The 252550-nt window shown below is 38.4% G+C and overlaps 3 protein-coding genes and 1 pseudogene across 22 annotated transcripts; 3 read left to right on the forward strand and 1 right to left on the reverse strand.

Moving 5' to 3' along the window:
• On the forward strand, window positions 13099–40920 carry SEC62 (SEC62 homolog, preprotein translocation factor). The gene is given in 8 exon segments (NM_001105305.1): window positions 13099–13134; window positions 22169–22277; window positions 23616–23721; window positions 29154–29358; window positions 30128–30220; window positions 33670–33730; window positions 35505–35624; window positions 40454–40920. Coding segments are annotated over 8 exon segments (1197 nt in total).
• LOC110256331 lies at window positions 48370–50039 on the forward strand (annotated as a pseudogene).
• On the forward strand, window positions 98928–146763 carry GPR160 (G protein-coupled receptor 160). Of its 6 annotated transcripts, XM_021069793.1 has the most exons (5): window positions 100697–100944; window positions 101658–101773; window positions 101981–102030; window positions 138598–138715; window positions 141770–146763. In XM_021069793.1, the coding sequence occupies exon 5, from the start codon at window positions 141836–141838 to the stop codon at window positions 142850–142852; it is 1017 nt and encodes a 338-aa protein (XP_020925452.1). In that variant the 5' UTR covers window positions 100697–100944; window positions 101658–101773; window positions 101981–102030; window positions 138598–138715; window positions 141770–141835; the 3' UTR covers window positions 142853–146763. The 6 variants fall into 6 exon arrangements, with proteins under 6 accessions (XP_020925451.1, XP_020925450.1, XP_013845581.2 ...); XM_021069792.1 differs by lacking the exons at window positions 100697–100944; window positions 101981–102030 and adding an exon at window positions 98928–99068; XM_021069791.1 differs by lacking the exons at window positions 100697–100944; window positions 101981–102030 and adding an exon at window positions 100220–100348.
• PHC3 (polyhomeotic homolog 3) lies at window positions 144288–236233 on the reverse strand. Of its 15 annotated transcripts, XR_002337748.1 has the most exons (17): window positions 236138–236233; window positions 233288–233453; window positions 228737–228892; window positions 227273–227350; window positions 206715–206873; window positions 204114–204212; window positions 195222–195468; window positions 187559–188430; window positions 187221–187268; window positions 182096–182246; window positions 172689–172939; window positions 168899–169058; window positions 162771–162885; window positions 159333–159465; window positions 159010–159241; window positions 158708–158836; window positions 153642–153778 (listed from the first exon to the last, which is right to left on the reverse strand). XR_002337748.1 is itself a non-coding variant. In XM_021069777.1 (16 exons), the coding sequence occupies exons 1-16, from the start codon at window positions 236149–236151 to the stop codon at window positions 153624–153626; spliced, it is 3036 nt and encodes a 1011-aa protein (XP_020925436.1). In that variant the 5' UTR covers window positions 236152–236233; the 3' UTR covers window positions 144288–153623. The 15 variants fall into 15 exon arrangements, 13 of the variants coding, with proteins under 13 accessions (XP_020925436.1, XP_020925437.1, XP_020925439.1 ...); XM_021069777.1 differs by lacking the exon at window positions 158708–158836 and having other exon boundaries at window positions 144288–153778; XM_021069778.1 differs by lacking the exon at window positions 158708–158836 and having other exon boundaries at window positions 149262–153778; window positions 228737–228880.

Consider the following 252550-nt stretch of genomic DNA (forward strand, 5'->3'; position numbering starts at 1 on the left):
GAAAGTTAGAGCAAATTCATGTCTCAGAAGGGTGTTAATCCCATTGAGGGATCTACCTTCATGACCTCATCATCTCCCAAAGGACCCCCTCCAAGTACCATCAAATTGGGCATTAGGATTTCAATGTGAATTTTGGAGGAACAGAGATATTCAATCCATAATACCTTTTATCAGCCCATTTTCTGTCAATCCTCTCTCAATATTCTTGGGTTCTTTCATGTCTAAAAATTATTCAGCAGTCTCAGATGCCCTTCTGTGTCCTTTGGGGTTGGGGGAGATCAACCAGATTTCTGGACTTTTTTTTTTTTTCACAGTTGCACTTCTATATAGAAAATGGCCGGAGTTCCCGTCGTGGCACAGTGGTTAACGAATCCGACTAAGAACCATGAGGTTGCGGGTTCGATCCCTGGCCTTGCTCAGTGGGTTAAGGATCCGGTGTGGCTGTGAGCTGTGGTGTAGGTTGCAGACGTGGCTCGAATCCCACGTTGCTGTGGCTCTGGGTAGACCGGTGGCTACAGCTCCGGTTCGACCCCTAGCCTGGAAGCCTCCATTTGCCGCAGGACCAGCTCAAGAAATGGCAAAAAGACAAAAAAATAAAATAAAATAAAATAAAAAAGAAAGAAAGCAAGAAAGAAGGAAGGAAGGAAGGAAGGAAGGAAGGAAAGAAAGAAAGAAAGAAAGAAAGAAAGAAAGAAAGAAAGAAAGAAAGAAAGAAAGAAAGAACGAAAGAAAAAGAAAATAGCCAATTTTACTTCGAAAAGGATGTTTCCTTCCTAAGGTAGGATTATGCTACCAGCTGCCTCAAATCACAAACTAGAAATATCATTCAACTGCTCTCCGAACAATGAAGTTTTCTGTGGAAGCTAGAAATTTCAGCGCTTTCTGTATGGACCAGGCAGATAATTTGCTAAACTGTCAACTTGTTTTTTTGACATTTGTGAGACCAATCCAACCAGTTCTGTGAAGGAAGCACAGTATTAGCTGGAGTTGTGTCAAATGCAATGCTGTGCTTTGCCTTGATAACAGAACTCTGCTGCAGCTTTTTTTTTTTTTTTTAACCTAGAAAACATATATTGCAAGTGTTTATGAAGAGCTTTGGTATAATTTAATAAATAATCATGGAAAACCGTTTCCTGATATTTTCAAAACCTTAGTCACAGACCTCTGCTACAGCAATATCTTTTTTAAACATATATTTAGGTCTCCAGACACTGAATAAATAGAAACAATTTCACTCAAAACAGAAAGAAACTTTGTCCATGTTAGGTTTTTTATTATGAATTAGATTATGATCAGGTGGTTCATTGATTTCTGAGATTAGAGTTATTACTTCAGTCTAATAGTTGGTTTAGAATACTTTAACACTCAGCTTTTCCTAAGCTTTCATCTTGGTTCTTTGTGCAGTGGTATAGTCTTTTGCCACTAAAACCACTCATTTAATTGAGCAAGCAAATAAATAAAGATTCACAGGAATCAGAATGAACCTGCCAACATCTGATTGTATAGGATATATATGAGAAAGATATCAGCAATTCCAAAGAATAAATCTATAAAAGGCAGTATTTTTAGTCCTGGGAGCATATTGGAAAAAAAAGTCTTTATTCCAGGCCTGCTGACTGTTCCCAGGCTAGAGGCATTAAAAAAAATCATTATTCACCAGCCCTTGTCTATACTCACCAACTCTTTAGGTAAATGACATGCATAGAGTAGAGTCTAAGCACTGCTTCCTTCATAGAGAACTTTCTAAAGCAATTGGGTTACTGCTTATGATTACTATCCCTGAAACATTTGATAATTCATAAATCAGGGCTTTGTTTTAAAATTTAGGGAAAAGGATAGTAAGAAAATGCAATCATTCTTGTGAAGACTCACTTTCCATGAACATTAAAATCTTTAATTTAAAAATAGGTTTTTTTCGGAGTTCCCGTCGTGGCGCAGTGGTTAACGAATCCGACTAGGAACCATGAGATTGTGGGTTCGATCCCTGCCCTTGCTCAGTGGGTTAACGATCCGGCGTTGCCGTGAGCTGTGGTGTAGGTTGCAGACGCGGCTCGGATCCCGCGTTGCTGTGGCTCTGGCGTAGGCCAGTGGCTGCAGCTCCAGTTCAACCCCTAGCATGGGAACCTCCATGTGCTGCGGGAGTGGCCCAAGAAATAGCAACAACAACAACAACAACAACAAAAGACAAAAAAAAAAATAGGTTTTTTTCCAATTATCTTGTTTTAGGGTAGGATATTCTGTGATGCAAACAACAGAAAACCCAATTCAAATTGGCTTAAACAATATAAGAGAACTTGCTGGATTTTTTTTTTTTTTGTCTTTTTGCCTTTTCTAGGGCCACTTCCCGTGGTATATGGAGGTTACCAGGCTAGGGGTCTAATCAGAGCTGTAGCCGCTGGCCTACACCAGAGCCACAGCAACGCGGGATCTGAGCCACGTCTGCAACCTACACCACAGCTCACGGCAACGCCAGATCATTAAGCCACTGAGCAAGGGCAGGGATCAAACCCATAACCTCATGGTTCCTAGTCAGATTCGTTAAGCACTGCGCCATGACGGGAACTCCCAGAGAACTTGTTGGATCTTATAACTAAAAAGTCTAGATGTCTGGCTTCAGGCAAGACTTTATTCACTGGTTCAAAGGATGTCACCAAGAATTCAGTTTTTCCTTGTGCTACCTTCTTTTGACTCCATCTTTAGGCTCTTCAGAAGTGGCTTCTGAGCAGCTCCAGGGCCTCTTCTGGTAGTAAAATGCTGATAGCAGTCAAGACCTAATATTCTCAAATCATAGCAAAGAAAGGAAGAGCACGTCTCTTCTAATGGATTCAAAGTCCTGGGAGCTATTCAGTATCATTAATTTTTTGGCTCCTATGCCCACTATCTATGTGCTAAGAGCATTGATTGGTTTCATGCCTAAAGCCTGAATTTGTGTATATATTTTAGCTCCTTAATTTTGTTTTTCATTTGTAATATCTCATCTCATCCTTTTGGGTACGAGCCCCTTGAAAGCAGCAACTCTGGGCTCTAAATGTCTTGCACTATTTCAAAGCATCCACAACAATGAATGATCAACAACTGGGCTTGAGTTATATGTTGGGAAGATCATAATGGTTATGATGGTTTATGAACGGTTCTCTAATATCCCAAAGTACTTTGTAAAAAATATATTAGAGTCATAGGATGATGAATGTTCTCCATTGAGTGTGGGAGGAAAGAAAAGTTTGAGTATTTATTTATTTTGGGGGTTGCTTTCCTCATGAAGGCCACAGCTCCAGTCAGGCAGCCCTCCCTAGCAGCTACAGCTATGGTCCTTCCCAAGTTCTGGATTCTGAGAAACTAGTCCCTCCTCTTGTCTTTTCAGGCCCAGAGATGAAAAGGTTCTCTGCTATTGCTAGTTTGCGTTGGTTTTCCCGCCAGGATCCTGACTCACACACACCCACCTCCCCCCAACTCCTCCACTCCCCACAATTAGAAAATCCAATTCAGGAGTTCCTGTCGTGGCTCAGTGGAAATGAATCTGACCAGCATCCATGAGGACACAGGTTCGGTCCATGGCCTCACTCAGTGGGTTAAGGATCCGGTGCTGCTGTGAGCTGTAGTGTAGGTGACAGACACAGCTTGGATCTGACGTTGTTGTGGCTGTGGTGTAGGTTGGCAGATGCAGTTCCAATTCAACCCCTAGCCTGGGAACTTCCATACGCCACAATTGCAACCCTAAGAGAAAACAAACAAACAAACAAACAAAATGTCCCTCTACATTGGAGTTCCCATAATGGCGTAGCGGAAATGAATCTGACTAGGAACCATGAGGTTTTGGGTTTGATCCCTGGCCTCGCTCAGTGGGTTGGGGATCCGGTGTTGCCCTGAGCTGTAGTGTAGGTTGCAGATGAGACTCGGATCTGGTGTTTCTGTGGTTGAGGCTGTGGTATAGGCCGGCAGCGCCACAGCCACAGCTCCAATTAGACCCCTAGCCTGGAAACCTCCATATGCCGTGTGTGCAGCCCTGAATAAGACAAAAGACAAAAAGAAAGAATGAGAATCCAATTCAAAATGGCTTATATCCTCAATGGAATTTATTGAATCATGTAGCTAAAAAAATATAGATATCTTGCTCCAAGTTGGTGCAGTGGCTCAAATGATGGCATCAAGGAAATTAGAACTGGAAGAAATTTTATCAGATTTTTATCTTGATTATAATGTAATTAAAATCTGTGTGCAGGAGGAATGAGAGGCTGTTTCTGGCTACATTTTTCACTAAGGAATAAGGAAAATAGCTTACTGGCCCATTGTTTCTGAATCCTAACAATCTGTAAACATTTGAAAGAAACAAATGAGAACCTTCAGAGGCCAAGAGCAAAAATTAATGCCACAGTCATATATGGAACCTGAAGGAAGACTAAATAATTTGTTCATCATTTTTATCTCTGTACAATATTAACTCTTTAATTCATAGTATCTAACACAGTCCTTACGGGGAAGCTTCAGTAAATTGATGGATGATGAGAAGTACCATTTAGCTCTTTTCTCTCATGTGATGCTAGAGATGGCATAGCAACTGATGTACCTCTTGTATCCATGGTACTTGCTGACTATTCCTGCCAATTTTGTATAATGGAGAGACTGAGGAGGACCAAGAGCATTACCAGTAAATGATTTCTAGTAATGCGGACAGCAAAACATACACCAGTTTTGATTTTTTCAAATAAAAAGATTTTCACTCTATAAATAATATTTCCAATAACACTATAAGGTCAAAGTTAAAGAGCAAGATAACATAAAGTATGTTTAAAAGCTTCTCCTTTCAAGTATTTTGTTTTTTCCTGTGAACAATGGACAATTGTCCCATTAAAATGAAATACTTGCATCAGATTTAATATAGCTGATTTTCTCTCAAACGAAAATTCGTCTTTGGAGTTCCTTTTGTGGCTCAAGGGTTAACGAACCTGACTAGGATCCATTAGGATAAGAGTTCGATCCTTGGCCTTACTCAGTGGGTTAAGGATCCAGTGTTGCCGTGAGCTGTGGTGTAGGTCAAGGACAGGGCTCAGATTTCAAGTTGCTGTGGCTGTGGTGTAGGCCAGTGGCTACAGCTCTGATTCCATCCCTTGGTTGGGAACCTCCCTATGCCGCTGGTGCGGCCCTAAAATAGAAAAAAAAAAATCATCTTTTACATTTTCTAAGCTAGGAAAAGATTACTTTAATGTTTTTTATTCTTTCAGTTGTTTCTTTTTTGAGGAAACCAGTGAGTGGGTCTCTGTTGTTCCATGCTATGCCAGTGACAGCAGCTTCTCCCTTATTTAGCATGGACAAGTATAACAAATGAGAAAGTACCATGACCATGAGAATTAGTGCAAAGCACTTGCCGCAATGTCTACTGCCCAAGAGACAGTAGATGAGGTAAGATAGGGCCATGTGAATACAGGAACAATCCCCCACCCAGCCAGGGCTTCCTAGAAGCCAGAGCTCTGAGGAAGACTTGAGTCCATGAAGGACACTTATACCACGGCCGACTTGGCTCTTTGAAGAACCCACACAGCATGACTTAGCCAATTTTTGTAATTAAAAATTACTTTTTTCTTATTCCAAAAGCAACACATGCTTATTATACAGAATGTAGAAATTTAAGATTAACAAAAGGAAGAAGAGGGAGGGAAAGGGAGAGAGTAGCCCTTAATTTCCCCCACTTAGAAATGACCATGGTTAACATTTTGGTGTAGATTCAAAGCTCATTCATTCCTCTCTCTCTCTCTCTCTCTCCCTGGGATTTTACTGTAAATATTCTTTTGAATATCTTTATGCACCACTAATTTTATTCATCTTTTATTCTTCACAGAACCTAACATAGCCCTGCATGAGGAGGTATTCAGTAAAAAGATGAATGGTTGAATGTCCAAATCAGCTCTTTTTTCATATGCTGCTGGAGATAATATAGTAACTGTTATGCCACTCTGTTCCTGTGTGTCACCAAGGAATAGCATGTCTTGGGATTTATCTGAAACCATCAAGAAACCACAGTCTTTGCTAACTCCACCAGAAAACCCTTCCTTAAAAGGAGTGTGTCATGAGTGAGGGAGCCCTTAACTTAGAGTTAGAAGATCTAGGTTTGATTACAAGTGGGTTGTTCTCTCATTTTACTTTATTAAGCCTCCATCTTCTAATCTGTGAAATGAAGGCATTGACCTATGATGTATAGAATCCCTAGGAGTTCATATTCTATGATATCTATGTGTATCTGTCTGTCTGTCTGTCTATCCATCTATCCATCCAAATTTTAAATTTTTTGGTGAAGAAAGGAGCCAGGTGCTAGGCTTTGAGGTGCTAGTATGACAAAATCTCTTTTGTTTGCTTGTTTTCTAAGAAATGAAAGTTGTGCAGAAGTCCAGCCAACATGTTTTTCATGCCTACAAACACTGTCTGTGGCTAAGCTGGGAAAATCAAAAGCATGAAAACCAAAAAGGAAAATAGAAAATAATGAAAGCATCTCTCTACTTGTGGCTTTTATCAATTCCCAATCAGACTCTCAGATGATTGTTGTATTCTGTCTAAGGCTTCCTTTCTTGTTTCATAACTTTACCCTATGTTGTATCATTTTCAAAATACGCCCCCACCCCGCATTTCCAAGGTTCAAGTAGATGATAGCTCTTTACCGATCTGTGAAGAGTGAGTTCAGTGTGGCAAAAGAACTTGACAACTGATGCAAAAGAAATCCTCAAATCAAAACAGGTTGAGACAGGAAAATGATTAGTAACTCAAGTGTCTGGGTGGAAACAATATATGAGCCTACCTAGCCTACACCTACCCATTCCTTCACGTCAAGCTCGGAGACACTTTAAAAGTGTATGCCAGTTCCTGAGAGCATTAACAAATGAGCTATTTCCAATGTGTTCCAGGTGATGCTGAGGGGTCCTTGCTGCACATGCCTCTTCTCCCTGCCTGAGCACAGGGCATGTTAAGCATAGTCGAGGGGACCAGAGGGAACCATACTTAGGAAACCCGGCTGCTGGAAGTTTGTCCACTCAAGCGCACTGAGGCTTTGGAACTCACCACCTCCGCAGTGTCTGCTTTGTCCAAATGATCAATCAAAACAATCTTGTTCATTACCAATATGGTGAAATGCTCCCAATTCTTGGTCATTTCCTTTAGCTTGGGACACTCTGTCCCTCTGCTTGTAGCACCATGGTGCCAGACCTGACTAGAAGCACTGTCTTTGATTCCTGGCAGGCCTTGCTGACCCAGCTGTCACTGCTGTGGCCCCCAAGTGGGATGTGTGCCTAACACCCAGGCCCTCCTGTCCCTGCAGAGGTGCAGAGTCACTACTGCTTCCATTTAACTAATATATGTTGCTCCTTCTCTTCTTTTGCTTTTTAAATTTAAATTCTATAGTTAAGAAAAAATTAGTGCATAGGATCACTTCTGTTCCAGCCCTATCCTCTAGCCAGTAATCACCCTCCTATAACCAGCACAAATGGACATCTATTCTTTTTGTTTGTTTGTTTTAATCATTAAATCAGAAAATAGACCTTTGCTGTTGTTGTTGTTTATCTTTTTAAGGCCAAACCTGAGGCATATGGAGGTTCCCAGGCTAGTGGTCTAATCTGAGCTGTTGCTGCCAGTCTACACCACAGCCACAGCACAGGATCCAAGACACGTCTGTGACCTACACCACAGCTCATGGCAACGCCCGATCCTTAACCCACTGAGGGAGGCCAGGGATCAAACCCGCAACCTCATGGTTCCTAGTCAGACTCATTTCCGCTGCACCACAACTGGAACTCCTAGAAAATAGACTTAATGATAATTAACAAAGGTTGGATAAAGTGTAGGGAAACGGGGACTCATAAATTTGTATATATTTTTCTGTAGATCTGTTTGACAATATGGACATCTGTTCTTCTCACTCTCTTTTTTGCAAATGTTAACACACTACATTTGAGAGGGTTTTTTTCCATATAAAAAAATATTACATAGTTGCCAGCAATGAGTGAGGGCCTGTTGTCCTAGCTCTCCACAGCATTTTTTAACAAAACTTTTTATCTTTGCTAGTCTGACAGGAAAAAAAATTTAGTATAGTTTTAATTTTCACATAGGGAGTGACAAAATGCCTGCTAACTTACCTGTTCATTCTCTACCTCTAGGAGAGGAGAGAACTGACCCAAGTGTTTCCTTCGTCAAGCCAGTTTCATCACTCATGTGTGTCCAGCATTGCCTCAGCTCCTGTGCTTTCCCTCACTGGGCAGGGAACCCTTAAATCAATGGGCACACAGCTCCCCTCCCACCCCCATCCCACCACCTCCATCCCAGGATTTGGCTGGGCATCTCTCTAACTCTGAGTAGCTACCTGTGACTATACACCCCAACCAGCTTCTCTGGATATTCTTTCTACAGAGTTCTTTGCCTGTGTCCCCTCCTCAGGCTAGTAGTGGCTGGAGCCTAAGCCTGAAGTGCCAAGCAGGAGGGAACGGTTTCCAGAACCCCAGCTGAGTGAGCTGAGTGGAGAGGACCATCTTGCAAGAGCTGTGACCTTCCACCAAGGACACAACCAGACCACTGCCTCCCAGCAGGGAGGTGAGCCAGCAGCCTGAGAAGCTTGACCTCTCCCCCCACCCTCCAATCTCCTGCCAGGGCTCACCAGGAGTGCCGAACCTCACCAGAGACCAGAGGGGGAGAGGGAGACCATTAATGTAGCCTTTAGGTTACAAAGTAATGGAGGAGGATGGAAGAGGGATCTGGAAGGGTAAGCTGAAGACATCCAGCATAGCTACAAAATGGCAAAGCCCATGTTCCTTTGGAACTTGTTCCCTCAGATTCTTTACTTTGCCTCTTGAATTTTCCAAGATCCTGGAAGACAAAGGCTGGTGGGTCTTCATTTTTAGTCAGGACTGTCCATGTTTCCCAACATGTAAGATTTTTCTGGTAGATGGGCATTCAGCTGCAAAGTAGCCATAATTATCTCTGGGTTACTGGTACATTTTTCAAGTTCATCATCTGGGTCTTGGATGAGCACAGTTAGAGCCACATGGAAGAAAAAGATCCGAACAGGAGTTCCTGTTCCAGCTCAGCGGTAATGAGCCCGACTAGGATCCATGAAGATGCAGGCTCCATCCCTGGGCTTGCTCAGTCGGTTAAAGGATACTGTGGTGTATGTCACAGATGTGGCTCAGATCCTGTGTTGCTGTGGCTGTGGTCTAGGTGCAGCTACAGCTACATTTTGACCGCTAGCCAGAGAATTTCCATATGCCACACATGCAGACCTAAAAATAAAAAATAGAAAACACAGATTAGTTACTCATTTTTGCACTAAACCTTAACCAACACAGCAAAGATGAGTACTCTGTGGGTGAATGAAAATGGTACTACTAATGTTTGAAATGACAAAACAATTACCATTTCAGTTAAAACGTCACAGTGCCTTTTTAAAAATGTTCTTAGTCTAATATTAGCATGCTATAAATTCATATACTGTACTTTTTCAAAATGAAACTTCTATGCTTATTTTTAGTAATACATACTCATTGTCTTGTTTATGTTGTTTCTTGAGTGGGAGTCTAAAGCATCGACTCCTTTTTTTTTTTTTTTTTTTTTTTTGCTTTTTAGGGCTGCACCTGAGGCATATGGAAGTTCCAGGCTGGGGGTTGAATCAGAGCTACAGCTGCCAGCTTAGCCACAGCCACAGCAAAATAGGATCCAAGCCGTGTCTCTGACCTACACCACAGCTCACAGCAACGCTGGATCCTTAACCCACTAAGTGAGGCCAGGAGTGAACCCACGCCATCATGGATACTAATCATAACCTGCTGAGCAAAACAGAAACTCCCCTTCAACTGATTTAAAAACATTAAATAAATTTTCAAATAAAATAGACTTATTGTATTTTATTTTATATTAAATATACTTTTATTAAATTTTTCTTCCTTTGTGATAACAGCATTAAGTCACTGACATTATTAATCAACATATATTTATGTTAACATAAAAGCTTTTACAAAAACCATGCCTCAAAAAAGGCCTGGTCATTATTGGCTATACTTCCCTACAAATTTTTTTTTCAATTTAGTCACACATATATACTTAATATATAAAATAGACCCAGAGAAAATGTTATTTATTACAAAAGGCTAAATGTATCAGTTTCCAGTTTGCATAAATCTAATCAATGGGCATACATTTCTATATAATATTCCCTTCACTTACTGGGAGGGTAGGCCCCATAAAACTGAATTTCAAAGCCCCACTTATTCATCAGACCTCCAGAGAGAGGATCCGGATCAGTGAGCCCTTTGTGTAGCAGAGCATGGTAATGATTTTTTTATATTTATGTACCCAAAGGAATCCAATAGAGTGAAGACCTCAATTTCTCTAAACAGCAAGAGAAGTTCTGAGCTTCAGAGGCAGCCCTAGGGAGAAGTGACAGAGTCCAGGGGTAAAGTTTTGCTTTGGCAAAATAGAGGTAGAGGGGCAATTCTCCTCATTTGGGAAAGAAATAAAAGTCAAGTGACAGGAAAGAGATAGCAAATTCAAAGGGAAATCAGAGTAAGAAGTGGCCAGGAGAAACTCTCAATTACTACTGTCAAAGATATAAATGAAGTGATGAAAAGAGTGCCTTCTAAATGTCAAATAAAAGGGGTCACAGAAATGTGCCAGCTAGCAAATATTAGCTGTCCTTAATGTTGCTGTACACAACTGGGGAGTAATGGGGAGTAGTGGTTAACAAGGGAGTGGAGATTGGTCTGGAGTGTAGAGAGGGTAGGGTTGGGGGGAATGATTGGGAGGCTTTTGCAACAATATTCCAGGTAGGAAATGATAAAGACTTGACCAAAGAAACCAATGCCAGGAAGAATAATGAGGAAGGAAGGAATTCCAAATTATCTCAGTGGTAGAATCAAAAGGATTGCTGACGGACTAGCATGGTTGGGATACCTCCAAGGTTTGTAGCATGAGTGATTAAGTGAATAGTGATGCAGTTACCATAGTTTGAAAATACTGTAAAAGGGGCAGGTTTTAAGGGTGAAATGGTGATTTCTAGTTCAACATCCAGCAGAGATACCCAGAAGACAGCTAGAAATAAATATGTATGCAGTATTTTGGAATTAAGCTGTAAGCATGAATAAAAATCTCCAGAATGCATAGAGAAAAGGGATGAGTGTGAAAACGTGGTGGACAGGAACATTTAAGAGCTAGGTAAAGAGAGAGGAGCCAAAAAGAAATCAGAAGGAAGAACCCAATATCCTTAAGGCCAAAAAAAGGAGAATAAATTAAATGAATGGTCAATATTGTCAAATACATAATGAGATGTTACAAAAGAAGCTATTGAATTTGACATGAATTATTAATGGATGGTTGACGTAGAAACCAAATCATTGTAGTGTAAGGAGTAAATGTCAGTAAGAATGTAGGGACAGTAATTTAAAACTCTTCTGATACACCGTCGCAGGTGCAACCGTTAAAAAAAAAAAAAAAAAAAAAAAATTCTGCAGAAAAAGGAGGTGGGGCAGTAGCATCATTGTCCACAAATGGTTTTCTTCCCCATCATAGTCCTAGCCTAGCATTTTGAATCTGGTAGGCATTCAGCATCTATTAAGTGCAATAATACTTTCATTTATAAACAAACTTTCCTATGAAAAGAATCCATGTTCTCTAAATGAAACAATACCAAACAGTTCTATCCTCCTTTTGGATGGAGAGAAGGACTGAAGGAAATAAAGACATTTCATACCCAGTGTTATGTTTTGGGTTGACTGATAGGAATCATCTTTTTTTCACCCCATCTCTGACTATATATACCCTAATTATTAATTATAGGGGGGAAAGGAATTAAATGACTTGCTGACCCTGCCCTGAGAGTGCATAATTGCCTAGTCCAGAAAAGAACTTCAGCCATCTTATTTTATAAAACAATAGACATCAATATGATACTATTTGTCTTAATATTTAATTGCTATTAGGTTACATATATAATATGGGAAATGAACTTTTAAATGATATAATAAATGCTCAACATAGCATTAAGTGAAAAAAAAAGGCTACTGCATAACATATGCAGTATATTTTCAGTTGAGGAGGAACTGAGAAACATGTAAATACAAATATACACACACACAGTAGGAAAAAATACTGGAAGAAAATAATAACAGATCTCTGGGCGGTAGCGTTAGGGGTTTTTATTTTTGTCTTTTCTGTATTTTCCCAATTTTTTACCATTTAAAATGCTTTAAAATTTCCATAAAATCATGGGAATTTCTATCTAAAAACACTAGCATTTTAAGCCCATTCTCTTTGATCTAGGTACCTCTAAAATAATAGTTACAGCAGTAAATTCACCAGATTCAAAGTAACCTGCAATCTTCTTCATTCCCAATTCTTAAGAATCTTTCTCCTATTCATTAGTTGCTTCTATTTCCCTGGGTTCTCTTTGACTCTTGGATTCTAAAGGTGCGTTTTCAGAAGCAACATCAAAAACGGAATAGCGAATCGAAAGTTTGTTTCAGATGAACCTGACTACCCCCAACATTGCACAAGGAAAGATAATTGGCTTAGATTTCGGCTGTGCCGTCGTCTACCAACTGTGGAGCCTTCGATAACTTAGTTCATGTCGCTGCACCTCTGTGGTCTCAGCTTTCCCATCTTTAAAGTGGGCTTAGAATTTACACGTGGGGAATGGATAGGACAGGGCTCATTGGCAAGAGAGTGCCACAGTTAGAGACGTCTATAAATCCTCTGTGAAAGGCTCCACCCAAAACGAACCAACTCCTAGGGGGGTGGGGCCCGGGAATCTGTATTTCAGTAGCTTCCCAGGTGTCAGATGCTCAGTCAGTTTTGAGAACGGAAGACTTTTTCCAGTCCTTACGTCCTTTGATCTACTTTTCAACTTCCTTCTGGTCCCAGCGATTTCCAGTTCCTGCAACAAAAGTAACCGAAGAAAAACGGGAGACAAGGCGCTGCCAATACTCCCGGGGCTCGCCTGGGTATCCGCCTCTCGCCAGCTTCCCTCCCCCGCCGCCAGCCGCCAGGTTATATAACGGGCTCAGCAGCGCGCTCTCGCGAGGTTTCCAGCGCCCCCGCCTCGCTCCACGTCAGAGGGAACCGGGAGGAGCGGCCAACATGGCGGAACGCAGGCGGCACAAGAAGCGGATTCAGGTAGCAAAGTCGAGCCCTGGGATAGGAGACTTTAGGGCGCTTGAAAATGGAAGAAGCAGGGAAAGCTCCCGGGAAGGGCAAGCGAAGTCGAGGGCGAGGTGGGGTGGGGTTCCGCCGCGAGCCCGCTGGTTACGGGCTGCGTCGAAGTGAGGGGCCTGAGGGAGGGCGGTGCTGGCGACGGTGGTGTCTGAGGCGGAGATACTGGGGCAGCGGAGGAAGACCCGAGGCGCCGCTCTCGGAATCGGACGCGAAGGCGCGGCCGCCAGCCCAGGGTTCCGGTGGTGGCGCCGGCAGGGGCCTGCCCTAGGAGGTCCACGTCCGCCGAGCGCCGACACCGACCCTCCCCGGGCTCCTCCCCTCCCTTCTCCACCCCATCCTTTCGTCTTGACTGTCCCCAAATTAAGGCCACAGTAAATAGGGTAGAAGGAAGCGGAGGACCGACCTAAAGCTGCCAGTTCTTTGTGCGCAAATACGAGGACCGTATGTGGGGAGGAGTGATCTGGGTTTGGTCAGCTGCCCCGGGGGCCCAGGCGGCGATCCAGATGTTCGTTTGCGTGAACCCTCCTTTCTTCTCACTGTTATTAACTTGAGTCCAGTTGAAGCTTTCCAGCTTTCTTTCAGGCGACAGAGTGTAAATAAACACAACTTCCGTACTGCAGCGAGCGGGTTGCGCCCAGAAACCTTTCGCATGCCAGTGTGTCATCCTCATAACCTACATAGCATCCCTCCCTCATTCCACATGCCTGTCATCTGTGTATTTCTTCTTTGCAATTTCCCCCCTGTTGTTCTTGCTCTTTGCCAACAGGATTAAATACGTGGAACATCTTAGGCTCTGTATTGTCTCATTATTAGCTTGTGTGCCTAGAAACCTTCATGGGTCATCATAAGTTGATATCACATTGTAAATTGTTAATACACTAATCATAAATCGTTACACTCATCATTGTCTCTCTGTTCCTTACTATGTTATTGTTTAGAATGGCGCTCTGTCAAATTTTTATTTACCCATTTTTTAAAAGTTAATCTCTTGTCTGGCTTACACCACAGGTGATTTGAGCTATGCAAGTTAAAATTCTCCTAAAAACTTTTAAGTACTAGAAAAAAAGAAAAAGATGCCAGTGATCAGTAAATTTGGAGTTGGGCAGAAATAAGGAGTTTCAAAAAGAGCAAAGAAGGGGATCAGAAAGAGACAGATTCCCCCAATTTCAGACAGGTCATAAAAGCAAAGCTTAAGAGTATTAAAGAAGTTTCTAATTATACTGTTCCTCGTCTTTCAAAATTTAGTATTATTGGTCAGACATGGATACATAAACCTTTTATTAGAATTTGTATTGAAGTTGTGAAATTAGTACTTCCAAGACTTATCTTTGCATGAATGGTGCATTTTGTGGCCTTAAAAAAATGTCATTTTTACAGTATCAGCTGTTCTTAAAATTGTTGTAAACGTGATCCTAATTCACTTTGAAGAGCTGCTTTATTTCTAGTGTGACCTCGTATTAAGCAGAAAGATAACCTATATAGTAGTGGTGGTGACTAGCAGCAAAAATTTAAGCCAGACTCTGCCTGTTTGTACTCCAGTTTCAGTAATTATTAGCTGTGTAACTGGGCAAGTTACTTAACTTTTCCCCTCAATTTCCAAATCTCTAAGAAGAACCTGAAAAAAGACTGTCATTGGGTTGTTCTGGAAAAAAAGAGTACTTGGCAAATAACTCCTTCCCCCCACACTACCCCCAAGGATAAACGCTTTAAGATGATTTGTTTTGGTTTTTGTTAAGCATTTTGGTTTGCTGCAGAAAGATTAACAGTTATCTATAAAGTAAATAAACCTTTGAGTTGTGAGTTCCATGAAGAATAGCTCTTTAATTACCACTGTTTAGTTGGGGATCAGATAAATATGTGAGGACCTGATTGTTAAAAATCAGATTGGTATACTATTAAATGAAAATAATATTTTCCCATTCTCAAAAGTTTTCTACTTAGCTGTGCTGTGTAGAGTGGTGTAGAGATCTTTGAAGTGCTATTTGGAATACTACTCTGCAGTCTTAACAGGTTAATAAAAATGTACAATAACGTATAAAACTCCTTGGTTTTTTCCCCTCCAGAGAAACAGAAACTCTAGAATATTGGCATTACTTTAGACAGAAAGATCAAAGGTAATGACCAAGTTCAGAGTTGAAGTTACAGAAAAGATTCTATTTTAAGACTTCAGGGCATTCAAGTTTGTAACATCAACTCAGTTTCCTGTTGTTTGTTACTTGATGTTTCATGTTTAGAAAAGATTTTTAATAGATTTAAGGACCTTGAATTTGTAATTAGTATGTTGGGGGAAATGATTGATACAAACAAGTTCAAGGTTTTAAAAAGTTGTTACTTTGTATGCATTTTCCAGTGTAGCCTAATTTTAGATTCTGGTATCCCATCAAAGTTGGAAACAAGAGGACTGTTGTCACATTTCCTTCTTGGACTTACTTTACTGGTCACTGAAATCCAGACATGTGCCACATGTTCATTGACATTATGTTGGGAAGTTTCATGATTCAGAGTCTCAAGTCAGAGTGACTTCAAACTGATAAAACCTTTGAAATAAGTAATTTTTACTTTTCTAAGAAATGCAATTATATAAGTTTTTAAGATCTTAAAATTAGCGCTTATAGGTTAGCAAAATGCTGCTTACTAGAAAGATTAATTTAGAACCGTAGTACCATGAAATTTTAAAGTTGAAATGGATTTTCAAGTAGGGTTTTTTGGAATCCTTTTGCACAAATGCAGTTCTTAGATAAAACAGAGTGGTGGGCCCAAAGTCCTGTCATCTCAGTACCCCACTACCATTATTTCTCATCCTTTAAGGTAATTTTAGGACCTAGATCTAAAAGTATTACTAGGTATAAAACTTACTGATCTTAACCATTGCCCTAGTTTTACAGGTAAACTGATGTTCATTGAGGTTATATGGCTTAACCCAGGGTCACTCATCTAGACTTGAACCAAATATTCTAATTCCAATTGAATGTTCCTTCCAGCACATCATTGATAATAATAAATTGTTCTGAAATCTTTTAATCTTGAAATCTTCATATTAAATTGTATAACAAAGACCTAACTTGACCTGTCCCTGCTAAAGAGACAATTATGCCATTTAGTATTCTGCTTATGTGTAAAGTATCTAGATGAGTTTTGAGACATTTAAATGGCTTACTCATTCTTAAAGATATTATAATACTTGTACCTCAGTTAACTTTTGTTGCACCCATTTGTCTCCCTGTCAATAAATCCCTGACATAGCATGAGCATATTTGCTTAATTTGAGAAAAGGGAAGACAGGAGAAAGTTTAGGACTATACAGTCTGACTCCGAAAAATTTCTAAAGAGATGGAGACCAGGAAGCCAGTCCTAAGTGAAAACTACCCCCAGAGGCCTAATGGGGGCTTACTATTCAAGTTGGGGGAGAGGGGAGAAATTTTAGAAGAGCAGTACCTATATAAGAGTCAAGATACAGAGACTCTTATAAAGCTTTATTAATAACATGCTGTGTGATTTATCTAAGGTCTCCAACTTTCAGATTTTAATCTATTAACCTGTTTGCATTTTCACAAATATTTTACACTTCTTGTATAGAGATACAAATTAACAATTGGTCAACTAATCTTTTTCTTTTGTTCAATTCACTCAAGGAGCTTATTGATTAACTAAGCTCGCTTCTATTGAATATAGCTTTTTTTTTTTTTTCTTTTTCTTTTTAGAGCTGCCCCTACAGCATATGGAAGTTCCCAGGCTAAGGGTTGAATAAGAACTACAGCTGCCAGCCTATACCACAGCAACAAACATGGAATCTGAGCTGCATCTGCAACCTACACCAGAGCTCATGGCAATGCCAAATCCTTAACCCACTTTGAAAGGTCAGGGATCGAACCCATATCCTTGTGTGTCCTCATGTGTACTAGTCGGATTCATTTCCACTGTGCCACAGTGGGAACTCCTGGATATAGCAATTTTTAAAAGTCTAGTAATTTCAGGGGCAAGAAGAAGGGGAAAGAATTCTAAGTAAAAAAATTCTGTAGGGTTGAAGCCCATGGCTTACTAACTCTTGAGCTTTTATTTTTCTCAAAATGGTTATCTTAATTACCAGCTAAAATAATATATAGTTAGAGGTGGTAACCCCAGTTGTATTGTAGTGTTTGAGTGTTGATGTATTCTAAAACAAAAATAGTATTTTTTTTTTTTTTTTGTCTTTTTGCCTTTTCTAGGGCCGCTTCCCTTGGCATATGGAGGTTCCCAGGCTAGGGGTCTAATCAGAGCTGTAGCTGCTGGCCTATGGCAAAGCCACAGCAGCGCAGGATCCAAGCCGCATCTTCGACCTACACCACAGCGCATGGCAATGCCAGATCCTTAACCCACTGAGCAAGGCCAGGGATTGAACCCGCAACCTCATGGTGCCTAGTCGGATTCGTTAACCACTGTGCCACGACGGGAACTCCAAAATAGTATTTGTTAAGTAATTTAGAAAGAATGTTATAACTGAACTTTTAGTTTTTTTTAGTTTTGGATTGTAAGTTGCAGTAGCCAGCATCTTGGTATTTGGGTTGGCAGTCCAGCCTCAAAATTTTCCTCATTCATTGAGCTACAGAGTTCTCTTCATTTGACAGTAGATGAGCTGATTTTTTTTTTTATTTTTTATTAGTGCATGATGCTATTCCCAGAAGACCTTCACTTTTTGTCAGAAGTTTCTTGAAAAGTTATGAAAATATTCTGAAGATTTGTTCACATCAAAAGGGAACAAAGAGGGGAAGTACTCTAGTCTAATATATAAACAGGAAGAGGATAAGACTGTTTTATATTCTTTAGCCTGCAATGAGAATGAAGACTCCATGCCAGGATCTTCTGTATTACTAGTTTTCCAAGTTCATGTTCTCTTGGTATTCCTCTGTGGCAATCTTTCTTTCTGGCTTTAAAGCCCCAGCAGATGGCACAAATCCTATACTGTGAAGGCAGTCTACAATATGTATAACTTAGATGTGGTACAGTGGACATTTCATAATAATTTCACAGAGGATAATAGAAACTTTTTAAGGATTTGAACTTGATGAAGGAGCAAGAAAGTATCAGTGTTGTTATACCAATATCTTGATAGAATTCACTGCTTTTCTAGTCACCATTTAAGAGAAGTTGCTGATACTTAAAGTATCAGTGAATAAGTAACTGTGTCTAGTTGGGAGAGAATATCCAAGTCCATGTTTTCCGGTCTAATCGGTTCATTGTTGCTTGGTAATACTTTTACCAAGAAGGAGGAGGGAATGAATATAGAATACCTGAATCTGTTTTTGTAGTTGTGGAAAGGAGTTTGGTGAATTTGAAGTTAATTGTTAAAAGTTAAAATAAGGTTTTAAAATATTGTGGATTTGTGTAGTATCAGGTTCCCTATAATAGAATGAACTTTTCAGTTTCTTGTGTATCCTAATGTCAGATTTTATGTGTGATGCCTTTTTGTCAACAATGAGGTGATTAAGTACCTGTATGCCTGTGTTCAATAAACAGTTGGAGGGAGTTCCTCTTGTGGTCCAGTTGGTCAAGGACCTGACATTGTCTCTGTAAGGATGCAGGTTTAATCCTTGGCCTCACCCAGTGGATTAAGGACCTGGCATTGCTGCAAGCTGCAGTGTAGGTCACAGGTGCAGGTCCTGTTGTCTTGGCTGTGGAATAGGCCTCAGCTGCAGCTCCAATTCGACTGTTAGCTGGAGAACTTCTATATTCTACAGGTGCGGCCATAAAAAGAAAAAAATACATTAAGAAAATTCAAACTAAATGGTTTAAGAGCTTAGATTTGTCATGCCTAAAATCAATGTGATTTTTTTCTCCCAGAATCACCTTCCTCCCCAATTTCTGTTATTGAAAAACTATCCTTTCCTTTAGTCAAATTAGCAGTCTGACATCTTTTTCTCAGCCATTTCATTCATCCTTTGTCATTGAATCCTATCTGTTCTACATTTGAAATATTGCACATATCACAGTCCTTTCCATTCCTAGTCTTGCATCACATCACATCTTACTTGAATACTAACCTAGTTTCCCTGCCTTGTGCATTTTCTTCCCAATTCATTCTCCATGCAGGCTTCAAAATAATATACTTTTTTTTTTTCTCATTATGTTCTGCTTCTATTCGAAAACTACCGATGGTCTTTCTGTGACTTACAGGATAAATTTAAAATTTCTCAGGCTGCCTTGAATACTGCTTAGCCCTATTCTACTGATACATACTTAACCTCACAATGCCAAATTTTGTGCTCATTTTCAGCCACAGTATTTTTATGCTGTCCTTTCAGCTTATCTCAAATTTATTCATCTTTTAAAATCCAGGCCCCTCTTCCAAGAGGTATTTCATAGCTGTTCTCATCCACATTGATAATCCCACTTCTTTTGTAATCCTAAAATATTTTTTCTACTAATTTTGGAAAATAACTGTTTCGTATAGTGTAACAAAGCATAGGTGTATGCCTTAATAAATTTTTGATATTGACTGTAGCACCCAAGATATTATGGGGTAAACACTCTGTAAGTATGTATTTGAACAATTTATGTTTATTGAGAAATCTTCCCCACAATCGTTTTTAATCAAGCCTATCCAAGTAACAAGTAATCAGTTAATAAGATAAATCTTTAAATTGTCAGCAGATGTATCAGCTGAGGGAAAAGTTGAACATATATTGGTATGATAATAAAATAGATTTGGTTTCTATAAAGCCAACTATAGTATCTCATTTCCAACTATATATATATATATTTTTTTTTTTTGGCTCTAACATGAATATATAGGATAGTATTTAGTAATAGATGAGGCTCCTAGAAATGCAGTGTGTTACACAAGCATAATTAAATGCTGCCATTTAACATATACTAACATATTTTAATATATTTTAGTGTGATTTCAAAAACTGAAATATAAAATTTTTATTTTTTTGTTTGTCAGGAACTGTATTTTGTAACTAGGCCCCAGATTAAATAATTCTAAACATTGTAGATGTTAGTATTCAGTTTTGAATTTGTAATTTTTTAAGATTCTGTATTTCTGTGCTGTGTCATTTTATATATAAAACTAAAGATCTTTTTTCACATAAATAATTTGTTTTTATTATAGTCTCCATTTGGATTGAATGGTTTGGGCTTTTAATTTTTATTGTCACAAATAGTAACCACACATGGAGTAGTACTAGAGTATAATTGGGCCACTGGAAGTAGAGAAGTTGAGAAGCTGAGAATTGCAAAGAAGGAAATATAAGAATAACTGCCAGGTGACCCAACAACCAAAGCATAGAATTTCACTTCATTTCACAAGTTTACTCTTCTTCAGGATAAAATTAAAACTGAAACCTTGGTTTGTTAATTGTTTATTTTCAATAAACATAATTGAATTTAGACTTACTTGAAATTTATGGGAAAACTGATGTAAAGACAGATCATTTAGATACTTTGTTTTTCCTGTTTTGTGTTATAAGAATGTCTTGCCTGAAACATAACTGCATTTAGCATTAATTGTTCTCAGCAATCTAGATTCTTGGCAGTTAATTCTTTACTATTGTTTGACATGTTATTCGTCTTAAGAAATAGACCTTCCTGAAGACATTCACATTTAGATTGTATACTGCTAGAAATATTATTTGAGTGTTCTATGTATTGTGTTTAAACATGTCATTAAAAACAGTACTTTTATTTCAATAGGTTACAGCAATAAGACATCTTCTAAAAGTGTACATATCTAAGAAATATGCAAACATAGACTGCCTTCATTTTCTTCAGTATATGAATGGGATGAATAAGTACACAAAAGGAATTGTCAAGTAGTTCAGAATGTAAGAAAATAAAAGCAAGTTGGGGAGTGATAAACGATAAAGCTGGTAGAAAATTTGGAGAAAGGAATGGAAAAAATAAAACAAGAAAGGATTAAAGCAGCCTTTCCAAAACCCTTTATGCACTTCAATTAATCAGTTCTTAAATGAGATTGTAATTTATTTATTGTGTTTTTATTTTTGTTTTACCCCTGTTCGGGAAGAAGAGAAGAAAAGCAGGGTGAGAAAGGAGTCCCAGACAGTATCTAGAATCTGCAACCACAAGGAAAGAGGGAAGGGAAGACAAATCTTAAGCATCGCAGATAGTAATTAGTATCTGGAACCATACTAGAACAGCACAGCTATCTTTGGTTAATTTGAGTACTCTGCCTATGATCTGTTGTTGTCCATTGTCCAAGGAGCATTGCTTTGGCTATTATTTAACATTTATTCATGGCACCTGTTTCTACTTACTTTGACATTTGAGCACTCACTGTTGGCAACCTCATAATCTTTTGAATTATTGCTTTATGGCTTGTAAAAAGAGACCAGGCAAGAGTGAAGGTGAACTGGTACAGAGTGGTTACCGTACAGGAAAAACAACTCAAAATAAATGCCTTATACCTGAGGCCAAGAGGCTGACAGATTTTGGCCCCATAACTTGTATTTTAAAAACGTGTAAAATACACACTGTGGTGCAATGGGTTAAGAATCTGACTTCAGCATCCCAAGTCACTGGGGAGGTGTGTGAGTTCAGTCCTCGGCCCCCATGCAGTGGGTTAAAGGATCTGGCATTGCTGCCGCAGCTGCTGCATGGGACGCAGCTGAGGCTCAATCAAATTGAGTCCCTGGCCCAGGAACCTCCATATGCTACTAGAATGGCCATTAAAAAAAAAAAAAAAAAAAAAACTCCAAAATCTCCATTCTGTCTTCTGTATACATTACCAGGTCTGGTCCCAAAAAAGCTTGAATGAAAAGGCTATATATACTACACTTCAAAGATTTTTCAGGAGTTCTCTTATTGTGCAGTGGTTAAGGTTAAGGATCTGGTGTAGTCATTGCAATAGCCCTCGATCCCTAGTCCTGGTACTTCCACATGCTGCCGGTGCAGCCGAAAAAAAAAAAAAAAAAAAAGATTTTAAAAACAGTTCTGTAAATTATTCTTCAGTGTGTGAATTTCAGAGGTAAATGATTACATTAATATTCTTACTTTGCAGGAAGTTGGTGAACCATCTAAAGAAGAGAAGGCTGTAGCCAAGTTTCTTCGATTCAACTGTCCAACAAAGTCCACCAATATGATGGGTCACCGGGTGGATTATTTTATTGGTAGGGTTACATCAATAAAATTATATTACTGTACATATCTTATGAAGATGCCTAATTTGGGGATATGTAAATGACTTTTTTTGGTTTGTTTAATTTTTTAAAAAATTTTGTTGGAGTATAGTTGACTTACAATGTTGTAGGGTATATGTAGATGTTTTAAAAGTGTTTGCCAAGCATGATTAGTGAGGCTGGCAATTGATTATCCTCTTCTTTCTTTTCATGATTGAAAATGTCAATAATAAAAAATAAAGGTTTTTTGATAACGTTTGTTGGAAATTTTTAAAATAGGACTTATTTTCAGTATTAATACTAACTTTTATTCAGATTCTTAAAGGTGACCTTTTTGTAAAACTCTGGCTTAGAATTCAGTGTGAAACCAGTCTATTGGAACCAGCTTAGGAGCTTTTGTACTTCACATAACCCAAACAACCTCATTCTACACTAATGTCATCTTTAATATTCTCCTACAGCTTATAGATGTTGTGTTTGCCTGTCAGATCAGTTAAGATAGAATTGCCATTCTATATAGGAAAGAAATTATTTTCTCTTTAGTGTTAAGATTAATAATTATGTTAAAAATTTAGAAAAATAGACTTGCTGTTCTTTTCATATCTCATATATTTAACTTCTTCTAGTGATAGTAGTAGATTGTTCACAGAGCTTATTCCTCTGTGAGTTAAGATAAGTCTTGACAGAATTTCTATTACTGTAATAGAGGAAGATTTTTTGTTTGTTTATCCTGTTTTATGATTATTTGATAAGAATGATATTTACATTTATTTTGAATTTTCTTTGTTTAGAACATTGCCCTGTTAATTTATCTTACTTTAGATAATATTTTTGAATGTCGTTTATTTCCCAACATTACTTTAGAAAGATGCTTATCACTGTTTCACATATTGAAGTTTTGAGGAACTCTTTATCGTGATTGCACCAGACTCTGTTAAATTTGATTTTATTTTCCTTTTTTTTTTTTCTTATTTTGTCTTTTTAGGACTGCATCTGCAGCATATGGAGGTTCCCAGGCTAGGAGTCTAATCGGAGCTGGAGCCACCGGCCTACACCACAGCCACAGCAACGCGAGATCCAGATCTGAGCCACGTCTGCGACCTACACCACAGCTCATGGCAATGCCAGATCCTTGACCTGCTGAGCGAGGCCAGGGACTGAACCCACAACTTCATGGTTCCTAGTCGGATTTGTTTCCTCTGCACCATGATGGGAACTCCTGGTTTTATTTTCTGATGCCAGAATGTTGAAATTGCCTTATAAATTATTATTTAGATAGATACAAATTCCCCTGCATACTAAATTTAAAGTAATGAATTTCTTCTTTAGCTTCAAAAGCAGTGGATTGCCTTTTGGATTCAAAGTGGGCAAAGGCCAAGAAAGGCGAGGAAGCTTTATTTACAACGAGGGAGTCTGTGGTTGACTACTGCAACAGGTAGTTTTTATTTCTTACTGAAGGATAATGTAAATAGTAATTTAAAAATATTCTTCATGGTCTTGAAGCTCCTTCCATATTTCATCATTAAGTGTAGTGCTATTACAACATAGTTCAAGCATAACTTTAGTATGTAACCTGGCCTTCAGTACCTGTGGAAATGCATTTATTTGCTATTAGACTATCATTTTTATAATTTTTATTTATGTTCTGTTACATTTGTACATTTGCCAGGCTCACTGAACTGGGAAAAGTTCAGCAGTAAAAATCATATACCAGTGCCTATCGTGAACAAAAAAGCCCTTTTTTTTCTAGAGAAAAGAGTTGGGGAATCTTATTCCAAAACTTTGTTAGGATTTCTAATAGACCTGTTGTCCCCGTTTTATTTTTTAACTGTCTGCACACTGAGCCAGGTACCTATCCCTATTTTGTTTGTGACTGCTAATGTATTCCTTGTGATATCAAGGCAGCTGCACCATCTGTCTCTTCTTGATTCCAAGATGCAGTATAGATAGTTCAATAACATAGGTAGCTTGCTAACATATCCATGTTTTTTATAATAAGTATCTCTTCTTTATGAAAAACTTTACATGGTGAATGGTGTACAAAAATTACTTTTCTCTTGGAAAGAAGTATCCTGAGGTTGTTTTTTTGTTTGTTTGTTTTTCAGTTTTTCCTTTGGTTTATTTACTTCTTGAGCATATTTATTAAGATGCTGGTAAATCAAATTTTTGTGTGTGAGAAAGACTAAATTTTATGATTGGTGGGAATCTGTCATTTTAGATTATTTTAGACGTTTGGTAGGGAGATACAAATAGCATTTACAAATATATTGTTTAACGGCATTTAAAGTATCAGCCACATAAGACATCTCTTAAAAGACACTATTTCACAACCTGATTTCTAAAGCTGTAAAGTTAAAGAATTTTTAAACAGTTCCTAAAGTTTAGCTACCAGAAACTACAGTCACTAAAAGATCTTTCAGAAACAGTGAACATTTTCATTATTGGGCCAGGGATTAGCTAACAGCAATGAAGTTGATATTTTTCCTTTACAGCCATTTGTGTATTAGAACTCCAAAGTTCATGTTTTCCTTCCTGCCTCAAAATAGACTTATTTTTTCTATATGGTAAAAATTAAAAGGTGTTATAAATACAGAAACAGAGAAGTTAAGTAACTTACCCAAGGTTACACAGCTAGTTAAGAGACCGAACCAGAATTCTAAATCCAACCATCTGGCTCCATAGTCCATATTCCTAACTGCTGCACTGCACTATGTTGTCTTCTCCAACAGAATGATGATATATTTAATGAAGCAAAAATTAAGATGAAGGATTCACTTGTCAATACTATTTTGAATATTAAATCTGTGAGCCCAAATCTCACAGCCAGTATTAATCCACATCACTTGGCCTTTTAGGAGACCTGATACCTTGTTATATGAAAAGCAGAAAAAAACCTGAGTGCAGAGACTGTCCCAGTAGTACACTCACTTTTTGCTCTATATGTTATTTCCATTCATGTTTATGTCCTTTTTTTGTACTGAAATTGAGACGCATAACTACCTAAATTTTTCAGAGCCGCTTTTGATGACAGCCATGGAGATCTAATGATGACCAGCCTTCATGGGTTCCTGCCTGATTGCAGGCAAAACCACAAAGGGATAATGGTCTCATTTTCTGAAGTGGGCTTGAGGGAGTCTGAGGAAAAACAAAATAAAACAGGAAACTGTAGGGTAGTACACAAAACCATCTTTTCTAATATTCCCTATGTCTCTTTGTGGTCTGTTTCAAGTACTGACTCCTCAACCTTTTTTCCTAGCATTATCCTAACCCTCCATGTACCTTTGTATCTCCAACTCCCACCCCCTCACCCCCATCCAGTAATGTTCTTCCCACTGTCATTCTTATCTCACACTCAGTATTTTTTCTGATCTTTCTTGAATGATAACCTGCCACTTTCCCCAAATTGTTCTTCCTTTGTCCTGCCTGCTTCTCAATATAAACCTCTCTCAAGTTCCATCGCTACCATTTAGTATTCCCCAGGTCCTTCAGCCCACGTTATCTGTGGCTAATGTTCTATAGAATTTATAAAGTTAATATTATACAGTTTAGTCCTTAACTATTTAAATAGAATTGTTACCTATGGTTTAGTTTGCTTTTTTGTTTTTTTGGTTTTTTTTATTTCTTGCCAGCTAAATCTGAAGGCAATTGGAGGACTATTTTTACTATATTGTAACTCCAAAGTAATTACACAATGTACACATTTAATAAAACCTCACCATTGTCAGATAGGTGAAAGTCCTGAACATATGTCCATCATTAAATAAATGTTAAACCTGAGGGGGAGGAGAAATTAAGAGGGGAGGGAAAGTAATAAGCAATTTAATGACTTTTTACAAGCTACTTTTAATCTATTCATTTATTCCATAGGTATTTATCAAATATCTATTATATGCCAGGCCTCAGAATAGAGATGATTGTGACTTGGTTCCTGCCTCCAAAGCACATATTGTGTGTTAGAGAAGATTCTTGACTAATTATAATGCAGTGTGTTCTGTTAAGAGAGACAGAAATGAGGAAACTTCAAGAATGGCTTCACAAGGAAAATGTTTCAGTCAAATTTTGAAGTATAAATAAGTGATTGCCCAGCAAACAATAGGAGAATGGACACTTGATCCTAGTAGAGGGCACAGAACATACTGAGATAGGGAAGTGTGAGTGGTCCGTGAAAATGTCAGAGTCTGTGTATATAATTTGTACTAACAGTGTGTTTAAAGCTAAATAAGTGGAGGCACTAATTTTATTAAAATAATGTCATCTCATTCTTTGAGGTATTGAAGAGTAAATTGAGGGAGACAATCTCTAGAGACCTATCAAGGAATAAGTAAATGATTCTATTTATTACTGAATGGAATGATGGTATGATTTAATGATTTATAAAACCAAATGTGTTTGTGTGCATGTTTTCCATAACTATTAAATGAAATTCAAAATTTTCTACAGCAGTGGTACTGACTAACATTGAGAACATACATGCCAGGCCTCATGCTCAATAATCTATATCCTTCTCATTTAGTCCTAGAAGACCCTATGAGATAGATAGCCTATTTTAGAAATATACCACACAAAGTAACTTACCCAATTTTACACAATACCACCTCTACTAGTTATGTGGTAGAGGTGGTATTTGACCCCATCCATTTGAATTGAACTTCGACACCAATTCGATTGGGTAATAGTCTTACTTTTCTTACACGGGAGTGGGGTAGCTGTGCAGGAGGAATGACAGAAGCAGCTATTCCTGCTGATTCTGTGCTCTTTTATATCTGCTCATCAAGGGAAGAATTTTTTTTTTCTCCTAAAGTTCTATGGTTTATTTAAGAAAAAAAAATTTTAGTAAGAATTTTTTTTGCCACTGAAGTAAATCTGAGGAAATGTTGAAAAATGATACAGAAAAAACCCTGAAATTACTAGTACTATTGGCTCAGGAATAACTACATTACCACTTGAGAATACGTATTCAAGTATCTGTGTACATATGTTCTCTTAATACTTGAAGAGCTATTCTATGAACTATAAGGTGAACTGCTGGTTTTCAGTTAACACACAATGAATAAGATGTTTTTGTTTTCATATTAAGTGGTAATGAATGATCCTGATAAAAAAATCTGGAAAACATATAAGTACAAAAATAAATTAGAATATTTTCATTATAAATTTTTGTAAGACATTCTAAAGAGTAAAAATTAAAGATGCCCTCTTCATATTCAAATACCTGCCACTACTCTTAAATCTCACTTTCTACTCATAAGTAATTAATTATTAAGGGTCTCATTTCAGATTTTGCTTATTTATATATATGTATGAGGGGGGCAAATATTAATGGTAGATTCTTTAGGGGCATTTCAAACAGTTGCACAATTTTATCTTGTATAGATCTTCTGAACAAGTAAAAGTCCAGATGAGGAGACCTAGAAGTAAGCTTTGTGGAGATGTTCATGGGGTGGACACAGAAGTCCAGTCAGGTAGAAAGTCAAAACACAGGTGCTCCAAAAGGCACGACATGATGATCAGAAATAAGTGGTCATTGGGCAAGAAGAAGGCATCTAGTTAAAAAGTGGTATGATTTGGTGGAGCAGGCACCAGTGGAGGGAGGAAGGTAGAGAGTTACCATTAACAGATGTACTTGGTGGCAGTGAGACCTAGCTTCTAGGTTGTGTTTTAGTAGTGGTACTCTATCAAGGTCAAGAATGAAGAAACAAATCAAGAGTTCTGAAACTGGGACATAAGATTTGAGAAGATGGCTTTTAGATGATAAAGGTAAGAATAACCCAGTTTCTTGAGTAGTATTAGGAAAGATTGAGTCAACCAAGTTTGACTTAATTTGAGGTCAGCTGAGCTTCTAAACTCATCAGATAAATAAATGAATAAAGCAGGGATCTCACTCTCAAGTTTGCAAGCGTAGGGAAGGAAAGGCAAACAAACATAGCAAATTGTATATTGATTTAGGAGATAAATACTGTGGATAGGATAACAAAACAGGAGGAAAGCTGAGAGATGAGTTGACAGTTTTAAAGAGGGTAGGCCTAGTAGAGAGAGTAACATTTGAGGGAAGACTTGAAGGAAGTGAGGGAGTAAACTGAAAGGACATGATTATTTGGGGAAAGAGGGTCTAGGTGAAGGGGACAGCCAGTGAAAAAGCCCTGAAATAGAAATTAAAAACAAACAAACAAACAAAAAAAATGGTTAAATAGAGAAGAGATCAGTATATTGAGAGAAATTAATGAAACAAGGAACACATACTGTTGTTTTGCCAAATATATTGTACAGTTTTCAACTTGATATTGTGAAGAGGTGTTTTCAGAGTCCAAAAATCTCATGTTAGCATATTTAATTATTCATTAGTCAATTGGAAATATTTTATTATAGTGGCAGGCTGAATAGTGAAGTACATGGAGAGAAAAAAAATAACATCAAAACAACTGTGGACATGACTGATGGGATCAATCGACTCATGGGCACATTTTTTATCTGTTAACATCTTATTAAACTGTTATATTTATTTTCCTCATATATTTATATGGCACTTATATCTGCTCCTGAATTGAGACTTAACATTAAATAAAGCAGTCTTGATTCCTCCTATTGAATTTAGAGAAAAACTTAAGGGTATTTCCAAACCTAATATCTCATCTAAATTATATAGTTAACAACTGAAAATTAGGTTGACAACTTTCATATAATCAAATTGGTTGCACAGTTTTCCACTTAGAGGTAGCTGATTGTTTTTCCATGGATTTACTAATTGTAATTTCTACTGTAAATTGCAAATATATGTCTTCCTTTGCTCATTTTATTCAGGTCTTAATACTTTTGCTTTTTAACCTGTTAATTGATAGAAAATCTAATGTCATACCTTTTTTCCTGAAGGCTTTTAAAGAAGCAGTTTTTTCATCGGGCACTGAAAGTAATGAAAATGAAGTATGAGAAAGACATAAAAAAAGAAAAAGAAAAAGGAAAAGCTGAAAGTGGAAAAGAAGAAGATAAAAAGAGCAAGAAAGAAAATCTGAAGGATGAAAAAACAAAAAAGGAAAAAGAAAAAAAAAAAGATGGTGAAAAGGAAGAATCCAAAAAGGTGATTTTAGCTAAAATTAAGTAAAACTTGGAGTTCCCTTTATGGCTCAGTGGTTAACGAATCCAACTGGGAACCATGAGGTTGCTGGTTCGGTCCCTGGCTTTTCTCAGTGGGTTAAGGATGTGGCATTGCCATGAGCTGTAGTGTAGGTGGCAGACGTGGCTGGGATCCCTCGTTACTGTGGTTGTGGCTGTGGCTGTGGCTGTGGCCGGCAGCTGCAGCTCTGATTCAACCCTAGCCAGGGAACTTCCATATGCTTCGGATGTGGCTCTAAAAAGCCAAATATATATATTATGTGTACCATATCACTACTGGCATATCAGCACTTTAAAAATATGCAACAACCACATAAGAAACCATATTACAGTTCTTTTTTTTTTTTTTTAAAGGGTTTTGGGGGGTTTGTTTGTTTGTCTGCTTTTTAGGGCTTCACCCACTGCAGGCCCTCACCACAGCCACAGCAACATCAGAGCCAACCCGTGTCTGCAGTCTACACCACAGCTTATGGCAACCCCGGATCCTTAACCCACTGAGTGGATCCCTAACCCACTGAGAGAGGCCAGGGATCAAACCTGCAACCTCATGGTTCCTAGTCAGATTCATTTCCGCTGTGCCACAACAGGAACTCCCATTTAGGGTTCTTAATAAATGTCATGGTTGAGAATTCTGATTTCTGTGTCTCAGCGAAGTCTTTTTGACTATATGCGTGTCATATTCTTTTTGCTTTTTTGTAAATGTTTTTTCTTCTATTCAACTTGTTTTTTATTAGGAGGAAACACCTGGAACTCCCAAAAAGAAGGAAACTAAGAAAAAATTCAAGCTTGAGCCACATGATGATCAAGTTTTTCTGGATGGAAATGAGGTGAGAAATCTAGCGTATAAGTTGAAATCCAATTTTCCATAGGAGTTTTTAGAATTATCTTTGATGCCTTCTCTAGGCAAAAAAGTAACTCAGATAAATTTAAACATGTAGATACAAAATTACTTTTTTAAAATCAATACCTCTGAATTTAGATTTGTAAAAAATTTATTTAGAAGTCAGAATTTGGGAGTTCCCTAGTGGTCTAGTGGTTAGGATTTGGCACTTTCACCACTGCAGCCCAGGTTCAGTCCCTCATCTGGGAACTGATATCCTACATCAAGCCACTGCACACTAGAGGAGAAAAAGGAAAGGAGTTCCCTTGTGGCTTAGAGGGTTAAGGATCCGGCATTGTCACTGCTATGGCTCAGGTTTGATTCCCTGGTCCAAGAACTTTTGCATGCTGCTGGCACAGCCAAAAAAAATCAGTTGAAATTAGGTTCAGTTATCTGTGATTGATAGAAAGCCTGAAATAACAGTGGCTTAAAACAAAATAGATCCTTATTTCTCTCATCCGTGAAATCTAAGGGTAAGCAGTACGACGTGGCAACTCCATGGTAGATCCAAACTTTTCTGCCTGTGTGAGGCACTTAGTAAAGATCATGGTCCAAAATGATTGCCAGCCTTATAACTTCATCCAAAGGAAGGAAGGGGAATGGGGAACATGCTTCCTATTTATTTATTTATTGGGGTTTTTTTTACTTTTTCTAGCGGCATATGCAGGTTCCCAGGCTAGGGGTCTAATCGGAGCTACAGCTGCCGGCCTTTGCCAGAGCCACAGCAACACCAGATCTGAGCCACATCTGCGACCTACACCACCGTTCATGGCAATGCCGGATCCTTAACCCACTGAGCAAGGCTAGGGACCGAACCCACAACCTCATGGTTCCTATTTGGATTCGTTTCCGCTGCACCACATCAGGAACTCTGACATGCTTCCTTTTTAAAGGTACTTTTCAGGAAGCTGGCACTTTTATTTCTGCATTGACTACATTGGCCAGACCTAGTCATATGGCCTTGCCTACTTGCAATAAACTTTTAGAAATATGCTTTTTGTACTAGGTGGTCATTTGCCCAGTAAAATGCAGGATTTCGATTACAATCAAAGGAAAAAAACAGAGTGGTTAATGAGGGACACCTACTGGTTTCTGCCTCTTAGAGTCAGACACGCTGCTGTAGGGGCCTAAAAATTACTTGATGCTTTATTCAAGGGAAATCTTTTTTTTTTTTTTTATCTAATAGGATATTTGTGTGGTGGTAGCCTTCCATGAAGACCACTTAATTTAGTTGTTTAACCAATACAAAAACAGTTATATACTGACCATTACATTGTTGTGAATTTCAAGACACAGCTCTTCTGGCTATACGTAATACTAAAGTAGTATGTGTATAAAGTAGTGGTTCCTAAAGCTATGAGTTTGAAATTCTGGGAGGGCTTTTCAGAAAACATGTGCACTAGGCTCATGCCAGACATATTTGCATAAGGATATCTAAGGTGGAATTCGAGGGGGGCAGGGGCATGTATGCTTATTTTATTATATGTGTCCCTGGGTGATTTTGATGTGAACCCCTGCTTACGAACCAAGGTAATAAAAGACCACAGGTCTTTCTTAATGTGAAAGCTCAAATACCTTCAGTTAAACATAAGGCATTGGCTACATGCCAAGACATTTTTATAGGTACTGAAAATAGCATGATAAATAAGATAAAATTCTCTTCTTGGAAGCTCTTATAGTCTAGCAAACATACAAGCTTTTTCACATGGTACAGGCATACCTCATTTTATTGTACTTTTCTTTACTGTGCCTCAGAGGTAATGTGTATTTTTTTTTTTTTTTACAAATTGAAGGTTTATAGCAACCCTGTGTTGAGTATGTCTGTCGGCTCCATTTTGCCAACAGCATTTGCTGACTTTGTGTCTGTCATATTTTGGTATTTTTCACAATATTTCAAATCCTCCTCTAACAAAAAGATTACGACTCACTGAAGGTTCAGATGATGGTTAGCAATAAAATATTTTTTACTTTGGATATATGCATTGTTTTCTTGGACATACTACTATTGCATAGTTAACAGACTACAGTGTCGAGTAAACATAACTTTTATATGCACTGGGAAACTGCCACCTCCCCCAAAAAAATGCATTATTGTGGTGATCGGAACTGAATACACAGTGTCTCTGAAGTGTGCCTGTAGTAATAGACATGGTGAGCGTTATGATGGGAGAACACCAATTAGGGATAGTTAATTTAATCAAGAGAGAAGGAGGGTCTGGAAATCCTGCACACTGGAGCTCAGCCTTGAAGGATGACTGGCAGATTGCCAGGTGCCTTGCAAAGAAGTTTTAAGTCTATTAGGCCAATGAAGAAGCCTGAGCAAAAAGCATGGGTGCTTGCATTTCCAAAAAGGCTGAGATTTTATTCTGTAGAAAGAAGCATGCTTTCAAACTTTTAAAGATGGGAAATATTTTTTAAAAAACTTGTTTCTTTAGAATGCTAAGTGGCAGAAGTGATGTCTGTGGATCAGATTTCCAGGATAAATATGCAAACTTTAAAAAGCAGAATGTTAGAACCAAATCAGAAAGATAATAAGAGCTCTAGTCAAAATGGAACTAGGAAGTAGAAGAGTACTGTTATTTATAGAAACGAAGAGATAAAAAAAGAGTTTTATGGATGATGAGCAGAGTACTAATTCTTCTAAACAAAGTAAATTTCTGTTGTTTAAATTAAAAATAAGCTTTAAAACTGGTTTCCAAGAGTCCCCGTCGTGGCACAGTGGAAACGAATCCAAGCAGGAACCAGGAAGTTGTGGATTCAATCCCTGGCCTCGCTCAATGGGTTAAGTTTCTGGCGTTGTCTTGAGCTGTGGTGTAGATCTCAGGCATGGCTTCAATCTGGTATGGCTGTGGCTGTGGCATAGGCCGGCAGCTGTAGCTCCAGTTGAACCCCTAGCCTGGGAACCTCCATATGCTGCAAGTATATAGAAATGTACTTAACTGCATTATATACTTATAGTTTTTAAAATAATTTTCTGTCTAAATGGATACCAAAAGAAGCAATGCTACCAAAAGAAAGTTCTTAGGGATTTGTTTACTTTAAAAAGTAGTTACTACATATTAAGAGGTTGGAAGTAATTATTGTAGAGGATCTAAAATATAGAATTAGGGGTTCCCGTTGTGGCACAGTGGAAACAAATCCAACTAGCATCCATGAGGTTGTGGGTTCGATCCCTGGCCTCACTCAGTGGGTTAAGGATCCAGCGTTGCCGTGAGCCATGGCTTAGGCTGGCAGCTATAGCTCCGATCCAACCCCTAGCCTGGAACTTCCATATGCTGCAGGTGCGGCCCTAAAAGGCAAAAATAAATAAAAGTTTAAAAATAAAATATAGAATTAAGCTTAACTTTCTAATGTGACTTTCAAACTTTAAGCGCTGGGATTTCTTGATTTTTCTAGGTATTTGTGTGGATCTATGACCCAGTTCACTTTAAAACATTTGTCATGGGATTAATTCTTGGTAAGTACAATCTGTAAAATGTGGAAAGGAAAATAAACAGTGCAGAAGCCAGAGGAAAAATGTTTAACATAAAACAGTTATTTTTTTCTAAGTACATTTTAAATAAAGCCCAAAGATAAATGATAAACTGAGGAAAATGCTCTACATTATAGCAAAGATCCTTAAAAGATTAAAAACCTGCTAGAAAAATGGTAGAGGTAGCTCACAGATAAAGGAATAGAGTGATCCAAAATTGTAAATGATACTTAATCACAATCATATTAAATACAAGTTAAAACAACAGCAGTTATCAAGATTACAATGTCCATTGTTTCAATTTTTATGAAGGGTGGTTTGGCAATATCATTCAAATTTTAATTGTGTATGCACTGACCCCACTGTTCTACTTACAGAAATTTATCCCATGACTGTTCCTAATACAGTTGCACAAAGTATCTGTGTAGAAATATGCGTTGATATGTTGTCTATCCTAATCCAAATCCTTCAGACTATATTTAGGAGGGTTATTAGCAGATACCTTTCAATTTTTAAATGCTTTTACCTTAGACACTTCAGGGAATATATCCTATGCTGTAAGCACAGTTGCACAAATGTACATGTACATTGATATTTGTTGCACTGTTGTCTATATAGGATAAAACTAGAACCAATTTAAGTCTCTCGTTAGGAGGATGGTGAAATAAATTACAATAAAACTGCATGCTCTGATGCCATGCAGCTTTTAAAGAATTAGATAGAGTGTACTCATGGAAAGATATCTAGAATAGATTAAATGAAAATTTTAAAAGAGTAAGACTATTATAAACTCATTTATGTAAAAAAAATTTGTGTAGCTAGTATGAATTGTATATAGGCAGTCTCAGTGAGTACAAATAAAAAACCAGAAGTAATTAACCTATGATGAGTGGACTAAGAATTGGGTAAAGGTTTCACATTATACCTTTTGGGTTATTTATTTATTCATTTATTTATTTACCATAGGTGTGTGTTATTGCCATAAATGGGGGGGGGGTACACATAAAGGTGGGGAGAGAGAATGATTTAACAAGTAGGAAAAAAAATAGCAGTTAAATAAATAAATTTGATCAACATGATAAATAGGATTCCATTCATAGTAACAGATCCAGCCCAAAGCTTATACATGAAATAGCTAGAATTTGAATCCTGATCTCTCTTGCTCTAAACACCAAATAACCAAGGCTTTCTTTTGATTTTTCCATGTGGTTCCACTAAGAAAAAAACTGGAGATGCTTGAATATAGTTCCCCTAACTACCAAAATCCATCTATATCAGAATCACCTGGTGAGCTTTTCAATCGGTAGATGTCAGAGCTCCACCCCAGAATCCATCTCCAGGGAGAGACCTTTGGAATCTTTTGTGGTTAATTTTGTCATTTGGTTGTTGTTTCCTTAAGCTCTGCTGTTCAGTAGACAGATACCTTGCAGTCAAAAATAAGGTTGAAAACAGCAGCAGTTGATCATTTAAGGAGCTAACAATTTCACATTTTTAGACAGCACTTTTTTATAATTATATGCTATTTTTACTAAAAAAAATAAGATAAACTAATTTAAAAAGAGTAGTTAAAATGTTAGGTTGAACTGTGAAATGGCTGATAATTCCCCATTTTTTACCTGTAAAAATGGCAATTTTATGTGTTTCAATATGTTTATATTTTAGTTCTTCCACAGGAATTTATTAACTATTACAGCAATTAAGCCATTTAAAATTGTAATCTAAATGTTATGCATATAACTTTGTCATTTCTTGTTTCCAGTGATTGCAGTGATAGCAGCCACCCTCTTCCCTCTCTGGCCAGCAGAAATGAGAGTAGGTGTTTATTACCTCAGTGTGGGTGCAGGCTGTTTTGTAGCCAGCATTCTTCTCCTTGCTGTTGGTAAGTAGTAGATTTATAAGACTGACCTCTATAAGAGGTAGATATTGAGCAGTCTGGACTGTAATCTGGAATTTCAGTAAAGCTTAACAGCAAAATTAATGTAAGTGAATCAAGAAGTATATGGGCCTACTTTTTGAGTCATATCCCCAAACTGACTCAGGCTTGAAGTAGTGTATGTGCTTGATTAGATTTGATCTGTTCTGATGAAGGATTTAATATGTCTTAATCTGCAATTAGATAATGCTATAAAATTTAGCTACCACAAGGACTTTAATTTTTTTGTTTTTTTAACTCAATGAATTTATTACATTTATAGTTGTACAATGATCATCACAATCCAGTTTTACAGTATTTCCATCCCACACGCGACACTAATTTTTTTACAGCGGTTAATCGTTTATTAAACATAATACTTTCAGTAAACATTTTTATATTTTGAGTTAAGGCAAATGAAACATTAAGCATTTATGTTTTATACAATAAATGATTCTAAACAATTGATTTGCCATTTTTAGGAAAAATCAGTTTGTACCATGTACCAAGATAAATTTGTGATGCATCAGAAAGTTTTAAAATGTTTATAAAGATCACAAAGAAAATGTAAATAATGTTATTTTACATTTCTAGATGATTGAGTTCTTTCCTAGCTAAAAGTACTATTAAAATAACCCAATCAAAAAAATTAAAAACAAATGATTAATAAATACATGAAAAATGCTCACCACTAGTATTTCAAACCATAAAATTAAAATAATTAGGTATTTTTTGGCTTATATAATCAGGAAGATATTTTTGAAATGGAAATACTCAGTGCTAAGGAGGGTGTGACTATAAGGAAATGCACCTAAGTATAAATGATGGAGGTAGTTATGAATGATTTTAATGCTCTTTTTTACACTTATCTGTATTTTTTACAATGAACATATTACTTACTATAAGAAAAAAAAATAAATATTATTTTGCTTAAAATTCTAGTCTAAAGATTCTCCCAGGAGTTCCCATCATGGCTCAGTGGTTAATGAATCCAACTAGGAATCATGAGGTTGCAGATTCTATCCCTGGCCCTGCTCAGTGGATTAAGGATCCAGCATTGCCGTGAGCTGTGGTGTAGGTTACAGATGTGGCTCGGATCCTGAGTTGCTGTGGCTGTGGTGTAGGCCGGTGGCTACAGCTCCAATTAAACCCCTAGCCTGGGAACCTCCATATGCTGCAGGTGCAGCCCTAGAAAAGAGACAAAAAGACAAATAAATAAAGAAATAAATATTTTCCCATATAGGGTAAAGTGGTCTAATTTAATTTTCCAGCTTATCTAAAGCTGTTCAGTGATTTTTTTTTTTTTAACTTTACGTAAAATTGCTTGATCAATCTAGAGTTTATGTTGGTATGTAGTACTAAGTTCTTATTATTTTCCTCAAATGACACATCAGTTTTTCCAGCAAGACATAGTATCTCTTTATAAAAGTTTCTAAAAACACCCACGTTAGGAGTTCCTGTTGTGGCTCAGCAGAAACGAACCCAACTAGTATCCATGCGGGTTCAATCCCTGGCCTCACTCAGTGGGTTAAGGATCCCGAATTCCCATGAGCTGTGATGTAGGTTGCAGGTGCAGCTTGGATGGATCCCACTTTGCTGTGGCTGTGGTATAGGCCCTGAAGCTGCAGCTCCAATTAAACCCCTAGCCTGGGGACTTCTGTATTCCCTGTGTGCAGCCCTAAGAAGACAAAAAAAACAAAAAACCACCCATGTTATTGACCTAATATCTGTTGTTAGAGGACACCCAAGTTGACCAAGCTTAGCTGAGCTGGATGCATGTTATTTTGAGATTCTGTACCTCATAATGTAATAGATTCTTATGTTTATAAGCATTACTACTATAGCCATGAGCAATCTCCCTCTGCATATCCCTTCACCCTGGACAGCAAAGTGTCCTGAGTTGGTGCCATCATCCATGGACCCAGGAACTCATCCAGTATTTTTATTCAACTCATCATGTTTATGGGCCTCCTTTTTTTTTTTTCCTGGGATCTCTGACTCTTAGTGAAGCCTTTTTTACCTACCTTCCAGTTTTTCCTTCCTCTCGCTTAGTCACCCTGAGAATAACCCCTGAAGCTTCTGCATGTAGCACAGCACTTTGTAGGCCAAGAAATAATATCTAAGACTGTGAAACAGGTAACTAGAGGTAGTATACTACCTGCATCAAGAATAAGGAGCCATAAACTTTTATCTGCCTTTTAGTATCTTCTGGTTCCCAAATCCCTGAAAATGTTAAAGCTCTTTGAAAATTTTCAGCAGAGGTTTGACTCCACTGAATAGAATTAACCCACTTGTTTATCTTTTATTTAATCGCTTATTCACAGTAATTTATATTATCTTGTTTTGCTCTTTAAAGTATTATTTCTTCAATAGTGTTTTCTATAATTTTTCATTTTAAATATACTGTGGCTTTACATAGCATTGTGCATTAAATAGTCCTGTGAATCAAATCAGAAAATAAACCAACAGTATTGTTGTTTTTCTTAGAAAATTCCAAATATACTTTCAGATGGTTTTGATCTGTACCCCAAATATAAATTGGGGATTTCTCTTATATTATCCCACTAAGTATTATATATTAGTCAAAATTATATTTGGTGCTACTTCAAAACTGTGTTAATAATATTGCCATTTAAAATAAGACCTTTGGCACTTTTCTAAATGTGTTACTTCTAGTGTAGAAACAGTATGACAGTACATATCACAGTGGTTTTCCCATGACTCTTCCCCTTTTGCCACATAGAAAAAAACTGTTAAAAAAAAAAAAAAGTTGGCATTCTGCTATATTTAGTTTATATATAAGGTGAGAATTTACATCTTATTTGCCATTTCAATATTGCTTTTTCTTGGATTCAAGGGAGAATTTCATATTATGAACTGTTTGTCTTATAACCGTTTAAAGCCTGTCATAATATCATAATTCCCTTTGGAGGAAAAAATATGCAGCCTCCTTAGATGTTTACTATTTCCTTTTATTAGTGGAGTTTATTCACTGATTTATTCCATAATCTCAAAGTTATTTGCCTTTTCTATTTGTACCATAAAAAATAATGATGTATATACAGTTTTCAGAATATTTATGTTCTTTTGTGAAAATAGAAATTATGGCTTTATTAAAGTCTAGGCAACTGTAACCATTCCTTTTATCTATCCAAAGCAAAATAATGGAAGGAGCATAGATGAGTTTTTCTCAGGCTTTATTTGAAAACAGTGATGTGATTATCTGTAAAGAAAACAAAAACTAAAATAAAACCAAGAAGCTTTTAAAAAAGGGAGCTCGGAGTTCCTGTCGTGGCGCAGTGGTTAACGAATCCGACTAGGAACCATGAGGTTCCCTGCCCTTGCTCAGTGGGTTAACGATCCGGTGCTGCCGTGAGCTGTGGTGTAGGTTGCAGACACGGCTCTGATCCCGCGTTGCTGTGGCTCTGGCGTAGGCCAGTGGCTACAGCTCCGATTGGACCCCTAGCCTGGGAACCTCCATGTGCTGAGGGAGCAGCCCAGGAAATAGCAAAAAGACCAAAAAGGGGTGGGGGGGAAGCTCCCCTTGTGGGTGAATGGGTTAAGATCCCAACTAGTATCCATGAGGATGCGCTTCAATCCCTGGCTTCGCTGGATTAGGGATCTGGTGTTGCCTTGAGCTTTGGCATTGGATCACAGATGGGGCTTATATCTGGCTTTTCTGCCCTGTGGCATAGGCTGTACCTACAGCTCCAATTCGACCTTTGCCTAGGAACTTCCATATGCTACAGATGTGGCCCAAATTAATTAATTAAATAAAACCAAAAACCTGTTATAATTGATTAGTTGATAATATAATCATCTTTAAAAAAGATAAAGCTCTATATATTAGGGTACATTGAGAGAAAACTGAAATATCGGGGTTTGTGATAGCTTATTACTATAAACTTTATTTAAAATTCTCAATTTTTTCCATTATCTAACCTCAGTTTTATCATATATTGCTCTAAAAGAGTAACCTCAAACCTGTTGGTTGATGCAGTCTGGCTTTCATTAGCGTTATATTATTTCTTAATATTGGGAGAAGGTTGAAATAAGCAGAAATTATATACTTATTTAAGAAAATTGTAACTTTTAGGGAAATGTTCTCGTATTGTTCAAAAATCTTTTTACTTAGAAAGCTTATCCTTTAGATTCATGATTACAGTTAGGGGCCCCCAGAAATGCTTTCATTTAGTTTAAAATCAAAAGGAATAATATGTGCACATACACAGTGAACCTGTGCAGGATTATATTAGTATTTATACCAATATGGTCATAAAAAGAATAATTTGTAATATTATTTTAATGGAGGAATTGCCTCACAAAGGCAAAAGTGCCTAGGGTTTAGGGAAATCATAGTACAGCCCTGCTTTCTTCTCTTTAAAGACTTCTTAAAGATATTCTTCATCCCTTACTTGCATTTATTTCCTTTTTCTTCTACCGTGGTCTCATGCAGACTTCGAGGTCCAACCGGTAGCTGTGTTTATGGAACTGTAACATAGCAAAGTGTATAAATCATAAGTATATCCATGACACGGCACCCAGATGAAAAAACATAAAAGTAATTTTTTGAAGGGCATTGTAGCATTATGCCCTCAAGTTCAGAGCAGAATGCTTTGTGCCTAGAATTATGTTGACAGCTGCTAAACTAGGATTCACTTGTTTATATTTAAGGTGCAAGTACTATGCAAATAATAAAATGCTGAATATTTTCTCATTTTTTTTCATTAACAATTATTCCCTACTCTCTGTGTCAATGCTTGAATTACTCATTTAGAGAAATTTTTCTCCCACAGCTCGTTGCATTTTATTTCTCATCATTTGGCTCATAACTGGAGGAAGGCACCATTTTTGGTTCTTGCCAAATCTGACTGCTGACGTGGGCTTCATTGACTCCTTCAGGCCTCTTTACACACATGAATATAAAGGACCAAAAGCAGACTTAAAGAAAGATGAGAAGTCTGAAACCAAAAAGCAGCAGAAGTCTGACAGTGAAGAAAAGTCAGACAGTGAGAAAAAGGAAGATGAGGAGGGAAAAGTAGGACCAGGAAATCATGGAACAGAAGGCTCAGGTGGAGAACGGCATTCAGACACAGACAGTGACAGGAGGGAAGATGACCGATCCCAGCACAGTAGTGGAAATGGGAATGATTTTGAAATGATCACAAAAGAAGAACTGGAACAGCAAACAGATGGGGATTGTGAAGAGGAGGAAGAAGACAATGATGGAGAAACAAGTAAATCTTCACGTGAAAAATCATAATCTGACTAATTTGGGGACTAAACAAGTGCAAGAGGTTGGATTTTCTATGTTGGCTGATCATCGTAATGTACACATGACATTTGTAGCATTCTTTAAATCCATTACCGAAATGGATTTGACATCTAAGCAATTATATTCAGTCCTTCATTTCATATAATACTATTATTGGTACAGTCTAAAGCCATTTATAAGTTTTATCTATTTGATAATTTTACAATAAATAGTTGTCATTCATTTTGATAGTTATCAGAGATGCACTTTCCACAATGACATTTAGATTAATGGCATTTTTGATAGCTATTTGGCTTTTTACTGTTAGACTAATCAAAAGTAACTAAAAGGGATAAAAACAAACACCAACATTTCAGATTATGCATATTTATGTAGCCCTTTCGCAGTTTCTTTGAGATGAAATGCTTAAACTCATTTTTCTTAATAGTTAAGTTTTTGTTGATTATAAAATTATACCAGAAAATTTCTAAGATCCAGAGTTAGCAGGGTTCACAAGCCTTTTGTGGAAACAAGCCAACTAGTCATAATGCAACATCACTTTTAGTTTAGCTACAAATTCTCCTTTTCCAACTTAGGAAATCCAAACTGATTTGTGCATCTGATTCAGAGTAAGATGGTCATCTCCAACAGAGGAAGAAAGCAGCATTGGCTGGAAGGTGATAGCTCTTCTTCCCATTTCCCTGTCGTAAAGTAAAATGTATTCTGTACATAATTTACAAATAAACATTTTATTTTAATTGTTACTTATTATTTAGACATTTTCTCAACACTTAAAATTTGTAAAATTAAGACCATTTAAGGGTATGTTTTTAGAGAAGTGGAAGTTTCAGTAACCTACAGAACTTCTGTGATCTTTCTACAGCAGCTTCAGTTTTGTGCCAACATTCCATGTATTTGAATATGAGTTAAATCAATCCTTATTAAATAAGAGCAAACTTAAAGTAGCTGTTTGTACGCCTTAATGTTCATTTTGATTTATCTTAAACCTCTACATTCAGAAACTGGGTACTGAATTATCATACCAGGAGAACTGCTATGAAAGATAATTTACTGTTCTAAAATATCAATTTAAAATAAAGAACATAAAGGAAAACATAAGAGAACCATTGGACTCTTTTAAACTAGTTTTGCAGTTTGATTTTGTCTTGCAAACCTTGGTCGCAAATCTTTAGGAAAAAAATCTTGTGTTTACTTATAAACATAGTCATTCCTTGGAGTTATACTCTTATAAAATGATAATATTAAATTATTTTCCTTCAGTCACAGAGCATTTTGCTTTGTAGTTGAAATAGATGGTGTGTGTAGGTCTTTATTTTTCTTTAGGCTATTTCCCATCTAAGTGTTAGACTAAAGAAGATGTTAAATTTTTTAATTGTGAAAAATATACTTTCTGTATAATGACACGTTTTGTTAAACATGGCTTGTTTGCTTCTTTATAGTATTCCTTGTAAGTGGACAGAAATGTGGCTGTTTGATGTTAGTACAACTCTATCAAGGTTGCAGTCAACCAGTTTGTTTCCTCCTAACAAGTGTTCACTGATTTAAGTGCCTGGGTGTTTCCCCCTCAGATTTTCAGAGCTCTGCTGCTTTGTTTCCACAGTAAGGGATGCATAATTATAGCTTCTGAGCTTCTTAATCACCAGTAGCATTAAACCTATTTGGGAATATGATAATGGCACCAAAAGTGTTTTTCAAAAATAAAAATGATTTAAACTTTACTACTATGATAATGCTTAGGCACTCAATATTTATCCTTAAGGTTCTTTATAACATATATATATACTACATCTACCCTTTAAGACATTTGGAGCATGGCAGGAAAGTCAGATTCTTATTGATATGTGTGGATTCTTAAAGAATGTTAATATAAATTTTTATAAATATTTGGTGGTCCCTGGGGAAAGTGTCATTCTTACTGTGGTTAGAAAGCAAGTCAGAAATTTCAGCTTTTACCATTCAAAGTTGTTTACTTTAAACAAACAGACCAAAAAAATCTAAAGGCTGCCACTATTATATTTCTCAGAATAATAGATGGCTGTCTTTGTTGACTAACATTAGATATTCTTTTGCCAGAACATGGAAAGCTGTTTACCTTAGTCATTAGAATTGTGATTTTAAAAAAAAAAGAAAGAAAAAAAAAGAAAAGAACTTCAGGTTTGCTATGCTACTATAAATAGAAGCATGAAGCTTCTAGGATTTATTGTGGAGTGGGTATAAAATAGCCTAACTAATACGTAGGATTGAATTAACTGAGTCCAGATTATAATAAAAATGCATTTGTAAATGTAAAGTCAATGTATTAAATAGATTGTTTCTCCTTTTCCCTCCCACTGATTTCTTTAATTTTCAAACTATGATGGCCTTCTAAATGACTTTAATTGAAATAATTTGAATTTAGCCAAATATTTTCAAAAAGTAATACATTTTAAAATATCACATTGAAATTCGGCAGTGGTGATAGGTTTTCTCCTCCTATTGATTTTACATTACAAGTACCAGTTAGCTGCTAACTATAGAAAAATCATTGTGTCTTTTGTAAATCAAATTTTCTTTTTTGAATCTTTATGAGGAACTGGAAGGCAGCATGTACAGTTGATTGTCATTATTCATGGTGGTTATGTTCTCTAAAGCCACCATATACTGAACATTTCTCCTAGGGGAAATACTTGGGGCCATTCTGTGGACCTCTGGCCACGTTTTTTATCAACTAATCAATACATAAAATTGTTTTAGTTGTCTTTCTGTCTTGTTGATTTACTAACATTGGACTCATGGTTATCAGCACCACAACTTCATCCCCAACCAAATCTTATCTAACACTTGCTTTCTCCATAAGGTCAATCACAGCTTTCTAATACTTAGGAACACTGGGCATCATGTCAGCATTGCATTTAGGGGCCATTTTGATCAACAAAATCACCAATAAAATGCAAAAGTGCAAAAAACAATACATTTGAGCAAAGGATACTTACTTATTTAAAATGTGACACCTGAACCAAGAACGCAGTATGTCACCTTGTCACCCTCAGTTTTTCACCACTCTAAGCATGACCATGAAAGTTTTAATAAAAAATAGGCAAATATGCAAATAAGGAATCCACAGGTAAGGAGGATTGAAGGTAGTTAACTGTATTATAAAATTGTGACATACATCTGCCTGATCTAAAGAGTAGAATTTATTCCTGGATCATACTGAAGCATTTCTGTAACACTTTAAATATCCACTCTGTGTAAAAGTAAATTCTAAGTTCCTAATTATATATAGCAGTTACTTTTCACTCTTTGTTTCAGCAGTATTTCAGGTTTTTTTTGTTTTTTTTTTTTTGTTTGTTTGTTTGTTTGTTTTGGTCTATTCATTCAGCAGTAATACCAAGCACTTACAGTGTGCCAGAATTCTAGGCATAGCCATGAATTTTTTAAAGGTTTGTCCTCTTGGGCCATTAAATAATGTTAAAAAGTGCAATAGTAGGGATTTGCCAAATGAGCTAGTTATGTCTACCCCTCCAGTTCTGCTCTACTGTCTGCCCCCAAGAGACTGATGAATGGACCACAGCAGTGCACTCCTTTGCTTCCTGGCTTCTGGGTGGATTTGGCTAAGGAATGTCCTGGTTGGAGATCAGAAAATGGTCAGGGCACCCTGGCTGGAAATCGGAGGATGGTCAGAGTACCTTGGCTCTCCCCCAGTGAGTTGTTTGAATAAAGTTCACCACTTGCTCCAAACTTCACACCTCTCCTTCAAGTTGCCACTCCTTGTTCTCTTCGCATCTGGCCAAGGGATGTAATGTCAGCCCTGCTGCTCCTAGCCTAGAGTTTTTGAAGTTACTGTGCTTCCTCTTGTGGCTCATTGTATAGTATCCCCTCAAAAGTATCTTGATTTAAGAATCATCTGTTTCCTGTGGAAACCAAGACCAGTAAACAAGGAGAATTTCCCGGAGAACAGTTCTGAAGAAGAGTTTACTTCTTTGACAGATCCCTGTCACCAAACAGTTTTAGAAAGGACCTCACAACCTAAGGGTTTTGGTAACCAAAATCCTAGTTGATAATCCATGCAGATAATCACACAAAGAAATGAATTTGTCTTCTTTAGCAAGCTCTTAAGCCAATGTCTGCAGCATTTAGTTATAAGTTTTGAGTAGGTCCAAACGTGTTTACTGTACTTTTCCAACCTAGACCAGAGACCCTTTGACACTAAAGTAATTTGCGTAGCTTTTCCATTCAGATAAAATTTTCCATCAGGGCATCTTTTCTGAAGTTTAGGATTGTCTGAAAGGCCCATAATCTCTATTTCAGTGTGGTGCTAGAAAGAGCTGGATTGGCTAAATTTCTCTAAAGTCAGATTATCACATCGCATCTTGTTTTAAGTGAATGCCTAGATCATTTGTGCCATGGATCCTTTCTCAGAATAATGTCTTTAAGTACAGAAAAAAATGCATAAGATTACAAAGAAACCAACTCCATTGAAGTATAAGTTTTCAAAATATATAAGTGTGTGATAAAGTAATATATGCATTCATTTAATAACTGGATCTAGCAGAGAGTTTAGTAACAGCTTTGACATTGAAATAGATGAACAGTATATTGAGGTCTTTGCAACAGCTGTAACTGATACGAAAAGACCTGATCTCTGTCATTCACAAAGTCACTGTACTGCCTAAAACAACTCTGGATTGTTTTATGCATTTTTTATAATCAAAGGAAATACTAAGTTTCAGTTATAATCTAATGAAAAAAATTATTTTTTTTTCCCATCCAAGTTCATATCCTCAATTCTTTCAAGTTCCTTAGAGGTCTGTGGTCTCCAGTTTAAAAACCCTTTACCAAGCTAATCAGATACACTGATACCAAGTGGGAACATAACATTATGTTCAAAGGCCAATGATACTTAGCATAATTTAGTTTTTAATGTTTTTCACGTCTCCTGTCTGCTTCCTTAACACATATTTGGCAAGTTCCATGTGTTGTGTGAGGTTTTATTTGAAATAGCTTGTATCTTATTCCTATACAAAAATCTAAGATTTTTTGTAGGAACTTTTTTTTGATAGAGGATTTTTTATTTTTATTTTTATTTTCATTATTCTAGGAGGTGGATCAAACAAGATATTGCTGTGATTTAGGTCAAAGAGTGTTCTGCCTATATTTTCCTCTAAGGGTTTTATAATATCTGGCCTTAATTTAGGTTCTTAATCCATTTTAAGCTTATTTTTGTATATGGTGTTAGAGAGTTTTCTAATTTCATTCTTTTTCAAGTAGCTGTCCAGTTTTCCCAGCACCACTCATTTAATAGACACTTTTTTCCATTGTATATAGTCTTGCCTCCTTTATCATAGATTAGTTGACCATAGATAGGTGATTTTATTTCTGGGCTTTCTATCCTGTTCCACCGAGCTATATTTCTGTTTTTGTGCCAGTATCATACTATTTTGATTACTGTAGCTTTGTGGTATAGACTGAGATCAGGGAGCCTGATTCCTCGAGTTCCATTTTTCTTTTTCAATATTGCTTTGGCTATTTGGGGTCTTTTGTGTGTCCATAGAAATTTTAAAATATTTTGTTCTAGTTTTGTGAAGATTGTCATTGGTAACTTAATAGGGTTTGTGTTGAATCTGTAGATTGCTTTGGGCAGTATTATAGATTTTGACAATATCAATTCTTCTAATCCAAGAGCATGGTATACCTTTCCATCTGTTTGTGTCATCTTTGATTTCTTTCATCAGCATCTTATAGTTTTCAGTATATAGGTCTTTTATCTCTTTAGACTGATTTATTCCTAGATATTTTTTACTTTTTGATGAGGTGGTAAATGGGGTTGTTTCCCTAATTTCTCTTTCAGATCTTTCATTGTTAGTATCTAGAAATGCAACAGATTTCTGTGTATTACTTTTGTATCTTGCAACTTATCTGAATTCACTGGTAAGCTCTAACGGTTTTCTGGTAGTGTCTTTGGGATTTTCCATGTCATCTGCAAACAATGATAGTTTTACTTCTTTTCCAATTTTGATTCCTTTTACTTTTTTTTTTTTTCTCCTCTGATTGCTGTGGCTAGGACTTCCAAAACTATGTTGAATAACAGCGGGAGAGTGGATATCCTTGTCTTGTTCCTGATCTTAGTGGAAATGCTTTCAGCTTTTCACAGTTGAGAATGATATTAGCTGTGGGTTTATCATACATGGCTTTTATTATGTTGAGGTAGGTTCCCTCTCTGCTACTTTCTGGAGAGTTTTTAACAAAAATGGATCTTGTGTAGTTCCCATTGTGGCTCAGCAGGTTACAAGCCCAACTAGTATCCATGAGAACGCAGGTTTGATCCCTGGCCTCACTCAGTGGGTTAAGGATCCAGTGTTGCCATGAGCTGTGGTGTAGGTTGCAGTTGTAGCTCAGATCCCATGTGGCTGTGCTGTAGGCTGACAGCTGCAGCTCTGATTCGACCCCTAGCCTAGGAACTTCCTTAGGCGCAGCCCTAAAAAAAAAAAGGAAAAAAAAAAAAAGAAATGGATGTTGAATTTGTCAAAAGCTTTTCTGCATCTGTTGAGATTATCATGTGGTTGTTATTCTTTAGTTTGTCGATGTGGTATATCACACTGATTGCTTCAAGGATATTGAGGGATCCTTGCATCTCTGTGATAAATCTCACTTGATCATGGTATATGATCCTTTTAATTTATTGCTGGATTTGGTTTGCTAATATTTTGTTGTGGATTTTTGCATCTATCCTCTTCGGTGATATTGGCTTGTAATTTCTTTTTTTGTGTTATCTTTGTCTGGTTTTGGTATCAGCGTAATGGTGGCCTCATATAATGAGCCTGGGAGTGTTCCTTCCTCTGCAAATTTTTTGGAAGAGTTTCAGAAGAATAGGTGTTAACTCTTCTCTGAATGTTTGATTGAATTTGCCTGCAAACCCATCTGGTCCTGGACTTTTGTTTTTCTGGAAATTTTAAAATCACAGTTTCAATTTCAGTACTTGTGATTGGTCTATTCATATTTTCTATTTCTTCCTGGTTTAGTCTTGGAAGGTTGTACCCTTGTAAGAATTTGTCCATTTCTTCTAGATTGTCTATTTTATTGGCATATAGTTGCTGGTTGTAGTCTCTTATAATTCTTTGTATTTCTGTGGTATCAGCTCTAACTTCCTTTTTGTGTTTAAATTTATTGATTTGAGTTCTCTCCATTTTTTTTTTTCCCCCTGATGTGGCTGGCTAAAGTTTTGTCAACTTAATTGACCTTTCGAAGAACCAACTTTTGGTGTCATTGATCTTCTCTGCTGTTTTCTTTGTCTCTATTTCATTTATTTCTTCTCTGATCTTTATGGTTTCTTTCCTTCTTTTAACTTTTAGCTTTGTTCTTCCTTCTCTAGTTTCTTTAAGTGTAAAGTTAGGTTGTTTGAGATTTTTCTTGTTTCCTAGGATAAGATTCTATTGCTATAAACTTCCATCTCAGAACTGCTTTTGCTAGTCCCATAGGTTTTGGATCATTGTATCTTTGTTGTTTTTGTCTGTAGTATCTATTGATTTCCTCTTTAATTTCTTCAGTGATCCATTGTTTGTTTAGTAGCATATTATTTAGCTTCCAGGTATTTGTGTAGAAACTTTTTAAATGGAGGAAGGGAGCTAGGCAAGATCTTATCCATACTGAGATTATCTTTCATTCATTCAATAAGCATTTGTGGGGCAATTACTATTTGCCATGCATTGTGCAATCACTGAACTCAAGGAGCTAGTTTAGTGAAAGAGAGACAAATACTTAGGCAAGCAGTGTAGTGCGATGTCAGGAGTATCTATGACACACTTACGGGATCCTATAAATTAGTACTCAGCCCAGATAGGGTAGATCAGGAAAGACTTCCCATAGAAGTATTGTGAACTAGATCTTAAAGGATGAGTTGGCTAAAGTAAAGGATAATGGAAAGCTCTTTGCGGCCAGTGCTGTGACATGTACAAAATAAGAACAACAGACTGAGTCTGAAAGTAGTTCAGGCACAGCTGGGAAAGAAAGTTTGGAGAATTGTGGAGGATTGGCTGGTGGTGGTACAGCCTTCAGGACAAGCCAGCTGCCAGGCTGCCATGATCTTACCTGTGCACTGATTCACCTGTAACAAGTTCATTGGCAACAAATGGGAAGCTTACTTGAGGCTGCTGCAGGCCAAATACACCCAGGAGGATGCCCTGCATGCACTGGGCCTGAAGCACTACAGAGCTGCATGCTGCTGGCCCACATAGACCTGACAAAGAAGCTGCTCAGTTATGCACCCCTAAAGAAGTGATGGTGCTGGAGCCCGATCATGGTTTGCTTAAAACCTCCTCCTTTATGGAACACTCCCCTTTCTGTAGTCTCCTCATTCCATTTTAGGGTGGCATGGAAGAGCACATGACCCAACCCAGAACAATGCAAGTCCTCTCTCTTCAAGATCTAGAGTTCTAAGGATCAGGTGGGCCTGTAAATACCAAAAGCTATGTTTCCTTACAGGTGGACCAAGCCTGCCTGCAAATAAAACCTATGTGAAAAAAGCAGAACCAGAAAAGATAAGACATAATGCCATTTGCAATTCCTAGATCTAGCTCTGCCTAGAGCCAACCCTGAATTTTTTCAGTTACACGAACAAACAAATTCCTCATTTTTCCTTAAGCTATTTTGTGAGGCTTCTGTCACTTGGAACTGAGAGATGACTTACATAGGCTAATAAGTCTGAACAGTGACGTGGTAATACCTTTGGAGAAAATTAACTCAAAGCGAGGAAGTGCCCTAAGTTGCATCTTAGACTACACTAACCACATGGAAATGGGCTGAGGAGGGGGAAAGTCTAGCACGAAGGAGATGTGGCTGTTGGAATGACCATCAAATTCTCTGAATATTTCTAATAGTTCTTAAATGTATATGTTCTAAGCACAACTTCCCTCTTGTTTTTAAATAATCAAATTATTTTCTTATTACAGAAAATTCAGAAAATACTTAAAAGCAAAAATAAGGCAATAGAAAATCCCCAAATCTACCCTCCAGAAAGAACCACTGTTGAAACTTATGTTTATACTTCTAAACTCTTATGTGTGTGACTGTCTATCTGTGTGTTCACTTAGGTGAGAAAATGTATTAAATAAATGAGGTAATACCAGCTATACCATGCACCTGGAGTATACAAAAATTGCTGATCTGGAAAAAAAGAACATGTTGTATGAAACTACAGACTTAACATTTTTCCCAGAACAACAAATCATTGAGCAGCTTATGATTTTGAATCATATTTCTTCTCATCAACTTCAGGCTTCGAAATGTGAACTTCATGTTAACCTGAGACTAAGTACATGCCAAATGCATGTTACAAAGATGTCATATTACACTGTTTTTTGGTTTTTTTGCTTTTTGTTTTTTAATTTTTTTATTATTCAATGAATTTATCACATCTGTAGTTGTATAATGATCATCACAATCCAATTTCATAGGATTTCCATCCCACAACCCAAGCACATCCCCAACACCCCAAACTGTCTCCTCTGGAGACCAAAAGTTTTTCAATGTCTCTGAGTCAGAATCTGTGCTGCAAAGAAGTTCAGTCTGTTCGTTTTTCAGATTCCACATGTAAGTGAAAGCATTTGATGTTGGTGTCTCATTGTATGGATGACTTCACTTAGCATGATAATTTCTAGGTCCATCCATGTTGCTAACAATGCTGGTATTTCGTTCCTTTTAAAGGCTGAGTAATATGCCATTGTGTATATGTACCACATCTTCTTGATGCACTCCTCTGTGGATGGACATTTAGGTTGTTTCCATGTCTTGGCTATTGAAAATAGTGCTGTAGTAAACATCGGAGTCCATGTGTCTTTGCGAGTCATGGTTTTCTCTGGATAGATGCCCAGGAGTGGGATTGCTGGATCAAACAGTAGTTCTATGTTTAGTTTTCTGAGGAATCTCCATATAGTTTTCCACAGTGGTTGCACCAATTTACAATCCCACCAACAGTGTCATAGGGTCCCTTTTTCTCCACACCCTCTCCAGCACTTACTATTTGTAGACTTTTTGATGATGGCCATTATGGCTGGTGTAAGATAAGTACCTCATCGTGGCTTTGATTTGCATTTCTCTAATAATGAGTGATGTTGAACATCTTTTGTGTTTTTTGGCCATCTGTATATCTTCTTTGGAGAACTGTCTATTTAGATCTTCTGCCCATTTTTGGATGGGGTTATTTGTTTTTTTGGTATGGAGCTACAGAAGGTGTTTATAAATTTTGGAGATTAATCCCTTGTCAGTCGATTCACTTGCAAAGATTTTCTCCCATTCTGTGGGTTGCCTTTTTGTTTTGTTTAGGGTTTCCTTTGCTGTGCAGAAACTTTGAAGTTTGATTAGGTCCCATTTGTTTATTTTTGTTTTTACTGTCAGTACTCTAAGAGGTGGATCTGAGAAGGTGTTGCTGTCATTTATGTTGGAGAGTGTTTGGGCTATGTTTTCCTCTAAGAGTTTGATAGTGTCTGGTCTTATATCTAGGTCTTTAATCCATGTGGAGTTTATTTTTGTGTGTGGTGTTAGGGAGTGTTCTCGTTTCATTCTTTTCCATGTGGCTGTCCAGTTTTCCCAGCACCACTTATTGAACAAGATGTCCTTTCTCCATTGTATATTCTTGCCTCGTTTGTCATAGATGAGTTGGCTGTAGGTGCATGGGTTTAATTCTGGGCTTTCTATCCTGTTCCACTGATCTATAGGTCTGTCTTTGTGCCATACAGTTTTGATGACTGTGGCTTTGTAGTATAGTCTGAAGTCTGGGAGCCTGATTCCTCCAGTTTCATTTTTCTTTTCCAGGATGTTTTCGGCTATTCTGGGCCTTTTGTGCTTCCAAACAAACTTTAAAATATTTTGTTCTTGTTCTGTGAAAAATGTCCTTGGTAATTTGATAGGGATTGCATTGACTCTGTAGATTGCCTTAGGTGGTATAGTCATTTTAATAATATTGACTCTTCCATTCCAAGAGCATGGTATGTCTTTCCATCTATTTGTGTCATGTTTTGTAGTTTGGCTTGTAGTTTTCAGTACAGGTCTTTTGTCTCTTTAGGTAGGTTTACTCCTAGGTATTTTATTCTTTTGGATGGGAAGCAATGGCACATGGGATTGCTTCCCTAATATTTCTTTCTGATATTTTATTGTTAGTATATAGAAATGCCATTGATTTCTGTGTATTAATTTTGTATTCTGTGACTTTGCCAAATTCATGGATGAGCTCTAACAATTTTCTGGTAGAGTGTTTAGGATTCTCTAGGTATAGTATCATGTATCATGTCATCTGCAAGTAACGATAGTTTTACTTCTTCCTTTCCAATTTGGATTCCTTTTATTTCTTTTACTTTTCTGATTGTTGTGGCTAGGACTTCCAAAACTATGTTGAAGAGTAGTGGTGAGAGCAGACATCCTTGTCTTGTTTCTGATCTCAGTGGGACTTCTTTCAGCTTTTCACTATTGAGAATGATGTTCGCTGTGGGTTTGTCATTTATGGCCTTTATCATGTTGAGGTAGGTTCCTGTTATGCCCACTTTCTGAATGGTTTTTATTAGAAATGGGTGTTGGATTTTGTCAAAGGCTTTTTCTGTGTCTATTGAGAGGATCATATGGTTTCTATTCTTCAGTCTGTTAATGTGGTGTATCACACTGATGGATTTGCAGATACTGAAGAACACTTGCGTCCCTGGGATAAATCCCACTTGATCATGATGTACAATCCTTTTAATGTATTGTTGGATGTGGTTTGCTAGTATTTTGTTGAGTATTTTTGCATCGATGTTCATCAGTGAAATTGGCCTATGGTTTTCTTTTCTTGTGGTATCTTTGTCTGGTTTTGGTACCAGGGTGATGGTAGCCTCATAGAATGAGTTTGGGAGTATCCCTTCCTCTGCAGTTTTTTGAAATAGTCTCAGAAGGAGAAGTGTTAGCTCTTCTCTAAATGTTTGATAGAATTCACCTGTGAAGCCATCTTGTCTTGGACTTTTGTTTGTTGGAAGTTTGTGGGTTTTTTTTTTTTTGTCTTTTGTCTTTTGTCTTTTGTTGTTGTTGTTGTTGTTGTTGTTGTTGTTATTGTTGCTATTTCTTGGGCCGCTCCCGCGGCATATGGAGGTTCCCAGGCTAGGGGTTGAATCGGAGCTGTAGCCACTGGCCTACGCCAGAGCCACAGCAACGCGGGATCCGAGCCGTGTCTGCAACCTACACCACAGCTCACGGAAACGCCGGATCGTTAACCCACTGAGCAAGGGCAGGGACCGAACCCGCAACCTCGTGGTTCCTAGTCGGATTCGTTAACCACTGCGCCACGACGGGAACTCCGGTTTTTTTTTTTTAATCACAGTTTCAATTTCAGTTCTTGTGACTGGTCCATTCATCTTTTCTACTTCATCTAGGTTTAGCCTTGGAAGATTGTACTTTTCTAAGAATTTGTCCATTTCTTCTAGGTTTTCCATTTGATTGGCGTATAGTTGCATATAGTAGTCTCATGATCCTTTGTATTTCTGTGATGTCCATTGTTATTTCTCCTTTTTCATTTCTAATTTTATTGATTTGAATCCTCTCTCTTTTTTTTCTTGATAAGTCTGGCTAAGGGTTTATTAATTTTGTTGATCTTTTCAAAGAACCCGCTTTTTGTTTCATTGATCTTTTCTATGGTTTTCTTTGTTTCTGTTTCATTGATTTCTGCTTTGATCTTTATGATTTCTTTCCTTCTACTAACTTTAGGTCTTGTCTCTTCTTCTCTCTTGAGCTTCTTGAGATGTAAACTTAGCTTGTTTAGTTGAGCTTTTTCTTGTTTCCTGAAGTGGGCTTGTATTGCTATAAACTTTCCTCTTAGTACAGCTTTTGCTGCATCCCATAGGTTTTAGAGTGTTGTATCTTTGTTGTCATTTGCTTCTAGGTATTTTTTAATTTCCTCTTTGATTTCTTCAGTGATCCATTGGATGTTTAGTAGCATGTTGTTTATAGTCTCCACGTGTTTGTGTTTTTTGCAGTTTTTTTTCTTGTTGATTTCCAGTCGTATAGCGTTGTGGCCAGATACGATGCTTGATGTGATTTCAATTTTCTTAAAGTTACCGAGGTTGGATTTGTAGCCCAGGATATGATCAATCTTAGAGAATGTTCCATGTGCACTTGAGAAGAATGTGTATTCTGTTGCTTTTGGATGGAATGTCCTATAAATATCTATTAAGTCCATCTGATCTAATGCTTCATTCAGGGCCCGTGTTTCCTTATTGATTTTCTGTCTGGAGGTTCTGTCCATTGCTATAAGTGGGGTGTTAACATCCCCCACTACTATTGTGTTATTGTTGATTTGTCCTTTTAAGGTTGTTATCAGTTGCCTTCTATATTGTGGTGAATCTCTGTTGGAAGGATAGATATTTAAAATTGTTGTATCTTCTTCTTGGATTGATCTTTTGATCATTATGTAATGACCTTCTTTGTCCCTTAAAATATTCTTCATTTTAAAGTCAATTTTGTCTGATATGAGTATTGCTACTCCAGCTTTCTTTTGATCCCCGTTTGCATGGACTATTTTCTTCCATCCTCTCACTTTCAATTTGTATGTGTCCCTAGAATTGAAGTGGGTCTCTTGAAGACAGCATATATGTGGGTCTTGTTTTTGTATCCATTCAGCCAGTCTATGTCTTTTGGTTGGGGCATTTAGTCCATTCACATTTAAGGTAATTATTGATATGTATGTTCTTATTGCCATTTTATTCATTGCTTTGGATTTGGTTTTGTTGCTCTTTACTTCCCTTCTCTTGTTCTCTCCTCTTGTGGTTTGATGACTATCTTTAGTGCTGTATTTGAGTTGATTTTTCTTATTTGTGTGTGTATCAAGTGTAGATTTTTGGTTTGCAGTTATTCTGAAGTTTTGGCATAAGAGTCTATATATATATATACACGAGATTGTTTTAAATTGTTTGTTTCTGAATTGCAAATGCATCTCTAGTGTCCTGCATTTGTACCTACCTCTTCTCACGATTTCTGATTTTGGTGGCATAATTGTGCATGGATGATTTTGTATCTTTACTGTATATATACGTATACTGATGAGCCTTGTCATTTGTGATAGTTATGATTCTAGTTGTGGCCTTTTCTTTTCTGCCTAGGGAAGTTCCTTTAGTATTTGTTGTAAGGCTGTTTTAGTGTTGCTGAATTCTCTGCTTTTGCTTCTCTGTGAAGCTTTTGATTTCTCCTTCAAATCTGAATGAGAGCCTTGCTGGGTAAAGTAATCTTGGCTGGAGGGTTTTTCCTTTCATCATGATAAGTATATCATGCCACTCCCTTCTGGCCTGTAGAGTTTCTGCTGAAAAATCTGCTGATAACCTTATTGGGGTTCCCTTGTATGTTATTTGTTTCTTTTTTTTGCTTTCAAGATTTTCTCTTTGTCTTTAATGTTAGTCCATTTGAGTAATATATGTCTCGGGGTGTTCCTCCTCGGGTTTATTTTATATGGTACTCATTGCACTTCCTGGATTTGAGTGAGTGGTTCCTTTCCCATGTTAGGGAAGTTTTCAGCTATTAACTCTTCAAATACTTTTTCTGTCCCCTTCTCTCTCTCTTCTCCTTCTGGCACCCCTATAATATGGATGTTGCTGCATTTAACATTGTCCCAGAGTTCTCTGAGACTCTCTTCATTTGTTTTCAATCTTTTTTCTCTTTTCTGTTCTGCGTTCGTAATTTCTACCAATCTATTCTCTACCTCACTTATTTGTTCTTCTGCCTCTTGTATTCAGTTGTTAGCTGCTTCTAGTGAATTTTTTATTTCAGCTATTGTATTTTGCATCTCTTCTTGCTTAAGTTTGATATCTTCTATCTCTTTGCTCAGTGTTTCCTGTAAGTTATCCATCTTTGCCTCCAGGTTATTTCCAATGTCTTGCATCATCTTCAGCATCAACAGTCTAAAGTCTTTTTCCTGGAGGCTGAGAATCTCCTGATCACTTAGCTGATTTTCTGGGGGTTTTTTTTCTCCCTCATTTGAGTTATAGTTCTCAGTTTTCATTTTTATAGGTTTTTGGTGTGGTGACCTTTTTACAGATAATAGAGTTGTAGCCTCTCTACTTTTGGTGGCTGCTCCCCTTGTGGCTGAGGTTGGTGCGGGGGTGGGGGCGGCCTTGCTGTAGGCTTCCTTGTGGGAGGGGCTGATGCCTGCCCACTGGTAGGTGGAGCTGATTCTAATCCCTCTAGTGGGTGGGGCTTTGTCTCTGGATGGGATTAGAGGCAGCTGTGTGCCTGAGGGGTCTTTAGGTAGCCTGTTTACTGAGGGGTGGGGCTGTGATCCCACCTGGATTGTTGTTTGGCCTGGGGTTTCTCAGCACTGATGGTTGGGGCCAGATTTTCCCAAAATGGCCACCTCCAGAGAAAGGCAAAGCTGCTGAATATTCCGGAGAGCTTTGCTTTCAATGTCCTTCCCTCACTACAAGCCACATTTACCCCTGTTTTCCCAGGATGTCTTCCAAGAACTGCAGTCAGGTTTGACCCAGATTCCTATGGAGACTTTGCTTTGCCCTGGGGCCCAGTGCACATGAAAGTCTGTGTGTACCTTTTAAGAATGGGGTCTCCATTTCCCCCAGTCCTGTGGAGCTTCTGCATACAAGCCCCACTGGCCTTCAATGCCAGATGCTCCAGGGGCTCTTTCTCCCCGTGCCAGATCCCCACATGTGGGAGTTTGATGTGGGGCTCTAACTCTCACTCCTGTAGGTGAGTCTCTGTGAACCACTTAGTTTTTAGTCTGTGGGGCTTCCCACCTGGGAGGTATGGGTTTTTTTATATCATGTAATCACCTCTCCTACCTCTTGATGTGGGCTTCTCTTTGTCTTCTGGAGTAGAATATCTTTTTTAAGGTTTCTGGTCCATTTGATTGAAGATTTCTCGGCCTTTAGTTGTGAATTTTCTTGTTTTTTCACATTACACTGTGTTTGATGATCAACATAAGAGGGGATTAGAAAAGATGTAATGATTAGCTTACCCATTGCTTCACCTCTTACAGTTATAGCACTTTGCACTGCAAGGAAAAAGTAAAGATTACTAACAAGTTATTCTACAACTGAGGAAAAGAGCAGTGAGTATATAGAAACTGGTCTGCGCTTATATACAATATCTGTCAGCCTTCACTACTGGAAGGAGCTATTAGGTGCTGCATGAGTAAGACAGATTGTACCTCCATCCCTACTCTCTAGTGGCATATACTCTACAAGGTTACAAGATGGAAACTCTTATTCTTAATAACATTTTTTCCTCACTCTTTAATGAAACAACCCTCAGAGTTCTCCACTTCTCAAACTCCTGTTTGCTCTGTCTCATCTTCCATCCTGCCCACAACTTAGTCTCTTTCCAAAGGACAGATTGCAAATTTTATTTCTTAAAAACCACGTAGGCATGGATGATGAAGTTGTCTAGTGATTCCCTCAGGCTCCAGCTCTAGAGACTTATTGAATAACAGTTTTGGAGGGGAGCATGGACTGTTTGTTTTAGAGGTACCATCAATGCCAAGGCACAATTAAAAAGAGACAGTTTCCCTGTAGCAGGGAGACCAGCTCCTGGGAAATAAGCTCACTTGCCAACTCTCATTCTTTATTCTGCCCTACACCAATTGAGAGGAGTGTGGCGACCAGGGAGAACAGAAGGAATGTCATTTAAACTCCAAATATAGACCGTAGACTGCTTTTTCAGGCAGCAATTACAGTTTTCTACAGAACTCAAGAGGTAGGTCATCTGAAGAATCTTGAAACTGGAAGACCTGATCCACCGTCCCTTCTTTACTTCATTCAGCCAACATTTGCTGGGCCCCTACTATATACCAAACACAACATGAGGAACCTGGAGCCCCTCCCCAAAGCAGCTCACAGTCCAAGGATGGAGCAAGCAACCAGCCTCTGCCTATTCAAGAACAAACATACTGCAGAAGGAAATCTATCTTCTATCCTAAGAGCAGAATCTCTGCCACTTGAAAGTGTATAGCCTTTTGGGGGAGAAAAGGCAACTACAAAGTCAAATCCCATGTGCCACAGAGACAAACATGGGTGCTGTATGGTTTAGATCATGAAGAGACTGGGGAGATGAAAAAGGAAGATGGATAGGGTAGCACTTATCCAACAAGTGAGGGTTTTTGTGTTAGAATCATTCACTCCCTGTGCTTCCTTTTTACCATCGGTAGGTAATTTCCAAAATTGGTGATAGTACCCCCTATGAGTTTGCAAATCCAAAGAAAAAATAATCACTAACTGTTGAAGTAGAAAGGCAAAGAACAAAAGAATAACTCCTTGGGCCTCTGTGATGGAGGCCTCCAGTTCAGAGCCTTAACATCTGGAGAAAGATCAAATAAGCATTCCATTAACGTCTTAAGTATCGCATGATTATCATAGTTAAAGTTAAACCTGCTTAAAATAAAATCCATCAGGATGCTCATTTTATTTACCCTACCCTACATTACAAAAAGGAAGCAACCTAAGACATTGTTCTGTGCTGCTGAGAACAGTTTCATTTCCTTCCTGTTAGCTGGTTTTATTTTTCCTAATACAGCATGTAACTATGGGAATTTTTTTCAAACAGTTTTGTATTATAAAATTCAATCTCTCCTCCAGGAACATCCCCCTGCATGATAAGTCCTCTTAAAAAAGAGACCCCAGAGGGAGTTCCCTTCATGGCGCAGTGGTTAACGAATCTGACTAGGAACCAAGAGGTTGTGGGTCCAGTCCCTGACCTTGCTCAGTGGGTTAATGATCCGGCGTTGCCGTGAGCTGTGGTATAGGTTGCAGACGTGGCTCGGATCATGCGTTGCTGTGGCTCTGGCATAGGCTGGTGGCTACAGCTCTGATTCAACCCCTAGGCTGGGAACCTCCATATGCCATGGGAGCAGCCCAAGAAATGGTAAAAAGACAAAAAAAAAAAAATAGAGACCCCAGAGATGTGTCTAGCCCTCTTTCCACTGTACGAAGACACAGCAAGAGGACAATAGTCCGCAGCCAGAAAAAGAGACTTCACTAGAACGTGACCATGCCAGCAGTCTAATCTCAGACTTCTAGGCCCTGTAACTGTGAGAAATAAATTTCCATTGTGCATAAGCATTTAAAAAAAAAAAGAAAGAAAGAAAAAACCTCCCTTACAGATCAAGGCAGCCAAGAACTGAATTTAGAGAAGGGAATTTGCTTTAATGCTGTGTATGACCAACTTCCTGTTGCCTTTCAATGTTCTGCTGCTAGAACAGCTTAACTGGATGGTTAAGAAATACACAGCAGATATTTTTAAATAAAATTTTGAAATAAAGGGTGATGTTCCTGAAGTATGCAAATCATAACTATGTGGCTCAGTGAATTATCACAAAGTGGACACACCAATGTGACATCAGTCCAAGAAGTATAACACCACATCCAGAAGTCCCTGGTGCCCCACCCAGCCACCTGACTCTTTGTTTCTCCACCATGCTCACTTCTGCCTGTTTTAACTTCATATAAATGGGATTCCAACTTGTGTACTCTTTTACATTGGACTTGTCAACACTGGGGGATCCACACTGGTTGTAGCAGCAGTTCCTTCGCTTTTTTTGCCCAGAAGATTCATCATATCCTGGATGGGAGAGAGAACCACACAGATGAGTGGAGGTCTCCCTCAGACTGGGACTCCACATGTTTTGCCATTTTGTCCTCTCCCCAGTCTAACACTTGATGAACAGGGCCAACATTATCCACAGAGAGTTGATTCCTGGCTGTAAGAGTAATTTCCTGAGAATTCTGTGGCCATTAAACCTCAACCTCTATTAAGAATTTTTCTGTTCACTTCCTGTCCATTCAGCTGAGGTGTTTTGCTGAGCCCCTGCTAAATGCCGTATGAGTGCTGCAAGGGCAGCAAGCCCAAAAAGGAGCAATGGGACCAGTCCAAAATAACTATTGTTCAGGGGCACAACCTGATTGCAAGTGATAAGAGAGATACAAGGTGCTTTGAGAGTTTTAAAGTCAGGAAATCATACTCATTCAAGGAATCAAAAAAAGGCCTTGGGATGATTTGGGATCCTTAGAGGCCCAATAGAATCAATAGGATGATTTATGGAAAGATTCCAGGCCAAGGAGGCATGCTGAGTAAAGACAAACAAACAAACACACAAAACAAAACAAAGATAGGCCATGGAGCACTTTGTAGAGAATAGTGTCTCAACTGTCTCAGTCATACAGAGTATTGGAAATTGAGCCTAGAAAGCCAGGTGGGAATTATATTGCAGGAGATCTTAGATGTCAAGATAAAGAAGGAATTTCTTCCACTGGCTTCTGCTCTTCAGCCTACAAATGTGCTCAGACCTCCCTTTTGCAACAACTAACTCGTCCATTTTGTTTTTCTCTCAAGTATATTTATCCTTCCCTTTACTCCTCATACTTTTTAAGAATTCTCATTCTCCACTGTCAGCTGGTTTCTGTACCCAACATTCTGACATTACTACTGCTGAGATTCTGTATGTCTCAGAGTTCTTGGTTATAAAGAACTGAACAAACTCTGGCTAGAGGAGGGGAAAGTGGGATTTATGGAGAAGAATGCTGAGTGTCTCCCAAGATTGAAGAGAAAACTGTAGAAGTATGCTTAGAAAACAGGAAGGAACTGAGAAATCAGGCAGCTTAGAGCCCAGCCACCAGAACAGGCCATTCAAGTCTCCACTGTCATTGAATCCTCCTATCACACATCAGCTCAACTAATCAGTTGCCCCAACACTTTGCATCACCCTTTCAAGGATCAAGGGTAAGAGCATCACTCTGGCTCACCCAGGGGTAAGGGAGAACTATTTACCCTTATCTCTCAGCTTTTTTAGTAAGAGTTCCTAAAATAATAAGGTATTTTTTTAATTTTTAAAAATTATAGTTGATTTAAAATGTTGTACCAATTTCTACTGTACAGCAAAATGACTCAGTCATCTATATACACATTCTTTTTATATATTCTTTTCCATCGTGGCATATGCCAGGAGATTGGATATAGTTCCCTGTGATATACAGTAGATCCTTTTTGTCTACCCATTCTAAATGTAATAATTTATGTCTACTAACCTCAAATTCCCTGTCCATCCCACTCCCTTCCTTCTCCCCCTTGGCAACCACAAGTCTGTTCTCTATGTCTGTGAGTCTGTTTCTGTTTTGTACATTGGTTCATTTATGCCATATTTTAGATTCTACATATGAATGATATCATATGGTATTTGTCTTTCTCGTTCTGACTTACTTCACTTAGTATAATAATCTCTAGTTGCATCCATTTTGCTGCAAATGGCAGTATTTTGTTCGTTTTTATGGATTATTAGTATTCCATTGTGTATATGTACCACATCTTAGTCCATTCATCTGTTGATGGACATTTAGGTTGTTTCCATGTCTTGGCTATTGTGAATAGTGCTGCAATGAACCTAGGGGTGCACATATATTTTGAATTATAGTTTTCTCCAGATATATGCCCAGGAGTGTGATTGCTGGATCACATGGTAGTTCTATTTTTAGTTTTCTGAGGAGCCTCCATACTGTTTTCCATCATGGTTGTACCAACTTACATTCCTACCAACACTGTAGGAGGGTTCCCTTTTCTCCACACCCTCTCCAGCATTTGGTATTTGTAGGCTTATTAATGATGGCCATTCTGACCAGTGAGAGGTGGTACTTTGATGTAGTTTTGATTTGCATTTCTTTAATAACTAGAGATGTCAAGCATCTTTTCATTTGCCTACTAGCCACTTGTATGTCTTCTTTGGAGAAATGTCCATTTCTTCTGCCCATTTTTAACTTGGGTTGTTTGTGTGTTTTTTGTTGAATTGTATGAATGGTTTGTATATTTTGGAGGTTAAGCCCATGTCCATTGCATTGTTTGCAGATATTTTCTCCCATTATATAAATTGCCTTTTCATATTTTGTATGGTTTCCAATAGTAAGCTATTTAAATAAGTACAACTTCTGCCAACCGCTAAGCCAAACAGCCTCTTTGAGCCTTTATTCCACTTTATCTCTGCATCATTCATCACCATCAGCCACCAATCCCCTACCTCCCACCTTCTTAAACTTCTCTCTTCCCTTAACACCTGAGATTTGGCTTTTTCCTGGTTATTATTGGCTTCTGGCCTCTCCTCTTCTACCTAACTCTTCAATGTTGGGGCTCCCTAAATTCCTTCATTGGTCCTTGTTCATTATATACACTCCCTCAGGAGATTACATGTATTTCCTTGGCTCCAATTGTGACCTTAATTTTTTTTGCTCCAGCCTTGATTCTCATTCTAGGCTCAAGTCTCATGGACACCTCAACATCACCATGTCCCAAATGAAATTTTACTCTCCATCCCTTCAAGGCTGCACCCCTTACTGATCTCAAGTCACAACTGGCCCAAACAGAAATTCAGTCATAATCAGTCCCACATGTATATTCAGCCACCAAGTACTATTAATTCTACTTCCAAAATGTCCCTTTACTTACTGATGTATTTAAAAGATCTCTTGACTGCTGTTCTCCTTCCCAATCAGCACAGAGGAGATGAACTGTATTTGAATGACGGAGACAGAAGAGGGGATATTAAGTCCTATGTGAGGGTTCACCAGCTTTTATACTTCAGGGTCTTCAAGAGCATCTTCATTTTCTACTCTGTCTCTTTTTAAATTTAATTTTGTATTATATTCAGAAAGTTCAAAAATCAAAAGTTATAAAATAAAAAGCATTCAAGGTCTCCCTCTTAACCTTGCCTCTGCCCAGTTTCTCCTCCCACTCCACCCCTCCTCTATAGATATCCTTCCAAAATTTCTTTATGCATATATAATAAATACAAATATAGTTTTTTATTTTCATTCCTCCCTCCCCCCTCTATTTTTACCCAAAAGGCAGACACTATATCCACCTATTCTGTACCTTATTTTTTGCCACTTCATAACATGTGTTGATGAAATTTTCCATATCATTGCATAGAGAGCTGCCTTATTTTAACAGTGTTTTCCTAATGTGCTGGTGTCATAAATGCCTGAAACTTGTTATACATGTCTTTTCCTTCCATCTGGTTGAATAGCCCACCAACCATAATATTTTTATTCTTTTTTTTTTAATAGTCTTAATCACATTTAATGGTTTTTTTTTTTTTTTTTTTTTTGTCTTTTTGCTATTTCTTTGGGCCGCACCCACGTCATATGGAGGTTCCCAGGCTAGGGGTCGAATCAGAGCTATAGCCACTGGCCTACGCCAGAGCCACAGCAACGCGGGGATCCGAGCCTCGTCTGCAATGTACACCACAGCTCATGGCAACACCGGATCGTTAACCCACTGAGCAAGGGCAGGGACCGAACCCACAACCTCATGGTTTCTAGTCGGATTCGTTAACCACTGCGCCACGATGGGAACTCCTTAAATTTTTTTATAATTTAATTTTTATTTTATATTGGCATATACTTGATTTACAATGTTGTGTTATTTTCCAATGTACAGCAGAGTGATTCAGTTATAAACATATATAATATATATTCTATAATAACCTATAAGAAGAAAGAATCAGAAAAGAAATGAATATGTATACATAGAACATTGAGTAGAGTTCCCTGTGCTATGCAGTAGGTCCTTGTTGGTTATCTATTTTATATATAGTAGTGTGTTTATGTTAATCCCAAACTCTTAATTTATCCCTCCCCCCACCTTTCCCCTTTGGTAACCATAAATTCATTTTCCAAGTGAGTCTGTGAGTCTGTTTCTGTTTTGTACATAGGTTCATTTGTATCATTTTTTTAGATTCCATATATAAGAGATGTTATATGATATTAGTCTTTGTCTGCCTTCACTTAGTATGATAATCTTTAGGTCCATCCATGTTGCTGCAAATGGCATTATTTCATTCTTTTTATGCCTGAGTAATATTCCATTACATATGTACCACATCTTATTTATCCATTCCTCTGCTGATGGACATTTAAGTTGTTTCCAAGTCTTAACTATTATAAATACTGCTACAATGAACTCAAGTGTGTGTGTCTTTTCAAATTATGGTTTTCTCCAGATACCTGCCCAGGAGTGGGATTGCTGGATCATATGGTAATTCTACTTTTAGTCTTTTAATGAATCTCTACACTGTTTTCCATAGTGGCTGTACTAATTTACATTCTCACCAACAGTGGTTTCCCTTTTCTCCATACCTTCTCCAGCATTTATTTTTTGTAGACTTTTTGATGATGGCTGTTCTGATTGATGTGAGGTGATAACTCATTGTAGTTTTGATTTTCATTTTTCTGTTAGTGCTTTTGAATATCTTTTCATGTGCCTTTTGGCCATCTGTATGTCTTCTTTGGGGAAATGTCTATTTAGATCTTCTGACCATTTTTTGATTAGGTTTTTTTTTTAATATAAAGCTGCATGAGATATTTGCATATTTTGGAGATTAATCCCTTGTTGGTTTCTTAGTTTGCAAATATTTTCTCCCCTTCTGTGGGTTGTCTTTCCTTTTTGTTTATGTCGACAATAATATTTAAGCACTTCATTTTTTGATTACAGCAGATATGACAAAAATTTGCTGGAAATATTAAACATTTCTAATCTTTTCTCTATTCCAAATCAGGTTTCAGAATAACTGAAATATCACATCAAAGATTATTACTTCACATGAGAAAGCAGGATACTACTTTTCAGGATAAATGCCTACTGAGGATAGAATGGCAAAAGTATAATCTGTTTTGAGTTTTAACAGCAGGAAATCTGCAAACCTACAGAGCCAATAGTGGTCAGAATCTCAGAAATCTGGGGAACTGGGGAGGGACAGCTGATTCAGGTGTAGCAAAAGGAAAATATCCCTATCGTCAAAAGGCAAATGCACAGATGGATCTGGTGCTCTCCAGAAGTACAGAGCTGAGCTCTAGATGTTAATTCTCTCTTACCTCATAGAATGATGACTTGAAGTGATTGACCTGGAATAAAACAAGCAGAAGCAAACTACAAATAGAAGAAATTTTTCTAAATCTGATAGAGTACCTACAAAAATCTATTACAAACATCACATTTAAAGATGAATTATTGAAAACTTTTCTGCTAAAATTGGGCATGAAACAAGAGTGCTTTATATTTAATATCATACTGGAAATACCAGCTGATGTAATAAGGAAAGAAAAAGGAATAAAGGACATAAGAATTGGAAAGAAATTGTATGACATGATTACATACAGAGAAAATACAAAAAAATTTATAGGAGTTCCCATTGTGGCATGGTGGACATGAATCTGACTAAGAACCATGAGATTGTGGGTTCGATCCCTGGCCTTGCTCAGTGGGTTAAGGCTCTGGGGTTGTAGTGAGCCATGGTGTAAGTCGCAGACATGGCTCGGATCCTACATTGCTGTGGCTGTGGTGTAGGCCAGAAGCTATAGCCCTAGCCCTAGCCTGGGAACTTCTATACGCCACAAGTGCAGCCCTAAAAAGCAAAAAAAAAAAAAAAAAAAAAAAGGGGAATTTACAGACAAGCCATTGGAGCTAGGAAAGCTATTGGATAAAGGTTAACATATATTGGATTAAAAACTCAGTGAAATTTCTATATACAAACAACAAACAAGTATAAATTGAAATTGAAATAATACCACTTATGATAGCATAAAAATATAAAATACCTAGAAGTAAATCTGACAAAATGTATAAGAAATGTTATTGAGCTAAAAAAAACCACCTCCTTACACTGAAAACTGAAAAATATTATTAAGATGAACTAAGGTATATTAAGAAGACATAAATAAATGGATTAATGTTTAACATGTTCATGAATTATGACTCAATATTATGAAGTTTTAGTTCTCTTCAAATTGAATTGTATGTTAAATTCTTTTTTTGTAATTAAAGTATTGCTAATTTACAATGTTTCTTCAATTTCTGTTGTACAGCAAAGTGACCCAATCACACACAGTTCCCTGTGCTGTACAGTAGGGCCCCATCACCCATCCATTCCAAATGTAAAAGTTTGCATCCGAAAACCCCAAACTCCCCGTCCATCCCATTCCCTCTCCCCTTCACCCTGGCAACCACAAGTCTGTTCTCCTTGGCTGTGATCCATTTCTGTTTTGTAGATAGGATCACCTGTACCATAGTTTAGATTCCACAAATAAGTGATTTCTTATGGTACTTGTCTTTTTCTTTCTGGCTTACTTAGTATGAGAGTCTCCAGTTCCATCCATGTTGCTGCAAATGACATTAGTTTGTCTTTTTACAGTTGAGTAGTATTCCATTGCATATATGTGTCACATCCTTTTAATCCATTCATTTGTTGATGGATATTTAGGTTGTTTCCATGTCTTGGCTATTGTGAATAGCACTGCAATGAACATAGGGGTCCATGTATATTTTTGAATGAATATTTTGTCCAGATATAGGCCTAAGGGTGAGATTGCTGAATCATATGGTAGTTCTACGTTTAGTTTTCTGAGGTACTTCCATACTGTTTTCCATAGTGGCTGTACTAATTTACATTCCCTGTGAAGGAAGGTCCCCTTTTCTCCACACCCTCTCCAGCATATGTTATTTGTTGACTTGTTGATGATGGCCATTCTGACCACTGTGAGGTGGTACCTCATTGTAGTTTTGATTTGCATTTCTCTAATAATTAGTAATGTTGAGGATTTTTTTTATGTGGCCATCCCAATGTCTTCTTTGGAGAAATGTCTATTTATCTCTTCTGCCCATTTTTCAATTGGGTGGTTTGTTTATTTAATGTTGTTGAGTTGTTTGTGCTGAATGTATATTTTAGAGATTAGGCCCTTGTATGTTGCATCATTTGCAAAGATTTCTGTGGGTTGTTTTTTCATTTTTTAAAATGGTTTCCTTTGCTGTGCAAAAGGTTTTGCATTTAAAGTCTCATTGATTTACTTTTGTCTTTATTGACATTATTCTAGGAGGTGGATCAAGCAATATGTTGCTGTGATTTGTATCGAAGAGCATTCTGCCTATGTTTCCTCTAGGAGTTTTATAGTATCTGGCCTTATATTTAGGTATTTAATCATAGGACCTAAATATGGTAAATTCTAATCAATAATCTAACAGGGATTTTTTAATGGAAATTGATAAGCTGATTCTAAAGTGTTGATGGACATATAAGGGCCGAAATTAGCCAATACATCCTTGACAAAGTAATACTTATACGTTTATATTCATTTGATTTATAGTAAAGATGCTAATCCAGTCCAGTGGGGAGTGAATGTCAGTCAACTGGATTCCTATGTGGAAAAAAATAGCCTTGACCCCTACATCATATCATACACAAAAAAGAATTCTGGATAAGTAAAATCTAAATATGAAAAGTAGAATACTAAAGCTTTATGAAGAAAAGAGTATAACTGCATGACTTTGGGGTATATAAAGATTTCTTAAACAGGATATCAAAACATGCAGACCACAAAGGGGGAAAAATGGTAAATTTAACTACATCAAAAATAAGAACTTCTGTTTATCAAAAGGCATTAACAAGGTGTAAAGATAAGATGCAGAGTAATTGAAGATATGTAACACTTATATCTGAACTGTATCCAGAATATATAAAGAAATATTACAAATTATTAAGGAAAAGGCAGACAACCCAAACAAAAAATTGGCAAAAGATATGAACAAGTATTTCCCAAGTATCTGAAATGTTTCTCAAATAAACACGTGCAAATCTACTCAATATCTCTAGTCATCAATTTAAAACCACAGTGTGACACCACTACCTAACCACTGGAATGGCTAAAATAAAAGACAGAATACTCAAGTTTTAATGAAGATATGAAGCAAATGGAATTTTAATGGCTTGCCAGCAGGTGAATATGGTAATATAATAATTTCAGAGAACTGTTTGGCAGTGTCTTCTAAAGCCAAACATGTGCCAACTCCATGACCCAACAATTTTACTCCTGGGAATACAGCAAACAGAAATGGATCCAAAAATGTCTACAGACATTCTTTTTAATGATGAATCCAAGCAGCATTGTTTGTGATAGCTAAAAGCTGGAAACAACGCAAATACCCATCTACAGTGAATTGGATAAACACTGTGAAATATTCACACAATGCCACACAGTACAGAAAGGAGAATGAATGAACTACAATTACATGCAACAGTATGGATGAATCTCATGACCAAAAGAAACCAGACAGAGAAAATACATAGTATGCAATTTCATTCATGTAAGGCAAAACTAAGCTATATTGTTAGAAGTCATTATAGTGGGAGTTCCCGTCGTGGCGCAGTGGTTAACGAATCCGACTAGGAACCATGAGGTTGCGGGTTCGGTCCCTGCCCTTGCTCAGTGGGTTAACGATCCGGCATTGCTGTGAGCTGTGGTGTAGTTTGTAGACGCGGCTCGGATCCTGCGTTTCTGTGTCTCTGGTGTAGGCTGGCGGCTACAGCTCCAATTCGACCCCTAGCCTGGGAACCTCCATATGCCGCGGGAGCGGCCCAAGAAATAGCAAAAAGACAAAAAAAAAAAAAAAAAAAAAAAGAAGTCATTATAGTGATACACTTAGTGCGGGACAGTGACTGAAAGGGCAGGGGCTCAAGAAGGCCTTCTTTGGTGCTGATGATGTTCTGTTTCTCAATCTGTGTGCTGGTTACACTAGTGCATTCAGTTTCTGAAAATTTATTGAGCTGTGCATTTATAATATGTGTGCTTTTCTATGTGTAGCTTATACCTCAATAAAAAGTAAAGCAAAAACCAGTTTGTGGAGTGTTAGAAAATACGAGAAAAGAAGTCTTTAGTTAAAATTGCTGTGGGCTATTTACTTTGGTATCTTTTGTGTACTTTGAGATAATTGGGAGAAGACTAGACTGCTCTTTCCTTGAAAGTTCTGGGCTCTAGATCATGCATCAGGCACAGGTAGAAGAGAACATATTCTTCCTTATCCTTAAAGATATTCATGCCTGTGGCTCAGACCAGTGTGCCACTCAGTGTGTGATCTGAGGAATGGTGCTGGTTTGTGACTGTTTTATGACTAGACCACAACAACAAAGACAGCTTGTGCAAGAATGCAATCAACATACTGCTTACTTCAGCAAGAAAGTCTTGATCTGAAAAAAAGAGACAGTCAGAAACTGAACAATGTGCTTAGCTGATTTAGATTCCGTTGCAAACCTCATCTGATTGCAGACCAATAACAACAACAACAAAAAGAGCCATAACATTACTTATAATTAAGTAATGTTAACTTGCGTTAAGTTAAAGATATATATTGTAAACTTTAGGGCAACCACGCCCCCCAAATTTTTAAATGGATAATTAATAAGTCAATAGCAAAGAATAAATAAAAACAAATTAAAAGGCAGGGAAAGGTGGGGAAATGAATTAAGAACAGATCAAAGAGAAAGAAACTAGAAAGATGACAGATTTAAAGCTAAGAGTAAGTTGCCTAAATAGCCCCCAAGGAAAAGGTAGAGATTGACAGATTGGATAAAAATAAAGGTACAGATAAGCTAAAAAGAAAGGGATGGAAAAAGATGTACCATGTGTGTGCAAATCAAAAGAAAGCTGTATTGACTCTATTAATATCAAAGTAGATAGCTTTATATAAAAGGGGACCTTACATGATGATAAAGGCACTAATTCATCAAGAAAACATAATCCTAAAATGTATGCACCTAATAACACAGTTTCAAAATACGTGAAGCAAAAACTATTAGAACTAATAAGAGAAATAGACTATTCGACAAATACAGTTGGAGACTTTAACACTACTGTCTCAGAACAAGTAGACAGAAAAATCAGAAAGAATATAGAAGTGAAATACACTGTGAACATACTTGACCTAATTTCCGTTATGGAGCATACTACCCAAAGACATCAAAGTGCATATTTTTTTCAACTGCTCATGAAACATTCACCAAGATAGACGATATTCTAGGCCATAAAAAATGTTTTAAATAATTGATATCATATGGAGTTCCCTTGTGGCACAGCAGATTAAGAATCTGGCATTGTTACTGAAGTGGCTTAAGTCACTTTAATGGCACAGGTTCAGTCTCTGGCCCAGGAACTTCCATATGCCATGGGCATGGCACAAAAAAAAAAAAAAAAAAAAAAAAAAAAGGAAATAATATCATGCAAAATTTTCTGACCGCAATGAATAAAGCAGAAATCTAAAATGGAAGGTATCTGGATTCAGGAGTTCCTGTCATGCCTCAGCAGAAACAAATCTGACTAGCATCCATGAGGATGCAGGTTCAATCCCTAGCCTTACTCTAATGGGTTAAGGATCCAGCATTGCTGTGAGCTGTCATGTAGGTTGCCGACGTGGCTCGGACCCTGTGTTGCCTTGGCTGTAGTGTAGGTCAGCAGCTACAGCTCTGATTTAACCCCTAGCCTAGGAAACTCCATATGCTGCAGGAGTGGCCCTAAAAAGCAAAAAATAAAATAAATAAAATAAATAAAATAAAATAAAATAAAATAAAATGGAAGGTATCCTATACATCTGCAAATGTTTAGAAATTGAACAGCATGCTTCTAAATAATCCATGTGTCTAAGAGAGTGTCAAATGGATAATTAGAAAATATTTTGAGGAGTTTCTTGGTGGCCTAGCAGTAAATGATCCGGTGTTGTCACTGCTCTGGTGTGGATCAGCTCCTTGGCCTAGGAAATTCTGCATGACACAGGTGTGGCCAAAAAAAAAAGTGTTTTGAATCAAATGAAAATAAAGACAGAAGAATTTTAGGCACATAGCCAAAGCAATGCTTATAGAGAAATTTATAGCACTAAAATTTTTTTTAAAATTTTATTGACATATAGTTGACTTATAATGTTGTATTAGTTTCAGGTGTACAGCAAAGTGAATCAGTTATACCTATAAATATATATCCATTCTTTTTTCCCTTAAGGTAATTACAAATGATTGAGTAGATTTACCTGTGCTATATAGTAGGTTCTTATTAATCATCCGTTTTATACAGTGGTGTGTATATGTTATTTCCACCTTCCTATTTCATCCCTCCTCCCACCATGATCTCCCCTATTGTAACCATAAGGTTTTTTTTGAAATCTGTGCATTTCTGTTTTATAAATAAGTTCTTTCATATCATTTTTTTAGATTCCACATATAAGTGATATCATATGATGTTTGTCTTTGTCTGACTTCACTTACTATGATGATCTCTAGGTCCATCTGTTGCTGCAAATGGCATTATTTCATTCTTTTTATGGCTGAGTAATATTCCACTATATATATGTACCATATGTAGATCTTCTTTATCCATCCTACTGTTCATGGATACTTAGGTTACTTCCATGTCTTCGCTGTTTTTAATAGTGGTGCAATAAACATTGAGGTGCATGTATATTTTTTCAAATTACAGCTTTTTCCGGATATATGCAGGGGAGTGGGATTGCTGGATCATATGCTAGTTCTATATATAGTTTGTTAAGGAACCTCCATACTGTCCTCCATAGTGGTTGCACTGATTTACATTCCCGCCAACAGTGTAGGAGGGTTCCCTTTTTTCCACACCCTCTCCAATGTTTACTGCTTGTAGACTTCTTAATGATGACCATTCCGGCTAATGTGAGGTGATACCTCATTGTAGTTTTGATTTGCATTTCTCTAAAAATTAGTGATTTTGAACATCTTTTCATGGTGTTTTTTGTTTTGTTTTGTTTTGTTTTTTGGCCATCTGTCTTCTTTGGAGAAATGTCTATTTAGATCTTCTGCCTATTTTTTGATTGGGTTGTATGTTTTTTTGGATATAAAGCTGCATGAGATGTATATTTTGGAGATTAATCCCTTGTTGATTTCTTTCTCTGCAAAGATTTTCTCCCATTTTGTAGGCTGTGTTTTCTTTTTTTAGGGTTTCCTTTACTTGCAAAAGGTTTTAAGCTTGATTATGTCCCATTTGTTTAGTTTAGTTTTTATTTTCATTACTCTAGGAAGTGGATCCAAAAAGATATTGCTTCAATTTATGTCAAAGAGTTTTCTGCCTATGTTTTCCCCTAGGAATTTTATATTATCTGGCCTTATGTTTAGGTCCTTAATCCATTCTGAGTTTATTTTTGTGTATAGTATTATAGAGTGTTCAGATTTCATTCTTTTACATGGATCTTTCCAGTTTTACCAGCACCACTTATTGAAGAGAATGTTTTTCTTCCATTGTGTATTCTTGACTCTGTTGTCATAGATTAGTTGACCACAGGTGCATAGATTAATGTTTACATTAGAAAAAGAGAAAATTTTCAAATCAAGAACCTAAGCTTCTACCTTAAGAAACTAGAAACAAATTAAGCCCAAAGCAAGCAGAGGGAAACCATAAATAAAGAAGTATCAATAAAAAGGATAGAGCAAATTCAATGAAACCAAAGTTCTATGAAAGTATTTTAAAAGGGTATATCTCTGGAGTTATTCCCATCCTGTAGTGGGAATAACTGTTGTGGCTCAGTGGTAATGAACCCAACCAGTATCCGTGAGGACATGAGTTTGATCCCTGACCCTGCTCAGTAGGTTAAGGATCCGACATTGCCATGAGCTGCAGTGTAGGTCACAGATGTGGCTCAGATCTGGCGTGGCTGTGGCTGTGGCACAGCTCTAGCCAAATTTGTCAAGAAAAACAAGAAAAAAAGACATAAATTACATGTATGAAAGACTTCAGATATTAAGTAGATCATAGTTTTTACTTGTTTTACGATAATTAGGTAAATTAGATGAAATGGACAGATTCCTTGAGAGATACAAATGGTCAAATCCCAATCAAAGAAAATAGATAGCCTGAATACTATTATATCCATTTTTTTATTTTATTTTTTTGTCTTTTTTGTCTTTTTAAGGCCACACCCATGGTACATGGAAGTTCCCAGGCTAAGGGTCTAATTGGAGCTGTAGCTGCTGGCCTACGCCACTGCCACAGCAAAGCCATATCTGAGCTGTGTCTGCGACCTACACCACAGCTCATGGCAATGCTCGATCCTTAACCCACTGGGCAAGGCCAGGGATCGAACCCTCAACCTCATGGTTCCTAGTCAGATTCATTTCTACTGCACCACGATAGGAACTCCCTACTATATCCATTTTTTAAAACTAGATTTGTATTTTAAAACCTTCCCACAAAGAATATGCCAGATTGAGATGGTTTCCTGGAAAATTTGAAAATGTTACCTACTTTATGATCTCATATATATAACATTCTCAAAACGTAAAAGTGATAAATGGATTAATGGTTACCAGAGACAGGGATGGTAGTTGAATATAAAAGGGTAGTAAAACGGAGTACTTTCGTGATGATAAAATAGTTTTATATCTTGATTGTGGATACATGAATCTGTGCATAAGATAAAATGCATAGAACTATACCCACAAACACAAATGAATGTTAAAAATGGCGAAAACTAGACGTTTTCCTGTGGCACAGCAGTTTAAGGATCCAGCGTTGTCATTGCAGCAGCTTGGGTTGCTGCTGTGGCATGGGTTCAGTCCCTGGCCCAGAAACTTCCATATGCTGCAGCAAGAAAAAAAAATGGTGAAAACTAAATAAGGTCTATAACTTTGTTAACAGAATTGTACCAGTGTTACAATCCTGGATTTGGTATTGCTCTATTCATTGGGGAAAACTGGAAGAAGAGTACAAATGACTCTATGTCTGTTTTTGCAACTTCCTATGAGACTCCAATTATTTAAAAATAAGTTTTTAAAAATGAACTGTTTGGGATTAGTAGATGCAAACTATTGTATTTGGAGTGAATAAGCAATAAGATCCTGCTGTATACTACAGGGAAATATATCTAATCACTTATGATGGAACATGATGGAGTAACGATGTGAGAAAAAGAATGTATATATATGTGTGCAACTGGTCACTTTGATGTATAGCAGAAATTGACAGAACATTGTAAATCAACTATAATAAAAAAAATGTTTTTAAATGAACTAAGTACTAGTGAGCTATGGAACAACTTCAAGTAGCCCAATCCTGAAGGTGAAAGAGGGTGAACTGAAAGCATTAGAAGACATAGTGGCCAAAATTTTTCCAGTTTGATGAATAGTTTAAAGATCTGCAAAATCCCAATGAACACCAACCACAAGAAACATGAAAACAAACCAAATGAAAAAAACAAACGACACCAAGTTGCCTCACAATCAAATTGCCCAAAACCAAGGATAAAGAGAAAAAGACACACTGCATACAGAAAAACAAAGATAAAGATAACAGTGGATTTCTTATCAGAAACAATGAAAATGAAAACAACAAAAGCAAAAATAAACAAAAGGGACTATATCAAACTAAAAAGCTCCTGCACAGGAAAGGAAACCATCGACAAAATGAAAAGGCAACACATCAAATGGGAGAAAATATTTGCAAATCATATATGTAATAATGGGTTAATATCCAAAGTGTGCAAAGAATAGTTACAACTTAATGGGAAAAAAAAAAAAAACAGGGCAGCAGGATGTCCAGCTTGGGAGTAGCCACTTGTCTATTGCACTTGGCAAAAAAAAACAACTTAAAAATGGGAGATGTTGAGAAGGACGAGAAGATTTTTGTTCAGAAGTGTGCCCAGAGCCATACTGTAGAAAAGGGAGCAAGCACAAGACTGGTCCAAACCCTCATGGTCTGTTTGGGCTGAAGACAGGTCAGGCTCCTGGATTCACTTACACAGATGCCGACAAGAAGAAAGGCATCACCTGGGGAAAGGAGACATTGATGGAGTACTTGGAGAATCCCAAGAAGTACATCCCTGGAACAAAAATGATCTTCACTAGCATTAAGAAAAAGGGAGAAAGGGAGGACTTGATAGTTTTTTTTTGTTTTCTTTTTGTTTTTTTTGTCTTTTCTAGGGCCACACCCGTGGCATATGGAGGTTCCCAGGCTAGGGGTCTAATCAGAGCAGTTGCTGCAGACCTGCACCAGAGCCACAGCAACACAGGATCCCATCCACGTCTGCTACCTGCACCACAGCTCACAGCAACGCTGGATCCTTAACCCACTGAGCGAGGCCAGGGATCGAACCCACAACCTCATGATTCCTAGTCAGATTCCTTAACCACTGAGCTAAGACCTGAACTCCAAGACTTGGTAGCTCATCTCAAAAAAGCTACTAATGCCTTTTTTATTACAAAACTAAAATGTCACATGACTTTTATATGTGTACCACGTTTAAATTGATCTCATTCACTAGAATTCAGATCATGTATGGCTGATGGAATGTTTCTGTTGGACGGTCCTGATGTAAATAAGATTGGTTGGTGGCTAAATGAATACAGTCTGGTTTTTGAATTTTAGTGGTAATTCCAATTCAACAAGTACTATCACTGTTTTCCCCTTCTACAGATATGATTAAACTTGAATATGGAATGTTAAATTTTTCGGGAGGATGGTGAATACCTTCTCAAAACCTGTAAGAGATTGGTTTTAGATTTTGATTTCTTTTCTTTTTTCTTTCTTTTTTTTTTTTTTTTTCTTTTTTTGCTTTTGAGGGCTGCACCCATGGCATATGAAGTTCCCAGGCTAGGGGTCCAATTGGAGCTACAGCTGCTGGCTTACACCACAGCCACAGCCACAGCAATGTGGGATCCAAGCCAGGTCTGAGACCTACACCACAGCTCACAGCAATGCCGGATCCTTAACCCACTGGGCAAAGCCAGGGATTGAACCCGCAACTGCATGGTTCCTAGTCAGATTTGTTTCCTCTTTGCCGCTACAGGAACTCCTATATTTAGATTTCTATAACTGATTATATTAATATATTTAAATACTAAGAGGATCCTTTCACTATCTCATAAAACAGCAAGATTCATCTGTGTTTCAATTTGTGTTCACTAGCCTGATAAGGCATGAGCTGAAGATAAACTGACAATATCCACTTTGTCTTTTTGGTCTTAACTATGCCAATTTCATTAAAACTCTCTGTATCTAAAGTAGTGCCTTTTACTTATTGAAAGGCATTTTAGTGTGGTTTATGTATAGCATCAAATAAAGAATATTTAGCATTTCTAACATTTTGTAGATGATCTTTAAGATCAGATACTTTTAAAATTCAGTGTGACAAGATATGTTAGCAAACTTTGCTTGTGAATTCTTACAAAGTCGGACTGTTATAATTCAAGATTGTCTTTTAAATATGTATTCAAAAACACAACTGTAGAGCTACTGAATACATGTGATTGATAATGGTGCTTTTTGCCAATTTATGGACGGTTAAGTAAAGTAGGGAAGCTCTACCGTCAGCACAGATTTGTGAATTATCTGATCATAAGCCATAAGAATTGAAAACAAAATCAAAGATAAAAAAATAAATAATCTGATTAAAAAATGGGCAGAGAATATGAATAGAAGACATACAGATGGCAAATAGGTACATGAAAAGATATTCAACGTCGCTAATCTTCAGGGAAATACAAATCAAAACCACAATGAGATATCATCTCACACCTGTTAGAATGGCTATTATCAAAAAGGTAAGAAATGGAGTTCCCGTCGTAGCACAGTGGTTAACGAATCCAACTAGGAACCATGAGGTTGCGGGTTCGATCCCTGCCCTTGCTCAGTGGGTTAAGGATCGAGCGTTGCCATGAGCTGTGGTGTGGGTTGCAGACACGGCTCAGATCCCGCATTGCTGTGGCTCTGGCCTAGGCTGGCAGCTACAGCTCCGATTATACCCCTAGCCTGGGAACCTCCATATGCCACGGGAGCAGCCCAAAAAATGGCAAAAAGACCAAAAAAAAATAATAAGAAGAAATAAGTGTTGGTGAGGATATAAAGAAAGGGGAACCTTTCTGCACTTATAGTGGCAATGCAAACTGATACAGCCACTATGGAAAACAGTATGGAGGTTCCTCAAAAAATTAAAACTACAACTGCTATCTGATGCAGCAATTGCGCTTCTGGGTATTTATCTAAGGAAACAAATACTAACTCAAAAAGATATATGCATGCCCCTGTTCCCTACAGCATTATTTACAATATCTAAGACATGGAAGCAACCAAAGCATACATCAATGGATGAATGGGTAAAGAAGGTATATATATAATGGAATATTATTCAGCCATAAAAAGAAAACCCTGCCATTTGCAACACATGGATGGACCTTGAGGGTATCATACTAAATGAAACAAGTCAAAGACAAATACCATATGATCTCACTTAAAATGTGGAATCTAAAAAAAGTAAAACTAAAAACTGAACTCATAGTTCCTGCTGTGGTGCAGCAGGATCAGTGGCATCTTGGGAGCAGTGGGAGGCTGGTTCCATCCCGGGCCTGGCCCTGTGGATTGGAGATTCAGCATTGCTGCAACTGGGCATCGTGGGTTGGAGATCTGGCATTGCTACAGCTTAGGTTGCAAATGTGGCTTGGATCTGATCCCTGGCCCAGGAACTCCATGTGCCACAGGGCAGCAAAAAAGAAAAAAACAAAAATAAAAACAAAAACTGAACTCATAGACACAGAGAACAGATTGATAGTTGCCTGAGGCATGGAGTGGAGGGTAGACAAAATGGGTAAAGGTAGTCAAAAGGTACAAACTCCCGGTTGTAAAATAAATAAGTACTGGAAATGTAAAGTACAGCATGGTGACTATAGATAATACTGTAGTGTATATTTGAAAATTGCTAATTGAGTAGATCTTAGAAGTTCTCATCACAAGAAAAAAATTTTGACTATGTGTGGTGATGGATGTTAACTAGACTTATTGCAGTGATCATTTCACAATATATATAAATGTCAAGTCATTATTTTGTACACCTGAAACTAATATAACGCTATGTGTCAATTATATCTTAATTTAAAAAAACAATGCAGGTGAAAAGAGAGTGGGGCAGCATCTTTAAAATACTGAAATAAAACGCTGTCAACCTAGACTCCTACCACCCCATATGAAAATATGTCTTTCAAAAACTAAAACAACATAAAGACTTTTTCAAACATACAAAAGTTGAGAGGCTTCATTAGCAGCAGACCCACATTGTAAGAAATGTGAAAAGAAGTTATCCAATGAGATGCCAGTTGGAAGTATGGAATGAAAAGCACCAAAAACCACAGCAGTTCTCAACATATGGTCCAGGGGAACTCCTGGTTTCCCCTTCCAGGAGATCTGCAAGGTCAAATTATTTTAATAATAATGCTAAGATGTTACTGCCTTTTCAGACCTGTTTTCTCACAGTGTACAGTGGCGTTTTCCAGTGTGATCTGACAACAGAGTAAATGCAGAGGCAGATGTGAGAACCTAGCTTTCTTCTATTAAGCCTGACATTCAAGAGATTTGTTTTAAAAAATGTAAAATAGTGCCACTCAACTCATATATTCTTTTGTCTTGAAAAATGTATTTTTATAAAAACATGTTATTCAGGTTCATCTGTAATCTCTTTCATTGTTGTTTTAAAATTAATTACTATTTTCTTAAATTTGTTTTTAAATTTAATGCAGTAAAATATTGACAGAAATAATCCACAAAAGCATAAGCTTTTTAGCATCCTCTAAAATAATTGTGAAAAGAGTATTTGAGTCCAGAGACCAAAAAGTGTGAGAGCTGCTGTTCCAAAGCAGCTGAGCATTTAAAGGCCTTGGGCAAAGATGACTGAAAGTAAGGAGGGCTTGGTGACACAGTCATTGGCTTAAAAAAAAAAAAAAGAAAGAAAGAAAGATGAAGGAAGGGCTTTAGAAATGGAGGCAGACAGAATAGGACGAGAAAACCCAAGCTGGAGGTTTATACAAAATGGAGGAAGGACAAAAGCTCTGAGGAGATTTTCTCTGGTGTGTAAATCATTTACCTGCTCAGCATGGACCAACTGCACCTGGCAAACAGAACTGCCAAGTAGTTTTGGTGGTTAGTTGTTTGAGACACAGGTATGATTGCAGGTTACAGCTACATTCAATAACAATGCCATTAAATTTTATCTGGTTCATAGGGACGCTGCCCAAGTCCCTGGTAACATCATCATTCATGGCTACCTTTTTTGCCATCCTGTATCCATTTAACTTTGGAAGAAATTGCAAATTTGTATGAGGAAGAATGTGGGATTTTGGATTCAGAGGGTTCTGTCTAATCCTGCCTTCATCTAGTAATCGCCGTGTGGTCTTAACACTTTCAAGCTTGCCCTGCTGCAGTTGTGCGTGCTTTGGAAACAGAAAAAAAAATGTTGTGACATAGGGCCTGACTCTGACACGTGGTTTCTCTGGCTACAGCCCACTCTTTGAGCCTGACTTCCTAGCTTTTCCAGTAAGTCTCAGAGACACTCAGATTTTAACAATCACATCATCGTCACAGAAGAGGGTTCCAATTTGCCGTGTCCTACTTAAATTTGTTATTGTCTGTCCTTTTTATTATAGCCATCCTAGCCTGGGTTGTTTTCCACTGTTGGCAGCTAAAACGACTGCAGATAATCTCAAAATGAATTAAATCATAAATATTTCATGGAAAGCCCTCATCATATAATGCTTCATCTTCCAAATTGAGGGACCACTTTTGACTTGTGTGAGGAACCCCAGAAGACAAGCAGCATTGGCCCATGAGCCCATAGGGGATTTCCCACATGTCTGGAATGGATAGTTCCTGAAAATAGTTAGAGCCAACTTCCAAGTGCCAGCTCTTGCACAGTTTTTCTCTGGCTGCTGATAATGAATCAGGCCACGAGTTCCAAGAAATTAATATATCCCAGGAGCAGCCTTCAGCCAATGAGTTCTGGGAGCTGCTAAATGAATATTCCAGCTCCTTCCTCCCTCAGGCAGGACAGTATTTTTTTTAAAGATCGTATCTCACATTTTTTTATTGAGATATAATTTACATGCCTTAAAACAGCTCTTAAGGGTACAATTTAGCAGTTTTCAGTATATTCACACAGTTATGCAACAATCACTCCTATTTAACTCCAGAACATTTTCATCACTCCAAAAAGAAATCCTATACACAAGGCAATGGATCCCCACTCCACCTTCTCTCCAGCCCCTAGCAACCACTAATCTAGTTTTGGTCACTATGTATGTGTCTTTGGGGGAATTTCATATAAATGGAATCATACAATATGTAACCTTTTGTGACCAGCTTCTTTCACTTACATTTTCAAGATTCATTCATGTAGATGCGTGTATCTGTACTTCATTCTTTTTTATTGCTGAATAATATTTTACTTTATGGAATACCACATTTTGTCTATCAGTTGATGGACATTTGGGTTGTTTTCACTTTGGGCTATTATGAATAATACAACTATGAACATTCATGTTTTTGTGTGCATATATATTTTTAATTCTCTTGGGTAAATACACAGGAGTAGAATTTCTGGGTCATATGTTAACTCTATGTTTAATTTTTGAGCAAGTGGAAAACTATTTTCCAAAGCATCTACACCAAAATTTTCACCTGCAATATATGAAGATTCCAATTCTTCTGTTTTCTCACTACCACTTGTTATTATCCATCTTTTTTATCATCAGCCATCCTAGTAGATATGAAGTGGTATCTCACTGAAGTTTTGCATTTCCTTAATGATTAATGATGTTGCTATGGACTGAATGTTTGTGTTCCCCCAAATCCATATACCGAAGCCTTAATATGATGGTATTTGGAGGTGGGGACTTTGGGAGGTAATTAGGTAATGAGGCAGGAGCCCCATGATGGGATCAATGTTCTTAGAAGAGGAAGAGAGCTATCCCCCTGGCTTTCCTCCCTATGTGATATAAGGAAACAGCTATCTGTAAAACAGGAAGAGAGCCTTCTCCAAGACCCTGACCATGCTTGCACTCTGATCTTGGGCTTCGAGCCTTTAGAACTGTGAGAAATAAATGTCTGTTGTTTAAGCCACCCAGTCTACGGATTCTGTCATAGCAGCTGGAACAGACTAAAACAGATGTTAAACATCTTTTCTTGTCTCTACTGGCCATTTGCATATGTATTTTTTGGAGAAATATCTATCCTTGGGTTGTCCTTTTTGTTGAGTTTTTAAACTGAGTTGTCCTTATTTATTGTTGAGTTTACACTGTCTGCAGAGTTCTTTCTCCATTTGGGATTAAGATATATTTGGTCACACTGGTAACTTGCTTGATAATACATCCTTTTCTGGCAACTTCCCCTCTGTATTAGTCTGGTAGTATTGCCATAATAAAGTCCCACAGACTCTGTGGCTTAAGCAAAGCATATGTATTATCTCACAATTCTGTAGACTAGAAGTCCAGGATCAAGATTCCAGCAGTGTTGCTTTTCTGAAGCCTTGGAGGAAAAAAAAAAAAAAAAAAAAAAAAAAAAACTCTGTTCCATCCCTTTAATTTAAATTCTGGTGGTTTGCTTGCAATCTTTGTTGTTCCTTGTCTTGTAGACATATCACTCCAATCTCTGCCTTCATGTTCCCATGGTGTTCTACCTGTGTGCATCTCTGTGTCCATATTTCTCCTTTTGTTTTTGTTTGTTTGTTTGTTTTCATTTTAGGGCTGGACACAGCATATGGAAGTTCCCAGGCTAGGGGTCAAATCAGAGCTGCAGCTGCAGCCTACGCCACAGCCACAACAACACAGGATTTGAGTCGCATCTGCAACCTACACCACAGCTCACAGCAACACCAGATCCTTAACCCACTAAGCAAGGCCAGGGATCAACATGCATCCACACAAATACTAGTCGGTTTTGTTACCACTGAGCCACAATGAGAACTCTTCTCCTTTTGTTAAAGACATCAGTTATGTTGGATTCTACTCCATATGACCTCATCCTAACTTAACCAGTTACATATGCAATATTCTATTCCCAAATAAGGTCACATTTATATATAGGTACTGGGGTTAGGACCTCAGGAAATATAGTTCAACACATAGCACCTTCCTTGTCTCACTCTCCTACTCAATTGATGTTCCCTGAGATTACTGTACAATAAAATACATGCACTCAAATCTTTATCTCAGGGTGTGCTTCCAAGGGAGCCAAAGTCAAGATAGAAAAAAAATTAGAGCCTTAGTAGGTTTAAAAGCAAACATCACCCCCAGATCTAATAGGGTGGAAACTTTCAGTGAACAAGGACGAAGAGTTTGGACTGGAAATATGAACTCATTGCCTATTTTTTCTAAAAACTTAATATTACTTGTTAACTCTGAGGGCGGTAGTCTTTTTCAATCAAGCTTTTGTAGTTTTTTTGGTAACATTTTCAACATATGAAAAGAATTCAAGTGAGATAGGTAGGCTCGAAGGAAAGTTTTTTGCCTCAACCGTGGAACTGGGTGTGGATGCTATCCAAAATTCTGTATGAAAATTGGGTACATCCCTGTTCACTTCCCCAGTGTCCACCACACATGCTTCTGATGAACTGGAGTTTGGGATTTCCCTAAATGCACCACACTTTCATATGGTCTTCCGCCTTTGCCTAGGCTATATTCTCTGTCCCACCCATGACTCATAAGTTCTCATACTTCTTTTAAGTTCCGGCTCAAATGTCACTTCTTATTTTAAGTCATTCCCAACTGAGTCTAATCAGAGTGGATTCCAGGACCTGTGTGGCAGCTTTCAGTGCAGATCAGCTGGAGGCAAGGAGCTCCTGGCACCGTCTTGCCACCATATGGAGCCTGAGAGTGAAGCCAATGTGGAGACTGGCAGACAATGCAGATGGAGAGAAGCCAAGTCCTGGGGACATCACTGAGTTCCTGGATCAAACTATGCCAGACCCTGCCAATGCTTTGAAATTTCAGTGTCATGTGCCAAAGTATTTCACCTCCTTGCTTAACTCAACTCGAGTTGGCTATTGTTTTTTTAAATGAATCCAGAGACCTAAGACTGAATTATCCATGAGAGATGATTTTCAAGACCTGGGAAGGACAGCTGTGGGGACTCTCAGCCCTCAGCTTCACCTTAGCAGGGGTCCTGGAATGACGCAACACCTAACTCTTATGTTAAGTCTCTTCTGGGGAAAACATTTTGTTAATTAAGTTGCATAATTTGGGAGTCTCTTTTATGTTATAACCTCAAAAACAATATTCCCTACTGTTGAGGCCAAGGAATTGGGGGGAATCTAACATTTTCATAGCATTTGCACTTAGTGGATATCCAATTAAAATCGCTAAATATGATTTTTTTTCTACCTCTTAGAATCTAGAATTGGAGAATTGGAGAAGACTTTAAAGGTCCAGGGTCCACTCCTCTCATTTTACACGTGAGGAGACATTTGTGCAGATGGATTAAATGGCTTTGCAAGAGTCATGCTACTAACTAACGGGGAAGCCTGTCCAGGTCTCCATACTCCCATTATACTACTTTTTCACTATACTTCTACCCAAAGTATCTAGCACAGTACTGAGCATGTAGGACGTGTCCAATTCATGAAGAAATGACTGAGCAGTCACAGGGCCTGCCCTCAGCTCAGGTGGAATTCTGAGAGCACCAGCTTTGAGAGGTATCCCAAAGGACAGGATCAGTGTTTAAAGAGCCGCCTGGCCACAGGACTCCTGACCGTAGCCTGCCTACACTAGCCGCCTTAGCAGATAGTAGCTCAGACCTCTAGTAAACCAGTATCTTGCAAGCCAAAACTGATTTCTTCAGGGTTGCTGCCAGCAAAAGCAAACATGCTGGAGGCAACTTGGGTGGAACTGGGGCTGTCCTAAACCACTGTATTTAATTGCTGCTTTGCAGAACCAGGAGATTCAGAGAGCTGAGTCTCCTGTCTGGGGGGAAAAAATACATCATCATCTTTAAGATTTAAGGGTGTTCAAGTGCAAAATAAGCTGGCCTATGGTATGTCCCACCTTGAAAATTTTGTTGTATTTAAGTCCCCCTCTCTTCCAAGCAATAGGAGGTCACAACCCTCTTGACTGAAAAGTCTTGGCTTTTAGTCTGAGCTTAGTAACCAAAAGCTCAGAACCAGACTAGACTGCTGACATGACATTAGCCCCACTACAAAGGCCTTCGTGCTTGGCTTTTAGACCCCCTTTTCTCCCCCACTCCTCACTACAGGGGCAAAATCATAATAATAGCGCAGAGAGGGAGGAACAAAGTGTTCTGGGGCAGACTCAGTCACCAAAACTCACTGGAGCCCAACCCCCAAATCCCTCCTTTCTGTTCAGGGACTTCCTAAGGGGGCCCACAATGCTCCCCAGCGACCCTGGCATGCTCCCTGCACCCCTCTCCCATGCTCAAGGACCTCCCACAGTCCACACCCAACCTTTCCTTGCTATGCAGCCATCTCCCTTCCCACCATAGTTGCTGTCCCTGTCATCACCCTCCTGATCTCTCATTGTCTTGTGCTAACTGCCCTTCTATCTGGCTTCAGCAGTCATTGCTCTGCCCCTTGGAGCTTCCTGCTCTCCAGTTCCACCAACTGTCCCCACTAGACTCTGTTTCAGTAAATATCTCCTTTTCTTTTCAGGAAGGTGATGCCAAGCACCTGGTGGGTTGGCCTGGAAGGTGAGGTGAGTGACCCTGGCAGGTACACACACATCGCTACCCCTGACACCCGTGACCACCCAGATGTTTTGTGCATGGATTCCTTCCTCATAGGCTACTCTCAAAGTCTATCCAATGACATAAGGATCTTAATCTCTGGTCCAGCTTCAGCCGTACCAGCCAGTCATTCATCCATCTGTCCATTTTTCAGTAAATGTAAATTGCTGATAAATACATATGAGGCAAGCAATTCCAAGAACTGTGGATACAACTTGTTAATACAGACAAGTCCTCCAGGCCCTTAGAAACCTATTTTTCAGTGAGGTGAAATAAACAATAAACAAGTGTACAGATGATAATTTTAGAGAGTGATGAGTGCTCTTGAAGGACTTAAATGGCACAGAGAGCAAGAGGAGGTTGAGGCCAATACCTTGCATCAGATTTAGGGAAGGTCCCTCAGAGGAAGAGACATTTAAATAGACCATGAAATCAAACTCCTGGAGAGAACATAGGCAAAACATTCTCTGACCATCAACCTCATGAATATTTTCTCAGGTCAGTCTCCCAAGGCAACAGAAATAAGAGCAAAAATAAACCAATGGGACCTAATCAAACTGACAAGCTTTTTGCACAGCAAAGGAAACCAAAAAGAAAACAAAAAGACAACTTAGAGAATGGGAGAAAATAGTTTCAACTGTGCAATGGACAAGGGCTTAATCTCTAAAATATACAAACAACTTATACAACTCAACAGCAAAAAAACCAACAACCCAATGGAAAAATGGGCAAAATACCTGAATAGACCATTCTCCAAGGAAGATACACAGATGGCCAACAAGTGCATGAAAAAATGCTCAACATCCCTGATTATTAGAGAACTGCAAATCAAAACTACCATGAGATACCACCTCACACCAGTCAGAATGGCCATCATTAATAAGTCCACAAATAGCAAATGCTGGAGGGGGTGTGGAGAAAAGGGAACCCTCCTGCACTGTTGGTGGGAATATAAGCTGGTACAGCCACTATGGAGAACAGTAGGGAGGTATCTTAGAAATCTATACATAGAACTACCATATGACCCAGCAGTCCCACTCTTGGGCATATATCTGGACAAAACTTTCCTTGAAAAAGACACATGCACCCGCATGTTCATTGTAACACTATTCACAATAGCCAAGACATGGAAACAACCCAAATGTCCATCGACAGATAATTGGATTAAGAAGATGTGGTATATATACACAATGGAATACTACTCAGCCATAAAAAAGAACAAAATAATGCCATTTGCAGCTACATGGATGGAACTAAGACTCTCATATTGAGTGAAATAAGTCAGAAAGAGAAAGACAAATACCATATGATATCACTTATAACTGGAATCTAATATCCAGCACAAATGAACATCCTCAGAAAAGAGAATCATAGACTTGGAGAAAAGACTTGTGGCTGCCTGATGGGAGGGGGAGGGAGTGGGAGGGATCGGGAACTTGGGCTTATCAGACACAACTTAGAATAGATTTACAAGGAGATCCTGCTGAATAGCATTGAGAACTATGTCTAGATACTCATGTTGCAACAGAAGAAAGGGTGGGGGAAAAATGTAATTGTAATGTATACATGTAAGGATAACCTGACCCCCTTGCTGTACAGTGGGAAAATAAAAAATATATATATATTAAAAAAAAAAGAAGATGTGGTATATATACACAATGGAATACTACTCGGCCATAAAAAAGAACAAAATAATGCCATTTGCAGCAACATGGATGGAACTAAGACTCTCATATTGAGTGAAATAAGTCAGAAAGAGAAAGACAAATACCATATGATATCACTTATAACTGGAAACTAATATACAGCACAAATGAACAATTCCACAGAAAAGAAAATCATAGACTTGGAGAATAGATTTGTGGCTGCCCGGAGGGAGAGGGAGGGAGTGGGAGGGATTGGGAGCTTGGAGTTAATGGATGTAATCTATTGCTCTTGGAATGGATTTACAATGAGATCTTGCTATGTAGCATTGAGAACTGTCTAGATACTTACATCGCAACAAAACAATGGGAGGAAAAAGTATGTATACATGTATGTGTAACTTAGTCCCCATATATACATGCGGAAAAAAAGGAAAATAAAAATAAATAAATAAATAACAATTAAAAAAAATAAATAGACCATGAAAAGAGTCCCATCACGTGAAGAGCCTGGAAAATGGCTCAGGCAGAGGACCAGCAGTGCCAAGACCGGCAGGCAGGAAGGAACTTTGCCTGCTCAGGATGAGGCATGGTGAGTGAGGGGGAGCATGGTGTGGGTGAGGTGGGAGAGGCTGGCAAAGGGCTCTTTATGGCAGGTGCAGAGAATCTACTCTCTGACAGAGAGGACCCCACCCGCAGTTCTGTGGAGAGCAGCTGCTGTCAGGGAGGAGGCTGTGGCAGAAAGAGGAGAGTCATGGTGTTCCCCTTGTGGCTCAGTGGTAACAAACCCAACTAGTATACATGCGACAAGGGTTTGATTCCTGTCCTTGCTCAGTGGGTTAAGGATCCGGCTTTGCCATGAACTGTGGTGTAGTTTGCAGATGTGGCTTGGATCTGACCTTGCCATGGCTGTGGCATAGGTTGGCAGATTCAGGATATATTTTTAATGTAGAGACAACAGGATTGCCTTAGGAAGATATTCTAAACATGCTACACTTCCAGAGGCCAGGAGTCTGAAGGGTCTTGGAGCTAAAATCAAGGTGCGAGCAGAGCTGCTTTCTGGAGGTTCCAGGGGAACATCTGTGTCCTGGCCTTTTCCAGCTTCCACAGGCTCATCTCCTCCATCTTCAAAGCCAGCCCTTGCCTCACTCCAACTTCTGCTTCTGCCGTCACTTCTCCTTCTCCGACTATCTTGCCTCCTTTCATTTATAAGGACCCACCCGGATAACCCCAAAAAATCTCCCCACCTCCAGATTCTGAACTTTTTCACATCTATGCAGGTTCTGGGGATGGGACTGTGGACGCCTGGGGCCCACCTCACTCTCCATAGTTTTTTTTCCCTTGTGGTTGCTTTGTCTATTGTCACCTTTGACCATTTCTGAAGGTCTGGCAGTCTTTCAGTTAGTTGTTCAGGCTTTCTTCCTTCTTTTATTGGAAAACCACCGTCTGGGCACTGACAATGTGCTGAACATTCTGCCAGATATTGTGACAAGAAAACTGTGTATCCAGGCTGCACCCTCAAGGAGTTTTCAGTCAGCTTTTCTGGACAGCCTTGATACTGTTCCAATTAAAGCAAGCTTGCCGAGTGAAAGGACCCAGCAAAAGAGGCAGGCGCTTCCAAAGGTAATTACTGCCCTGTTACCTCTGCTGTTTCTACCGGGGGCGTCATTATAACACAATATAAGACTCAAGGAAGAAACATCAACAAATTCACCAAAAATGGAGAGACCTGACAACAAAGATGGGGGCTGAGATGTGAAGTCCTGGTTTGCAAAATGTGGAGCCTGACTCTCCCTGGGTGGGCACTCCCACACTCACCCAAAAGCTCCCTGCCTGCCAGCGCCATCATCTCTGACCTGGCTCCCTACCATCCCCAGTGCAGCTTTCTGGAAAACAGCTGAGTGCTTTCTTGGCAAATGTTCCCACAAACCAGTCTCAGGAAACGCTTGACAAAACAGCCACCGCAGAGTTCTTATCTCTTAAAGATACATACTGAAATATTTATGGATGAAATGATACAGAGTTTGGGATTTGCTTCTGGACAAACATGTGGGAGGAAGTGGGTGGGTATAGATGAAATAATCTTGGCCATGAGTTAATAATTGTTGGTTGTGTAATGGGAGCATGGGGGTTCACTATACTCTTCTATTGTTTTGCATGTTTAAAATGTTCCATAATTTAAAAAGTTGAGGGGGAAAAGGCCCCACATTTTACCTTATGTCATTGAAACAAATTTAGCTTTTGGATATATTTTACTGCCTAAATAATGACCTAGAGTTAAAAAATAAATAAATGCGGGCATCTGAATATTTAACTGCCGGGGCCAGCTCAGCAGGATGGGGCTGAAGAACGGGTGCTGTGGAACTTAAGGAAAAATAGTTAACATAAAACAAGACACAGAGACATTTATCTTAAGTAAAGGTGGGAGCCAGGGACTCAAGGTCTCAGGGACCAAGAGCGCGGGACTCAAGGTCTCAGGGACCAAGAGCACCGGGGAACTCCAGATCTCAGGGACCAAGAGCGCCCTGCCTCAAGAAACCACACTGCTTTTATTGTGAGATCAAGTGAGGAGTGGCTATGAGTGGATGATACAGGGTTTACTATTATATAAGTTCTTTTACTATTTAAAAAGCCACTTAGGTGGTAAAGGGTTAAGCTCTTACTCTGACCTCTAGGCACATAACAGTACTTAAGCTTAAGTCATTTATGCCTTTAGGTCTTTGCTCTTAAGCTTAAGTCATTTACCAGCACTGTGACTGTTTTTCCAAAGAAGGAAGATGGGATAAAATAAGACAAGAAGATGGGATAAAGTAAAGAAGTACAAGATGGAGTTTTCAAGGAAACATGTCTTGCAACATTTAACTATCATTGTCTCTGGAGTCACAGCAGGGAAGAGAAAGTACTGTATATTTTGCTCATCTTGAAACAATGGTCCTGTCCCCTAGGGAAGAAACACGTAAAACTCTGGAACATTATTCCAGTAATTGGATTCAAAGAGCTAAAGATATCATCTGGGAAAAGAGAGTTTAAGTTGACTAAGAGGTAATTGTGGTTCTTTATGATGGAGATGGTGAACTGGCTTCACCTGCCTCAGAATTTTTATACATTAATTTCCAGGCAGCATATTAGCATTATAATCCCTTTGAATTATGAAACTGAATAAGTCTTAGAAAAACCACCATGACATGGATATAACTGTCTTCAGAATGTCTTGACCTGCCTTTTCAGCACTCCTATGAGGCAGTGTTATGTACCAAAAAGACCACACATTCTGGAGCCAAAAAAAGTTGACCTGACTTCCATCTCACACTTGCTGTGACTTTGGGCTAGTTACATAAGCTCTCCAGACCTTCCTTAGTTTCCTCATCTGTAAAATAGGCCTAATAGCATCTACTTTGCAGGGATGCTGTGAAGATCACCAGTGCTGTGTGTAAAATGCCTTTCCCATCGCAGACACTCAATTAATGGTAACTTAATGTATCTATAATTGCACGGTCCTCTTTACCCCACTCCATATCCCAATATAGTGCCCAGTACATAGAATGCAGGCAATGTTGGTTGACCTACATTTAGCCTTGAGAAAGTAGGTACAGTTAGTGGGAGGAAGTATTAAGACCACAGCAGCATACACCCTCAGGAGACATACACCCTCAGGAGAGCTCCTTCAACTAATCACTCAAACTAGAAAACAAGGACCTATTCATGATATCTCCCTCTTTCTCTCCCTCACATCTAATCAGTCTCCAAATTCTATCTATTCAGGTTCTCAATTATCACTAGAATATATTCACTTCCTTCAAATCCTCCTGCTACCACCTGAGTTCAAGACTGTTCTTTTTCACTCGGTCTATAGCAAATTCATTTCTCTTCCTATCTGTTCCCAATCCTTTCTCTTCAGTGGAGCTGGAGGGATTTCTTTTTTTAATTAAATAGTCACAAAAATGGATAAAAACTCTTACCAAAGTGAGTATAGAGAGAACATACCTTAACATAATAAAAGCCATTTATGACAAACCCACAACAAATATAATACTCAATGGAGAAAAGCTGAAAGACTTCCCACTAAAATGGGGAACAAGACAAGAATGCCCATTCTCACCACTTTTATTCAACATAGTATTGGAAGTACTAGTCACAGCAATCAGACAAACAAAAGAAAGAAAAGTTATCCAAATTGGAAGAGAAGAGGTAAAATTGTCACAGTATGCAGATGACGACACTATATATATAGGAAACCCCAAGGACTCAACCCAAAAACTATTCTAACTGATCAACAAATTCAGAAAAGTAGCAGGATATAAGATTAATATTCAGAAATCAGTCACATTTCTGTATACTAACAAAGAAATATTAGAAAAGGAATATAAAAATACAATAACTTTTAAAATTGCACCCCAAAAAATCAAATACCTGGGAATAAACCTGACCAAGGAGGTGAAATACTTATATGCTGAGAACTATAAAACATTAATCAAGGAAATTAAAGAGGATTCAAAGAAATGGAAAGATATTCCACGCTCCCAGGTTGGAAAAATTAATACTGTGAAAATGGCCATATTACCCAAAGCAATCTACAGATTCAATGCAATCCCTATCAAATTACCCACGACATTTTTCACAAAACTACAACAAACAGTCCAAAAATGTATATGGAACAACAAAAGAAATTGCCAAAGCAATCCTGAGGAATAAAAACCAAGCAGAGGGAGTTCCCGTCGTGGCTCAGTGGTTAACAAATCCGACTAGGAACCATGAGGTTGTGGGTTCGATCCCTGCCCTTGCTCAGTGGGTTGATGATCCAGCGTTGTCGTGAGCTGTGGTGTAGGTCGCAGACGTGACTCGGATCCCGAGTTGCTGTGGCTCTGGCGTAGGCCAGCGGCTACAGCTCTGATTGGACCCCTAGCCTGGGAACCTCCATATGCAGCGGGAGCAGCCCAAGAAATGGCAAAAAAGACAAAAAAAAAAAAAACAAGCAGGAGGCCTAACTCTCCCAGGCTTCAGGCAGTATTACAAAGCCACAGTCATCAAGACAATGTAGTACTGGATCCAAAACAGAAAGACAGACCAATGGAACAGAACAGAAACGCAGAAATAAACCCAGACACCCACAGTCAATTAATCTTCAACAAAGCAGGCAAGACTATAAAATGGGAAAAAGACAGTTTCTTCAGCAGGTAGTGCTGGGAAAACTGGACAGCTGCATGTAAATCAATGAAACTAGAACACCCTCACACCATGCACAAAAATAAACTCAAAATGGCTCAAAGACTTAAACATAAGACAAGACACCATCAAACTCCTAGAAGAGAACATAGGCAAAACATTCTCTGACATCAACCTCATGAATATTTTCTCAGGTCAGTCTCCCAAGGCAACAGAAATAAGAGCAAAAATAAACCAATGGGACCTAATCAAACTGACAAGCTTTGCACAGCAATTAAAAGACAACTTAGAAATGGGAGAAAATAGTTTCAACTGTGCAATGGACAAGGGCTTAATCTCTAAAATATACAAACAACTTATACAACTCAACAGCAAAAAAACCAACAACCCAATGGAAAAATGGGCAACAGACATTCCTCCAAAGAAGATATACAGATAACCAAGAAGAACATGAAAAAATTCTGAACATTACTGATTATTAGAGAATGCAAATCAAAACTACCATGAGATACCACCTCACACCAGTCAGAATGGCCATCATTAATAAGTCCACAAATAGCAAATGCTGGAGGGGGTGTGGAGAAAAGGGAACCCTCCTGCACTGTTGGTGGGAATATAAGCTGGTACAGCCACTATGGAGAACAGTATGGAGGTACCTTAGAAATCTATACATAGAACTACCATATGACCCAGCAGTCCCACTCTTGGGCATATATCTGGACAAAACTTTCCTTGAAAAAGACACATGCACCCGCATGTTCATTGTAACACTATTCACAATAGCCAAGACATGGAAACAACCATCCATGGTGGTACCTCAATGTAGTTTTGATTTGCATTCTCTAATAATCAGTAATATGTCCATATGTCCATCGACAGATAATTGGATTAAGAAGATGTGGTATATATACACAATGAATACTATTAAGCCATAAAAATAACAAAATAATGCCATTTGCAGCAACATGGATGGAACTAGAGACTCTCATACTAGGTAAAATAAGTCAGAAAGAGAAAGACAAATAAATACCATATGGTATCACATATATATGGAATCTAATATATGGCACAAATGAACATTTCCACAGAAAAGAAAAAATCATGGACATGGAGAACAGACTTGTGGTTGTAAGGAGGAGGGGGAGGGAGTGGGATGGATTGGGAATTTGGGGTTAATAGATGCGAACTATTGCCTTTGGAGTAGATAAGCAATGAGATCCGGCTGTATAGCACTGGGAAATATATCTAGTCACTTATGATGGAGCATGATAATGTGAGAAAAAAAGAATGTATACATGTATGTGTGACTGAGTCACCTTGCTGTACAGACAAAATTGACAGGATACTGTAAGACAGCTATAATGGAAAAAAATTAAAATCATTAAATAACAAATAAATAAATATTCACAAAAATGGAGAGTATAGTAAACTTCCATATCCCCATTACTCTTTCAACAATAATCAATGAATGGCCAATTTTGTTTCATATGTACCCCCACCCACTTTCTCCAATGTTCTTGGGTTATTTGAAGCAAATTCCAGAGATCATAGCTTTTAGGGGGGATTTTCATGCATTCTAATGAAATTCTAAATCCTTCAATGGCTTGCCATGATTTGATTCCTGCTGACTTCAATGACAGATCACAATTTGCTGTTCCCCCTCCCTAGACCCAGTCAAACCAGCCTTGTCTTAGTTCTTCCAGCATATTATGTTGTCTCCTTACAATCCTGAGGCCTTCTGTCTGGGAAAGCCCAGAAAACCGGTCCTTTATCCCCTTTCACTCTCTTTGCTCAGCTTTAGCTCCTCCTGCTCTGCTCTCAGCCTGCACAGCACTTCTCAAGAGCCTCCCTGGCTAAGGCTGAGGACCCTCTTGTCTGCTCTCTCGGTAGCCTATGCTTCTCCAATTATACACATGTGCTTTTGTAAATAGTCAGGCAAGGTGGCTCCCCTTCTGAAAATAATCTCTGGGCTATGTCTGCCATCTTCCCTGATGAGGCACCCAGCACACAATTCCTTCCTTACAGGAGGAGCTTAGTACATACTTGTTGCATCATGTCCCCAAGAAAGGAAACACAAAAGTCGCATCTACTTTATGTTATAAATTGCTTATAGGAGTTCCTGTTAGGGCGCAGCAGAAATGAATCCGACTAGGAACCATGAGGTTGCTGTTTCAATCCCTGGCCTCGCTCAGTGGGTTAAGGATCCGGTTTTGTCATGAGCCATGGTGTAGGTCACAAATGCAGGTCAGACCCTGCGCTGCTGTGGCCATGGTGTAGGCCGGCAGCTGTAGCTCCAATTTTACCCCTAGCCCTAAAAAGCAAAAAAAAAAAAAAAAAAAAAAAAATTGCTCATAGGCCAATGTCCTTAACATTTTATAACCATAAGAGCAATGCTCAGACCCAATTGTTATATCCAGTGTGACTTTTTTTTAAAGATTATGAGCTGTATTATGCTAGATGTTGAGAATTCAAAGTGGATAATATACAGATCTTACTTTCAGAGAGCTGAGTCTAGTGGAAAAGACAGTCATTTAACTGTTTAAAAATTGGTAATTTCTCATGTTAGGTCCCTCCTGCCCCCTTTTTACAGCTGCACCTGCAGCATATGGAATTTCCCGGGCTAGAGGTCAAATCAAAGCAGCAGCTAAAGGCCTACATCACATCCATGGCAACACTGGATCTGAGCCGCATCTGCGAGCTATGCCCTAACCTGCAGCTTGTGGCAATGCCGGATCCTTAAACCACTGAGTGAGGCCAGGGATTGAGCCCAAGTTCTCATGGACATTGTGTCAGATTCTTAACCCACTAAGCCACAACAGGAATCCCTAATTTCTCATTTTTTAATATGTAGAAACCAGAATGTTTAATTAGTTAGGCAAACTATGGAGTGTCAAACCACTATGAATAAATAGAAGTTTGCTATAAAAACAACAGCTACCATTGACTTGGTCCTTCCTATGGGCCAGGTATGGTATAAAGCATATTCACACAGGCTTTCATTTAATCCTTAAAACACCCTTTGAGATATGCCTTATTATTCCCATTTTTAAAAACTACCTAGGTTTTAAAAACTTAGGTTTCTCTAAGTCACTCAGGATTTGAAACCTTAGAGTCTAATTTCAGAGGGAGCACCCCTACACTTTAGGCTGGGGCTGACAATTAACATTTAAGTACTGATGCAGGAAAAAGTACAATAAGGAACATTTTTTCCACACATCAGTGTCTTCCATTTGGTGTCCTGATTTCCGAAGCCTCTGTGTACACACTTGCATGCAAAAACAGCAGCTGTTGAAAAACGTATTACTGATAAGGCCAGGTTCCTGTGAGCCCAAGGTACTAGCCACTGGATTTGGACTTTGTACCAAAACTTTCCTATAAAAAATATGAACAGGAAACTCTCAAGTTGTGAAGCTACCATCTGCCATGAACCTAGCCTGCCTTCTCAGCCAAATTAAAAGCTCTGCATTGTTTCCTTCATTGGACACTGTATCTTGTCTGCTCACCTGCTTCAAATGGGTTCTGACCAAAAGGGAAATTATTATATTTTAAAAGGGAGAAATTGTTAGGGTAAATTAAATGTGTGAACCCTAAATCATGAAAAGAGATCTTGCATTAATTATACATATTGAGGAATTTGTTTCAAACTTTTTATTAAGGAAAATTTGAGTCATATACCAAAATAGGCTGAATAGTGTAATAAACCTCCATGAATCCATCACCCTGCTTCAACAATGATCAGCTCATAGCTAATCTGTTTTATTTATATTGCCATCGACTTCTACACCCCCCACCCCATTTTATTTTGAAGCTAACATGTTTGGGAATATTTTGAATATTATGTTCTGTCAGAAAGGAATGTATGGAATCAAAAGAGTAAATGCACTTGATTTCATTGGCAAGATACCTGGGGACACAGCAAAAAGAGAGAGGCATAGACTGTGCAGTTCTGACCACAGGAGAGAAAGGAGGACTGGCATGGACTCTGGGCAGACAATGCACCATGTGGGGACAGCTGTGACCGTGGACAAGTTAATGCGGTGGGGCTGTCAAGTGACTTGAGCATACTACCTTTGCTTCTTGTTTCCCCCTCAGCATATTCACCACCAATGTAATTAAATCACGTCTTTGTGGATCCACATTACCTCCCCGACTTGCCTAAACCATAGCTTCAGGAAAGGAAACCCTAGAGCGCCACTGTCCAATCAAAATATAATGTGAGCCACAAATGTTAATTTTACATTTTTTAAATAGCCACATGGTAAAAAGAAGAAACAAGTGAAATCAATTTGTTCATTTTGGTCTTTTTAGGGCTGCACCTGCTGTATATGAAGGTTCCCAGGCTAGGGGTCCAATTGGAGCTGTAGCCGCTGGCCTATGTCACAGGCACAGCAATGCCAGATCCGAGCGGCGTCTGCAACCTACACCACAGCTCACAGCAACACTGAATCCTTAACCCACTGAGCAAGGCCAGGGATCAAACATGATTCTTCATGGATACTTGTCAGTTTCATTAACCACTGAGCCACGACAGTAACTCTAAAACATGTGAAATTAATTTTAATACTACATTTCATTTAACCTGATATATTCAAAATATTGCCACCGCAATATGGTATCAATAGAACAATTGTTATCTAGAGTCACTTTGCTATACAGCAGAAATTAACATTGTAAATCAACCATACTTCCATAAAAAATACATTTTTTAAAAAATGAAAAAATTTAGGAGTTCCCATCATGGCTCAGCGGAAACAAATCTAACTAGCATCCATGAGGATGCAGGTTCCATACCTGGCCTTGCTCAGTGGGTTAAGGATCCTGCGTTGCAGTGAGCTGTGGTGTAGGTTGCAGACATGGCTTGGATCCAGCATTGCCATGGCTGATATAGGGTCTAAAAAGACAAAAAAAAAATTTTTATCCAGATATTTTATACTTGTTCTTTAGTACTGTCTTTGAAATGTGGTGTATATTTTATGAGTACAGCATATCTCAATTTCGACTACCAATATTTTAAGGATTTAATTCTTAGTTGTAAATGACCAGTAGCTACTGTGTTGGACAGAGCCCAGGTGGGTGGGGGCATCAATAGATACTTTGAAATTTTCTTGAAATAACGCAGCTGAAGATTTCTGATAAAGTTGAAGTACAGTGTGGATATGCTTGTTCATTCTTTTGAAATGAACAAGGTAACAGAGTAACAATAAAAAGCTCAGACATGCCCATATATAAATAAAGAAATAACCACAACTTCCGAAGAAATGGAGGCTATAAAGAAATGAGGCTCTTCAGATCCTGAGCAAGTTTATGCTGAGTAGAAAGTATGTTAACCATTCCTGAAAGGTTCTTGTTTATCGCAAGTACAGTAAGTGCAGTGGGTGTGAGTGCTCAAATCCTGCTTCTCTTCTTTACACACTGTGTATCTTGGGCAAATTATATCATCTCTCTGTGCCTCAGGTTCCTCAGCTATAAAATGGAGATCATAAAATGTAGGGTGGTCATAAGAATGAAATGAAATGATAAATGTAAAATATTTAAACAAGATGCCTGGCCCATGTTAATCTTTCCATAAATGTTAACATTAGAAACAAAAACAAGTTGGAGTTCCCTGGTGGTTCAGGAGGTTAAGGATTCAGTATTGTCACTGCTGTGGCTCAGGTCACTGCTGTGGCGCAGGTTCAGTCCCTGGCCAGGGAACTTCCACATGCCACAGGAATGACCAAAAATAAACAAACAAAACCCACCAAACTTCTAGCCTGGAAAAGTAAAGAGTACTTGGGAGTTCCTGATGTGGCTCATCAGTAATGAACCTGACTAGTATCCATGAGGATGTGGGTTCAATCCCTGGCCTCGCCCAGTGGATTAAGGATCCAGTGTTGCCATGAGCCACGGTATAGTTCACAGATGTGGTTCAGGTTTGGCGTTGCTGTGGCTGTGGCTGTAGCTGGCAGTTGCAATTTTGATTCTACTCCTAGCTTGGGAACTTCTATATGCCATGGGTTGGGCCCTAAAATGCAAAAAAAAAAAAAAAGGAAAGAGTACTTTACAGATTTGAGAAAGGTGAAGGATTAAGCCAAGTGTTATTTGAAAGAAGAGAGTTCCAAAAAGAGACAGCAAGTATAAAGTCCTTGAGGCAAAAGCCTACCTGGCATATTAAAACAAACAACAAACAAGATTCCTAAAGAATCTAGCTAGGATGGAGCAGAGTGTGGAACATGGAAGGAGATGGTTCAGGTAGTAATGGCAATAGGGGCTGACAGTGTGGCTCTACAGGCTGTTGTAATAACTTAGGCATTACTCTGAATGCAAAGGAAGCTACTGGAAGGTTTCCACCAAAGAGGGACAATATCTAATCTGCATTCTAAAATCACTGTTCTAGCTGCTGTGGTGTGAATGGGTTGAAGTAGGACAAGGACAAAAACAGGAAGCCATTCGGGAGGTGATTCCAATAATTCAGTCAAGAGATGGATGGAGGCTTACAGTGGAGGAAGCAATGAAGAGGGGAGGAAGCAATGAAGAGGGGAGATGTGGTTACATCACACAAATGGGCAAAAGTGTGGGCAAAGTGTGGGCAAAAGATGTTCAAGGAAATGCTGTTCATAATTGAGATAAACTAGAGTTACCTAACTGTTCATTCACAGAATTATGATACATCTTTTTTTAACTTATAAACTTCTATAGTGATTAAAAGAATATATTTTTTTTAATTAAAAGCCTAATTAAATAGCACTGATTTTTTTAATATTATTCAATTCAGCGTAGAGGGACATGGTGTAGATTCAACAAAAGCAAGTTTTTGGACCACTAAAATATCTTGTTTGGTAACTAAAAATACAAATCTAGAAGCAATGAAATTAGTTTCTTTTTTCTTTCTTTTTTTTTTTTTTTTTTTTTTTTTGCTTTTTTAGGGTGCCATCTGTGGCATATGGATGTTCCCAGGCTAGGGGTTCAATTGGACCTGTAGCTACTGGCCTACACCACACCCACAGCCATGCCACATCCAAACCATGTCTGTGACCTACACCACAGCTCATGGCAATGCTGGATCCTTAACCCACTGAGCGAGGCCAGGGATCAAACCTGTGTCCTCCTGGATCCTAGTCAGATTCGTTTCTGCTGTGCCATGAGGGGAACTCCTAGAGTTTCTTATTTTAAAAAATGTTGAACAGAAATATGCCCATGTAACTGCTAAACTGGTGAAGAGTAATTCATGACTGGTCACTACAAAGCATGTGCTTCTATTCATTTCCTTTTAAATTTTTTAGGTAGAGCATATATGGTTTATGAAATGAGGAAACAAGATGTTAGGCCAAGGCTGGTTTTTACTGAAACTTTTAATATTGATTTTTGCTGTTACAAAGCATGTAAGATCTGAACAGACCAAAGAAATATTTAACGGGTGAAACTGGTAAGTGGGTATGTGATTCTGAATCTGAATATTAGCCAGTCATCCATTTGGTGGAGGCTAAAAACTGATCATTTATTAATCACTCACCATATGCCAGGAAGCACTGTGCCTTGTATTTTTATGACAATTTCTAATTTTACAACATGTAATCTAATTTCACAAAATTGCTCAAGGTCATGAGCTAAATAAATGAAAGCGCTGAAACTCTACTCAGGTGGTCTCATGCCAAATCCCACCCTCTTTCTGTTATCACACTGTATTAGCTACATTTGATTTTTGAGGCTTTTCTTTGCCAATCCATTAGGATTGAGTTCAATTGCTTGTAACAAACCTTAACTGAGAGCGCTTTAAACAAGTAAAGGGATTATTTTTCTCATGTAATAAATCTGGAGCTGGCAGTCTGCAGTACCTGCTGCTTCTCCTTTTCTCTTGTGTTTTGCCCTGTGGTCATAAAACAGTAGCTCCCCCTCCAAGCTCACAGCAACCTCAAGCCAAAATAAAACAAGGAGAAAGGCAGAGCTGTCTGCATCAGGAAAATGGAAGCCTTTCCAGTACTCTCTAGGCAACTTCCTCTTTCACCTCTCTGACCAGAATCGAGTCATGTGAATGCCCGCAAGGACTTCTGGAAAGGTGAGCATTTTCGCTTCGCACGTTGCCTCCTTGAACAAAATCTGGTTTCTCTTAGAAAGGAAGAAAGGGGAATGGATGTTGAGAAGGCAATGAGCAGTGTCTGCCCCATGAAGAACAGCTGACACATCAAGGATGTTGGGAGAGAAACAGCTGCCTCAGAAGTACTACTGGATCAAATGGAGTCTAGGGGCTCTGGGCACCACTGTTGATGTATTTTGAGAAGCAGGGAAATGTAGTCTTTGTTCTAAGCAGCTCTGGCTTCAGCTTCAGTACTATTATTATGGAAGAAGGAGAGAGTGGGTGTTGGGGAACAAGAAAAAGTTCTGCCACAGTCCCTTCACCAGGCCCTGAAACCAAGTTCCCCTTGGGAGTCTGGTTTGCATGGTCATGTGCTCTAGAACCTGTTCTAGACTGGAGGGGTCTGAGGGCAGTTGTTGACACAGGAGCTTTGGGATGGAGAAAGAGCAGTGGGCACCTGGGGGTACTTGGGATGATGAGAACATGTGAAGGCAATTCAGCTTCAGGACTGGCCTGGAAGGTCATTAAGAGTGCAGGCTAGCTCCTCAGAGTGAGCTCCTTCCAGCCCTGTCATTAAAAAGGCACTTCACTTCCCTACTTCTCACTTTCTCCTCTTTAAAGGGGAGTAATAACCTCCACGTAGTTGGAAGTGATGCGAGTCCAGCTCCAGTTTTATACTCTACATTCCATAGATGGCAGCTGTTGTTTTTTATAGAAGCCTGGGCTGTCTCCCACACCCACTGCTCTAACTCTATTCACCTCTTCTACTTCTCAGCTGCACTGACTCACTTGCTATTGGCTCTATCAGAACATGCACTCTCTACCCAGCTTTCGGCTTCTGGCTTTGCTCATGGTGGAATCCTGGCTGAAACATTTCACAACCTGTAGTGAATCCTGTAGTCCTTTAGAATTTAGCATGCTTTTCCCCTTCTCCAGAAATTCCTCTCTGTCCTACCCAGGTTGGGTCAGGCCGCCCCTCGGGCCCCCTAGCAAGCCACGCTTAACTTTAATCATGGTTCAGTTCTTACTGCACCCTTGGGCGGGCTTTCGCAAGGTGCCTTGCAAAACCGGTAAAGGCTTTCTGAGAGGTTAAGAAAGGCCCAGGCCACTCCCCTTGTTGAAGGCTATTCATGAAAGGGAGGAGGAGGAAATTGCGCCATATTTTATACATTTGAAAGATTGGCAAATCGTAGGTGCTCCACAAATATTTCTTTGATAAATTTAACAAATTGGTACTGCTGACGCAAAAAGGTCAATTCAATGTAAGTGTGCTATTTGCAAATATGCTATTTGTAGATTTTTAATATGTGAATTCATAGTGTACAATTGTTTAGTGGCATGCACATAGCAGTTTCTGGCACCCCGTGTATACTCTCATCCAGAGACAACTGCTAGTGGCCCCATGCCCACCCTGCTGGGAAGATGGGGGTTCCTTGGGCAGGTGTGTGTGGGGGGGTGTCTGAAGGCCCAGCACGTGGAAGGGGGTCTCACTAAGAGACGGCAGCTTCCATCCTACACCCTCAGGGCATCCCTTGGGCCAGCCTCGACCCAACCCCTCTCCCGCGGGTACAGTGAGGGCCTCAGTCGCCTCTCGCCGCCCCGCCCGCAGGCGGCGCCCTCCGGCCCATCTACCGCTGGGGTCGCGATGGGGCATGTGTGCTCAAAGGTCTGCGTCCGCACTTCCTGGTAGCCTAGAGCAGAGCAGCTGCGGGGTTCCCGGGCTGTGCTCGTCGCCCACGCCCGTCCCTGGTCACCTGGGGCCGGGCGCAGCAGGTGTCGGAGCAGCGACCTCCTTGTGTCTGCTCCGGTGCGCAGCGCTGGGGAAGCGGAGCGCGAGCCGGGAGCCGCCGCGCCTCCGGTGAGTTGCGGGGACCTGCGCCCGGCGCTTCGTAGCTGCTTCCCCGGCTCCAGGAGGAAGACGGCACCCCGCGGCTTTCAGCTTCCTCGGCCGGCGCTCTGCGCTTGGGAGAGGGAGCGTGATTTCGCTCCAAGGGATTCAGAGGCTGGGGTTCTCTTCTAAAGAGACCCGGGAGTGGGTGGGTGCCCTTGGCTTTCAAGCCGAGGACGCCCGAGCCTGACCGCTCAGATTGGGGATTGTCGTAGTTTTCTCCTGGGGTCTGTCCTGGATTTGGGGTCCTGGGGTGGGGTGGGGGGATGAAACTTGGTGGCCTGGGTTGGGAGTATACTCACACCCAGGCACTCGCACCCTCTTTCCAGAGGAGATACCTGGTATACATTATAAAACAGGTGATGTTATAGAAATAGTGTATATAACTTTCTTTCCTAGCACACAGAAGTGAGCGTAGAGCCACAGACACACGCTTGGTTACTCGTTGGGTCGGACTTTACGTCCCCTCCCCTGGCCCTTGGGCGTTGGGGCCGGCGCGCGCCAGGCTCCAGGATTAAGCCCAAGGGCTTTTCAGGGCTGTTAGTTCTCAGAGACCTTGGCGTTTTGGTTGGTTTCTCAGAGACCAGCCTGGATGGCCTAAAATTCTCTCTAAATAAAATAACCTGGGACCACCCTCCGGAATTTTTCGGCTCAGTGAAGATCCTTTTCTCTCACCTGGGCAGGTGGCCTCGAGAAGTGGCAGCATTCTGGAGGCAACCACGAGGAGGACCCAGCCTGCAGAGGAAGTTTCAGCGGGGAGGAGACACTTACTTCACCCCAGCTTGTGCAAATGACTTGGGTAAGGGGGTCGACTCTGTTGCTCAAACCCCAGAAATAAACCCACACTGATCAGACCTGCAAACGACACTTGAGTGAGTGTTTGGGTCTCAGAATTGCTAGCTGCTTCAGGTCAAATCATATCGTTTGTGCTCCTCAGAGTTTTTTTTAATGCTACTTTAATTATCAAGACTAATTAACATAGACTTTTTTTTTTTTTTTTTGACAGCCTGTAAGACCAGAGTTGTGTTTCTAGAATAGAATTACTGGGAATTGCAGGTGAGGACAACCTGGCTGCTAGGAGAGAATCCCAGGGATGGGGAACTTGTGGTTTAAAATCTATTTAAGAGACATAAGGCTACAGTGCAATGTGTAAACCTTGGTTAGATCCCGATTTGATGAAAACAGTTTTTTAAAAATTGTGCCCATAGAGGAAGTTTGTACTGGTTATTTGTAGTAAAACTATCTCGTTGTTACTTTTGGTAATGGTATCACGGTTACAGTTTTAAAAAGCAAAACAAATAAAAAAAAAACCGTTATCATTCTGAACTTGAAATGTATGTTGAGAATTTGCTTCATAATAATTCAGATTTGGAGAGGGCTGCTAGTGGAGAAGTGAGAGGGGAAAGATGAAGGGTGATTGGCCATGGTTGGTAATAGTTGAAGCTGGACGAAGGGTGTGAAGGTTGGGATTGCCTTGTACTGTTGACTCTACTTTTGCATATTTGGTATTTTCCTTTAAAAGTAACACCTCCTATGGAGGTTGTTTTTTGGTTTTTGTTTGTTTGTTTTGGCAGAAGGTGGATTTGGAAGGTCACACCACTGGTTCTAGATTCAAAGCCTCCCACAGAGCCTCCCTCGTTGTGAACTGGGTGTAAAGGCTGCCTCTCCAGACTCACAACATGTCTTCTTTTTCTCCTCCCTGGGGGTGCCGCTCTATTTTGTTCCAGAGGCAGAGTATTTGCTGAGTGTGACAAAGCTGAGAGGATCAAGTTGATGCAGGTGGATGCTGGGTCAGCTTTTTTTTTATATACAGAGGGTATTAGCAAGCCTGTGGTTGCGTTGTCTCCAAATGGTCAGGTTGTGTACAGTGTGTTAGCAATTTTTCTGAACTGCTCCAATCCTTTCCAAGTTATGCTCATCAAAAAACAGCTCAGAGTAGTGAACGCACCCCTACACACTTAGGATGTGTATATACTTCTGGAAGCACTGCATACAGCAATAAAACGTCTACATTATGAAAACAAATCACAAGATGAGTGGAGATCTACTTACTAACTGGGAGAGATTTTATCAGTGTGTGTGGCCTTTTTCATGTCCTTACCTCATTTGCTTCATGTGTCATGCTGTGTAAATATTTAGCAAAGAACTGACTCCTAAGATTTCTGCACATCTTTTTCCAAGAATCCTGCTTTCAAGGGGAGGGACATGGGAAGTGATATCCATATATTTATCCAACTTGCTTATTTTTTCTCCTCTGGATTTATCATATGATTCCTACTCATTCTATCATGCTTAATTAGCAACTTGGAAGAGTGTTGGTCATATGAGGGAGCTATTAAAGCTCAGGAGCAGAGAGTTCCTGTGGTGGTTCAGTGGTAACGAACCTGGCTAGTATCCATGAGGACACAGATTCGATCCCTGGCCTTACTCAGTGGGTTAAGGATCCTGAGTGGCTGTGGCATAGACCGGCAGCTACATCTCCAATTCGATCCCTAGCCTGGGAACTTCCATATGCGGCAGGTGTGGACCTAACAGGATAGGAAACAAACAAAACAAAAACTAAATAAATAAAATTCAGGAGCAGGAAGACGGAAAGGCATAGTCCTGAAAGATAAACCCACATTTCTTAGTAGCTTTGTGAAACTGATTTTATTTATTATTTAATGACTGCACCCAAGGCAGATTTATGGCCATTCCCAGGCCAGGGATTGAATCTGAGCCACAGCTGTGACCTGAGCTGCTGCTGTCTGGTTCTTAACCCACCACACCACAGTGGGAAATCCCGTGCAACTGATTTTAATGCCTCTTTGCTTTAAGAGAAAGAAAGTCCAGTAAATTATATCTGTGATAGCTGAAAGTTGAAGTGTTAGATGAATCCCCTTAGCCTACACCTTGCCTGTGTAGATTCACTAGGGTAAAAGAAGTTGTAAATGTGCTTTAAGTCAGATTTAGCTGAGGAAATGCCAAAGCATGTCCTAGTCTCCTCACAGTGCATGGAAAACTGAGAGAACCAACAGAAACCCCTTTATAGCTGGAAAATGTCTAAGCAAATTCTTGAGGGTACATAAGTGGAATTGTTTGGCTTGTGTCTTGGTTGTCTTTGTGTGAATAAAAGAAATATATAGCTGTTAAGTGACTTTATTTTCTACCTCAGTTCTCTAAAATAAGAGCTTAGAGGGAGAAAAGAAACTTGCCGGGCCCTTAAGTGACCAGGCAGTGACCTAATGTTTGCCCTCCTCTGTGAGGGGTTGGTGAGATTGGACTCTGGAGAGTCGACTGATAATAGCCATTTTAAGGAATTACCACAAATGTGACACCATCTTCTCCCTGCATCACATTATGAAAGGATATGAACACATTAGAAAAGCAGATTATGTACTGCTTTGTTGACCTAGAAGTGGGAGGAATGGGTGTTGACAGTCCAGTCTGTGATGCTCTTCCAATTTGTAAGCACTCTGCTCCCATCTGCATTTCTTCATCCCATCCTGTGATGTGGAACAGCAGTGCTGGAGGGTTATTTTAGTTTTTAACAAATGAGAACATTGAAATCTAAAGAAGCTAAGGCATGAGTTCCCATTGTGGCTCAGCGGTAACGAACATTACTAGTATCCATGAGCATTCCAGTTTGATCCCTGGCCCCGCTTAGTGGGTTAAGGATCCGGCGTTGACATGGGCTGTGGTGTAGGTTGAAGACATGGTTCAGGTCCCGAGTCACCATGGCTGTGGTGTAGGCTGGCAGCTATAGCTCCAATTCAACCCCTAGCCTGGAAACGTCCATATGCTGTGGGTCCAGCCCTAAAGAGACAAAAAGAGAGAGAGAGATGGGAAAAGGAAATTTAACATTCATTAAGAGTTCCAAGTAGTCTTTGGGCACATGGGTTTTTCATTCTCACAAAACTTCTCTAAGTATTATCAGCCCATTTTGCAGATGAAGTCATAGCTAAGAGAGGTTAGTGTTTCACTTGAGTTCTGGCAGCTGGTAAAAGTAGAGCCAGGATTCAAATTCAGGTCTTTTGGCTCTTAGAGTTTATGTTGTTTCCAGCCTCTGCTATTCCACACTCTAGCAGATAGAAGGGCTACCATACCCAGCGTTAGTTTAGGCAAGCTATCTTTTTACCACACTCAACTGCCCTGGTTACAAACTGGGGGCAGGCACCACATCCAACCTACAGAGATGTTTTTATCAGGCCAGCGCAAGGTGTGGGGAAAGGAGAAAAGAAAAAAAAAAAAAAAAACCTGAACCAGTACTGACAGTTGGGAGCAGCTGGGTGATGTCAAATATTCTGCCCCCAAGAATTCCTGAAGGCAGTACGGGAGCAGCCATCTCTCCAGAGAAGGGCAGTGTGCTCCAACACCCCGCCCCCAAAATGGAATAACCAAAGAGAGGTTGAAGGCTCTTGTCCCAAGAAAAAAGTAAAGAGCATGTTCCTCTGAGAGAATGGAAACTCTTGTTTTTACTCAGCAGTGCATCAGTGACAGAAAATACAAGGTACGTCATCATTTTTCCCATACCCTGTCCGCGTTACTCATTTACATAGAAATTTAGAGTTTACTACCCCTGCAATGCAGCAAAAATGGAGTACATGTGTGGGCAAGCTGCAGCAGAGAAAAAGAGTGCCTTCAAGATCCCAAACCACTGGCTCTTTGTGGGTGAGAAGATGGCTCTTGTGCACCCTGCGTGTTCCCCAGGGTGTCCTGTGGGGGTGGAGCACCAAGCCCCTGACATTGGGATCCAAGTAGATCCTAGGCTTGTGCGCTGTTCTCTGTAGCTGTTCTGAGGGGGCCCAAAGCTACTCCCCTCTTCCTCTGTGCCCACTCCGCTCCAGCTGATGAAAAGTCTGTCCTGCACAAGCCGAGGCTTAGCCCCTTTCTGAAAGTTCTGGGGCCATGAGGAACTGAGGCGCCCTGGTCCCGCCTTTGGGAGTTTTCTGTGGTACAAGTGCGAGGGTGGCCTGATTTCCTCACCCTGGAACTTTCTCTTAAGTGTCGCTTCTGTCTCTATCTCTGGTTTCGTTATGGTGGAAACTTCTGCTCAGATCTTTTTCCCTGAATTCTGAGTGTTCATAGCTGTGGGTGGGTGTGTATGTGAGCGTGTGTGGTGGATGGGAAGAGGAAATACAGATGGAAACGTGTGGTTTCAAGGAAATGTCAGGCGTGCCGTTTTGAGACCTTTATCACTAGAACCATCAGTCCAGGTGCGTTCACCCCCAGTGTGAGAAGAAAAATGGGACAAGGGAGGGTTGCAATCGAACGGCTTTGTTTGGTTGCAAGAGGTGTGTTTAGAAGCTGAGATGTTGATTGGGCCCTTCAGGAGTGCTCTGGCTTCAGGTGTGTGGGTGTGCTGTCAGGGAGATGACGACTAACTCCTTGGTCAGACAGGCAGCCAGCAAGGAAAGTGGGTTGATTACTGGCCAGAGCAAACAAAGGCGAGGCATCACGCCCGAGTGTGGACTCTGGTCCAGTTGCTGCCTTCTTCATGCTTTTCCTACCACCTGGGTGCGTGACTGTGACCTTTTTTTTTTTTTTTCCAACCACTCTGTGCTTCAGTTTGCTCCTGTGCAAAATGGGAAATACTGACAACACCTGTCTCAGAGGGCTGTGAGTGTTAAATGGCCTGTGGAGTGCCTGATGCAGAATAAGCGTTCACTGGGGGTCAGCAGTAGCTGTTGTGAGAGCCCCACCTCCTTCACTTATGCCTTTATTTGGGGGATTTCCTCCCAGAACTTTAGAAGGCAGCGTGCCCAGTAGCAACGTTTTCCAGCCTCCACTACCCTGTTTTTAGGAGGAGCCTGGGCTGCTCTCTGGGTGGCTTTAGGGAAATGTTCTCTGTGACAAATGTGAAAAGGGGTTGGTGGAGCATCAGTTCTGGAACTAATGAAGAGAATAGAGCCAAAAACTGGGGCTTTGGCTGTGTTGTCAGGGGACTAATATCCGCTCTGACTCTGGAAAGCAGATGGACCCCGGGTGCTTGGTGTGGCTGCAGCCTCCCGTTACAGAGGAAGAGCAAGCTAGATGGATGCCTCCACCCTCCTCATTCTCCCCCCACCCCTCCCAAACCTCTTCTGCCAGCTGGGGTGTGCACTCCTTGTAGGAACCCTGCAAAGGGTTAACAAATGTTATTAAATCCTGACCCAGGCCCAGCAAAGTACTGTGTCCCAGTTGCCCTTTAGTGGGCAAATCGAGACCAGGTACACTGGCAAGTTGACTTTTAACTAAGAGAAGTAATAAAAATGCTGTTAACTCGCATTTAGATAGCCTTCTGTAGTTTTAAAAGGGCTATCTAATTTGATCTTTGACCAGTGGCACAGGGTTATTCATTTGCATTAGTTTCTGTTGCCTTTTGCTCTGTCAGGAGAGGTGTGCTAGTGAACTGAGGTTCAGGCCAGATATGAGCCCAGAAACGGGAACGGGATGGGCTGTTCATTTTACTTTATCGTATTTCTCATGCCCATAAGGAGTCCTAGGGAATGCTGACATCCTGGGGAGGAAAGGGAGAGAGTGAGCGCTGAGGTGTTCCTGGAAAGCTGAAAACGTCATCGTCATTGTGGAGGGGTAGACAACCCCCCACTCCCAGAAGTTTCCTGCCTGCAGCCGGAGCAGAGCGGGTCGGCCCATTGACAGCTCCTATCCAGACCCATTCACAGAAGTGCCCTTGAGGGTCAGGGCGGAAGAGAGGCTGGGCTGCTGGGCTCCTCCTCCTACCCACATCCAGACCTTCAGGGAACCACTGCCTTTCTCCTCTTCTTTCTCCTCCTCTGCTCCCAGCCGTGTGGTCCTGTGAGGCATTGAACAGCCTCCATGCCCCTCCCAACCCCAGCTAATAGGCCACAAAGCTGCTCCCATCTAACCACCCAGGAGTGGTTTCCTTCCACTGCCCCTCCCATTGGTGTCCCGGCCTCCACCGCCTCCCTATCCTGCACAGGTGCCTTCCCTCCTTTTGATGCTGGAAAGATGGTACTGGAATCCGGGTTCTTGTGAATGCACAGGCAGCAAGCAAGCAAAGTTTTTATTGTAGAAAAGCAGGTAGCTTCTACCCCAGGTTTACTGGGAGTGGGGAGAAGAGCCCTCCTTTCTCTATTGTCCTATAGAGGTTTTTCTCTCTTAAAGGTGGGGAGAGGCACCAAAGTGGAGTTCAGAAAGATGTGGTTTTCTCCCATTGGCCCTATTCAATTACCTATATCAGTCCTTGTCCAATAGGGCTTTGGGGGTTGGAAATGTCCTGAAAGTTCTGTGTTCCTTTCTTTTACCATTCCTCTCATTCCTCTCTTATCAGTTGAGGAGTGGGCTAGAGGTTCGCATTTTCTATAGTAAACAAGGTCTGTGGAGAATAAGCATTTCTTATAATAAAACAAGGCCTGTGGGTGTGTTACTCCCTGGAGCCCTTAAGCCACAAATGTTAATCAATAGCCATATCAAAGAATGCATCAAAGCCCATGCTCTTACACTGACTACCTGAGTAAATATTCTGCCTCACTTTCAACTTTTATCCTGAAAAGTTGAAGGGGGAAAAAAAATCATCTGTAACCCTATATGTAATGCCAAAGACATTATCATTTTGGCATGTTTCCTTCCAGTTTTGTTTTGCCTTCGGGTTTTGGGGTATAAATTTTAACATTTTTAAACATTTATTTTCTGTTAGCATTTTAGCAGAGTTGTCATACTGTGATTTGAATTTAACATAGCATTTTCCATATCTTTACAAATGGCATTTGTAATCATTGCATGCTATTTCAGCCTTTTTTTAGCCATTCTTTTAATATTAGGGAACTAAGTAATTGCTCCTTTTTTGGTATTGTGCATCATTCTAATAAACCTTTGATTCTGGGACATAAGTAAATATACTTGCTCTGCATCCCTGGTTCCAGGTACGGAGCTCCGGACGAGAGGAGCACCTTTTGTTATTCCTAATAAGCACCTTCCTGCTTATGCACCTGAGTTTATGCTAATAAGGTGATTCTGGGAGACAGGGGCTGGTTGCCTGAGGAACCAACCACCTTTAGAGGGTTGTAATTTTCAGGCCCCGCCTCCCCACCCCAGGGAGGGGAGTTGGGCTGGAGAATTGAATTCAGTCACCCCAGTGCCGGTGATTTAAGCATCATGCCTGTGTAGCGGAACCTCCATAAAAACCCTGAACAAAGGGATTTGGAGAGCTTCTGAGTCAGCGAACACGTCAAGGTGCTGTGAGGGTGGCATGCCCAGAGAGGGCTTGGAAGCTCTGTGCCCTTCCCCTACGCCTTGTCCCATGCAGCTCCTCTGTTTGGCTGTTCCTGAGTTGTGTCCTTTATTATAAACGGGTAAGTAAAGTGTTTCCCAGACTTCTGTGAGCCACTAAAACAAATTAACCAACCTGAGGGAGGGGGTCACGGGAACCCTTGATTTATAGCCACTTGGTAGAAGTAGCCACAACAACCTAGGACTTGGGCATCTGAAGTGAGAAGCAGTCTTGTGAGACTGACCCCACAGTCCACAAGCGTGGGCCTTGTGCTCACTCTGGGTAGTTGGTGTCAGAATTGTCGTGAAAAACCCACACATTTGGTGTCGGAAGATTTGTGAGTAGACATGGTATTTTTTTATCTTTCAATTTCATTTCCCTTTATTTGGGATGGATTTCTATAAGAATAATCAATGGGTCCAAGGTTTGAAATAATTTAATGCATTCTTTCTGACGACAAAAGGAATAAATGTTAAATACTGTGGAAAATCTGGTAAGCATAGGAGATGATTAAAAGTAAAGGCACACCCACATGCTCGCCAACCAGGACCAGTCACTGTGAGTGGAGCTTGGATCTGCCTTCCCACGTGTGTGCCATCTACAGCCTTGCTTCTTTTGTGTGGCCCATGGACCAGCAACATTCGAAGTTTGTTAGAAGTGCAGAATCTCAGGCCTAACCCAAACACAGTGCATTAGAATTCAGCTTTTAACAAGCTCCACAGGAGTTCCTGTCATGGCTCAGTGGTTAACGAACCTGACTAGGATCCATGAGGATGGGGTTCAATCCCTGGCGGGTTAAGAATCCGGCGTTGCTGTGGCTCTGGTGCAGACTGGCAGCTGTAGCTCCAATTCAACCCCTAGCCTGGGAACTTCCATCTGCGGGGGTGGTGGGGGGGGTGCGGCCCCAAAAGGCAAAAAAAACAAATAAACAAGCTCAATAGTCAAGCTTGAGTAGTATTGGTCTACAGCGTCTACCTTACCAATCACAAGTGGCCTGGCATTCCCTCCCTCTGATCCTAGTATGTACATACATTTTCCCTGTTTATCCAGTTTTGGAATAGTACCATATGTATCCAGCCTCCCATCCCCCATTTGTAAGACTATTTGAGGATAAGAGCTCGCTCCCCTCAGTAACACTGATTCTCAGGAATCAGTGGGATCTGGAGATAGGGGAATTCCACTACCTCTCCCAATGAGCAGCCCTGGTATTTACAGCTTTTATCTTGGTTCTAACATTTAACATTTTTTAACATGTCACTATTTCATTGAACATGTCAGCATTTTCTAGTTCCTTAATCTTTCTGTAAAGTTTGTCTTTCCTGGCTACAGATAGTAGTCCATCGTATGACTGTCCTTAATTCATTCTGTTAGGCGTTTAAATTGTTCTGATCTTTTGGGGCAGGAGAGTGTTTTGCAGGCTATTAGAAGTATGCGGAGGTGAGCCATGCAGTCAGCAATTACTTTCTTCAAGTCTGATTATTTCCTCATAATGAATTCTCAGGGCGGCATTACTGGACCAGGAGGCACAAACATTCTAACCACTCTTTCAAAAGCAGCAGGAGTTTAGGAAGTACCCTGACACTATACCCTCCCAGGCACTGGGGATGTGGTCTGTAGACAGATTCTTTGGGGGGCAGGCATAACACCTCACTAGTCACCACGGGTCAAGGCCTGGCTTAGAGCACCTTCTAAGCTGTGACTCCTGGGGGGATGGGGACTGGGAGGGAAGTTACTGGAAGGGTGGCTGGCCGCCTGTGATGGGGATGTTTCTTCCTCCTTGCCTGAGTCCTGAGTTGTAATAGCGGCACTGACCAGACAGCAGCTTCCTTCAGGGCGTATGTGCATGTTTCAGCTTGCCCTCCAGGACCCATCGTAAGGAGCAGGCAGGAGCAGGGAACAGTGTAGGCCTAAAATGACAGCCTTGCTTACAAGTCCTGAATCTGCTGGACCTGACTGGCACCAAATTTGTTTTTGCTCCCTAAGTCTGGGACTCTTAGGCTACCTAACACTTTTTCCTTCAAGGAGCAGACCAGGAAACTCATGTTATAAACTGTATTTGAAAGGTACACTCAGATTCGTCATAAAGAAAAAGTGAAGGAGTTCCCGTTGTGGCTCAGTGGAAATGAACAAGACTGTTATCCATGAGGATGCCACTTCAATCCCTGGCCTCGCTCAGTGAGTTAAGGGTCCAGCGTTGCCATGAGCTGTGATCTAGGTTGCAGATGCAGCTCAGATCCCACATGGCTGTGGGGTAGGTCAGCACCTGCAGCTCCTCTTTGACCCCTAGCCTGGGATCTTCCATATGCTGAGAGTGTGGTCCTAAAAAAGCAAAAAAAAGAAAGGAAATGTGAAATATCAGCATTTTATTTGCGATTGAGTCAAAATTTGAACTTAGATGCCTGGAATCTATTTTTGACCCTCCATAAATATGTTTAGAATAAATGAGTGAATGAATATGCAAAGAATGAATGATTTTGATTGTTTCATAATATACATATATTAAATATATACATATCACATGACATAATTAAAACATCTGAAATTGTATTTGAACATGTCAGCATTTTCTAATTCTTTAATCTTTCTGAAAAGCTTGTCTTTCATGGCTGCAGATAGTGGTCCATCTTATGACTGTCTTAATTCATTTCGTTAGGCATTTAAATTGTTCTGACCCTTTTGGGGCAGGAGAGTGTTTTGCAGGCTATTAGAAGTATGTGGCGGTGAGCTATGAATATTAAATCATTAGCCACTCTTTATATTAACTATTTGACATATTATGATTTCCAAATAGGCACATACCATACCTTTTGGAAATAAATGTGATTGATTCAGAGTTTGTCTACAGACTCCTTTATGAACGGAACACAGTATACAATAGGAAAACAAAAGTGCTTCTTTTGTCAACATAATGTTTTGAGATTCACGTATGTTGTGTGTTTTAGTAGTTTGTTCTTTATTAATAGCTAATATTCTACTCTTTGAATATGCCACCATTTGTCTATCCATTCTCCTTGGAAAACGATTTAGGTTGTTTTCAGTTTGGGGCTTTCATGAAGAAAACAGCTCTGAACATCCTTTTAGAAGTCCTTTTTTAAAAAACATAGTTTTACTGAAGTGCAGTTTACATGCCATGAAATCCATCCACTGTAAGTGTACATTTCTGTGATTTTTTTTTTTTTTTTTTTTTTTTTTTTTTGTCTTTTTGCCTTTTGTAGGGCCACTCCCATGGCATATGGAGATTCCCAGGCTAGGGGTCGAATCGGAGCTGTAGCCTACGCCACAGCCACAGCAGCAAGGGATCCGAGCCGCGTCTGCAACCTATACCCCAGCTCACAGCAACTCCGGAACCTTAACCCACTGAGCAAGGCCAGGGATCGAACCCGAAACCTCTTGGTTCCTCGTCGGATTCATTAAGTGCTGCGCCACGATGGGAACTCCTACGATTCTGCGATTTTCATAGACTTGTGCAGCCATCACCACAATCTAATTTTAGAGCATTTCTATCACCCCAAAATTCCCTTGTGCCAGCTTAGTCAGTCCCCACTCCTAAGCCCAGGCAGCCATGGATATACTTTCTTTCTTTCTTTTTTTTTTTTGGCTTTTTGCTATTTCTTTGGGCCGCTTCTGTGGCATATGAAGGTTCCCAAGCTAGGGGTCTAATCGGAGCTGTAGCCGCTGGCCTATGCCAGAGCCACAGCAACGCGGGATCCGAGCCGTGTCTGCAACCTACACCACTGCTCACGGCAACGCCGGATCATTAACCCACTGAGCAAGGGCAGGGACCGAACCCACCACCTCATGGTTCCTAGTCGGATTCGTTAACCACCACGCCACGACAGGAACTCCTCTTTCTTCTTTTTTTTTTTTTTTTTTTTTGTCTTTTTAGGGCCATCTGTGGCATATGAAAGTTCCCAAGCTAGGAGTAGAATCAGAGCTGCAGCTGCTGACACACACCACAGCCCCAGCAACACCAGATCTGAGTCGTGTCTGAAACCTATGCCACAGCTCACCATAATGCTGGATCCTTAACCCACCGAGCAAGGCCAGAGATCGAACCCACATCCTCATGGATACTAGTTGGGTTCGTTACTGCTGAGTCATAACAGGGACTCTGGATCTACTTTCTCTCTCTTACCTTTTCTGGGTCTTTGCTATAAAGGGGATCCTAGAATAGGTGCTTTGTGTTTGCTTCTTTCACCTAGTATAATATTTTCGAGGTTCACTTGCAGCATGTATTACTGGCTTGTTCCTTTGTGTTGTTGAATAGTACTCACTTTTACCGATATACCACATTCTGCTTATTTCTTCACTAGTTGATGGACATTTGAATTGTTTCTGGGTTTTGGCTGTTGCAAATAATGTTTCTGTGACCATGCATGTACAGGTGTTTGTGGACCTGTGTTTTTATTTCTCTTGAGTAGGCTCTTAGGAGTGTAATTACCAGATCATACGCTAAGTTTATGTTTAATTTTTTAGGAGACTGATAAAATGTTTTCCAAAAGTGGCTATACAATGTTAGAGTTCCATCAACAATATATGATGGTTTTGATTCCTCCACATTCTTGCCAACACTCAATATAGTCAGTTTTTTTGATTATAGCCATTCTTTTTTTTTTTTTTTTTGTCTTTTTTGCCATTTCTTGGGCCGCTCTCGCGGCATATGGGAGGTTCCCAGGCTAGGGGTCGAATCAGAGCTGTAGTCACCGGCCTACGCCAGAGCCACAGCAACGCGGGATCCGAGCCGCGTCTGCAACCTATACCACAGCTCACGGCAACGCCGGATCATTAACCCACTGAGCAAGGGCAGGGACCGAACCCGCAACCTCATGGTTCCTAGTCGGATTCGTTAACCACTGCGCCACGACGGGAACTCCCGATTATAGCCATTCTAATGGATGTGTATAAGGGTATTTTATTACAGTTTAATTTACATTTTCCTAATGACTAATGACAATATGCACCTTTCCATGTGCTTATTATAATTAGTCATTCATATATCTGCTTTGGTGAAATGTCTAATTAAATTTCTGCCCATTTTTTAATTGGGTTGTGATGGTCATCATATTGAGTTTCACATTCTTTTAAATAGTCTTTAAAATAGTCAAATAAAATATTTGAATAAAAATATTCAATTTTTTTTTCTTTGCTTTTTAGGGCAGCACTCATGACATATGGAGGTTCCCAGGCTAGGGGCCAAATCAGAGCCACAGCTGCAGGCCTACACCACAGCCCCAGCAATGCCAGATCCGAGCCTTGTCTGTGACCTATACCATAGCTCACAGCAATGCCGGATCCTTAACCCCACTGATCAAGGCCAAGGATTGAACCCGCAATGTCATGGTTTCTAGTCGGATTCGTTTCTGCTGCACCACAATGGGAACTCCTCAAAAAATTTTTTTTAATTCTTTTAAATTCCGGAGGCAAGGAGTTCCTGTCGTGGCTCAGTGGTTAACAAATCCAACTAGGAACCACGAAGTTGCAGGTTCCATCCCTGCCCTTGCTCAGTGAGTTAAGGATCCGGTGTTGCCGTGAGCTGTGGTGTAGGTTGCAGACAAGACTCAGATCTCGAGTTGCTGTGGCTATGGCGGAGGCTGGCGGCTACAGTTCCAATTGGACCCCTAGCCTGGGAACCTCCATATGCTGCAGGAGCGGCCCTAGAAATGGCAAAAAGACAAAAATAAATAAATAAATAAATAAATTCCAGAGGCAAGGCCTTTATCAGATATATGACTTGTAAATATTCTGAATCTATGACTTACCTTTTTCTTTTCTTCTCTTTTCTTTTTTGGCTACTGCCTGTGGGAGTTACTGGGCCAGGGATTGTACCCGTGCCACAATAGTGACCCTAGCCACAGCTGTGACAATGCCAGATCTTTAATCTCTTTAACCAGCTGAGCCATCAGGGAACTCCATTTTTGTTTTTGTTTGTTTGTTTGTTTTGGTCTTTTTTGGGCCACACTTGTAGCCTTTGGAGGTTTCCAGTCTAGGGGTCCAATCAGAGCTGCAGCCACTGGCCTACACCATAGCCATAACAACAGGGTATCCTAGCCATGTCTGCAACCTACACCACAGCTCATGGCAATGCCGGATCCTTAACCCGTTGTGAAAGGCCAGGGCTCGAACCTGTGTCCTCATGGATACTAGTCAGATTCATTTCCACTGAGCCACGATGGGAACCCCCCTCCCATTTTATTTTCTTAAGAGCACCTTTTAAAGAAAAAGCTTTAAATTTTAATGAGGTCTGAGGAATTAATTTCCTTTCTTTTATGATTTACACTTTTAATTACATGTCTAAGAAATATCTCCTAACTTCATACAAGCATTTTTTTTAATAGACTTTGTCTTTTAGAGCAATTTTAGATTCACAATAAAACTGAATAGAAGGTAAAATTTCCCAAAGAGATTTCCCATGTGTCCCCTGCTTCCATGTATGCATAGCCTCCCCTGCTATCAGCCTCACCAGTCAGTGGTGTGTTTGTTATAACTGTTGAACCTACACTGACGCATCATAATCATCCAAATTCCATGGTTTATGTTACAGTTCACTCTTGTTGTTGCACATTCTGTGGGTTTGGACAAAGGTATAGTGACATGTATTCAGCATTATGTATCATACAGAGGGATACTAAAAATCCTTTGAGCTCTGCCTCTTCAGCACTTCCTCCCCTCTAATCCTTGGCAACTACTCATATTTTTACTATTTTCATAGTTTTGCCTTTTCCAGAATGTCATATAGTTGGAATCATATGGTATATAGCTTTTTCAGATTGGCTTCTTTCACCTAGTAACATGCATTTTTAAGGTTGCTGCATGTCTTTCCATGGCTCGATAGTTTTTTTGTTTTTCATTTTTTTTCAATGCCAAGTATTCACTGTCACCTTCTGAAGGACGTCTTGGTGGCTTCCAACTTTTGGCAATTATGAATAAAGCTGCTATAAAGACTTGTGTGTAGGTTTTTGGTGGACATAAGTTTTAAACTCCTATGGGTAAATACCAAGGAGGGCAGTTGTTGGATCATACTGTAAGAATATGTTTAGTTTTGTAAGAAACTGCCAAACTGTCTTCCTAAGCAATTGTACCATGTTGCATTTCCACTAGCAGTGGGAGTTCTGGTGCTCCACAGACTAGCATTTGATATTGTCGTACAGGTCTTTTTGTGGGCATGTGTTTTAGTTTCTCCTGGGTAAATACCTAGGAGTGCAAGTCCTGGATCATAGGATGTGTGCATGTTTAAATGCAAAACTTTTCCAAGGGGTTGTACAGTTTTACACTCCAACATCTTTTCTAATACTTGGTGTTGGTCTTTTTAATTTTAGGCATTCCAATGGATGTGAAATTGTATGTCTGCGTGCTTTTAATTTGCTTTTTCCTGATGACTAATGATGCTGAGCTCCTTTTCACATGGCTGTTGACCGTTTGTTCATTTTCCTTTTGCACTGTCTTTTCAAGTGTTTTGCCCATTTTGTTTTGAGTTGTTTGTCTGTTTACTGCTGATTTGTAGGCACTATAGATAGATAGGTAGATAGATAATCTGGTAGGCTGAACACAAGTCCTTTGTTAGATATATGTATAGTGAGTATTTCCTCCCAGTGTGTATCTTGCTCTTTCACTTTCTTATAAGCAGATTTTAATTTTAATGAGTGTATCAGTATTTTGTTTTATAGTTGGTGCTTTTGTGTTTTGCTTAATTATTCTTTATCTGCCCCCCAGTTTGTAAAGATTTTCTTCTTTATTTTCATTCTAGAAGCTTTAGAGCCTTAGCTTTTATGTGTAGGCCTGTGATCAATCTGAGTTAACTTGTGAGTGTGAGGTGGGATTGAACTCCTCCTTTTTCCTACAGTAATCCAGTTGGTCCAGCACCATTTATTGAAAAGACTTTCCTTTCCTCCATTGAATTGCCTTGATACTTTCTTTTAAATTACGTGGACTGTTGGAACTCTCTACTCTGTTCTGTTCTTAAGCTAGTATCACACTATCTTCAGTTCTGAGGTTTATCAGTCTTAAAATCAGGTACTGTAAGCCCTTTAACTTTATTCTTTTTCAGAAGTTTTGACTATTTTGGCCTTTTCATTTCTATACATTTTAGAATCAGCTTGTCAATTTCTACAAAAAAGCCTGCGGTTGGATTTTGATCAGGACTGTATTGAATCTATCAATCTGGGGAGGAGCATAGACATCTTAACAATATTAACCTTCTTATCCATGGACATGGTATATTTTGCCATTTATTTGGGTCTTTAGTTTCTTTCATCAGGATTTAGTAACTTTTAGCATTAATGTTTTATACATATTTTAAAAGATTTATTTTTTGTATATTTTATGTTTTTGTTTTTATGTTTTGTATTTTGTGTTTTGTTTGGGTTTTTTTGTTTGTTTTGTTTGTTTTTGTTTTTTTTGTTTGTTTTGTTTTGTTTTATTTTTAGGGCCACACCCAAGGCATATGGAAGTTCCGGGGCTAGGGGCTGAATCAGAGCTGTTAGCTGCTGGCACAGCCACAGCAATGCCAGATCCAAGATGTGTCTGTGACCTACACCACAGCTCATGGCAACGCCAGATCCTTAACCCACTGAGCAAGGCCAGGATTGAACCTGTATCCTCATGGATGCTAGTCACATTCGTTAACCACTGAGCCACGATGGGAACTCCTGTATTTTATGTTTTAAAATTTATTGTGAATGGCAGTTTTTACATTTTCAAATTCTACCATCTTTATGTGTGTGTGTGTGGACATCTACATAGCTAAATCTATCTTTCCAGAACATTGTATCCTTAAACTCCTTCATTTTCTTAAGAGCAGGACTAAAGTTGATGATAATCTTTTAGAACTCAGAAACAGTCTCTAGTTCAAATGTCCTCTGAGGATTAAACCTCTTTTATAAGCATGTTTATTAAGCCATCGTCCCATATGTATTTGGGCATTTCTGGTGGTGGTACAAATATTAGCTTCCAAAACTAACATTTCCTACTTTTGAGCAACTCCCAATCTTGTAACCCTTTAGCTGTTGCTCTTTTGAATCCCTTTCCCATATGTGATATCTTTGATATCTTTCTTAAAATTTGATGGCAAAACCGAATTAGTACAAGGTACTCCTTTCTCCTTAATTCTAAACATTGTACTTGTATTATTTACCTGTTCCCACCAAAATGATGAGCTGAATATACAGGTGTAGAATTTGCAGTAAAATAAGACACAATCACATTGTGAGGGAGAGATATGTAAAAATATACATCACCAGAATATTAATTTACAAGCAAACCTGGGGCATTGGGTAAAAATTAATGTTAGCAGTGTGGAAACCTAAATCATATCAACGTAACCTAATTTTTCAAGAATTTTTAAGGATGTGGAGGAATCAGGGCACATATATCTTGACTTTCTCATGCTGTCGATTTAATTATGAATAACATAATCATCAATAACTCAGGAAAACATAGTTTAGCTTATATGATACCACAGTTGGATGGTGGAAAAGTCAGAGACATCAAGGATATGGTGCTGGGTGTGCTCTTACCAGTTAACCCTTCAGAGGTCAGCCTGGGACCCAGTTCTATTTAGTAAACTTTAATCCATGACTAGCGATGTATTATGTGTATGTTTCTGTGTGTGCCAGAAATGCCAGAAACAGACGTCAGTATGACCTGGACAATTTGGGTACTAAGACTGGACATGTCAAATGAAAGCTAATTAATTTTGTAAGCAGAGTTCAAATGGGAGAATGATTGGCTTTGTGCCTCTTCCTGACAGAAAAAAGCCCCTGGCCATGGTGAATAACAAGGCAGCTGGGAGTTCCCGACATGACTCAGTGGTTAGCGAACCAGACTAGCATCCTTGAGGATGTGGGTTCGGTCCCTGGCCTTGCTCAGTGGGTTAAGGATCTGGCATTACTGTGAGCTATGGTGTAGGTCACAGATGAGGATTGGACCCCAAGTTGCTGTGGCTATGGCCTAGGCTGGCAGCTTATGCACCGACTGGATCCCTAGCCTGGGGAACTCTGTATGCCTTGGGTGCGGCCCTAAAAAGACAAAAGACAAAAAAAAAAAGAGAAAAAGAAAAGGCAGCTGAGCTATCAAGAACTCTAATACATATATATGCAGAGTACCATGTCTCATAAGTCAGTGCTCTGGTTAAAAATATTTATATGAGGCTGAGAGTAGGCAAAAGATACAGTGAAAGCTTACAATAGATAAAAATTGTGAAATAGAAGCAGGGACATATGCAGCAAGATGGAAGGAATCTGAAAAAGAAGCAGTTAGAATATTTTGTATTAAATAGGATAGGCTACAATGCTGTAAAAGTAGGTTAATAATGTTGTGGCTCAGGAGTTTCCCTGGTGGCTCAGCAGGTTAAGAACCCAGTTGGTATCCATAAGGATGCGGGTTCAGTCCCTGGCCCTGTTCAGTGGCTTAAGGATCCGCATTGCCATGAGCTGTGGTGTAGGTCACAGATGTGGCTCAGATCTGATGTTGCTGTGACTGTGTGTAGGCTGGCAGCTGCAGCTCCAATTCGATCCCTAGCCTGGGAACATCCATAGGCTGTACCTGTAGCCCTAAAAAGAAAAAAAAAAAAAAAAATATATATATATATAATGGTAACACTTCAGCACAAGTTTATTTCTCTCATGTAACAGTCCTGGGTGGTATTTCAGGCCATTGGCTGGCCCTTTACACTCAGGTAGCTCTGTTGCCTTACCCATGACTTCAGAGTTTTCAAGTTGACTATAGGAAGGGAGATGAGCTCTGCCCAGAAGTGGCTACACATCCCATTGGCTAGAAGTCAGTCATATGGCCATAACTAACTGCAGAGGAGACTGGGAAATATAGGTCAGCTCTGTGCTTTAGAAAAAGAAGAGAGCACAAATTTTGAGAACCACTCACCATTTCTGCCATACCTCTAAGAAACAGTTAAATTGGTAATTAATTGTTCATCAAAGTAGAATTTAGAATAAAGAGACTACATACCTTCAATTTAATTTAATACTAGTTAAATCATCACTAGAGAATGGCCAGCAGGCTTATGGAGGAGAATTGGCAATATCTGACAAAAGTATGTATGCATTTACCCTTTGACCTAGCAGTCCTACTTCTAGTAATTATTCCAGAGAAAACAGCTCCACAAGTCATTTTTGTAGAAAGTGCTTAATAACTATAAACCAGAAACAAGTGATAAGGGGCTGTTGGATGTGGTGGAGCAGATAAGAGTGGAAATGGGATTTCTCTGAATAGCTGTTTTCGTATGGTTTCAACTTTGATTTGCGTTAATATTTTACATATCCAATTACATAAAATTAAATAAAAATGAAAACAAAGCAAAGCCTGTAATTGAATACACATTATTGTATTCAATTACTAATAATCCAAAACAGTATATCAAAGTGATTATATAACAATAAAAGAAAAAAAAGAATTTAAGTAAAATTTTAACACAATTCTCAAAACTCTGTACCTGTAGTAGGATAGAATCTAGGGCAAAAAGAGTTGGGGTGGGGGGCAGTTGCATTTTTTTTTTTTTTTTTTTTTTTTGTCTTTTTGCTGTTTCTTTGGGCCGCTCCCTCAGCATATGGAGGTTCCCAGGCTAGGGGTCTAATCGGAGCTGTAGCCACCAGCTTACGCCAGAGCCACAGCAACGCGGGATCCGAGCCGCGTCTGCAACCTACACCACAGCTCACGGCAACGCCAGATCCTTAACCCACTGAGCAAGGGCAGGGACCGAACCCTCAACCTCATGGTTCCTAGTCGGATTCGTTAACTACTGTGCCACGACGGGAACTCTGGCAGTTGCATTTTTATGGTTAGTTGTGGCCAATGGTATCAGCATTGTAACTTGGAAAACTATTTAATATGGATTGTAATTTGAACAAATCAATATTTTAATATAAGTGGGGAACCAGGTTATCACTATGGGAGAATGAAATAAAAATATAGAATAATATAAGAAAGAATCCTGGGATGTTAGTTTTGAATTGGAAGTTATCAGTATCAGTATTTAATATATCAGTATTTGATTTAACAAAAAAAATTTCTAGCCCTGCCCACTAAAAGGGCCTAGACAAAGATGCCTCAATAGCAGTGTGCACACCTCATGCTCAGGTTTTGCCTTTTAAATACTGTTTTTAGAGTTCCCATTGTGGCTCAGCAGGTTAAGAACCCAATTAATATCCATGAGGATGGGGGTTCGATCCCTGGTCTTGCTTAGTGGGTTAAGGATCTGGAGTTGCAGTGAGCTGTGGCTTGGGCCTGCAGCTGCAGTTCCAGTTTGACCCCTAGCCTGAAGACCTCTGTGTGTCAGAGGTGTGGCCCTAATAAATAAATAAATAAATAAATACTGTTTTTTACTAAGAGGAACTAGGTCTTTTTGAAAAAAATGACTCTGGGTCAGAAGAAGTACGGGATGCCCGAAAACAACAAATGTTTAAAGACTGGACATGGCAAGAGTAGAGAGAGTTTCAGGTGGAGGGAACGCTTGACAAGATGTATGTGGGAAAGCCCAGCCATTCAAAAGAATAGTGATGGAAGTGAATTATAACGTGGTGAATAAAAAACAAAGCCATGAATCTATTATATATTTCCAGGGGGGAAAATGCCAGATTGTAAAAGCAGAATGAATCATAGAAGTAGAAAAATCACTGTTTTGCCGTTCCCATTATAGGGATTGATTTGTGCTAGAACTATTAGGTGGTACCTTGTTGGGGAACAGCATTATCCAAGAGTCTCAAGGTATCACTAGAGATTACTTATTGATTACAGTGGGGAAATATGGCAGACAGCTTCTTCATCAGACGTGGTCTAACTTCATATGATGAGTAATGGGATAAACTGATGCACTGGGACATATAATCTCATGTTCATCTGATACAGAGGGAACAGACAAATACAGACTGTGAAATATTCCATAAGACAGTTGACCCAGAGTCTTCAAAAATGTTAGTGGCATAAAGGATCAAAAAAGAAAAAAATGACAGGGAAGCTTCTAAATTAAAAAAGACTGAAATAATGTAAAAAGTAAATACAGCGGTGTTACCCATGATCGGATCTTGGGCTTTTTAAAGAAATCTATGAAGAAGACTATTAGGGCAATTGGGAAAATTTTAATATAAACTGTGTTAGAGAGTATTATTAGGTTACTTGATGGATAAAATAGTGGTTTTATAGTATTTAGGTAAATGGCTATCTCATCATAAAATTAAAAAATCATGGTAGGAAAAGTGGGAAAATATAGGGAGACCTAGAATAAGCACTGTTAAAATTTGGCATGTGTTCATCCAACCTATATATATTTAAACAAAATCGAATTACCATATGTAGTTTTTAATGTTGCTTCTTTTCGTTCCGTATTATTGACAGTTCTCTATTTCATTAAATAGGCCTCAAAGACATTGTTTTAAATGCGTATATAACATCACTGAATGTTTTTTTTAATTTACAATATATTTTTATTTTGAGATTTATTACCATATTTCATCCAGTCCAACATGCCACCAGTTGTAAGACATTATTATTTACATATCACTGAAAAGAAAAATATCATGTCAAATCATGATGAAGTGTCTTTTTTAACTTAGAATTGTTATATTGAAAGAGCTTCTTTAGACATATTTGGTCAAAATATATGTATATATATATTTTGGTCATACCTTTTTTGTATATGCCTAATTAGGGAGACAGAAGCAAAATAAAGTGATTAAGCTCTTCCTAGAACTTCTTCACATTGAGTGTCCAGCTTTTCTGAATTACGTTCAGTTTTTGTCTTCAGTGCCTGTTTTTTCCCCCAATATCATCCCCTGTGTCGTGAAAAGTGTTCCATTATTATGTCTGAGATTTTCTTCCAAGCTGCAAATTCTGGTACTTCCTGATCTTACCAGAAGGTGTCAATGGAGATTGTTTTCAAGCAGTGACCAGACTCCTCTGATGGTCTTTCAGTGGCATCCTGACTTGAGATACAAAAAATGATGGGGAACATTGTACCCTAAAGTAGGTTAATGAAATACAGTCTTCTCTTTTAAAATAAAATTTCTGTATTTTCATTTTTAAATATAATTGTAATATTTACCCAAGTAACAAAACTGCAGTTTTCAAGGATTGTCTAGTTGGGTCGCAAGGCTTATTCTGGGGGAGAAAAAAGTGCCATTGTCTGCCTGCTCCCCACAGGTAACCTCAGCTCCTTTGGCTGGTGGTATTTATACCTGTACCTCTGATAACAGGCTCATACTGCAGTTTTCACGTTAAGCCTCACTTGTTGACTTCCTAAAGGGAAGATGATTATGTAAGCCTCTTGTACCTTGCTGACAAACCCCAGTATACCATCACTGTACCCAGGAGCAATTTCCAGGCCCCATACTGTCAACATAACCATGTTACAGTGGGGGTTAGATCAGTACATGTTTATCATAACGGTAAAGTGACTGCAAAATCTACCAATGTCATATATTACATTTCCTTTCCTGAACAACTTTTTTGAGTAGGATTTTTTCTTGTTTCTTTATGCCACAGATTCAGCCACAAACACTTCCTTATTCTTTAAATCTCTTTTAATACACTCAAAGATATTTAGAATTTGCATACTGGAGAAGTTTCTTGGATAGCCACATGCACTAATTTGGGGTGTGTGCCCTCCACCTGGTGTAGCTTATCTTCCTCCCACCTGGGGAGCTTTCCTCCACTCTTCACTGCATCCCGTTTCCTGGATCCCACATCTGTCTCTTTCTCCTTTTCCTTTCCTTTCTTTTTTATTTGGCTGTGCCCATGGCATGTGGAAGTTCCCAGGCCAGGGATCAAACCGGTGCCACATCAGTGACAATGCCAGATCCTTAACTCGCTATGCCACAGGGGAACTCCTTGTTCCCTTTCTTAGTTTATTCCCTCAGTATGATGAGGTATGCCTTCCATTTGCTTCCTAAGAACTTCATGCGATGTAGGCAGTTTTGAGACTTCACATATCTAAAAATGGCTTTGCATTATATCTACACTTAATTGCCTTTATTTAAACTAATTGGCTTAGCTTAGTAGAGAATTCTATATTGGAAGTTAATTTTTTCATTAAAGATTTTAAAAAAGCTTTTTAAAGTAAACCAGATACATAGTTTGTATAGTTGAGAGCTGTACCAATTTGTAGATAACTTTAGTTTTTTTCTTTATTCAGGGTATCTAATTTTTTGAATACTTAATACATTCACACGGTTAGCAGAATTTTAATAGTAGGAAAAGGTATGAGGTCTCCATCCATCCCTTCCATGATCCCAACCTTGTAACTGTTGTTTCTAACTTCTTAAGTGTCCTTCCAGGGTGTCTTTTTTTTTTTTTTTTTTTTTTTTTTTTTCTTTTTAAGGCCACACTAGCAGCATATGGAATTTCCCAGGCTAGAGGTTAAGTGGGATCCTTAACCTGCTGAGCCCAGCCAAGGTTCAAACCTGTATCCTCATGGATGTTAGGCGAGTTCATAACCCTCCGAGCCATGACAAGAACTCACAGGGTTTCTTGATGCATATATGGAACTATGTGGGTTTTTTTCACCCCTTTTACACAGACGGTGGTTTATTCTCTGCACTGTTCTGTATCTTGCTTTTTTCCTTAACAGTGTGTCTCAGAGACATGTCCCTGTCAGTACATGGAGAGTTTCCTCATTTTTAAAAGATAATTGCTTAGTATTACATTGGATATATGTATTATAATTTATTTAATGGTTTCCTTATTGATGGATATTTAGGCTATTTCTATTCTTTGGTTATTATAAACAGTATTTCTATGAAAAATCTCATAAACAATTTTTCATGTATGCAATCCTTAGGAGATTGTTGGCTCAAAGGACATATAAGTATGTTTGTAATTTTGATGGATACTGTCAAATTGCTTTTCAGAGGAGTTATTCCATTTATACTAAGAGATAGTATTTTTTAATGTTTTTTCTTAGTTTGTTGTTTTCTTTTGATTTTTGCCTATGGTTTTTTTGGTTTTTTGGGTTTTTTTTTTTTTTTTTTTTTTTTACAAGAAAGTGTTGCTATTTGGTTGAACTTAACAATCCCTTAGAATAAAAGGTATCTCTGGCCTCCAGTGTTGCTGAGGAGCTAACCCCATTCTCATCTCTCTATCTCTTTTTACTAAAAAATAAAATACAGAAAGCCATGCATAAAAATATCTAGCTTAATGAATGATCATAAGTAAACACCATGGTACCTACCACTCAGATAAAGAGCTGGACTTCTGCTCCTCAAACCCCTTTTTCCAAATAACAACTCAGAGTAATCCTTTTCTCGCAATTCTGAAAATAATTTTATCACCTAAGTGTGTATCCCTGGAGACCTTAGTCTTACCCTTTCTTTAAAAAAATATTTGATTGGAGTTCCCGTTGTGGCTTAGTGGAAGCGAATCTGACTAGCATCTGCGAGGATGTAGGTTTGATCCCTGGCCTCGCACAGTGGGTTAAGGATATGGCGGTACTGTGAGCTGCGGTGTAGGTCGCAGACATGGCTTGGATCCTGTGTTGCTGTGGCTGTGGTGTAGGCCAGCAGCTGTGGCTCCAGTTCAACCCCAGCCTGGGAACCTCCATATGCCGAGAATGTGGCCCTAAAAAAAAAAGTATTTGAGGAGTTCCCATTTTGGCTCAGCAGGTTAAGAACCTGACATAGTGTCCATGACGATGCAGGTTCAATCCCTGGCCTCCCTCAGTGGGTTAGTATTCAGCCTGGCTATGGCTGTGGCATAGGCCTCAGGTGTAACTCCAGTTCAACCCCTAGCCCAGAAACTTCCCTATACCTCAGGTACTGGCGTTAAAAAACAAGCAAACAAACAAACAAAAAAACTCTGCATTCCTTCAGTTGAAAACCTGGACCACCTGACTTCCAAGTTTTCTTCTGTCACCTTTGCTGATTACACACTCACAGTGCAGCTCAGTGTGTTCCTCTGTCCTCTGAACTTACTTCCTTGTTTAAGAACAGCGTTATTGAGGTGTAATTGACATACAACAAACCGCACACACTTAATGTGTACAGTTTGATACCCTTTGCCATATGTCTACACCCATGAAAACACCACAACCTTCGGGAGAGTAAACACATTTATCACCCCCAAAGTTCCCTGTGCCCCTTTGTAATTTCTCCCTCCTCCCCCTCGCTGGCTCCTCAGCAATTAATTATCTGCTTCCTGTCATTCTAGGTGAATTTGTGTTCTCTAGGATTTTAAATGAATGGGATATAATGCAGCATGCCTTCTTTTAGCCTGGCCTCGCTCACTCGGCATAATTATTTTGAGTCCATCTGTACTGTTGAATGTATTGATTGTTCCTCCCTTTTATTGCTGAGTAGTGTTCCATTGCATGGATGTACCACTCCTCTGTTTATCCAATCACTCGGTGATAGAAATCCAGATTGTCTCCAGTATTCTGCATTTCTTTCCAGTTGGCAGCTGGACCCAGAGATTTTATCACTTAGGTTCAGCCTGTAGGAGGCACAGAATGTCTAGTTTCTCTCCTCTTGAGATGATGATAGCAAGAGGTGCTTCAGGCTTACATCTGTTCATTTGTAGGTGAAATTCCAGGTCCACAACTTAGTTTCCATTTATAAGTCTGAACACTCTTTAATGAGATGCTTCCCCTCATCTGCTACTTGGCTCCCAGTGGTACATCTCATACAAGGCACGATAAATGCTTTATTTTTTCCCTTAATTTACCTGATTTCAAAATATCCACTTCCATATCTCAGTTCTTTGACTGAAACTTGTATTCTCTTGGGAAATTAGTTACCTCTTCTCTTTATCACTGTTTTGAAATTTCTGAGGTGTCTCAGTGTGAGCCTGTTTTCTTCCATCAAGGTGGAAGATTTTCAATCTTGAAAAGACCTTCAGTTCTAGAAAGTGTTACAACCTTTTCTTCCTTGATTCCTTCCCCTCCAGTTTATTTCCTTTCTGTGACTCCTGTTCACACTTTGCACCTGCTGGATTCGTTCTCTATTTTCTTATCCTTTTATCCTGTTCTACATTTTCTGGGAAATGTCCTGGAAGCTTGATTTTATAGCCCAGCTTATCAATTTGTGTATGCATACCAACACACATGCCCATCCTAACAAAGCTTTAATTTTTTCAGTGTTTTCTTTAAGTGTAAAGATTTTTTTATTATGTACAACATAGGCGGAATTATTTAAGTCAACAAATTTGTAAGGAATTTCACTTGCTGATTCTTTCCACTGTCAGCCACCCTAGTTCCTCCAATGTTTAAGTGAAAATCTTCAAGATGGCCCTTTCAAAAAGAAGGTTTGCTCAATCCATCGTTGTCATGTCAGCCTATAGTTCTTTTAATTGGGCTTCTTTGATCTCAATGGAATATGGACACACTTCAAAAATTCCCCCCCTGTATTCTTTGTGATTCGGTTTCCTGAAGCATTTTAAACTTTAGGATCATGTTTAGGGTCAGAAGAGATGGATCTGCCTGGTTCTCAACTTAGGCATTAAGTTCAAATCATATTCACTAAGCTGTCACACTCCAGAACAGTACAGATCATTGGAATATGTGAGTACCTTTTTAAAGTCCAGACACTGTGTTCTCAAGATAAAAGCCTAAAAAAAACCCCAGAAATCATCCTTGTTTCATGTCAATGTTAAAATTAGAGTACTAAATAAGTATAGCTGCTGATTTCCCTCATATCCTATGCTTTTAAATTCTCAATTCTGTAGTCCTGGAAGCAACCTTTATATGTCTCAGTACCCCATCACTTGAAGCTGTTTTAGATATCATGTTCCTTCTTATCCATATCAAAACTCAGACTGAACAGTGAGTTCTGGGTTGCAAAAGAGGATTTGGTTTTGCACCTGTCTATAAGTCTTTGCACAAAAATTAAAAACAAACCCAAGTGCTATTTCTGCAGTGTTTTAAATTTTCAGAATACTGTGCTTGCATGTGCTTTGTCAAGTTGATCCCTAATGTTTCATATTTCTAATGCTATTACAAATGTCATTTCATTTTGCAATTGTTTAACCTGGTATATAGTACAATATTTAAAAAATTAACCTGCAACCTTGCTAAATTCACTTGTTACTTTTAGTAGTTTTTATTGTAGATTTTCTAAGTATGTGATCATATCACCCATGATTAAAGACAGCTTTGCTTTTTTTCCCTTAGTCTACATGCCTTTTATTCCTTTTTCTTTTTTCTTTTTTGTTTTGTTTTTGTTTTTTAGGGCCGCACCTGCAGCATATGGAGGTTCCCAGGCTAGGGGTCCAATCAGAGCTACAGCTTCCAGCCTACACCAGATCTGAGCCGCCTCTTCGACTTACACCACAGCTCACAACAATACCAGATCCTTAACACATGGAGCGAGGCCAGGGATCGAACCCGCAACCTCATGGTTCCTAGTCAGATTTGCTTCCGCTGTGCCACAGCCACGAAAGGAACTGCTGCCTTTTATTTCTTGTTAATGCCTTGTTGCACTGGCTAGGACATCTAATAAAATGAGGAAGGTTGGGGGATGGACATCCTTGCTTTGAGGTTAAATTTAGATTTTTTACAGATGCTTTTTATCTAGTTGGGAAGTTCCCTTCTGTTTTGTGAGCTTTTTTTTTTTTTTTTTTTTTTTTTTTTCCTTCTTCTTCTTTCTTTTTTAAAGATGCATGTGCAGCATATGGACATACCCGGGCTAGGGGTCAAATCAGAGTTGCAGCTGCAGGCCTACACCACAGCCACAGCAATGCCAGATCCGAGCTGCATCTGTGACTCCCACCACAACTCATGGCAACGCTGGATATTTAACCCAGAGTGAGGCCAGGGATTGAACTCACATCCTCATAGATACTTGTCAGGTTCTTAACCCACTAAGCTACAGTGGGAACTCCTTCTAAGAGTTTTTATCAGGTTGGATTTTGTTAAATGCTTTTTCTTTATCTAATTAGATGATTGTAGTTTTCCTCTTTATTTTATTAACATGATGAATTATATTGATTTTCTAATGTTAAACCAAGCTTGCATAAACTGTGATGTATTAGGTTATATTATTTATGAATTAATGAATTTAACTTCATAGTATATATTTTCTTAAGGATTTTTGCTGTGTTCTTGAGGGATAATGCTTTATAACTTAACTTTCTTGAAATGTCTTTGGTTTTGTTATAAGGATAATTCTGGTCTTGGAAAGTGAGTTGGAAGGTGTTTCTTCTCTTCTTTAAGTTTGGAATTTCTTCCTTAAAAGTTTGGTAGAATTCATCGGTGAAGACATCTGAGTCAAGAATTTTCTTTCTTTCTTTTTTTTCCTCTTTTGGCCACCCCATGGTATATGGCGTTCTCCAGCCAGGGATCAAATCCAACCCGGAGTTGCAACCTACAATGGATCCTTAACTCACTGTGAGGACCAGAGATCAAAACTACATCCCTGCTGCTGCAGAGACACTTTCAGTCCTACTGTGCCACAGGGGGACCTCCTAGAATTGTCTTTGTGGGAATCTCTTAAAGTACAAAGTCAGTTTAATAGGAATTTTTAGGCATCTTTTTGAATGACTTTGGTTATTTGTGTCTTTCTGGAAATTTGTCTGTTTCATCACAGTTCTCTTTTATTGGAATAAAATTATTCTTAATAGTCTATTATCTTTTTAATGTTTGTAGGATCTATAGTGAGATCCTCTCTTTCCTAATTTTGGTAAGTTCTTTCTCAGTTTGGATGGAGGTTTATAATTTTATTGGTTGTTGGTTTTTTTTTCCCTCCAAAGAACCAGTTTTCTCTTTTCTGTTTGTCTTTAAAATTTCATTATTCTCTGCTCTTTACTATATCCTTCCTTTAGCTTACCATGGGTTTAATTTACTCTTCTTAAGGTGGAAACCTAGGTCACTGACTCAAGACCTTCTTTTCCAATAAAAGCAAGTATATCAGAACAATACAGTGCAAAAGCAGCTAATTTAGTGGAAATTAAAACTGAATTTCGATTTTGCTGATTCTCTTATATTTGCATTGCTTCTTTTCAAAGTTCTTTTTTGTACTATAACTTTTATAAATTCTGATAATATAAATAACACTTGCTAATTGTTAAAGGAACGTTAAGGGTACACAGGATTGTAAGGAATTTTGTGTGTCAGGATAAGCCGTAACAATAATTACCAAGTCCTTGCAGTTTGATAAAACAAGCTTTATTTCTTGCTTACACTGTACATTCTTTCTGAATCACTAGGGGTTTTGAGTTCACACAGTCACTCAAGGATCCAGGTTGACCAGGTCCCACTATCTATAGCTGTATTGTCTGGAACACATGGCCTGTTCTTCTCCTATGGTAGGGGAAGAGAAGACTGAAGGGGGTCTCATCTGGAATTACATGCTTTGGCTTCATAGCCCATTGGTGAGAAATAGCCACATTATAAGGGTCAAGGAACTAAAATCTTCCAGTGAGCTTAGAAGCAGAGCAAGGAGCAGGCATGGGTGAGCACCCAGGAAAAAAATAAAAATTCTATACCTCAGGAGAAAACTAAAAATCACTTTGTGGTAATTCCTACTTAGCTGTGTTCCTGTCTGGTTCCACTGACTTTCCTTATACCCAGCCTTATGTTTGGGTTGCTGGAAATTGTTCCTGCAGTCTGAATAATCATTGATTCATGTTTCATTGTATTCTATCTTTGCAACTGTTACCTGATTTTATCAGATTATAAGGGAGACCTGGGAAAGGACAAATCAAAAATCCCTTGCTATTTGTCTTAGCAACATGGAAATTTCAAACATTTTTTAAAACCTTGTTTTAGAACATCTCTGAAAGATACACTGGTTTTATGTAGGAGGGAAACTAGGCTGGATAGTGATGAGTAGGGGTAAGAGATGTTGAAAAAATGGATAGGATGGATCATTTTCACGGTTTACACTTTTGTTTAACTTGAATTCTATACCATGAAAATATATTACCAATTTTAAAAATAAGGAGTTCCTGTCGTGGTGCAGTGGAAAGAATCCGACTAGGAACCATGAGGTTGCAGGTTCGATCCCTGGCCTTGCTCAGTGGGTTAAGGATCCCACTGTTGCCATGAGCAGTGGTGTAGGTTACAGACACAGCTCGGATCCTGCATTTCTGTGGCTCTGGTGTAGGCCGGTGGCTACAGCTCCAATTCGACCCCTAGCCTGGGAACCTCCATATGCCACGGGTGCAGCCCTCAGAAAGACAAAAGACCAAAAAAAAAAGTTAAAAAGAAAGCTTTCTTTTCTATATTTAAATTTTCTATACTGAATCTAATTATACTATGTATGTAAATAAATTAAAACAAACATCTGCTTCTTTAAAAAATTGTCAGAGTTGAATGACATTATTTCTTCCACTCAATTCTGTCTGATTGAAGAGAATGAGCTTTGAAACCAGACCTGAGGTTGAACTTCAGCTTCAACACTTAGCAGTCATGCATCTCAGGGAAATGTGCTTGTTAACCCCTGAGCATTTCCACATGGGGAAAAATAATAATATCTACCTTTCATGATTGTTGTAAGGATTAGATTAAAAGTATGTAAAACCCCTAGACAAGGCTCAATACATTATTTCTCCCACAGGCTTTCTCCACTCACAAGGCTCAACAAATCCAGCTACAGTGCTAATCCCATTTTCAGTATAATAGATGAATGTTGACTGCTCACCTTCCCTTCCTATTGTTAAGTGCAGATGGTTTTGTTAAACTTTTCTGACACTGCAAAAAACAACTATTTGATTGTAATGATGTTATGAAGCCATTTACCTTTTCTTCCTTTTTACTCTTAAATTCCCATGAATGTTCAGACTTTCCAAAAGCTGTGTGTGATATCACGACTGATTTCATAGATGAGAATTCAGCTATCTTCTGATGAGCTGGACAGTAATCTGTGAAATGTGAAACAGGTGCCACTCTGCTCAATTTTTTTTGTTTAGGAAAATGGTCATTTTTCACTTTAAAAAATGTTACATGGAGATTAAGATGACAGAATAGAAGGACTGGAGCTCAACTTCTCTCCTAAAAACAACAAAATTTATACTTAAGACTGAGCACTCTTCAACCAAATGGACTGGAAACCTTAAAAAAGATATCCTACTCCAGAAGACAAAGAGAGGGCCACATCAAGAGGTAGGAGGGGCGATTTCGTGATATAAACAACCCCATACCCCCTGAGTGGGAGGCTTCACAGACTGGAAACTAACTGGTTCACAGAGACTCACCTACAGGAGTGAGAGTTAGAGCCCCACATCAAACTCTCACGTGTGGGGATCTGGCACGGGGAGAAAGAGCCCCGGAGCATCTGGCATTGAAGGCCAGTGGGGCTTGTGTGCAGGAGCTCCATGGGACTAGGGGAAACAGAGACCCCATTCTTAAAAGGCGCACACAGAATTTCACATGCACTGGGTCACAGGGCAGAGCAAAGTCTCCATGGAAATCTGGGTCAAATCTGACTGCAGTTCTTGAAAGACATCCTGGGAAAACAGGGGTGGATGTGGCTTGTTGTGAGGGAAGGACATTGAAAGCAAAGCTGTCCGGAATATTCAGAAGCCTTGCCTTTCTCTGGAGGTGGCCATTTTGGGACAATCTGGCCCAACCCAGTCAGCTGCTGAGAAGCCCCAGGGCAAACAACAACCCAGGTGGGATCACAGCCCCACCCCTCAATAAACAGGCTACCTAAAGACCCCTCAGGCACACAGCTGCCTCTAATCCCATCCAGAGACTAAGACCCACCCACCAGAGGGATTAGAATCAGCTCCACCTACCAGTGGAGAGGCATCAGCCCCTCCCATCAGGAAGCCTACAGCAAGCCCCCCATACTGACTTCAGCCACAGGGGGGCAGGCATCAGAAGTAAGAGAGGCTACAACTCTATTATCTGTAAAAAGGTCACCACACCAAAAACCTATCAAAATGAAAAGACAGAGAACTATACCTCAGATGAGGGAGAAAGGAAAAACCCCAGAAAATCAGCTAAGCATGGAGGAGATTCTCAGCCTCCAGGAAAAAGACTTTAGAGTGTCCATGCTGAAGATGATGCAAGACATTGGAAATAACCTGGAGGCAAAGATGGATAACTTACAGGCAACACTGACCAAAGAGATACAAGATATAAAACTTAAACAAGAAGAGATGCAAAATACAAAATAGCTGAAATAAAAAATTCACTAGAAGCAGCTAACAGCTGAATACAGGAGGCAGAAGAACGAATAAGTGAGGTGGAGGACAGATTAGTGGAAATTACGGACATGGAACAGAAAAGAGAAAAAAGACTGAAAAGAACTCTGGAGAACTCTGGGACAATGTTAAATGCAGCAACATCCATACTATAGGGGTGCCAGAAGGAGACGAGAGAGAGAAGGGGACAGAAAAACTATTCCAAGAGATAATCGCCGAAAACTTCCCTAACATGGGAAAGGAACCACTCACTCAAATTCAGGAAGCAAAACGAGTACCATATAAAATAAACCCAAGGAGGAACACCCCGAAAAACATACTAATCAAACTGACCAAAATTAAAGACAGAGAAAATCTTGAAAGCAGCTAGGGAAAAAGAAACAACATACAAGGGAACCCTAATAAGGTTATCAGCAGATTTTTCAGCAGAAACTCTGCAGGCCAGAAGGGAGTGGCATGATATACTCAACGTGATGAAAGGAAAAAAACATCCAACCAAGATTACTCTACCCAGTAAGGCTCTCATTCAGATTTGAAGGAGAAATCAAAACCTCACAGATAAGCAAAAGCTGAGAGAATTCAGCAACATTAAACCAGCCTTACAACAAATACTAAAGGAACTTCTCTAGGCAGAAAAGAACAAGAGAAGAAGGAAAGAAAAAAGAGCAGCAAAAACAAATCCAAAGCAATTAATAAAATGGCAATAAGAACATACATATCAATAATTAACTTAAATGTGAATGGACTAAACACCCCAACCAAAAGACATAGACTGGCTGAAAGGATACAAAAACAAGACCCACATATATGCTGTCTTCAAGAGACCCACTTCACATCTAGGGACACATACAAATTGAAAGTGAAAGGATGGAAGAAAATAGTCCATGCAAATGGGAATCAAAAGAAAGCTGGAGTAGCAATACTCATATCAGGCAAAAGAGACTTTAAAATGAATATTTTAAGGGACAAAGAAGGTCATTACATAATGATCAAAGGATCAATCCAAGAAGAAGATATAACAATTTTAAATATCTATGCACCCAACATAGGTTCACCACAATATATAAGGCAACTGCTAACAACCTTAAAAGGAGAAATCAACAATAACACAATAATAGTGGGGGATGTTAACACCCCACTTACAGCAATGGACAGATCAACTAGACAGAAAACCAGCAAGGAAACACAGGCCCTGAATGATGCATTAGACCAGAATGACTTAATAGATATTTATAGGACATTCCATCCAAAAGCAACAGAATACACATTCTTCTCAAGTGCACATGGAACATTCTCTAAGATTGATCATATCCTGGGCTACAAATCCAACCTCGGTAACTTTAAGAAAATTGAAATCACATCAAGCATCGTATCTGGCCACAACGCTATACGACTGGAAATCAACAAGAAAAAAAAACTGCAAAAAACACAAACACGTGGAGACTATAAACAACATGCTACTAAACATCCAATGGATCACTGAAGAAATCAAAGAGGAGAAGTTCCCATCATGGCGCAGTGGTTAACGAATCCAACTAGGAACCATGAGGCTGCAGGTTCAATCCCTGGCCTTGCTCAGTGAGTTAACAGATCTGGCATTGCCGAGAGCTGTGGTGTAGGTCGCAGACATGGCTCGGATCCCGCGTTGCTGTGGCTCTGTTATAGGCCAGCGGCTACAGCTCTGATTAGACCCCTAGCCTGGGAACCTCCATATGCTGCAGGAGTGGCCCAAGAAATGGCAAAAAGACGAAAAAAAAAAAAAAAAAAGAAATCAAAGAGGAAATTTAAAATACCTGGCAGCAAATGACAACAAAGATACAACTCTCCAAAACCTATAGGATGCAGCAAAATCCATTCTAAGAGGAAAGTTTATAGCAATACAAGCCCACCTCAGGAAACAAGAAAAAGCTCAAATAAACAAGGTAACTTTACATCGAAAGCAGCTCGAGAGAGAACAGACAAGACCTAAAGTTAGTAGAAGGAAAGAAAACATAAAGATCAGAGCAGAAATCAATGAAATAGAATCAAAGAAAACCATAGAAAAGATCAAGGAAACGAAAAGCTGGTTCTTTGAAAAGATCAACAAAATTGATAAACCCCTAGCCAGACATACCAAGCGAAAAAGAGAGAGGACTCTAATCAATAAAATTAGAAATGAAAAAGAAGTAACAGTGGACATCACAGAAATACAAAGGATCATAAGAGACTTCTATATGCAACTAATGCCAATAAAATGTAAAAACCTAGAAGAAATGGACAAATTCTTAGAAAAGTACAACCTTCCAAGGCTAAACCTAGATGAAATAAAGATGAATGGACCAATCACAAGAACTGAAATTGAAACTGTGGTCAAAAAACTTCCAACAAACAAAAGTCCAGGACAGGATAGCTTCCCAGGCGAATTCTATCAAACATTTAGAGAAGAGCTAACACCTATCCTTATGAAACTATTTCAAAAAATTGCAGAGGAAGGGATACTCCCAAACTCATTCTATGAGGCCACCATCACCCTGGTACCAAAACCAGACAAAGACACCACAATAAACGAAAACCACAGGCCAATTTCACTGATGAACATCGATGCAAAAATCCTCAACAAAATCCTAGCAAACTACATCCAACAATACACTAAAAGGATTGTACATCATGATCAAGTGGGATTTATCCCAGGGACGCAAGGGTTCTTCAATATCTGCAAATCCATCAGTGTGATACACCACATTAACAGACTGAAGAATAAAAACCATATGATCCTCTCAATAGACTCAGAAAAAGCCTTTGACAAAATCCAACACCCATTTCTGATAAAAACCCTTCAGAAAGTGGGCATAGTGGGAACCTATCTCAACATAATAAAGGCCACATATGACAAACCCACAGCGAACATCATTCTCAATGGTGAAAAGCTGAAGGAATTCCCACTGAGATCAGGAACAAGACAAGGATGCCCTCCGTCACCACTGCTCTTCAACATAGTTTTGGAAGTCCTAGCCATAGCAATCAGAGAAGTGAAAGAAATAAAAGGAATCCAAATTGGAAAGGAAGAAGTAAAACTATTACTATTTGCAGATGACATGATACTATACCTAGAGAATCCTAAAGACTCCACCAGAAAACTGTCAGAGCTCATCCACGAATTTGGCAAAGTCACAGAATACAAAATTAATACACAGAAATCAATGGCATTTCTATATACTAACAATAAAATATCAGAAAAGGAAATTAAGGAAGCAATTCCATTTGCCATCACATCCAGAATAAAATACCTAGAAGTAAACCTACCTAAAGAGACAAAAGACCTGTACTCTGAAAACTACAAGCCACTGATGAAAGAAATCAAACATGACACAAATAGATGGAAAGACATACATGCTCTTGGATTGGAAGAGTCAATATTATCAAAATGACTATACTACCTAAGGCAATCTACACATTCAATGCAATCCCTATCAAGTTACCAAGGACATTTTTCACAGAACTCGAACAAAATATTTTAAAGTTTGTTTGGAAGCACAAAAGGCCCAGAATAGCCAAAGACATCCTGGAAAAGAAAAATGGAGCTGGAGGAATGAGGCTCCCGGACTGCAGACTATACTACAAAGCAACAGTCATCAAAACTGTATGGTACTGGCACAAAGACAGAACTATAGATCAGTGGAACAGGATAGAAAGCCCAGAATTAAACCCATGCACCTACAGCCAACTCATCTACAACAAAGGAGGCAAGAATATACAAGGGAGAAAAGACAGCTTGTTCAATAAGTGGTGCTGGGAAAACTGGACAGCCACACGCAAAAGAATGAAATTAGAACACTCCCTAACACCATACACAAAAATAAACTCCAAATGGATTAAAGACCTAGATATAAGACCAGACACTATCAAACTCTTAGAGGAAAACATAGCCCAAACACTCTCCAACATAAATGACAGCAACACCTTCTCAGATCCACCTCTTAGAGTACTGACAGTAAAAACAAAAATAAACAAATGGGACCTAATCAAACTTCAAAGTTTCTGCACAGCAAAGGAAACCCTAAACAAAACAAAAAGGCAACCCACAGAATGGGAGAAAATCTTTGCAAGTGAATCGACTGACAAGGGATTAATCTCCAAAATTTATACACACCTTCTGTAGCTCCATACCAAAAAAACAAATAACCCCATCCAAAAATGGGCAGAAGATCTAAACAGACAGTTCTCCAAAGAAGACATGCAGATGGCCAAAAAACACATGAGAAGATGCTCAACACCACTCATTATTAGAGAAATGCAAATCAAAACCACTCTGAGGTACCACCTTACACCAGCCATAATGGCCATCATCCAAAAGTCTACAAACAATAAGTGCTAGAGAGGGTGTGGAGGAAAAGGAACCCTAGTACACTGTTGGTGGGAGTGCAAGTTGGTGCAACCACTGTGGAAAACAGTATGGAGATGCCTCAGAAAACTAAACATAGAACTACCATTTGATCCAGCAGTCCCACTCCTGGGCATCTATCCAGAGAAAACCACGACTCGCAAAGACACATGGACTCCAATGTTCACTACAGCACTATTTTCAATAGCCAAGACACGGAAACAACCTAAATGTCCATCGACAGAGGACTGCATCAAGAAGATGTGGTACATATACACAATGGCATATTACTCAGCCATTAAAAGGAACAAAATACCAGCATTCTTAGCAACATGGATGGACCTAGAAACTATCATGCTATTTGAAGTCAGCCATACAATGAGACACCAACATCAAATGCTTTCACTGACATGTGGAATCTGAAAAAAGGACAGACTGAACTGCTTTGCAGAACAGATACTGACTCGCAGACATTGAAAAACTTATGGTCTCCGGAGGAGACAGTTTGGGGGGTGGGGGGATGTGCTTGGGCTGTGGGATGGAAATCCTGTGAAATCAGATTATTATGATCATTATACAACTACAGATGTGATAAATTCATTTGAGTAATAATTATAAGAAAAATGTTACTTATATTAACCGGCAACAAGTATCAAAAGATCCTAAAACAAAACAGTTTGAGAACTGCTAGTTTAGACTCAGAACCTGTGGGTTAAAACTGTAGTGTAAGCAGAATTTCTATAAACAAAGCCCATGTTATCAGCACCCCATATCTCAGGGTCTTTGGTGAATTTTAATCTACGTATCTCCTTGCTTTTGCTGGAAAAAATATAAAACAATTAGTAAACTTGTTCTAGTCCCACAAAAAAGTTATCGTTTTTCTAAACAGCTCTAGAGACAGTTACACTGAACTCTAGTTATGGAGATGGCTGTTAATGATGGTTATTTTTGTTGTCTATCATCTTTCACACAGAGCTTATTCACATGGTGTTTTGGTATGCCAAGAACCAAAAGTAAGTTAATTGAAGGCAGTAAAACTGAAGCAAAATAGGAAGATCATCAGCTAAGAAAGGCCTATGGGAGAAAGCAGAGTAAGTATGGTGTGTGGTTATGAATTAATTGGGGTGTAAGTGGGAAAGCAGAGACTGTCAGTGAAAAGAAATCACGGTTTGTTTCCTTTAGGCCCTGCTAATACTTCTAAAACTGGCCAGATCACACAGCAAGCTCAAAGATGCCTTGTGAAGGACTTGCACAGTAACTTGCGTATAACATATATACACAACTTGATTCATAGTTTAAAATATCATGCAGGGAAAAGATCAAATCTTAATAAATCTCTGAATCCCAGTAGTTAATGTGAACATTTTTCAAGGGAAAATTTAGGACAGACAGCCTATCAAAAGATTTTTGTCTTGTCCAGGGAGGCTTTTTAAAGAACAAAATATTGGCATTCCCATTGTAGCTCAGCAGTAATGAACCTGACTGGTATCCCTGAGGACTTGAGTTCGATCCCTGGACTTGCTCAATGGGTTAAGGATCTGGCATTGCCATAAGCTGTGGTATAATTGCAAACATGGCTCGGATCTGGTGTTGCTGTGGCGTGGGCTGGCAGCTGCAGCTCTAATTCGACTCCTAGCCTGGGAACCTCCATATGCCCTCAATGCACCCCTAAAAGGACAGAAAAAACAAAACGAAACAAAACAGTGAAGCCAACTTTATTCAAGACCATTGCAATACGTGTCAGAACCACAATTACGAGATTTTTTAATTGGGGTAGTGTGTGTGGAGATTGGACTCAACTCCAAGTACAACAAAGTGGGAACTTACAGCCAGGTAAGAAAGTGGGAGGTCAGTGAATGGACTATTATTGAAGGAATGTCAGGGGTAAGAGGAGATTCTGTTTAAGCTGATATACCAGAATTCTTTCTGAAGGCAGGTCAAGGTAATGAGACATCACTTAGAGGATGCTGGGGATGAGGAACTTGACCAGATATTGAGGGAGACCAGCTACTGAGGGTGAGAGATTCTGCTTAAATCTTCTTAGCAATATTCTTGCTAAAACTTGACAATGAAAAGACAAACACGGAAGATCAAGTCAGTGTAGTTGAGAAGATTCTCTTCCCAACTACAAGAGACTCTGTCGACTTAGTTTATTCTGTCAACAGAACTGATAGCCTTCTCCCACATTGATTTCTTTTCTTTATCCTCAGTATCCTCACTATATATATATATACATATATACATATATATATATAATTTTTTTTTTTGGTCTTTTTAGGGCCACACCCACATATGGAAGTTCCCAGGCTAAGGGTTGAATCAAAACTACAACTGCTGGTCGGTACCACAGCCACAGCAACTCAGGACCTGAGCTGCGTCTGTGACCTACACCACAACACCAGATTCTTAACCCATTGAGTGAGGCCAGGCATCAAGCTTATGTCCTCATGGATACCAGTCAGGTTCATTACTGCTGAGCCACAACGGGAACTCCACTACTTTCTTGAAATTAATCAGTTACCTGTTTTTAAGCAAATTCAAGTTTTTTTGCTTTCTAGACTTGATACTCCCTTATTTTTTTCCTTAAAATTTGAGAAATTCAGAAAAATCTTTAAATAATGCCATATGAATCATTTGATGTGTACATTTTGTCTTTTTCTATACATGTATATATTTTAAAAATAATTTTTTTAAATTTAAAAAATAGATGTTAGTATTTTAACCTGTATTTCACTTAACATATTACGAAAATTTATTACTGTATTATTTTTTAAACATGTAACAAATTCCTAAGGCAAACAACATTTACCAAGTATTGAAAAGACAGAGTGAAAACTGTCTTCCTCCTATCCCAAGGAACATTTTTAATGGCCGCATAATAGTAAATCATAAGGATGCATCATTTTTAACCCACCCCTAATTCTTGACATTTCATGGGTAGGTTTCTTGTTATTTGAGTTTTGCTTTGCTGTTATAAACAGTGGTTGAATAGTCTTGCAGAAACAACTTGGGATCAGCTGTGTGTGTGGGTTTTTTTAAGGATAAATTTGTGTTTGGTTTTGGGGGGTGGTTTAAGATAAGTTTCTTGAATTTCCTTCCTTTTCTTCCATCCTTTCCTGATTTCATACTCTCTGATCTTTATCTTTCATCTTCTCTTTTTTCTTTATCAAATACATTTATCAGTCAAGCTCAATTCCTGTTCCTTTGCCCTTACCTAGCTAGCACCTCTTAATGTTCTCAAGTAGCCCTACTCAGTCCCTGCTCCTTCCCTGTATCCTTCTTCTCTCCAGGTGTCATACCTGAAAGGTCACCTCCAGAAGATGAATCTTTCTCTTTCCTTTACCAATATTCTCATAGTTTCTAGCTAAAACATCTGTTTTATATCTTTAAGCTTCAAAAATCTACTCTGAGTGATGATCCTACAGCTAAAAAGCTTTTAAAACAGCTACACACAAAGGCCCCCATAAGCATTATCCAAATTTCACGGACAGAAAGACAAAAATGAGTAACGTCTGGAATCAGAGTGGGACCAAGTTAACAGCTATCAGTGTACTGTTCTGGGTATTACTATCAGCATGCTATTTGAAGGCTGTATTGTGGCTCTGGTAGAGAAACGTGTTTCTCTACCTTTTAAAAAATTTCATTTTTGGCCACCCCATGGAATATGCAGTTCCCAGGCCAAGGATCAGATCTGAGCTGCAGTTGCAACCTACACCACAGCTGTGTCCACACCAGATCCTTTAACTCACTGTGTCCAGCTAGGAATAGAAGTTGCATCCTGGTGCTGCAGAGATGACACCAATCCCATTGAGCCATAGCGGGAACTCCTCTATCATTTTTCTAAAAAAATAAGTTATCAAAACCTGTACTTAGTAGAAGTTAGTAATTTACATGTAACAGTTTGGTTATATGTAACTTGGTTATATGTAACCAAACTGAGAGTTCTGGACCATCTAGTTCTCAAAGAATGACCAAAATATACACATTAATTCTTCTTGATCACTTTATATATTTTCTATAGGTATTATGAGAAATATATTACTGTTTGGGGAAATGATTGGAGTAAATTAGATTTTTGAGACTAGAGGTGTTTGTGAAGTTTTAAAACATCAAAGTAACATCAGCGTTTTCATTTTTCTTTGCAGGGATGAAAAATAAAGCACTGTTTCATTGGAGCAACAGGCCTTTGAAATTTAACTAAAAAAAAAAAAATGACTATTCTTACTTCAGAGAACTGCTCTTTTCAGTACCAGCTACATCAAACAAATCAGCCCTTAGATGGTAACACTCTGTTATTCTTGATTGTACTTGGGAAAATATTACTAAATATCCTCACACTAGGAATGAGAAGAAAAAACACCAGTCAGAATTTTATGGCATATTTTTGCATTTCACTAGCATTCACTGATCTTTTACTTTTAGTGACTGTTTCCATTATATCCTATTTCAGGGATTTTGTGCTTTTAGGCATTAGGTTTACTAAATACCACATCTGCCTGTTTACTCAAATTATTTCTTTTACTTATGGCTTCTTGCACTATCCAGTTTTCCTGATAGCTTGTCTAGATTATTACTTGACTTTTTCTAAAACCACCAAGCTTCCATTTAAGTGTCAAAAATTATTTTATTTCTTTACAGTTATTTTAATTTGGATTTCCATCCTTGCTTATGTTTTGGGAGATCCTGCTATCTACCAGAGCCTGAAGGCACAGAATGTTTATTCTTATCAATGTCCATTCTACATTAGCATTCAGAGTTACTGGCTGTCATTTTCCATGGTGATGATTTTGTTTATTGCTTTTATAACCTCTTGGTCAAAAGTTATTAGCTTGGTACAGGCTATTAGGATAACTTCCTATATGAATGAGACAATCCTGTATTTTCCCTTTTCATCCCACTCTAGTTATACTCTAAGCTCTAAAAAAGCACTTTTGCCCAAGTTTATTATCTGTTTTCTTGGTACCTGGTTACCATTTGTACTACTTCAAGTAATTATCCTTTTACTTAAAGTACAGATTCCAGCATACATTGAAATGAACATTCCATGGTTGTACTTTGTCAATAGTTTTCTCATTGCTATAGTTTATTGGTTTAATTGTCACAAACTTAATTTTAGACACATGGCGTTACCTGTGGATCCATTTGTCAACTGGAAATGCTGCTTCATTCCACTTACACTTCATAATCTGGAGCAAACTGAAAAGTCTCTATCAATAATAACTTGCTGATATGTTGCCATGTTAACACTAAAATTTATAGCTATGAGAATCATAATTTCACAAACAGGAAAGAATGATTGGGACATATAAAGAATGAACTGAACTGAATTTTCCCCCATCCTCCCCCAAACTTCTGTATCTTTTAATGTGTTTTTGGGGGGCTATGAGATTATTTATTAGGTGTTTGTTTTTAAATAAAATACTTGCAAGAAAAAAAAAATTATACTGGTTGGCCATACTGATGTTTGTGTTACCCAGAAAACTATTGGATACAGATTGCTATGTAAATCTGAGACTGACCACCAACTTTTCAGATATGAGCTTAAATAAAGATTTTTATTAAACTCAGAACAAGAAAATGATTTGGTGTAAATATTCTTTAACATAAGAAGAAAGATGAATTCAGTTTAAGTGATTTTTAAAAATATAACTCTGTTCTTAATACATATATTCCTGAAAGAAAAGCTTCAGTTGCTCACCCTACAGAATTGGAAGTAGTGACTAGGTCTCTTCCATGACAACCCAGATTTATTTTCATAATTGAAACTTATCTGTTCTATATTTGCGTGTCCAACAACTATCTCACTGGCAGTATATTTACAACATGAAAGTAGAGTTTCTTATGCTCAGCACTATTGACATTTCAGGTTGAATAATCTTTTGTTATGGGAGCTGCCCTGTGTACCGTAGGATGTTTAGGAGCATCTCTGCCCTCTAGCCACTAGGTGCCAGCAGAACCTCATTCCCTCTCCAGTCATTATAATCAAAATGTCTCCAGAAATTGCCAGGCTTCCCTCAGTTGGCAAAATTGTTCTCAGTTGAGAACTACTGAAGTGAAGCAATCTGAATGGCTGAATAATCTGAAATCACTCTGTGGGTTAAACCACATAGATATTATCTAATTTGTTAGTGTCTAAACCTGTTCTACTTCTGTGTTACTTTCCTTCTGAATGTATTGCTTTTTAATTGGCCATACATGGGAATGAAGTATTTAAAAATGTATTTTACTTAATTAGTAAAGACTTGTAGGAGTTCCCATCGTGGCACAGTGGTTAACGAATCTGACCAGGAACCATGAGATTGCGGATTTGATCCCTGGCCTTGCTCAATGGGTTAAGGATCTGGCATTGCCATGAGCTGTGATGCAGGTCGCAGACGTGGCTCAGATCCCGTGTGGCTGTGGCTGTGGTGTAGGCCGGTGGCTACAGCTCCGATTAGACCCCTAGCCTGGGAACCTTCACATGCCACGGGAGTGGCCCTAGAAAAGGCAAAAAGACCAAAAAAACAAAAACAAAAACAAAAAAGACTTCTACCTTCTTCAGATTTTAAATGTGAAAAGTAAATAACTATTTCAAGCCTCTCATTAAGCTATTTGTTTACTTAGAGGATTCCCCATCCCTCCATAAACTTAAAAATAGAAAGAAATTATTCAAAAGACCAGCCAAATGGAAGAGGCTTTTATTTTTTAAAGAAATGAACTTACAACTGGTCTACAATATATTATTGTAATATAAACAATATAAATAAATGATCCTGTAGGCCCACTAACCTTCCATCCAGACCCACATGAAGCAATGTTACAACAATATTCTGTGTGAAAATGTGCAGGTAACAAAGGTGCAATTACAAGCAAGTTTAAGCAGCAGAGTATAAGGTGCTTTAATTTAACAGTTAATGTTGCCATCAACAAACATTTGAATGTTCAATTTTACTTCACTGAATACAGACACAACAAATATGAAAATTTAAAATTCATACACATGCTACTTGTTAATATGAAAGTGCTTTCTCTTTTTTAAAAAAATACACCAAATGGACAATCTTTTTACATAGATCATGGTGTGCTCTTAAAATGCAAAATTAACTTCATTTTCAGGTTATACATTTTAAAACTGTAGCTACAGACACCAATCTAGGAATGCTAATGCTAAGGGTGCTAAACTATTCCATTGCCTGTAAGGAGGACTCTAGTACAATATCCAACATAAAGAATACACCTATATATATAATCTTAATATTTGTTTTTTGTAAAGATAAAAAATGTTTTCTTTCCCCTTGGTGATGCTTAGTTCATCCTGGGTGGATCAGTGTTTGAGGTTTTAATAATATGAAAGTCCTATTTAGGATAGTGGGAGGAACCAAACGGAGGAATTTTTAAAAAATCAGTTAACCATGTGCTTGAAGCATCAAAAAAATTTTTAACAGTTTATCACAATTTGCTTTTGTTAAATCAACAACAGAGAATGTTTCTGACAAGCAAGAACACAAAAAGCACTAATTCAACAAAGAGGCCTGAAATGCCTGCACACTGCTGCCTAAAACTCCAAACCTTTACCACAAGATCACCCCTTACTTCAAGGATAGTCTCTGGAGCTTAATTTGGCCTTTCCTATGGGGAAAACAAAAATCCAAGCTTTTGAATGAGGCAATTAGGAATCTAGTTAAATGTCTTGGAAATTAGACGTCCAAAATTATACCATCTTTGCCCATTCCCAGTGATTTTTTAAAATTTAAGAATACACATATAAAAAGTATGTAATATTTTTACAGCATAAAATATCTGAAAAACTAAGTGAATTAAAATAGTTTCAAAGTTTTAACCAGTACCATGGGAAAATTATTTTAAACCCAGATTATCTGGTTACTTGGATGTTAGTGTTCCTGTTTACAAACACTTTAATACAGATTCTAATCTAAGACTTATTTGTACATTTTCCTGCTTTAAAAGGTTGTGATTATGATGCATTAAAGATCTTTTAAATATATTTTCATTTTGTATCTTTGTGGAGAATGTCAGTATGGAGTGACATTAATATGTAAAGCTGCCTCAGTGGGAATTACAATGTAATTCACAGACTCCCGGGGTGGCAAGGGACCTCCTATCTAGTTAATCCATTCTCCCACTCTGTGTTTACTCTCCAAATACCTGTCAATTGAAGCTACAACCATGGAACTGTTTTACTGTTTACCAGTTCTGCATTTTAAAGGAAAAACCCTTTTACTCTGTAATATAAGTGTGCTTTCTAAAAAGTAAATACTTTTAATGATAGTCAAAGTTTATGCAATCTTCCTTGCTTTAAAAAGAAACAAAAAACCAAAATAAAAACCAAACCTGCTCAGCAAGATCCTTTGATATTTTTCAGTTTTTGAAAGTTACTGCACTGTTACTACTGGATATAAAGCTTTCAGAGTTCAAAATGTATATAGTATGTCAGCATCAGCTCCTTTGTATTGTTCACACCCTGCATGGCAACACCTCTGGAATAGATTCAAGTGTCCAAATAATTCTGAGAAATACGGGCTGTCACAACAGTTTCAAAATGTAAATCCTAATGTTAGGTAGGTACCTTTAATTTTGTAAACTAATCAGGTATATGGTGATGGATTAGTAAGTGGAAATGTGTTATAGGAATTGTCATATGATTCATTCACTCAGACCCATTAGATATCATCTAGCCTAATCCTTTACCCAATGCATAAAAATCCCCTCTCAGTTCCAACTTTACATTCAGTACATTATGTAATAATAATTATGTACATGTTTCTTTAAATCACAATCAAAAATGGAGGATTATGTTTACTTATTACTAGTTCCTTAAGTCAGGTATACCACACACTGCATAGTAAGTGTTCAAATGGTTTGCTAAATGAATAGATAAATGCATGAATAACAATATTCAGATGAGTTCATATGTCCAGTGGTTTAGCAAGAAGCATTTAGAAAGAAAAATATCCTCCTTTGCTGTCTATGTGAAATTTCTATCTTTATCCTTAGGAGAACAAAGACTGTGGGTGACCCAGGAAGTAGATGCTTCATAAATAATGATCTCTTAGCAAAAGCTCTTAAATATAAAATGAATCATTAAAAAAGGAAATTAAGAGACTTAAGAGAATTAAGTGGGAGCAACTTTAAAAAATACTCCATTATGTGACTTAGAATCATAGTTTTATGTAAGCATAAAGATGATTTAAGCAAAATCAACATTTTGGGTAGTACATGTTCTCTTATTTCTGAATAAGAAAGAAACAGGTTAAAAACTAAGTAACTGCCTAAGGTGTCACAAATAGCTAATCCACCAACCAGAAGTAAAACCCCAGTTTCCTAGCCAGTGTTTTATCTTCATTTATCATGTTAATTTAACTACTATGTTCATCTATTATTTACTACCAAAGTAGATTATTTACTACCTAAAACAAAGTGACTTTTTTTTTTGTCTTTTTAGGGCCGCACCCATGGCATATGGAGGTTCCCAGGCTAGGGGTCCAATCGGAGCTGTAGCCGCCGGCCTATGCCAGAGCCACAGCAACGCGAGATCCAAGCCAAGTCTGCAACCTACACCACTGCTCACAGCAACGCTGGATCCTTAACCCACTGAGTGAGGCCAGGGATCGAACCAACAACCTCATGGTGCCTAGTTGGATTCATTTCCACTACGCCACAATGGGAACTCCAACAAAATGACTTTAACACAAGCATTCCAAAGATTTTAAGCAATGGACACATCTGGTTTGCCTGAAGCAAGACTAAAAAACTTCCTCCTTTCTAAAATAGTTAATGTTCATTTCATTACCATTCCCCACCCTTCTCTATAAATACCAACTTTTTCACCTCCATAAATTAAAGCTCCACAAAATCAAGGATTTAACACTGATAACAGTCCCTAAAGTATAACTTTTAAGTCAGTAAATGATGGCTACTATCCATCCTTAAGATAACTGGAGTCAATTTAAATAGGTAGTCTAAAAGGACTTATTTTATTACTCTTACATTTAAAATTATACCAGGTTAGCCTAATAGGGCTTTAAATTTATATTGTTTTTTCTTTTTTCCAAATTAAATTCATTCATTACTCCTTTTAAACAATACATTTTTAAAACTTCACACAGGTTTTCTTTCTGTGGATTTGTACTGACACCACCAATATCATTGAAAGCAATTGTACTTTTCAAGGACAGTAGGAAAAAAAATATGTATGATTTTTACATATATATATATATATATATATATATATATATATATATATGATTTTTTTGGTCACACTCACAGCACATGGAAGTTCCCAGGTCAGGGATCAAATCCGAGCTGCAGCTGCAACACCACACCAGATCCTTAACCCATCTGCACCACAGCAAGAATTCCAAAAATATTTTTCTAATGTACCTCTTCTCTAATACTCGAGGCTGAAATTGTCATGTTAAGTAAAACCAAATGTTCACAAGCTATAAAAAGGGAAAAAATAAAACATTTACCAAAAGTGTCCATAAACATGGCACTTATGAGGTGTGAGTTCATGTGTTAGAGAAGAATGGGAGAGTTTTCATTAGGGAAGCTGGACTTCAGATCTGAAAAGGAGGGCAGGTCTCCCTTTCCATGTATGTGTACTAAAGTGACAGTTCAGGAAAAGGCAGATGTTCTGCTCTGGAATATGATGGTAATAATTATATTTGTATTAGTGCTTTTCAACTTTCAAAAAAAAGCTTTCTCATAGTATTACTTTAAAATAGATTAAGCTCTGAAAAATATGTAAAACTTTTAAATTCTTAAAAATTTAGGAAACTTTTTCCAAAGAAGATAATATAATTTTCAATATTTTTTATTAAAGAAATGGCTTATATTAATGCTATAAGGGAAACTATATAATGACATGTTATGAACTTATAACAAAAGAGGAATATCTTCCCAAAGAATTTTTTAAAAGATGTACAGCTTATACAAGAGGCTGAAATTTAATTTTACTAAGATTGCATATTTACTTTCCCTAATACTGTGTTTGTGCTTATTTAATTGAATCACAATTACTAAGATGAAATAAAATGCTCTAAATAGATTCAGAAAATAACAATATTGATGAATGTGGATTAAACAGTTCTTTTCATGACCCACACTACTGTGCATCAAAGAAATAGAGGTAGGCTTGTATTTACTGAAATCTGCACTAATAAACAGAACCCTATCTTAGTCATCTAGTTCTTACACTGAGACACAGCCTAACAAAATACTATCTTAAAAACAACTTTCTTTGTAACAATCCACAAGACTGATTCAACTGTAGTATTTAAAAATGGATACTTTCTCCTCTATAATTCTGATAACTCAATCATAACAATTAACCTTTCAGTTTTTGACAGATATTCTCCACTATAATAGTCACCTCTTTCAGAAGTCAAATACCACCAATTTATAGGTAGTTTGTTGGTGGTCTAGTGGTTGGGAGTTGGCACTTTGCTGCAGCTTGAGTTCAATCCCTAGTCTGGCAACTGAGAGCCCACATTAAGCTACCACATGCTGTGGCAAAAAAAAAAAAAAAAAAGAAAGAAAGAAAGAAAAAGAAATCACCAATTTATGTATCCTTGGAACTATTAATACACTCCTAAAGGCAAGATAACTTGATAAAGAGAATGAAAGACTATGATTATAGGTAAATCTTGACATAAAAAAAAAAAAGCCATACCCTGTTTATTGCTCTAACTGGGATCCAACCATTACAATTTACTATTTTGAACCACTGATGGCCATATCTATGCTACACGACCTTAGTTAACTATATTATCCTCTTGGATCTGGAATGCTTTTCCTATTTGTCCCCTCCACTTCCCCACCCTTTTCCCTAGAAAACCTTCCCCAAAGCCCAGTTATAGTAACATGCGGTGCACAGGAAAAAGACTGAGGAAACACTGTGCATAAATGGTCAGTTTCCACTGCCCAGCGGGTTCATGGAGACATGACTGCTAGGTATTACAAAGTCCTGTCTCAGTTACCTCCCTAGAATTAATCCCACTATAAAATCTTCTGTAGGGATCTTCAGGCAAAGGTCTAAGAAAGTTTTCACACAGTTTACTTGAGGCTAGAGGAGGTGAGGGGGAGTGAGGCCCTTTCATGCTCTTAGGCAATAATGCCCAGTGCCTACCGCATAGCGGCAACTTGAGTTCTTGCCATTGACTAAGGGGGAGGATCTTCAAACCACAAAATATGACTAGGCTGTTCTGGTTGAAAATATATCTTTGAAACATTTTAACAGTGTGTTAAGCCAAGGGTTTCTTCCACTCCTTATGGCAATGAGGACAGCATCCATCAAATACATCTTTAACAGTTATTCTTTCCAAGATTGTTTACACATATGTAAACACAGCCTAAGACTATACAATCTATATATTACCTCTCTACCATACTTGTGCCATGGTGGTACCAAAACCCTGAAAATGCAAATAACAGGACTTTATAACATTTAATTGAACAAGTCAGTGACTTGGGGCACTAGAACAGATTTCAATCTAAAACTGCGATTTTAATAAATGTCTGAGTAGAATATCATACCAGATATAGGAAGATTATCTATGTTGAAAATTATTCAAAGGTATGGGTACAACAATACTTATTTCATATAGTTTAACTGTTTCAACACAAGGAAACACAAATAAAATGGGCTACCTAAAAAAAGTCATTTCTATTTAAAACTAGGTAAAACATGAATTAACTTCAAAAGTGCAGAAATTTGTTCAGTGTTGAAGTGGGATAAACTAACAAAGTGGCAGGTTTCTGGTCTGCCTTTCTTCCATTCTCAAGCTTCTTCACTAACATTTCTTTCCTCCTATTCCAGGTTCTCTACTCCAAGGGGACAGTCCTTAAATGGGGACTTTAAAAAAAGGTCTGTTTAAAGGATGCCCCAGCAAATTAAAAATACCATCATGGAAAAATTACCAGAAACTTTAATAAGTGACAGGTTTTGGGACAGCACTTTCACTTATTACATCAAAGCTGCATGAGACACATGCCTGAAGGCTTGATGAAAATGCATGTCATGTAAGGAAAAACTTTTACAAACCAATCCTGTTTTATTTACTTCCTTAGGAACACATGGCTTAGAGCAAATAAAATTTCAAACTTGCAGAGATTTTCTTCCTCAATGGGAAAAGACTGCATTGTTGTAAAGAAATCAGAAAATGCAAACTTAGGTAGCAAAGGTAGAAAGAACTTCCCATGTCCCCTTTCTGTTTGTCCGTCCCTCTCCTCAATCAAATCCTAAAACAGTATGAAGGAAAATGAAAATAACAGCAACCTCCCCATCTATTTCATACTAAAACTGTGCTTAAAGCTCAGGAGAGAGGTGGACACCCAGTGTTATCATTTATATCCAATATATATAACTGAAATTCTGAAATTCAGATGGTTCAATCATCCAGAAAGAAAAGCTGCATCAAAAAGAAAACCACTGATTAAAAGTAAATGAGCCATTACTAAATAAAATAACTCTTGAAAAAAGCAAATGTATCTTCTGGGTATGTTTTGAGTGGAGAGAAAAGATCTGGACTATTCTTAAGATATAAATAAGATTTAGGATTATAAGGTGCTCTCGAATGGAAACCCCTCTTCTATGCTTTCTTGGATACTTAACACAGTGCTAGGCACAGAGGCTTTCAGTAAATACACAACAACCGAAGAAGAGGGTAGTAAACAGGAAGAGAACCTCTAACAGTTCCAAGTTAATACCTTAAAGGCTACAGATAATATTGTTATGGGAGGTAATCATTATTGCTAGGGAGTGTATCCCCAAAGAACCAATTCTGCATAAATTATTTGTGGATTATCTGTGACAAAGTCTTAATTCCAGGGGAGATTTTCCTTTGTGTCCCTCAGCCCCCATACAGTGGACCAACTCCTTCTTATGCTTAACCTATACTTGCATTCTGAAATTGCAAGATGAGGGGGAAAGTCAAACATATGACAACTCTGTCATAATGATTAACTACTAATAAATGAAGATTGACTATAGAGTACCTAACCTTTCCTCGAAACTTTAATCCAATAATTTAAAATGTGATATAAAGAAATATGTGACATAGACTACAAGCTATTGTAGGTCTGGAATATGAGCCTTACACTATATATTACGTATTCTAATCCTACACATAACTATCAATAAACATCTTTTGTTTTTTTAAACATTACTACACAAAAGAATTCCACAAAGCATACATTCAAATGAGAGGCATCTAAAGGTTAAAAAAATTACCCGCTGTATTTCTGTATAAAAATAATCAACATTCTCTAATGTACACAAAGCCAAAAGATAAATATCTGTGATGTCTTTAATGACATCTTTAGTCTTCTACTAGCGTAACACAATCTTTTTGAAAAGAGCAGTGCCAATGACTGAAACCCATGGACTCTTCCCCACTTACTGAACTTCTGCCAAATAACTGTGTATGTTCTTTCAGTTATTAAAACACTTCCATTGTGTGGTAAATACAATGGAATACTATTAAAAAAGATTAAAATATTTTTGATGTCCAGGACTTTAAACTTTACAGGGCTCCCATAGCAATTTTGTTTTGGTGCCATAATTCTAACAGAAGAACATTAACTGTTCAATGAAAGGTTTTGCTTTAAATTTTTTTTCCCCTAAAACATGTACCTACAAAATTAGATCTGATTTTCCAAAAGAGATCAGTTGGACAAGTGCCTTGCAGGAAGCATACAAGGACTCAGTTAAGAGAAAGGAATGTGCATTCTAGCTAGACCCAGCATGTTCCACACTAGAAAAATCTAAAGACCAACCACATAGCCATTGCAAACTATTGTCCAGCCAGCAAAGGCTGTGCACTGGTTCATAATCATATCATGTCTTCATCAGTGCAGAAAGATATGAAAAATAATTATTATGAATACTGAGAATCAAATTAATGGTATGCTAGTCCTTATTTTATAGGCCAACTTAATGAATTTCCCCCCTTTTTCTAGAATGCATAAAACCAGGAAAAATACTTCAGCAGAATATTAATGCTATTTGAAATACTTCCATTGTATAATGAATGTATTCCTTATTATGTCTCTTTTTTTTCCAAAATATACCTTTGGGTGAAAAAGACCAATATTTATCACTCCTACATCAGGATTTCTCAACCTTGGCACTACTGACATTTTGGACCAGATAACTCTTTGTTACAGAGGACTATCCTGTGCATTGTAGGATAATTGCAACATCCCTGTAGGCTATGTTCCAAATATCAGAAGTAACCTTCCCCCACCCCAACCTACAACAACCAAAATGTCCCCGGACATTGTCAAATGTCCCCTGGGGAGCAAAACTGACCTCTGTTGAGAACCACTGCTCTAAATGAACAAAAACTAAGAGGAAAACTAACTTCCTCAGTCATACCAAATTCTTGGTCAAGTATGGAACAGAAACCAACTCTTCTAACTTCCAGATCAGTATTATTATTCATGCTAGAATGCAATCCTTTTTATAGACAAAACAATTGTCTAATAGACATGTTTTTTAAACACACACTGATAGCTCACTGCATATAATTCCAGTCACTGGACTCCTAAATTATTCCTAAATTACTCCTAAATTATATCTCTCATGACAACCTATAGAAAACTTATACGGTACAAAAATGTATAAGAAAACCGAATCAAAAAAGGAGAAATGTAAATCATTAAATTACTTTTAAGGATTTTTTTTATATTAATGATAAACATTGCCTTTAAAAAAATTATTTAGTAAAACACTTTGAAAAATATCATGGCCCTCTATAACAAGTCTTTCAATATTGTGTGTAACCTGTAAAATGAATTTTACCAATGTTGGCTAACTATGAAAATGTATGATGCATTATTATATCTGTAGAAGAAATGTCAGGTTTTGATGTGGAGATCCCCATGTGCTTGGCTGTCCACCATGATAAGTGACAATATTCTAGGCCAACTTGAGCCTTTACCTTACATATTTGTTTATGAAGAATAAAAATCCTGTTACCACAAAACCTCGTGATCCTGTTAGGATTCCTTCAGAGAGTTGATACGTGCACAGATCTTTAGGGCCGGGCCTAGCTTGATATTCATTGCACTCATAAGATGGTCTTCTTTTAGCAAGAGAAGAGCCTGTCCATCAATCTCCTGTGCTCTGAACTCATCTGCGATATCCTGGCAGCCTAGAATTTGATGAGAGGAAGGATGTTAGAATTAATACACAACAATTAGACATTATTCCTAACAGTTATGTTCTCACTGGGTTTGAGTACCTGAAATACAGGCTAGGAACAAATGAAATTTACTGGTGGTAGTCTCAGGTTGATTCCTAAAGAAGAGAATATTTCTTAGTATTCTAAAAATAAGAATTAATTCAAAACCCAGATAAAGCAATTTCCTTGGAATTCTTGTTCTAAAAAGAATATTGCAGAAATAATTAGTAAGAGTCAGGTAAAATGTACAGATTGATCAGTCCAGATATAACATACCTTCATAAGAAAGACAATGCTGTCATCTGAAAGCATGCCCCACATAAAACAAGCCTGGGTTAACTAGTTATTATATCTCATGAACTTTTCTTTGAATAACGTATCTTTCACATATAGGTACAGAAGAGTAAAATATAATGTTCTTCCATTTAAATAACAATTTAGAAATATTTTTTCAAGTGCCACTTTCATCATTTTTATCTTTATTCTAATTTATAACCTTCAATTACCAAGCACATCTAAAACATTTTATTCATTCAGGGCAGAACTAATTCATCAAAACTGAGGTTATCAATCTATTGCTGAAATGCATTACAATGCTCAACTTATAATTTCAATTTCGAATCTTTTTTTCTTTTTTTTTTTTTTTAAGGGCCGCACCCACAGCATATGGAGGTTCCCAGGCCAGGGGTCCAATCAGAGCTGTAGCCACTGGCCTACACCACAGTCACAGCAACACAGATCCGAGCCATTTCTGCAACCTACACCACAGCTCATGGCAACACCAGATCCTTAACCCACTGAGCAAGGCCAGGGATCAAATCTGCATCCTCTTGGTTACTAGTCAGATTCGTTTCTGCTGAGCTATGACAGGAACTCCTCAATTTCTTTATTTTAATATTTTCTCAGACTTTTAAAAACTGACATTTCAAAAGCACCTTACACAAAATTTTTATGGTTTTGGCCACTTACCATATAAAAGAAACTATATAGTTAAAATGAGATTACTCACCATAGAAAAGCCCCTTTTCTTTTCCCAGAGGTAGCTCTCAAAACTGGACAGCTAAAAACTGACCAATCTTGCATCTAACTATGACTTCATCCTTCTTTCTATGAAAAAACTAATGTTCTTCTCTCTTCAGTCTTACTTATAAGAACACAGGAAAGAAAAAGAAGAGAGCGAAAGATAGCGTAGGATGTACTCAGATTCAGAAAATGGGAGCAATAAGAAGTAATGAGGACCATAAGAGCTACATTTGGGAATAGAAACATGGAGTTTTCCATGAAGAAATACACAGTATGTGCTTGTTGCTCTGAATTATCGGATCCATCTTCAAATGTCTTGTTGTGGGTGGACAATAAATGTGTTAGCAAGATAATAAAGAACAAAAAGTGTTTGAGGAAACAACATGATCAAACAGGAATGCATTATCTTCAGAATTTTAGATCACAACTTTCTTACTTTCTTTCTTTCTTTTAGATCATAACTTTCCTCACAAAAAAAGGGGGTACTTATATATTAATACAGAAATGAAAAAAATGAAGTGACTTAAAAAAGGAAGAAAAAAATGCAGAAGCAAATATGCTTCCCAAAACTTACTAGAGAAAGTTTTAAAAAAATTTTTTTAATCTGGATGCTCAAGGTGTATACCCAGCTCAAGTTCTATGAGTTTCTGACAAATTTAGAATCTACTTCTGTGAAACAGATGGCATCCCAGAAACACTACAGAACATATCTCAACTACAGCAACCAGTCAGCTCAGCCAGCTTTATGTCACCAGAAGCAGCCATCAAGATGGGCATGGACCTGTGCACTTGGACATGGGTCCCAACTGAACCTTACAAGTGTCCAGTCACTTTTCCTGCTAAATCTAAAACAAAAACACACCACACAAAAATAACTGCACAAAAAAAATAACCTCTGTAAGGATGGTGAAAAGGTGTCACCTTCATCTACACTACAGAATAAACAAGTCTCAGTATTATGGAAACCAGTACACAGTCATGTGTATTTAGACAATTCCTACTTTTATATACCTACCAAATAACTAGAGAAACCAAATCTACTACAGATTCACAGAATAACAAATACAGACTAAAGTGACCTTTGCAAAATATAATTCACTATATCAAGGAAAAGCTGAAGATAACCACAGTAGATTGAAAATAAAAGGAACCATTCCTATAAAGAACTTTTCAATGTACAAAAATTTAGAAGACAATAGTTTTTCACTCTAGTAACAGTTCTGAGATTGGCCTGCATACCAATTCTAATGTGATCCCAGCAAGACAGTTCACAAGATGACATTATTCAAAGAGAAGGAAAAACTCTAAGAACAAATTTGGTGCCTTGATGAAAGAGGGAAACCTAGCTTCAACTAGAAAGAAACAAAATGCAAGAAATTACAAAATTTACAAGTTTGTTCACACCATTAGAAAAGCTCAGGGGTTAAAAAAAAAAAAAAATTCCAGCCCTGAATGAGCTGAAAGAGGCTCCTCAATAAGAAGTTTGCAAAGGCCAGAGGAGCACAGAAAAGGAAGATAAAGGCATTTTCTGGCATATGATTTATCTTAAGCTACAGGCATTATTCAAAGAAAAAACTCTGAGAAGTAAGATATAACTGATCATGCAAGTAAGCTTGTTATTTAGCCTGTCAAAGCAATTTAAAATACTCCCATTTAATCAGTAAAAGAAAAACAGAGACTTTTCAGCAGACTCTTAATACAGTGCCAGGCAATTCTAAATTATAAAGCAGTCTGCTTTATATGTAATGTTCTCTAAACAACTGGCGACAAAATTGTCTCAATGAACTCAGTAAGACAAGCACCTCATATTTTAAGAAATAATTTTTTTTCAATTCAAATGAAGCAAAAATGAAGCGAAGGTGTTATTTAGCCCTTATTCTAATAAAGCAGCCAAGAGTAGCCTCATGGCAAATGGATGCCAGGAAAAATTAGAAAACTAGCCCTTAAAAAAACCATAGGAAGCGATAGAAGAAATCAAAAGTATCTACTATTTGTTAATTATTTGTCCAACTAAAAGGAAAAGAAATTATTTCCCCCAAATGAGAAATTAGGCTAACAAACCACGCTCATGTATGTACCCCATTTGGAAGACTAAGATAATGTGTGAAAATGACAGAATTAAAGTCCAGCCCCAGGTATCACTGTCAATTCCAATATTAATTCTCACTGTAGCTATACTGGTATAAAACTTAAATTTATTTCATAAAATATTAAAACCACAACAGTGAAGACTCACCATCCTCTAATCCATCTGTTTTTTAAAGTGGATTCTAAACCTACATGGTCAGCACTTAACTCAGACCTAAGTTTTCCTAGGTGTGTGCTTAAAAATCCTCCCATGAAAAATGTATCCCTGCTTAAGATAACTTCATCTTTCTTTAAGAAGTGACCATATCGAGAGTTCCCTTGTAGCACAGCAGGTTAAGGATCTGACATTGTCACTACTGTGGCCCTGGTTACAGCTGTAGCACATGTTCAGTCCCTGGCCTGGGAACGTTCACATGCCATGGGTATGGCCAAAAAATGAAGACAAAAAAAAAAAAAAAAAAAAAAAAAAAAGCGATCGTATCTTGTTTAAAAAAAAATTCTAAAGTAAGCTACTGAAAAAATAATTTAATAAAATTTTAGAGTTTTGTATATATATCTTCCTCAATTATATACTGATACAACCATCTTAAGATGAAAACATCGTTAGAAATGCATTTAATATACTCAACCTTTCAAACATCACAGCTTAGGCTGGCCTACTTTAATCATCCTCATAGCACTTATATTAAGCCAAAAAGAAATTGGGCAAAATTATCTAAAACAAAGCCTCTTTTATAATAAAGTGTTGAAAATCTCATAATGTATCAAATACTACACTGGAAGTAAAAAACAGAATGGTTCTATTAGCTGTTTACCCTCATGATTATGTGGTGACTGGGAGTATGGTTTGCTGCCCTGCCCAGCCTGAGGAGAGTATTTTACTGCATATCCCTAACAAAAGATCAAAATTCAAAGTTTTCCGACTGAAAGTTGAAAGAACATTAAGTGGACCCATCATAAGTCACAGACCATCTGCATAAGGTAAAATAACTGACAGACTTTTTTAAAAAAACAGTACTTCTGAATATACTTTATTCACATGACACTCTAGCTATAAGTTGGCTTCTGAGACAGTGGTCACCTTCACAGAAAGATTAATTAGCAAAAATAGCTGGATTAATTTTAATAAGTCTATAGAAAAGTTCAAAGAAGATGTATTTTTCTGGAAAGCTTGTGTCAAGAGAAATGGTATGATTTACCAAAACCCCAAAATGGGACAAATATTTTAAAAATCTTATCTTCTATACTCATAAGATCAAAGTGAATGATAAAGATTTACTGATTTAAAAAAACATATATTGCCTTAACATTTATAGCCAGAGTGAGTCTCATCATGAGCAAAGGCACAGCTGTCTTAAGTAGCCACCAGCCCCTTAGAGAAAATGGGTATGAAAGATTATTGTCATATTTAAGAAAAAAGATAAAGAACATAATGACCTAAGCTGATGGAAAGAGTGCCAAATAAGAGCAGAAAACAAATAAGAAAAGTTACCCTCAATATTGGAATGGAATATCATAACTAAACTTCAGTTGTCTACTTAATTTCTGAAGTGTTCCTGATATCTACTTACTGCAAAGAATCAAAGAATGCAGCCTCCTTTAAAAGAACTGGCTTATGTTTTTAAAAGAAACCAAAATGTTAATCATAGTCTTAAAGGTCTTGATTAGCTTTCAAAAACGTAAAAAAAAAATTTCCATTTTTAAAAAGGTTAAAATAGGAAATTAAGAGGAAATAGAAAACTGGAAGAGTAGAAGGGAAGAAGTGTCTGACTCAATCTCTCTACTGACCTCTCGAGAGAAATCAGACTGAAGAGAAGAGAGCACCTTTATTATCTTCACCGGCTGAGGTGTCACAGCAGAAGCACGACTAGTCAGTTTTTATCGACTTGGGAGGGTATAAGAAAATACCCAGTTGTGCTGAGGGAATAAGCAAGAGGAAACAGATCACATTTCAAAAGCAAATGCCATTTAATGAGTACAAATACACAGAACTTCTCTAGCCCTTTTGTGCAGTAAGTGTGGACGGATCTAATGTCATTCCTGTGTATGAGTGCACAAGACAAATAAGATCAAAGTGGTGAATCACATACCAGGCAAAGAATGGATGAAAGCCCAGACGTCATCAACCGTCCATATAGAAGGCTCTGTCTGTGCAACTGGCAGCAAGTCACTGTTTTCAGGCATTTTCCTCATTCTCACATCCCGAAGCTCACGTTCTCTTTCCCTCTCACTCTGCCTGCGCAGGCGTGTTGTCATAGCAGATGGCACAGAATCTTCATGAGAGGCCAAGTCTTCTTCTGCAGATGGATAAGTAAGTGGAAGCTGGAAAATGTAGTACAAGTAAAATACAGCATTGCACTTTCCTTGTATTTCTGAAAAGGGTATTGTACATTGAAGCAAGGTTTCTACAGACCTGCCTAAGGATATGTTCTCTTGCTGCCCCATCAGGGCCACTTGGACGACGGCCACGATGCCCAAGACTTTGATTATCAGGTTTACGATTCCAACGACTAAGTGTAAATTTTTTAGAACAGCTAACATTGTACCTAAGAAATTCAAGTGAGAAAAAATATTAAATGATATATGGGACCCTCCATGTAGTAATTATGACCTTAAAATTCAGTAGTGAATTAGTAAGTGCCATTAACTTCATTATGGACTGTAATACCTCAGAAAGTAAACCAAAGTGTTAGACAGATGTACTTACACTAATAGAGGAAAAAAAAAAAAAAAAACAGAAAAGGCCTCTTCATATATCATAATATGGCTCTCAATTTAATACTGGATACCTACAACAACGTATTGATAATTTCTCCTAATAACGGCATTATAGTGGGTAACTTTCTGCAAAATACAGAGGCTAATTCAAGGTTCCAAGAGAAAAAGAGTTAACTACTTAGATGTTTAAACTGTTATTTTCCAAGGAAATCATTTCTCAAGAGAAATTAGTAAAAATAGGTTAATATAGTAGAGAGAAGGAAATCTCAAATGGCTAGTAAAATATTTTTCAAACTTAACTAAAGTCAAAGAGTGAAAATGTAAAGCTGAAATTTTAACGTTATACAAGGAATTCATGGCTCTCACTATTCAGGAAATTCAACTATATATAATTCTTTAAAAGTGACTGAAAGATTATTTTATCAAAACAGACATATATATTTTTTCTTTTAAAACACAGAACACTTCATGAATTTGCATCTCATCCTTGTGCAGGGGCCATGCTAATCTTCTCCATATTGTTCCAATCTTAGAATACATGCTGCTAAAGTGAGCCCTTTGGGGGTTCCCATCGTGGCTCAGCAGAAACGAATCTAACATCCATGAGGACGCAGGTTCGATCCCCGGCCTCACTCAGTGGGTTAAGGATCTGGCGTTGCTGTGAGCTGTGGTGTAGGTCACAGACTCAGCTCAGATCTAGCTTTGGTGTGGCTTTGGTATGGGCCAGTGGCTACAGCTCCAACTGGACCCCTAGCCTGGGAACCTCCATATGCCGTGGGTGTGGCCCTAAAAAGAAAAGAAAAAAAAAGTGAGCACTCTAATATTTTTTAATGTAGACCTATAAGGCATGATGACAGCTTAAAAGACTACTATACCATTTACTGGGTTTCAACACCCTAGAAGAGTGGCTAGCAAACTTCTATAAAGAGCCAGGCAGTAAATATTTTAGGTTTTGTAGGCCACACAAGTCTCTAGCACAACTACTCAACTCTGCAACTGTAACATGAATGCTCCCATAGACAGTAATGAATGAGCATGGCTGTGCTCCAGTAAAACTTTAGTGACACTTAAATTTGAAATTCTCATGTATCATGAAATATTATTCTTCTGATTCTTTTCAACCATGGTAAAACCATAATAACCACCTTATACAGTTCAGGAGCCATACAAAAATAGGCTACAGAAAGGACTCGGCCTGCGCATAGTTAACCAACAACCCCTTCCCTGGAAAGAAGAGTGAAAAGAAAAAATCTAAGAAACAAATTTCTGAAAAGTTACAGAAAGGCTAAGAAAAATACAGAGTTCCTCTTTTTTGCACATAAAACTGCCACTGTAATTTCTTATTTTTAAAACTCTTTTGCTTTAAGATGATTTCTCAGGAAGATGATGAAAATAAATCCCAAATAACATTGCCATTGATAACTGTTCTAAGACCATCTGTATATAGATATCAAAATAAAATTTCCTCACCTATGTTTTATGAAAATACCAGGAGGTGGAAGTAAGGAGTGCTATAGAGTAAATAGGCTATTTTTTCCCCAAAAAACATAAAAGTGTCCCGATATCACTTCATTTTGTTCTGAAACAATTCAACAGGCTCCTGCTGTGGTCATTATGCTCGTCTGTGGGCTCAGTTCTAAAGGTTTCTGATTTCCATTCACATCAACTGACAAAACTTCTTTCTCAAATGACCAAAGAACAGAGAAGAGAGACTAACTTTACACCTGCAATTCAGGCCCTAATGTAGATCTTTCAGACAGACGGCCAGGCAGACATGTAAAGAGCAGTTCTTACCTGACCTAATTTACCTCCTCTCCTTGCTCTTATCTGCATTTTCCTATGTTAGGAGCCCTAAACCTCTAAAGAGGTTCACCTAAAGGTATTATAACGTTACAACTCAGCAGTCATCTCTGGGAGAAGAGTGGTGGTAGTGTGTTAAAGGTCCTGAAATATTTCTAAATAATCAGTAAGTTTAAGATACTGTGAAAAGCAGTCCTTCTCCCACAGTTTTTAATCCCTTAGAATCAGAGAGCCATGATTCCTTCTTATGGTACACACAAATTGGAAAACTCCCAGGTCAAAATAAGAGTTATATTATTTAACTTGCACTATCAAAAACATGAATGAATATCTGAATAACAGACTGACAATTAAGAAACCAATAACCCATTTTTAGAAGAAAGTACTTCTACTACTTATTTAACTTAAGTTTTACTAAGTATATTTTAGGGGTACCATACTAAATAATATGTTCAAGCAAGAAAATCCCTAGACGTGTCAATAAGATTTTAAATTCTTTGACAGAATAATAACTTTTGGCACAGAGAACAAATTTCAAAATAATCAACCTGCACATACACCTCCCCTTTAGTGGGAAATACTTATATTAGGATTTATTAGCAGAATCAGGTTTTCTTTAACGTAAACGAAACCTGTGACAAGATCAATGAAGATACTAAACATTTCTTTTGCTAGTAATACTATTTACCTATAATATTATTATTGAAAATACAAATTTAGAGGAGACAGGCATTTTGCTGACAAGATAATGTAACAATGTGGAGAACTTGTGCTATAGCTATCCCACCTAGAAACCTAAAATAAACAGGATATGATTAAAAGAAATGAAAACATTTTAAGGATCCAGCGTTGCCATGAGCTGTAGTGTAGGCCAGCGGCTACAGCTCCAATTAGACCCCTAGCCTGGGAACCTCCATAGGCCATGGGAGCAGCCCTAGAAAAGGCAAAAATACAAAAACATAAATAAAGGAAATGAAAACATTTTAAAACATAACAAAGTAAACCCACATATTTCAATACTGGTAAAACAAATAAATACTGTTTTGATACTTTAAGGACTAGCAGTCCACTCACAGGAGGGATTCTCCTAAGCATATTCTTACCACCAGGAGAATGCTACTTCAATATTAGATTATACTGTATGTGCTACACATGTGCAATTTTCGTAGAGCAAAACTTAACAATGAAATACCAAAGCAGCTCTAGATAAAGCTTACTTGATTATCATTTCTCCTTAATATCTCATTTTGACTAATGGTAAACTACCTAAGTTTTTTGGTTTTGTTACAGTGACTGTGGTTTGTGCTTTAGGAAATTCAAGGGAAACAAATACCTTTTGGCACATGACATAGTGCAGAATCGTTTAGACCGCAGAAATTCATTAGCATATCCCATCTTTCCACAGAATTCACACTTGAGCAACTCACTGTCCATTTCTTCTAAGGTCTCTAAAAAAAGAAAACAAAAGAAAAAACTTCCAAAAATTTAATTGTGGCAAATTTTCTTGTAGCTTTTACTTTGGTTGGAGCTGCTAGCTCAGACCCTCAGCAAACTTAAAAGGAATAGTCTTTTAACTTTTTAATCCATAGCCCCTTTGGTAAGGCAAAAGCCCCCCAAAAATATCCACTTTTACCAATTCCCTCTTGCTCTCCTGCATAAAAAGTTTAGTTTTCCCTATATGAATAAGCAATACATTTTTTAAAGATTCGTTTTTCTGAGAATCCAACCTATCTAAAAATGTGCAAATAAGACAAAGTCACTACCTTTCAAAAGGAACACTTTCTAAAAGCATCATGTAGTATATACTTTGATACACTGTCCTACGTACAGTATATATAGCAAAGAAGATAATTCTAAGCAGAGAGAATGAGGATGACTCCAAAAAGAAGGTAAAATTTTGATGTCTGATTTCAGAGGAGCATTTAAAATAATTAACACTCTCAAAGATCTGCAGTGTACGACAGAATATATAAAGATGTATTATCTAATTATACAACAGTCCTTTTTAGTTATATTAAAAATAATTTACAATTATCTTAAAAATCACCTATGGCTTTGTAATTTCTAATTTATCCTTTTTTGTCAGAGTACTCTCTGTTAAGTTAGAATGTCCTTCCTCCACCTCTATATCCATCCTTCTTCAAGCCATACCACAGGACTCAAAGAAACTTCCTATCTAAATCTTCAAGTATTAAGCAGCAGTCACCTATAAGCAAGCAACTTAATCTTCATGACCCACAGTTTTCTCATCTGTAAAATGGGGTTTATAAATACTTTTCCCAAAGAACTGTAATGAAGATTACATGAATGCCCAACAGGGAGTAGGCATAGAAAAGTGATAGTTCCATTTCCTGTTTTCCATTTAAGAACTAGAACTACCAAGACCTGTAATAAGTGCTTAAGAAATACTTTAATGAAACTGTTAAATTCTTAAATCCACCATATTTTTGCCTTTTTCATGTTATCATAATTCCTATTCCAAGTCATATAAATTATACCAAAAAAAGCACTCCACCAACTAAAGCTTTTAGCTCTGCACTCCATATGTAGTTTTCTATGTTATTCATTTAACCAAGACTTGTTAAGATGAAGAAAGGGACTCTGAAATGTAGGCATGGATGACATGTACTCAATGCATTCAAGCATCACATTATTCTAGCATTACTGGACAAGCAAGTGGCAAAGTGCTAAATCAAGTGAAGGTAGCAAGAACAACTCAAAAACCTACTATGAAATATGTGAAGTTCCAAAAGACATCCAAATACAATGTCAACCGATCAACTCATAAACTAGCAAGTGATCATCTTAAGGAAATTCACAGGACTATCTTCATAAGCAAAACTCATCTAATTGGTAGCAATAAGGAAGAAAGAGTCTCAAAACAAGTGAAGTAAAAATTAGTCCTTCCAATGACCTAGAGATGGCTTTCACACAGCTGTGCCCTACAACACATTCCTGGGACCTAGTGTCATAATGTCCAAGAGTATTGTTTTCACTTTGTCATGCTTGTAACCAGGCCTGACCTTGAAAAGGTTGTACTGAAGACAAAATTGCTATTCCCCCACTACTGCCACCAATCCAGCCCCAAAGAGCCCATTCCTCAGGTTGTTTGATTTCCAGACTATACTAAAAGCTTTATCAAAAGTTTTTCTTAATTAACATAACAATATGCAACACTTGATAATAGGTTAGAATACCTTATGAAGGAGAAGGAAATGTTTTTGCTGGTGAGAGAGGGGAGATCCCAAACAGGTATGGTCTAAGAGTTAACAACCTGACAAAAATAGAACATCAGTTTTATTTCTCATAAAGAAGAGAGGAATATTAACAGATTCAAAAAAAAATCCAGTTCTAATGTTTGGTCAAAATTTTAACAAATTTGGTAACGTTTTACCAAGGCTACTTTTTCACATTTGTGAATAAAAAATTAAGAGCCAAATAAGTTTTAAAAAAATGTTGCTTAGTTAATAAAGGTGGAATTCTAGACAGCTGGTAATTCTCTAATATCCATTCTTCAGTTTTCTCTCACAGTAACAAAATCCTAATCTTCAGCTACAAATATCACCACTGAGAATAAAATAGTTTCTGCCCTATGTGTGGCCAATTTCTGACCAATGACATGGAAATGGAAATGCCTGCAAATTCCAAGAGGTGCCCTTTTTCCCATCTTATTGATCAGAATGTGATCATGAAGATTAGCTATCCTGGAAATGACAGCAACATTCTAGGTATGGCAGAGCCATGAAACACTGAGAGCTTAGGTGCCCAACTCAATGGTGCCCAACTCAGTGGAGCCTGGCACTGCTCACCTTTGGGCTATGTCAAAATGAGACTTCTTATTTAATTAGGTATTATCCTGAGTCTCTAATGGAGTGGCCAAACACATATTCTAATTAACAGAGATCCCCAATTTTTCTATGCAAGGAGGAGTTACTTTTTAATTTTCCTGAAGACTTGAGAACACTTTAGGATCAGCAGCAAAGAAAGAGGCAATGAGATAAAAACCATCATCAGTCTGATGATTTACCCAGGAAGACATATTCTGATAAATCACAAACTATTGCTTGGAGATTCTGGCTATAGAACCTGTCAAAACAGAGATATCCTCTAAAAAGAGAATAATCCTTAAGTTTTTCATACTGAATTAAACTGTATGTACTACTAAAACCAAGGACACTAAATTAATGACCTCACCATTTCACCCTAAAGTATTTCCCATAAGCACTGAAGTATACAGTAAAAGAAAAAATTTATAAAATTAAATGACACATTTTCAGTGAATATATCTCTACTATGAAATAGATTGTCTTTTTTTTTCTTGCCACACCCATAGCATATAGAAGTTCAAGGGCCAGGGATCGAACGGGAGCCATAGCAGTGACAAAACTGGATCCTTAACTCACTGAGCCACCATAATCATCTTCTCCTACACTCAATATATTTAACATATAATTATGTAAATTTAAAGTGTACAATGTGTTAATCTGATACATTATATCACTGTCTTTGTAGTGATATGGAGCACTTCTATCACATTAATTTTTATCCTTTCATTTTAGTCATTGGGATAATTAAGTTTAGTCTCTCAGCAAGTCTGGTGATTCCAGTACAATAATATTGTCTGTATTCACTGTACTGTGCATTAGATCTCTATGGCTTATTTATTACTCATTGCATAGATTAATCATCTTTAAACCTTCCTATTCCTCACTCTGGTATCTTGTCCTTTTAAACCACCCTTTACCTTATCTTCCATCAGTCCTTTCCCTCCTCTTTCCACCATGACTATGAGTTATCAATTACATGCCAAACCTCTATATTCATCCTACAAGTGACCAGCAGAGCTTCCAAAATACACTCCTGTTCATGTCACCTGCATAAAAATCTTCCAATAACCATCCTCTTGACAGTAACGTAAATCCTAACTCCAGAGTAGAATATCAAGGTACTCTAGAATCTGAATCTGCCTTACTTCCCACTACTTTTCTAACGCAGCCGTCTACCCTTCACTGCCCCCTCCTGTAGTTACCCAGCACTTGCACAGTTTTTGTGTATTTATTTCACGGTATGCTAACCTGAAAGGTTCTTCTTGTTTGCTACCTTAAATCTGTGCTTTACCATCTAGGACCCAGGTCAAATCCCATCTTTACAAAGACTCACCAACCTGGCAATAATCTCACCCGGTTTTAAGGTGCCAAGTTCCTACTATCTAATGCAATTCACTTAATACTTACCATACGTTACACCTTAGTTATCTTTCTGTTGTGGAGATTGCTGCTTCCTACTAGACCAAAATTTCCTCTAAATTCTAGCATAGTCCAGCATATGTAAATATACTATAAACCATGTGCATCACAAAATATGCTATGAAGCTTTCTAAGCAGTTTTCCATTTTCTCCAATGTGTGTACATGAGAGGGAACATTATATATGTTGATTTTCTTAGAAAACTTTCATGTACACACTTCTTATAGATAAAGGCAAGAAAAAAAATCCCTGCACATTCATCTTTATTACCTTCACCTCAAATGAAAAATTTTCTCAGATATACACAGTATGTATAATTAAAAGCAAGTACTCAGGAATTAAATGAAATTAAATTCATAACAAGAGGCAAAATAAAGAGATTGTTTGGATACTGATTTGAACAAAATAACTATAAAAGGACATTTATACAATTTAAGAAATTATACAATTGAGGAAATCTGAATATGTACAGATACTAGATGACACCAAAGAATTACTACTAATATTGTTTTGTGCAACATAACATTTAACAAAATGTACACTTTTTAGAGATATATTCTTTAGTACGTACTAGTATAATATAATAAGAACTATGATTTTTTTTTTTTTCCCCAAAAGAAGAAAGGAAGGGAGAGGAAAAAAGCAACAGAGAAAGAGAGAAGGTAGGGAGGAGTTCCCATCATGGCACAGTAGAAATGAACCTGACTAGAAACTATGAGGTTGCAGGTTCGATCCCTGGCCTTGCTCAGTGGGTTAAGGATCCAGCATTGCTGTGAGCTGTGGTGTAGGTCACAGATGTGGCTCAGATCCCGCATTGCTGTGGCGCTGGCGTAGGCCGGTAGCTACAGCTCCAATTGGACACCTAGCCTGGGAACCTCCATATGCCATGGGAGCAACCCTAGAAAAGCCAAAAAGACAAAAAAAAAAAAAAATTAGGAAAACTGAGAGCCAAGTCCATTTTGCTTACCAGCATGCTATTTTACTTACTTCAGCAAAGTACAGGCAGAGTACACACTCAATAAGTATTTGCAAAATGAACATATTAATTTTACATGAAATATACTAATATACTGAAGATAATTAGACACAGATGTTAATTCACTACTGTAGAGCCCTGACTATACTAAGTGCTATTTACTTAAACTGAATTTTATCAATTGCAAAGTCATGATCAGAATCAAAAAATATATATTTTTGTATTTATTTGTGTTTATTTTCCTGCAGTCATTTTGTATGCCACTTTAACTTTTACAGAGTTTTCACATATTAAAGTCTATATTAAAAAAAAAAAAAAGATTCTCTGGCATTGAGAAGACAGTGATATTTTCCTCTTTGAACAAACCGAATCACTTTTTTTTTTTTCTTTTGTCCTTTTAGGGCTGCACCCTCAGCACATGGAGGTTCCCAAGCTAGGGGTCCAATTGGAGCTGTAGCTGTAGCTGCCGGCCTATGCCAGATCCAAGCCACATCTTTAACCTACACCACAGCTCGTGGCAATGCTGGATCCTTAACCCACTGAGCAAGGCCAGGGATTGAACCCGCAACCTCATGGCTCCTAGTTGGATTTGTTTTCACTGCTTCATGACAGGAACTCCCCAAATCACTTTTTGATTGAAGACTACATCTTTATACAACTGTAATACCCCTGGATATCAAACATCACAATACATAAGGTCTAAAACCAAACAACCCAGAAGGTCTAAATTTTTAAGCAAACTCAGTAAACAGTCATTTACTTAAGTCTGCTTAGGAAAGAGAACTGGATGTTTTGAAGCTAAAATTTGGGGGATTTTTGTTTGTTTTTGTTTTTGTTTTGGCTGCACCCATGGCATGTGGAGAGTTCTAAGTTAGGGATCAAACACTCCACAGCAGCAACCTAAGCCACTATAGTGACAACGCCAGATCTTTAACCCACTGTGCCACAAGAGAACTCCTTGATGCTAGAACTTTAAATTATTTTCACATATAAAATGGAACTTTTTCCACCCAAACATCTACTTCAAACATCAAACTGACATCATACAAATTAACACCAATCTTGCTACTATATTTATATAGCCATTAAGAGTCTGGTTAGCTTTTCCATTACTTTAGTCAAATACATTCTATGAAAATAAAAGTAAATACTTCCAAGTGAAAATCTCTGTAGAATAAAAATCCATGTTTTACTTCAAGCAATAAAGTCAAAGGGTATCTTAAAAGAAAATCCACAAACCTTCAGCAATCATATCTTCCATCTCTGTGTCAGATGAATTATCTGCATGCTTTGCATTATTCTGTAACTCTGGCTGAACACACACAGAATTTATCATCTGATTATCCAAAATAGGCCTTTTTTTCACAGGATGTTCAATCAGCAAAGATGAACGACTCACCTTTAAAAGAGAGAGAACAAAATTAAATAATCTTTTAGAAGACTTTCAAAAATAGTTTTTAAAAAATCTCTTGAATGGTATCTGTGATAATTTACTTGTACAACTCATCAGATCCATTTATTAAGTACTTTATTCCCTGAGAAAAGGCCTGGCAATCTAAACATAAACACTTTATATTACAGGTCACCAGCAGTATGGATGCTTCAAAGTCTCAGTCAAATGGAAGTAGGGTCCTAGTTTAGGCAGACAGTCTAAAAAGTCTTTAAAAAATCAGTAATACATTTTGATTAGCCAGATACCTTTATTTTTTTTCTGCAACAACTTTCAAGAATTTATTTTTCATGCACAAAGATTTTTATTTGTAGGGTTAACTATCAGGATAGGTCATTACTGCATGGCTTTTAAAAATGAGGACCGACCTCCTGTATAGCACAGAGAACTCAATATTCTGTAATAACCTATATGGGAAAAGAATCTGAAAAAAAATGGCTATATATGCATGTATGTGTGTATATACCCTTAATTTCTTTACAAAAGCAGAATGAGGACTAGAACTCAAGTCACCTAACTCCTAGTTCAGCAGCCTAATCTATCATAATTACAAAAAGAAATGAAAAAATCCTCAAATATTAAAATCAATAACAGAAATACATGCACTTATGTTCCATATACTTGGTTAAGTCATGAAAACTACTTATTTTAGAAATGTTTTCAGGGACTTCCGTAGTAGCTCAGCAGAAACAAACCTATCATCCATGAGGGCACAGGTTTGATCCCTGGCCTCGCTCACAGGGTTAAGGATTCAGCATTGCTGTAAGCTGTGGTGTGGGTCACAAACGCAGCTCAGATCTCATGTTGCTGTGGCGTAGGCTGGCAGCTGTAGCTCCAATTCGACCCCTAGCCTAGGAACCTCCATATGCAGCAAGTGCAGCCCTAAAAAGACAAAAAAAAAAAAAAAAAAAAAAAAAAAGAAGGAAAGAAAGGTTTTCAGCAAAAACATTCTAGACCAAAAACATTTACTGATTTACTAGTGAACTCTCAGCTATCTGAAAAAATGGAACCGTTTTTCCTACTTGAGAATGCTGGTAAACTCTGCAACATCTTCCACACATAGTAAATATAGCTTCCTGTAAATTTCGACGTGTAACCCTAAAGAATAATCACTCATAAGCTTCTAAATTTTGTTCATTGCAGTCAGTATATATAATATGCCTCAAGTAGTTTTATGGAGATTACTGCTGACAAAATTGTAATATTTAGATCTGCTAAATCTGGCATATGAATAAATTTAAATATTCTTTCCAGAAAATAACTTGGCAACACAAAGAGAGTCTTATGAATACATACGTACTGTGATCCAATACCTGTACTTCTAGGAATTTATGCTAAAGCAGTTATGTAAAATGTGGGTAATTTACAGAATTAGTCCTTTTAAGACTATTTAAGGAGTTCCCGTCATGGCTCAGTGGTTAACGAATCTGACTAGAAACCACGAGATTTTGGGTTCATTCCCTGGCCTTGATCAGTGGGTTAAGGATCCGGCGTTGCCGTGAGCTGTGGTGTAGGTTGCAGATGTGGCTCAGATCCTGTGTTGCTGTGGCTGAGGTGCAGGCCAGCAGCTATAGCTCCGATTCGACCCCTAGCCTGGGAACCTCCATATGCCACAGGAGAGGCCCTAGAAATGGCAAAAAGACCAAAAAAAAAAAAAAAAAAAAAAAGACTATTTGAACAGAGAAAAAACAGAAACCTAAATGACCAACAATATAGTTGTCCCTCACTATCTGCAGGGGATTGGTTCCAGGACTTCAGAGGATAGAAAAACCTGCAGATCATCAAGTCTCTTTTAGAAAGTGGAGCATTATGTGCATATAACCTCATATAACCTATGCACACTCTTCTGTATACGTTAAGTAATCTCTAGATTACTTACAACACCTAATAAAATATAAATACAAAGTAAATAGTTGCCCATGCACAGCAAATTCAAGTTTTACTTTTCGGAATTTCTTACATTTTTCTTTTTTATATATATATATATATATATATTTTTGGCCATGACTGTGGCACGAGGAAGTTCCCAAATCAGGGACTGAACCAAGCCACAGCAGTGACAATACTGAATTCTTAACCACTAGGCCACCAGGGAACATCTTTTTTAATATTTTGATTTATGATTGGGTTGACTCCCAAATGTGAAACCTGTGGATATAGAGGGTCAATTATAATGGATGGATTATATAAATTATGGCTGTCCACATAGTAGAATAGTATGTAACCTTTCAAAATCAAATGATATTAATCAAATTAAAAACTATTAATCAAATGAGAAAATAAATGCTCAATCTACACTAAGTGGGGGAGTTCCCAACGTGGCACAGCAGAAACGAATCCGACTAGGAACTATGAGGTTTTGGGTTTGATCCCTGGCCTCGCTCAGTGGGTTAAGAATCCAGCATTGCCGGGAGCTGTGGTGTAGGCTGCAGATGCGACTCTAATTCTGTGTTGCCATGACTGTGGTGTAGGCCAGAAGCTGTAGCTCCAATTTGACCCCAAGCTTGGGAACTTCCATGTGCCATGTATGCAGCTCTAAAAGGACAAAAGACGAAAAAAAAAAAAAAAGGTTGAGTGCTATGACACAGGTACCACAGTCAATATGTGGCATAGCTTAAGATCCAACCACTGAGAAGTAGGGAGAAAAGACTGCTTCGTTCCTCCACTTACTATATCAGAGATTTTTTTTTTTTGGTCACACCTGCAGCATGTGGAAGTGGAAATTCCCAACCTGTGCTACAACAATGACAAAGTTGAGTCCTTAATCACTAGGCCCACTAGGGAACTCTCAGAGATTCTTTAAGACATCCAAGTTTAATACACACACCATAGACTAAATATAAAGATAACCAATTAGGAAATCAGCTATCACTATGCAATCACAATGCCCTATCCATGAATATGAAAAATCAGATGGTTCAAAGCCCCTCAAAATAATTTTGTTTTCTTATCTTTGATTTTGGCCACTTGTCTTAGTTTATTTTCTAAGGAAAAATGTTCACCTCTAGATATTAGCATGAAATTCTGCATCGCTGGTCTCAAATTTTATAGCACCTCCGTTTTGAGGTAAACATTTTGAAACATTTAAAAAATATGATTGAAGGCTGAGATGTAAGAATAATGAGAAAATCTATTTGCTTATTATAAACCATCAACTGAGTAACATCGGAAGTATTAAATTAGGAAACTATTGTTTTCTGTATCCACGTTAAAGTTCACAAAGTATCACATTATACAAGAAACACCATCAAAAAGAAAAAAATACACTTCAGATGTCATTTCAGTCCCCTTAAAAAGAAAAAAAAAGTTTATTTCACTGGAGTAAACACCTAATTGCCTTTCTCTAAAAATTATAAAACTGATGTCCTTATATCCTCCAATTTTTCTCCTTTGACATCTAAATAGCATAAAATTCTAGAAGTATATTTGGAAATATATAAAGAATATATATTAAAAATTCTAGATAAAATATTAACAATTTTTGAAATAAAACTACAAGCTTATTTTTTAGAACAGACTATAAATTTTAAAATAATGCCACGTGAAGAATTTTAAAAATACAAATTGCTTGCTACTTACAGGAAATGGCTCCAATCCCTCCTGGATCACAAAGCCTTCAATAACATGGGTCAAGATCTGTGGTTTAACAATAGCCTGTGGAGGTTTGTTTTCTACATTGGGTATGCTACTGGGCATAGATGTACTATTACTCCTGGTGGTAGCAGCTGGAAGTAATAGTGGAGGTGGAGGAACAGAAACATGCGAAGGATCTGATGGAGATTTAATTACTGAAGCACTGACCGATGCCACAGCGGGTAATTCTACTTGCTCTGGAAAAAAAAAAGTCATTTTTTTCAATTTTTAGCATTCTGCCCAGGCAAACATGAAAGAAAATTTTAAAATAAACATTAATAACAATAATATCTAGCACTTAAAAAAAAACTTGATACCTTTATACTTTATATTTATTATCTCACTTAATCTCCACAAAGCTCCCAAGGCAACAGAACCAAAAACAAAAACAAACCAATGGGACCTAATCAAACAGGCAAGCACAGCAAAGGAAACCATAAAAATAACAAAAAGATGGAGTTCCTATCGTGGTTCAGTGGCTAACGAACCCAAGTAGTATCCATGAGGACATCGATCCCTGGCCTGGCTCAGTGGGTTAAGGAACTGGTATTGCCATGAGCTGTGGTGTAGGTCACAGATGCGGCTCAGATCCTGTGTTGCTGTGGCGTAGGCCAGCAGCTACGGCTCCATTCAACCCCTATCCTGAGAACTTGCATGTGTCATGGGTGTAGCCCTAGAAAGACAGAAAGACCGAAAAAAAAAAAAAAAAAAAAAAAAAAGACAACCTACCAAATGGGAGAAAATACTTTGAAATATGCAACCATGCAACCAAAGGGCTTAATCTCTAAAATCTACAAACTACTTATACAACTCAACAGCAAAAAAAAAAAAAAAACCAACAACCCAATTGAAAAATGGGCAGAAGACCTGAATAGACATTTCTCCAAAGATGTACAGATGGCCAACAGGAACATGAAAAAATGCTCACCAACGTTAATTATTAGAAAAATACAAATCAGATTTCACACTGGTCCAAATGGCCATCATAACAAGTCCAAAATAAGGCCATATATGACAAACCCAGAGCTAACATCACTCTCAATGGTGAAAAGCTGAAAGAATTCCCACTGGGAGTTCCTGTCACGGCACAGTGGTTAACGAATCTGACTAGGAACCATGCGGTTGCAGGTTCGATCCCTGGCCTTACTCAGTGGGTTAAGGATACGGTGTTACCGTGAGCTGTGGTGTAGGTCACAGATACAGCTCGGAACCAGCGTTGCTATGGCTCTGGCATAGGCCGGCGGCTACAGCTCCGATTGGACCCCTGGCCTGGGAAACTTCATATGCCATGGGAGCGGCCCTACAAAAGGCAAAAAGACAAAAAGACAAAAAAAAAAAAAAAAAAAAAAAAAGAATTCCCACTGAGATCAGGAACAAGACAAGGATGTCCACTCTCGCCACTACTATTCAACATAGTTTTGGAAGTCCTAGCCATAGCAATCAGAGAAGTGAAAGAAATAAAAGGAATCCAAATTGGAAAGGAAGAAGTAAAACTATTACTATTTGCAGATGACATGATACTATACCTAGAGAATCCTAAAGACTCCACCAGAAAACTGTCAGAGCTCATCCACGAATTTGGCAAAGTCACAGAATACAAAATTAATACACAGAAATCAATGGCATTTCTATATACTAACAATAAAATATCAGAAAAGGAAATTAAGGAAGCAATCCCATTTGCCATCACATCCAGAATAAAATACCTAGAAGTAAACCTACCTAAAGAGACAAAAGACCTGTACTCTGAAAACTACAAGCCACTGATGAAAGAAATCAAACATGACACAAATAGATGGAAAGACATACATGCTCTTGGATTGGAAGAGTCAATATTATCAAAATGACTATACTACCTAAGGCAATCTACACATTCAATGCAATCTCTATCAAGTTACCAAGAACATTTTTCACAGAACTCGAACAAAATATTTTAAAGTTTGTTTGGAAGCACAAAAGGCCCAGAATAGCCAAAGACATCCTGGAAAAGAAAAATGGAGCTGGAGGAATGAGGCTCCCGGACTGCAGACTATACTACAAAGCAAGAGTCATCAAAACTGTATGGTACTGGCACAAAGACAGAACTATAGATCAGTGGAACAGGATAGAAAGCCCAGAATTAAACCCATGCACCTACAGCCAACTCATCTATGACAAAGGAGGCAAGAATATACAAGGGAGAAAAGACAGCTTGTTCAATAAGTGGTGCTGGGAAAACTGGACAGCCACACGCAAAAGAATGAAATTAGAACACTCCCTAACACCATACACAAAAATAAACTCCAAATGGATTAAAGACCTAGATATAAGACCAGACACTATCAAACTCTTAGAGGAAAACATAGCCCAAACACTCTCCAACATAAATGACAGCAACACCTTCTCAGATCCACCTCTTAGAGTACTGACAGTAAAAACAAAAATAAACAAATGGGACCTAATCAAACTTCAAAGTTTCTGCACAGCAAAGGAAACCCTAAACAAAACAAAAAGGCAACCCACAGAATGGGGAGAAAATCTTTGCAAGTGAATCGACTGACAAGGGATTAATCTCCAAAATTTATACACACCTTCTGTAGCTCCATACCAAAAAAACAAATAACCCCATCCAAAAATGGGCAGAAGATCTAAACAGACAGTTCTCCAAAGAAGACATGCAGATGGCCAAAAAACACATGAGAAGATGCTCAACACCACTCATTATTAGAGAAATGCAAATCAAAACCACTCTGAGGTACCACCTTACACCAGCCATAATGGCCATCATCCAAAAGTCTACAAACAATAAGTGCTAGAGAGGGTGTGGAGGAAAAGGAACCCTAGTACACTGTTGGTGGGAGTGCAAGTTGGTGCAACCACTGTGGAAAACAGTATGGAGATGCCTCAGAAAACTAAACATAGAACTACCATTTGATCCAGCAGTCCCACTCCTGGGCATCTATCCAGAGAAAACCACGACTCGCAAAGACACATGGACTCCAATGTTCACTACAGCACTATTTTCAATAGCCAAGACACGGAAACAACCTAAATGTCCATCGACAGAGGACTGCATCAAGAAGATGTGGTACATATACACAATGGCATATTACTCAGCCATTAAAAGGAACAAAATACCAGCATTCTTAGCAACATGGATGGACCTAGAAACTATCATGCTATTTGAAGTCAGCCATACAATGAGACACCAACATCAAATGCTTTCACTGACATGTGGAATCTGAAAAAAGGACAGACTGAACTGCTTTGCAGAACAGATACTGACTCACAGACTTTGAAAAACTTATGGTCTCCAGAGGAGACAGTTTGGGGGGTGGGGGGATGCGCTGGGGTTGTGGGGAAATCCTATAAAATTGGATTGTGATGATCACTGTACAACTACAAATGTAATAAATTCATTGAGTAATAAAAAAAATAATAAATAAGAGTCCACAAATAACATATGCTGGAGAGAATGTGAAGAAAAGGGTACCCTCCTTCACTGTTGGTGGGAATGTAAATTGGTGTAACCACTATGGAAAACAGTATGGAGGTACCTCAGAAAACTAAATATAGAATTACCATATGACCCAGCAATCCCACTCTTGGGCATATATCTGAACAAAACTTTTCTTAAAAAAGATACATGCGGGAGTTCCCGTCGTGGCGCAGTGGTTAACGAATCCAACTAGGAACCATGAGGTTGCGGGTTCGGTCCCTGCCCTTGCTCAGTGGGTTAACGATCCGGCGTTGCCGTGAGCTGTGGTGGAGGTTGCAGATGCGGCTCGGATCCCGAGTTGCTGTGGCTCTGGCGTAGGCCGGTGGCTACAGCTCCGATTCGACCCCTAGCCTGGGAACCTCCATATGCCGCGGGAGTGGCCCAAGAAATAGCAACAACAACAACAAAAAGACAAAAGACCAATAAATAAATAAATAAATAAATAAATAAATAAATAAAAAGATACATGCACTCCTATGTTCATTGAAGCACTATTCACAATAGCCAAGACATGGAAACGACCTAAATGTTCATCAACAGATGAATGGATTAAGATGTGGTACATATACACAGTGGAATATTACTCAGCCATAAAAAGGAAAATAATGCCATTTGCAGCTACATGGATGGAACTAGAGACTCTCATACATAAAGAGAAGTCAGAAAGACAAATACCATATGATATCACTTATATCTGGAATCTAATATATGACACAAATGATCCTTTCTACAGAAAGGAAACAAACTGATGGTCTTGGAGAACAGACTTGTGGTTGCCAGGGCGGTGGGGGGGCGGGGGGAAGAGTGGGATGGACTGGGAGTTTGGGGTTAATAGATGCAAAGTATTGCATCTGGAGTGGATAAGCAATGAGGTCCTGCTGTGTAGCACATCGAACTATAGTGATGGAACATGAGGGAGAATAATGTGAGAAAAAGAATGTATGACTGGGTCACTCTGCTGTACAGCAAAATTTAACAGAACGTTGTAAATCAACTATAATAAAAAAAAAATCTCCACAATGACCTTATGAGATACAAACTACTACCATCCCCACTTACAAAGGAAGGGCTGGTAACTTGCTCAAAGTTACCATTCCAATCTTGGTTAAAAAAAACTATTTCTTAAAGCAGCTATAATGGAAAAAATAAAAATTATAAAAAATAAATGAATAAATTCTGAAAATTAAAAAAAAGAACTTCCATAAGAAATGAAAATTTTCTAGAATGTCAATTTAAGAATAATTACTAAATTTCTTTTAATTTTAAGCTACACAGATATTAAATTCCATATGTTCCTGTTTATACATTCCAAACGGTATGGGGGAAAAAGTACTTTGAAAATATGCTTAAGTAAAAAAGGATTATGAAACCCACAGAATAAATACAAATTGTAATGAATTATACAGGGGATTATCTTTATTTCAAGCAGTAAGGCTAATCCACATCCATGCACAAATGTTTCTTGTCGTTTTTATCTATTCTTCATTGACACTGTGTACGTCAATTTGGGGGAACACTGTAGTTAGTATCAGGCAATTGCAAAACGCTAGGCTGGATCACTGTGATTCCTCCCCTTCAAACTCCAAGGACCACAACAAAAGAGATCCATAGTCTATGATGGACACTTTACCTACCCATTCGATAGCACTCAACCTTTACTAAACTGTACCAAAGTGACGAGACCAAACCAATTGCTGGCTAGGAATATAAGTATAAGATATCTGAGAAAAATAACAAAAGAAAAGTATATGCTCAAGATACTACTACCATTTACTGAGCACTTATATGCCAGGAACTGTGTAAATGTCTTACATGCTGTAATTCATTTAATCCTCAAAACTAGCCTCTAGGCAGGTACTGTTATTATCTCCAATTTATAGATATGGAAACCAAGACACAGAAAAATAAAGCAACTTGCCTAAAGGCAAACAGCTAATTAGTGCAGCTACGATACTAACCCAAGCAGTCAGGTTCTGGAGACAACCAACACTTTTAATTGCTATGGTAACTCCTCTCTACCATCAAAATTAAAAGGATTGACATCACTATCAAAGATACAATATAGCCCAGTTAGGTAGAGAAGAAAGAAAAAGAATCCCTATAGAATAAAAATTCTAGCTAACAAAATAGTACAGTGATAATAGGTACAGTGTCAGAAAAGAAAAAACTAACAGTTCACACTTAATAATTCAATGTGATTGATTTCACTATGTAGTTTATCACAGAAATATTACAAACACAAATTAACCTAGTTCCACCAAATAACCCACCAGGATAAACTGTACTGGAAAACCTGTATAAAGTCACACAATCCCTCATTAAAAACTAAAGCAGAAAGTCAGCAGAGGAGTTTCTGTTGTGGCGCAGTGGTTAACAAATCCGACTAAGAGACATGAGGTTGCGGGTTCAATCCCTGGCCTTGCTCAATGGGTTAAGAATCTGGTGTTGCTATGAGCTGTGGTGTAGGTCGCAGACGCGGCTCGGATCCCAAGTTGCTGTGGCTGTGGCGTAGGCCGGCAGCTGTAGCTCCGATTCGACCCCTAGCCTGGGAACCTCCATATGCCATAGGCACGGCCCTAGAAAAGACCAAAAAAACAACAACAACAAAAATCAGTAGAAAATATAGGTTTGCTGATTTCTGGGAGCAAATACACAATTATATACACGCATTACTAAACTGAGCAACTCCATAAAAAAGCTATCCCACACACACACCCAATCTTCACATACACTCCTAGAGAAAAAGGGATAAAAGATATAATTCTGAACAAGGGCTGAAAAGCAACTTTTCTCTTAGAAGAAAAAGACAAATCTATGGAAAACTAAAAATTAGACAAAAATTTAATGTCCCTTACAGATTTACAGATATCTTATTAATTTAGAAATATAAAGCTAGACTATGTATAATGTGATATATTCAGAAAATACTGCTTGGTATATATTCTAACTAATTTTTAGATCAAACATACAAATATATCTAAGTTCTGTTGAAAACAAAGTTGTAATTACTGACTTCTTGAAAAAGCTAACAGCTATTTCTTGCCAGTTTATAATCCACTATTAAAATAAAAAACACAAGAAGAGTGATGTATTACAGCAGAACAAAAACACAATTATTACACTCTCCAGATTTAAGACAACTGTAAGATAGAAAAGCCAAATTAACTGATAAGACTCTGCCACAAGTTATGCCACCTATTTGCAATCTCATTTTCTGAGTAAAATTTATGAGATTTTGCTACTTTTTATGAATACTTTTTAAAGAATTCTTAAAGATTTATGAGGACTGAATCCTAGGTGGAAATAAGTCCCTCTATTTTTATAGGTTTATTACATGATTTGATGAGCAACCCATGCTTGCTTTCCCCCCTTGTGTGAAGTAAATTAAAGGAAGATTCAAAAATCTACATTGTACTTAGACAATTTAGCCGGAAGGATATGCATGCCAGGATCTTAGATTATATTACTGAGGAAATAATGTAAAGATATTCTTGAGTTTTGGGAGTTCTCATCGTGGCACAGCGGAAACAAATCCGACTAGGAACCATGAGGTTGTGGGTTTAATCCCTGGCCTCATTCAGTGGGTTGAGGATCTGGCATTGCCATGAGCTAAGGTGTAGCTCCAAGACATGGCTCAGATCCTGCATTGCTGTGGCTGTGGTGTAGGCAGGCAGCTGTAGCTCTGATTCGACCCCTAGCCTGGGAACTTCCATATGCCACAGGTGCGATCATGAAAAGAAAAAGGCAAAAAAAAAAAAAAAAAAAAAAAAAGATATTCTCGAGTTTCGGTATTTCAAAAATATTTAAATTTTCTTGAGTATCATTAGAAATGATTTTAGGTAATTAAATAACAGTTACAATGCAAGGTTGTTATTCAGTTAAACATATATTTCTGTCTTTAAATCAAAACTCCAAGAAATCTGTAGCAACATAAATCCATTTTCAGTGTATGGAAACTACAAAGATTTAATACTATAGGTAGATTTTTCTTAAATTTATCTTTTGAGGTATTATTTTGAATAAATGAAGACAAAAATATTAAACTTGCCAAATATTTTACATAATTTTATTGACTAAATGTTTTCCATTTTGTAGGAGGGGTTAATATTAGAGGAAAATTGGTTTTCACCCTCCATGCTTTCCCAAGATTTATACTGGTAGTAAGGGATAAAGAGCTGGAGAGAAGGGAAGGGTTAGAGATGTGGCACGCTGAAGAAACAGAGGAGAAGAGCTGGTTTGGTAGCAAAGTCAGTGCCCTGTTAGTTTCCATGCCTGTTGTAGTGGTTCATCTTCACTGAAAGTGATAAGGGCTATGAGATATTCAATAGAACAGAATACTTTCAACAAGTCAAGCAAGTTTGGTATTACCTATATCAGGGGTCAGTAAACTTTCTATAAAGAACATATGTGGAGTTCCTGGTGTGGCTCAGCAGGTTAAGAACCCAACTAACCTGACTAGTATCCATGAGGATGCATGTTCAATCCCTGGCCCCTCTCAGTGGCTTAAGGATCCGGTGTTGCCACAAGCTATGGCATGGGTCACAGAAGCAGCCTGGATCTGGTGTTGCTGTGACTGCGTGTAGACCATCAGCTACAGCTGTGATTTGACCTCTGGCCTGGGAACTTCCACATTCCACAGGTGTGACCTGAAAAAAAAGGGGGGGGGGTGAGGGGAAAGGACATATGGTCTCTGTAATGACTCATCTTTAATACATTACTGCAAAAGTAGCCACAGATAACTTCTGAACAAATGAACATGGCTGTGTTGCAGAGAACTTTATTTATGGACAATGAAACTTGAATTTCATATAATACTCACAACATGAAATATTATTCTTCTGATTTTTTTCCCCCATTTAAAAATTCTAAAACCATCCTTAGTTCATGAGCCATACAAAAACAGGCAGCAGGAAAGTTTGTAGCATGAGCTATAATTTGCCAACTCTTAATCTAAATAAAATATTCAAAAAATTTTTAAAAACTAATGCAGAATATATCTTTTTTAGGACTTAGACACTGGGCTATAGATCACAATGTTTTCGTAAAATACCTAGGATTCAGTTGGTTTGACATCATGAAGAGTATAAAGAAGATTTACCCAAACTCATAAGTAACTCTAAAGTAGTGATAAGAATTTGATTGCTTAAGCTCAAGAATTTTTTTTTTCTTTTTACGGCCGCACCTGCCACATATGAAAGTTCCTGAGCCAGGAGTCAAACCAGAGCTTCAGCTGGGGTCTACACCACAGCCAGACAACACAGGATCCAAGCCACATATGCAACCTATGCAGCAGCTTACAGCACTGAGCCATGCCAGGGATCAAGCCCACATCCTCACAGAGACACATCCTCGGGTCCTTAATCTGCTGAGCCCCATCTGGAACTCCAAGCTCAAGAATTTTTGAATCCATGTCTTTAGCAAGAATTAGTGAGATTTAAAGTACTACCTGGGAAAGAACATTTTTTAAAGCGTTTACTCAGTGTGGATCACAAGCACTTATGAGGAATGTCAGGTATGACTTCAAATGCTTTATGATGTTTAGAAAGTATAATTGAAATCTCTGATAAAACTCTGATTCATTCTAATTTTCAAGCTAGAAATAGCTTGACACATGAATCTGAATTGGCATATAAAACACATCTGTACAAAGTACTAAAATTTTAAAGGTTGCAAGATGTTTTTCATTTGGGTGGTTCCTCATCAAGGGTTCTAACTATTCCTCATCAAAAAGCAATCTTAAATTCTAATCTATGTTTTGCTGCAATTAATTACATAACAAATTATTTTAATACCATCTTTGGTGAAAAAATAAACTTTTCCCATTACCAACATTTATCTAACTGCAAATTCCCCCCAAATTTAGGTATTTCATCACCTAACAAAGGATGCTCAGAAGTTAAATCCTCTCTCCCCACAGTTATAGCCGCTGGAGACAATGTGGGTGGCGGTGGAGTTCTGTCCATCCGGACACATTCATCTGACTCTTCTGGCATTTCTTCTTCACATACATCTTCTACTTGATAAACCTGCAATGACAAAGCACACTGCCTAAAAGTTTCTAAAATACATTTAATAAAGTGTTCCTAATTTAACTAAAAAATAAATTCTAGGTGTTCCCTGGGGTTAAGGATCTGGCGTTGTCATTGCTGTGGCTCAGGTTAGAACCCTGGCCCAGGAACTTCTACATGCCACTGGTATGGGCAAAAAAATAAAAATTCAAAGTATCTTAAAATTTAAAAGCAAGGCAAAATGACCATTTGGCAGACTGAAAGGAAAACTTCAAAATCACTCAAAGTTTTTCATAATATTGGATGATTCATAAAACTTGGTATTTCCCTGGAAGCAAGTTGTAGCTCAGTATCTAAGGTACAAGTCACTAAGCTTTCCCAAAAGGTGATATCAAGGCAGGACATGTTTTTAATTTTGTTAATTTTTTTTAAATGTTTTTACTTTATATGCTCAAAAAACTATTGTGAGAATTTATTATAGTTTCTGTTAACTCCAACTGTCATAAATCAAAATAAATACTAATATTTTTCACAAACATCTTAAGCAAATCTCCAAAATGACACAAAACATACAAGGAAGTGCACTAACAGACTATGTTCCAGGCTCTTCTTTATTGTATTTATGTGAATTAAAGATTAAATTTTGAAAAGTAATGTCTGATTACCTACAAAAGAGGTATGTGATTACATCTTTTCTTTAATCTCCTGATCAACTCAAGAATAATGAATAAGCTAATAACAAGAGAAAATACTTTTCATTGAGATAATACACACACACCATCCCAAACCATTTGACACATTATTTCAGTTCCTTAATATTGTTCCATATTTACAGAAGAAAGTTTTTACATCTTTAACTACCTTGTTATCCAATGGTAAAGATAATATTTACAAAACATGGACTCAAAAGTATTCTGAAAAGGAACTATATAACTAAAAATACCTAGATTATTAATTTTTTTGTAAACTTAAGGCTGAATTTTCAGAGTCCACATGTAGAGAATGACACAGGTATTTTAAACCTGTCATCATTATTTATTTAACCATTATTTTTGAAAGATCACAGGTTACTAAAAACAAAGCCACAAAGCAATTTATTTCCCTTCTTTTATGTACAAAACTTATTGCATAAGTTTATAAAGTTGTGAGTTTTTAAGATAACTTACCCAAAAGGATTAATATTTCTAATAAATGTTTAAAAAATGTTTCAACATTCACAAAAAACTCTAAGTGACTTTGATATCTAATACTATATATATTTTTAATCAAACTATTGAAAAAGTTTGATGATTTGAAATTAAGTACAAAAATGATCAAGATTTCTAAAACCAGTATAAACTATGTATGATTAAAAAGGACTACAAAGACATATCTAACAACAATGATAGAATTTAAAAGCCCCCCCCAAAAAAAACTCTAATTCCAAGCCTCTACTAAGAATAGCTTTCCTTTGGCTTTTTTAAAAATCCTTTTGCTATTGATAATTTTATATCAAATACAATATTCAGAACTGTGTTCTTCTCTTTTTTTTTTTTTTGTCTTTTTGCCTTTTCTAGGGCTGCTCCTGCAGCATATGGAGGTTCCCAGGCTGGGGGTCAAATCGGAGCTGTAGTCGCTGGCCTACGCAACAGCAACTTGGGATCTGAGCCTCGTCTTCGACCTACACCACAGCTCAGGACAATGCTGGATCCTTAACCCACTGAGCAAGGCCAGGGATCGAACCCGAAACCTCATGGTTTCTAGTCAGATTCGTTAACCACTGTGCCACGACGGGAACTCCAGAACTGTGTTCTGAATCAGCTAACAAGTAGGCATTTTAAAAAGTTATTTGCTCACAACCCTGCATCTGGAAACCTATTTCACCAAAAAAGAGTCCTTGCCTCACGTCTGGATCCTCAGGAATGAAAGCAGTTGCTCATTACTATACAATGCAACAATAATAGCCGCTAGTATCTGCTCATGATAATTTTTTTTATGACGATAATGTCTAATACAAGGAAAGTCATCCAAAAAAATGTCCTAGGGGTTAAAAGAAAAAAAAAAAGAAAAAAACCTTCTAGTCAGGGGCATCTGCTTTAATAAGGATTACCTTAATTTGGCAGAGCGGTGGGAATGTTGATTCAGAGGTAATTAGACAAGCAGCAGTTTTACCAACCAGTTCAACGGTATCTATGTAGCATTCCTTTAATAGATATTACTTTTCTTCCAAAGATTATCATCTTTTCATAAATGCTGAAACTCTCTCTTTAATATTAATGCTGTCAAGTTTTTCAAACACCTACTATAGCACCTTTTAAAGAATCAAAGATCATGCATGATCATGCAGAGAATACTGGTTTTTTTAATATAATGAAAGTTTTAAAAGGACAAAATGAGGCAACACAAATAGCATATTCTGAAATAATCCATCAAAGAATACTGTAAAATAGTTTCAATTCTTTATAGGTAAGCTTAATTAAACTACACATACTTTCTTCCAAATCTCCCATGTGAAGGCAAAATATGTTAAATGAATAAAAGAAGTAGGCAAAAGCAGATCTGTCACAGACATCTGGTACCATTAGCATAAAAAAATCTAAGTTGGACAACTAAAATATTGAATAAAGCAAAGAAGTAAAAGTTTTGTGCACAAGACCACTTGGAAATTGCACATCACAATTTCTCTTTAGTTCACAACTACAACTATTCTAAAACCATCAAAAGCTGAACTTGGAGTTCCCGTCATGGCGCAGTGGTTAACGAATCCGACTAGGAACCATGAGGCTGCGGGTTCGGTCCCTGCCCTTGCTCAGTGGGTTAACGATCCGGTGTTGCCATGAGCTATGGTGTAGGTTGCAGACGCAGCTCGGATCCCGAGTTGCTGCGGCTCTGGCGTAGGCCGGTGGCTACGGCTCCAATTGGACCCCTAGCCTGGGAATCTCCATATGCCACTGGAGCGGCCCACGAAGTAGCAAAAAGACAAAAAAGACAAAAAAAAAAAAAAAAAAAAAAAGCTGAACTTACCTCAATAAAGTACATTAGTAGCATCAGTCTCCCTTTCCTAAATAAACTATGGAACATTTATTATTTCTATAGTATCTACACTTACCACATTCTATTTATCATACCCAAATGCCAGTGAAAAATCTTAGTTTTATAAATATACCTTTTTAAAAGCATACTGATTTTACTTTGAAAATTCACACTTATCTCTGAAATTTTCATATCTCCTAAAAAGGAAATATCCTTCTGTCTTTAAATGTTTGAGACAACGAGGAAATTGTGAAGGAATATGTAATTTATGAAGAAATGTGATGGTAAAAAAAATAAATTTGATTAAGGGTAATAAAAGAAAATATAGCAATTTAAAAAATAGGCTATGGTACTCTAAGAAAGGTAAGAGACAAGAAAGATAACATAGAAACATCTACAGCAAGAGTTACCCTAACAGTGGTAGCAGAGAATGTTATTTTTTTAATGAAAAATATTCAAAACGAGATTAAAAAAACAAAAAACAAAAAAGTAATAGAGAGCAGGAAGTAATAAGAACTTAGACATTTTTAGCTTGAATTTAATTAAAGTGTTATTATGGTTTTGATATTTCTATACCAAAACTGTTTCTCCAAGGTTTGCCCAACAAAAACAATTAGAAAAATAGAAGGCATGTATATATATATATATATATATATATATATATATATATATATATATTTTTTTTTTTTTTTTTTGCTTTTTAGGGCTGCGACCCAGCATACGGAAGTTCCTAGGCTAGAGGTCAAATTGGAGGTACAGCTGCCAGCCTAAGCCACAGCCACAACATCAGATCTGAGCAGAATCTACAACCTACATCACAGCTCATGGCCATGTCGGATCCTTAACCCACTGAATGAGGCCAGGGATTGAATCCACAACCTCATGGTTCCTCCTTGGATTCGTTTCCGCTGCGCCACAACAGGAACTCCAAAGAAATTTTATTTTCTATTTGTTAAAAACCAATTCACTGAACTAGAAAGTGAGAATGTAAATTCTTTAAAGAAAATGTATGCTTTGAGGCATGTGTTTTTTATGTTACAACATCTATTGTAAACTCTTCAAAAATACATTAAAAGAGATACATGATAACTGAAATGCAAACTTATTTCTAGATGCCCATTACTGCCTTTGTCCAAGTTCTGCTTTTAATAGAAGTGAGTAGGAAGTAGGATTCAATCTCTTCAGGCCTATTAAGATCAGTCAGAATGATAAGAATAAAGAATCTATAAATTTGCATTCTGAGAGCCAAAATGTTTACCATTAAGGAATAGACTTTGAAACTCCTTTCCTTTCTGAGCTACTGGTTATTAGTCTTTAAGTGATAAAATCTCTAGTGATATCTGATATGAAACCTTCTTTGGGAATATTGTTTTCCTCAGTTATAACTTAATTATGAATTTGATTATTCTAACATTGAGAGGCCTTATTTCAATTTTTATTGTAAATTATTTAAAAATTTTTTTAAATTCCTTTATAGAATGTTTCAAAGAAAAACATTTTCAGGATAATTTTCCTTTCTAGGTAGTATGTACCATTTTTAGAGGCCTGTCTTGATAACTTTTGCTACAAGCTCAATTACTCAAAACTTTTACTCCTCTCAATGGATTTTTTTCATCCTCAGTATTCAATTCATCCACCAAGATTTTCTTAGCTTTTGAAATGAGAAATATTTTATGTATACATTCTCCCTTGGTAGAAATTTAAAAATCAGAAGTTTAACAATTCTAAAAGATGGTTCATAGTTAATAACTGTTTTTTGTAAAGTTGGATTCTTTCCTAAAATAATTATTTTTTACAGAATTTTAATTACAAAATATAATTTTACCAAAAAGTTACATCATACAAGCACACCTCCACCTTGAAACAAAAGCCCCTAAAGGCCTAGAATTTTAGAATGCATACAACCAAAAAGGTTAGCTAGATAAACCATACTTTTAAGAACATACAAGCCAACAGAAGGGATCTATGAAGGATAATCACCTTAAGAGAAAAAACTTTGTGCAGATGACACTGGTTCAAATGCATTCCCTTGGGGAAAAAAAATCAACTCTGTAAAGATAGCAGATGGATTTGTTTAAATAGTAATAAAATTAACGAGGGACTTTAATAACCATCACAAATTATCAAGCATGCAACCATACAACAAACGGCATTTTTTTCTTTTTTGCCCATACAGCATGTATGTCAAACACTGACAGATGGAAATTTCAAGCTTTTTAAATTCATAGGCATTTAGAGCTAACGATATGACATAATGTGGGAGAAAATATTTTTACTTTCAGTGCAGCAAGAAAGTCAAAGAGCTTCCAAGGGCTTACCACTGGTGGATCAACAGATGCTGATGGTTGTACTTGTAGGTTTACCGCAACAGTCTGTGGAGGAGGAAGAGTCTGAAATGGCAACTGGACCAAAGCTTCTGCAGCTGGAAGCTCCTCTTCTGACACCAAAGCATTCTGCACCAAAACCTGGCCCTGGGATAGAATTTCAGGCTGCACTTGTAAAGACTGCATAGACTGCAAGGGCAGTGGTGGAATCTGAGCTGGAGGAGATGTTGACATCTGCGGAGGGGTTGCAATTGGGATTGGAGAGGACTGCAGGGCTGAATATTGCTGGTGTGATGTTGGAGACACAATCTGCTGACCTGGGGACACCAAGGTGGACTGCTGAACTGGGCCAATGTGTACAACAGGGGAAGCTGGAAGTGGAAGATGGGATGGAAGATTCAGCTGTGCTGTAGGTTGCACTTGATTAGCAGTGGACTGCTGCAAGTTTGACCCTGGCTGGAGAGCTGATGACACAAGAGGGTGTGGCTGAATAAGTGCTTGTGGATGAATAATTATAGTAGGAGACTGACTTGGTGAATGAGGTGGTGGAGGAGACACCACTACAGACTGCTGTGCTGACTGTGACTGGCTAGGAGACATTGTTAAAGGAGGGGGATGACTCTGAATTGGTGAACAATGCTGTGACTGGGCACTACTGGGAGCTGGAGGCAGGCCATGGTTTTGGAGCGGTATACAGTGCTGGGATGGGGGTGGGTCTTGAGTGGGATTTTGAAGTGTGATTGGCTGAATTTGCTGTTGCTGCTGTTGTAATATCAGCTGATGATGGGAAACTTTGGGAGGTGGTGAATGAAGAGGAATCTGCTGATGTTTTATTAGAGGATGAGGCTGAATTGGAGGATATGAAGCTGTGAGAGAAAAAAATGACAATTAGTATTTATTTCAAATTTATCATATAAATTTTAAAATAAATCTAAAGGAGAAAAGTTTTCACATCAGAAGATCATAATCATTAGAAATCTATTACAAGTCTTCCTAACAAGAGTGACTTGAAAATGTAATGACAAACTTTTCCTTGGAAAACTACATAATTTCATAAAATGAACTGTTCTGTCATAAGTACCAAAAGGAAATTGTTTAAAACAAATGATTCACAAATCTGAATCCACACATAATTCACTCTTAATAAATGTTATAGGTCACCAGAATATTTCCACTGACTTTTAACAAAGTTTATCCACTTGAATTCCTTCTTTGAAAAGGAATGTAACCGAACAAGTATAATATATACAAAGATAACTTCAAGATCATAAAATAAAGGTCTCATCCTTTCTAATCCATGTCTAAACATTCTTCCAACTAATAGCGTAATTACTTATAAAGCTTCCTAAGTAAGTTTGCAAATTTGAATCGAGATGAACGTCTGGTACTATTTGACCCAGTAGAGAAAACGTTTTGTATAAAAAGTTAGTTAAGCAAAACACATGTGCAAATCCTACAGCATGCTTATTTAATCACAGTAACTAAGAAATGAAATTTTAGGAGCTATTCCAAATCTAGGACACTCGTTTTGCTTGCAGAGAAAATGAAACAATCAGCCATGTTTTCTAGATAAAGGATCTTATTTTACTTCTCTCTCCCACTCTCCCACATACAGCAAAAAACAAAAAACAAAAAGCAAAAAAAAAACTATAGTAATCTATAAGTGATAATATTAGTTTTCTCCACAGGGAAACCACTCACAATAGGAAATATATATATATAAGAATTAGAAAAATCAAGAAGTAAGTAGTTTCTCCATCATTATGCCTCTTCTACATACTGTGCATATGTTTACAGTGAGGGAGATGCTGGTAAAATCCTCTCTATCTAAGAATGGAAACTGGGTTCACTAGAAGATAAACTGAAAAGATTACTTAATATTAATGTCATGTAACACTTCCACATTTAATACATATCTAAAGACAGGCAAAGATTTTTTCTTAATCTCAGACTAACACTTTACATACGTTTTTACATTCAACACATTTGTGACACAGACCTTATATAAAAACTTTTGACAACTTTTTTTTTAACTTTTTGCTTTTGGTTGGTTATTATTTAAAATTCTGGAGATCCTTTAAGGAAATTAACATCTGATTAACATCTCAAGAAAGAGGCTTTTAGAAGGTTCAATACCCACAAAGTGGGTCAAAATGAAGTGGAAATTAGATTTAACATTTCATCTAACAAAATAATTTTCACATAACTAGACTAGCATTTCAAACTTAGGCTGAAAATTTTATGTCAACATTTTATAAATGTGTTGATAAATATACTATATTCAATAAAATCTCAGATTTCTAATAAGGGGCTTAAGATGCTCTCACATCTCTCTCTTTTGTACTCACAAAATGCTTGTGAAGTAGGTATTCCTATTCCCCTTTTATAAATAAGGAAACAGGTTTTGCAAGCATAATAGCAAAAGCCCACTTTAATTCAATCTTGTAAGTTATAATTAAAATTTACCATATTACTGAAATACAGTGGAGATTATATTCACAGGACTAAAAAGTCTCTCTGTGTTCTGGCAAGTAAGCAACCTTTGTTTATATCCTAGAGCTGATAATTCAATAGAGTAATAGTCTATCCTTTCACCAAAATTAATTTTTCCTTTGATCAGAAATCAATGTAAGTCTACATATTTTACATTAGTCCATAAGTCCAACTAACAAGCACATATACTATAGAATAATTGTAAGGATATCAAAACAATATGTCTGTATAAGAAAAGTCCTAGTGTTCTGGGCAATAACATGTTAAGTTCTCTGATTTTAACAAATATTTTATTGTCAGGGTGGCCTTATAATTAGAGAATTAAGGACTGGCATCATCTCCCACATAGACCCTTTCACTTAACTACTGTAACAAATTAAATATATCATTGTAAATTATTAAATTTATTATTTCATTCAGTAGTTACTACAACGTCATGAGACAGAGAAGGTACTGTAAGTGACTTGCCTGCCATCACCTGGCTATTAAGCGGCAGCAACGGTTGTAAAAGAATCATAGTCCTAGCTGAATCTGGGTTCTGACTGTGGTCTGAATGTTTGTGCCCCCCAAAATTAATATGTTGAAGCCCTAACTCTTAATGTGTCTGTATTTGGTAACAGGACTTTTTTTTTTTTTTTGTCTTTTTGCCATTTCTTGGGCCACTCCCACGGTATATGGAAGTTCCCAGGCTAGGGGTCAAATTGGAGCTGTAGCCACCAGCCTACACCAGAGCCACAGCAACGCGGGATCCGAATCTGAGCCGCGTCTGCAACCTACACCGCAGCTCACAGCAACGCCAGATCCTTAACCAGCTGAGCAAGGCCAGGGATTGAACCTGAAACCTCATGGTTCCTAGTCGGATTCGTTAACCACTGAGCCACAACGGGAACTCTGGTAACAGGTCTTCTAAGGAAGTAATTAAGATTAAATGAGGGCAGAAGGGTGAGACCCAAGGACTAGTGCCCTCATAAGAACCGACACCAAGAGCCGGGATTAGTGGCCTCATAAGAACAGACACTAGAGAGCTCACTATCTTCTTTTCTCACACTCATATGAAAGACCATGTGAGGACATATAAGAAGGCAGCCATCTGTAAGCCAGGAAGAGAGCTCTCACCAAAAACCAAAAACCAAACACTGCCAGTTCTTGACCCTGGGCTTTCTATGCTCCAGAACAGTGAGAAAATAAATTTCTATTGTTTAAGCTACCCAGTCTATGGGATTTTTTTATTTCAGCCAAAGCAGACTTATCAGGCTTTTCACTACATATTGAATTAATGTCTGCAAAAAATGGTACATATTTCTCCCAACTAGATTAATTCCATAAAAGCTCTAAAATGTACTGTAAAAAAACTTGAGCTCTAATATAATTCATGATAATTTCCAGATAATTGGTTAAAGTTTACCTTTATTTTATACATTAAAAATAGGATTATTAAATATCAAGTGGAAATTCAACCCTTCAGAAGAAATGATGAAGAAAACCAAATGATTTTAGCGCCCTAGAAATACATGTAAAGAAATAATAAAAATGTCCATTATAATAATTATTAGACTACACACCTTAGAACACAAGCAGATATAGATATTTGAAAGTGACCTGCAAGAGTAAGTATTTTTCTAATTAAAGGACAAATTACCAATTCAAGAATCTTAAAAAAAAAAAAAAAAAAATCTTAGCTTCAGCCTAACTCCCCACCAAGAGCAGAAAAACTAAAAGGGCAGAAAAACGTAACTGCTGCCTTGCCAGAAGATACAAATTGCTTTAAATAACTGCAGTGTAAGGTTTGAACAAATTTTTAAGTTTGGTAGCTGCAAAGGTTTATGTGGCTTGGGGTATTCCATTTAGCTTTACTTCTAATCAACAACACAGCAGAAAACTAGAGTCTGGCTAATACATGTAAGATCTAAACCTGGAATTGCAATTGTCCTGAGATTCTTTGATGGTTTTAGCTTACTGGCTTACTAGTCTCCTCCACATCTACATAAAATATTGGCTATCAGAGAAAGGCAACTGTACAGATATTATCACACTATCAATGAAAGGTGGAAGAATAAGTGTCAACTTAGAACTAGATACTGGGAGTTCAGAAGGACTGAAAATTTAAAGGCAGATCCCTTTGTTTGAACTAAACTTGAAAGAGTTCCTATCTTTCTCTTTGGAAGGGAATTAAGCTATCCTCCCTATCAAAACTATCAAAACTATAGAAATCACCAGAAATTGTCCTCTGAGCAATAATTCCAAGCACAATGGGTCACTGCTCCTTCGCACTGACTCCTCCCATCAACACTGCCCAGAGGCGGGTTTGAGGCTGAGAACATTTTGGACAATACAGCACAAAAATGGAAATAGAGCCACAGACTTAGAAAATAATTCATGGTTACCGAAGGAGAAGCAGGGAGGATAAATTAGGAGGCTGGGTTAAACAATATATATACTACTATATATAAAATAGATAACCAACAAGAACCTACTATATAGCACAGGGAATTATACTCAATATCTTGTAATAGGAGTTCTCTTGTGGTGCACAAAGATGTTTATAAAAAAGAATTCACATCTAACCATACTATGAATGGATTTACTAATTTATACATTATAACAAAGCCTGCACTTATCTAAGATTCAGATTTAAGAATTCTAAAACTGTAATATTTAATTAGTACAAATGAAAAAAACTATAACTTCCAAAATTCAGATGGAAAAAAATATCAACTATTAATCCAACAAATATTTACTGTCCACCTATTACAGATGTAAGTACATATAAGGCACAACTTGGTGATGTCAAGATAAAAGAATGAAAAAGGATTAAAAGATTTAATAAATGTAAAGGACGTGACATATAAGTGCTTGATATTACTACCTTACCCTCAAAGAGCTTACTTACTGTCTAACAGAAAAGCTAAGATCAGTAAGTATATGAATAACTACAAAAGAAAAAGTACCATACGGAAGCATGAAAATGCCATACAAGTTCAGAGTGAGGAGAGATTTCTACTAGGGGAATCAATTCCAAGATCTTGATATTAGGTGATAGAGAGAATATTGGGGAGTTCCCGTAGTGGCTCAGTGGTTAACGAATCTGACTAGGAACCATGAGGTTGCCAGTTCAATCCCTGGCCTCGCTTAGTGGGTTAAGGATCCAGCATTGCCTTGAGTTGTGGTGTAGGTCTCAGAAGCTGCTCAGATCTGGTGTTGCTGTGGCTATGGCGTAGGCTGGCAGCTGCAGCTCTGATTAGACACCTAGCCTGGGAACCTCCATATGCCGTGGTGTGGCCCTAGAAAAGACACACACAGAAAGAGAATGTTGTCAATATCTGCACAGATGGAGTTCCTGTCGTGCTCAGTGGTTAATGAATCCGACTAGGAACCATGAGGTTGTGGGTTCGATCCCTGCCCTTGCTCAGTGGGTTAAGGATCCGGCATTGCCATGAGTTGTGGTGTAGGTTGCAGACTCGGCTCAGATCCCGTGTTGCTGTGGCTACAGCTCTGATTGGACCCCTAGCCTGGGAACCTCCATATGCCTCAGGAGTGGCCCAAGAAATGGCAAAAAGGACAAAAAAACAAACCAAAACAAAACAAAAATATTTGCACAGAGGGAACATGAAAAGAGAAACAGGTTTGGATGGGAAAAAAGCAACCTTCAGCAATGTAAAATGAATCTTTAAAAAGTAATGCAAGAGTTCCTGTTGTGGCTTGGCAGGTTACAAACCCAAACAGTATCCATGAGGAAGCAGATTCAATCCCTGCCTGGCCTCACTCAGAGTTGCTGTGGCTGTAGTGTAGGCTAGCAGCTGCAGTTCTAATTCCAACCCCAGCCTGGGAACTCCCATATGCTGCAGGTGTGGCCCTAGAAAGCCAAAAAAAAAAAAAAAAAAAAAAAAAGTACTGCATAATTAGAAAAGCACAGAAAGACTTTTATTTTTTGTCTTTTGTCTTTTGTCTTTTTAGGGCCATACTCGAGGCATATGGAGGTTCCCAGGCTAGGAGTCTAATCAGAGCTACAGTTGCCAGCCTATGCCAGAGCCACAGCAACGCTGGAACTGAGCAACATCTGCGACCTACACCACAGCTCATGGCAATGCCGGATTCCTAACCCACTGAGCTAGGCCAGGGATCGAATCTGCAACCTCATGGTTCCTAGTCGGATTTGTTCCCGCTGTGACACGACAGGAACTCCGAAAGACTTTTTTTAAGGTAACATATGTGAGGTGTCTAGTCCAGTGCATGACAATCACACACACACACCCACCTACTTTCAATAAACAATAGTTAAATTGGTATAAAAACACAGGTAGACATAAGCTAAAAATAGGAGAGATTTGAGTATGCTTGAGAAGCAAAGGAAAGGATCCAGCATGAGGGAGACAGAAAACGTTGTAATAAATAAGGTCAGGAGCCAGTAAAAAAGATGCTACCAATGTCACAAGAAACAGTGCTAACTTTAAAGAAGAAAGCAGGTAATAACTTTATCTTCTTAGAAGAAAGCTCAAAACTGACAAATTCTTAGATGAACAGAAGAAATGGTAAGGAAATTCACTTTTCATGGCCCCCACATTTTCAGCATGAGAACAATGAAGCAAGATTATCTGCAGATGGCAAAGGAAGCATACATGGGATTCAACAGTTGATGAGAATGAAAACTTAGTTGACTCCATGATATCTTCCTCTCAGAGATGAAATCAAAGATGGAAAAAAAGCAACATGGTAAGGAAAATAATTTTGCATAATCCTTATTTTTGGAAAGTGATAAATTCCTGCCACTAATGACAACTTTAAAGAAGTTTTTTTTTCTTTTTAAAAAAAGCTCTTTTGTTCCACTATAGCATATTAAATAAACCACAGGCAAATCTCTTTTTTTTAAAGCTAAAAGGCTTTATGGATCTAACAGGAGACCAGTACATAATGAAGATGTTAATCAAATGTCAACTGACCCAAACAAAATCTATTTTACTATTATAATTTGTTTTAGCTGTTGGACTCTTTCAATTTCTTTTTTTCAAGCTATATTATTGGGATATTCTTTTGTTAACTTATAAAATTCACATTTTAAAGTGTTTTAAAATAATGTTCAAGTAATGGACATCTTTTGTTTTGCTCTGGCTGCTAAGAAAATGAATAATGAATAATGCAACTATTTTCAACAAAAGCTTTATCCCACCTGGTGCTATTAACTGGTGAATACTTGATGTTCGAGTGACAGCTGTGCTTCGTGATTCCAGACTTGGACTTTCTCCTTTCTTATTACTTTCTGGAGAAGGATCTCGTTGGCTGATTTTAGAACTGGTCACTGTTGTTTTGTTATGACAAATTGTCAATGATTGAGTTTGATTAGTGCTTTTTGGAGGACCATTCTGTGAGCTAGATAATACACCCAACTTCTGGCTGCGTAACGTTAAATTCTGAACCTAAGAACCACATAACAAAAAATAAGGATGAAACAGATGGTATTAATTGATGTGGTAATCACTACCATTATAACAACAATGACAACACATTTTTATTATGCTTTTCAAACATAAAGCTCCAAGCACTTGAAACAACTGATTTAATCCTAAAGGAAAAGGGAGTTATTATTCTAAGTAATCATATCTTAAACATTAAGTGGCAATTTTTAAAAAGACATCAAGGAAAAGAATCACTAAAAACTAAATGAAAACAGTATATGCATTGCAAATGAACTATGAATATAAGCAACATACTCTGCAACATACTGAATTTTAAAGTTATCAGGTCAGAGATCATCAAAGGGAAGCAAAAAAAGGAGAAGCATTCCAGCAAAAAGGAAAACCTGAGCAAAGTTGCAGAAGTGGTGTGGAGGAAAGAATGAGCAATTCCTTCAACTTCACTCTGAGTTCTCCATGCCAGGATTGCAAAACATTTAAAGTTACAAGTACTTCATAAACTTGTGGCAAACTATTACACACAATTAGAGTGTGGATACAATATTGCTATCTTAATAAAAACTGGAAAGAGATAACAAAAAATTACTAGCTGTGTGGAGATTATAAGGGAACACTAATCTTCTAAGAAAACTAATTAATGAAATCACCTACCCCATTATGATAATTATGAAAAACATTTGCCATTAACTAACTTTAAAGAGTTAGTGAGATTTTGTTGTTGCAGTTATGAGACATTCAGTTGCCTTTAAGAACAAGACCTCATGAAGTGAAAAGATTGTACATGGCTTTAAAATAGTTTGTGTGATGATTCCTGTCTACACTGGGGCTATTCTAAACACACTGCCAGTCCAGATGGTGTCAAGGATCATCCCAATTGCTCTAACTTCAGATTTATAACATTTTCAAACAGCAAGGCAGAAAATGACTCTTAAATGAATGCACCAAATACATTTATGCTAGCACTGGTCATGGAGGGGAAACTGAGGCAAAAGAGATTCTAAACTGACAAATATATTGCTGCTTAATGAATGTTCTTCAGTTTCATGTGTATTCTGTCTCTACAACTGTATCATTAACTGATGCTTTCTCTTTCTAAGTGCCAATGCAGTATTCAGCCAAGAGCAGATGCTAAAGAAATGTTTACTTCAGGGCAGTTGAGGTTTTAATCAGTTCTATTCTAAGCTATTGAAAGAATTTTCTAAGTGAGACCATATGGAGTATCTTATCTGATTTTTGTCAAATATTTCATAGCAATATAAATGGACTAATTACTGCTGTATTATTGAAATTTAATGCAAAAAATAAAATATGCCAAAATCCAGATTTCTCAATCTGCCACTCAAACCCCTCCACAGTCTAGGCCCAAAGTGCTTTGAGCCCCATTTTTCACTACTCCAGTCCACAGTACTCATATTCCAGCCAAACTGGTCTGCTCACCCTTCTCCAAATATACCTTGTACTTCCTTCATTTAGAGCCCTACTCAAATTTCCCTTGCCAAAAGGTACCATACTTCAACACTGTCTCCTGAAGCCCAACACTCAAGCCCACTGCTCAAGACCAGTAAAAAATCCCACTCATTCTCCTAACGTGACTTCCCGAAAGTCCCTGGTGGGAAATAATTTATCCTCCCCTCTATGCCTTTCCCACAGAATCTGGATCATACTGGCCTATACCACTGACGAAACCCTAGTGCATTTTAGAATTACTAATGTCTGTGTCTATAAAATACTGAGACTAACTGGCAGGCTCTTATCTCTGACATTCCTCACAGTTCTGGTTACAGATTTAACAGAAACAATTTAAGTCTGAGGTATTCTCCCATATCTGAATCTGAAATATGTATTACATAGATTTTTGTTGGTGGTGGTGTTAAGTATCTTCTATTTAAGGTTCCTTAAGCTAATATTAAAATCTGTTCATGTTTAGCCAAAAAGTATCAACAAATGTCTGGTAGAAGCATATTAAAATCTCTCAGGAAGCAAGGGAAAAACAGCATAAAATTTAACACCTGCCATAAATGATGAATAAAGTGGAACACATAACAATGATAATCAAAGGCTGAATTATAATCTTAAAAACTTGAAAACTTTCTTCAAATGAAAAGCATATTCACACAGTAAATGAAGACTTGACACAATGAACTCTTTTTTTTTTTTTTTTTTGCTTTATAGGGCTACACCCGCAGCATATGGAGGTTCCCAGGCTAGGGGTCAAATCAGAGCTACAGCTGCCAGCCTAGGCCACAGCAACGCAGGATCTGAGCCACTTCTGGGACCTACACCACGGCTCATGGCAATGCCAGAGCCACTGTGCAAGGCCAGGGATCGAATCCACTACCTCATGGCTCCTAGTCGGATTCATTTCCTCTGAGCCACGATGGGAACTCCGACACAATGAACTCTTAAAACTGCAGTGGTCCATTTCTATAGAATACACTTTTTTCTCCTAATTTTCCTTTTGTTTTCTAGAATTCTGAAAGAAAATGTATGTGTAAAGAAAATGTATTATGTATATATAGTATCTATATGAATAAATTTTAGACTATGGCTTGACTATCTATGGTCATCTTGGCATAAATACAATAAATTTCAAACATGCAAACTATACTCCTGAAGTATATACACAGCTAATTTAGCTGTTAATAGAAAGAGCACACATTCAGATTTCCTTGACAGAACTTTACTTTTAAAAAGAGCCCACCCCTTCTAAGATAAAAAATATTATAGCATCAAACCCCCATCTTTTCTTTTTTTTTTCTTTTTATGGCTGCATCCACAGCATATGGAAGTTCCTGGGCTGAGGGTTGAATAGGAGCCACAGCTGAGGCCTCCACCACAGCCACAGCAACATTGGATCTGAGTTGCACCTGCAACCTGTGCTACAGCTTGCAGCAAGGCCAGATCCTTAACCCACTGACTGATGTCAGGAATCAAACACATATCCTCCGGGACACTACCCTGGGTTCTTAACCCACTGAGCCCCAAGAAGAACGCCCCCAAATTTAATTTAACCTGAACTTTTCCTATGATCAATTTGTGGTAACTTTCTGACATTTGAAAATTCCTAGGTTTCACATGAAGTATTTTTGCCAATTTCACACCTTGCATCTGTATAGCGGACTACCCAAATACTCTCACGCCAATTATTTAATTTGGATCTAACAATGCATAAATTACTGTAGCATCTCTGATGTCACACTGCTGACAGAACTCAGTTTCTAGCTTTTAAATGGCTGTTTCCTCCTCAATTCTAACAGCATTTCCCAGATAGCACTGATTTCTTACTTTTCTCTAACATAACTTTTAGTCTTAAATACCTTTCTGAAAGTCAGATTCCACACCCCCGGTCCCGCCACAGTATGGAGAAGAGATAGAGCATTTAAAATAGTAAACAAGGGTAGGATATTCCAAATTTCCCATTTTTTGACAGTATGCTAAATTTTTTTTTTTTTTTTTTTTTTTTGCTTTTTAGGGCTGCACCCACAGCACATAGAGATTCGCAGGCTAGGGGTCTAATCAGAGCTGTACCTGCTGCCCTACTCCACAGCCAAAGCCACAGCATCACAGGATCTGAGCCACATCTGCAACCTACACCACAGCTCACGGCAACACTGGTTCTTTAACCCACTGGTCAAGGCCAGGGATCAAACCTGCATCCTCACGGATGCTAGTCAGGTTCATTAACCACTGAGCCACGACAGGAACTTTTAAAAATTTTAATACTGAGGAAAAATTAACTGTTATACTGACTTTGGCAAAGAGTATTAAAACTTCGATTTTGGTATTTCTTAATTACAAACAAATTAAATTGCTTTAAAACCTGCAAATGTAAGTTTAAAAATCAACAAAGTGGAGCACAAATTTTCCAATGCTAACAGCCCTGAATCTCAGGAAAGTTACCACTGAAATATTTAAAATAAAAAATAAAAATAAAATAAAATCTTAGCATCACCTACCACTGTCAGCCTCATTGCCATTTCTAAAGCACAGCAAAGAAAAACATTTGTAAAGATGTTCTTAAAGGTCAATCCAACCCTCTAGTTCCTCAAGGTCTATCCTTGAATTAAGTCAGATTATGCAAGAGCCATATGCTTGTCCACATCCAACTGGACGCCAAGGAGCCACTTCTACAAATGACCTTGACTATGGTCACATTAAAGATGCTATTAAAGACAATGTTAAGAAGTTCCCACTGTGGGGAGTTCCCGTCGTGGCGCAGTGGTTAACGAATCCGACTAGGAACCATGAGGTTGCGGGTTCGGTCCCTGCCCTTGCTCAGTGGGTTAACGATCCAGCGTTGCCGTGAGCTGTGGTGTAGGTTGCAGACGTGGCTCGGATCCCGAGTTGCTGTGGTTCTGGCGTAGGCCGGTGGCTACAGCTCCGATTCAACCCCTGGCCTGGGAACCTCCATATGCTGTGGGAGCGGCCCAAGAAATAGCAACAACAACAAAAGACAAAAGACAAAAAAAAAGAAAAAAATAAGTTCCCGCTGTGTTACAAGCAGATCAGTGGCATCTCTGGAGTTCTGGGACGTAGGTTTGATCCCTGCCTGGCACAGTGGGTTAAGGTTCTGACCTTGCCGCAGCTGCAGCACAGGTCGCAACTGCAGCTCAGACCTGATCCTTGGCCTGGGAACTCTATTTGCCACTGGGCAGAAGAAGAAAAAGAAACAGAAAAAAAAAAAAAAAAAAGACAATGTTAAGATATCTCCTTCTTGAGAACCCACAAAACAGATTGTGCTCTAGAGAGCTTAACAGTTGTACTTTCCTAATAACTGGTTTATTTTTACCTTGGAAACTGCAAACCCTTTAAATGGTTGTGTTTCTCTCTTCACTACTAGCTACATGAAAGCTAAGAACCAAATTCGTGACTCATCTTTAGAGAGTGCCTAACAAAAACAGTAATTAGTAGCATGTGATAGCTTATGTGCTAGGCACTATGCTTTTTGCTTTATGCTTACTGTCTCAATTATTCCTTTTAACAACTCTGAACTATTACTTCCAGTTTACATTGAAGAAATTGAGGCTTAGCATAACATTAGTGAGTGCTAACTACATTAACAGACACTGTTCTGTTTTTCATTAACCGATTTAATCCCCATTAGAACCCTACAAAGGGTCATAATTATTTTTTATTTATATGTGTTTTATATAATACTTATTTTATACTGTTGAAATTCAGGTAAGAGTTTAAGGATCTACAATAAAGAGGTGGAAGAACATGTATCTGAGCCCAGAGAGTATGGCTCCAGAGTCCAAACTTACAAACATCATGCTATGCCATGACACTGTCCAAAATTAATCAAGTGGTGAGAGTTCCCGTTGTGGCTCAGCGGTAACAAATCCAACTAGTATCCATGAGGATGCAGGTTTGATCCCTAGCCCTGCTCATCGGGTAAAGGAGTCGGGAGTTCCCATTGGGGTGCAGTGGAAACAATTCCGACTAGGAACCATGAGGTTGCAGGTTTGATCCCTGGCCTTGCTCACTGGGTTAAAGATCTGGCATTGCCATAAGCTGTGGTGTAGGTCTCAGATGCAGCTCAGATCTGGCGTTGCTGTGGCTCTGACGTAGGCCAGCAGCAACAGATCCTATTAGACCCCTAGCCTGGAAACTTCCATATGCCACAGGTGCGGCCCTAAAAAGAAAAAAAAAAAAAAAAAAATTTAATCAACAGGGAAGTGACACAGCAATTGTTGCTGAAGTCTGAATATAAATTCAGGTCTTCCTAAAAAAAAAAAAAAAAAAAAAAAAAAAAATTGGAGTTCCCGTTGTGGTGCAGTGGTTAACAAATCCGACTAAGAACCATGAGGTTTCGGGTTTCATCCCTGCCCTTGCTCAGTGGGTTAAGGATCCAGCGTTGCCGTGAGCTGTGGTGTAGGTTGCTGACGCAGTTCGGATCCCGCGTTGCTGTGGCTCTGGCATAGGCCTGTGGCTACAGCTCCGATTCGACCCCTAGCCTGGGAGCCTCCATATGCCGCAGGAGCGGCCCAAGAAATGGCAAAAAGACAAAAAAAATAAAATAAAATAAATTCAGGTCTTCCTATTCGCTCCTTTGCAAAAAAAGTACTAATGAGTACCTACAAAGTTCTAGACACTAAACATATATTATTCGCTCTTCAACTTATCCTGTAAGCATGAATGGCTATTAGAGATGTTTAATAACTTATCTAAAGTTATACAACTCATAAATGACTGCAATAGAAATTGAACTTAAGCTCGTGCAGGACTTTATGAATGTAATCTGAATGGCAACCTCACTCCTAGCTCCATGCCACTTTACTATCCTTATTTGTGCTTTTACTTGTATGTTTTTATCTTGTTTTACTGAATGTATCTTGTAAACCAATTAAAAACTTAGATGGAACAAAGTCAAATATAATTTTTTTTTAAATTCTGAAAGTTGATAATGGTACAGCTCCATCAGGTTTTTTTATAAAACCAAAACAAAGCAAAACCAAAAAAAAAAAAAGATCATGGAAGTTCCCCTGTGGCACAGCAGGTTAGGGATCCAACCTTGTCACTGCTGTGGCGTGGATTTAATCCTTGGCCCGGGAACTTCCACAAGCTGCAGGTACAGTCAAAACAACAACAACAACACAAAGAAGATCATTACACATCAACAAATTCATTCCACAAAGAGACATTTAAAGTTTAGAGCTGAAAAAAACTTAAACAATAACGAAGACAAAGGTCTTATTTTGCAGATGTGGAAACTAAGTCCAAAAAAGTTAAAGAACTGCAGAGGCTCACAGAGCACATTGGGGAAAAACCAGAGTTTAACTGATCACCATCTTTATATGCTGATATACAAAAAAATGGCCTTTATTATTAAATAAAAAAAGAACTTTGTGAAAATATCAAAGAATATTATTGCTATCTCATTTTTTATTTTTTACCAGAAGACTAAGTTTATTAAATTAAAAATATGAAGCCAAGGATGACCTTGAGATATAACAATTTCTGCTATGTGCAATCCGAATCATTAACTATAGAAAAATACCAAAATGGTATCACACAATTTAATAGTCTACTCAACTGTTTTAAAATTTATTCAATTCACTTTTATTAACTTTACTAAGGTGTAACTTACATATAATACAATGAATGAAACTAGTTTGATGAATTTTGATATATGTATACAGCATGTTACCACCACCCCAATCAAAATAGAGAACATTTCCATCACCCACACCGCTTCCCAGTCAATCATCCCCATCTTCTGCCCCAGGTACCACAAATCCAATTTCTTTTTCACTATAGAGTAGTTCTGCCTATTCTAGAATTTCATATAAATGGAGTCGCAGAGTATGTACGCTCTAATGTCTGCCTTCTTTTACTAATTATTACATTCCTGAGATGCATTAGTAGTTTGTTTTTCTTTATTTTTGAGTAATATTCCACAATACGTTTACCCATTCACCACTTAAAGGACAGTGGTTATTTCCAGTATGGGGCTATTCTGAATAGAGCTGCTACAACCATTCATTGAAACATCTTTATGTGAACAAATGTTTTCAAGTCTCTCAAAGTAAACACCTAGATGTAGAATTGCTGAATCACATGTTAAGTATATGTTTAACTTTATAAGAAAAATATTTTTCAAAATGGTTGTACTATTTTAGCTTTTACCAGCAATATATGAGAGTATGGTTACTCCACATTCTTGCCAAAATGTGATATTTTCAGTCTCCTTCATTTTAGCCATTCTAATGAGTGTGTAGTGATATTCATTATGGTTCTGATTTACATTTCTATAAAGATTAATGATGCTGAGCACTTTTTCATGTGTTTTTTGGCCTTTTATATATCTATCTGTGAAGTGTTCAAATCTTTTGCCCATTTTTAACTGTATTGTTCATGATCTTAGTACTGAGTTGTAAACCTATTTTGTATATTCTGGATACAAGTCCTTTTGTCAAATATATGTATTATGAACACTTTCCCTTAATGTGTGGCTTGCCTCTTCACTTTTATAGCAATGTCTTTGGAGAATAGTTTTTAATTTTGATAAAGTCCAATTCATCATTATTTTCTTTTACGGTTAATGCTTTTTGTGTCCTGAGTAAGCTTTGCCTACCCTAGAGTTGTAAAGATATCCCTTATGTTTTCTTCTCCAGATTTTTACAGTTTTGGCTTTTATCTTTAGATCTACATTCTACTTCTAGCTTATTTTTGCAAACGGTGTAAGAAGAAAGTTAAGGTTCACTTTTTCCACATGAAGTACCCAAAGTACAAACAAGAAATTGATTAATATCCTACCCAATTTTTTAAATTTAAAATTTACCCAACTAATTTTTGAACTTAAAATCACCTTGACTTGATCATTACATAACTACTTGCAAAGGAATCTAAAGAAAAGGATATATCTCACATAATAAAAGGAATAAATCTGCTTTATAATAAAACTAAGCATGCGTCACAGCAAAAACATACTAACTTTCACTAATGTCAAATAACCTAAATATTCATGTTTAATGGTATTATAATTTCTACAAAACCAAAAAACTTTAAGTTCTCATTGCATTGTCAATCTGAAATGTGTGACAAAGAGCACTGAAACCATCAGTAACTTAAACATAAATACACGTTTATCTTTAACCTGAAGATCCAGACCTTAAGTACCACATAATGAAGCTAGACAAGCTCACCTGAGTAGCTGCAGACTGACAGGAAGATGACGATGACGACGAGACAACAGGAATGTCAGACTGTACAGCAGCCACAGTGGTAGCGGGTGTGAAAATCAGCTGTACAGACAGAAAAACCAAAAAAATACCCTAAGACAAAAGAACATGTCCCACACACAATGTATAGCAGGCAGGAAAGACTGAAATTTGTGACAGAAAGACAATGCAGTTTAGGACTGCTCCTAAGCAAAAGATTTTTACATGACAAAGAGAAGTTTCTGATAATAGAGAAAAAAACCATAAACATTTTTGAAACAGCTCATGATTCTGATGAGTAGAAAAATAAATCAGTGCTCAAAAAAGAAAATGTGTTTTGGCAATATGAAATACTCATGCCAAATTTTTCCCAGAATAAGCTTTTCCCAACTCAAAACTACTGTGGCAGGATTCCTAAAATGGAAGTTAAAATGGGCAACCATAGTCATTGCTCTTGAATGCAAATTAAATTTTAGTGAAAAACATGAAAAGAAACACCAAAAAGTCTTTTCTGTCCTCTTTACCCCAAAGGATAATTATATCACAAATAATACTATAATATTTCACTCGGCTACACAGGACCTGTAATACAAACCTAGGTTGCTCTTGACTTTTAAACTATTTATAAAAAAAATTCATTCTAAGTGTAAATGTCACCACATGTCAAAATTTAACAACAAAGCAGCCTGCAAATAAGCTTCACAACCAAAAAAAAGAAAAAGACATATTCAATTTATTTACTTATCACCAATCCTTTTCATACGTTTTTTTCAAAACTGAATCAGAATGCCATTAATTTAAAAAGACAACACAATCTACTTAAAGATTACCCAATCCAACTTAGTAAATTATAACAGTTATTTCAAAGAACCAGTAATTACCTCTATCTCAAAATTGTATCAAGAGTTATTCAGTTCCTCAAAAACCATTTCTGCTCAAATTAAAATTATTAAGGGATCTTTTAAACTTCAGTTCTTTATATACTAAATTTAAATGAATTAAACAACAAAGTATAACTTTCACAAGGTAATTTCCATTACAAACAGCTGAAAGCACTAAAACTAAAAAGATGTTCTACTTTGCACGAACCATATGAAACTGCCAGTTTTAGAAGTCAAAAACAATCCAACAGCAACTATTTCGAATGGCTCAGCCTATTTTTGAAGCACATTAATAATAAGCACAATAATAAGCACAATAATAATAAGCTCTCATGGGGGGGAAAAACAGAAATATAGTAATATCTACTGAATAATCTGTACATAAAATGAGAGTCATACCACTGTTTCCTGTTAGAAATATGATGGAAGGAGTTCCCATTATGGCTCAGTGGTAATGAACCTGACTAGTATCCAAGACAATGCAGGTTCAATCCCTGGCCCTACTCAGTGAGTTAAGGTGTTACTGTGAGCTGTGGTGTAGGTCACAGGCTCAGGCTGGATCTGGTTGCTGTGGCTATGGTGTAGGCCGGCAGCTGCAGCTACGATTCAACCCCTAGCCCTGAAATGTCCATATCCTGCAGGTGGGATCCTAAAAAGCAAAAAAACAAAAAAAGAAAAGAAATATTATGGAAAAATTCCTTTGCAATTTTAGTGGAAAATTGGGGATCCAGATATATATTCAGTTCACTGGACAAAAAAAGAATATAAATACGTATCAGGGACAAAGCTCTTTTTAGCTATTTGCAAAGACAACAAATAAAGTAAATGTCAACCGATTTCTACATTTCTTAAAGAAGTTCAACAGGTATATTAGGAAATCAGTAAGTACTCAAATACAGAATAGCCAAATTAACATTCCTATATTAACAAAAGATCAAAGTGAGCATAATAACACAAATCACCTTGAAGATTTTAATGTGCAAATAACCAAAGCTAAAACTTATCAGGAACTCCAATCCAGATTTCAGAAGATCCCACAATATAAATTCTTATTTATAATTAACAACCAAGTTTTTAACGTTTAACAATTTCATCAAATCTAAGAGCTCAAAAATACACTATAACTTTATGTATCACTCTAAGTACCAATTATAACTGTAGGATGCCGTCAATTATAAAATGCACCTCAGTTTCAGATGTTAAAATATGAAAGGGGTTTGAAATCAATGAAATTTGATATTAAAAAATAATCACTCAGAGTTCCCACTGTGGCAAGCAGGTTAAGGATCCAGCACTGTCTCTGCAGCAGCATCTGGGATCACTACAGAGGTGCAAATTCGATCCCTAACCCAGTGAGGTGGGTTAAGGATCTGGCATTGCCACAGCTGTAGTTCAGATTCAATCCATGGCCCAGGGACTTCCATATGTCGCTGGTGCAGCCAAAGGGACAAAAAAAAAAAAAATCACTTCTGTGTTACAGAATCTGTTAGCTTCCCAATGTTGCTAATTACTATTAGATATACCAAGAAGGCCTATCAATTAAAAGTAAAAATTTTCATGGCATAAATGTACAAGAGCTAAGCACACACAAAAAATGTTAAACACTTTAAATATTAAAAATGCCTCCTATTGCATCAAATCAAGAAACATTTTGATTTCTCTCAAGTCTCTAAACACTCAAAAAATCTGGTAGCTCATATCTTACCATTTGAGCTCGGAGATACATTTGAGCTTGGCTTGCCGTTAGGGTAGGGGAGGTACTCCCTAGTAACATAGTCTGTTGGGTAATACTGCCACTGGTAGAACTGGAAGCCTGGGAACGGCTTATTAACTGTGCAGGTGTAGGAGAAGTAGAGAGGTTGATCTAAGGAAGAAAACATATCAGGTCATAGGCTTCCATTTCTTGCTTCCATGTCACTGAATTTCACCAAGCTGCAGTTAGGCATTCAATGGTATATACTGTGGCTAAGAAACCTAAAAGAGAGGGCTTCATCTTTGACAGACCCCCCCATCACTTCTTTAAGCAATTATTTGCACATATGCAAACAATAGCAGGTACTAGTTAATAATTAGGATAATTTTTAAGGATATCCTCATTGTGTTTCATAAAATTCCAGTGTCTTAAAATATCATTTCACTACCTCCCCCAAATTAGGATTATTGTTCCATTATTTTAATATCTCACATAGTAATTTAAACCATTTAAATCAAGTTTATACTATTTTGTCATTTTCTGTCACATTTTGAGGGATTTCTAAAATGAACAAAAGTTAATACATAGGTAGTCCATTCGCATATATAAAAACATACATATAACATAAAATTAGCATAACATTCTCCTTCAAAAGCTCTCAAGAGAAGAAAATACAATTGTTATTTATCAAACAGATGGAAAAACCCTGAATACAGGTTACAAGATTAAATTATAAACACTAAAGTTTAAAACTGCTGTTAAAGAAAAAACTAGTCTATGGCCTATCTCTGAGATATATGAGACTAGTAATTGATTGTACCTGCGAAGGCAAACTGGGTGGGATAGATAGGGAACAGGGCAAAGGGAGACATGTAGACTACCACAAGAGTAATATAATCCAACCTCAAATCCTTTTCATGGATAATACAGAGAATAAAATTAAGAAATAATTTATTAGACTTTGGATTCAAGCAACAAGGCAGATTGGATTAATACATCCATGTGCCCAAATACACTCACTGCAATGCAAGATCAACATGAAAATTAGAATATATAACTGAGGAGTTCCTGTCGTGGCTCAGGGCAAACAAATCCAACTAATATCCATGACAATGCAGGTTCGGTCCCTGGCCCAATCAGTGGGTCGAGGATCCAGCGTGGCCATGAGTTGTGGTGTAGGTTGCAGACGCAGCTCGTATCTGGCATTGCCGTGGCTGTGGCATAGGCCAGCGGCTACAGCTCCGATTCAACCCCTGACCTAGGAACTGCCATATACCACAGGTGCTACATAACTGAACTCAAAAGGCGGAAAGGGATATTCCCTGATGCCAGAGAGGAGGAAACTCAAAGATGTAAGTTCTCTTGCCGACATCAAGGCAACCTATGGGGGCTAGCCACAGAGATAGATAGAAGACCTGATTTTGAGCCTACTGCAGGAGAAACCTGAAAGACCCATTTTGAGCCAAGATTCTCAAAAGGGCTTCTCAGCGTGAAAAGGAGCGGAAAAGCTCCACTCAGAAACTCTGAGAAGTCACAAGAAAGCTTTCCATCTGTCCTGGCCCCCAGTGGAAGGAGAAAGGCTCCTACGAAAATAAAAATTACAGGTACACGTGAGGGTACAGAAGCCAGATTCACACCACCAGCACAGTTCCATAATCTATCCCAAAACAGTATTTTTTACTAATTCAGGACCTTTGTTAAACAGAACAAGTAACTAGAGGAAGCTGAGTGAAGGCTATACAGGAGGACCTCCCTGTACTATTTCTATACCTTTCAGGGTCTACAATTTTTTTTTTTTTTTCCCCTTTTCTAGGGCTGCTCCTGCAGCACATGGAGGTTCCCAGGCTAGGGGTCTAATCAGAACTGTAGCCGCCAGCCTATGCCAGAGCCAAAGCAACTCAGGATCCGATCTGCGCCACGACAGGAACTCCAGGGTCTACAATTATTTCAAAATAAAAGATTAAAAAAATTGCATAGCAGGTACATGAATTAACTCTCTAAATTTATCTGTACTGTTTAAGCACATCTTAATTTTAATAAAATACGTAATTCAGCGCATAAATATAATTAATATAAAAATTATTTTGGGAGTTCCCATTGTGGCTCAGTGGTTAATGAACCCAACTAGCACCCACGAGGACGAGGGTTTGATCCCTGGCCTCGCTCAGTGGGTTAAGGATCCAGCGTTGCCATGAGGTGTGGTGTAGGTTGCAGACGAGGCTGGGATCTGGTGTTGCGGTGGCTCAGGCGTAGGCTGGCGGCTACAGCTCCGATTAGACTCCTAGCCTGGGAACCTCCATATGCCGCGGGTGCAGCCCTAAAAAGACAAAAGACAAAAAAAAATTATTCCGCGATCTGGCTTTTATTCCTAGCACATCACTAAAATCCCATCTGCAGAAATCACCAATACCCTCTAACAAATTCAGTGGATTCTTTTCAGACCATTCTCTCTCAATCTCTTTTACCAGCTCTTCTTTCTAGCCCACCCCCAAACTGTTCATCCTCTGTCCTCAACACCTTTTTTCTTCAATTCCCAGATTATCGCACTCCCACAGTTTCAAAGAAGTCAATCCAGCAGACTCTCAATCCTTGATGACAAACTATTATTCTCCAAATTCAAACACTTACAGAAAACATCCTTCTGGATGTCTCTTACCAACTCAAACTCAACATATTCAATACCAAACTCATTATTATTCCTTCTTAAGCTAGCTTCTCCTCAAATGACCACTGGCATCTTCTAAAAAGCCCCCAAACAGATTATCTGGAAATCATCCTAATTCCTCCCTCTTCTAAAACACAAACAAACTCAGTTACATCTTACTGTTTCTATACCTTTATCCTCCTCAATTTCATTTTCATTTTGAATCATTTAGTTTAAGACTCTGAACCTGCAACATGTCCAGCTAGATGACTTTAGTAGCTCCAAGCCAAACTCCCTGCTTGGAACACTGTCTCCTCTGACTTATCAGATAGTATTTCCTTGATTTTTATTAAAACATTCAAACTCCCCTACTACTTCTCTAGCATCAACTCTTCCCACTCCTCTATACCTACCCTTCACATTAGCCACATGAAGCTATCTGCAATGTCATAATGTCCTAGGCCTCACTATGGCCCAGCAATGCTCTGGACTGGACTGAGCATCCTCTACCCCAACCCCCAGCCCATTACCACTAGGCACAGAACAACTTCCTCTCAAAAATTACCTGCTAAGCTTTTTCAAGCACACCTATACCTCATAGTAGAACTAAATGTTCCCCCTCCTTTTTGTCTGCTATCTTCCATAAACTCCATATACTTCCAGCATATACTTCCGTCTCAGTTTTATAAACAGTAATTTAAGGATGAGAACCATGTGTTATTTATCTTCATATATCCAATATCTATGAGAGTGCCTTCATTCGATAAGTTTATTAAGTTACTGAATGCTATGTTATTTTAAGGCATACTTCATGCCTTATATGTAACATATAAGCCTATCACAAAGAGTCAGAGTATGTTTGTGAGAGAGAGGAAAAAACAACTCTGGTATAGGCCCTAGCAAAGTAGAGTGAAAATGCAGAGACAGTGTAGTGATACTAGTTTAACTCTACTTTTGATATACTATACAACAAAATATTAATAAGCCTCCCCAGAAAACCCTATTTTTCTATACACTCCACAAAAAGATGTTTTGAATAAAGCCTTGCACCAATGATTAGATGACTTAGTTTTCTGACTCATATTTTGGCATTCAGGGTGTTTTCCTATACCCTGATAGCTTGTTAATTTGGGTTACTCTGCAATAATAATGCCTTTGCACTTTTCTCAGTCGGTGATGGTTTTTTTTTAAAAAAAAAAAAAAAAAGAAGAAGAAGAAGGGAAGGGAAGAGAGGAAGGTAGGTACTCTAATAAGGACAGACCACACTCTTTAAACAAAAACATAAACATCTTTTTAAAAAAAGATTGGCTGATAGCTAAGGTGCCTGAGAGTGCTCTATAAGGAAGTAAAACATAGAAGTACAAACCGGGGAGTTCCCTTGGTGGCGCAGTGGTTAACGAATCCAACTAGGAATCATGAGGTTACAGGTTCGATCCCTGGCCTTGCTCAGTGGATTGGGGATCCGGCGTTGCCGTTAGCTGTGGTGTAGGTTGCAGATATGGCTCGGATCCTACCTTGCTGTGGCTCTGGTATAGGCTGGTGGCTACAGCTCCGATTAGACCCCTAGCCTGGGAACCTCCATATGCGAAGGAAGCGGTCCTAGAAAAGGCAGAGACTAAAAAAAAAAAAAAGTACAAACTTCCGGTCTTAAGATAAATTAAGTCATGTGGATGTAATCCTCAGCATAATGACTATAGGTAATAATACTGTTCTGTATATTTGAAAGTTGCTAAAAGAGCAAATCTTAAAAGTTCTCATTACAAGAAAAAAAAAGTACAAACCCAATGTTTTTTCTTAAAAAAGAAAAAAAAAAAGGAAGTAAGAAAACTAAATAGTAACTTCCTCACCACCTGCACTGCACTCTAAGTTGTGAGATCAAAGAACAAATAATGTTTAAGTTCCACAATGGCAAGTACCATTTCAGACAGTCTCTTCTAATGAATGCCCAACCCATGAGGGCAGATAGATCAGCAGCCAACTCTGATATGGCTCTCTATTTTCTGCTAGCAGCTCTGCTGACCTGAACCAGATGCCCTCAACTGTTTCTGTTATCTTCTCTGTCAATTCCATCCCAGCATTCGTTAATTTCCTTTCATTTTAAAGCCTTGGCCAATCCTGTCTCCTCACACCTCAAGCCCCATGCTCCATAAAGGAACCCATTTCAGTCCTATTACTGGAAGTTCTCCCTACTGACACTAAGAGTCAACAGAGGAAACCAAATTTGTCCAGAACAGCCACTTAACTCTCAACCACTCCTTAGTACCCTCAAAAGGAGATTACTCTGTGTCTCTGGCCCAGACTACTCTCTAGAACCAAAGCCCATTTGAGACCCACTGATGCCATTTGACTTAACAGAATCAATCAAGTATATCTACAGAGAGACATGATATACAGACATTAAAAGGCTAATGTAGGAGTTCCCGTCGTGGCACAGTGGTTAACGAATCCGATTAGGAACCATGAGGTTGTGGGTTCGGTCCCTGCCCTGGCTCAGTGGGTTAAGGATCCAGCGTTGCCGTGAGCTGTGGTGTAGGTTGCAGACGCGGCTCGGATCCCGCGTTGCTGTGGCTCTGGCGTAGGCTGGCAGCTACAGCTCCGATTAGACCCCTAGCCTGGGAACCTCCATATGCCGCGGGAGTGGCCCAAGAAATAGCAACCAAAAAAAAAAAAAAAAAAAAAAAAAGCCAAAAAAAAAAAAAAAGGCTAATGTAAATATGTATTCAATGCCATGAGAATGTCTTCACAACCCACTGTTGAATGAAAAAACTATATAATAACATGCAGAATATAATCCACTTATATAATTACATACAAATATCTACATGTATGTATATATACTATGTATACCACATACGTTGAAAAACATATTGAGAGAAAAATGACTGCACTGTATATATATATACACATAATAATGCACATTCATAAAACTGTATCTGATTATATTTGATATAGATACACACACACACACACCTGGAAGAAGAGTCGCCAAAATGTTAAAGGTGAGTAATTTTACTTAGAGGTAAATGTGGGAATGATTTTCTTTTTCAAAGTTTTTGTTTTTTCTATGCAGGTATTAACCTTAAAATCAGAGAGGAGGAGTCCCTTCATGGCTCAACTAGTATCCATGAGGACGAGGGTTTGATTCCTGGCTCTGCTCAGTGGGTTAAGGATCTGGCATTGCCATGAGCTGTCATGTAGGTCACAGACAGCTCAGATCCCGAGTTGCTGTGGCTGTGGTGTAAGCCAGCAGCTGTAGCTCCTATTCGAGCCCTAGCCTGGGAACTTCCATATGCCACAGGTGCATCCCTAAAAAGACCAAAAAAAAAAAAAGAATCAGGAGTTCCCGTCGTGGCGCAGTGGTTAAGGAATCCGACTAGGAACCATGAGGTTGCGGGTTCGGTCCCTGCCCTTGCTCAGTGGGTTAACGATCCGGCATTGCCGTGAGCTGTGGTGTAGGTTGCAGACGTGGCTCGGATCCCGCGTTGCTGTGGCTCTGGCGTAGGCCGGTGGCTACAGCTCCGATTAGACCCCTGGCCTGGGAACCTCCATATGCCGCAGGAGCGGCCCAAGAAATAGCAACAACGACAAAAGACAAAAAAAAAAAAAAAAAAGAATCAGAGAGGAAATGCTATTTTTTTTAATGTTTACTTTGTTAGATTGTTTTGTTTTTATCACTTTAAAGCAGCATATAAATCTTCCTCCCTCATTATTCAGTAAAAATTTGTATGTAATTCAGTATCTAAAAGTGTAAAATATAGAAATTTCAAATAACAATATCTACCCATGAAAGATTTTTAAGAGACTGCACATTTTTAATAATGAAATGAAATAAAATACCTATCTACATGTATGTATATATACATATGTATACCACATATGTGAAAAACATGTTGAGAGAAAAATGACTGCATTTCTATTACAGAAAAACAGTATTTCTACTTTTTGCAATATAAGCTGTAAAAACAACAGCAAAACAATCAAATAAAAAACTTCACAATCTCACAACTGCTTTGAGATTTTGATACCCCAGAAAGAAAAGTTGCAATGCTGAAACAAAGTATTAGAAGTAACTATCCAGCAATGGAAATGGTTATATAAGATAAAGTGCAGCAATACTGTTGTACCAACACTACACAATAGCCCAAGTGAGTGCAATAGGAAGATCTGAAGACACACTGTTAAGTATAAAAATGAAATGCAGAATACCTACCTTTATTTACAGTGTGTAAAAAAATTGTGTGTTAAACACACATGCACACATTTATTTTATGTACATCCACAAAGCACAGATAAGGACCTGGAGGGATATCCAGCAAACTGAGGAGACAGAAGGACTGAAGGGAAAAGGAGGCTGAAGGGGGACTTCATACTTTCTTACTTTTTATGTACTTTTGGAATATAAGAAGGCAGTTAAGCTGCTCATAACCATGCAAATACGCAGGCTACAGTTTTATTTTAGACTGCTATTAAATTTTAGAATCAGTTCCTAACAATCACTGGAAATCATATTTTTTAAAATCCTTGAAAACAGCTGAGTTTTAAAAAATACCTCCTAAAACTGGTAACAGAGGATTTTTAAACAAGTAATTTTCTCTCACATAAATTCATAATGAATTTATCAACCATAATGTGGTTGATCTGATTTAGGTATTTTTGCAGAAAACTGATCATTTATAAGGTTCTTTTCTTTTTCTGGCCATATCCATGGCATGTGGAAGTTCCCAGGCCAGGGACAGAACCCATGCCACAACAACGACCAGAGCCACTGCAGTGACAATGCTGGATCCTTAACCTGCTGAGCCATAAGAGCACTCCCATTTATAAGGTTCTTGATCTAAAAGCAATCTCACTGACCCAACAAGTGTACTCTTAGGTTTTTTTTAAAAGAAAATTACTAGAAAAATATAGAAAGATACACAAAGAGGGAGGGGGAAGGAGTGGGATGGATTGGGAGCTTGGGGTTAATGGATGCAAACTATTGCTTTTGGAATGATTAGCAATGAGATCCTGCTGTGTAGCACTGAGAACTATGTCTAGTCACTTATGACAGAGCATAATGGGAGAAAAAAGCATATATACATGTATGTGTAACTGAGTCACCATGCTGTACAGTAGGGAAAAAAAATGGTATTGGAGAAATAACAATAAAAAATAAAATAAAAAGATACACAATATTTATTGCTGTTTTGCTTATGAAAGCAAAAAAAAACCACAAAAATTAAAACTGCTGGCAAGAGGAAAATAGGGGGTTTTTTTTAAAGTAGTATATTATGTTTACACAACAATAAATACTGAAGACAATGGTATAAGCACACCCATTGCTTCTCCCTCCTACTAAAATCCACTGAAATAGCAGTTGGTAACAAAAAAAATTGAGGAGTTCCCGTCGTGGCGCAGTGGTTAACGAATCCGACTAGGAACCATGAGGTTGCGGGTTCAATCCCTGCCCTTGCTCAGTGGGTTAAGGATCCAGTGTTGCCATGAGCTGTGGTGTAGGTTGCAGACGCGGCTCGGATCCTGCGTTGCTGTGGCTTTGGTGTAGGCTGGCGGCTACAGCTCCGATTCGACCCCTAACCTGGGAACCTCCATATGCCGCGGGAGCGGCCCAAGAAATGGCAAAAAGACCAGAAAAAAAAAATTGAAACAAACCTACAAATTTAAACTGTAGGACAGTCCATAAGATAAGTGACTTGAGCTCTTAAAAAGGGGGGGCAGGGAGATTTTTTATATTAAAGAAAAACACAAGACATTCATATACAATGTGTAATCCTTAATTAAATCCTGGGAAAGGGCTATAAAAGGTACTTTGGAAACTACTGAGGGAATCCTAATAGGGGCATATTCTAGATACTGTCCTGATATTAACTTTCTTAGGTGTGATATAGCACTACGACTACATAGGACAATTCCCTTCTTAGGCAATACATGCTGAGTATTTGGGACTAAAGTGTCATGATGTCTTCAACTTATTTTCAAATGGTAAGAAAATATTTTATAAATATATAGAGGAGTACTTAACAATTGCTATAGATAGCTCATGAAGCATACACAAGGGTCATTGCTTAGTCTTTCCATTTTTTCTGTGGGTTTAAATTTTTTTTTTCCCCAAAAAAAACCTTGGAGGATGAAAGAGCAACATCAAACAAAAAGAAAACACACACATAGCAAAGAAAGAGAGAGAAGGGTAGCATCTGCATTTCTGTAAGATCCAAAGAAGATGAGATCATACTGATGTAGAAAATAAAGAGAAGTCACAGTCCAGAATACAGGAAGAAACAGATCAGAGTGGATTCAGACCCAAAATTTAGAGACATGAAAGCAGAGGTAAGAAGTGGGGCTAAAAAATGAAGGATTATCTACAGATCTGTCTAGAAAACAGACTCAACAGTCATAACCCTACCCCTCTTCCACCTAGAAAAGGCAGACTTAGAAAGAAAGGACACTTCTCTAAAAAAGTCACAGAACTGCCAAGAAAAAGCTAGGCTTCTAGAGTGGATACCTGTACCCTGAAGTAAAATCCTCTGTATTCTGAAATTGTCAACTCACCAGCTGTTGATTGGCCAGGTTCCAGCCTGCATACCTTCAATTCTAAACCTGCCAAACATATATCTTTCCACTGTCACCACCACTGCCATTCCCGCATGCAAATACAAAAATTTTAATTGGCTTTTCTACTAAGGAAAGAAGTCTGCACAGACCTATCTTCAGAATAGTGGAAGACACCCATGATGATTAATTGACACAGTCATCCACTCTTAAGTATAAGCAGAAAATCAGGCATTTTAAGAGAAAATTGCTCTCTCTTTTAACAGAAAAATCAGTAGCATGAAAAGGCAAAGATAATTTCTAAGAAAAATAAATTATTCAGGAAACAGAAAAAAAGAATGTTACAAACTGATAAGTATCAGGAGTTCCCGTTGTGGCACAGCAAAAACGAATCTAACTAGGATCCATGAGGACGCAGGTTCAATCCCTGGCATTACTCAGTGGGTTAAGGATCTGGCATTGCCATGAGCTGTGGTGTGGGTCACAGATACAGCTCAGATCCTGCAATGCTGTGGCTGTGGCGTAGGCCAGCAGCTACAGCTCCAATTTGACCCCTAGCCTGGAAACCTCCATATGCCATGGGTGCAGCCCTAAAAAAGCAAAAAAACAAACAAACAAAAAAAAACAACAACGAAAACAGGTATCACAACAGTTAAATAAGAAAAAAATAGGATATTATGTAAAAAGAATTAGAAAGTGCTCTTAGAAATTGAAAATGCAAAGAATGAACTAAAAATTTTTTAAGTGTAAAAGGGTTAAAAAAAAAAAAAGGCAAGGAAATATACATCATAACAGAGAAAATGAGTAAAAAGCTAAAATAAAGGATCAATCCAGAAAGACCAACATCTAACAAAAGAGCTCCAGAAAAAGAGAACAGAGAAAAAAAAAGAAAATTTCTGTTAAAACGTCTTTAATTTCATAAACAAGAACACTGTTTCATGCTAAAAGAGTCTAAAAAAAGTCCTGCACAATGACACTGAGACAGCCTCATGAAATGCCAGAAAAACAAAAGACAACAAGCAAACCTAAAAAACTAAAGATAAAAAATTCCAATTACACCAGAGGAATAATAAATAGACAAAAATCAGCCTTTTCTTTGGTAACACTTTAACTTTAAAAATAATGGTCCTTGCTTTCAAGTTTCCTAAGAAAAATTATTTTCTTTTTTCCTTTTTGGCCACCTATATAGCATAAGGAGTTCCTGGGCCAGTGATCAGATCTGAGCCACAACTGCAAGCTATACCACAGCTGCAGCAACAGATCCTTGAACCCGCTGTGCCAGGCTAAGGATCAAGCCTGTGTCTTACAGCTGCAGAGATGCCGCCAATTCTGCTGTGCTATAGCAGGAACTCCAGAAAAATTATTTTCAATATAGAATTTATATACAAATAATTAACAGTCTGAGGAGGCAATTTTTAGGCCTACAAAGATTCCAAATTTATTATCTACATACCTTTTACAAGCAAATTATTAGAAGATACTCCAGTAAAACAAAACTGTTATCACAGTGTCCTCTATCTACATGTCTATATCCTATATGCACTGTAATCTCACCCTCTATTCACTTTGGATCCTTGGCACCTAAAACCATCTTGGCACCAAGAAAGCATTCAATAAGGAAATACTGGCACATGGAGTTCCCGTAGTGGCTCAGTGGAAACGAACCTGACTAGTATCCATAAGGACACAGGTTTGATCCCTGGCCTTGCTCAGTGGGTTAAGGATCCGGTGTTGCTGTGAGCTGTGGTGTAGGTTGCAGACACAACTCAGATCTGGCATTGCTGTGGCTGTGGTGTAGGCCAGCAGCTACAGCTCCAATTCAACCCCTAGCCTGGGAGCCTCCATATTATGCCATGGGTGCGGCCCTAAATAGGAAAAAAAAAAATAAGGGGAGGGGGGGAGACTAACACTGAATCCCACTGAGGAATGAATCCCTGAAACTAAGCTCTGCTATTTCAGGATCATAAGCTCGGGATGAGTTCTCTTCTCTGCAAACTTCATGTATTTTTTTAAAGCTCAGTTTAAGTCCCATGCAAGAAGCCTTCCCCAACTACTCCAATTCCCAAAGATCTCTTTTCTGTTAACTCTCATGGCATCCATCACTTGATTATATACCGTTATGTTGTTTACCGTTTGATATGTCTAGGCACAGTTGTTCAAATGTCTCTTACTATCGCTGAGGGAAAGACTTAAGACTTATGTGTACCCCACCCCCAGGGCAACTAGCACAGTGTGGGATGACAGATACACCTGAAAACTGGCTGCCTGCTCTTAATTATCAACAGAAGAATCTCATCACTGAGGTCAGGATTTAGACTCTCTCCTGTAATTTCATTTCAGGCAATCAGAATATATCCTAAAATGATCTGAAGATTATCCACTGGCAGTAATCAAGAATTAAAATTAATACTATGTATTACATATTCTAGTTGATTATAATTAAATTTCATCTTTTAACAATGTCACACACATACTATGTGATAGGCATTATTCTTCAAAAGACAAACTATTTCAGAAATTCTGGCAGAATCTTAGATTAACATCTCGACTACTGGTTCTCAAACTTTTTTAATAGAATACTTTCTTAACACACTATCTTATTCAGAACCCCCAGATTCAAACAGATCACAGAACTCCTTTGTCTGAAGTTTACAGTAAAGGGAGTTCCCATCGTGGCTCAGCAGTTAACGAATCTTACTAGGAACCATGAGGACAAAGGTTCAATCTCTGACCTTGCTCAGTGGGTTAAGGATCCAGCATTGCTGTGAGCTGTGGTGTGGGTAGCATACGCAGCTCGTATCCTGCAATGCTGTGGCTGTGGGTTAGGCCAGTAGGTACAACTCTGATTAAACCCCTAGCCTGGGAATCTCCATGCGCTGCAGGCACATCTCTAAAAAAATAAAGTTTACAGTAAGGCTTGATGCCCCACCTACCTTAGTCTGCTCAGGCTGCCATAACAAAGTGCTTTACAACAAAAATTTATTTCTCGGAGTTCTCGTTGTGGCACAGTGGTTAACAAATCCGACTAGGAACCATGAGGTTGTGGGTTCGATCCCTGCCCTTGCTCAGTGGGTTAAGGATCCGGCGTTGCCATGAGCGGTGGTGTAGGTCGCAGACGCAGCTCGGATCCTGCGCTGCTGTGGCTCTGGCGCAGGCCAGTAGCTACAGCTCCGATTCGACCCCTAGCCTGGGAACCTCTATATGCTGCGGGAACGGCCGTACAAAAGGCAAAAAAAAGACAAAAAAAAAAAAATTATTCCTCACAGTTCTACACGTAGGAAGTCCAAGATTAAGGTGTCAGCCAATTCAGTTTCTAGTGAGAGCTCTCTGTTAGCTGGCAGATGGCCACCTTCTCACCATGTCCTCTTATCAGAGAGAGGGAGACCTCTGATGTCGCTTCCTCTTATGAAGACACCAAGGCTACTGAATCAGGACTCCGCACTTATAACTTCGTTTAACCTTAATCACCTCCTTAAAGGTCCTGTTTCTAATTCAGTCACATGGGGTTTAGGGCTTTTTCAACATGTGAATTTCAGGGCATGCAGTTCAGTGCATAGCACCATCTATTGAACATTCTAAAAGCTGGACCCAGGGACATCTGGATGAAAAGACTAAAAACCATCTAACTAGGCAACTTAATTTTACATAAAAGAAAACAGATGGAGTTCCCATTGTGGCTCAGCGGAAACGAATCCGACTAGGAGCCATGAGGTTGCGGGTTCGATCCCTGGCCTCACTCAGTGGATTAAGGACCCAGTGTGAGCTGTGGTATAGGTGGAAGACGAAGCTCAATCTGGCATTGCTGTGGCTGTGGCCAGCAGCTGTAGCTCCGATTAGACCTCTAGCCTGGGAACATCCATATACCGCAGGTGTGACTCTAAAAAGACAAAAAGAAAAAAAAAAAAAAAAAAGAAAACTGGGGTGTGTTAGAAGGTTAAATGACTAGCCTTAAGTCACATCACCAGTCACATCATTAAGACTAGAACCCAAGTCACTCATGTCCTCCATTCTACCATTCTTTCGTAATATATCACAATTGGTAAAGTCAACATGTGCTTTTTGTGACTTGAATTTTCAATGAGATTCACAAGTCATCGATAATCACCAGACCTCCTTATATGAACTTCAAACTCACATATCCAATGTCCACTCAATATTTACAGATGAGTGTCTAACATACATCTTATCTAAAAAAAACTGAACTCCTGATTTTCTTCTCCATACCTGCTTTGGCAGATCCTTCTAGATGCTCAGGCCAAAATACTAGTTATCCTTGACTCTTTACCTTTATTCACAACTTTTATTCAACCCATCAGCATATAGTGTTAGCTCTATTTACAAAACATCCAAATTTGTATAATAAAAGATTGGAGAAAAAAATATTCAGAATCTGGCTAACCACTTTTTAACACATCTACTGTCACCATTATAGTCCAAACCCCCAATGCCTCTCTCCCTTGGATTATTACAAGGACCTCTTAACTGGTCTCCCTGCTTCCATCATTGCTCCCTAGAACCTACTCTCAACATTAGAGTTAAGTTAAAGCCTGTGTGAGACCATGTCCTATCCCTACTAAAACAGCTTTCCAATAACTTCTCAACTCATGCTGAGTAAAACCCAGAGGTTTAATAATCTTCTCACAATTAAATTACAATTACCTAATTCCATCTCTAAACATACTCCCACTCTCTCATTCCACTCCAGCCACACTGCCCTTTCTGTTCCTTGTGCATAATTGCCTCCCTCACCTTTCTTCAAAGACCATCCTTATTAGCAATGCTTTCCCTGACTACTCTAATTAAAACAGCAAGTTCTGGAGTTCTGTCGTGGCTCAGTGGTCAACGAATCTGACTAGGAACCATGAGGTTGCAGGTTCGATCCCTGGCCTTGCTCAGTGAGTTAAGGATCGGCGCTGCCATGAGCTGTGGTGTAGGCTGCAGATGCGGCTCGGATCTGGAGTTGCTGTGGCTGTGGTGTAGGCTGGCGGCTACAGCTCCCATTAGATCCCTAACCTGGGAACCTCCATATGCCGCGGGTGTGGCCCTAGAAAAGGCAAAAACAAACAAACAAAAAAGACGGAAAGTTCCCTCATCCCATTTCCAGTCCTTGCTTTATTCTTCTCTATAGAATTTACCACCATCTGACATGATATACTAGTTTACTACCCATCTAGCCATAGCTCCATAAGGACTGAGATGTCATCTGCTGTACTGCTATATTCCCAGTACCGAGAATGGTGTTAAAATGCTCAATAAATACTTGTTGAATAAATGAGTAAATATGTGAAGAATAAAGGCATAAAGCTAACTGGGCTTCAAAATCTCATCTTGCCTGGCACAACAGCTAGAAAGCTATCAAAAATAAGGTTTTTTTCTTTTTGACAGAACAGTACAGTGAACTGAAATCAAAACATCTGAGATTAATGTAGATTCTAGAGCCAAAAAAAACAACAAAGAAAGGGAAAGGGAATGAAATACAAAGAGCCCTTGAGTCATTTAGAGACTCATGATTACAATCTCTAGCCATGTAATCCTTTCAAAGCTGAAAATGCCCAAAGACTTAGATGAGAAAGATACAGAATGATGGCACTTCACTTATATAAAAAGAAATAAAATTAACCATAGACCTATCTATTTACATTTATGTATAGAAATGCACAGTACTAAGATAGGAAAGCTTCATATAGAACTTTGTCAGGGCAAAAGAGACTAGTCAAAGGGGATGTCACTTTTATTCTATACTTTTGTATTCTGTCTCTTAGACTACAAAAGTATATTGATGTTTTATTTAGATAACATAAAATTAACAAAATGAAGCTCTTCAATCTACTTCCTCAGAGGTAAACCACAGATTAGCAGTTTTGTGTATTACAGATTTTCTTCCTACACAACCAAACAGATATATAGATATCACTTTTAAAAAATAAGTTAAATGGGAGTTCCCGTCGTGGCGCAGTGGTTAACGAATCCGACTAGGAACCATGAGGTTTGGGTTTGATCCCTGCCCTTGCTCAGTGGGTTAACGATCCAGCGTTGCCGTGAGCTGTGGTGTAGGTCGCAGACCAGCTTGGATCCCGCGTTGCTGTGGCCCTGATGTAGCCCGGCGGCTACAGCTCGGATTCGACCCCTAGCCTGGGAACCTCCACATGCCACAGGAGCGGCCCAAGAAATGGCAAAAAAAAATTAAAAAAAATAAATAAATAAAAAATAAATAAAACAAAAAAAAAATAAGTTAAATGATAAGAACTCTGTTTTCAGGAAGGTGGAATAGACATATTTTCCCTGTTCCTCTCCATAAGGGCAACTAAAAATCCTGGATGTTACATATAAAACAAATGTAAGAAGACCCTAAAAAGTGGAGAAAAGCAGACTAGCTGGGACCTCAGGACCCAGTGAATGATGTGGTTGTGAGCTCCCTGGGTTTTCTTTTAAAATCTCATATAACCCCAACACAGCCAGAGAAGTTAGTTTAGTAACTCAGAAACACCAATGAGTACAGACAAAATAAAGCTCCAATGGGCTGCTCTTTCTAGCCAAGGATAAGGAAAAAGACAGCCTTGCAACATAGAAAACTTAGATAATAATTCTACTCCAGCAGAACACCACAGAAAACACTGTGGCCCTCAATGACATTCACACTCACAAAGACCTAGACTTCAACCCTGTAATGAAACACTCCAATTCCACAATCCAACAGGTTAGTGTCAAAGATGGCCAGGTAGAGAGCCAAGACTTTCATACCAGCCAAGCAGTAACAGAGTACAACAATAACCTACTCCATCCCTGTAGTATCAGTGGAGAGCAGTAACACAGCACTCCTATCCCTCCTAGCCAGAGAGACATCAGTAGAGATCCAGTGAAGAGCCAGAACTCACACCAACTTAGCAATTACAAAGAGCATCCCTTCAGGTAACAATGGAAACCAAGTAGGGAACCTGGACTTCTACCCCCATTTGACAGTAAGGAAGTGGCACATGCTTCCTTTCAGAAGCCAGCCAAAACAGACAAGTTAAATAAGATCCACACTCACATAACATACTATTCAAAATGTCAAGGTTTCAATCAAAATTCATCATACCAAGAATCAGAAGCACATGAAAAAGACAATAGATACCAACATCAATACGAAAATATTATAATTATCTAACAAATATTTTATTTTTTTATATGTGCAATTTATTACATGTTAATCATAACTAAATAATACTTTATAGCTGTACGATCATTATGAGCGCATCTGAAACAAATGGAAAATAACTTTCAGCAAAAGAAATAAAAGATATAGATAAGAACCAAATGGAAATTTCAGAACCAAAAAAACAGAATAACCTGAATAAATAAGTTAAATGAGACGACACTATACATTCTTGCTTTTTTCACCTAATACCTAGCGAAAATCTAAGACTCTTTATGGACACACATACAGCATTTTTTTTAGCAACTCTAGTATTCTACTGTATGAATTACTTAATAGTTAATTAATAATTGTTATCTAATCCTCAATTAACAAACATCTGTATTGTTTATAATTTTCCACCATTACAAACCATGCATATTTGTACAATTATCTATGTTACAATTATCTGTCATTTTTAGTAAAGGACATCATTAAAAATTAGAGTGCTATGAGAAAGGGCATGCATAGTTTAAATTTTCATACACACTGCCAAATAACCCTCCAGAAAAGGTGTACCAATTACATTCCCACCAACAGTGTATGAATGTACCATGCTTGCCAACAATGGTTATTGTTTTTCCTTGTTTTGTAATTTGTCAAGTGAAAACAGTTTATCATTGTCATTACATATATTTCTTTATTACTAATATGGTAAATATATATTTTTGTTTTTAAAAGCCAAAGTAGTTTTTTTTTTAAATTACCAATGCAAGTCCTTTGTGAATTCTCATTATCTTACTAATATAATAGAGTCCTTGGTATTTCATAAACATAAGCTGGGTGACATATATGTTATAAATATATTTTCAACCATTTTGTTGATACTTTTTTGTGTAAGAGTTTTAAATTGATTTAAATTTCATTTCAACAAATCAAATTTAACTAAATCTTAGTCACATTAAGTTGAAGTACAAAGCTATCAACCTAAAAACTCTGTCCCAACTAGTTTTCGAGCCAATCAACTATAAAATCACCACTCTTACTATTGGTAAAAGTCTAGAATTAGTCTTTCTGTTCTAATGAGGATGCTGAGACCCACTAATCACCTATACATTCAATTAACAATTGTCTTTTCCACATACATAGTTTCCCCAGGTAGTATGACTGGACTTCTGACCTTTTTTTTAGTTTTTTTTGCTTTTGGGGCCACACATGGAAGTTCTCAGAGTAGGGGTCAAATTGGAGCTGCAGCTGCTGGCCTATACCACAGCCACAGCAACTTGGGATCCAAGGCACATCTGCAACCTACACCACAACTCCCAGCAATGCCAGATCCTTGACCCACTGAGCGAGGCCAAGGACTGAACCTGAATCCTCATGGATGCTAGTCAAGTTCATTATTGATGAGCCACAATGGAAACTCCTTGTCTTCATTTTTTTTAATATAATATTCTATTTTCTCATTGGCATTCCACTCCTACTCCAAACCCCAATCTATACGGCTAATATTTGACAACTCATCTTGCATCCCTTTTATCTGCTGGAGGCTGGACCCTTCCCTATGGCTTTCACTGTATCAGAAACCTATCTCAAAATAACCAAAACTCTGAAAACTACTAGACTGCCACCTGACAACTCATTATTATCACTACCTAGAGATTTCTGCTGCCACACTCTGCTCTTCCTTTGGAACCTGACCTAAATTTACTAAGCTACCTGGGGTATCATAATTTGGACCAGTCAACATACTTGAGCTATTGCTCAGCTGAGACAGAAAACAAAACAAATGCATGTTATTATTCCTTTGTTTTTTTTCTAGGCATCTGTTCTCCCTACTTACTTCTTTTCCCCCACCAGCCAGTCACAGGTTCTGGCATCCTTCAACACACAGGTCTACCTGGTTTATGAAACTAGCACCAACAGTCATAAAAAATAAGCACAATCACTAGAACTGTGACTGTAAAAAGTCACATACATAAAATCATAATGAAAGAAAAATAGTTTAAAAGGATACCTTTTAATAATGCAAAGGGAAAAAATTTCAGAACACTTATCCCTTATACATACATAACCTAATGCTAGTCCAGTACTTCAGAGAATAAAAAATTTATAATTTTTTTAACGGCCCACAAAATGCTTACCAGTTCTTCCCAATGTATTTTTTTCTTTTTAGTGATTTTTATTTTTTTCCATTATAACTGGCTTACAGTGTTCTGCCAAATTTCTACTGTACAGCAAGGTGACCTTCCCAATGTACTAATTAAAGACATTATCTGACATCAATAACCACAACTATAGCATTAATGCTTAGGTCTAAATTACATTACTTAAATTTTTTATTTTCTTTAGCCTAACATTTTGAAGTTACAAGTAATTTTTTTAACTGATTTTATTCATGTTTCAGAATACTTCCATGCTAAAAATAGAATGTTTTAATTTAAAATATCAGATCAATACCCCAAAATAGCTTATACACTCACCACACATGTACTCAGTTAGCAAAGACCACACCCTTAGCTAAAGAAATACAGCACAAGTTTATCTTCAATTTCTTAGCAATCTATATACTCTATTGGAGTCAATTTTACGAAGCGTCAAAGTATTACCATTCTGGATCAGGAAAAAATAGCTAGAAAGGACATTATTAGGTTATCTTAATGATTTTCAACAAGAGACAATGTGGCCCCTCAGGAAACATCTGGCAGTGCTTACAGACATTTTTGAGATCAAACTGGGGAAAGCAGGAGGGCACATCATCTAAGCTAGAGATGTGGCTTAACATCCTATAACACAAAGGATAGCCCCCTACAAGAAAGAATTATCTGGTTCATAATGTCTGTGGTGATGAAGTTGAGAAATGTGGGACAACTGATGAAATCTGAATATGGGCTATACTACATCAATGTCAAATTTCTTGAATTTCACAGGTTTCATGTGGCTTCAAAAAGAACAACTTTGTTCTTAAGAAATATTTAATCAAAGTATTTATGGGAGTTCCCTGTTGGCCTGGGTTGAGGATCCGGCACTGCTATGGCACAGGGTTTGATCCTTGGCCCAGGACCTTCCACATGCCCTGGCTACAGCCAAAGGGTGGGAGGGGGGTATTTAGGAATAAAGAAACATGTCTAAACTTACCCACCAATGGGTAAAAAGATAAATGCATATATGCAGACAGAAAGAATGAATGTATATATGTATATATGTAGACAGAAAGAATGATAAAGCAATAAGCCAAAATGTTAATAATTGGTGAATCTGAGTAAAGAGTATACAGAAATTTGTTAGTCTTGCAATTGAAGTTATATCAAAACAAGTATTACCATACCTGTAAATATGGGAAGCTTTGCACTATTTCCCAGTATATATGCAATACAGCAAATCACCTTTCTTTTATTCCTTCCTCAAAAAAAAAAAATCATACTATCTTGAATGGAAATTTATAAAAATTTTTTGAAAAAAATAGCCAAAACTTTTAAAACTTGATAAAGATTATAAATCCACAGACCAAGAAGTTCAACAAATCATAAGCAGAGAATATGCAGAAATTTATAACATGTCACAATTAAATTGGCTAAAACAAGTGATGAAGGGAAAACTTTTAGAGCAGCCAGAGGACATAGGCAGAGAGACCAAAAGTAAAAATGACAGCAGCAACAAAGCAAGCCAGAGATAGTATAGCAGTAACTTGAAAATATTTTTCAAAAAGTTAATCTAGGATACTATAGCCCGCAAATAACTTTTTTCACAAAAATGAAGGGAAAAAAAGAGAAAGAGACATGAAAACTTACACGTTTGCCCCAGATAACTCAAATAAGCATAAGCTGAAAAGTAAAATTTCTAAAATGTGAATTGCAAAGAAAAAGCTAGAAACATTTACATGTCTACCAAGGACATGACATGCTTTAGTATATCACAGTAAATGCATGGATTAAACCCCTGCATTATATACTTCACACTTTCAATACACACGGAAAACCGAAATCATTTAGAATAGCAGATCAGAATTAATCAGTAAGAAAACATGTATAAGAAATAATATAAAAACATTTTTAAGACTCAGATTTTTGAGAATTTTGACATTAGTTCTGAATTCTTGAAATTTATCTTTCCTGTTTCTAGACACTTGTTACTTAAAGAGAATTCAAAAGATATACAATAACAAAAAAAAAGATATACAATAATGGCTTTATATGTATTAACAGTTCACGTCTGTAAAGCAATAATTAAAAATTTTTAAACTGGGAAAAAATTTAGGGCACTTACTGATGTCTGGGACATACTTGATTGTTGCGTAACACTTCCTGTGGGAGATGTAGGTGGTCTTCCACTGGACAAACTTGCCTAAAATAATAAGGTCTTTATAATATGTCTATAAAAGCCCAAACTTAAAAACTTTCTGGTACCATACCACAAAACCACAATAAAAGTAAAAATATTTATGAACCAATTCATTTTACAGTCAGTCAATATGGATTAAGCTTTGGTTAAACAGATTAAGAAAAAAGGAAAACACTGAAACGTGAAAACAGAAGATCCAAAAGCTAATCTCATTTTAAGAGCTTCACTCATTATCGGTTTTACTCTACAGGTCTTTGTCTTCTTCAAAATGAAATCACCACTCCAATGTTATGAAAAGGAAACTAGAGCTATATCAAGTGCCAGTGGGTTTCAGTTTCCAAACTCATATCATGAAAACGATGTTATTTAAAATTACACTACCGAGAAGAAGCAACAGCCGGGATGTGTTTAAAACAGAAATAAACCTTTTTCAGGTTCAGGTCCTCCTCTAGTTAGGAGATTTAAGAGTAAATCTCATATATAGTTTTATCTAAATAGACAGTATAACAATAATGAAGATCTTTTTAAAAATGTAAGCACTTAATCATAAAATCATCCTATTTGCAGTACAAATCACTACTGGATTTTATAAAAGTGCCTATACATATCTTTATACAGAAAATTTCCAGAGGGATACATATTAAACTGCTAGTGGCCACCTTGGAAGAGTGGAAAATAACAGTGGCTGTGGAAAAAGAACACCTCTATATTTTACCTCTGATAAACGATTTTATAGTTTGATTTTTTTAATGAGTATAAATTACTTATGTAAATTTAAAATCTACTTTTTTGTAAAAAATGTAAATACAATTCATGTAACCTTAATTATTCACTGTGGAACCTAGAATTTTATACACAAAACCAAGACACCAGTATAGCACATCTGCAATGTAGATAAAAAGCAGAGAGACAAGGAGTTCCCGTCGTGGCGCAGTGGTTAATGAATCCAACTAGGAACCATGAGGTTGCGGGTTCCGTCCCTGCCCTTGCTCAGTGGGTTAACCATCCGGCGTTGCCGTGAGCTGTGGTGTAGGTCGCAGACGCGGCTCGGATCCCGAGTTGCTGTGGCTCTGGCGTAGGCTGGCAGCTATAGCTCCAATTCGACCCCTAGCCTGGGAACCTCCGTATGCTGCGGGAGTGGCCCAAGAAATAGCAAAAAGACCAAAAAAAAAAAAAAAAGCAGAGAGACAAAAGTTAGCAACAGAGTAACACATAAAGCACAACCATTTTTTTAAGCTAACTTCTATTTGGCAGCCTATTTCCTTAAGAAAAAATAATCACAGGACACCTGAGAGCTCTGAAATTCTACCCAATGTATTTAATTTCAGTAATTATCTACAGGTAACGTTAACTTTGGTCTCATAAGTTCTTAATTCATTTCAGTCTCACCTGAACAGCAGCAAGACTCTGAAGCTGGGAGCTGCTTAAGTGCTGTTGCTGGAGAGCTGCTGTGTGTAACATTAAGTGCTGCTGCTGGGCGGCATACATTTGCTGAAGATACTGAGCAGCTGAGCTGGGAGGGCGATGCAAAGCCTGTTGAATTACCTGTGATAAGTCAATTGAACCAATGTCAAACCACAATCTTAATCTTAACCATAAAATAAAGCACTAAAAAAGCAGTTTAAAATTTCACTACTTGGAGTTCAGCAGTAATGAACCCAACTAATATCCATGAGGATTCAGGTTCATATCCTGGCCCCACTATTGGGCTGGGGATCTGGCATCACCATGAGCTGTGGTATAGGTCACAGACGTGGCTTGGATCCCATGTTGCTGTGGCTGTAATATAAGCTGGCAGCTGCAGCTCTGATTAGTCCCCTAGCGTGGGTCCATATGCACAAGTGTGGCCTTAAAAAGCAAAACTAAAAAAAAAAAAAATAAGTAAAACAAAACTTCACTACTTTAATATTCAATTTCATCAAACAAAAAACAAAAAAGGAGTTTGTGTCATGGCTCAGGGGAAACGAATCTGACTAGCATCCATGAGGACACAGGTTCAATCCCTGGCCTTGCTCAGTGGTTAAGGATCTGGCATTGCTGTGAGCTGTGGTGTAGGTCGCAGATGTGGCTCGGATCCTGCATTGCTGCAGCTGTGGTGTAGGCCAGCAGCTACAGCTCCAACTTGACCCCAAGCCTGGGAACCTCCATATGCCTCGAGTGCAGCCCTAAAAAGACAAATAATAATATTAAAAATATTCAATGTCATCAAACTTATTAACATAGTTCTCTCCTGGTTACCTATCACTAGGATTTACTAATCCGTAGAAATCAGTTACTCAATAAAGGCAATTCGCAAAAAGTAAAAGGGCCAAGTAAGCATTTGAAAAGATTTTCAATCTCATTAGTTGTGTCAAAACCTAACCAATTAAAACATGAGACTGTTGGAGTTCCCATGGTGGCGCATCGGAAATGAATCCTTCTAGGAACTATGAGGTTGCAGGTTGGATCCCTGGCCTCAGTGGGTTAAGGATTTGGCGTTCCTGGGAACTGTGGTGTAGGTCACAGATGCAGCTCGGATCCTGTGTTGCTGTGGCTGTGCTGTAGGCCAGCAGCCACAGCTCCAATTTGACCCCAAGCCTGGGAACCTCTATATGCCACGAATGCAGCCCTAAAAAGGCAAAAAAAAAAAAAAAAAAAAAGAGAGAGAGAGACTATTTCCCAACTTTCCAATGGATAAAGATTTAAAAGAATACTACTACTGCTACATACACTGTTAGTAAGAACGTAAATTGATATAACTGTTTTTGGATAAAACTTGGTAGAATTCACTGCCTGGATATAGTGAGAATATGTATACCCTACAGCCATTAGAAATAATAACGTAGATCAGTGTCATCCAATACAGTAGCCACCAGCCACACATATCTACTGAGCACTTCCAAGGTGGCTAGTGCAACGAGGGCATTGAGTTTTTAATTTTACTGAATTTTAATTATAACTTAAATGTAAAATAGCCGCATGCAGCAAGTGGCTACTATATTGAACAGAGCAGATATATCTATATTAACAACAAAAAAAAAAATTCCCAAATACATCATTAGGTAAAAAAAAGAGGTCACTAAATAATGTGTAGAGTAAGCTACCATTCATATTAAATATTTCAAAAAATATTCAGGAAAACATTAAAAGATTACTGATGGGTTGCTAGATTAAAAGTGGTTTTTGCCTTCTTGTTTGTACTTTTGTCTGAAAAATCTTTCAGTTTATTAATAACCATGTAAAATTATAAATCTATTTCTTTTTTAGAAATCACAAAATAATCACTTTTTAAAAATCTTTTTGGCCACAACCACAGCATGTCGAAGTCCCTAGGCCAGGGACTGAACCCGAGCCACAGAAGCAACCTAAGCTACAGCAGTAACACCACCAGATCCCTAAATTGCTGAGCCACCAGGGAACTCCTTAACTGTTTTTTAAATGTCAGATTCCTTATTTCAATTGTTTCAACACAGAACTATTCTTATTTAAAAAATAAATCCTGAAAAAGTGTTAATTACTGTGTTTTTGTTTTTGTTTTTTTGCCTTTTAGGGCCGCACCTGCAGCATATGGAGGTTCCCAGGCTAGGGGTTAAATCAGAGCTACAGCTGCCGGCCTACACCACAGCCACAGCAACACCAGATCCAAGCCACGTCTGCAACCTATACCACAGCTTACAGCAACGCTGGATCCTTAACCCTGAGCAAGGCGAGGGATCCAACCCACAACCTCATGGTTCCGAGTCAGATTCATTTCCACTGCACCACGACGAAACTCCTGTAACTATTTATTAGCAAAATGTACAATATGAGCCTGAACATCATAACTTGATAAATGTAGAAAAGTCAAGTATTCTAATAAAAGAGGAAAGTCCTTTATCTGTCCAATGGTAAGTCAGACTACACCAGGCCTCTGGATCACATCCCAAAGTCACATCATGCTCAAGGTGACTCTGAAACAGCACCCTAAATCTCAGCATCAAACCAGAGTTTTCAAAGAGCTAAGGGAGTAATACAGCCATAATCCTACAGCTTGAGAATCTGAGTCAGGACACCTTTACCAGAAAGCTTTATCCAGATTCGAAGAAAGCTTATTTCTTTGTGTTATCTACCTTCATGTATTCATATCTCATTTCCCCAATAACAGACTGCTATACCTGCTAAGGACCCCTGTCGTAAAATCAATGTAGGCTTTTGACTTCTAGTTGCAGAAGACTAGAGACCAGAATTGAGTGATTTAGAATCATAACAATATGTCTGTGTGGTCAGGTGAATCTATATATGTTCTTCTAATTCCATGATAAAATTCTAAAATCAAACTTAAAAAATAACCTATTTGGCACATATTTCTGTCATAATAATTTTTCCTATTGTCAGCATATTTCATTCAGTGGGAGAGAGACTCTTTAAATACAAGTTAAAGATACAGCACGTTGTTCTTATTTTGTTCCTCTAAGGGATCAAGGTGAGTGGATTCACAGGACTGAAAAAGAAAGCTGAAAGGTATTAAAGAACTACTTAAGCAGCTCCATAAATATTGATTTGATTACATTTTAAGGGAAGCAATTCTATGATCTCATAAGAATCAGAGTTAGTGTTATTTGTGAGCTATATCTATATCTACACTCTCCAGTAACACTTTTTTTTTTAACATGTCCAGCTTAAGTAAAAACTAGAGAACAAAATGGCATTTAAAATATCACATCATCTGTATGCTCAAGAATCTACATACTCCTCCCTATATCCTTTGCCTCAGAGAAAGGTGAAGAACACTAAAAACACACTCTTCATTCCAGTTTAAATTTTTGCTGAACTGACTGGGTCTCCAACAATTCTGATTCTAACTTCAGTAACTTCAGAATCCTAACCACGAAACAGCTAAATAGCCAATATGCTGGGATCTCCACTCTAGAAAAATGGATCATGGAGAGGACTACATCATAAACAGCTAAGTTTTTTTCAGGGTGGAAGGCAATTACGCAGATCTGAGAGAGAAAACAAGCATAATGGAAAAAATAAGAACTCAGAGTGGTTAAGGGCACAACTCTAAAGCCAGAGTACCAACTAGTTATGAGAGCTTAGGAAAGTTATTTAGCCAATTTAAAACATCAGTGTTCCCATCTGTTAAATGCAGATAATACTTACAAAACATTTATCAAATGCTTGGCACATAGCAATTGTTCAATAAATATTAGCAATTGCTAAGTATATATAATATGTCCCACATAATTCTAGATGCTTCCTTTCATTCTCATGACTAATTAGGTACATTGTCTCATCCTCGTTTTATACTTTCCTGAGGTTCAAGGAGATTATGCCTCTCACCCAAGGCTACACAGCTACTATTGATCAAGAAAATGGAATTCAAACAAAGAGCACATCAGATTACAATGCCCACGCCCTTTTTTACTCAATACCATATGCCTCAACCTCCGTTATTATAAAGGTTAACTGAGTAAACTCTATTTTCTCACCTAAGTGAAGAGCCTAAGACTTTTCTTAATTAAATAGTACCTTCCTCCTCTGCCCCTCCCTTTAAAGTTATTGAATGAATCTTCCTGCTTAGTTCTTAAGCCACTTGGGTTTAAAATGAACCTCTTACCATCTCTACAGAGCTGAACAGATCTCCCTAAGTCCATATTCTGGGTTCAAATATAAAATAACCCAGAAAAACCTAGAGCCATTCTACATGCTGGAGGTCTCAGCTGAGTGTCTTCATGTAAGAGCAGCATCTACAGACCTTCCAATTTATAATTTTCCTGACATAGTGTTTTATAAGCTACATGCTAACAAATGTAAGCTCACTCAATAGTGTGATTATCAAATAACCTTGTTGGTTATTTTAAACATTAATAATTTTAACTGTACTCATTTAGAGGGTATCATGTAACTCAGGTTCATGTGGCTTAAGTAAAAAGTATGACATCCTAAGTTTTAGCATACCCATCATGGTAACAGAAATACCTGCACAGCATGTCGGTCTGAGCCACTATAGACAGAAATCTGCGGTTGCTGCATTCGAGAAGAGGAAGTGGTGATGGTGGTGGTGGTGGTGCTACTGGTTGTTGTTGACACCGAAGATGTTCCAGAGTTTGGTTCACTATCCATAGCTGTGCTGTGGTCCTTAAATCTAGCAGATAACACAAAGGGTTTGTATTGGCAAAAGTGTTATCTTATTGTGTTTAAAGAATAATTATTCTAAGAAATATTAAGCAACAGTCTAAATTTCTAATAAGGCCTTCATAAAAAAAAGAGAGCACACAGTCACCATAAACACTTAGAAGGCAAAAACACTTCACAAATATATATATTTATCAGTCCATATCTATTAAATTTTAATTCATATGATTCAGGATATGTAACTGAGACAAAAAGCCTGACCTAAAGTTTAGCTTTTTATTGTTGAAGGAAGACAAATGTTTTAAAACCAAAGCAGGTGATGAGAGGATACTTAAACTACCTAGAAAAATTAAACCTTAAGCAATATCAGACTATCAAAATATCTTTGTATTCTTTTGACCATACTAATTACAAATTAAAGTTATTATCTATACATTAAAGTAGGATGCCTATGCACTTGTGCTAGTTTATCTTAATCAGCTTAGGTTTTAGTTACCATATATACTTTAAAAATAAGTTCTCTTAGCAAGTTCCCTTGTGGAACAGAGGGATTAAGGATCCAGTGTTGCCTCAGTTGTGCCACAGGGTGCAGCTGCAGCATGGGTTCAATTCCCCAGCCTGGGAACTTCCACATGTTGATGGCATGGCCAAAAAGGAAAATAAGTTCTCTTAGAAAATAAGTTTAAAAAATAATTTTTTAGTAGAAAATTGACACTGTAAACCAGCTATAAAGGAAAAAAAAATCATTATAAATCTGAAAAATAATAATTTTTCAATAACTCACACAGCTTTCCCCCTTATTCATCTACAAAACTGTCCTTACTAAATCTAACAACTCTGAATTATAATCTACTCTGACTGGATAAATATGAGAAGCAGCTGAAAACAATTTCCCCACCTTCTTAAAAAACTCTTTTTCACAAAAAAATTGCTTCAAATTTTGAAAGCAGCATAATTATGTCACTCTCCTCATGTATAGACAGTAAAGTGCAGTTTTGTACCATACTGATTCTTTTCCCTCCAACATTACGAACACATTTCACTGTTGTGGTACAAAATTCCACTAAATACAAAATCTGTATTTGAATAAATTCAAAAATTATATTTCAAATCAACTCTGAAGGCCTTAATACTGTCAGAAACTAGAATTACAGTACTTTTTGTAGTGTCAGAAATGCACCACAATGAGGAAAAGCACACTTGAGAATACAGTTTTATCTGCCTTGTGTTTTTCTTCTGAGAAACAAAATCTGACCCACCTCACATGAGCAGCATTGACTAAACTATATGAAGAACACTTTCCACTTTGTGAAAAGACAAAGGAATTTGGCGCTAATTGTGTACGCATGCATTATTCCCATATGGTGTTCTTTTATATACAAATTTTCTTTGTTCTTATATCATGTATATAAATAGTACTTATGTGCTCTTCCAGGAATCGAATGTTACAAAATCCTGATTTAATAAGAGGAAAAGTGAGGGGGGGGCAACTCTTCACTTACTAATTTTTTTTGATTAATAGATGACATATATCTTTACGCTTCTCTGACTTTTAAGGGGTTTTGGTAGTTTTTCAAATTGCCTTCCAATCATCAAATCACAGCATCGCATGGTTAACTATTCAACATCATACAGATAGGGTGGGAGATAAACTTTTTACCAAATTATTACCTGTAGTAACACTTCTGAACCACGAAGCAACGATATGCAAAAAGCCAGCTTAAATTCTCTTTACAGTACTATTCTGCTCAGCCACGTCCTCAACCCCAAACCTGAGGGTAAGCAGTTCTGTAACTAACCAAAAATGGTCACAGAGAATCCAAATTCTAGGCACAAGTCTAAATATCGGTGGGTATAACCGGCCAAACCACTGCACTTCATTTGGAGACCAGGCACAAAAGAGCAATTTTGGTAACTCCATCGTCTATGCATAGCATTGCCTGCAGAACACAAACGGCAGTTCTGCTGCACAAGCGGCCTACCCAGGAAACACTAAGTTTGAGTCGCTAACTAAGCATACCATCACACCACACAAGAATGTAGCCCTCTAGGGCGGCATCAACACTGCAGCCAGAGACCCGAGGGAAAGAAGAGCTTTCCTTCCAGAGTATTTTCAGGCTCGCCAGAACAGCAACAGCCCGCGCCTCCTTAAAGCCGGCGCTGGGACACCTCCTCCAAGCCTCCCGGGAGAAGGGTGGCGAACAGACCCAAGTCGCTGGTTCTCCCACTGAGGAGGAGCGGAGTGGCGCCGGGGCGGGAAGGAGGAGAGCGCGAAGGAGGCCTGGCAGTGCCCGCCCAGCCCTACCCAGCCTCCGCGGGCCCCCGGCGCGGGCAGCCGTAACAAGGCTGCCCGCGGGGCCCACTTGCAGAGATGACAGCGCTTGAGGAGCCCACCCGGGCTCATCTTCCGAAAGACCCTAACGGTTGGGGTCCGAGGGATAACCCACTGCTCAAGGCCCCGCAGATCCCGGACCAGACGGCGGAAGGGGTGCTCCCGCCTGAGGCAGCTGGACCCTTACAGTTCGCCTCCGTCCCCCTACAAGAGCGAAGCGCGCTCTTCCACGATAAAGAAGCTCTCACGTCCCCCTTTCTCCGCAGTGCCCGCGAAAAGGCCCTGAGCTTTCCCCTTGGGGGATGTGTCGCTGCCCCCACTCGCCCCCCGGTTACGACATCAGTCACCAGCAAGTCACTCACTCCGCTTCCGCCATCTTCTCTCCTCCATCACTAACACAAGCTGCGCATGCGCCCCCCTGGCGGCCGCGGCGGCGGCGGCAGCGGAGGGCGAAAGGGCGGGGTCAGCTCAGCCTCTGGCCCCCGAAGTCACGTGGAGTCCTCGTCTTCCAATTACCCCCTCCCAAGTCAACCCTTGCCAGCTCTGGGAATTGACCAGGTTTCCCCAATTTAGATACCGGTGTTTCACCTACAAACACTCGCTTTCTCTTGCCCAGGGTCTTTCTCCTTTTGAAGAGGAATCTGTAACCAGGTTATGAAAAGTTCTGATTAGACGGTTAAATTAAAAATTTTAAGGACATCTAAAATATACCAAAGCATAGGCAAACTGCAAAGAGGTGAGGTGGAAGAGAATAATAAGCCGATGATTGGATGCGAAGCCTTGAACTCAGTGTTCCTGACCCCCGTGAGGTGGCCAGTTAAGGAATCATCCTGACTACCATGTGAATATCATTCATATCTTTGACATGAATTTAGTGGGCGCTTAGTGGGCATTACAAGCTTCCATACTGCAGGCAACAAGCAGAAATGTCCACCAGTGTGCTAATGTAGTTTATTACACTCTGCATAGATGGCAATTACTCTGAGGCAGGATGAGACAAACATGTAAAGATAAGTGAAACAAGTCCGTGTCTTCCAACAAGTCTTAATCTGTAGAGTTAAGTGGGTTTTATAGAGCTATCCTCACAATCCAAATGTTCTGAAACATACCCATTAAGTGCTTTGGAAAACTTAAGTTTAAGGAATGATAAATCTTTACTGTCCTTCACCAAAAAAAGCATACCAATCACAAGGAATGTTTTGGTTTTTTGTTTGTGTGTTTTGTTTTGTTTTCCCTTTTTACAGCTGCGCCTGGAAGTTCCCAGGCTAGGGGTCAAATCAGAACTTCAGCTGAGGCCTATGCCTCAGCCATGGCTACACTGGATCCAACCTGCATCTGCCATCTTGTGGCAAGGCTGGATCCTTAACCCAGTGGGTGAGGCCAGGGATGGAATCTGCATCCTTGCAAAGACAACATCAGGTCCTTAGCCCATTGAGCCACAATGGGGATTCCATTAGCAATGTCTTCTTTTTGCATTTATTAAGATGGTGGAGTTGAATTTCAAGAACTGAATAATGAATTCATGATACAAATTCATTTTAAAATGTAGTACAATCTACTAAAAAGTATACTTAATCTTGGAAATCCACAATATACTTAGGGAAGGGAAAAGACCACTTCCTTTATGAGCTATATTGTCCCTTTACCACTTTTCACCATTTGATGACATTGTTCCTTTACCTTATTTTCCTATCTGAAAGCAAAGCCCTTCCTACTACTCCTAAGAGAACGCACTGAGAAAGTCTCCTTGAAAAGTCTCTATAGATGCTTTTTTTTTTTAATTTTGTCTTTTTGCCTTTTCTAGGGCTGCTCCCGTGGCATATGGCTAGGGGTCTAATCAGAGCTGTGGCCGCCGGCCTACAACAGAGCCACAGCAATGCTAGATCCAAGCCACGTCTGCAACCTACACCACAGCTCATGGCAATGCCAGATCCTTAACCCACTGAGCAAGACCAGGGATCGAACCCAAAACCTCGTGGTTCCTAGTCAGATTCATTAACCACTGAGCCACGATGGGAATTCCTAGATGTTTAAAGATAAAATACTACTTTTTCTTCTTTTCTGACTTGCTCATGATGCCATTGTCATTCAACTCTCAAGAATCAACTGTCTATTGGTATTGCTAAAATTTTTGTTTAGTAAAACAAAATTGAAGAAAGCAGTCTTAGACCTAAATGTGAAAAATGCATAATTCAAGGGAATGTTTAGAATAAATGAGCCAAAATATTCCTTTTCATCCCTCTTTCCTTTCAACGTCTAAGGCCTATATCTCTATTGTCATCACATGCAGACTGGCTTTCAAAGTCAGAACATATATTGGGTAAAGTCAGATCAGTACTGCTTTTCAGAAAGATTTCAAAACCCAATATAACAACCAGCATTTGTATAGCCTTTTCCTAAAAGCAGAGGATTTCCACAAACTCATTTGATCTTCGCAACAAAACTAGTTATCATTCTCATTTAGCGCGGAAGTATAGTGAGGCTCAAGGTGATTAGATGCCTATGGTGACTTTGCTAAAATGTACCAAAAATGGGTTCTAACTTAATCTTTCCATGACCAAAGCCAAATTTTCTTCACTGCTCATTCAGCAAGCCACTGTGTGAAGTGTTAGAGGGGACAAAATATGATGAAATATGACCACTTTCAAGAAATGTATCATGGGGAGTTCCCGTCATGGTGCAGCTTAAACAAATCTGACTAGGAACCATGAGGTTGCAGGTTCGATCCCTGGCCTATTTCAGTGGGTTAAGGATCCAGCATTGCCTAGAGCTGTGGTATAGTTCAAAGATGCAGCTCAGATCCTGCGTTGCTGTGGCTGTGTCATAGGCCAGCAGCTGTAGCTCTGATTTGACCCCTAGCCTGGGGTGCAGCCCTAAAAAAAAAAAAGAAATGTATCATCACTTATCTGATGAAACAGGGGAAGGTGTTTTGCTTCTTTATGATTCCCTCTGGAAAAGATTTATGTCATGCTAACAGGTTGACCTTCTTTCTAGATTTTCCAGGAAATGTTTATTTGTAGAAGTGCTAGCATCCTGTTTGATTTTAGAAAAATCCCTCTAGCAAGGATGGATTGGAGGAAAGTGAAACTGGAGACAGGGAAACTAGTTGAGAAACTGTATTAATCCTTAGAGAAATGATAAAGGGCTCCAGCAATGGAAAGGAAAACTGGATTAAAATTTTTGTTCTTTAGGAGTTCCCGTCATAGCTCAGTGATTAACGACTCCGACTAGGAACCATGAGGTTGCAGGTTTGATCCCTGGCCTTGCTCAGTGGGTTAAGGATCCGGCATTGCTGTGAGCTGTGGTGTAGGTCATGGACACAGCTCCGATCTGGCATTACTTTGGCTGTGGTGTAGGCCAGAGGCTACAGCTCCAATTAGACCCCTTGCTTAGAAACCTCCATATGCCACGAGTGTGGCCCTAGAAAAAGACCAAAAAAAAAAAAAAAAAAAAAAATTGTGTCCTTTAGTTGCTCTCATCGCACTTCATATGCTCAATAGCCATGCGTGGCTAGTGGCAACTATTTTATAGGGTGCAGATGTACACCATTTCCATCATTACAGAAAGTTCTATTGGACGGTGGCATTCTCAACTAGATCAGGTTTGGTGAACTGTTGTTCTGTCTTGGTCATTTTGGGCTGCTATAACAGATACCATGGACTGGGGAGTTTAAAGTAACATTTCTTTCTCATTGTTTTGGAGGCTGAGAAGTCTAGGCTCAAGGTTCAGGAAGACTCAATATCTGGTGAGGGCCCGCTTCCTGGTTGCAGACAGCCACTTTCTCACTGTATCTTCACATAGAGGAGGGAGAAAGCAGTGTAGTGGGAATGGGAACTGTGGGCATTTGGGCCCCTTCTTCATGCAACTCAAGACCTGCTCAGCTCTAACATTTGATGATGGAATGTTTCTTTATGCACCCAACTTTATGGCCTGGTGGATCAGATAACACTCAGTTCTTCAGGGGCAGCTCTGATTGTATGGCAACTTGGTGACCCATAGTGAATAAACATTCAGTCTCTACTAAGGCCCAGTAGCAGCTCAAGAGCTGATTCTCAAAAGGAAGGTAGTTAGCTGCAGAGTATGTCAGGGCTTTGTTCCAAAATCCTAAGTGCCTGTGCTATAATTCACCCATAGGGACCTGCCAATGGATCCAAACAGCACCCCTAGCTGCCACTGCTGTTTGGGATGGAGTAACACACCAAATGAGGAATATATTGCCTCCAAAGTCCAAAGAGGCCCAATGGGTGTTATGCTTCTTTGTTTGTAGGAAGGGCAGATGCAACATACCACTAGACCCCTAGAAATTTCACTGACATAGAAGAAGAAATTTCACTGAATTTTTGTCAGATTTATTCCTCACCCTCTTGTATGCAAATATCCTACCAATAAGTCTAGAGTAGTCACTACTTTTTGCTCGCTACGTCAGGTCAGCATAACATTGATGACATTGATGTTGATTACATTGATGACGTAATGGACCAGTGCCATATGTTATGGAAGAAAAAGGTGATCAAGATTCTTGGGAGCTGGAGTTCCCATCATGGCTCAATGGTTAACGAACCTGACTAGCATCCATGAGGATGCAGGTTTGACCTCTGGCCTCGTTCAGTGGGCTAAGGATCTAGCATTGCTGTGAGCTGTGGTGTAGGTCACAGACCCCGCTCAGATCACGCATTGCTGTGGCTATGGTTTAGGCCAGCGGCTACAGCTCCAATTGGACCCCTGGCCTGGGAACCTCCATATGCCACAGGTGCGACCCTAAAAGAGATAAAAAAAAAAAAAAAAAAAAAAAAAAGATTCTTGGGAGCTATTTATTGTTTTTTTTTGTTTTTGTTTTTGTTTTTTTTTTTGCCATTTCTTGGGCCACTCCTATGGCACATGGAGGTTCCCAGGCTAAGGATCAAATCGGAGCTGTAGCCGCTGGCCTACGCCACAGCCACAGCAACTCAGGATCCAAGCCTCGTCTGGAATCTATACCACAGCTCATGGCAATGCCGGATCCTTAACCCCTTGAGCAAGACCAGGGATCAAACCCGAAACTTCGTGGTTCCTAGTCGGATTCATTAACCACTGAGCCACGACGGGAACTCTTGGGAGTTATTTATTGACATAGGGCTGGAGAGCTGATTTAGCCCTGATGTAGCTATTTATGACATAGGGCTGGAGGGTTTATTTAGCCCTGATGTAGGATTTCAGTTGGGCTTGCCAGCTGAAAACAAACTGCTTCCAGTGGTCTATTTTGATAGGTATCAAGAAAAAGGGATTTGTCAGATCAATAACTGCATACCAGGTATCAGGGGGTGTATTAATTTGCTCAACCAATAAAACCACATCTGGTACAGCAGCGCAATTGGAGTCACCACCTGGTTAAGCTGTCACCCACTGTCATTCAGCAAAATCCAGCTACTTCTTCTGCCCAGACTTAACAGCCAAGTTGAATGGGAATATAGTGGCACAAACCTTTGCAATCCCTCCAGGTATACAATATTGTTTTTGGCTTACTACTTCCCCAGGCAGAGGCAGTTCTAGTGGCTTCCACTTGGGCTTTTCCACCATAATAGCCTTTATTCCATAGGTCAGTAAACCAACGTGGGGGTTCGTGCTTAGTATCTTTTTGAATTATGCATTCCAGAACTGGAGAAAAAACTACAGGATGGGTTTGGGGACCCCACCTGGCCTCACTGTGAGACATAAATGAGATAAAATTCCATTGATCGTCTGACTTCCAAAAACCCCTCCTCTGAGTGGTAGACTACAGTGATGTTTGATATCCTGGTATTGGTGTCAGTTCAGAGCCAATGTCCAGTAGTCCCCAAACAGCCTGATTATTCCCTTTTCCCCAATGCACAGTTACCCTGGTAAAAGGTCCCTTTGGTGAAGTCTGGAGAAAGATTAGCTGTACACATTTTTGCTGGTGTACCAGTGTCCTTCTGGGGGATGTAGCCTCCCCTTTATGTAAGAGATTCTGAGGTCTGTAAACTGGCTCAAGTTCCGAGAATTGATTGAAAGAACATGACTCAGAATTCCCTTCGTGGCACAGTGGAAATGAATCTGACTAGAATCCACGAGGATGAAGGTTCGATCCCTGGCCTCGCTTAGTGGATTGGGGATCCGGTGTTGCCGTGAGCTGTGGTGTAGGTCAAAGACGAGGCTCAGATCCCACAGTTCCTGTGGCTGTGGTGTAGGCTAGCAGCTGTAGCTCCGATTCAACCACTAGCCTGGGAACTTGCATGTGGTGCAGGTACAGCACTAAAAAGCAAAACAGAACATGCCCATTTTCATGATTCAGGTTAAACTTTTGTTTATTTGACCTGAACTTTTCTACTGATACTGTTCAAGTAAGAATTTAGTAGGTGCTTTATCAATTTCATTTCTAGGAATATTGTGATCAACTAGCTAATGACTTAGGTCTGCACACATCAGACTATTCTGATTGCTTCTTTGTGCCATTCAACAGAAGCACACCCACCTTACTTTTGGAAGTTGACCACTTGGCCCCTGCCACCCTAGGATCCAATTATGCCTATTGCATTTAGGATTCCCAATTCAGTGGCTTCAGTGCCCACCATAAAGTCTGACCTATAGAGAAGAGCAATCACAGAGCCCTTCAAGGATGCCAGAGCTCTCCTCGCAAACTACTCAGGACTGAATGTTTGTGTCCTCCCAACACTTGTTTGTTTATTTGTTTGTTTTTGCTTTTTAGGGCCATACCTACAGCATATGGAATTTCCCAGGCTAGGGGTCAGATTGGAGCTATAGCTAGCTGCTAGCCTACACCATAGCCACAGCAACACCAGATCCAAACCATGTCTGTGAACTACACCACGGCTTACGGCAATGCCGGATCCTTAACCCACTGAGAGAGGCCAGGGATCGAACCCTCAACCTCATGGGTACTAGTTGGTTTTGTTACTGCTGAGCTATGATGGGAACTCCCCAACACTTAAATGTTGATGCCCTAATACCCAATGTGACAGTATTTGGAGACTTTAGGAAGTAATTGGGTCATCAGGGTAGAAATTTTATAAATGAGATTAGTGTTCTTATAAGAAGAAACATGAGAGAGGTGAGCCCTCTCACCACCATGTGAGGACATAGCAACAGGTTTGCAGACAAGGTGACCATTGTCTGCAAACCAGGAAGCAGGCTCTCACCAGACACCACATCTGCCAGCACCTTGATCTTGGACTTCCCTGTCTCTAGAACTCTGAGAAATAATTGTTGTTTAAGCCACCCAGTCCATGGAATTTATTATAGCAGCCTAAACTGACTAATCCAAACCCACAGGCCAAATCTAGCCTGCCACTTGTCTTTGGACAGCCCTCAAACTAAGAGTGGTTTCTATATTTTCTAATGATTGAAAAAAGTATCAAAGGGAGAATGATATTTTGTGGCAAGTGAGAATTATGTGAGATTTAAATTTCAGTGTCCATGCTATTCACAATAGCTAAGATATGGAGATAACCTAAATGTCCATCAACAGATGATTAGATTAAGAAGCTGTGGTATATATACACGATGGAATATTACTTAGCCATAAAAAGGACAAAATAATGCCATTTATAGCAACATGGATGCAACTACAGATTCTCATATTAAGTGAAATAAGTCAGAAAGAGAAAGACAAATATCATATGACATCACTTATATGTGGAATCTAATATGTGGCACAAATGAAACTTTCCACCAAAAGAAACAAACTCATGGACATGGAGAACAGACTTGTGGTTGCCAGGATGGGGGAGGGAGTGGGATGGATGGGGAGTTTGGGGTTGGTGGATACAAACTGTTACATTTAGAATAGATGGGCAATGGGGTCCTGCTGTACAGCACAGAGAACTGTGTACAGAAATTGAAGGAACATTGTAAATCAATTATACTTTAATAAAAAATACAAAAAAAGCCATTAAGCAAACAAATAAATAAATTTCAGTATTTATAAATAAAGTCTTATTGGAACATAGCAATGCCCACTCACATTTATGTACTGTCTATACCTGCTTTTGTTCTACAGGGACTGAGCTGAGTAGTTGCAGAAGACACTGTCATGGTCCACTTACTCCCTGGCCCTTTACTGAAAAAGTAAGTTGACCTGTGTTCTGAATCACTGATCACTTTGTGCTGTACCCTTACAGGGTAGTTAACACAGCACATACACCACCCTATACCCCAACTAGACAGTGATTGCTGTCATAATATCCTATGTGGTGAGACAAAATGTCCAGAGACCCAGGTTTGACTACTGGTAATGAGCAAGTGCTTGAACTGCTTCAAGTTTTAGCTTTATATTGTAAAAAAAAAAAAAAAAAAAAAAAAAAAGGATAGCACCTTATAAGATTACTGTACAGCCTCAAAAAAAAAAAAAATCTCTCTTTTCCTTTTTAACCTTTTTTAAAATTTTGAAGTCTAATTGATTTATGATGTTTCGTTTAGTTCCATTGTATTCCTTTTTTAAACTTTTTTTTTTTTGCTATTTCTTGGGCAGCTCCCTTGGCATAAGGAGGTTCCCAGGCTAGGGGTCGAATCAGAGCTGCAGCCACCAGCCTACACCAGAGCCGCAGCAACTCTGGAACCGAGCCGCATCTGCAGCCCACACCACAGCTCACTGCAACCCACTGAGCAAAGCCAGGGATCGAACCTGAAACCTCACGGTTCCTAGTCAGATTCGTTAACCACTGAGCCACGACGGGAACTCCACCTTTTTTAAACTTTCTATTGAAGTCTTCCTTCACCTGGATTTGCTAAATAAATGTTATTGTATGCCTAATATTCAATAGGTTTTATTTTATTTTATTTTATTTTGCTTTTTGTCTTTCTAGGGCTGCACCCGGGGCATATGGAGGTTCCCAGGCTAGGGGTCTAATCCAAACTGTAGCCGCTGGCCTACGACACAGCCACAGCAATGCCAGATCCAAGCCGCATCTGCAATCTACACCACAGCTCATGGCAACGCCAGATCCTTAACACACTGAGCAAGGCCAGGGATCGAACCCGCAACCTCATGGTTCCTAGTAGGATTTGTTTCCACTGTGCCATGATGGGAACTCCCATATTATTCAATAGGCTTTAAATGCATGTTGAGGGAGTGACTGCCTGTATATTTGGATGAATGAGCATAAAATTCTATTATATCCTATCGATTGGAATGGCACAACGTCTGGACTTGCTTTTTCTTTTCCTTGAAAGTTGTGTACTAAAACCAAATACTTTTACTAAAGCAAATAGTGTTGAAAATGAAAAGGCAGTCCAGTCCTGCCACCTCTCAACTAATCTGTATGTTAACTGTAGGCTTATCACTTTTATCTTCCCTTGCATACCTGCGGGCGGCACTGTACATAGTCGGTTATATTTCCCCAGGTGCTGAATAGGAAAAACATGGGGCCTTAAAGCTAGAAGGGACATTAAATGCCATGTGACCCATGCTGAGGAAGAATCCATGGTAAAAGCAGAATTTGAACTCTGATCTCCTATCCACCCAGTCCAGAGTTTTTGCCTTGTGCCACAAAGCTTTACATCAAGCACATAGGTGCTTGATCAATACTTGAAGCTGTTATGGACTTTCATTTCCACTATGCTTTTATGCTTAATGTTAACTTAGCATTGTAGCAACCCAGAGGAGTTGTTATAATCAGGGCTATAGAATCAGACAAACTTAGACTTGAATCCTGGCTCTGCTACTTGATAGCTCTGTGACTACTTACAATCCTATCAGCTCCACCTTCAAAATATAACCTCATCTGTGGCCACACTACCATGAACATGCATGGCCTTATCAAAACACAAACCAAGTCAATCTGACACTTCTCACCACATCCACAGTTATCAGCCTAAGCCAAGCCAACACCCTCTCTCCCTGGACCACTGTGATAAGCTCCTGACAGGTCAGCCTGCTTCCATTCCTGTTCCTCTACAGTCTACTCTCCACACAGAAGTCTAATAAGCTTTCGCAGTTGTAAATCACATCATGTCACTGTCCTGCTCAAATCATCCACTGGCTTCCCATCGCACTTGACAGAGAGCCCTGAGTTTTCTCTGGCTCGTTCTGCTCCAGCCACACTGGCCTCCTTGCCTTTCCTCCAATACTTGCTACTTCCTCAGCTGGGGAAGCCTTTCCCACAGATCTCACTTTCTGACCTTGGCCAGGACTCTGCTCCAACATTTTCTCCTCAGAGTGCTCTCCCCACCATCTAATCTGGCGTGGCTTTCTGGTCACTTCTTTCCATTATTCCACTTTACTTTTCTTCATGATACTTCAATGCTCAAGACATCATGTTAGGTACGTATTTGTTTATTTATTTACCTTTTTTTTTTTTTTTTTTTTTTGTCTTTTTGCCATTTCTTGGGCCGCTTCGGTGGCATATGGAGGTTCCCAGGTTAGGGGTCAAATCGGAGCTGTAGCTTCCAGCCTACACCAGAGCCACAGCAACTCGGGATCTGAGCCAGATCGTTAACCCACTGAGCAAGGGCAGGGATGGAACCCACAACCTCATGGATCCTAGTCGGATTCCTTAACCACTGCGCCATGACGGGAACTCCTGTTTATTTATTTACTATGCCCGCCAACCTCCAGATTGCAAGCTCGACAGTTTGTTCACAGCCGTAGTCTTAGTTCTCGAAACATTAAGTACTCAAGAAATATGCGTTGAATGAGTGAAGTTATTTAACATCTGTAATCCCCAGTTTGCTAATCTGAAAAATGGGGACAGTATTTACCACAGTTATTGCAGAAGTTAAATAAAAATGAAATAGTATATGTAAACAGTTGAGCACAATAAATGCTCACTAAGTATAGCTGTTATTATTTCTTAATTTTTTAAAATTATTTTGCCACACACTATTATGCTTAAAGGAAAATAATTCTCCTATCATATTTCTAAAAGTTATGCATTTTAATGAGCCAATCCTTATTTTTAAAAGTTAATTAGCATTTTACATTTTTTAAAATTTGCATATTTTAAAATGTTTAGTGTCAGTATCTGAGAATAGATTTTTGGCTATGTGCTCCTAATGTATTAAAATACACAGTGTCCAGAGTTCCCATCGTGACTCAGTGGTTAACCAACCCAACTGGTATCCATGAGGACACAGGTTCAATCCCTGGCCTCGTTCAGTGGGTTAAGGATCTGACATTGCCATGAGCTGTGGTGTAGGTCGCAGACGAGGCTTGGTTCCTGCGTTGGTGTGGCTGTTGTGTAGGCTGGCAGCTGCAGCTCCAATTCGACCCCCTAGCCTGGGAATTTCCATATGCCGTGGGTGAGGCCCTGAAAAGCAATAAAATAAAATAAAATAAAATACACAGTGTCATATCAGTTTCATATTAAATCTTAATTATAACGTTCTAATTATAGTAGGTAAGTATCTCATAATTACATAAAATGCCAGAGAAAACAGGAGGCAGAACAAAATACATTATAGGGAACAAGCAAATCTAGTGGACAGGGATGAAAAGTTGGGGAAAAGTTGGGGCCTCGCTCAGTGGGTTCAGGGTCCGGCATTGACGGAAGCTGAAGCATAGGTCAAAGATGCGGCCCAGGTCTGGTGTTGCTGTAGCTGCAGCTCTGATTCAACCCCTGTCCAGGGAACTTCTATATGCTCCAAGTGCAGCTGTAAAAGAAAAGAAAAGAAAAGAAAAAAGAAAAAGAAAGAAACATACATGAAATAGAAAGTGAAAGTCCAGTACAATCCACCCTTTCCAGGTCCAAAAGTAATCATTATTTAGTCTATTTTATATTCTTAATTTTCTATGTTCTGACATACGTATATTTCATGTATATACATGTATATACACATACATATGTATATATATCTTTTTTAATCGAAAGTGGTATTGGACTCTATATATTCTTCTGCTACTTTTCTCACTTAATTTCCTTCCAGTTCCTCAAAGGTGCCAAACTTTGCTTACCTCAGGGCCCTCTATACAGTCCTGGAATATTCTTTATTCTTCTTTGCAAATCTAGTTCCTTGTTTCCCTTTAATTCTTTGCATAAATGTCATTTCTTCAAATAGATTTTTCCTGATCAATATTTCTCCTCACCACTATTCTCTATCACTGCCCAACATTTATTTCCCTTGAAGGAGGCACCACAGTTTATGTAATTGTGTGGTAGTTCACTTATTTTCATGCCCATTTTCTCTCTCTAAACTGTGAATCTGGCAAGGACAGGGAACAAACCTGTTTCCTTCATTACTCTATATTCAATGCCTTGCACAGTACCAAGCACATAGTCAGCTCTCGATAAATGTGTTGAAATAAATAAAATGTAACACTGAAAAAAAGTATATTTATTCTTCCTGCCCATGATGGAGCATTGCCTTTTTTTTTTATTTTTATTTTTTTCGCCACCCTAATGTTATGTGGAAGTTCCCAGGCCAGGGATTGAAACTGCACCACATCAGTAACCACAGCAGTGCCAATGCTGGATCCTTAAACCATTGAGCCACCAGGGAACTCCAGAGCATTGCTTTCTTTTTTCTTTAGTTCTTTATTTGCTCTTAGTTAAGGAACTATACTATACACTTGACCCTTGAACATCATGAGTTTGAAATATGCTGGTTCACCTGTGCATGGATTTTTTTCAATACATACATGCATGCTACCGTACTTAAATAATACATGGTTTTTGACTCTTTGGATGTGGAACCATAGATACAGAAAAACAACTGTAAAGTTATACACAGATCTTTGACAGCACAGGAGTTGGTGCCCCTAACTCTTACCTTGTTCAAGATCAACTATACTGTTCTTTTGTCTTTTGTCTTTTTAGGGCCACACCTGCAGCATATGGAGGTTCCCAAGGTAGGGGTTGAATCGGAGCTGCAGCTGCCAGCCTACACCACAGCCACAGCAACATGGGATCTGAGCTGCCTCTGTGACCTACACCACAGCTCACAGCAATGCCAGATCCTTAATCCACTGAGCAAGGCCAGGGATCGAACCTACATTCTCATGGAGGCTAGTCAGATTCATTTCCTCTGAGCCACGACAGGAACTCCAACTATACTTGTCTTGATTCACACCTCAGATTTGTTTTAATCAGGTAAGGTAAAGTGACAGACATAGGGACAACTGCTTTTGAAAGAAGAGTTTATTGTTTAAAGTTCCCAAGAGAAGGAAGCATGCCATACCATTCAGGGTCACATGGAGAAACAACAGGGCCAGTCAGGGAGAAAGAAGGATTGAAAGAGGAAGCATGGCCCAGAGCCTTTACTGCAGTTTCTACAGGAAGGAATAGATAAGACAGTGTAGAATGTCTCATACCTGGCCCTGGGTTCATTTAGGGCAGGGGAAAGATCTGCTGGGTATGAGAAATAAATAAAGGAGGAAGTTGGAATATGGGCTTTGGATTGGTTGGTTTGCATATGAAAGGCACTTTCACAGGGGAAGGCATTTACTATCTCTAGGATAATTTCTAGAGATAAAAGCCCTGGGAGAGGGAGTATCTCTGTCAGGAAGACCACCACGACGTCAAAGCATCATAAAATATACAAAATAAAAAGCATGATTAGGGAGTCCCTATGTGGCGAAGAGGAAATGAATCCGACTAGTATCCATAAGGATGTGGTTTCAATCCTTGCCCTTGCTCAGTGGGTCAGTGATCCTGCGTTGCCCAGAGCTGTAGTATAGGTCAAAGATGCAGCTCAGATCCCCCATGGCTGTGGCTGTGACTGTGGCCAGCAGCTGTAGCTCCCACTTGACCCCTAGCCTGGGAACTTCCATATGCTGCCAGTGGGACCTTAAAAAGCCAAAAAAAAAGCATGATCAATACATTTATAACCTAATTTATGAATGTTCAATCCCCAATTAAAATTTTTGGAAGAAAGATATAAATCATTATTACTCTGTGGTATTTTAATTACATTACATACTTACACAAAACATAGTGTAATATGCATTTATTTTAGCTATGATAATTTAATATATATATTTTATTCAAATAACATGTAATATTGATATTACTTCAAAAAATGCTTGGCTTATTTATTTGAAATTGTTTTATGAAAATAAAACATTTAAAAGCTGATAATTTTCTCTTAGCCAGAACTATAGTATTAACTTTAATCCACAAAAAATTTCTTCTGTTTCAATAGAATATATTTAAGAGCCCAGAAGCAATCTATTCTTTGTAATAGGTATGGAACATTTTGTAGGTAATTAAATATTTGTGTGTGTTTGAGCATCTGTGCACACAAATCTTTCTCTAGTTTAATATAGGAAGGTGGGTGGGATGTGAAATTTAGAGTTAAGAACTTGAATTTAAGCACTGATCCTTCCCATTTCTAGCTGGGTGCTCTTAGGCAATTCATATAACCTCTCCAAACACACATTCACTGTCACTAAAGCGGGGATTACAGGAATCTTTACCAAATGAGCTTATGGGGGGAAATCAATTCATCTAAATGTGACTCTATTTGTCAAAGTGTTTTGTAACTGCCATGCACCATGAGCATGTGTTTAAAGTTTACTCTTGGAGTTCCCGTCGTGTCTCAGTGGTTAATGAATCCGACTAGGAACCATGAGGTTTCGGGTTCGATCCCTGGCCTGGCTTAGTGGGTTAAGGATCCGTGAGCTGTGGTGTAGGTTGCAGACACGGCTCTCAGATCCCAAGTTGCTGTGGCTCTGGCGTAGGCCGGCGGTTACATTTCTGATTCAACCCCTAGCCTGGGAACCTCCATATGCCGCAGGAGCAGCCCAAGAAATGGCAAAAAAAAAAAAAAAAAAAAAAAAAAGTTTACTCTTACTGCAATATTCTGCAGGGACTCTTCCTCAAAATAAGAATTCAGAAGGTTTTTTTTGTTGTAATTGTAGAAATGTTCAAGGGCAATACTGGAGGGCACAACACTAGAAATTGATGCAAGAAAAGAAAAATAATTCACTCTCTAGTTACATAGTGAAATTTTGGATTTAAAGGGTACTTTTTTTTGTTTTGAAGTTGAGATAAAGGGTGCTTTCCATCAATGGACTTCAAAGAACTTTGAAATGTTTATTTATTTTCATAATATTTTTAAGTCAGTTAGGTCGAAGTTGTCGTCATTTACTCTGAAAGGGAAATAAATACACAGTAAGTATTTAATCTGCTTGAGTCAAATTTAGAACCAAAGCTTTCAGTTTTGGCACATGGTGCTCAGACTAGAGCTGCACTGCTCTCCATGAAAGCAAGCACCTTCTTTTGCTGGAATCATCTAAGGTCTGGTTTTATCAGAATGCTTGCTGGAGCAAGTAATTCAAATAGAGAAAACCTGTCATCAAATAATTATTAGCAATTCATTACCAACAACTAGGCCACATCAAGTGCTTCTAAGAGGTAGGCATTGGTTTTCCTTAATGAAGTTAAGAATCTGTGTCCTCTCCTGAGGTCCTAGAACTAAAGTTCTTGTTTCCTCTGCTCTCACCTGAAGAACAAATGTCCTTACATTCCTCTTCTCCCTAAAGTTTCAGGTGATTTAGAACTATATCATAGGACAAATCCAAAGGTCCTTCCTTGACACACAGAGCCTTTATTTTCCGACTCTAAAACACTTTGTTCCACTTCCAAATGACTTTATACTTAAGCCTCATTAAATTTCTTGCCAGTCAGACACAAACTAGGCCTTTTCACTGCCCCGCCTTTACACTCAACATTAAACCTTAACAATAACGAGAGGTTGAGAGAAGAAAGAGAAGGCTACACTTGCTGAATACAGTTGTCCCTTGGCATCACAGGGCATTGGTTCCAAGACCCCCTCAGATGCCAAAATTCATGGATTCTGACTTCTCTTCTGTAAAATGAATTTGCAGATAACCTATGTACATCCTTATGTATACTTTAATCATCTCTGGATTACTTATAACACCTAGTACAATGAAAATGCTATGTAAATAGTTGCAAATACAGTGTTCATGCTATGAAATAGTTGCCAGAGCATGACAAACTCGTTTTGCTTTTTGAAATTTTCTGGATTTTTTTTTTTTTTTCTGATATTTTTGCTCCACAGTTGGTTGAATCTATGGGTGCAGAACTCATGGATACAGAGGGCTAACTGTCCTTACTAAGTGCTCTATGTACAGTATCCTATATAATTTTCACAGCAAACCCATGAAATAGGTGTTACTGTCCTCCATTCTGCTGATGAGGATACTCATTTTAGTGGGATTAAGTAACCTGTACAAGGTCACACAGCTAGCAAGTGGCAGGATTTGCTTTGGCATTGAAGTCCAGCTGGAAAATAGATATTCTGGCTTCTTCCATCTGCTGGCTCTCTCCACCTACCACTGTCGTTACCTGACATTATTCTTCTCAAAATGTTCTGCTCAATATTTTCTTCCTTTGAGCTTCACAGCCTCTCCCAGATGGAGTTAGTTCTACCATATTATTCATTCTGTTTATACTGCTCTAACAGTATTTACAGACATTTAAAAAAAAAAAAAAAAGGTGGATTTTTGCTGTTGTTGTTGTTGTTTTGTTTTTTGTTTTGCCTTTTTGGGGCCGCACCCATGGCATATGGAAGTTCCCAGCCTAAGGGTCGAATCAGAACTATAACCGCTGGCCTACACCACAGCTCACAGCTCATAGCAACACACTGAACAAGGCCAGAGATGGAACCTGCATCCTCATGGACACTAGTCAGATTTGTTTCTGCTGAGCCACAATGGGAACTCCCCCAGGTGTTTATTTTTAACTGAGATATAATTCACATAAAATAAAATTCATTTGTTTAAAGTATATAACTCAATATATATTCACAGCATTGTGTAATAATCCCTACTATCTAATTCCAGAACGTTTTTATCATCC

This window comes from Sus scrofa, chromosome 13 (genome assembly GCF_000003025.6).
Source record: "Sus scrofa isolate TJ Tabasco breed Duroc chromosome 13, Sscrofa11.1, whole genome shotgun sequence".
NCBI classification, from domain to species: domain Eukaryota; kingdom Metazoa; phylum Chordata; class Mammalia; order Artiodactyla; family Suidae; genus Sus; species Sus scrofa.

Bases quoted from the DNA above. Each gene is read 5' to 3' on its own strand.
- GPR160 (XM_021069792.1), top strand. From the start codon at position 141,836: ATGACTATTCTTACTTCAGAGAACTGCTCTTTTCAGTACCAGCTACAT.
- PHC3 (XM_021069777.1), bottom strand. The intron at 187,269-187,558 runs GTAAGCCCTTGG...TTTTTCCCCAAG, and splicing joins CATCTGTTGATCCACCAGTG to GGAATGCATTTGAACCAGTG. The intron at 182,247-187,220 runs GTGATTATCCTT...TTGTCATTGCAG, and splicing joins ACAAAGTTTTTTCTCTTAAG to GTTTATCAAGTAGAAGATGT.